The sequence below is a fragment of the Drosophila pseudoobscura genome, chromosome 3 (genome assembly GCF_009870125.1).
Source record: "Drosophila pseudoobscura strain MV-25-SWS-2005 chromosome 3, UCI_Dpse_MV25, whole genome shotgun sequence".
NCBI classification, from domain to species: Eukaryota; Metazoa; Arthropoda; class Insecta; order Diptera; family Drosophilidae; genus Drosophila; species Drosophila pseudoobscura.
Window position 1 is genome coordinate 8,379,086 of NC_046680.1, and position 268,740 is coordinate 8,647,825.

The following is a 268,740-nucleotide window of genomic DNA, read 5'->3' on the forward strand; positions in this document are numbered from 1 at the left end:
ATTCTGTGTACATACTATACTATACTACATATATAGTAAATGTATATTTAACATTTATAATTCTCATAATGCTGCCCCAACAACGGCTAGGGACTACACTTTAGGCGCGTGCAAATATTGTTTTTGGATATAGACTATCTACAGCTAAAACTTGCATTTGCATCTGCATTCTGCCCCTCACGATTCTACGTCTAATCGGTTAATCTCAATTCTCGTTTCTCGTCTCTGGAGTTGCGCTTAAATCCCGCTAGGATATGTCCAACAAAGGGTCTCCGTCTCTCGCTCCCGCCATTCAACATCATTTGATTAATATTTAACTTTTGTTTGTATTTGAATTACGTTTTTCGTTTTGCAATTTGCGTGTTGAGATTTGCCAAAAGTTGCGATTAAAAATGCCAACTACATTGTGGAAAATTTACACAGAGAATATAATTTAATACATTCAATTTAATTTAATTGTATGTTGCCTTCGTTTCACATTCATTTACAACTCTCGATCTGTGCCACGTACTGCCATCCCTTTTGAGTATATTTGAGTCCGCTCCGCTGCCAGATTAAGGCTCTCTCTAGTTAATATTAATGTTAATTTTAATGCTAGTATATAGGTATGTGTATATATGTTTAAATACAATTGTCGGAGTGGCTATAAGTACAATACAGTACAGTACAATACACGTTAAAACTTAAATGAGCGCTTCGTTGATGTCAGCTTTAAACATAAAACATTACAGATACAAATACAATTACAATTACAGTTACAATTACAATTTAAATTAAGAGTTAAAATTATTACGTTTTAGAATTGTGTAAAACAAAGCGAGACGCAGAGCTGCACAGAGTGCACAAAATACTGTTCGAATGATGGATCGATTGATTGATTGATGGGGGGCTGGTTTTTTCTGGGGCGACATAGTTTCATTTTGTACGTTCATTTTGTCAGAGAGTCGCGTCTGTACTGTGGATGGCTTCTTAAACGATTTTAGCTATATGTAGGAGCTGCTCGATTATGTTGGCTAATAGTTACGGTTTACACTGCTTCACTGTTTTGTTTCCTTGCTTTCGTGGATGCTTAATCAACTAGATACAATTTTTGCTGGCACGCGCTTGTTCGCCTGGCTACTGGGGAGGACATTCGAGGCTCTCTTGCAAGTCTCGTCAACGAACAGCGTAGGACGTGGGCTATATATATATATATATCTAATCGTACTATATATAAATATAATAATGCTTCTTGTGTGTGTTTGCTTGTATCGGCTATCCCTCTATAATTATATACAATTGTATGCCTCCCACTCATCCTTCTCTGCTCTAGTCCTAATCTCTTGGCCAAAATTGTGCTGCTTCGGCGGTTGTTTCCGCCGCTGGTATCACTATTTCTATGGGATCCGGTGTGGAGCTGTCGCTGGTGGCAAGCTGGAGCTGCGGATACGATCAGGAGTGCTTCTCGGTCATCTCTGCCCAGCGGGACTCGAAGAACTTGCGCATGCCGTGCCCCGCCTTTCCCACAGGCGAATCATCCTCGTTGAACATTTCACAGTTGTCGAAGATCTGTCGCACATCCACGCAAAAGTCCTCGCGTGCCTTGTAGCTGTATAACCAAAAGAGATATCGACGGGAAATTAATACTTGGATGCAAGTGATCGTGGGGCGGCTGGCGATTCCCTACCTCAAATCATGGAGCTTCTTCTTAATGGTGGATAGGTCCATGGGGGATTTGATAATCTTGCGATAAGTGGGAAACTGTTTGGTGTTCACGGGCAACAGAAATGGCCACGAATCCTCGTGAAGCTGCGCGAAAGAACGAAAATACAGTGTTAGGTACGCCTTAGGCATTGGGAATGGGAAACCCACCTCCATTTCGGCCAGGAGCGTCTTGCAAACGGCCAACTCCTTCATGAGCTTCTTGGTCGCGTGCTTCTCCTTCTTCTCCTGTTTTAGCTTCTCCTTGGCCTCCTGTATGGCATGTATATTGATGGGCGGCGGTGACATTTGCGTTACTCCCACTCCCCCTGCCGCTCCCACCGTGGGTGGTGTGGGTGTGCAGGCACGCGGCGAGGGCATGGTCATCGGCTGCTGATGCGGCGGCGACTGGCAGATGGCGTTTAGTGCCGTCGGCGAGGCCTGCATGAGCAGCGGTGTCGTCGATGTGGGCACGGGCGGATGCAGTGGCCCGGGTGGCGGTGGTGTCGGCGCCGGTGTCGGCGTCGGCGTTCGGGTGGGCGTCACAGCCCGCGGCGACATGGCCACGTTGCTGAACTGCATCGGTCCATGGGGTACGGGAAGTATGGGCAGAACTGTGGGTCCTGTGGGGTTCACCAGACCAGCGGCAAAGGCGCTGGCTGGCGGATAGACCGGGTAGCCGGTCGCAGCGATAGCCACTTCCTCGGGCAGCGGCACGACCCCGTTGTTGTTGCTGTTGCTGTTGCCCAGATGCGCCTGGAAACGGCTGCTGTCGATGGAGTTGGTGTGCTGCTGATCCTCGAACGTGGCCGAGGCAACCGAATGCGCCGGACTGCCAAAGAAACAGGGAGTAAAGGGAGGATTATATGTGTGTCCTGGGCCTGCACTGGTGGCTGTGTCAACACTCACCTCAAAGGCGGCGGCAGCGATGTCATGGACTCGTCGTGCGACGAATTCAGCGACTGTTGCAGCTGGTGCTGCCCGTCCCCTCCCCCCATTTGGGGCAAGTGCTCCATGCTGGTGGCACCCACTGGCCCTGGTAGTCCTGGCTTGTCGTTGCGCCGCTTGGCGGCTGTGCTGGCATCGCGATCGCGACGCGACTTGCTGCTGCTGCTGCTGGTGCCGCCACTCCGCTTCTTGGGCGGCGGGGCCCGTGCAATGCAGCCGTGGCAGTACCACTTGCCGCGCGGCACCTTCAGCAGCGGTGGGATGTAGCAGTCGGCGTGGTAGGCGCGCGGACACAGATCGCAGTAGATCATCTTGCCCACCGGCGAGGGACGATGGCCGCCGCACACGATGCATTTGCGTTCATTGGTGGCCTTGTTCACGCACTCGTAGCAGTACCTGGAAGGAGACAGACGAGAGCGAGAGGGGAAGGATTACTCGGGGGATCCTTTTTGCCTTGAGAGAGTAGGAGGTGGAGGTGGAGTGGGAGTGGGTGTGGGAACAACAGTGCCACGCAACAACAGAGTGTCTCAACGGTTAACGGTCACATAAACGTTCAACAAACAACGCGACACAAAGGACAAGAAGGACATCCATGGATGATTTTTGTGTGTGCACAGAATGAGGCAACGTTGTGTGTGGTGGAATGGAAATGGAGATGGAAATGGGGATGCAGGGCGTTGAGAGAGAGAGAGAGAGTACTCACCAGTCGCCATCGGGTATGTTGTCCATTTTAGGCTTGAAGCAGTACGTATGGTAGCCCTTGTCGCAGCCATCGCACAGGAGCAGCTTATCCTCGTTCTCGCCCGAGGTGCAGAACTGGCAATTCTGTAAGGAATTCGAATATTTGCTAGAGTTTGTGGTTGTGGCCGAGCGTCGACGTTTGCGTGTTTTTGTCTTTGTCGTGGTCGTGGTCGTCGTTTTTGCCCCAAAGTCCGAGTCAGAGTCCGTGCGGGAGTCTTGATCCTCGCTGGGGGAGGGCGATAAGGAAGGCGGTTGGGCTGGGGGGGATTGTCCGTTTTGCGCTGCCTTGGCGAGAGCCTTTAGATTGATTTTGATGCTCAGGGACTGCTGTTTTTGATGCTTTTGTTCCTTTGGGGGTGTCGCCGGGGGCCGTGGCGGTGGCGGTTCCGTTTTTGTTGTTTTCTGTGGCGTGGCTTGCTTCTTCTTCTTGCTCTTATTCTTCTGCTGCTGCTGTTGCTTCTTTTTGTTTGGTGTTGCCTGCTTCTTGGCGCTGCTCTTCTTGCTCGACTTGTTTCTTGTTGCATACTTTTGTGCGCAAACCAAAAACATGTTGTGTTCGTTGCGGTTGCAGATGGAATTGGTTGCAGTTGCAGTTGGAATCGGTTGCGGTTGCGGTTGTGGTTGTGATTGAAGGTTCGTTGGGTTGTGGTTGTGGTTCGAGTCGGTCCAGGGATGGGGATAAATTTATTTTTTGTTCGGTTTTTTTTTGTCAACAGGTGGGGGGGAGGGGGAGTTGGTATAATGGTAATACGGATAGCGGTAAACGGTAAACGTTAACAGGGCAACAAAAGCATTCATGTATGTAATGTAATGTAATGTATTGTAATGTATGTGTGTGTATGTGGGTGTGTTTGTGTGTGTGAGTGTGAGTGTGAGTAATTATGAAAGCGTTAAATTTGTTGCATATTTGTTGGTTTTTTTTTTAAGTTTTAGAACACCATTTAGAACACCACAAACAACAAACAAGTCAAACATTCAGCAAGAGAGCAAGAGAGTTGTTAAGAAAGAAAGAAAGAAAAAAATATAAATATAATTAGAAGAGGAAACAAACAAATCAAATTTTGAATTAATTTTCATATTTTTTGGCAGGCAATGCAATAAATTTCTTCCTTTGGACCGGTAGGGGCGTGGGGTGTGATAGGAAGAGGTGTGTTGTGGAAGCGGAAGGGCAAGGGGATGCAGAGGTAGAATAAGAAAAACTCAAAAAAAAAAGAAGAAATTTACAAATATTCTACGATGCAAAACTAAATAAACGAGAGCTCTCGTCGTCTCTTACTCGTTGGTTTGGCTGTTGTGAATACGGTTAGTATTAAAATGTGCATGTGCATGTGTGAGCGTGAGTGTAGCGAGTAGCGTGTAGCGAGTAAAGTCTAGCGAGTGTGCAATAACAAAAAAAAAATGTTGGCAGAGAGCACTGACTGGGGAGTGTTCACAAAAAGATGATGGATGGATAGATGGTTGGGGCTGGTGCGGGAGTGGTGGTGCCAGGGTATGGGGTGGTTGTACATTTCTTTGTCTTACCGCTTTCATAATGCTCTTGTCCCACGCCACACAGGACTCCAGCACGTAGAGGGCCATGGCCAGCTGGGCCGTGGTGTGGGACCGGGCCACTGCATCCCGCCACTGCACCAGGCCCTTTGGTATGTTCTCCACCTTCTCGTCCCTGTCGCTGTCGCAGTTGCTGGCTGGCGAGACGTTGCCAGAGACGGGCTCCACGCTGCCAGACTCGCCCGGACAGCCGGAGGCGTTGGTGGAGTTGGGCGCAGTAGCCGCGGCGGCTGCTGCCAGGGCCATGGTGCGCTCGTTGAAGGATGAGGGATTGAGACTGTTTCCTCCCGGTTGTTGCTGATGATGTTGCTGGTGCTGCTGTTGCTGTTGCTGCTGCTGTTGGACCAACTGCTGCTGCTGCATCTGGAGCAGGTAGGCCGCGGCAGAGGCCGAATTCTGGGTCTGGGTGGAGGTGTGCTGGTTCTGGGCAATCACGGCCAGGTGGGCGTCGCCAGTCTGGGAGCCGAGCGGCGGCTTCAGGTAGCGCCGCTCAATGTTGGCCTCCAGATCGATGATCCGCTCCCGGATCATGGGAATGATGCTGATAAAGTCCTCTTCGCTGACCTCCTCCGGCTCCGGCAGGCTCTGCTCGCCCTCGACGCGATTGGGCACCTGCCAGTTCTTCAGCTGCATCGAGGCGCTGGCCACCTTGTCCTCCAGCGACTCGAGCTGTTCGAGCAGGGCCAGTTCCACCCGCTTGGCCACCTTGGGGTTCCAGTCGTGCGGCCCGTCCGGCAACAGGTACTCCACCATGTGGGCCTCCAGCGGCTGCAGCTGGTAGTTGACGCCCAGCGGCTGTTCCAGGGTGAGGAAGCGCGTCAGGTTCTCCTGCAGCTCCCGTTCCCGCAGCCCCGACGGATTCAGGGTCTTTAGGAGCTGGCGCAGTTTCTGCTCGTCGTCGAGCTGCCACCAGCCGTAGCGCTGCCGTTGCGGCACGTACACGCCGTGCACTTTGTCCGGGAAGCCGGAGAGCTTCACCTGCTCGAGGAGCCGGTGCTCGTCGGGCGTCATGGACAGGGGCAGGGGAATGTCGATGGGGATGTACGTTTGGACGCTGCTCAGCGACATGTTGGCGATGTTGTGGTAGTAGGCCTGCGATAGGGCCTCATCCAGCCTCAGCTCAATCTTCGGCTTTAGCTCTGGGGCATCTGTTCCGTCCTCAAGTACCCCTTCTCCCCCGCCCGTGTCCGGGGGGACATCAGTGCGCAAACGAAAAAACTTGTCCTTGCCGGCGTGCTCATTGTCCTTCTCCGCATGCGCATCTCCATCTGCCTCAGCATCAGCGTCCGTTTCAGCATCCGCATCTGGTTCCGCTTCAGCGTCCGCATCCACATCCATCTGTCCATCTTCGTCGGCATCCGGCTTCAACTTGATCTCCTGCTCCTCATCATCGGTCGTCACGAGGGGGCGATGAGGAGACTCCAGACCGTTTTTTGGCACTGTGCACTTGATCTTGATCTTGGCCTCGTACTCCTCCAGCTTGGCCTGCATCTGGCGCTCGTCCAGGCCGCTCAGCGAGAAGATGCACTCCTGCGCCAGCTTCCCCGGATCCACCTTGCACTCCTCCATCGGTATCGAGTAGTACTGCACGTTGTTGATCAGGTCCCACGGATGGCCCTGCAGCTGCAGCTGGGCATAGCAGTTCTGGTTCGCATAGCCCCACTGCAGCTCCTGGGCGACCACACCGCCCTCCTCCGCGGGCAGTTCGCTGATTAGCGGCACCTCGCGCTGCACAATCGAGAACCATTTGGGCGTATCGTCGCCACTGGAGGTGGACACAATGATGCAATCGTCGGACGTTTCCTTTTTCAGGTCCTCCATTTTGATGGTCGAAGATGTGATCAGATTCTGGCCATATGTCTGTGCCATTCCCACTCCCATTCCCATGCCCATACCCATGCCCATGCCCATGCCCATTCCCTCCAACTTATCACAGTTGCTGTCGTTGCCAATGCTGTTGTTGTTGTTGTTGAGGGTTGGAATCATGTGGCCAGGCATCGAGGGTATCTTGATCTCCGCCTCGAAGTCCGTTTTGGTGGAGATCATCGTGGTGGGCGGACCCATTAGCTCCATCTCCGACTTGACCTTGATTTCGGGTCGGGGCGGTTCGATCTTGGTTACCGTTGGAGGCACAGCACCCGCTTCGTCATCATCATCATCATCGCCCAGATCCACAATCTCCGGTTCGATTTTGTTCACTTCGGTGACCTCATCGTCATCGTCATCCTCCGCCTCCTCCTCCTCTCCATCGTCCTGATCGTCTCGCTTCCGTTCTGGATGATTATCCTGATCCTGTGCTGCTGTGGCCACGGCTATAGCTGGATTCATCTCTGCGTGCGATTCATCCACCTCCATGGGCTGCACTGTCCCCGCCACCGACACCGTCTCCGTGTCCGGGACCGTGCCCGTCGCTGTCTCCGCCTCCTTCGCTGCCACCTTCTCAGTCTCTGGCTCTGCCTCCTGGTCTCTGGATCCGTCCTCGAACTGCTTCTGGTTCTGCTGCTGCTCCTTCTGCAGCCGCTTCTCGTCCATATTCTCCAGGGCCTCGTGGTAGTCACAGATATCGTTCTGGGCTGATTCCAGGGCCTCGATGAAGATGCCTCCGGCCTTGGGCAGCTTCCAGTAGCGTCGCCAGAAGCGATCCTGCCCAAAGCAGGCGGCACGCAGCTGATTGGTGCTCTTCTCCAGCGCCTCCTTGCAGTTGAGCGAGGCGCGCACGATTTTGTCCAGCTTCTTTTGCAGCTCATCGGCACTCAGGCGATTGTCCTCGTCCTCCTCCACATTGGTGATCTCCGAGTCCAGGTCGGAGAGGTCGTCCTCGATGATGCTCACATCGTTGTGGCCATCCTCGTTGATGGAGTTGCGGGCTCCGCTCTTTTTGGCCTGCATCAGGGCTGCCTGCATTTCGAGGCCTCCAGCCACAGTTGCCACTCCCACTCCAACTCCCGCTGCCGCATTTAGGCCACCTGTTGTGGGCGTACTCGAACCGTTGTGCTGATAGGTGGGCGTGGGCGTTGGCGTAGGCGTGGGTGTGGCAAAGTCCTGTCCCGACATCTGCTTGCCGGGAGTAATGCAATCCACGGAAGAAATACAGCTCTTGGCGGGGCTCACCAGCGAGGAATCGAGGAGTGGTGCAGCGGGCGTTGCCTCTTCCTTATTGCTGACCGCACAATCAACGCCATCCACGTCCATGGGCTGTGATGGAATGGCCTTGCCATCCTCCAACTCCTTGTTGGTCTCCCCGTTGTTGGTCTCCACAGGAAGTCCCTCTCCTTCGATGTCCGGTGCCTTGGATGTGTCGTCTCCTTCGGCAGCAGCCGCCGCCTGCATGGCCTCTGCTGCCGCCTCGGCCTCGGCCACGGCCTCTGCCTGCTTCGCCTGTGCCTGGGCCAGCCGCTCGGCGTCCAGCTTCTGCTGGGCCATCAGGGCGTGCATGGCCGCCTCCCGCTCCGCCTGCGCCTTCTCGTACGCCTCGATGCGGGCCTTGCGCATGTGGAGGGCCTTGTACTTGCGCACCTTCATGTCCGTCATGTACTTCTCCTTGCGCATCTGGGCGCAGGTCTCGAGGCTGCCGTCGATCTGCCGCAGCACGGCCTTGTTCATCAGCAGGTCGTTGCATAGGTGGGCCAACATCTGGGCCTTGCGCGTCGGATTCAGGGCCACGAAGGGGCGGTCCTTGAGGGCGTACGATAGCTTCCAGGTGTCGTTCTCGTGGAGCAGCTTGTAGTACTCCTGGTTCTTGGCCGAGTGCGTGCTGGTGTCGGCGTCCACCTGGTGGTGGTCGGGCACCCGCCGCTCCCGCTCCCTGTCGACGGTGATGCCGTGCATCTGGCGCACCTCTCCGGTGGCCGTGGCGTACAGGTAGATGCGCAGAATCTCCGACACATTCGAGTTTGTTATGTCCGCGTTGCGCAGCGACTGGCCCAGCAGCGTTGTGTGACGGCCGGGATTGGGCACGCCGGGATCCTCAATGGCACACACCAGGAGGTGCGTCATCACCGACAGCAGCTCCTCCTCGGCATCCGCATTGCTGTCGCTGATCAGAGCGTCGTGGAGGTTCTGCAGCGACGGCAGCGACTCCATATCGAAGCCGAGGGTCTCGCCAAAGTTGTGCAGAAACTCGAAGACCATCAGAAGATCGGCCATTGCCTGGCCCGGCAATCGATTGCCGGCAATGCGCTCCAGCTCCGGCACCGCCATCTCCTGCAGCATTTCCGAGTCCTCGTTGGGTCGCCGTATCAGCTGTAGGATCTCCGCGTCACGCTTCCTCTCGGCCATGCGGCGCTCGCGCAGTATGAGGCGATCCAGCACCAGCTGGTGTTTCTTCTTCTCCCGTTCCTCGAACTTGCGCCGTACCTCCAGCATCCGTATGAGATTCATGTGCTGCCGTCGACGTTCGCGTTCCTGTTTTCGAGGAGAGATCAGGTCAGTTATTGATTGATCTTGGGATAATCTATGGATGCTCTTACCATTTCAGCGGCCAGCAGCAGTTCCTTCTGCTTCTGCAGTTCCTGCGAGGAAGAAAATAGTAGATTTGTTAGTGGAAAGGTATTTCCTGCGAGCTCTTAAAAGAGCAAGATGGCCGAAGCAGGGATTAATGCCAAAACAAACCGAACTCAAGGTTGAAAAATGTTTAAAAACAAAGCACAAAGTGTGTTCTCTCTCCACCTCTAGGAGGAGGGGGAGGAGGAGGAGATGAGAGAGGGAGAGGAAAGAGGAGTACAAAATGTACGAAAAGGGAATTGCATTTTGTACCTGTTCCTTGGCTAAAATTGCTTCCTGACGACGCTTCTCCTTCTCCTAGTGCAAAAAAAAAACAAAAACAAATGGAAATTATGGAAAATCAGCCTGGGTGCCGCCTGGAGGGGGGAGGGAGAGACTGACCTGTTGCTTCTTGAGCAGCTCCTCCTGCTTGAGGCGATCGAGCTCCTCCTGCCGCTTCTTGCGCTCCTGAAAGAAAGGAGTTTGGATTATTGCATGCCACACCACCACCATACCCTTCTCCGGGCTCACCTCGATGGCCTGCTGGTTCTTCATCTCCTTCTCCTTGCGCTGCTGCTCGAGCTTGGCGTTCTTCTCCTGGCGCGCCTTCTCCTTGTTGCGCGCCAGCTCCTCCTTCTGCAGCTTCTTGGCATCCCGCATCGCCTGCTGCTGCTTGGCAATCTCGATGCGCTGCTCCACATTGAGTGTCTGGCGTGTGAACACCTTGAGGTCCTCCAGCCGCTTAGCCACATCCTCGTCGGTCATCCGTATGTACTCGCCATCGTTGGCATACGGCGGCGGCGCTGGCTGCAGAAACGATCCCACAATGGCCCGTGCGGAGAAGCTAAAGTTCTCGCGCGTCAGATTCGATGGCTGCTGCTCCAGGATCTGTCGAGGAAAAGCTGTTAGAATCCTGCTCTCAAGGATGGGTAGGAGGTTGGCTGTGGGGTCGCTTGGGTGTGGATTCGTGTGCCAAAAGGAGAGAAAAAGTTCGCCCTACAAACTCACAGCAAAAACCTGTCCAATGGTCTTCAGGGGCGCCACACTGCCCGGCGCATAGTAGGTGACCTCCCCACGGATCTGTCCCAGCTTGGTCAGGCCTCGGATGACCGTGTCCCGCTTCCAGCCCATGTCCAGGGGCACTCGCAGCTCCGACACATTGTGTATGTTGGCATCCTCGCTCTCCGACTCCGACAGCCCGCTCTCGGCGGCCATGCTCTCCGAGTCCGTTGATGTTTCCATGTGCGCATTGGCCTCGCTCAATGCCAGCCGGATCTTCTCCTGCAAATGAGAAAATGAGAAAGTTCAGCAAATTTCAGAGCTGATCCCTGGGGATCCTTGGGGAGTAGAACTCACAATGTCCGCTCCTTGCTGGAGCAGCTGTTGGGTGGCCAGCATCGGTTTGAGGCCCACAGCCCGCGACTGGGCCAGCAGGGAGGCCACTGTATTCTTCTTGGGCTTGGACACTCCACGTCCGAGATTGCGCGGACGCCCCTCCTTGTACGAGGAGGAACCACCGCCTCCGCCACCGCCGCCGCCCGACGAGTTTCCACCTGTCGAGCTACCGCCTCCGTGTTGAGGTGCCGGCGACGTATCGCCACTGCCCGAAATGGACCCACCCGGCATGCCCCCACTGCTGCCGCCGAGGGCCGCCGTAATGGAGCTCAGAGACTGCAGGCTGTTGCCGCCCTGAGCAGCCGCCTGGTACTCACTGGCCATGTTGGCCAGAGCCGAACTGGAGGTGGAAGTGGACGCCGTTGGGGCTCCTCCGCTGCTCTTGTCCGAGGGCTTCATAGACAGATTAAGCGGCGCATCAAAGTCGTCGATGGTGATGGGATTCGAGGCGGAGCCCACGGCCCCAGTGACGGCGGGTGGCAACGCACTGGACGCCGACTTCAGGCTGAGATTAACGCCACCCGAGCCGGGGGCTGCATGATCGCTGGTCAGATCGTGCACCTCCTTGCCCTTGCTGGAGAGATTGTAGGCGCCGTTCGAGGTGATGGTCGGCGGCAGCTTGATCACCTCCACCCGATCGCTCGATGAGCCCTGGCCGTGACCGTGGCCCCCCATCGAGGACGCCGAAGAGTTGGCATTGCTGGTCACCGTCGAGGCACTCGACTTGGTGACACTCAGCTGATCCAACGGATTGGACATGCCCGTGAGGCCGGACAGACTGCCCATTGGCATGCCAGCGGCTCCCAGCATTCCATGGAGTCCTCCGGCAGCTGCCACTGCAGCAGCTGCTGCCGCCTGTTGCTGCTGTTGCTGTTGCTGCTGCTGGTGATGCTGCTGCTGGTGCTGGTGCTGTTGGTGCTGTTGGTGCTGCTGCTGCTGGTGCTGTTGGGCGGCTGCTGCCATTGCCGCGTACTCCATTTCGAGTCTAGCCCGCTTCGCGGGACTGAGACCTGGAAATGCAAGCAGAGAGGAGAGTGCATTTGTGGTGCTGTCGAGCTCTTTTTGCTGTTGCTGTTGTAATTGTTGTTGGAGTAGGTGTTGTTCTGCTTGGTGCTGTTGTTGTTGTTTCTGTTGATGTGTGGTCTGTTGTTGTTCTGTTTCGGAAATAGTCTTCTTGCGACCCCGTGATGTAGTACCAGGTATTTTGGGGCCCACAATCGAGGACGTATACTTGATGATCTCCGTGTCCGGTGGCAGGCGTACGCCCAGCAACGAGGGATGCTCGCTGCTGCCACTGCCGCTGTTCCACAAAGAGAATTGATTAGATTTCGGGGGCGAGAATCAGAGAACCACCTTCCACTCACCTCATCATTCCCGCTGCTGCGCTCATGTAATCCTTTGCACCGTTGCCACCCTTGCTACCCGATGATCCACCCGTTGAACTGATTCCCGCCTGTTGCTGCTGCTGCTGCTGTTGCTGCTGCTGCTGCTGGGAGGAACTGTGATGCTGCGACGACGACGTGACTGTGGCACTGGGCACCACTCCCGTGCTAGCCGCAAACGCATTCATCGCCGCCTGCATGCTCTGCTGCGGCGTCATGCCCAGGGCCCCGAACTGCGACAGCGAATTGAGGGCATTCAGCGAGGGATTGTTCTTGTCGCGGTCCTTGCCCGATGCCCCCGCCGACGACGAGGATCCACCGCCCATGCCATGGGGGGACATTAGCGGATTGGCGCTGCCCAGGCTGGGATGCATGCCACCCAGCGACGCGTTGCTGGAGCTGACATTCGTGGACGATGCCTTGCTGCCGGACATGATGCCGCCGTTGCCCCCACCGCCCATGCCGAGGCCGGAGAGTCCGTGGCCGTGCATTGAGGAGGAACTGCCGCCGCCGCCGGACTTTTTGCCCGACGAGCCGCTGCCGGACCCTCCGCCCGATCCCGAGGCGGCGGCTGCAACCGCCTGCATGGCCATCAGCTCTTTGTGCAGGGTCACAGGATCGTACGCGGAGCTCGGATTGCTCGCCATGCTGTTGCTCGTCATCGTCGAAGGCTTCCCGTAGGCACTGGCCGTGCTCTGCAAATGGGAGGATTACAGGTTACCGCACCAAAAGAAGGCTAAGAAGACAAGTTTACCTTGTATCCTCCATGGCCGCCTCCGCTGCTGGTGGAGATCGATCCGCTGCCCGTGCTCACGGCCACCGATCCCGGCACACCGAATCCGTGCATGCTGGCGAGCGCTGCTGCCGGATTGTTGGCCGCAGCTGCTGCAGCCGCTGCCGCCGCCGCATTCAGGCTGTTGGCCAGGCTCTGCTGCTGTTGCTGCTGCTGCTGCTGTTGCTGCTGCTGCTGGGCCGCCCGCTTCTCCTTGCGCGACTTGTTGGACTTGCTGCCAGAGGAGCTGGACGATCCTCCGCCCCCGCCATTGCCGCCACCCACAGCCGATCCGCTGCCAGCACCCGCACCCATTACGCTTCCACTGCCTGCACCATTTCCGCCTGCTCCTGTGGCGCCCATGCCCATTGCCGCCGGCCCGAAGGCTGCCGCCAGGTCTGGATGCGGGAATGGTGAGAGGCCGGACGCCTGCAGGCGACTAAAGTAGTCCTGAGCCGCCAGTTGCGCCATCGACCACCAGCCTGCAACGAAAAGCAAATGGAATCAGCAATCGGATGATTCAGAGCAAGGCATCCACAATAATCTATGCTACAAAATAGTGTGTCTAACCCTGCCGCCCACCGCACTGGCCATGGAAGAGAGCACAGTGCAGGACGCAGAAATACGGAGTATTAGACGAAAGTTTGCTCTAGGAGGATATTCTTCAAATGCCTCGCTCGATAGGACGAGAGCACTTGCTGTTTGCCTCCACAGAAATTGAGAGAAGGAACACATCCCAAAAGACCAAAGACATTGGCGAGCAGCTGCATAGCGGCGGCTCCTTTGAAAGCGTCATAAATGGTCCTTGGGAGTCGTAGGGGGGGAGCACCAAAATACGGATGCATGCCGACATTTTACTCACTTGCTGGATGCAGACCTGCCAGACTGGCGGCCTGCGAAGCGGCCACTGCCATGGTGTTCTGATGATGATGGGCGCCGGCCGCCGCCGCCGCTGCAGCGGCCATCGAGTAGCGGTCATTGGCAGAGCCGCCACCCGTTTGCGGAAGGAGGCCCAGGCCAGCGGCGGCGGCTGCATTGAATTGTGAGTTGAACAGCGGATTAGAGGCGGCTGCCGCCGCAGCTCCAGTGGGATCACGGCCCCAATAAGCTGAGGGGGAACAGAGAGCAGAAACATTGGATTAGCTTTTGACCAGGTAAATGGTTCAAGGATGCAACAGGGACTCACCGAATAGCGAGGCGGCATCTAGGAGTCCGGTGGGATCGTGCGGATTGCCGGCTCCGGCGCCCCCACCCGCGTTGGAGCCACCACCGCCCTTGCCATGATTGTTTGAGTTTTTGCCGTCGTTGCCGCTGCCATCGCCGGCATTTTTGTTCATGTTCAAAATCCAATGGTGTTAAAATTGGTGTTCCTTTTGTTCTTGGGCTCCGTTATTACGCGCTACATGCGGTTCAATTCTGTAGATAGTGTAAAATAATAGATAATTTATAAAGAGAAATAATTGATTGGAAAGGAGGGATTCATAATCATAATTTCCACCTATTCCGGCACCCAGAATATCATTCAGTAGTTTGCTACTTCTTTTCTACTCTACACTTTGTGCTGGCAATGCCGCGCTTGGGCGAACCACGAGCACAAAGTGGAAACGGCAGAAACATGAAAAGCAAAACAAAACTAAAAAAAACTAAACGACACACACACACACGCACGCCAACGGAAGCAAAAGCCGCGTCATGTTTTTGTAGTTGTATGCGGCAGCGAGAGAGAGCAAACAGTTAAGCGAAGAGAGCGCGCAAGAGAGACGGCTGCTCACCACTACACCTGCATATAAGCAGCAGAGCGGCGAATTGATGACGTACCGCAAACAAAACTACACGGCGAATTCAAATTTACGCACAAAATTGTATGTATTTCACACATATTAAAATGATAAATGAAAAGCTGCGGAAAACGTTTAACTTTACATATCAAAGAGAATAAAAGGTAGACCCTACACACACACGCACACAAACACATGTGACAAGACTGTGGGCGCCGATGCATACACAAAGCTGAAAAAAAGAACAACAAATTCAGCTTAAAGCACTTTGCACCTTTTTAATTGAGTTTTTTTTTTGTTGCACTTTTTACACTTTCATTCATGAAATTTTTGGAATGTACAGGTTTTTTTTTTCACTCTTTCTCCTGTCTTCGCATTTTACGGTTTTACTAAGCGTCGACTGCGCTGCTTCCTGGGCACAGACAGACAGACGACCGTTTTCCCGCAGACTTTTATTTTTTCTGCTTACTTTACAAAAATCCACTGGATACGGCATCAAAAAGCTTTTGTTTACATTATTCGGCATTGCATTTCGTTGATAAAAAATAATGTAGAATTAACAAAATATATTTACAAATGCGCCGACAGCGATGCGACGCGGCCCGTCTGTCTCTGTGTGGGTTTTCGCGGCGACTCGACTGCCAGAGAGTGTGAATGGCTTGCCGCGTTACAAGTGGAAACGAAACATGAGAGAGATCAAGAGCGAGAGTGAGACCGTGAGAGCCAGGCAGCGCGGCGGCAGCACACAGATGAATGGTGCTGGACACCGCACAGTGGTTGATAATTACAGTTGTTTTTTTTTTTTGCAAAGAAAATGTCTCTGGTTTTTTTTTGTTGAATTAATCATTATAATGAGGCGACGTTTAGTCAGGCAGAGCAATAAAGGTGGGGCCCACTGTGTCTGTCGCACTGTATCGTCTGTCTGTCGTGTGGTTGGGAGGAGGTTCGTTAATAACCGTTCGTTATTGCGCACTGTGTTTTGTTGGTGTTTTTGTCACGCATCGACTGGCGGCAGATGTGCGCCCTTATCATGCAGCCGGCAGAAGTCTGCTGGCGGGGAGGGGAGTCGAGTCGGATTTCGCACACTGGCTAAATGGTTTAATGCTGGCTCTTCTTCGTTTGATTCTCGCTCGCAACCGCACAGTGACCGCATAGCGAAAGGAGGAGGGGAGGATGGGTAGGAATATGATTTGACTCTGTGCTCGGTCTCCACCCGCAAAACGGTATCCATTTAGCGCTGCCGACGCAGCGTCAACGCAGGCAGGCCCCATAGTCGCCCAGAATGAAGGTGTGCGAGCAGCACATATTTTTTGCGCTAGATATGTTTGTGTTAGTATTCTGCTCATAGCAAATGATTCGATACCACTCCCCACGGACATCCCCCCTCTTCCATGCTTCGACATTCGTTTCAATATTTGTGAGTGACAGCGTACAAATGTGAAAAATTCTGCTCATTGTGTGCTGTCCGTTGCTGGCGTCATAGTCATACATGCCCCCCCTACCCAACCTCTGCCTCTTTTGCAAAGCTCACATCTCACCCTATCCCCTCCCCTCCCCACCCCTCCGGCTAAGCTCGACGGTGTTGGAAGTCCATTGTTATTGCTTTTGTTGTTTGCTCTTGATTATCTTCTCTCTCTAACTCAATTGGCAGTCTGTCTTTCCGTTGTGCGTTTGTGTCTGTGTGTGTGTGTATGTCGAGTCTGTTTGGTTGTATGGGTGTTTGATTTTGTGTTATATCTTGGCGATACCATACCCCCGCTGCCACTGCCGCCGTTGCCGTCATTCGTTTTCATGTTATACACACAACAAATGACGCCGCCGCCGCCACCGCCGACTGTTCGGTATATTCCGTTTGATTTGCTCTATTCAAGATTATTCGTGTTCTGGTGCTACATCGGTCAATAAGCTAATCAATTGCCTGACAGTGGGTGTGCACCTCCCCAGCTACCCTAAAGGTATCGATGAGTCCAATTATTTACTTTCATTATTGATTCCCTCATCGAAAAAAAAACCTCAGTATACAATTTCTATCTCTCTCCCTCTCTCTCTCTCTCTGGGTCAAGTGCACTCAGAACCGAAGCTTTTGCTGCTGCTGATGCAATCGAAGGAAGGAAGATTCTCCTTTTCCTTCCAAAAGCCGCGTTTCGATTCCAATTTCCTTGATCTCTCGCTCGCGCTCTCATCTTTGACTTGACTGTTACTGCACACACACACACACACACACACACATGCACTTATTCTTTTGCCTGGAATTCTTGTGGATTTAGATTTAGGTATGGCCATGATTTCATTCCTTCTTTCGTTGTTCTTTCGTTGTTGTTGCTGTTGCCAACCATGCGTTTCGCTTCATGTCGCTGTTGTTGCTGTTGCTGTTGCTTTTGATTGTTGGCGGTGGCCTTAACGCGTCCGCCGTTTTTCAGTTCACTCTTTTTGCCCCTGTCTCTGTCCATTATTCACGTTGACTTCTTGTTCTTCGGGCACAAGCACGCAAGAGAGGAGATTGGGAGAGTTTCTTCGCTTACTTCTTGTTTTTCTCTTCCCGACGGCAGGGGTTATTGACTCAGCCGAACAGAGAGCACATGCAGAGCGGACAAGTTACAGTGCTTACAGTCTGCGTCATCCGTCTGGCGGTGCGATCTCTCTCTCTCTCTCTCTTCCTCCGCCTCGTTCACTCAGCCACTCAGCCCTCTGTTTCGTCTGCCCCCCTGCACTAGCACTTTAAGTGCAGCAACAAGTACTGCAGGCTAGCTCGTTCTTTAATCAATCACTTTATTTTCTCATTGCAAGTTTTCAGTCTGCCGTCGGCCAGAAAATCACTCAGTTTTCGCAAAAGCTCAGTAATTGAATTAATGAAACCTTTATAATTGGATTTTCACCCAAAGGAATTTGTCCATTATTCGTTTAACCACTTGTCAAATGAAGCATTTTGACACCTTCCAGTTGAAGAAATGTGAATGCGTAGGCAGGCGATTGTACTTTCATGAAAATTACAAATTATCCAGAATACCATGCAGAAGGTATGAGGGGTATTCAGGGCAAGGAAGCAATAATGCTCACTCAAACTGCAACGGTAAATGCATTTTCCATGCTCAATGGCTACCTAAGGTGTATTTCAACAAGTGAGGACTTCCAGCTCTTCCTATGATTTCCTCACCTTACCATAAGCAGACCTTGTAACTTCCTGAAGCCTGGCATTAACGGAGCTGTTTATTCCTGCGGCCAACGACGAGCCTCAGAGCAGGGCAGGTAAATCATTCACTCACTGCTAAGTAAAGGAAATGAACGAAAATGAAATCGAAGCAAAGAGAAGGGATATCGGAACACTCTGTGCGTTGTAGATGGCAGGTTATTCTTCTTCCTGTTTCTCCTTCTTGTTGCTGTATTACATTATCTCGAAGGAAGGCCCTAACCAGAGTAACAGAGAGAGGGAGTGAGAGTGGAAGACTCTGCTGGGTCTGCTCGTCTCTCGCCTCGGCCATGGTGCGCGCAATCCACAAAAAAAAGGGACACACATAAAATGTAAACTCTGAACCGAAACGGGGCGTGTGTAAGTCCTCCCCCTCAAGCGAGGACAGAGGGGAGCACTGTAACTCCCGAGTCACACCAGAGTCTGTCGCCACTCGCCACCCCGTCACCCCGCTCTAGGGCATTCCATGGATTGTCGCGCAGTTTGCGCCAAACCGAACAGGAAACGAGCGTGCAAGGACACACAGCAGCGTGGCGTGGGAGTGTGGGGAAGTGTGGGGTGGGGCAGCAGAGAGGGAAACGTGCGGCGAGTGGCAGTAAAACGAATCCACTAACGAATGAGCAGGAAGAAGGAGAAGCCGACGCAGACGAAGCAGAGAAACAGCAAAACTAAAATTGAAAATGGCAACGAAAGGGGAAAGGAAAGGCAAACCACCACCGACAAAAACAACAACAACAACAACTACACCAAGAACGAGGACTGTCGTACACGATAGCCATGCCGATGCCAGCGCCGACAGCGACGCCAACGCAAGGGACAGTGACAGAGCAGCGGCAGAGCGAGTAAATACCAAAAACAGCAGCAACAACAACAACAGCAAGAAGAGGAGCGACAAACAAATGAATTTATGCAGCAACAAGAACAACAACAAGTAGTGCAGTTGTTTTTGTAGCTGGTATTTATGTAACGGTGTTGCTGTAGTTTCTGCCTTCCTCGCCCGCCCTCTCTCTCCACCCCTCCTTGGCTGATGTGACTGCTGCCGCCTGCTGCCTGCAGGAGGCAAAGGCAAAGCCTCAATGTGGAACGAGAGCGCGCACGACCCATAAATTAGAGTGAGAGAAGGAGTACGCAAACAGCAGCAAAGGCAGGAGAAGCAGGCATAACGGAGCGACCGAAGGGAGGAGGAGGATGAGGACTGAGAGAGCGCACAGCACACAACTAACAAATGCAGCAGCATCGCCTGCGGGTGATTGTTGGAGGGGTGGAGTGGTGGAGGACCCAACAACATTGACGTATTTGCCATTTGCACAACCCAGAGCGCAACCTGTCCATATCCCAGTCCCACAAGCACCAACCCAACCCAACCCAACCCCACTCCCCCAGTCGACGGCGGTTCTGGAATCTCTCCAGGCAGCGCAGTTCAAGGAGGAGCAGAATTGAGTGGGAGAGTGCAGCAGCAGCAGCAGCAGCAGCAGCAGCAGCAGCAGCAGCGGCGGCAGTGCCAAAGCAAAGCAGAGCAAGTAGAATACAAATACAAATACAGAGGAACTGAACCGAACCCATCCTCTCTCGCTTACCCGTTCTCTGTGGGACTCGCTCTTTTTCTCTCTGCGGAGTGTTGGTGGGTTTTGCGGCAGCATGGAATACAATACTCTAACCCGTAATCCAAGCCCCCCCGCCTTCCCTCTGGCTATAACCATTGTTGGAAGTTGCAAGCGCCTCGCGTCGTTGATAATGTCATGCAATTTCCAGTCATGTGCAGGTGACCAGTATATGACCGTAACTCCAACCTTTCCCCTAATGTAGCTAATGAAAGGTGCCATGCTTAGAGGGAATTAAGAAAACAAAGAGCAAAATACGCAAAATTAGGCAACATCTAGATAATGTCTAGACTCGAGAGGGTTATGAGTACTTTGTGGCCATCTGACGGTGCCTTCCTGCCTCCGACTGTTGCACTGTTGCACAACTGTACGCTTCGCAAAGGACAAAAAGCTTTTAAATGCAATTGCGTTGCGGTGATTTCATTAGACAGCAAATAAAATTAAAAACTTTGCCTGCCCTTAATCTAACATGTTCAGCACAACAGGAACGGTTCCCCTTCTCCCCTTCCTTCACTCCCGCTCACACACACACACATTCAGTAAATACGAGAGAAAGGGACACAACACACGCTACACATTCTCTCCCTCCATCACGCACACGCTGCCATTTAATTAATGCTTCAATCAGATTATCCCCACAAAAGGCAAAACGGCGAGGGCGAAGGATAGCGGTTTCGCTCAAAGGCAAGAGAGCGGGTGGCGCTCAACAGAGTGTGAGAGAGAGAGAGAGAGAAAGGATGCCTTTGCGTATGTGGTAGCCGGATTTAATGCATAAAACCTTTCGCGACCTCTGGGCAATATTTTCATAAAAATCTACAGTTCGTAGAATTCTCTTGGCGGGGTCGCACGCACACCTTCCTTGGGAAGCTAAAAACTAAATTTCCCAGTTGATTTATGTACAGTTTAATCTCATTACATGTTTTGCAAATACCAAAACGATTGACATCATTCGAGTTTCCTTTCACGTCTATCTTTCTCCCACTCGCTCCACATATCCTCTGGCACATATAATCCGCTCCGATGGCAGTACACCCGCAGTCTCTCCGCACTCTTTTGAGAAAACTCACCTAAGCTGCAATATTCTCCTTGGTTAGGCTTCTTTCGCATTATTATTTGCTGCTCTTTTTAATTTTCATTATTAATCATAAATTAACAATTAATTTTTGACGCTCTTTGTTGTAGTTTTTATTAATCACTCTTTTCGGGGATAATTTAATGATTATTTCTGTTGTATTTCTTTTGAATTTATGATTTCATTTTTCGAATTCTGTTTTTTCTTGCTGCTTTTTGGCCTGGTTAACACACACAGATATACAGAACAGACACAGATGAAGCCGTTTGTTTGTTCAGTTCTGATGGGAAAGGAAATGAATTTTTAAATCATTATTGAAATTTATGGGTCGGACGATTCCTCTCCCACTCGTTCTCTCTCGTCGCTCGACCAAAAGAAAAGCACAGTTGACGAAGAAGATGAAGAGAACGCATGGCACAATTATAATTTTGATGTTTTTGTTTTTCTTTCTTTTTAATTATATACACTTTTAGAGGTTTCTCCGACCCTCTGCTATCAGCATCACATATGATTTGGGAACCAATCGAACTCAACAATCCGTAGCTTTATCTGCCAGGGTATCATAACCTCCTGGGACCCCCCTTTATTCTATTCTTTTTTCATTTATCCTTACATTTTTCGTATAGACACAACAGCAATCGGACTGTGATGATAGGAGAGCGGGAAAGAGACAGGCCGAGAGAGAGGAGATATGAGTCATTCAGAGAAACAATGGCGGCATTTTGGTCAGCTTCTCTTCGGCGACAATGTTCGACGCCAACGTCAGCGTCAGCGTCAGCTTCGAAAACGACAGAGACGTGGCTGCTGCCAGTCATTTAGCACTTCTCAAACGAACACCGAAGAGGGAATTGGGGGGAGAGGACAGATGGGGTGGATGGGATGCGATGGGATGGGGCGAGGGTGAGGTGAGTAGGGGTTGCGAGCAAAGTCTCAAGCAAGAAAGCTAATAAACAGCAAAAAAAAAATAAAAAAGAAGCAACAACGAAACGAAAGTCCAACACAGAAACAGAATGGCTCGCATTTTTCAATTGAATCAGCTGCAGTTGACAGAGGAAGAGAGAGAACGAGAGCGACAGGCCCAGAGAGCGAGGGTTGTATAGGCAGAGTAAGCAGTGGGGGTAAGCAGTTCGTCCAAGAGGCCAAGAAAACAATTGACAGTCAGGCAGGCCAATGCGTGGGCCGGATCAGGGGGAAGGGAAGGAATGCGGACAGAGAGAGGTTAGGAAGGAGGCCACTCTGTCAGGGGAATATGCTAGCAAGCACAAGGTAAGAAGAGAGCGGGTTCTGTGCTGCGCCTCAATAAATGCCAACAAAAAACAGCGATACTCGCTTTCAATTCAATTGGAAAGCAGTGCAATGGCTATGCCATGTAGTAGGCTGGTCTCTCAATCCTACTCACTCCCCCTCAGCATTGATCGTTTCAAAGCAATCAATCAGATGGCATGTCAAACGAACTCAGCCTAACTGTAAATTACCATTCCACCATACAAAAGTTTTATTTTTTCAGCTTTAGGGGTGCAGAACGGTTGTGAAACCTTCGAGCGGAGGTTTGTAATTCAATTAATACTCGTACTCGTACTCATAGTCGTGTCTGGGCTTTCATCTGTTTGCTGGAAATTTCCCCCTTCTGCTCTAATGATGTCACAGTTTTCTCGTTAACTTTGACACACACGGGCGTACACACACGGCCCACCACCCTCACCAACTACTTCTTTCCCTTTAAAAAGATATCGTTTGAATGAAAACTGGAAATCTGCTTTAATTGCCCGGCCCGCACCCTGCTTTCCACTCAAGTGGATCAAATGGCAAAGCAGTTTCGCGCTGTCCACTTTGACTTGTGTGCACAGGAGAGTGGTGTGGTAGCGAGAGAGCAACAAGCGCGCACAAAAAGTGCAGTTGAAGTAAGGCGATGTATTCAAAGCAGATGCATTTCTCAAAGGGAATCCATCTGCGAGAGCATGTGTGTGTCTGTGTGTGTAGAAGAGGGTGCTCTCTCAAAGAATGGTGGGAAGGAGGAAAGGAAAGAAAAGAGGCAGCAGCAGGCAGGAAGGCCGAACAAAGCAAATGACTAAAATTAAACAAGAAAACAGATTCATCATGGGATGCCTCCTGAAATATTCGGATTGAAGGGATGACGATGATGAGGATAACGATGACGATGCTGCTGCGATGAAGCAGGGGTTGCGGGGCAAGGTAAACCCATGGAAACACCAACGAATTGTAGACGCAGGCACAGAGTGCAGAGTGGTGAGTGGTGAGAGAAGTAGAAGCCGGGGACCACAATAAAAACCAACGAAATAAATTAAATAATATGAAAAGAAACATGCGGCAGAGACACGAACCTCTCACGCCGTGCACCGTACGTACTCGTACACCCAAAAACAAACCGAAAACCGAAAATGGACTGGCCGGCCAGTAGAGCAGTATTGGAGCAGGGGTGGGGAGGGGGGGGAAGAGGCAGAGGGGGCGCTGCGGCATAGCAATCAACAATGGAAGAGCGAGGGGAGTGAGGCTAAAGCCGCCACCAGCCGACGGGCGCACAACTTGACAGATGGACCGGACCGTGCGGAACGGTGGGGAAAAGGGGGAACGGAACGGTTGTCGAGCGAAATGGTTGAGGGGAGAGCGCGGTGATAAAGGGGGAGAGAAGGGGAGGGGGCGTCGGCAAAAATCCAACTAAATATCGAAATCACAAATCCGCAAACAGAGCTGGCTGCTGCTCTGCTGCGCTACAATAAACGAGAAAAAAACAAAATTGTATTTTAGAAACGAGTGGAAATGGGAATGGGCGAAGCGAGTGAGTGAGAGAGAGTGGATGGAGTGGAGTGGAATGGAATGGCCGAGAGCAGTACAACCGACAGAGCAAGAGACAGGCAAACAGACGGACGGACGGACGGGGACAGACGGAGGCAGAAACATAGACCGAGATAGTGACAGAGACAGCAGAGGCCATGACAGAGCCAAAGCGCAGTGGGAAATGCAACTATTACAACAATTGGCAGAGAGAGAGAGAGAGAGACGGCAAAGCGAGGCATTCGTATGGGCATTGGGCATAGGGCATCATAATTTAAGCCCCAAAGGCATACATTCAACGCTAATGGGTTAAGAAACGATTGACAGGCGAATCAAGAGAGATACATATCATCATCGTATCGGCCAGCCGCGCTCTGCCCACGCAGCACACACGTATAAGTTTTTTTGTTGTTCTCAGCAAGCAGTTCACAGACATTGTGGATCATCATATGCTTTATCTTAATCATCATCGCAGAGGCAGCATACAACAAACTAGAAAAAACCTACCAAGTGTGTGTTCCGCAGCGTTAAATACCCTTGCTGATAAATTGACTAAAAACTTTCAGCCAGATAAGGCACAAACTGTGCGACAGTCCGTTGTTAATGATGGTCAAGAACATATGTATACATATGTATGTATGTACCCTTTATTGCCTATAAGCCCGCTTTCCACCTCTGCGTCGCTAACATCTGATAAAAATCATAATTCCCTACTCTACTACGAGAGTATTGAAAGAATAACAAGAACAAAGTAACAGCCAGCGAAATGTTAGCGACTGCGATTGCGACAGCGACGCTGGCAGCGCTACGGGTCGTGTCATGCACACAATTTGATATATACACACACTACAAGCACACACACACTAGGAGTGAGAGGGAGACATACAAACATTCTGCCAGAGCAAAGGGACAGGAGGAGTAGGATAGGCAGAGGCAGAGGCAGGCAGAAAGGCAGCTCAGCTCCAAAGTGGCGCAACAGAAACAGCAACAACAACAACAACAGAAACAGAAACAACGTCAAAACCGAGACATAAAATAAATGAGCGCCGCCGCACAAACATGTCTCCAATGTGTTTGTTGTAGTTTTTGTTGTTACTGCTTGCTCTGACTGGCCGTTACTTCTGCCTGTGCTGTGCCTCTCCCTTTCCATCGCTCCACAGCCTGCTCTGCCTAGCTCCCTCACTCCACCACTCAACCACCATTCCATTCCCCTGAACGCAACCATTGCTCTCAACCAGCGATTCGATTGTAGTTGTTGCTCTGCCTGTGGCTCCCTCTCTTTGTAATTATTGATACATAAAAATACAAAAACTGAACGACGACTGCTGCTGTCGCTGCTGCTGCTGCTGCTACTGCAGTCACCAGAATGCAGTTGACGCTATAAATCTTATTGGAGCCGCAATTTGCTCAGCAAAACTTGAAAGAACTCTTAGCATGAGCAAATTTTCGTTTGCTTTTCATCACTATCTCAATATTGTTATTCCATAATCCGAAAAATTCCTTCATTTTGTGACGTTTTTACAGTTTGGCTGCGTGGACGTCGACTGCGAGACTTTCCGTTGGCTCCCACTGCGACACTTTTTTTGCCTTGCATTTTTTGCATTATTATTGATTGAGTGTGACACTTCCTTTGAACCTCACCGCATGGCACTGCTTTTCACTGCACTTTCAATACACACAATATTGTTGCAAAATAATCAAGTGTCGATCGCGAATCACATTTGCAGTCTTGCCGCTCTGTCGATGTGCCTTTAATCCTTTTTCAAAACCGACAAAAGAAAATGCGGTGCGCGCTCTACGCACACTATAGAAACACTCAACACACACACACATACACGCGACAGACATGATTTTTGCCTGCTTGCGCTGCTTGGCTGGGTTTCGCTGTCGCCGTCGTTTGTGGCTCTCGGACCGGGGCTGGCAACTTGGCCCAAACGTATTCGTTTTGCTTCTTGCTTTGGCATTTGTGTATCTGTATCTGTCGCACTTCCTGCACCCCCGCGACGCAACTGCCTTGCCGCCCGCCTGCTTCTTCTCTTTCTTCCACTTATTTATTTACTTTTTTTTGCAATAATAAATATTGAACACTCACACACACGTAAACACACTCTGCTTGCTGATGCTTTGCTTCTTCCTTTTTCTAATTTTTCTATCTCATTCGCACTCGCGCGCACACTCACATATCATTTATTTGGCGCCCGCCCCCTCCGCACATGTTTTTTTTCTTTCTTTTCGTAATTTCTTCTTGGCGTCCGTCCTGTACGACGACTCTTGTTGTTGCTGTTGCTCAGTGTCTTACACTCACTGCTTGGATTGCTATGCTTGCTGCTTGCTCTGCTTGTGCGCCCGACGAGTTTCCGAACTAAACTAACGACACCATCCAGCCTGAAGCCAGCCGAAGCCAAGTTGCGAAACGTCGACTGCGGCGCCGACAGCGCAGCTGGTGGAGACAACTGGCGTAGCAAACCAATGATTGGGGCAGAGGGGGGAGGGAATCTGGGAGGGTGATGGGCGACGGGCTGCAGTGGCAACGATTATATGGGAAAATTTATTCAGCATTTAACGAACGTGCCTTGTTGTGGGCGCAGCGGGTCGGCGTCGTGGTTGGCATCGGGTTCAGTTCACGGGGGTAGCGGGTGGAGTCGAGTCGGGCAAAGGTGTCGTTGTCAGGGACCAAAGTGGAAAACCAGGACCACGAGCAGCAGCAGCAGCAGAGAAGCAGCAGAGCAGCCCATAGAGCAGAGGAGCAGCAGAGTTGGTATTGTTTCAATTTCTTTTACATTTATTTCTGGCGCTGCTGCCGCTACTGCTGCTTTTGCGGGCGTCGACGTCCATTCAAGTGTTGGTAATTAAAATTGCTACAATAACTAAATCAGATGAGCGGCGTCTCTGCCTCTGTCTCTGCCTCTGTCTTTGCTTTGTGGAGTATGTCCGCTGCCTGCCGGGTGCGTTTACTCTTGTGTGTGTGTGTGTGTGTGTTTGTAAGAGGAACAAGTGAGAAATTAAGCAAATGCATGCCATGCCCGGAGTAGAGTGGAGTGTGGTGTGGGAGGAAGTGAGCCAGCAAATTTCGCAATGCTGCGGCGTCTGTGAGTGCGTGAGTGTATGTGCTTATGCTCAAGTGCATTGCTCTAGGCATGAGTGTGAGTGAGTGAGAGAGCGAGCCAGCCCGGAGCAGAAAAGGAGGACTGGCAAAAGGTGTCTCTGCTGGGTGTTGCTGGGGAGCGGAGCTGCTTGCTTCTGCTGCCAAAACTTTTGCGGCGGAAGTACAGAGAGAGGCCAATGCGTGTTGCTTGTTACTTCGGAAGCAGCAATGCAAATTGTTGAATAATGTCAAGTGGAATTGCGCTGCAAGCGGGAGCATGATAAATGACTGGGGAAATGGCATGAACAGGCAAGACATGTTTCAATGGAATTCGCTGGAAGGAAAGACTTGCTGCTCTTGCAGAGACGTGAATGTACGCATGTGTGTAGGTGTTAAATGTCATTCGGCGCACAATTAGAAACAAAACCAAACAGAAACAACAGTTGCACAACCTGGAGAACCATCATTGCCAAGCAGTTCAATGCAGCCAGCCAGCCCTCGTTCGTCGGCGTAGTCAGGCCAGTCAGCGATGCCCCAACTGCAGCTGCAACTAATGGGAGCACTTTTATTGTAAGCGCGCTCTTCCCTCGCTCGTGGCCGGACAATAAAGCAAAAAAAAAAAAAAAAAAAAAAAAACAAAAACTCAGCCAAAAAGCGACTAAAAAGAAAAACTGCGCCACTCGCATCGCACAGGCGGATACCCTACAGAGCAAATAACTAGGAAAACCTGGGGGAATGATTTATGGTGGGCTTGGGTCCTGATCTAGAGCTTAATCGATATCCATATTTTGATTAACGCAACTAAAACCAAGCAGTGGAAAGCTAAGAGTAAGCAGGAGAAGAGAGTGAAAGAGCACGAGTTTGGTGGACCTTAAGCGAAATAAAATGTAAAAGGGCAACCGACAAGGATGGGAGACGTGCATAGCGCGGGAGCGGGAGACAAAAGGACAGGAGATGCAGACAAAGCAGAGACTGCTGTCGGGTCGGGTTGGTGGTCGCTCGTTTGGTCGGCTGCTTGGCTTGTGCGGCGGGGGGAGGTGGGGCATACACACACGAGAGGGACAGACGGACCGAAAGTTGCTGCTGCTGCAATAACAGGCTGGAGGAGAGGAGAACAGCAAGAGGGGAGAACGTGCCACTGCAACAACAGCAACGACAAGGATTACAATTCAAACTTGCTCGTCAGCCTCGCTGGCTGGCAGGCTGGCTGCCTGCCATGGCCGTGGGCTGGGGAGGGGGAAGACAGCGAGAGCAAGAGCGGAATAAAGGAAATGCCAGAGTCGAAGAGGAGGGGCAAGTTGGAAGGGTAGGGGTGGGGGTGGGGGTAGGGCATGGCATCAAGGGATGCCAAAGCCGCGCCGTGTCGTGCCGAGCAGAAGGTGGCAGGCAGCGGCATTGCCAACAACAACAACGACAACGCAGGCCAAGTTTTGCTGCTGCTATCCCTTCCCCTTCCACCGCTCGTTACCTCTCCCAAGCTCTTGCCTGTCCTGTTGTTCCCTCTCTCTCTCTCGCTGGCCAAAGCTGCAGCCAAAGAATACACATGCATAAAAAATGTGCGGAAGAAAAAATTTATAAGTACATGCGTGTCTCACAGATTGTGTGAGTGTGTGTGTGTGCCGGAGAGTAAGAGAAGCAGGGATTGAGTGGAATGAGACTGGAGGAGCATCAGCATCAGCGCATCAGAGGCTGCGGCGGCGACGACTGCCTTTGCTTTTGTAAAGAAAAGGAACCTGCGGCTTCTGCTGCTGCTGCTGCTGCTGCTCCCTCTGCGACTGCAACCGACGGCAAAATAAATGAGCGCAAAGGGGCCAAAAGCAAAGCAAAGCCAACCAACCACACGCATACACACACACACACACGCACACAGGCACAAAAGCTCGAGCGACGTTTTTGCTTTTTGTTAATTTTCATCAGTGGAGCACACAAAACGGCAAATGAGTGAGTGGCGCAAGCCGCAAGCCAAAGGGGAGAGAAGAGGAAGAGAGAGCGGATGAGAGAGGTATTCTACCATGCTGGCCACACCACGAAGTTCCTCAAAGTCAGCTTAATTGGCCCTGCGGAGAGCTTTTTTCGGGCAGCTGATTGGGATTGTGTCCCCGTCGCTGCACGCGGCTCAAAAGCAATCCCAGCAGAGCAGTCGGCGGCACACGTTTCGCCATGATTAGTTGGGATTTTAGTTTACCGAAAAGGGGCGACAGCAGAGAGACAGCCAACGGAAGTGGACAAAAAGAGCAAACTTTAATTTGCTTTCTCCCAGGAACTGCTTAAAACGCTGCTATAAATAATTTAACAAAGAAGAACTGCTTTGAAAATGATCGTAGGGGCTGGTCTCATTCTCAGCAAGCAAGTAACCGCAACGAACTGCTTTAAGGATAGCCGCCTCAACACTCGTCTTAGCTCCAGGCAGTGCTTTAAAGCACACCTCTTCATTAACAATCTTGCCTACTTTTGTCTCGTTCTGGCTTTCAATTCATCTGTTTAGCACTGCTTAAATGGGGGACTCCCTTTGTGGAAATTATTTATAATCCATGATTTTCAACACACCATTCTACGGGAGCCAGAAATCAGGAAAGTCGTAATTGACTCTTTCTCTAATGCTATCAATGACTATGGGGAGTCTGATCCCCATCAAGAGGGGGCTACAAGACTATCTCAATTATCAGATAAATACAAAACGGATGCCAACTCTTATGTATTCGATGAATTATTGACAGAGAGATAGAGAGAGAGAGAAAATGAGGGAGGTTGTAGGTGTAGTGCGGGTTTCCAAGGAACGTATCTCAAGTGAATCTAATGAGTGGAGAGCCACGCCCACGCATCTTGCAGATGCAATAGCAGCCAGCAGCAGTGACAGCGGCAGCGGCAGCTCATCCAGCGTTAAGCCATGCAAATTACAACAATTTCCCGTACACCGCACAGAAATAGATACAGAATGTGTATCTGTATCTGTATCTGCCAGCCAGTTCTAATGTATCGCACAGATGCGAGAGTCAAACAGTATGAGATGTGAGTGGCAAGGATGGTGACAGCGTCGCCGTTGCCAGCGTCTCCGAGCATTGCATTTGTATAATTTGTACAATAGTCAAGAAAATGCTCGCTGCGCAGATACAGATACAACAGTTGCAGATATGTACATGCATGCACGCCACATACCCACACACTCACACAAAACACATATGGTGATACGTGGGGCAGCAGCAGCAACAGCAGCAGCAGCAGCAGCAGCGGGAGTACCACAAAAGCGACATTGCAAAGTTTTCGCTGCATGCCGATGGAGCAGAGGAGGTAAGGACTGCAAGCAGGAGCAGAAGGCACACAGGCATTGGCAGCGGAGAGGTGCCTCAGTGGCAGCGACACCGACACCGACCCGAGCAGAGTTCTGGTCTCCGACTGTGCTCGCGTTTCATGCAAACAGTGATAGTACAGTGCATTACACTCGTCAACACACAACAAGGGTTTGTAGGAAATAGAGACCCCAAGAGCAACATTAGGAGCCACAATAAGCACAGGGTATCGCAATGGTCTACTCTCTAAGAAAAATTATGCCGCTTACCTACTGATTTGTATATTTTATTCGAAACCCAGAAGTTGATACGAAGGGCCCCCGCTTTTGTCGGACAGGACAGTATCGCTGCACACAGTGCGCATCGGGCAGCAGCAACAGCAGCACATGTGGCATCTAGGATGCATATAATTCGTTGCTGGGATAACGGCCGCCATCTAACGACCACGACCAGGACCAACAACGAACAGTCCTGGCTCCACCGCCTCCCGCTTCAATCTTCAGCTTCTGCATAGTTTCGCCCGCCCATCGCTTCTGGAAATGGGTGCCACGAAAATGCCGCCACTTGCGCGCTCTGGCAATAAGCAGGATTCTATAGACGACGTGGACGGAGGCGGAGATGGTGACGCTACCTTTTGCCCACCCATACAGAAACAGAGGGAGCCAGAGACAGAGACAGAGACAGAGAGAGAGGACAGACACACACACACATACATATGCTATGGCCATGCTTATGGGTGTGCACATTCACATAATGAAGTAGAGGCAGCCACCACGAGGGTTGCCCACTCACCGAGCCGAGCACTGCCCCCCCCTACCACCACCTCCGCCCCACACAGCTCCCTCGAAGAGCAAGCAGTCGCATGACCAAACACCCAACAAAAAGCCACAGCAATAACAACAAAAACAGCAACAGGGAATCGAAGGGAAGGGGCTAGGGCAAAGGCTCACATTTGGCTTCGTTTTGTCAGCCGAACCAACAAGCCGAAGGAGCGGAAAGAAGCAGAAGCAGAAGAAGCCAAAAGGAGATGAAGGAAGAATGGAAACAACAGAAATAACGGAAATATCTGTCAACTTCAAAAATGAACATTAAAAATAAGGACACACACACACCTTCTGTTGATTGCTTTCAGATGAATGCAACAATTATTATTTTCTGCCTAGGAATAGATTTCCAAGCAAAATCAAGTTAAGAATGCCACAAGTTATTCCGTTATTAAAGCCGGAAAGGACCCCTTTGATTAAGCAAACACAAAGGACACGTCCAATATATTGCCCCAAACGAAGGGTCGTAATTTATGCAGCGTTCGTCGAGGGCGTGCAACAACCAATAATCCATACTCCACCTATTCCATGTATGTATAAAATGGGCAAATATTGTATATGTACATATACAAAGTTTATCGACTAACAGGAGGACCGGCGTTGTTCGCCAATCGCCGACAGTCGAAGGAAAATTTAATTAAAAACAAACCAATGAAAGAATATTTCGTAACACAGAAATAAGACCGGCAAATAAACGGGAAAAAATTTCTACCTCAAAATTTCACCACAAAAGCTGAAGCTGCAACGCACCGAAGATATTTTACTCTTCGAATTTATACGTCGATGATTGGGTCAAACGTGTCACAATAGTTACAATACCCTTTTTCAAATTTCATGTTTTGCTGCAGGAACGGGACGGGAATCCACATTGTCTGGTCTGTGGCAAATGAGTGGACAATGCCACATTGGATTTGATACGGGTGTGCGGCGAGGGGGTCGGGGCTCACTCATCTTACCCATGGCAATTTTCGATAGTGTTGTGCCCCAACCGTATGCCTAGCACCTCTCTTTGCCCACCCAATTCGACACAAACGGGGCATTCATTCAATTACTGAAAATATATCCAAACTGCAGCCCAAAACAACAAATTCAATCTACAGCTATCCTGCCATACAGTTATAGCCCCCCGAAGAGAGAGAGAGGGAGAGAGTCAGGCTACCATTCTCTTTCCTTTTACAGTTTGAATTGTGTTTGAAGAGTGCCATTGGAGGAGTGTAGGGTGTAGGGTGTAGGTTGGCAAAGGGACAAACACAAATAAAATGTCTGCGTTCGTGTGTGTGCATTACCAAATGCAATCGTTGGAACCCCCCCTCTCCCCCAGCTACGCACCACTGTGACAGGCACCAACCTATCGTATCTCGGACCTCCTCCTATCCCCAACCCAAACCCAATCTGCGGGCAGCTACTCTCCCCACTCTCCACCCCACTGTACACTTTCCTTCTAGCCATTTGACATTCAGTCAAGCCTGTTCGATGTTTTTGTTTATAAGCTTCTGGGTTTTCTCCAGCCTTTCAAAGGGCATACCCTTTTGTGTCCCCAAGGACACACACTTTTTTGTACAATATAAGAATTTAAATTGGCATGTTAGTCCCCTAATTGCTCAGGTATCAGGCTTAACGATATATTTGCTACCTTTATTTTCCATTTAAATTTGATTCCATAGGGTATTCAAAGCTGCGACACCGTCAGTTATCCTTTTACTGCTGTTGCTGTTGTGGTCGCTACTGCTTGCTGTTTGCTGTACGACTCACTCTCTTGCGAATTCGAGCTTCGAATTCCGAAGTTCTTGCTTATCTCTTGGCACTTAAACAGCGCTGCTGCCGCTGCTGCTGCTACCCCCCACCGCCACCTGTGCATGGCATCGTCTCGATTCCAGTTTGATTTCGTGGGCATCTCCTTCCCATTTCATGCCTCTGTCTGTCGATGCGCGTCTCTTGAGGATTGTGGAGACTCTCAAGGTGCAACATTGGCAACGGGCCTGAATCGGAGATCTCTCTTTCTCTCTCTCTGCCCACACACTAGCACAGACAGGCACACGTGTGATTGAGAGACAACGCCACCTGTCCCTATCCCTGTCCCTGTCCTTGTCTTCGTTCTCTCCACCTTGCTGGTTTTTTTTTTTTGGGAAGGAGGAGTAGAGCATTTGTCGCCATTTATTTACACGATTAGAAATCGATTTTATGCGATTCCCATATAATATTCAATATGAAATGACAAACGGAATACACAAGAACAAAAGTACACACATGTGACCTGCCGCCTCTGCCGCGAGAGAGAGAGAGACAGGCAAAGCAAAAAGCAGAAAGAGGAGCAGAGTACATGGTGTATGTGTGTATGTATATATGTATGTGTGCATGTGCTCGCCTCTCATATGGATGTGCCGTTATAATGATTTATGTTAAGCTTATTGGCAGGCCACCCACTCACACAAGCCCACAAACACTCAATGTTGAGAGGAGTGTGAGTGCATGTGTGTATGGGTGATAGAGGAGTGAGCAGGGGGGGAAATTGAATGAGAGAGAGAAAGAGAAGGGCTCAATTGAAATCGATTTGTGGGCAGGCAGCAGAACAGCAACGCAACTGCGGCAACGGTAGCGACATCTACTATCGTCCCCCAACTTCAGGCGACCTTTGCTCTGCACTCTACCCTGCTTACCTTACACTAAGCGAAAAACCGAGTTCATGTACTGCTTGCAGGTGATCGACAACATTGCGAGGGAGAAGCAAGCTTTATACAAGATAATTAACTGTTTAATCCGGAAACAGTGCATTGCTATCAAAAGCATGGGAAAAGAAACTGCTTAGCAAAAAATCAGATTGATTATACTGCTTACTAAATGCACTACTTGCTCTTTGCAAACACCTTCTTAGCAAATTCTATGCAAAACAAGTTGTCATATAATCTGTACATATTTACAGTGAGGAAAACCATGGGAACAGACTGCTTACCCACCGTCAGCGCATTGAATATCTACTGGTTATTAGAGAGAAGATGGCCATCATTATTCCACCTGTCCCGCACAGCCACCAATCATCATTAATCAACCCCCAGACGAAATGGTGCCTAATTAGCCCTGGACGAACGCTCGGGTTAACTCTCGGATATTTGCCTTGATTACGACGACTTTGACCGAATCCGTAATCGAACGGCTCTCAAGCTCCCAAACAGTACACCCACACACACACACTCACGCAGCACTTCCACTCAAAAGCAATTGATTAACAACTGAAAGTTCAAAAGCAGCAATTAACATTTGAGAAAAAACAAACGCAATGAGAAGGGATAGTGGTGGGGGCAAGGGATAAAAATATGCTTCGTCACTTTATAGGGAAGTAGAGGAGGTGCAAAAGAAACGTTGAAAAGAAACCGCGGGGGAGAGGGCCAAGCGTATAAAACAAAATCCAAAAACCCAATCCACTTGCCTTCCTTTTTCTGCTTCTTTTTTCTTTTGTGCGGGCCCTATGTACGTGTACGTGTACGTGCACGGGTGTGTGTGGGTCCACGACTCTAGTATAAAACTAGCCACCCCACCTTCTGCCTCCCCCCACTCCATCCAACAACAAACACAATTTATACACACAACTCCCTCCCCAGCTCCCCCCTTCAAATGGGCAAAAGCCATTCGTGCGCAAATCTCAAATAAAAGCGCGCAGAACGCGACGTCGCTGCCTTTGCCCTCTGCCTCTGCTGCCGCTGACTGAGGAGCTCTTCTGCTGATGAATTGTATTTGTACGAGCGAGGCGCACACACACAAGGCACATATATGCGGACAGGGCAAGAGCAAAAAAAAAAGAAGAAAACCCGAAGTTTGGGACTGACTCCTCTCTCCAGTGTCTTTGCCTTGCTTGGCTCTGCCGCCGCTGCATTTGTATTTGTATTTGTGTGTTTGCCTGTGTCGTGTGCCACTGTCAACCGCCGCCGCCGCCGTCGAAGTCAAAGCCCGTAAAAAGAAATACAACTACAAGAAGCAGAGCAGCTAGCAGAACCCTCTGCTGAACTCTGCGACGCTGCTGCTGCTGCTGCGACTGCCCGCCTCCTGCTGCTTCTTTTACTTCTTATGCTACTCATTTTATTGTTATATCCTTGCCGAAGGTATATTGATGTGGAGCGAATTTTGTCAGCCATCGATATGTGTCGTAGAAAGGAGCTGCCGGAAAATAGGTCCTGAAAGATAACTATTTTGTAGGGTATCAACTGTAGGCCACGGACGCTGGCTATGAAGTAACTGCTGTCAGGTGTGGGGGGATGTCTAATAATAGGAGAAGATATGGAATCCTGTTACAAAAATCGTTACACCCCTTCCGCGACTTCAATCGTAAGTTTATTGTTTTGTGGGCTTCTCCACCCCATCAAAAACCAGGCTACGCCACTGTCCCTTTATGATTCGTATCTTTTGCCGGCTCACTCACACACAAACACACACACGCAATTCGATCCACAATGTGAGCTCAAATTCGATTCCCTGGTAAAAAAAAAACGTACCTTACCTGTGTCCAGTTTAAGCGCTTCTCCGTCTTTTCCTCCTCTGCGACGCGACGCTTATCGTTGATTGACTTTTGCCTGCCGCCGCCCAATCATTTATCGCCCACATATACTCTTATTTTTTTTTGTAATTTCTGGAGCTTCTCTTTATATTTGGTTTGATTTTAACTTTTGTGCAAATATTATATTCCAATTTTTTTTCACGTTTTTCACACACATGCACAGAACAGTCACATACACACACAGACGCAACCGCTCAACGACGGGAAACAATTTTCGCCGCGGGCGGTTTTCTTTTTCTTTTTTGCTCTTTATTTTCACACGGTCGCCACAAAATGTCACTGTTCTTCCACCACCCGCACACGCGCAATTTCCAACGTTTTTTTCTGCTTAAATATAATTCTCCAATAAAACTAATAAATCGCGCGACCGCGGGTCGAAGCTAAGCGGTAGATCCCCGCATAATTGTTTTTGGCAAAATTTATCCTCCACACACGTCCGAGCGGTTCGACAGAAAAATGTGATGGCGGCAAGGCCGTTCATTCAAATATGCACCATGAAAAACGAACTTAGCCCTCGTAACCCCCTCTATTTAAACAGTTGAACAAATTGAGTTGAACTGCGGAAAATAGTACTGTTTTTAAAGTATTTTTGTAGATCCATCCTATCATTAATTTCTAATTACAAGAAACGCACGATATCATTCTTCTGAACTGCGCTAAAATTATTCAAGTATCATCACTTTCATGGTGTGTGTTTTAATACCTACTGGTCGACAATGGGTTAATCGTTGTCTCTCGATGGTCCGAAATCATATTGCCCGACTTTGGTATTCGGTTTATATTACTAGCTAAATGGGAGTTTCAGCTTTGAAAACATAATTTTATCCAATTAATGAATCCAAAAGATTCGCTAATTTAGGGAATCTTTTTTAATGGATTGTGTCTAAAATAAGGTTTAAGCGAAAACGAAGAAGTAAAAGGTACTGATGGTACTCATTGGTACTCGGAATAAATGATGCAGTCCGGTTGGAGAGAGCGAAAGTTAAATTAAATAATCCAAGGTATGGAAGTCTCTATTTCGTATGTTATTTAACATATGTACCTTTAAAAATGGATTGATGAAATTTGCCAGTATATGTCGGGCAACGTTTTTAGGTCCCCAGCAAAATTTGAAACACACACACACTTTAAACCGTTCTGCCAGTTAAACGAATTCAAATTTTCTGCTCTAATCAGTCCTCTGGGGCCAGGTGTATCTGGTACGATGGAGGCGGGGTTTTAATTGCGTTTGTAGGGGGAGGAATTGACGTTTCTCGAGTCGCACATTTCGATGAGTCTCCTTTCTCTTTCGCTCTTTTGTGACACGAAATATGCGATCATCGGTAAAGCATTCTACGGGAATTCCCTTCCGTCTAATCGTACACTGCACTGGGAGTTAGTTCTATCGTTTACTTTATATAGAATTTATGATATTAACTATTCATCAACAACCTAGAAATTAAACGTCAACGGATGCACGGCAAAGTAGCCTTTGCTCTTGGTCAGCTGATTGGAGAGCCGCACCAGGTTGTTGTCGTTGTTCACGAAATTGCCGCCAAAGATCTCTGTGCAGAGGGTCTTGACCACATCCCGGCCCTGAGAGCAGACGGCGGTGGCCGTGAGCAGCTCGTGGTCGGCCAGCGGCAGGCCGATGCAGTAGGAGCGCGAGGCACGCGCCACACTGGCCCACATCGCGTAGATGGTCGTTGAGATCTCGGCCAGGCGTTGCATTTCGCTCTGGCGCTCCACCACCGCATTGCCGTGGCGGGTGAACATCAGCTCGACGGCCATCTGGAGGCGGGCCACCGACTGCTCAATGCATTGGGCCGCCGCGTCCAGCGAGGGATGCACATGCTCCGATAATTGCATTTTGGTCTTCGGGTTCTCAACGCTGGTGGTCTCCAGGAACTTGCCAAAGATGTGGCCAGGATGGAAGAGCGGATTCCTGGACTTGCGCACGCCCGAATTCATCGCTTGCTAAGAAAAATAAAAGAACAGTGGTAATTCTTTGATGTGCGACTACAATCCACTCGAGATCCTACCCCGGCATACTGCAGTCCTGTGAGGGCAATAAACATGCTCAACGTGTCGATGGATTCCCCCTGGGTGTACAGCTGGGCTGCATCCCTCAGTCCCAGCTCTGTGGGTTGGCCGCTGTGCAGGCTCTTGGGTCCAACGATGCCCAGATTGTCGGAGGCAATCGCGTAAAGCTGCTTCAGGGTGTAGTACTTGGTTATGGCACTCTCCAGCGTCACATCCTGGCCCTGGAACTCGTCCAGCAGTCCGGCGGTTAGGTAAAGCATGCTCTCCATGGCATACACCGAGCACATGGCCCTGGACAGGTGGACGCGGGTCATCTCCAGGTCTCTGTAGAGGTGAACCATTAGTAAGAGTAAGTCGAAGATGAATTCACATCCGGCTGGGCTGCTGCTCACTCACTTGATATGCACCCCACACTGGGTGGTGTCCACGCTGAATTGGGTCAGCTCGTTGAGCAGCCGCTTCGCCAGGGAGAGACCTACGAGGCTGCTGCGCAGTCGGGAAGCACGCACCAGTTTCTCCGAGTGTCGATTGCCGTCATGTGGCAGTCCCACCACTTGATCCTCGCTTATCTGTACGTTGTCGAAATGAACACGCCGCATCTGGGTCCCGCGACAGCCAATGGTTGGATGCTGCTCGCCCAGCCGAACGCCGGGCTGCTGGGAATCCACCAGGAAGATGGTAGTACCACGGCCCAAGGATCCGGGAACGTTGGGCTGCTGTGTCTGGGCCAGCACCAGGAACAGTTGCCGTTCGCCGGGAGCACAAACCACATAGGCCTTCTCTCCGTTGAGCAGCCACGAGTTGGACCCGGGCGTCAATGTGGCCTGTGTGAAGAAGTAGTCGTCCTCGGGCGGGGCATACTCATAGATGGCCTCGGTGGCAATCAGCTGTCCACTGCCCAGAGCCGGCAGATAACGCTGCTGCTGCTGTTGGGTGCCCACCTCGCGCAACAGGTCCACAACCACCCGATGAGCCTGCAATCCCAGGCCTATGCTGGTTTCCGCCGAGTCCGGCTCGCTGGCCATCAAGCTGGCACTCCAGCCATAGCCCCTGCCGTCGTAGTCGGTGGGCACGTTCAGACCGTAAAGTCCGAGCTGCTTGAGATTGTCCCCCGACGTCTGCTCTGGCTCCTGCTCCTTGCATTCACTGAAATAGTTCTTGAGTGGCAGCAGCGCGTTCTGCAGCTGGGACATGTCTTCGCGGGCTATGACCTCCGGATAGGCCAGCAGCTCCTTGTCCACGGCCCCAATGAAGAAGTTCTTCACCAGCGGTGCACGTGCGGGCAGCTGTTGTTGTTTCTGCTGATCCGCTGCCTCTTGCACGCCGCCCGGTTTTTCGCTGCCACCGGCCGCCGCCGCCTGTCCCCCATCCTGCCGCTGTGCATCGAGGCTGTGTGTGGTGGCCTTGCTGCCCTTGCCGCGTATCAGTAGTGTCCTTGTTCTATCGTATCTCAGCAATCGCGTGGCCCCAGAAAACAGTTGGGAACGTATCATTCTGGAGAATTAGGTAATATTATTTAGTATTATTAGCGAATTTATAGATAAAAGATACCGTCCGACCCTCAGGAATATACCACAATAATCCGTCTCATTTTGGAAATATACCGTAAATATACTGACGAATTCCAGCTGTATTGTACATATTCCTCGTTTTTGATCTTCCGTGGAATATTACTAACTAAATAGAACCCTTAGCCCTGCCCACATAATTTTATCCGATTGATGAATCAATTTTCTACTTAACTGGATCATTCTTAATACTTGCTTTTGCTTGGATTTTGCCTGAAAAAAGATTTTAGCGAAAAAGGTCAAACAAAATAAAACGTAATTGCGTAATAAAACGTAAGAGAAAAATCGTTCCTATTGCTCAATTTTTATATTCCGTTAACAGAAAACCATATCGGTTCATGGCGACTGTCGTTGGAGTCGTCGAAAGGATTACTCCCAAACCGGGAACCGGCTCTGTCGACGTTGGATGACGTTGCCATGCGTCAACAAATCGGTCCTTTTCAGGACCACCAAAAATTCATAGAGATGGAAATATTTTCATTTATTCAATTTCACATTTGCAAAGGCTGGAAAGGTTCTTGGTAAATTTGATTATAATTATTAATAATTAAATAATACGGACTACGGTAACTAACAGTAATGTTAACGGCAGGAGATACGGGCGCTCATGTCTCTTCCGCCATCAATAACGGCGCCGACGATCCAGACGATCCTGATTATGAAGATGTATTAAACATTATAATAGACTAGGTATGTATTTATGGTATGGGTATATGTATGTATTTAAAACTCTCAGGTGCTGGGTGGAGCCGGACTCCACCAAACAAGTATGAATTTCGCAGGACAGAAACCCCCTCCTGTATATAGTGATAGGAGTTGGGTGGCGCCTCCGTATCAGTTGGAGTTTACCTGGCCAGCTCCCATCACTAGAAATCGTCTTCTTCGTCTTCAATATTTAAAAATTTTTGAAAAATATGATTTTGAGAGAGATGGGGAAGCGACAGATAGTAGCAGACATCGATGTTCTTAGATCCCACTAGGGGGGTTGAAAATTTTCGGACACACTGGAAATATTCAGAAATGTTCAAACAAAAAAAGGTCAAAGCAAGGCTTAAACAAAAAAGGTCAAGCTGTTTTAATGTTGCCAGCAACATAAGCCTTAAGAAAACGTAAGTAAGTATGGAATGTAGGGACATTGCTGAGCTGAAAAGGGACATTGTGGCGAGGAAAAATCCCATCAGAGAAAATACCAAAAAAGTCCCACCAAACTTGAGCGCCAAATATAAATTGTTTGAATGTGAACGCGCGTCAAGAATTTAGATGCAATCCATTGGAATAAATGATGCACGGAAGCACGATTTGAAACAGCCTCATTAACAATATAGCGTCTCGTATGATGCCCACATAATTTTATCCGATTACTGAATCAATTTTCTAGTTTGACCAGCTAATTTTAGGAATTCCCTTTTGTTGATTGTGTCTAAAACAAGGCTCAAAAGCATTCACTTTTTTCCTGCTTTAGCTATAAACAGTTTAAAAACTGGTTCGAAGGAACGAACTTAATTGCACGATGTTTACCCAACACTGGCCCACTGGTGTTGGTGAAATTACAACTGCACTGAAGCTGCTTGCTACAAAACTCTTCTTACTGGACTTGACTTAAATTTGAATTTGAATTCGAATATTTCGAAAAAATCCAATTATTAATTAGTTTGAATTAAAAACACAAATCCCTTTATTGAATCATTGTATATTGGTGTTATTGTTACACATATAATTGCTATTGACAGCGCACATTAAGCTCTCTACTTAAAACAAATGAAACAAACTATGATTTCGATATCCAACCAACGAATCCAATCCGCATTCGCATTGACTTTGATTGCTTTTTATTGTTTCGCTTGTTAGTAATCGTATATAGTTTAATTGCTCATACCACCTACATAGATTGCAATTGCTTGTTTTGTTAATAGCTGTAAGTAAGTATACATCAATTATAGTTGTAGTTATAGTCAGGTATCAATGGAAAATAGAATAAGAACTGTCGTGAAGACTTTCAACACATATCCGTACCACATTATATATAGTTTTTTTTTATTGAAGTATACAGTGGGTGCATCCATAAGCACTTGTTGCATATTTGAAAACAAAAAAAACAGTGAAAACTAATTAAAGGAGACACAACTGCAAACAACCCAAAAACTACCATATGGTAATTTGTCAATTGTATTTAACTAAAGAAAAACCCTATTAGAAATATACCCCGCGCTCATGCGGCTCATATCGTATCACAGGCACGCTTAATAGACACAAAATTCGGAACGGAACAGACTCAAACAAACTTGCACTCAAAAATACGTTTAGAATTTGATTGCCTCTCGATCGACGCACTGCACTGCGGAGAAGGCGGGCAGTGCGTCGTCTTTTAGGCTGATTAAAAACACACACTAAACACTAACAACAACGATCGATATGAGCGCATCCCAATACCACTTTCACATCATCCTCTCATCCCATCATCACATCATCCCTTCCATCCATCAATTCAATGCACTAAAATTCTAGCTTTCTACTCGATAAATTGCATTTAAAATTGTTTAGATTAGATGACCGCTACACGACGATTATACATACATATATATGATATATAAATATATATACTCGTATATTTATATGTTATATTCCTCTATGCACAGGGCATACTCTCTCCTCCAGTATTGCTAGGTGTCTCCGTCTCTGCCCGATTGCAGCCGGAGACACAGTGTGTATCCGTTAAGAAGGATCAAAACCCAGTTTAGTGGCTTTTATCTGGCTTTTCGATTTTCGATTGCTTTTAAATATTCAACTTGTTCAACATTTTTACAACGCAATGTTTTCTCCACACATTTTCAAAAAATTCAAAACTAAACTAGAACAAAACGAACTTTCCACGTAATGGGAAATAGTGGGGAAAATTTGCAAAAAAAAGTAAATTAATTTAGGTTGATTAAAGAATAACTAATAAAGCGATTGGTGTTTCACATAGGAATTTCTTTCGATTCCTGTTCTCTCCCCCCCTTTCTTCGTTCCTTCCTTCTTTCCGTCCGTCCATCTGCTTTCCAAGGGACTACTACAATTGATATTTTGGATATTGCTGGAAGCGGTGCCAGAGCTGGGCGTGGAGCTGCAGGCAAAGGCGGCGTATGAGCTGGTAGGTGCCGCCCAAGGCCTTTAGCAACTACTAAATCTTGCCGGCGCTTTCCTGCCGCGCACTGTAGCGCGGCTCTGTGGGCGTCAGGGTGTCGGTGACGAGCTCATTGGGTGCCTCCAGCACGCCCTTGGCGTGGGCAGCGGCCGTGTCGCAGTCGGTGCGCCGTGAGATCAATAAACGGATGTCCGTGTGCAGCGAGAGGCGTCCCGAGCGGGATGTCTGGAACCTGTTTGCGAGGGCAAAAGAGGTTGTGTTTAGAGAATCAGATATATCCGGAGAACTTGTCACTTATCCAATCCTACCTCAGGTGTATGGAGTAGCGCAGGCGCTTCATCTGCTCAGCTGTTATGAAGTGTCCCAATTTGCTGGTGGTGGTACTCGTGGTGCTGCCTGTGGGACTGCGGGGAATCGGTGGCTGCTGCTGGTGCACTTCCTCCTGCGGCTGCTGCTGGCCATTGCACGCGGGCGGGCACTCCTCGGCCAGTATCCGCTGACGGATGAAGGTCCGATGCAGGGGCGGCATATCCCGCATATCATATGGTATCACAAACATCCTCACTACCGTTCCCATCGGATTCAAGAGCGTGGCCTGCACCGTGCCCGTCCTGGGTACAGAGTAACCCTTGCGTGGCAAGCGAATCTCGCACTGAAAAGGGGATAGTTCAGATTGTTGAGATCCAGCTTCCAGATGCACTTCCACGTGGATTACTCACCAGGTAGGGGGTGCTCAGGGTCTCGCCATGCAGCTCGTAAAAGTAGGAGACAGCCGGGATGGTCAATTGGGTGGGACAGAAACCGCCGGAGGCTCCTAGCTGCAGCTTGAATCCCATCACCTCGATCTTGGGCATCAGACGCTTTTGCAACAGCGACTCCTCCAGGTTGCCCAGCAGCGGACGGCCCGCAAACTGCGTGGCCAGTCGCGCCAGGCTCTTGAGCGGTGATCCCGCTGGGCTGCACATGCCCGACTCCAGATCCTCGTCGGACAGTTGCTCGTCGGATCCCAGGGAGCTGCGGTCCGAGCGATCGCTCAGGTGGCGGGAGCGTCGCTTGTAGAAGGCCGCCGCCTGCTTGGCAAACCGCGGCGACACCGACAGCGATGCATTGGGGAGCGTGGGGGCCGAGAAGGACTTCTGCACGGTCAGATTTCCCGCTTCCGGGGTGATTAGCTGTGAGTGGGCGTGGCTCAGGGCCGCCAAATCGAAAGAGAAGGCTGGACTGCTCTGGCCACATCCGGCACCTCCTCGACTCCCGGATCCAATGGCTATCGGAGCCGAGCTGCAGAAGATTGTCGTCAGATTCACCTTGGGCAGGGGCTTGCGCATCAGTGGCGAGGATGTCGGTGGCGGTGTCTCGCTATCCGCCGCCAATCCGCTGCAGTTGAGACGCAGCTGGCTGGGCTTCGGCGACGGACGTCCCAACGACGGGGCGCCCGACTGCGGCGTGAGGGGCAGATGACTAATGGGCGTCTTGAACTGCACCACAATGTGCTCGGCCACGCCTGGCGGCGGGGTCTTGCAGCGATCTGTGGACTGTGGATTGAGCAGGGAGCAGCGCTCGATGTTCGGCGACAGTTTGGTGCACGTCACCTGTGGGATTGGCATTGGAATCAATCACTGGAATCAATCTCTAAGCAAAACTAGCTTGGGCTTACCTGTGCCGCATCTCGTTCTGCCTCTGCCTCTGGCTCTGGCTCCTGTTCCATTCGGGTGTAGCCATTGCTGCGGCCTCCATTTGCATGCCCCCGGCCGTTGGCAAAGTTGTGCTGCGTCTTCTGTCGCTTGCACACCTGACATCCGCTGGCAGGCACCGCCTTGGGCTGGTTGTTGTTCTGTCCTCCATTGAGATCATGTCTTGCCGCCTGGTGGGGCTTTCGGTTTCGGTTCTTTGGGGTGCGCTGTATGGCCTGAAGGAGGAGCTCGGCCTTGTTCCGTGGCGTGCCCACAATGAGATCACTGCTGCTCAGGCTGCAGCTGGACGTGTCCTCAATCTCCGAGGCCGTCGTATCGTCATCGTTCTCATCCCTCTCCCCCTCCCCGGCTGTGCAGTTCAAGCAGAGCAGCGTCTTCTCGCTCCCGCACAGCTGGCAGCTGCTCAGGGAGGTCTGGGTCCCAGTGGATATCATAGCTATGCGGCGTGGGTGTGGATGCGACAGGGTCATTACCATGACCTGCTGCTGCGACTGCGATTGGGAGTGGGATTGGGATTGGGAACCCGACTGTGTAGTCGTCTCCTCACCCTCCTCCATGGGTTCTTCCACCTGCAGGCGCTCGGTCGATGATTTCTGGTCTCGTTTCTTGTCCCGTCGCTGCATCCGCTTGCGGTACTTCTGCAGCTGGCGCTCCCTGTGGCTCACACTCCCAAACTCTCCCGATCCAACGTCGAGTTCATCGCCCGAAGGCACCACCAGCTGCTTGCCATTATTATCACAGTTGGAGCTGGATGTCAGCGTCGTCGTCGTTGGCGTTGTTGGTGTTGCTGGTGTTGCAGGTGTTGTCGTTGGCGTTGGCGAACTGCTCATCGCAGTGGTGCGTGCCCCCAGGCCCGTGGGTGAAGCCGCATGAAAGCCCCCGCCACCTGTGGGAGTGCTGGCTGGCTGCGTCGGCGGACGCAGAGATCGCGTTGGTAGTGTCGGCAACGGCAGGGGCAGGGGCGGGGGCTCTATGTGCGGCAGGCCACCATTGATCCGGGGCAGACTCTTCACGCACACGGACACGCTGAAGCTCTCCGAGATGTTCACGTTGGGAAAATTGTGCACTAAAGCCTTGGCACTGAAGCCGCTCTCATCCAGGTACTGGCTGCCACAGCCATTGGTCGACAGCACGGGATTATGCTGCCTGATTCTGTAGAAGATGTTGAGACGTGGCCGACGCGACCCATGGGAGCCACAGCCGCTGCCAGCCAGATCACCTGCGCTGTGGCTGGCAAATACAACGCGTCCGCTGTCGTAGACAGAGGGATCACACTTGCGCAGCAGGTCGCACCAGGCCACGATCTGGGAGAAGTACAGCTGGCTGCGTATGGCACTGCACAGCGAGGGCAGGGTCATCGTGGGAGGCGGCACTCTATCGGAAGAGAGAGAGATTAGTGGGGGCTGGACAGATGGATGATCTACTCACTTCTCCTTGCCGCTGATGATCCACTGCTCAAGCAGCAGCTTGTGGCTGACTGGACCCAGGTATACCTCAATGCAAACGGGATCACGGCGGGCCAGAATGGCCTCCATCTTCATGCAGTGCGCACGCCAACGATTACACTGAAAGCGAGTGGCAGGAGGAGTGTCAGTGGAAAGTCTCGAGGAGTAGAGGGGAGTCTCCGAGTACTTACGGTCATATTTAGGTAGGACATATCACAGATGTGCTCCTCAGATTCGGCTGTGGCCTCGCCCTTGGCCAGACCCATCTTCCTGAGGAACTGATCACAGTGTGGCCCGTGCTTGGGCCTGGTGGTGGTTGTGGTGGCAGAGCTGCTTGCTCCGCTGCTGGCAGTGGCACTGGCAGTGTTGGTATTGATCGTGTTGTTGCTATTGCCTGCGCCTGCTCCTGCTCCTGCTCCCAGTGATCCTGATGCTGTCCAACCAAAGGTCAGACTCAGGTTACGCGTCTCTGATGGAGAGGTCTGGGCTATGGGCATGGCTGGGCCGCCTCTAAGGCAGGTGGTGGCCAGTGACTGCAGCGAGTGCAATATGTTGTCCGAGGAGTTGGAGCCGGGGGAGCTGGCGGCACTGGAATTGTTTGTACCAGCTCCTCCTCCTCCACCACCTACTCCTACATTGCCCATGCCCATCCCCATTCCCATTCCCATGCCCAATCCTCCAGCTCGATTCAGCATCACTCGACGAACTATTTCGTAGTCTCCATGATCCCCAGTGTTGAGATCATTGATGGCCAGGGACACCAGCTCTGGCTCGGCACTCATGCTCTGCGCTGCCGGCGATATTTGTCGCAGCTGGCAGAGCTTCTGCGTCCAACGTTGGTGCGTCGTCGTAGTGCTGGTCGGTGTCCCAGCTCCCCCTCCCCCTCCTGCTCCGCCTCCGCCACCTGCCCCGTTGCCATGGGGAGAGCGTGGAGTGCTGGCGCCTGCATAGGGATTCGTTGTTATATTAATGGCCGCCCGGGAAGTGGAGGGTCGCGGCGAAAGTCGACCCCCACTGACTGGTGCTGCACCTCCCCCCACTACAATGCCTCCGCCTGCGCCTCCACCTGCTAGCGCCAGCGGCTGGTACTCGTCATCCGCAATGGGTCTGCCCTCGAGAATCAGCGACGCCAGTCCCAACACAATGGAGCTGTAGTTGTTCTGTGCCGCTGTCGCTGCTGCTGCAGATGGTGATGCAGACGCTCCTCCCCCGACGCCACCTGCGGTAGCAGTGCCTGCCGCCGAGACCAGGGAGGAAGCAACAGCTCCGTTCTGGGCCAGGCTGGCGGGCGGCGGGGAATTGGTGACGCTGGTGGGTATCATGGTCGGGTGTCCTTCTTGATGTCCTTGCTGCACTGCCTACTGCTGCCTCTGCTGCAGCTTCAGCCTCGGCTGCTGCTACTGCTTGAGTTGTTCTTGCACCGGAAGTACACTGAAAGAAAAATCATTGACTTTTATTCGGGAACTGAGATGAGGACAATAAAATACCTGCCCACAGGATATACCAGGAGGCCGTCACTCACTCCCCCCCTGTGGCCTCCAACCCACTCTGAATGTCAAATGTCACAATGCGAATGAGGTCACAACACGGCGGGGGGCGTGGGGCGGGGGCGGACAAGGCCATTGATGGGGAAAAATCAAACTGAATTATGTTTTGAAGGTCTCCTCCCCCTCCCCCTCCACCTCCACAGCTTTTTTTTCTTATATATTACATAAGGCTGACATGGTTTACTTTTTATCCTTAAGATGCGGAAGTAACGCACCCGACCCAAACAATGGCCAGAGCCAGAGGCTAGCCTTCGATGTCTGTTACTGCCACTGCCGACACGACACACTGACACGGCCCCGATTTGGCCTAAAAAGAATATAATTGAAAAACCAGGTCGTTACTTAACCAGAATGAAGCCCAGTTGTGTGTGCAACATGTCGTGCATTTGGCAAAGCACAATTCTCTCTACCCCCCTCTCCCACCATCTACCCTACCCCATCACCATACCTCCTTATGGCACGCGCAGCGCACTCTGCTTCCCACTTAAAAGCTAAGGCCAACATGTTGCTAACGCTGTGACGTCAGTGCCGAGCCAAGCCGAGCTTTGCAGCAGCACCAAAATTGTGCCTGTATGGTACGTTGAAGGTCGCTGCAAATATACTCTATTCTATGTGAAGGTAGTGCAACTTTTAAGCAGCCCAAGGCTGTCGTCCCACTCAAGGCGAGCAAAAGCTCATGTAAGAGTACCAAAGCTTCGACTAGTTCGCGTTCCGTTCTCTCGTCTACTCTGACGCAATTCTGTTCTGCTTAAACCGCGCTTAGCAACAGCAGCGACAACATGCACATACATGCACAAAAAAATGCAAAACAACAACAAAAAAGTTTGTATACAAAAAACAGCTGTTGCAGCAACGCGTTCCGCGCGCTCAGCATGTATTTGTGCGCTCTGGCAGCATGTTGCGAGAGCGCGTGCTCTCTCTCTGGCGGTTAGGTAAACATGTTTGTCTTTACTTTTGCTTTTGTTTTTGTGTTTCTTCTTGACCTGCATGCACAATATATAACTGGCACGCGAAAGAGAGCGACCACGAGAGAGGAGAGTGGTAGCGCGCTCTCGCTTAATGCTCTCTATATGCTAAGTTTGTGTGTGTGTGTTAGAAAACATCTGATTTTTGTATTGCTTTGCAATCAGTTGGCAATGTTTGCTCAGCTCCATGAATGTGAGCGTGTGAATTTGTATGTACATACGCGAATGTGTGTGTGTGTGTCAAGTTTTGTTTATGGCACATCCATAGATACATACATACAAATACACTTGGCCCACAATTGACAACATTCACACTCAAACACACGCGCGCGCACACAGACGAAAGAAAACTTGTATGAAAATGGGGGCAAGCGAACGGAACGACGAACGGAACGACGGTACAATGCGGACAGAGTTTAATAATATTTGATTAGATTACAGTCTGCCACGCTTTTATTTCCACATATGCATACATATATTAAACTAATACTGTTATTGTGTATGTATTCGATTATTCCATTTCATCTGTCCATTATCATTTACATTTCATCACTCTGCCCGAAAGTTACAGCGAAAACGGGAAAATCATCATGCCTATGACGCAGTGGAAATCCGCTACACTATCACAAAACGAGCGTAACGAAACGGAAGGGAACGGATTGGATTGGAACGTGTAAAGTATTGGTGGCAGGGCGACGAGACGACGACGCTATGAAACATTTTTGCTGAGTGGCTGTGATTTTCGGGGTAACGGTTTCGGTTTTGGCAAGCAGTCCCCCGACGGCACTCAAAATGTCATTAGCCACGAAATCTTCAACTTTCGCTTGCAGATAAATTATTTTGCAATCGAGGAACTGTTGATTATATGCGACAATATGGGCAATACTTCTTCTCTTCTCAATATCATCAACAAGGGCATATAAACAAAAAAAAAAACATTCTCACAGGGTTCCACCCCTCCTCCTCCGATCCGCGCTGATTGGATGCACTTCTTGGCAAGCCGATCGCGCCAGCCACACGCTGCCACCGTCCGACAGGTGGCGTGGGGAGGAGGGAGGAAGGCAGGGAGGCAGGGAATCTGGTTACGGGGGGAGAGAGCGCATTGTTGAACTAATTTCATTTGGCTTGGCCACCGTCCTTGGCATGCTTTTTGATTTTGCAATACGGTTTGCGTTTTGCATTGGTCTTGGTTAATTTATTTATTTATTGCTCATTTTCCTGTCTCTCTCTCTCTGTCCCAGTCAGTGTCTCATGCTTGCCTATGAATGTATTTTTTTTGACGCACATTACAGCATTGCATTTTATATTTGCTGGCGGAAAATGGAAACGGGGCGAAGGCGACCCGTCCCCCCGTGCGCCTCAAGCCAGCGCCAAGTGAAAGGCAGGCGGCAGCAGGCACCACACCACCAAACTGGCGCTAGAGGGCGCTGCACGACAGCCACAGGAAAACCCGTTCAAAGAAAACGGCAACAACAGCAACAACAACAACTAAAGCGAGTGGAAACAAAAAATATGTTGCAACTTTTGAAAACAAGTTCCGTCCTCTGTCCCTCCGTGTCGTGTCCGCCTGTGTGCACCTTTCGTTTGCTTTTTGCTTCCCCTTTTTTCATTTTTCTTTGTTGTGTGTCTTATGAAATGGTCCCATAGATTGGATATGAATATTGCACACGTGACTGCTGCAGAACGGATTCGCCAACCAGCATTTATGGCAATTATCATTAAATTCGTTTTCCTTTAGTCATCCAGAAAGATGCGTCATGACAAAAGCTTCATTCATTGCAGTCATTAATTCCCTCTTTCTTTTTGTCTCCATCTTCCCTCCCATCGCCCCATTAAATGTGTCATCTAAGGCGGAAGCGGTGGAGTGGAGTCGTGGCCTTCTTCGGGTTCGGTTAATAATATGACAAAACATCACTCCAGCTGGCTGTTGGGATGATCGTTAGAAGTGTATCGAGACTCTTCGTGTCGCTGATTGACCTCGGAGTCGACCTTACAAATACCCATTATTCTATCTGTCTGTATGCGCGCGTGTGTGTGTGTGTGTGTATGTGCTCAACCCTCCCATGGCTTCACAGCTGAGCGAGCGTTTCTGTCGTTGTTTGAGGGGGCTGCACCTTTGATGGGTTACATGGTCACACAGCCTGCCTACCTCCCCCTCCATCAATATCTCTCTCACTCTCTCTCTCTATCTGTCTCGCTTTGTTGTGTAGCAGATACACACATGGAACAGGCACATGCATGATATTGTAGGGGATTTTATCGACTCTTTGGACACGGACAAGTGAGCGAGGGCCATGAGATAAGAGGCATTTGAACAAAACCGTTGAAAGTTGTAATATTTCAAGGTTTTGCAGTACAACTCACCTTTCAAAACGCTAAAATTCCATTATTTTTGCTGTTTGCTGCAACGAGAGAGAGAGTGCAAGGAAGAAAGAGAAACTATTAAAAAAGGAAATACTCCAAGATTAATTACAACAAATAGCAGCGAAAATTAAATAATTGAGCAACATTGTTATACTGTAAGCTGAAGCGTAATTAAACCCATTACACAGAGCGGAATACTGATAGAGACAGAGACACCCTGTTTCTTACACAACAAATAAAGTTAAACGGCAGTCGAGCCAGCTCTCGCTCAATCATTCACTCGCAAGCACAAACACACACAACATTGCCCAAGGTATCGCAATAGAAGGTGGGACAAGCACACACTGAATCAAGTTTGTCTACCACCTTGCTATCAATATACTCTGGCTCTGCTCACATGTGCGCAGCAAAAACAAAAATTGTAAACAAACGCAGTCCAGTTATGGCTCTGCTCGGCGCTCTTCTTCCCCACGTGTGACAGTGTGTGGTGTGTGAGAGGTCTGTAACGTGAGCACGTGAGACCGTCTCGCTCACACTGTCTGGAGTGCGTGTGTGTGTGTGTGTGAGAGAGAGAGTGGGAGAGTTGAAGTAACCACCAGCTAGAGGAGGAGGACGCACAGGACAGGACTTTGCCAAAGAACTGCGAGTGAGTGTGAGTGAGAGTAAGTCGAAGACACCGATGGCACGTTTTATTTTTAGCCAAAACGTTATACCCGTCTTGCAAATCGAGAGCACAGAATGAACGGACGGGCACGCACATTCGTTCTTCTCCGTCACAGCAGCAGGCAAAAGCAAATGACCGCAAGAAGTTCCATTGCTCGCTCTCCCGCTCTCTACTCCCCACCTCCACTTCCAGAGTGCGACAACTTCGTTCTGTGCTCCACTCACCCAGCCCCAGCCCCAGCGCCCCCCGCCCCCCGCCACTCCACTCCTCACTATGTTCTGCTCCGCTCTCCGTTCTGGCCGCTCACTTCATTTACATTTCCAACTGCGCACGTATAAAATTACATCGGGACTGTTGGACTGCCCGCGATTATAATTGGATGTGTGTGTGTGTGTGTGTGAGGAATGCGTTAAGTTTAATTTTTACTTATTTAGTTCTTTCATCTGCTCACAAAAATTTCTATAAATTGCCATATTAAAACGTACGAGACGTGGGGAAAGATAGAGCAGATAACTTCCCAATCTCTTGACCAAAAAACAACTGTTGCTTCATTTTTATTTTTCTCTTAAGTGGTCTTTTTCATACAGCTTTCTCTTATATAAGACAGATGGATAGTGAAAGTATACGTTAATCGGGTTCTTTGGCCAACATATTCTACATACATATGTATGTGCATCAATCACATTAAATTGACCTTAAAAAGGGAAGCTTTTTCATCATCGTGCCATTCCTTACTGCGCTTTCCCCAACACATGTGTGTGTTGTCCTCTCTCTCTCTCTTACTCTCTCTCTCTGTCGTTGTAAGATCTTACACGTGGGTGGTTTTAAATGTTGCGCAATTGTCCATAAATCCGTATGATCTGATCTGGGGGCGCACCCAGCCCAGCGACAGCGACAGCACGCCACGACTGTGTGTTGCATGGAAAATACCAGGTGTAAATGATTTAGCTAAATCTCCGAGCACGATTCTCCATCGTAATCAGCTGCTCAGCTACTCTGTTCTGCTCTCCTCTCAATAGTTAATAAGTGCCTCTCGTTCTGTCTGCATGGGGCACACGAATGTTGACACACAGCGAATGCAACAACCAACAACTGACGCCACAATTAGAAAATGTGTGTCAATTATATTAACAAAAAAAAAGTAGTTTTCCCGACTTGACACACACACACACACACCACACACGGACACGCATACAAAAGAAACACTCGGGGCGTTTGAGGGAGTGGAACGGAGCAGTCAGCGATAGTGAGGTAGCTGGAGAGTGAGAGGGAGCGATATTCCAATTGCCTTTTCAGTAATTTATGTGTTATACAACAACAGCAACAACAACCACAACGACAGCTATAATAACGCTGAAGGGGGCGTCGAATAGTCTCCCAAAGTGTTTCACCCACACACACACACACACACACTAGTGCATGAGCGATCTTCAATTATTATACTGTATATGTATATGTATATGTGTGGGTGGACACGGGCAGAGCTTTGACTATTGCGATGTTTTTATTTGAGCATTACGTCACCAACACATGCGCAACTGCACAGCTGAGTGGGGAACGTCACAGCACGTTACTCTCACCCACACACAGGGAGTACATAGGGGGGACTTTTGTACATATGTATATTCTAGGTACCAACCTTTTGCCTAACACTTTTCCACTGCCAAAATGTTCACGTTTATCCAAAACTTTTTAAACTTTTTGTGGGTTTTCTTGATTGATTTGATTTGGCTTCGCTTTTCTTTGCAACCGAATTCCAAATCCCATTTCCTCTCAACTGTTCATATTTAACTATTCACTCGCTGCTGCCTTGGCTGATGCTGCTGCTGCTGCGGCTTCTTCTGCTGCTGATGTTGCGTCTGTTTGCTCTTAGTTCTAGGCGGCTGACAACAGCAACAACGTTGACAGCGTCGACATATTGGGTGTTCACGTAGCTGCATTTGAATTCTCAACGGTTTTGCCTAGCGTTTTCAATGTGAAATCGAATTGAAGTCGCGTTTTCGAAGAGTACACTGCACGCACCGACACGACACACACTCGCAGAACAATCGTACTGTATATGTATCTGTTTCAGTTTCTGTTTTGTTCCCACACCACACTGATTTTGATTTTGCTCACTAGCACGAAACGGAATACAAACGAATGCGAAACACAAGAGTCCAGCAATGGCAGCAGCAGGTAACAAATACCAACAGACTGTTAACGAAATGAAACTTGTTTGCTTAGATTTCAATATTATTTTTGGTCTCTGGCTGCACTTTTTGGCTCTCCACGAACAAAACAAAAAAAAACCCCAAGATTTGCCTGCCTCTCTCTCGCTGGCTGCTTTTGCTCTCTCGCTTAACTGCAGAGTGGGCCGCGTGTGGTCGCTTTGGGGTTCGCAAGTTGAATGAGCGGACGACGACAGTGCTCCGCTGCTGACGGCAACTTTCTAAAACAGCTGAGTCGAGCCACACGCTCGCGACGCCACGGCTGGCTTTGTTTTGCTTCTGTCTGCGTACGTGTGTATCTGTGTGTTATGTGCTCGGTGTGTACATTATATGTTTCTCCCTATATACGCAGCACATATATACATGTATGTACTGTACGTGTGGCTATGTGTAGGGAAAACTACGTCGTACATTTGGCTAGTTTTTTTTTTCCTTTTCTTTTGTTTTGTTTTATTTATTTTTTGGCATGGGCCCTCCTCCAACATCTGGTAACCAACATGTTGCCAGCGTCACAGTGGTGTGCGCCAACATGTTGCACTGCGCAGGGAAAAATAACACAAAGAATGTATACAAAAATCATATGGAATTTCCAAGGCCCTGGAGGGAGAGAGGGAGAACGCATATGCACATAGACATACATAGCAAGAGTGAGAGACATGCATGGCGACATTTGAGTGATAAGTGAAGTAAATAGGTAATATGTACTATGTATGCATATATTATATACACATGTATACGTGTAGATCGTAAATAGAGGGGCAGACATCTCCAAGTGATAGCGATTCAATAACAAAAGCCAATCACAGATACAGAAAAGTATACACACAGCAATACAGCGAAACGAACCCGTTTCCATATGTTTGAAAGATGATGATGATGGTTGCTCCTCAGCTTCTGCTGCTGCCACTGCCTCTGCTACATTTATGTTGCTGTTGCTTTTGTGGCTTTTTGCTTTTTGCTTTATATACCCAAAATAGCTGGCATATAAAAGAATCTGCTTGCGTTTTTATTTTTGCTGCTTGAGGTACTTGTTGGGGGCTGGCAGACGCACGGAGCGGAGTTCTTGGAGAGAAGTAAACAACAAAAACGCAGAAAAAAATAAAAACCACAAAAAACGCATGCGCCCTCGCTGCACTTAATACATATGTATGTACTGTATGCGTGAATGTGTGTGTGTGTGTGTGTGTAAGTATAATCCAAAACCCAAAGACAGTCAGCAGTTGGCCAGACAGACCCCAAAAGACGTCGCGACCCAGACAACAGCAACAGCATTTACAGTTTCAGTTTATGTTTGCTTAAGCTGCTGCTCTCTTTGTCTCTCTGCCTCCCTCTCTCTCTCTCTCTCTCTCTATCTGTGTGTGCTATTCTCTGTGGACCTTGCAAACCAAACGATGCGACATCTTATCAGCAGCACCCACACACACACACACACTCGGAACAGTGATATGCTGATATGATTTGTACGTCGTCACAGGTCTCTCTGCATGTGTTAATGATAAGAATAAATCTGCTCAAAGTGGTTTCTTTGTATCTTAGACGAATATTGTTGAATATCTCCTTCCTATTGCTCTCTTTTTCTCTTTTCTCAAGACCAAATCAATGCGCACACACAATCGCGGACAAAAACAGACCAAGACCCAGACGCAGACACATCCACATCCACAACCACCTACGGGTGCATATGGACTCTCGTCACTTGTCTGCGGAACGAACTTGAGTAACCCAAGCCGAAGGATACACGGCCGACGACGAGGCGTCTCTGGCGACAACAAAGACTTGTCCGCGCTGCAGACAAAGAAATGCCAAGACCGTCTGTGTTTGGGTCTGGGTCTCTTGCTCTTGCTCTTGGCCAAACAGGAAAACAAGAATCTGCTGTTGACCCCTCTCACTCTCAACTCTCCACTGGCCTGGCAAAGTGTGCGGGGGGTGAATTTTTACAAATCCGAAGCTAAGGGGGAATCGATTGGAGGGGTGTCTTGACGACGTGGACAGATTAGTGACTGAAGTGTAATTTGCCATCTATCAATCTCCCAATCGATTCATTTCCCAGGTCCTCCTTTTGGATCGTTATCTAGGGACTAGTCCTAATGCATCTCAGGTCGTTCTTCTTACCATTCCCAGACCCGAGAATAGGTCCCGGCGATAGCACGCAAGATTCCCTACAAATATTTACCGACTTTCTTGCCGAACCGAGCGTCTCTCTTTTTATCGTTCCTAACACTCCAAGTACAAATAAAACGTGTTTGCTTCGAAGGAAACCCTCGTCCGAATACAGGTAGTTTCGGTTTTTATGAAGCTAAGTCATGCTCATGTGATTTCCCAACGGCAGAGGGCGCTGCGCTGCTCTCCGGTCAGTCCAATCGCATGGAAGCCCTTTGGGGGGGTCAGACGTTTGGCCTCAAGCTTGGAAATTTTTCCATTTCTGGTTTTCTTATTCCCCTTTGGCCCTGCTTCGCTCCCCCTTTGGGCTAAAAGCTTTGCTGATTGACTGCTTTCTTTGGCTCTTGGCATCGCTGGGCTTTAATTAAGTGGAATTTAAGAAACGTCCGAGGGGCATCACATAATTTGTAGCTATACACAGTGGCGGCGATTGATTGATCGAATTTTGAGCAAAGTACAGAAAGATGAGATGTCCTTGTGCTCTGCCATAGGAACAAAAGCTCCTAAAGAAACGCTCACACAAGCAACAGAGATCAGCTGTTTTTTTTATTTTTATTTGAAAAATGTTCTGAAAGAATTGGGTAAAACTAACAATAATATTATCTTTCTTCAAGTGCCTGTTTGGCTGCGAACATGTGTGTTTATTTACCATAACTTATAAATTATAAAGCATTTCTTTTGTTACACACACACACCCATACATACACACACATACACATATACAGTGGCGCCGAAAAAAATAGCACCAGTAGGGACGACCGTCTTTATTCCTTCAAAACAAGACCTCTGTCCAACATTTGCTGGACTTTACTGCAATATAATGTAGCTTTATATGTCTCCTGTCTGAAAGAAGTGTGCTTACTCTCTCAATTCTAACGGTTCTTATAACTTTAGGCAATTTTGCGAAAGAGGAGCGAAATGGAGCACCAACAAAAATAGCACCAGTAACTGTTTTATGTAAAAGCTTCTACTTTTCGGAGCTTCTTGATATTTTAACTTCTTGACTGAATTAAAAATCGGTGGCTTTAGGTGATTGTGACAAGAAAGTTACAAAATTTAAGTATTTATGGGTCTTGGAAAGCACTAAAGTGAAGAAAAAAGCCAAAGGATCAAAACTTTCACTTCAGAAGGCAGGACCTATGCTAAGGTGGGGCAAATGGTCGATTGTTCAAAAGAAATGATTAGCAATGCTTTTAAATATATTTCCAACAAGAAACACGTGGAAGAAAGGCCGCGATATCCCCATTTCTGGTAAAACTACTGGTTCGTGAGAGCAAGGAGGACCCATTTAAGTCGGCCACAGAGCTAAAGCAAGGATCTTAAAAAATCGTCAAGTACCAGGAAAGTTAGATCTTGTTTACAAGAACGTAAAATGGGTACTCGTAGTACGAGGAAAATTTCACTTTTAACGGAAAGGCATGGGGCAAAAAAAGTTTGGTGTGCAAAATAGCACTAAAGTTGGGCCAAAGAAAATGGAGAAACATCCTGTGGTCCGACTAAAGCTAAAATTTATTTTTTGGTGTAAAAGGGTCTTGTTCTTATGTGAAACGACTACCGAATGCAGAATACAACCCCCTGACTCACATGTAAATTCATTAGACATAGAAAAGCAAGAAAAATCGTATGTGCATGATTTTCGTACTAGGCAGGTGACCCAATACATGGCACAACCCCATTATGGATCAACATGTCTATGTCAATATCAAAGAAACAGTGATTCTGCTTTATGCTGAATACGAAATAGAGTTTTTTTGTGTCTTCCAGCAGGAAAATGACCCAAAACGACCTAGAAAGAGAGCTCGAAAGTGGTTCGAGCACAATTCTCTTAGTGCAATGGATTGGCCTGTTCAGTCTCCAGACTTGAACCCCATTGCTAATATTTTGGGTCAAGTTAAAAAATATGTTGCTAGTGCGGAACCAAAGAGTAATAAAGATCTTTGGGGTATCCTGCATGGTTCGTGGATCAATATCCCAAGGAAAAGATGCGAAAATTAGGTGAGCTTTAATGTCAATATGTTGAGCTGCTGTTGTTGCTGCCAAAGGTTTTACAACAAAACGGCAACCTTTAAATACAACTAAAGTAACATATTTTACAAAAAAATTTGGAAAGTTTCCTTGTATTTTATAGTTTTTTGATTTCTTTGTAAATTGGTGCTATTTTTGTTGGTGCCCAAATTTCTGATAAAATCCTTTTCTTTTCAAATATTTTCATTTGGAGTTTGCGAATTATGCCAGTGCTCTGGGATACGATAAATTATACCTTAAAGTTTACATATTAGTCTTAACAACGTTCATTAGAACCATTGCTTAAGCAAAATCCGTCAATATAGACACATTAGTCCACTGGTGCTATTTTTTTCGGCGCAGCTGTATGTATGTATGTAGAGCTCTCTGCCTGTTCAGCACGTTGCCATAAATGTGAAATTGTGTAGAACGCAGTTGCGGAAAAGTGTCTGGGACTGCCGGATCCCGCTTTGAATTGATTGTGAGCAAATATAGACACGACGCAGACGAGACGTCACTTACACAGGGAGGAATGGAATACGTAACCACCTCTGTAGGAAATGCGTTGCTTTACCCCTGAAGAAGATATGCGCATACTATGTAGGGTTAACCAAAAGCTTGCTCTCGTCTCTATCCCTTTTGTTTCTATTTCCGTACAGCTGTTCTTTTCGCTTACACGTGACTGTGATTGACTCGTCGTCAGGTGCGCGGTGCTCTAAAGAAGGTGTAACGGTAATGAGCTTGTCGCACACTAAGTTTAAGGTTGAGAGAGAGAGCCAACAGCTGTGAATGGCGGCCGCCATGTTTTGAGTGAAGTGAGGCAGTGGATGTTTAAGTGGGTAGGGCATAGGGGATACAGGATAGGGGATTGGGGGATGGGGTGAGCTGAATAATATATGTATTGTGCTGCCCGACGGAGCGACGACTATGTGTGACTATGCATATTGATAATCTCCGTTAGATAGCAGGCGGACATTTTGAATGGGGCCTGTTGCATGGTAAATAATAAATAATAATAATTAAAGTTAATTGAGTTTTAGAGTTGTCATGTGCACACACACACACACACGCACACCCACCGATAAGCATAGATGTACATTTCCTGCCTATTTTGAGAGCCACTGGCACCCACACACTGGGGCGTGCTCCACATCTTGTTGGAGATCGAAATAATCCCCAACGAATTATACGAGAACTTTGCCAAAACGGGAACTACATACGTAACACTGCCTGCCCTCCCCCCACCCTCTCGTATTACTCTGATCAAAAGCTCTCTCTGTCTCTCTTTCTCTATGTAGACGATGCCCAGTCCCCCCCCTTACCCCACCTTTAAGACCATGCGATGACTACATGATGTTTATTTTTGTAAATGCTGAACAACACGAAAAAAAACAACAAAAGAAGAAGAAAAAATATTAACAGAAACACATCTAAACAAAGAGCTTTGCTTTGTTAACGAGTTAGAGAAATGTGTGTATACATATTTTAATTTGTTGCCTGATTGAAGCGATAAAAGAAACGCAAATTCCATCAAAACCAAAACACACAGTACATACCAGTCCCCCCCTCCCCACCCTGCCAAGGATATGATATCCTTCTACAGGGTAAACAACCCTCGGATCAAAATGAAATTCTAAACAAAAAGAAAAACAGCAGTCCAGGGGTGGTGGAGGGGTACGGAGTGAGGGGGGAACACCAGGCGAGACATCTACATCTCCTTCCGCTATCCCATGGCGCCTCCTCTCCTGAAACCATCGACATTTTGCTAACTCTCTTCTCACCCGAAATCAGCTGCGAATATTTTTTTGGTGGGTTCATTGGCTCGTCGACTCTCTCTCACTCTCTCTCTCTAGCACTCTCACAGTTACGCTCTTCATTTTGTTGTTTTTTTCTTGCTCGCACACGTTGTTCAAAGTCATTCAACCCAGCAACAAAATAACGTAAAGTAAAACGCAATAAGGAGAGCGACGCGGAGGTGGAGGAGGAGTACCATAAGAACAGAAGCAACAACAACAACAACAACAACAACGGGAAGGAGAACGGGAAACGTCAACGGCAGCAGCGTCGATGGGGTCACTGAGCGTTGCCACTCTCTCCCACTCTCACTAACACCCCCATCCCCGTATCTCCTCCCACCGTCATCACGTTTTGCGAGAGTGAAATTTGAAAATATAAGGCGTAGCAAAGTCCGCTGATGGAATGCGTCAAGTGGCTGGCTGTCCGCCACACACTCCCCCCCGCAAAGAGCCCCAGGATACGATCATTGACACACAGTTAAAGAACCAAAAAGTACATAGAAGTTCCTGATTCTTTATCAGCCCCCAAGTAATTTATGACCCTGAATTGTGGTCAGGCACTGCACTCGGAACTGAAACCCGAATCTGGAATAGTCACCATAAGGGGCGCAGCTTCTGATAGGCTTTCTGGCTTTTGATTGTTTGCTTATCTCGAGACCCGACTCTCCCCGCATAACCGACGCTGTGCGTTTCGGTGACTCCGAAGATAAGGCTCCCTTGCGGTTCGGGTCGGTTCGCTTCGGTTCGCTTCGGTTCGGTTTCTCGTTATCGCAGATAATTAAGCCGAAGAACTGTTTGAGAAGTGCTGAACGGTTGACAATACTTATGGCTTCATTAACTGAATGGAAAACCATAAAAAAGGCAAAAGGAGGCCATCGCAAGGAGAGGGGGGGCAGTGGCCTCCCACTAGGGAAAACCTTATGTGTATTTTATTATGTTTGCATTTACTTTAAGGTACATACATATGTACATAGTAAAACAAGGTTGAAAGTACACACAGATGTGTGCTGTACCGCATGCAGTGCTGTCTGCTACGTGTTCTACATGACAATTGGGGGGGATATGATGATGGGAACCTAGATGATTGATACAGAATGCGGCAGATGCGGGCATTCGTTAAATTGAAAGCTAGTCCCCTAGCACGTTCATAGGACAGAATAAGCGACAGCAGCTGTGCTCAACTATTATTGTGGCCGCTGCTGTCAAATTAGGCAAAGCTTCTTCTCTGGAAAAATGCATAATACCCCCTCTGGATGGGTCTAACAAAAGTGATTTAACAGCGCGACAACAGGATAATTTCCGCAAGAGAGTAAGCAAATGTTAAACATGCTCTCTCTTCTTTCTGATCTCCTCCTTTCAGCTTTGTTCCGTTGATCCAAAGATCTAACATGGCTGCCTGCGTTACATGGACAGAGAGAGAGAGAGAGAGAGGGCAGAAAACTGTAACGTCTACACTGAAAAGATCTTTGGAATGCTTTAATGGTTCGCATCGTATTTATTTATTTATTTTAAACAAATCAATGCGAATATTAAATCAATATGGATGAGCGAACACACACACACACAGACACACGCACACTCACTTGCGGGGACAAACTGTCAACTGTTTTAATACGATTTCCTTTGTTCTTTGGGGACTGCGCAAAAAGGAAATGGAAATGAAAGCAAGGATACAGCAGAGCCAAGCCAACGCGAACAGTGCTGCGCCCCCCCCTCTCTGGCTCTTTTGGCTTTAGCAGTTTCTTTGTCTGCAGCACACATACAAGCACATCAGCTGATTGGGGAGAAATCTGTGTGTGTCTGTCTGTGGCTCTGAGGCGCGCTGCAAATACAAATTGAAATGAACGCAGTGAAACGTGAATTGAAATCATTTACTTTTGCAGTTCGGTTTGACCATATAAAGAGAAGAATCATTGAAGAACGTTGCCAAGAACACACATACATGTATATCGAGTATATAAGGCCATGTATCACTGTGCATGCTTTGTTTACTCAAGGCCTCTACTTACTGGAGAGAGCGAAACAAGTTTCGAGCAATCTTCAAAGAGAATTTCTAACAAAATTCCCCCCATAAAATATCTCGGACACGTCTTCCGGACGGACGGACCTCTGTCCCCGCATAAAGTTCAAAGCAATTAAACACAATTCCCGGGATGGGATCCATTATGAATATTTCACTCGAGCAAAAGGAATGTCCAATCAAAATGGCCGACTTACCTTTTTTTAAACAAGAAGATCGGGCAAAGGCAGAATGCACAATTTCCACACTTTGTTGTAAAATGCTGGTGTTGCAGTTGTTGCTAATTATAATTTGTTGCCTTATTTAGACATGATTGCAGTTTATTTTGGTTGCAGATATTGATTTGATTTGCTGCTTTGGTGCGGCGCTGCTGCTGTTGCTGCCTCCCACACACAGCCCACACAAATATAAACACACAGGCACGCACACACACGAAGCCTCTGCTCAGCTGTGCTGTGCTTTGTTGCTGCTTCCTCTCTTCCTTGTGCCTTTCATGTGCTGGTACTGGTGCTGGCGCTGGTGCTGTGCCTTCCGTCCGTCCGTCTAAAACCGCATACATTGATTTTTTCGCTGCATTTTAAACACCTTCTTGGCCTTCATTTCGTATTAATATTTTATATAACACATCATCAGCCTTTCTTTGCATTGCACACACTTTTGCTCTCTCTTAACACTTCCACTTCGCTTCTTTTCACTCCTTTCCGTGAACAAACTGAAAAAAGCACGAAGAAAACGGATCTTGCGCGTTTCGCTCCTCGACCACGTCTCACCCGCACGCAACACTCCTCTAGTAGTTGTCTTTATTTATTTATTCGCTAAAACTGATCGTTTTCGTGTACGCCATTGCCACTCACTGCAGCAGCCACACAGCTGAAAACGTTGGTGCAAGAAATGCCATCACAGGTGCAGGCTGCCAATACCGCTGCTTCTAAGCCAACAACTACGCCTTGATGCGATTTAGATGCCGAAATAGGCATAGTTACGCTCACACACACGCACGTCACCGCGATTATGTTTAATTAATTGTTTATTATTTATCTGATAGCTCAGACACAGTGTGACCGCGGATTTATCGTTAAACTTTACCGTCCGACCCTCAGAAATATACCAAAATATACCGTCTCATTTTAAAAATATACCGTAAATATAGTGACGAATTAAAGTTCCATTATACATATTCCTCGATCTGATATTCCGAGAAATATTACTAGCTAGAGGGACCTCTCAGCTTAGCCCACATAATTTTATACGATTGATGAATCAATTTTGTTCAAGATTAACTACTTTTACGGATTCGCATGTATTTCAATTTGACAAAAACACGGCCTGAAATGTTACGTAAATTTACATAAAAAGCGCCAGAAAATCCAAAGGGCCTTGTGTTGTGACAGCGCTGTTGCAAAGGCGCCAAGTTTTAAATTATTTGTGTTATACCATTTGATGCAAATAAAACACTTGTAATTAGTTTTGCATTTAAAATATTATTTATGTAAAGCATATATGCATATGTATATATGAATGTAAATTTCGTTAAACCAAAACATTTATTAGTGTCTGTTTAAATATATATATATATTATATTTTTTGTTTTCTTGGTACGGAACTAATTTGTTGCACTTTACCGTTATGCTTGAATTATTCCCATTTCTATGGCTGTTTCCAATCACTAACTCTAACTAAGACATATCAGTGGTGTTTAATTGTTTTAAAACATACAATACAATAGTTGAAAACACACTACAAGAGACACTGAGAAAAGACTCGTTAAAATACGCAGCACACGCCTCCAATATAGCCATTAATCTTTGTTTTATTTGTTGTTCTCTTTTTTTTTCTTTGTGTAAATATGATTTTGATGTTTTTTTTTTAGCTTTTTCTTCTAGTAAAATATATGGTATGGTATGTGTGCGTTGAGAGGAGGGGAGTGTAGATTGGGGCCTAAGCTTCTGTTGTGGCCTGTCCGTTTATTGTCACGCCAGCGCTTTCAATTTGGTTGTCCACTTCACGAGCATCCACTTCTCTCCATTCATTTGAAGGGGGTTTAGTTGATATATGTTATGTATAGGTTCTGTTGCGTTAAGGAAACCATTTAGTTGGTGTGTCGAAATGGGAAATATAAGTTTATAGAGAGAGAGAGATCTCAAATGGTGAACTATGTATGTATGTACTTTGCCCCCTTGGGATAACGTTCTTTCTCTTCGCTTTTGCACTCCAGCCCCGTTTATAGATTTTTGCATGGCTAATACATTTACAAAATATATGTATGCATCAATATATAGTATTTGTGTGTATGGATATTGATTTATTTAATTATTTATCGTGTGTGTGGGGGGTTTTGCATGATTTGATTGGTTTGGTTTGGGTTTTGTTTTAGAAACGATGATCCATTTAGTTGTTGCCGTTTTTTGTTTGTTTTTTGTGTGTAAATGAGATTAATTATAGTTTTGTTTTGCATGAATATAGTTAGTTCCCCCCGCCCCTCGTGTGAGTTGAGTAGTTTGTTCGTTGTGTAATATACATAAATATACATGGATAACGCTAATTGCTGTACGGAGTTTAGCTGGCACTAGACTTGAGTTTAAAATTAATATTAATATTAAATAAATATTCGTCCAAGGATTCAGTTGAAGCTTAAGGGATTCCTCAGGTGTGTGTGTGTGGGGAGTATGGGTTATTTGGGGTAGGTGCATTGTGTGTATTTCGTGTGTGGGTTGAACGCTTTCTGGTTCTATCGACATGTTTCAGAGTTGTCTAAAATCCAAGTGACACGCACATTCCGATGGATTCGTGTATGTTTTTTTCTCTGTTTTTTAGCAACGTTTAATACAGGTATGTATGAGTTTTGTGGGCGTGACTGAGAGTTGTTACAACTAATTCGTAATTAATCGCAGTTACAGGCTAGACACAGAACATTCAGCGGGACGACCAGTCCAGTGAGTGCGACAGAAGCGGTCACATATCGAGTGCGTGTGTGTGTGTATATACCATTATGTACATATACATATATCTATGTATAAGATGCACAAACAGAAAAGGTTTCACAGAGCATGATATGAAACAAAATACTAATACACGCTCACAAATGAAGGTCTAGGTTAACATACAGAGAACATTAAATAAAATAATCACAATTTTTGATGCTGGAGCAAGTTTTGGAAACTCGCAAAAAAAAAAAAACTAAAATCTAAAGCTACTTTTCGTTTCGTTTCCGCTTCGTTCGGAGCTAGCCGGTGCTGCTGGTTATGGTTGTGGTTCCGGTTACGGTTACGGTTACGTTTCCGGTTACGTGTTCTTAACGCCATCGAGCAGTCCCAGCAAAAACATGCAGATCATCGAGATGAGGGTCAGGCTGAACACCATGGCGAACATAACGATGCAAACAGGCCAACATCAGTCTGTGGCTGCCTTGCGCATTATCTTCCTGGCAAAGCCGATGGCCGTATCTCAGAGAATCTCACAGCAGCGACAGTAGCGCGGCCGTTGTCCGCTTGTCACCGCCGGCGGTGTGCCCGGAGCAAAGTATGCATGCACCTTGATATTTGGTAAATGGTTCTGAAAAATACACAAGAGGCGCACTCGTTATATAGAAATTTTCGCTCCTCTCTGCTCTCACCTTCAGCTTGCGTATGGCGGTGCGTGTAATGAGCTGACAGTCAAATAGTTCGATGCGCTGTAGATTGTGGCACGAAACCAAATGCTCCAGCGTTCGGTCCGTTATCAGCGGACAGTTGTCCAGCTCCAGAACGGACAATATCTCGGCGGCACAGCTGCCAGTGGTCAGGTGCCGTATGCCATCGTCCGTGATCAGTTCGCAGTGCGACAGGGTCTACAGAATTACAAAATTTCGAACATATTTTGTAAAAATTGGAAGTAAGCAAAGGATTGGGGCCATCCTACCAATTTCTCTAGGCCGGGACAGCCCGTGGCAAGATGGGCGAGCGTTAGGTCCGTGATTTGATTGCACTCCTCCAGATCCATGCGCTCCAGATACTTGCAGTTGCGTCCCAGGGCCTGAAACCCAATATCCGTGAAGTTGCGACACCCGGACACCTCCAGCGTGTTCAGCAGGTGATTGTGCTGCGACAGGGCCATCAGCGAGAGATCAGTTAAATCCGCACACTTGGACACGCACAGTTTTTGCAGTTTGGGACACTTGGCGGCCAATTGGCGTATAGATGAATCGCTTATGGTCTAAGGAGTAACAGAGGAAACTTATAGTATGGGCAAAAGGTAACGAACTATTCCTGGGAGTCCTACCTCACAGCTGTGTACATTTAGCACCATTATATCGGGACAGTATTTGGCCAGGCACATTATGGCATTGTCGTTGATCTGTTTACAACCTTTGCTGCTGAATTTGCGCAGCTTAACGCAGCCGCGGGCCAGCGCCTCCACGCCATTCTCAGAAATCAGATGACACCACGACACATTGATCTCCATAAGGTTCTGCAATGCAATACACATGTAGATCTCTCATTAGTAAGATTTACCATTCGGATTGGTAAGAAGAGGCTTACCGGGCAGCCATCGGATAGATATTTGAGGCTATTATCTGTTATATTGGGGCAGGAGTCCAAATTGATGGCCGTTAGTTTGGTGCAATATCTGCTGATGGACTGTGTTGATATATCCGTTATCTTCTTGCACTCGGACAGATCCAGATGTTCGATGTTGTGGCAGTGATTCGCTAGAGTTCTACACAGTACGTATATATAGTGAGTAGGTCTGTAAAGGGGGGGGGACTTTGGGCATGGACTCACCTTACAGACTGATCTCCCAACGATTGACAGCCACGCAGCGACAGGGACTTGAGAAAACCGCGACATCGTTGCGAAATATTCTCAATTACCGGCCCCTAATGTAGAAAAGTCAATGAAAAAGATATAGATTTGATATGTAGCAAATAAAGTAGTTGTAAGCCCTGTACTCACCTCGATATCACGTTGAAAATCAAATAAATTGATTTTCTGCCAACTGGAACCGTCCAGGGCGAGCACATTCCAGTATTTGCACACCTGCAGTTAGGTGGGGGGGGGGGGGGGGGGGGGGGGGGGAGGAGGGGCGATAGGGACATTCAAATATTCATTAGCACAGGTGGCGAGGGATGGTACAGGGGGGGAGGCTCCCTTTTACAGACCTGTGCACAGCGGCATAGCGAGACCACATCCAGATAGGAGAAGACCCGCAGCAGTACCTCCTTTGGCAGTTGTTTGATTAGCTCATCGTCCAGTTCGGTGGCGCCTAGGAATGTTTGCTGCAATATGTATGGCACATGTCAGATCAACTATATATAATATGTACATATGTATGTATGTATGCATGTTTTGTATCGTTCTAATTGGAGATGTGATGGTTTTGCTGGGGCCCAACAAAATCAATTGACAAGAACTGAGGCGAATTTTTCTTTGATTGAATGGGTCCCAAAAACAAAAAGAATCGAAATAAAAATTAATAGATAAAATATAATTCTCGAGGAAAACAAATTAATTGATGGAGGAATCATGGGAGTAGAGCGAGAGCGAAAGAGTAAGACAGATAGAGAGAGAGAGAGACTGAGAGAAGGGGGTGGGGTGGGAGGAGGGGTGGCTATGTACAAATGCTTGACCAAGAATGATATAACGACCGCTGAAGGAAATGTCATCGCAGATGGAAACGAAAATCAATTTTTTTTTTTTTGTTTTTTGTTTTGCTTTGGGGTTCTTACTATCTGCTGAGCGGCGTCCGAATCCTGGCCAGGATAACTGTCTGTGCTGATGGCCTCACAATGCTGGAGCGGCAGCTGCTGCTGCTGCCGCTGATCATCATCAGCCGGGCAGGCGGCATCGGGGGAAACCGACAGGCTGGACGAGGAACAGTCGCTCATGGCAGAGCCAGAGGTAGAGGCAGAGCCCAAGCCTGAGCCTGAGGCAGAAACAGAGGCAGAGGCAGAGGCAGGTGCTGCAGTGACCACCACAGGTGTGGCACTCCCGAAAGTGGCTGAGCGCCAGATGCTGCTGCAGAAGCCGCTGATGAGATTTGTGTGTGTGTTGTTGCTGTTGTTGTTGCCGTTGGTAATGACGCTGCTGCTGCTGCAGCCGCTACTGTGATTGTTGCTGTCGTTAGCGTTGCCGTTGCCGTTGCCGTTACCGTTCAGTTGTAAGCTCAAATTGTGATTGTGGTTGTTGTTCGCTTCGGCCCGCTCTGCGGACCCACTCCCACTGACACTGGTGCTGTTGGTGTTGGTGGAGGTGGCGCCTGTTCCAGTGCTGCTACTGCTGCTGCTGCCGCTGCTGAAGCTGGCGCTGGCACTGCCGCTGATACTGCTGCTGCCGTTGGGCGCAAACATTGTGGGAGTCTCCTTTGTTTTGCCTGCTCTTATCAGAAAGTGACGCTTCTTTCTGCGTCTGTCCTCTGCCGCTGCGCTGCGATGCTCTTTCAATCAACTCTTTGGCAGGCGGCACTCTCTCTCACTCCCACTGTGTCTCTCTTTGCTGCCTCGCCTTCGTGTGTGCGTCTGGTGTCTTCGTCGGTAGCCTCGGCGTCTTCGTGTGAATGCACGATTAAAATATTCACAAATTGCGTCTTCGATTCGTTGCTCCCGCGCTCTCTTTCATCCGCTCTCCCTGCCTCCCCTGCTGACGCGTATGGATCTTCCACTCCTCTCCCTCTCGCAGCTTATTTCGGTAATCTTCGTTTATTTATTTTTAAATATTCGCATCAGCGTCGTCGCTTCCCTTAATCTCGTCGTTGCACCGGGAACTGTTTTTATTTATTTTTTTCGATTGTCGATTGTGTGTGCACGTGAGAAAGAGAACAACAACAAAATTATTAAGAGACTGGGCTTTAAAGGTTCGCCTCCCAAGGTTGTCAACGACGGCCGCTCGAGGGTCGAGTGGCGACTCACTTGCGCTCCGCTCTAATTGAAATGCGCGCCCAACTCAGAGACTCCGAAGAGGGGCGGAAGCGAAGACTGCTGGCCCCGGCACGCCCCCTTCCTGAATCGGCCACTCACTGGCACTCAACTTAAATGAAAAATCATCAAAGCCAATTGAAAAAGGCAATCGAATCGAACGTGCGACGAATTTTTGAGTGAATCGCGAACAAGAATTGTGGAAAAAAACAAGCTAGGCCTGATGTACACACAAATGTATGTACGTGTATCATGTACATCATACATATATAGGCTATAAGACTATAAAATACCCTTAGGTTTTCAGCACACAATCCTCTCAAGGGAGATGTATCTATCTTTTTAACCCAATAGGGATCTATCCACCAGAGGTTTTCCACGGTTTTACATCCTCTGAAGGTCACTCCTCTTAGGGGCATCCAAAGACGTACAAAGCAAGTTCCTAGTTTTCTTTTCTTTGTTACAGACATTTACAATAATTACAGAAGAAAAAAAACAGCGTAAATATACATATATTGTTATTAAATTGCTATTTATACGATTGTGGTTGAGCATGCATATGTATGAGCATCGAATAAAGCGATTGACCGAAGGTCCAATGAATTATTGATTGCTGGGGGGGATCTTGAACCTAAATGGAAGTTGAGTTGACACATTTTGCTATCATATTAAAAAAGGCAGGGACACGAATACAATTAGTTTATCAAAACAAGCGAAGCCATTAATAACATGTGCGGCGTGTGTGTGTGTGCGAAGAAAGCACTTCTGAAGTGTCCGTTCCCGCGAATGCAATCAGAGCAATTACGTGAAGGAACAATTGAGATTCATGGAACACAAGCGATATGTTAAGCGCATACCAACCGCATGGAGCCCACCCAAGTACAGTGGTCGCTCAGGAATGGCAATCCCAATAGCTATAGAGGTGTCTTGGATGCTGCGAATTCGTTCAAATTCGGTTATAGTTTCTGGAAATTTCCAAGTTATGCAAGTTCTCTTTTCGTAGGGACCATCGTAGCTCAAATTCAATTCGCTTTGAGTGATAGAAGCGACAAGTGCAAGGCATTTCAGTTGATTGTTGTATTTTGCATGCTTTATTATTTATTTGATCATGCAACACATGGCGAATACGTAATGTGAGCCACAACACACACACACACACAAACACATACCGAAGCTCCCATGCGAAAGCTTTATAAAAAAACAGCTGACAAACGTAGAGAAAGGGAGAGGGAGTGAGGAAAAGGATAGGAAAAGGTGGATGTAGATGCGTGTCAAAGGCTTTGAATTTGAAAAACGGTAAGCAAATTAAAAATTCCCGTTCAGGAATTTTACTTGCTCAGTGACCTCGAAAAAAAAAAGGTAACAACACACCCACAGTCAGACAAATAGGGCCACATGACAGCCAGTTCTCTGCTGCTGCTGCTGCTGTTGCTGGCTGCATTTTATATAAGCCATGGCCAAAGTCAGTTGGACAGACACTACCAAAAGTTTAACTGTTGGGGCCGCCATCGATGGCGATGGCCAAGCTTTGTGCTCTGTTCTATTTACTGCAATATACATATGTACATATTATGTGCATATGCTTATATAGAATGCTACTGCAGCAACAAGGTCAGCGAGAAGAGCAGAAAACTGGGTCAGCCCCTCCAAAATGGGTTGCATTTAATGTTTGTTGCTATTGTGGCCGATGCTTCAGATAAATATAGCACACAGCACACACACACACACGCTCTCAAAAAACCTTATCGCCAGGCCCAACAATGGCACGCTTAAACGGGCTTAAGAAAAACCAAAGAAAACAGCTGATGACACACCAAAAACAGACGAAACAGCACAAAAAACAGCAAACGAAGTGCAGCAAAAAGAACTTAAAACGGTATTTGCAACAGCAGCAATACACACACACACACACACAAACAGACTTTTCTCTCTCACTCACTAGCCCATACACACGAAGACACTTTTAAAGTACACAAAAACATACACAAAATTTACAACAATATACCATTTGTTTATACGTTCTGCTTCCGCCGAGCTATTATCGCCTTTAATTGCATGAACGCCAAAGACCCAGGCGGGGAATGCTTTGTGCAAGAATGGATTTTCAATAGTTTTTCCAGCAGTTTTCGGTTTCGTTTCGTGTCTGTTGCTGCGGCCTGGAAAAGTGACTGAACCAACACCAACGGAAAACAGAAAACAGAACCAGGGTAAATGCAGAGGCGCGCGAGACACACTACGGCTAAGGCGAGAATGACGGGCAACCACAGCGAAAGCGAGCCAACATCGATGAAAACAGAGCGCCGAATGGGGAGTGAAACTGAATGACATCGAGATTGAGCGAGCAAAGTGCAGAGGAACAGCTGAACGCGACGGCTCGGTTCTCTCCGACAAATGCACGCCAAACAGAGGTCAGACCCCCACAAAGAGAGCGAGCAGCCTCGTCAGCTGCTGCATGCACGAAGGGCGTGCGGGGGCGTCTTTTGGGGCGGTGCAATGGACCCACGCCAATAAAAGAAATGAAAGCAAAAAGAAGTGCAAAACAAAATAACAAAGTCTCAAAAAGAGCGAGTCTGTTTGCGCGCGTGTGTGTGTGTGTGTGTGTGTGGAGAGAGAGGGAAGGCAGGCAGAGTTCAATCTACAGCATGAACATTTTTGTATGCCCTTTGAAAAGCCATTTGAACTTTTAACTGCGGCGACAACAAATGTCCGCACATTAATTGTGTGTGTGTGTGTGCGTCTCTTCAAAATACTTTGAACTTTTAAGTGGGTTGGAAAGGGGGAGGGAGGACTATTCTATATGCTAATCTATTCCATCACTACAAATTTTAAAACCAAGAACTTCATTAAAATCTGACTAAAGGGTATCTCTCAAAATAAACTGTAAATTCCATGAATTGGCTTGCTCTCTCCCCCTCTCTCTGTTATTACTGTTACTCTCTTGCGCTTGCAAATCTGCTTAAGCTGTTGCAGTGCTGCCAGACCGCTGCAGCAACATGCGCCCGTCAGCTGTTTATCTTGACGAGCAATCTGTTTACTTTCGTTTGTTATTGGTTTTCCGTCTCGGGGCAAGGCCTAGATAAGTGCCCATTGGGCATTGCGAATCGCTATAAGCTCCAAATGAATAAGTGCTCCATTCCATCGATTAAACCATATGAGAACGCAATTTAAACCAGTTGACTTTGGTGGTGGGGTAACTGTGTTGCGGCCAACCACCCACCCACCTCCTCTCTCTCTGTCAATTAACACTATTCTAACCATTTCGGCGACGCAGAAACTCTCCCCCTGCCCTGTTTGCTTATCTACACTGTAGTACATATTGCAATTGGCTTGGAGCAGAGTTTCTTCGAATGAAAGAAGTCGCCATTCCCGTCGCTGGTCATTATCTGATAGGGGGTGAGTTTTTCAGTGAGTTTATTGCACTTTTGCCTGGAGCCACCGGGCGGGGGGGTTCAGTGGTTGGGGGGTTGACATTAGACACTTACACTTTTACATTTGTTGTAAACTCCTTTCCTTGTCTTTGTCGACCGCCAACAAAGGCGATGACTCCTGCTGGTGCTGTTGATGAGGATGAGGATCAAAGCGAGCCCAGGAAACAAAGAAACTACATCTAGTAGGGGAAAGAGGGGGGGGGAAACAGGAATCTGTTGACTGACAAACATTTGGGTGGAGAGGGGCGAAAGAGTGTAAACACACAAATGGGAAGCCAGTCGGAGTTGTGAGGTGCGGAGCCTTAAGCTGGGGGAAGACCCCTGCGCAATACCCCAAGCCACATACCACACACACCCAAGCAAATCCATTCTTGCACTCCCACGTTGCAGGCAGCACAGCATTAATTGCAGTTGCTTTTGAGGGGGTTTATATACATATTTATATACCAAGTAAATACATAACTAAACCTGATTCACAGCTCCCATTGGTTATATTGAAGAAAAGTGCAAAGGGGGTAGGGGTACAGTACAGCAGCAGAGTACTTTCAAGTGGTTTACTTACATCGAATCGATGAGGATTGCGTCCAGAATTGGTCATTTTAGCCTTGCGATTTGTAAAAATCAAGAAATGCAGCAGCTCACTCTCTGTCCCGCTCTCGTTCGTTCCCCTCCGCCGAAGCAATATTCTTTGTTGGCCGGCTCTCCTCCTCTCTGCTGTGCCTCTCCCACACGAGCACACACAGACACAGCTTTTGGCTCTTTGTGTGCTTGCGTGCTTATGTGCGTGTGTGTTTGTGAGCAGGAAATTATGCGTCGCTGATATTGTTGTTTTTCTTCCTCTTCTTGTTGTGATTACTGTTGTTGCCTTAGGTAGTTCTTTGTTCTTTTGCGTAGCAATTGTTTAACTCCTGCTGTTGTCTTTGCATTCTTTTCATTGCAACTGCATTCGCTGCAGTTTTTCGCCATTGACATTATTGCAACCTGCAACTTCGATTGGCCAATCCACTGCTTGATGCGTAAATAAGTTTTTCTCTTTCAGGCATTTTTTTTTCGCTTCTCTTCTCCTGTGAGCCGCCACTGGCCTGCACTTGTTGCTGCGTTTTTTTACTGCCTTTCGAAATGTTAGTTTTTATGTAATTGCCAGTTTTTTCATCGCTTTAATAAACTGCAATATGCACTGCACTCAGAACTAAAACTGCACTCCAATTGACTTTCCCAATGTCGGGCCACTGATTGATTAAGTTGACTTTATATTTTTCTGCTTGGTTTGTTCCTTGCGTTATGCCAATAAATTAATTAATTACTATTTTTTCTGTTGTTTACATTGTTTGCGGCCCGAGAAAGATTGTTTTTTGTTTGTTGGCGATGAAGTAGAGGTGTCAAAAAATCGAGGGCACTATCGATAGTATCGATGTTATGCTAGCCGCTACTATCGATGGTTTTCCTGATACTATCGACCTACGTATCTGTCGCTGTAATTTTATTCGCTGAAATCGATAAGCAAATTTAAATTTCTGCCGAAATTTGAATGAAGAATAAAAGCCAAGTACAGCGGGGATGAAGTACATCACTACATCCAAGTACAGCAATTAAAGTATATAATTTAAAAGTACTTAAAATTGTTGCTACCGATTCATACCCGATTCAGAGCAGAGAGAGCTGAGTGGTGCGCGCCAAATAGAAATTGTTTGAAAGTAAATAAGCGAAAAGTATTTAAATACAACTCATTGAAAGTATGGAAGTTTCTATACCATTCGTGCTCAAGTAAACCTTTGAAAATGAAGATGTCTGTCTGAATAACGGAAATCTTTTTTATTTTTCTCACATGGCAACTACACAGGGGTGCAATTGTCAGGGAGGCACCTGATGAGGAGACATGACATTTCTACATTATTTTTAAATCAGTGTGTTAGCACAACAAGGTGCGTTCAAAGCCCGTTAAAACAACAATATTTTATAAATATACCCGTAAAATATGTTGTTTTTTGATGGCGATAATAAATGCAGTGAATGCACCTTGTTGTGCTACGAGAAGAATTTACAATCAGTACTATCACTAACCATACAGTAACCATACATATATACTGTATGGTTAGTGGTTTAACTCAAGCTGCACATCTGTTTAAATAAGAGAGGGTTTAGTGGGTTAAGTTCGATCTTATCGATATCCACTGTTGATATGGCCGCTTGTCAAATTGCAAAATTCTGAATCTAAATTAAGAAAAATAATATAATAAAGTTGTATATTCATACAATAACAGAAGTACAATGTGGCCGCTTGTAATGGCTGTCCTCAGGCGCAATGCCGTTTACATAACTCTGCCCATTGCCGGCGTGGTGGGCTTTATCGGCTATAACCTGGAGAGCCTGCTGTCTGACAAATATACCCCATACAGTCGTAAGTGAACGTGCCGAAAGAACTTTCTAGTTGGTCTAAAACGTATTTTGATTACCTTGCAGCCTCCATTCAGGAAGTTCGCTCCAAGCGCTTGTCCGAAGAGAGCCTCACAACGAACGCCGACAAACTGGAGAACCTCCGGCTGAGCGGTTCTGTCCTGGAGCGAAATCTGTCCCCTTCCCTGCAGCCGAAGGCCTGAATTAAAAGTTATACTCTGTAGATACTAGATAAAATTAAAAAAATATTTAAAATCAAACTGCAACTAAAAAAGAATTGTCACTGACGGACATCCCTTGCGGGGATCGAACCCGCGACCTTTGGATTAGAAGTCCAACGCGCTATCCTCTGCGCCAAAGGGACAAGTGGTGGACGCTGTGCCAATGACTCACTCGAACCCAGTGGAGTTTTGACAGCTGGAATCCCGATAAAATACCTCAAACCATCTTTAATTGCTTGATAATATATCCAATAATTAATTACCATACATTTGGAGTTCATGCTGAATGTTTTCATTCTGACAGTAGAACGTTTGACTGTGTTGAAATGTTCCTTAGACCGGAATGAACACATCGCCTCGGTGGCGCAGTTGGCAGCGCGTAAGTCTCATAATCTTAAGGTCGTGAGTTCGAGCCTCACCCGGGGCATGTAACTTTTTTGCCCTTTTTATTATTTTCCTTTTTTTATTCAATATGGAATAAAGTATAGTTTTGATTTCTTCTTTTACAATTTCACTTTATTTTTAGAATATTTAGTAGACAGTAGCAGACTTTTAGCTTAACTTAATTAATGGATCTAATGGATCGAGTGGAATATCAATGTGGTTTACTTTCCCATGCGCTGAATGGACCACTCCTGCTGGCAGAGCGGACACCGGTTGTTCTGCTTGACCCACAGCGACATGCAGCAGTGGTGGAAGGAGTGGTTGCACTCGCCCCACACCACCACACAGTCTTGCCGTCCCATCACATCTCGCTTATTGTCCGCCTGGCAGCGCAGGCACGAGTCTGGAAGAGATCAGAGAAAGAGAGAGCAGGCATACGTTAGCAATTGACGACAATGAAGAGTCCCCGCTTACGGGTGTGGACTGGTCTTGAAGTGCACTTGGCACTTGGCAATGTCCGAGCCGCGTCAAATGCGACACCAGCGACATTGAGCGACAATTAGCCGATGCCTATGACGCAGGCTTCCCTCCATCACATTATGATGCAAAATTATCCACAAGCCCTTTCTATTTGCAGTATCTATCAGAACTATTTATAGGGTGCTAAGAACCCTAAAATCCCCCAGGTTAATATTCCTCTCCTTATCTTACTTTCTTATGTTAAAGCAATAGTCTGAGGCTTATCAAAATGCATGTTAATATCGACAATTACCTCAAATGGCAGTCATTTGATATGCACGGTGAATCGCCTGAATCGCACTTCATTCAGAAAATATTCACACCAGAAACTGCCAAGTACTTTCATTCAACAAAAAGTGCAACGAAAATCATAATTCATCCAACCCATGGGGAGGCCATCGAGCCTTTCCCCGTTTTCGGTGGGTTTTCGTGGGAGAGGTCACTGACTCAGCGGCCCAAATTTGGGAACGCATCGGTTTTCAGTGCTGCCCAAAAACGGTTTCTCAGAACCGCTGCGAAATTTCGCCAAGTCAATGCAAAAATGGTTCAATCATTGCGTTTGTGTGTGTGTGTGGATCGGGCATCACCTGAGCCGCTTGAGAGACCTGCAGGTGTTGGTGTTCACATTTCGAAATATGAGCGCGTTGGCAGAAACTTTACATACAAATCATTCGAAAAACGGGCTAAATGCGTCGTCGTCGTTGGACATGACGTGAGGCATCAAGTATACGCCGCTGTGGCTGCCGGTGCATCGCTGTATGCTGCTGACTGGGGCAGAAAGAAACCCACAAGAATAATGCTCTGTCCAGTGGAGGAGTCGACTATCAGACACCCGCTACTCAAATTTGTTAATAACCAAAAAAAGGGGAATCCCCTTTGGGCACTTTAATGGTAGTGGTAATTCAATTCAATATATGAAAAGTAAATCAGCTTTTAATGTGATGCCCGCCCATGCCAATACACCCCTTGTGCACCGTGCACCCTGCACCGTACAGCAAACCGCGGATTAAGTACAAGGGAAATGTGATTACTTCGATGAGTCAAAGAATTATGTTATGTGGTGTGAAAAATTACCATTCGATTTCCCTGATTCATGTTTTTGCTTAATTTTGTATTTCTTTTGTTAGTTGTAATTGAAAACCGAACGACAACAGGAAATTGTTAACATATTTCCAAGAATTTCGCTTTCCTTTTTTTTTGTTTTTTTTTGCACTGCAATGAAGTCAATAGCCGTTTGGGTGGGGGAGGAGAAGCAAGGTGTTGTTGCTGGGGCTCTAATCGAGGCTTAAATGCGTTCTTTCAATAAATTCGCTTATGTGGGCGGTAATTTTGATGGGATGGGCCTTTGAATGGGGTTACAGCAAAAGGTTCAAAAGCGGCTAATTGCGTCGTTCATTTCGGTTTTTCACATGATTCAAATTTATACGAGGAATTGAAACTCCGATTCACACTTATCCGAGGCTCTAGATACGCTTTTCACAGCAATTAAGCTATTAGTTAAAAGGAATAAAGATTATTGTCAACTTTCGATCAAGAACTCTTTGAATATTCTTTTGGGGCCTTAAGAGGCTTCTACAATAATCACGAGTACCCTCTGTCAGGGTATCAAAATTGTTAATTATATTTAGATTGATATTTAATAGTCAAAATTGGTTTATAATGTTCCATCAGGCCTTTTCACTCTGACCGCAAGTCGTACAAATTCCAGATCATTCTGTGAAAATGCGCCCAAGCCTGATAATATTGCTGGCGGTCCTGCTCCAAGCAGCGAGTGTGGGTAAGATCAACGCCAGATGGGATCCAGCCACTCAAGGCACTTCTTGCAGGCCACCCGCCTGCTGAAGTTCACCAACGTCAAGTGCCAGGACCTGCCCACAACGGCGGGCTTCACCAGATACGAGTACTGTCGCCTGAAGGTGGTGCGGCGCAACCACGTGGAGCTCTCGCTGAAGGTCAGCCTGCTGCAGCTGCCTGTGCGCAACCTGACCACGCGACTGCAGTGCTTCCAGCGGCGCGACGGCTACCGCCCCTTCATGTACAACGTGCTCTTCGACTTCTGCAAGCTGATGGCCGCCACCAGCCGCGAGCTCTCCTTCGAGCGCTTCATCTTCGACACAATCCGCAAGCACAGCAACTTCAACCACTCCTGTCCCTGGAAGGAGGTGGGTTATATTCTGGGGTCCGCTCAAAGCCAATGCTCATATATCTATCCTTTTAGAACCACATGACTGTGGATAAGTTTGGTCTGGATCCCACGAAAATAAATGTGCCATTTCCTGCGGGTGTCTATCGCTTGGATTTCACCTTCTACGCATACGGCATACCACGCACATTGACACAAGTGTTTTTCGAGAAGATTGACTGAAATACAGATCTTCAACCCAGATCCTAATAAACATATGTTTTCCAGTGTCTATTCAACTTGAACCGGTACTCGCACCTCTCTTGGCTTCCGTCAGAAGAAATATGAGTTACGCAAGGGGAAATTTCTAGAAAACAATCTAGGGCAAACACTTTACACATTACACTACTACGTATATACTCGTACATAAATACTTACGTGGTATGGTACGATCGTTCAATCAAATATCATCGCTATTTTCAATTTACATACAGTGTGTACCCAAAGTTTGTTCATCGATTTGTTGTGTTCCCTATTTAGTTATAAATGTGTAGCAATGTGCAAGTCAATCAAGTCAATAAATAATAATTACGATCGTCTAGATGGATCTACGATGGAATATTTTTAGAGGGCTCGCCTGTCCCAGGAACAGTGGAACAAAGTTGGGTCCAAAGAGCGGGCAAAGTGGTGTAAATATTTCGAAAAAAAACTATCCTTAATTTCACAGTTTATATACTCACGTACATAAATATATACAAAAATGAATCATATAAATTCGTGGGAAACGCCCACAGTACAGGCAGGGACAAGAACCTCTACTGCGTCGTTGGAAATCTTCGGAATTGATTTATTCATTCGACTCTTTTCCAATTGCGATCGTTCAGATCGTAGTAGTAGGGCCTGCCTCCAGGGGGTGTGTCATGGGAATTGGTATTTATACTACAAGGAAGATACATACTATACGACGTACATGTATGCAAAACGACAGCCAGACGACAGTTGAGCCCCAACACGGGTTAATTAGAAAATGTTTACTGTCAGATCACACGAAGCGCAGACAAACGAAACGTGACAATGACGCCGAACCCCAACCCCGACCCCAACCCCTAACCCCCTTACCACCCAACCCCTGTTCAAGGGACTCTCAGGTGTAAGGCATTACACAATCAAATAACTGAAAAAATACCTTCTCAAAGAGTCTGAGACTTTGGAGTACAAAGAGTTTAGGAAATAGTAGAGGGATAGGATGTTTTCCTTTGATTCTTGATGGTATTACCAGAAAGAGACCTGCTTATATTCATTCGTTATCCTACAAGAAATTCGCAGTCCAAGTAATCCATATACCCGACCTCATATATAGAGACAGCTGGCGTCTGTCTGGTAAACCTGTTCGACGGTTATCGGTATATTCGGCCGATACATTCCGACAGTTTGTGGTTAACGATTCTGTAGTTCGTTTAAATTCCAGTTTGCTGCACCTGACCAGACCGGACGCCGTCTGTGGATATATCTGCGGATAAGTGATTCGGATCTAATCGAGTCTGGCGCTGGGTATGCAAATGCCGTGCCTCTCAGGGCCGTCTGTGTCTGTGTCTGTGGAATGCAAGTGTAAGTTCAAGGTTAGCGGGTGCAACGGATGTCTGTCTGGGATCGGGAACTAAATTTAGCCTCGCAAGTTCTCGCCAGATCTCGCACATGTGACCAGATTTCTCGCGCCCCAATCGGCGCACGGCGTGCGGCAGGGGGGTGTTCGACGACACCCCAATGGCAATATCGAGTCGATAATTTGTATCTGTGTCTTATCTATCGCCCCTCACGTCACATGTTTTCTTGGTCTTCTCTTTGGCCTGACGGGCGGGCAGTGCCTCGTTTCAAGTATCACGTTGCACGATTCGTTCTGGTTATCTGCTGCTGCCCCCCACCGTCGCTCCGCTCCCCTCCCCTCTCTCCAGCACACAACTCGTTTTCTCGTGTTCGGCTGCGGGGCTATGTGGCTGTAACCGTCTCGCTTACGTGACGTCACGCACGGGGGCTTGTCGCCCCAGCAGCCGCCATCAGGCGGCCAACAAACAGCGAAACGAACGTGCCCCCTAAAACCAGCTGCGCTGCGCGCTCTTTGGCGCTGCTGCGCCAAGCGGACGCTCTCTTAAATGCATGCATCCTCAGCCGCAGGCAGAGAAAGAGACCGAATCGATCTCTGTGATGGTGTGTCTGTGAGTCCAAGGTGCATTTGTTTAAGGTGGGGGTGCCTGCATCGGCGGCTGCATGGAAATATACTCTGCTCGTGGAAATTTTAAAAGTGCGGGAGATTTTAAAGTTGACACCGTGTTTCTGTGGAAAGTCGCACATGTGACCAAGACTGAGGTGTGAATGTTAGTAGGCAACTGTTAAAGTCACGCTCCACAATGGCGGGAAGTCGGGAGAAAGAACTGGGAACAAATTAACGAGCTGTAGATGATGGGATAATACAATGGAAGTCTAAGTATTACAATACAAGTAGTTAACATGTTTAGATAATCCCCAATGCGATTCGATCATCCTAGAAGTGAGTGATCAGATATTTTATAATGATGAAAAGCACTTACTCTTTATGCGTTTTAGCGGGAATGTATCAAAGATTTAAACATATTTGAGCATTGATCGGAATGGCAGCCCGTCTACCTTTTTTTCTCATCAAAGATCTCTCAATATTTTCAAGGTTGTCCAAGTGCAGCTAACCCAGTGACCAACTTGGCCGCATCTGTCGCATCACGTGGAGATCTCGATCTCGATCTCGGGCACATTTCTGCAACGTTCGCTGTAAAATTGCGCAGATAACGAACGCCTCATACACCGATGCATTTTTGTGGCTACTGGTAGTGGTAGAACCCTGCATACCCTTCATACCCTTCACCGAGACCATTCGCGAAGATCAGCGAACGAAGAAGAGAGACACAGACGGTGGAATTTGTACTGTGCAAACTTGAAATATGTGCAGTAGTATGCCGTCATCGATAGGACCCAAAAGAGAGGCAAAGAGAGTGAATCATGTGGCCGTTGCGGCGGCAGAGAGCTCCGGTCCATGACAGTGGATTCGCCCCACAAAGTGAACGGAAAATTTTGTGATTGGTTGATTTTTTGTTGTATTCTGCTTTTGAGTCGTTTCTTGAATGTTTTCACCCTGCATTTGGACTCCGTCCCCTCGGAATTCTGTGTGTGCGTGTCAGTGGTCTCGCCTGGTACATTTCCATAAAATTTTCCATTTGTCCTAAATATAGGATCCACCAACAGGCGCCTCCACCTCCAGGGGGGGACCACATTCGAGTGCATTGTCGTTCGGCGTGGGTAGCGAAAGTTGTTTCGCTTTCTGCAGCGATTCCTACCCGATCTCGTTGACCTTGGAACAGTTTTTTTTTCTTTTGGCACGCTTTACATAAGCAGTGGAGCGCCAAAATGGTGTCATATATGCCATATAAAAGGCAGTAGACAGGTACACGTTAGAAGGTGAGAGGCCCAGCCCAATCCAGCTAAGAACTCCTTGAAATTTCATGTTTCTCACTCGAAACTGAAGACATTCAAACGTTAGATTGCCAATTAAAGCCCGACCTATGGCAATACATCGTACGACTGCTATTATATACGTTTTATTATCACAAATCCCATCTGGTTGGAACTACTTTCAGGCTGTGCTCCCCAGTGAGCAAGCCACCGCGTGACATGGGCCAGAATATTTGATCCACGCCTCTTGATGCACTTGCACTTGCCCTGATCATCGCACCGACTGGTGGCTGGGTTTGTTTGCTTTGTCTCGTTGCTAGCTGGAAGCGTGAAGGCGGCTGCCCATTTGGCATCTGGGAGGTAATGTCACTCGTAATGGCCGTGTAATTGCCCAGTTAACTGCAGCTCTAACTGCTGCCTGTCTGCCTGCCTTTTGTAATCGTAATACTCGTAATCCCTGTCCGCACGATAGTGTAATTTCATTTTAGAATTCATGGCATTACCTGTTTGCGTTTTTGTTGCTCTTTTAGGGTTTTAAACACATAAGAAAGATTTACTGGGACTACTAAACTCGTTTAATAGTGCTAAAAAGTCAGAGCCTAGTAACCAAGAAGAGAAAAAAAAAGAAAAGAAGGAGCAAAAAAGTTACATGCCCCGGGTGAGGCTCGAACTCACGACCTTAAGATTATGAGACTTACGCGCTGCCAACTGCGCCACCGAGGCCATGTTCTTAACGTCGGCCAAGTGCCTACATGACACTAGGCCACGTGGCGTATGTCTGGGGCACTCGCACTGCATTTCGCATGGACTTTTTGTTGTTGCCCACCCAGAACAATGATGTGATATCGAAATTACTCGCCCTTCGCCGAACATTTTTGCACGTAAATCAAGGTTGTGGAATAATATTATTTCTCACATATTCTTCCAATATTTGTGCATTAAATTAATTGTAAAATAAAAGGTTGCGTCGAAATGTTTTGTGTGGTTTTGAGACTGTTTAATTGGGATTGCGTTGTGGAATATTGTCACAAACGATTGCTTTTTACAAATTGATTTGAATACTAGACTAACGGATCAGAACGGATAATCTTTGTTTTTATGGAATTGGAATTTCTTTGGATGGAATTGTATATTACGAGCCTCGTGGTGCTTTCACAGCAGCATGTTAATTAATATACAGACTTCCAGACGGTTATACAACTCTGACCAAATCTGACCTAATACATGGCCCCCCCCATCTATCGAATTCTTTTTTTACCATTTCAGGAATGTGCATATTCATGAGGCCGTTTAAAAATACATATCTTGTCTTGCTCGTAATCAATTAAAGCTACCGAAACCTGATGGAGACCGTGTTCGGATATTGCTATAGCTATTCGCAGACTGCATGTGTGCTTGTGTGGGTCTAGTGGGTATGACTAATTAGTCAATGTTAGTCGGCGAACTACGTAGAGTTTAAGCTTGTTTTAACGTCAGAAACTTTGCAAATATTCGCTGATCGACGGCGGGGAGTCGGCGTAACCTTGAATGAAGGGCACCGGTTTGCCATTTAGCCATAATTGCTGTTACCTGTACAATACACACGAATATAGGCAGACAATCGTAAACGCACACTCTCTCACTCTCCCTCTCTGTCTCTCTCTCTCTCTGAGAACAGGTCTCATGTGCACACGTGTTTGCTGTTGTACTAGGTAAGCACTTCCCATTGAAAAATTAGCCAACTCAAGAGCAGCAACAAAAGCAACAGCAAAATATATATAAATAGAAAGCAAAAGTCAAATTCTAATGATTAGTTAGTACAAAAGAGAAAAACGCCGAAGGTTTTGATACACTTTGCAGATCGATCGTTATTATAATTGCCATATTACCTCAAGAAGAACATGAAAGTACATACATATGTATGTACATATGTATGGCTCTCAACCGATCGCTCTTATGTACATATAAACGTTGGCATTGTAAACGTCTGTTTTGAGTCATCATACCCGCATGCAAAGTGAAAATAATGTTGCTCTGCCCAAAAAGCTTTCTCGCTCTGAGCTTTCGGCTGGGGGCAGCGATCAGTTCAGATTTGGTCAATGACTGGAAAGTTTAAAGTACAGACGTGTATCGATTAGAGGGCAGGAATTCTGCAAATCACAATGTTCGTCATGAATCTCTAATCGGTAAATGATATTGTAAGTGTTCTTCGGCAACACAACGGACCTGTCTATAGGTCCAAGTGAGCTTGGGGGCGGGAGGCTCTTATCCCCCCCCCTCCCGGCTACCGCTTTAACCTAAGTGTTCTTCGGAGGTGGAATTTCCACTGATAATGGATTTAGGTGAGTGGGTTGGGGAATAAATATTATTTTATTTATGGCGTACACAGTGGAAACTTGCGTTTATTTGTTCTCGTGTGCAATTTTCTCTGTATTAGTTCGGAGGCTCGTCTGGGTCTTGCCAAAAGCAACAACGTCACCAGTCTACATATGCATAGCTGTACATACATACAAACCAAAAGCAAATCTACACATACATATGTACATACATACATGTAGGTACTTTGCTGTGGGCGCGTGATGAGGTACTAAGAGAGACAGAGACAGAGAGAGAGACAGAAGCGGGGAAGGTAAAAGGCGGCAGCCCACGGCATCACATGCTTAATTTTATTTTTTGTATTTAATTTATATGCTATTTTCTTTTGATATCTGTTCTTATTCTTCGTCTGAATGCTAATTTTAGCATTTTGGCACAGAAAGAGAGCCGGGGAGCAAGAGAGCGTAAAGCAGATCACGAGAGCCGTCGCGTCACAGTGTGCGTGAAATCTTTCCTCTCCGCGATGAGAGGGAGAATGAATTCGCGTCGTTTGGCGTATTGATGTGACTCCAACACCAATTAGATAAATAACCTTTTAATGGATTTTCGTAATTTATTTCAATTTGGTCGCAATTCGAAAGGATTGCCGGGCAGGGAGTTCTTTAATTAGCGTATGGAAAATTTTTACGCACACGCAAGACAATATTTATGTCTGTATTCTGGTCCATGAGCAGCATGGAGCGAAAAAGAGATATTTTCTGACGCAATAAATGCGCACTTGCATCAGCCAATTATAGCCACAAGTCCATACGTGCGCCTGCGCAGGCCTCGGCTTTGACTCTGCTCTGTCCATAGGCTGGATGCATTGGCAAGTTTTAAGAGCTGTCTTGGGGAATGCTTTCATTTTGCAAAATTGCATCTTCCACTAGCTGGCTGCAATGCGAGCGTCATGCTCGAGAGAGCTCTTCCCCCCCTCTGTCGCTGTTGTCAAGCGACCAATGCGGCCACCGAACACCGACTCTCTTCTGGGTACGTGGAGCCGCTGGGGGCTCGTCTCTTTGCCATTTAGTTGTTGTTTCTGTTTCGTTGGTTGCGAGTGCGGTTTCTGCTCTTCTGTTTTTGGCTGTGCTACGCTTTAAAAATAGCCAAAGAGGAAGTGTTCGAGTGAGCGACAGCTTTGGCAGCGATCTAAGAGGCAGGGTACAGTACAAGTACAGTAATTACGAGAAAGCTCTATGCTCGTTACGTCATGTATGGAACAGAACTGATATTGCTATCTAGTCGGAGATAATGGTAGGGGTTTGCCTTGAATTACATTTTCAATAATCTCTGAAAGGGCACCATTAAGCCCCCTTCCTTAAGTTCTGCACTTTTTCGTCCTCCAGTAGTTCCTGCATTGTTTCAAGAGAGTTCATTGCACTTACATACTTCAAATTCACGTTTCACAAGCTTTTTTGCAACCCCCTCTCTCTCTCTCTCTATCTTTCTCTGTCTTTTGCTCCGTCCCCTGTCAATCAAGTTTCGAATTGAAAACCAAAACTAAATCCAACGAATTGCAGAGGCATTGTGCTAACTTTTCCTCGACTTCTGGCAGAGCGGAGCGGAACCTTGAGTCATGGCAAACGCAGATTCGATCAAATCTCCGCCGAGTCGAGGGCAAATACTGAACGCATGTTTCGCAGAATCGTGATTAAAAACTTGGCGATAATTGTTTGGCCCACTCAAGGGACAGGGGCGCAGACCCGTGGGGGGCCTAACCCCTTCTTTCGAGGGTAAAGCCAAGCTCAGAGGTCAGGTAGCGTTTTATTTGAATCTTTATCTAAAATTTCATCAGTGCGAGCTCCGATACGTCATGGAAACTTTTGTATATCCCTGTCCGAACGTTTAGATCTGACTGGCGTCTGTCTGCTTTCGGTATTCATATCTGTTTCTACAAATAAACCCACTGATACTTGGAATTGGTGGCGGTCTCATTGGGCGTCATTTTTATGCCACGTTGTGAAATAGGGAAAGACGAGCCCCCGCTTTTGGAGGCGCGTTTGTCATTTGCAGCGAAATAAATAAGGCAATTAAACAGCAGTCATGGCGTGTGTTCTGTACAAATTATTCGTCTTGTACTTTTTCATCATCCATCACCATTGCGTCAGGCCCCCGAAAAATCAGCAAAGGGACAAGAGTGAAAGGCTCCTCAAGGCTTCCACAAATTTGCACGAGCCTCAAAGTCAACTCAATAATATTCAATTGAAAATATGAGTGTAAATAAAAATCAATTGATAGCCACTCACACAAACACATCCGCCACAGCATCCAGTGGACCATGCATAACCATAACTGAACAGCGGCCAAAACAAATCAATAAAAATATAGACTAAACGGAATTTCATCACAGCGAACTGCGATTTATCCTATCTTTGATTTCCAACCTAAAATGGGAGAGTTTTAGCCATTGGAAAGCCACTGGAACTGCACAGATCTCATCCTTCCAAGGCCTTCCACTGCCAGAAAACCCCCTGGTCTGTGTGATAGCCTAGGGACCTCTCTTCCTTGTAGGGTATACATGTTTTTGATGGTGCCACTGGGTCGCCGTTGGCGCTCTCTCTTTTATCCTAAAACTACTACGCCGAACGCCTAATCGCCCACACAGCTTCCAAGACACAACAACAGTTAGACACCTCCAAATAGGAGGCGTCCGTCCGACTCCCACAAGCGTAGAGACGGGGGACAGAGGGGCAGAGACAAAGTCAAAACACGGGCGACCCCCATTCATTCATGCCTTCTTTTCGACCTTCGTTCCGCGGCTCACTCTCTGCAGTCTGCTGACTGTTCACCGCTTATTCTCTCACTCAAACGCTCGCTCACTCACACTCGTGCGAAGAGAGAGAGAGAGAGAGAGAGAGAGAGAGAAAGAGAGAGACTCTCTGGCGGCCTGTTTTACCGTTGGGGAACAACACAGTGTGCACAAAAGCTCAAACGAGTTGTTGTTGTTGCTGCTGCTTCTGCTTCTGCGGAATCGGTGTGCGCTATATAAGCGTTGCGCATTCGAATCTCGTACTTCAGTGCCACATTAGTGGATACATTTAGTAGTTTGTTCAAAAGGTAATAATGGGCGCTCTCGTCTCCCGAGCAATTCGCTCAAAGATATAAACAGTGAAAACTATCAATTGTACAAACAACTGAAGACTGAATTTCGACTAAAAATTTTAAAAATAAATATAATTACCGATGTACCGAAAAGTATAAACTCTTGTTAGTTAGTTATGTATTTTTGCCCAACCAGTTCCGGTCGGTCCGTAACCTTATCACGTTTTCATGGCGACTTGGCGCGGTTCTCAAGAAATTTATGCAGAAAAAAAGCAAAAAATAAAATAAAACTACAACAAAGCGAAGCAGCAAGTCTCTGGTCTGTCTGGCGTCAAGAAAAATGTTTATTTTATTGGAAATTTATGCGCATTTTTTGCACACTACGTCAAATGCCAAAAAGAGAGGGGAAAAGGTTCCCATAAACCGTTCGAACAATTATACACTTTTACTGGACCTGCGTCGGATGGACTGGACTGGACTGGACTGGACGACACTTGTACACTTGTCTTTGCAGTCCCGAATTTTTGCCTGCAATACCACTTTACGTAATGTGTGATGGCTCTGTGCAAAAAAAAAAAAAAACAAACAAAAACCAAAGAAAGAAAATGAAAAACGGAAAATGCTGTAAGACGACGCGAAAACCCCCAATTGATGTGCCAAGGGTAAAACTGCAAATTTGCTGAGAAGAAATGTCGAGAAAACTGTTGAGCGATGCGGGGCCAGAGGGAGAGTGCGGCGGCGACCGCGAATATTCTTAAATTTAGACCACAATTCCGACATTTGTGTGTGTGTGTGTGTGTGCACGCCCCAGTGGGGCGCTAGAAATTCCTTGCGAAAAACAAGATGAAATAAATACAAAAACAAATGCGATATGCGAAATATTTCGGAAGCGCGCAAAAAGTGAAAACAAAGTCCATCCTTAAGTCGCACACGCCCAGAGTCCGAGTGTGGGCGATGTCTAATTTACTCGAAATTAATTATAATCTGCAACTAAATATGGAAATTGTCGGCAGTCTTTTGTTAATTTCAGCGCTGCTCAAGCAAAAAGTTTGCGTACTACCGAGTATTTTTGTCAGCACGAAAACGTTTTTTAAAAATAAAATGCCAAGAGATCATGACACAGCAACAGCAACAACAACAACAAAATCGCAACGTTGCACTGTTGACAAATGAGAGCAGTCAGTCACACCTGTGTGTGTGTGTGTGGGTGTGTGGCCCAAAGAGAACCGGGTTCATTCGGCACGTGAGTCGATTTGTAAGAGAGCGCGAGCCAGCCAGTCAAAGAGAGATAAGCTTTGAGCGCGGTTTAAGAGAGTGTCACAGCACGCTTTGCACGAGCGTGTGTGTGCGTGTGCGTGCGTGTAAGTCAATGATTGGGGGGGCTCGTGTTGGGAAAGATCAATCGTTTAACATATCTCTAGATAGCTAGGCCCCCGAAAAGTAGATATCCGTCATGATTTACCCATACACACCCCACTCCACCACACAGCCCCAAATATATGTAGAACTGATATAGTTTCAAGGTTAACGGGAATTTTCGGATCTGCAAATTATTATTTGTAATTGCGTTTCAGTCGGCGAACACACGACACACTACTATTATAAATGGCAATCATTGCAATTGAACTTTGCTTATCAAACTTTGTTCACCACGCCCCCGTGCCTCATTAGATTGCTAATCGTTATGTCATTTGCCGGTTGATATTCGCGCGGAATTCTAAAAAAAAAAGAAGAGAATACAGTCAAAACCCACTGCCCACATTCCGCAAAGGCGGCGAAGGAGGAGGTAGTGAGAGGGCAGGGTTATGATTGAGCGGCGGAGCGTCCAGAGGCGACGTCATGACGCCCACACAGAGTCGCTGCCAGCAGTCACATGACGCAGGAAAAGAAGGAAAGGCGAAAAAAGAAAAACTAAAGCCAAGAAAATGCTTGACAAAAACCAAACAAATGAAAATATTTCGCTTCATTTTTTTGCGCGCGGTGCGCGTTCATTAATTAGCGGGTGGAAAGTTTTTTAAAATACATACACATACATATACAATTTCGTACATATCTACGAGCAGCCGCATGCCAAGAATAAAGATCATAAATAAATTCAGTGAAAGACAAAACGCTTACAGTGGGTGCCGAAAGGAAAAGAGTTCAACAACATATCAACAAATACGTATTTTCGCGTCGGGGAAATATTTCACTGTTCCGATCCACTGTGGCAAAGTTGGTCACCCGTTTTAGCCAAGGACACTCGATTTCCCGTTGAAAGTTGAAAGTGGGTGTGTGCTTGGAGCCCTAGTGGGCGTGAATGCGCTATCAAAGAGCAAACACATGCATACATTTCCTTTGATAAGAGCTCCAGACATCAAGTAATTCCAGACAGTAAAAGTACAAGTACTAGTAGCTAATAATCACATCTACCTATCTACCTATCTATCTATCTACAAGTACTGTATTCTAATTTGTGCTTTCTTTCGCTATTTTCTTGTTTTACAGCAAAGACAAAGAGGAATACCATCCAGAAGAAGACACTGTTTACTAAAGCAAAAAGGAAAAAGGGAAAGCAAAACTAAGTCACAATACTAAGACTCCCCCCAGAAGGACGAGCGACTAGTTCAAGTTCAATCATACAGCTGATAAGATGAGCGGACGCGACAACCGAGGCGCCGGCGGCGGCGGTGGCGGTCACCAGCCCCTGAGCAGCGCCATGGGCAAACTCAAGGAGAAACTAACCAGAGCAGGTGTAAGTACTATTCTACGTATGAGATCAATGTTGTTGTGACCCAAATGGGGGGGTCAAGGCGAAACGCACACACAAAAATCGGTTGTTACATCCGTCGGAACACTAAGGGGGCTGTTTAAGCACCAGAATTGTAATGGAATACTGTACACCCCCAATCGGTATTAAAGATGACCAATCATTGGATTTTTAACTATTCCTATACCTATTTTCCATTTAAATTCTTCACAACTTCAAGAACTTCATCGCGGGCTCTTAGAGATCTGTCAATAACGGATCCATACAATTCATTGTCATTAGAATTTAACAAAAAGTACTATATGGTATGGGAGTACAGCCATGTTATGGGACACCCGTTTCACGACTGAAAAAGAACAACATGGCATAGACACATGACCGATAAGGACCGATCGTGCGTCCAATGCTAGATGGCTGAACTGAACCCCAAGATGAACCTTTGTGGTTCGGCTTTTAAGATGAGCATAATCGCAAATATATTTTGTGGACGATCTTGGAAATATTTCGGATTGAAGCGGATTTGATTGGATGGGGGATTGGGTGTGGTGGGTTCGTTATAATTGCTGCCAAGCCGATGGCGATATTCATTAATTCGCGATTGTCTGCTGCGAACAGAGATTAATTTAATTCGAACGCTTAAATACTCCGCAGGACGACCAGGGCTATCATCGTGTGGAGAGCAATCTGTCCACATCGAATACGGCCACCAGTTTGGACACAATACTACCGGAGGATCCGTTTCTCTTCCCCCAAGCGGCGCCCCAGAGGCATCCACTGCCCCGACCACAGCAACAGCAACAGCAGCAGCGCCAGCAGCTGCGCCTGCTCGAGGACGAACCACCTCTGTCGTTTCGGCCACTGCTCGAGGACGACGACATCAACGAGCCACCCACACAGCCCTTTCAGCAACAGCAGCAGCGCACACCACTGCGGGCCAGCGGAAGCTTGGAGCTGACACCACTACCCCCACCACCCACGTCACAGGAGATACGCGAACATCGCGACCGACAGCAGCGCAGCGTGCCCGTGCCCGTGGAGGATCTGCAGAGGAGCAAGCAATCGCTGAAGGGCTCCCGCGTGTCCTTCGAGAAGAACAACGCCAGCAGCAAGCCTCCCGCACAGGCGGAGAGCAGCGACGAGGACAGCTTTGAGGACAAACGGATCGGGTTCCAGCAACAGAAGGCCACCAGCGTGGACCACAAGGGCATATTGAAGGACCTGAAGCACATTTTGGCCAACGACAATCGGCGCCAGTTCCAGGCCAAGAAGCACGTGTCGCTGGACGTGAAGGGAACTCGCTTCCTGCAGGACCTACTCAAGGAGTCATCCTCGGAGGAGGAGTTCCACAAGACGCGCCGCGAGTTCCAGGGCCGCAAGCACCAGAGTCTCGATCCGCGTGTCACCTTCAAGCTAGACAAAGTATTACAGGGCTCCAGCACCGACAGCGACGAGGAGGGCGACGACCCGGAGCACAAGCGCCTCATCCACCGGCCCAAGGACATCACCAAGCCGCTCATTATCGACCTCAAGGATTTGGAGAGCGAAAGCGACGAGGACTTCCACACGTCGCGACAGCACTTCCAGCAGCAGCGCTCCATTAGCACAGATTCCCGCAAAAGGTGAGTCCCGGGGTCAAGGCATTATCTGGATCTGTCGCTAGGGGATCTTTTAGTACTGCCAGCTGTCGAGCGGGTAATTCGAAAACGTGTGCTAGGCGCCAGGGTAGGCATTAGGGGAACTCACACACAGAACAATGATATATAATAGATATAGCAAGGCAATATGGAAAATCGATAGTCTTAAGTGGAATGAAAAGTGAATGGTTTACTGAAGAATACAGCTAAAAATTGTTAAAAATATACAGAAATAAGCAGGGAACCTCAGATGAACCCCAAGACGTCACCGGAAACTTAATGCGTAGCACGTTTATGCTCAGGCTAATTGAAGTGTCTGTCCGCTTAAGTGGAAGACGAATAGTATTTTGATAGTATAATGACGGTTAGTCACCTTCTAATCCAACATTGAAACGCAATTTCAGCCGTCGCCTGTACGAGATGGATGAAATGGGGAACAAGCGGGGCGAGAACATCCGTCATGCAGTGCCCTTTGTGCGCCAGATAACCGAAGATGGAAAACCCAAGCTGGAGGTCTACAGGCCCACCACGAATCCCATCTATATATGGACACAGGTAGGTCGAACACTACAGAGTCAGAGTGTGCAATGGCTATTACTGGTCTCAGTCCATCCATGAGACCTATCCCTATCCCCCGAGGACACACCGTGCGGCTATTGTCAGCTCGTTAAGCTTGTTGGCGCCGCCACGGGCTGGATATAGTTATGGATTATGAATGGGCATTAATGCCATCATAAAGCATTCTTTGAGCCAATTTAAAGCCCAAGAAGCAGCCGCAGTCCCAGATTGTGGGTCAGAGCGGGGCATGCGTGTCGAGAGCTATTTTCGCACGCCTTGAATTATAATTCGCTGGCGCTGGCGCTGGTGCTGGCACTCGCACTGCCGTTCACTTTAATTGAAATTAACGCATTTAGTTATGACCAGACTAAAAATACTTGTATCTGATGGATCGTATTGGATACGAGTCGAATGCAATGCTCCCTCAGGGGATAAGGGCCTCTCCTGTGTGTGGGTCCGGCAGTTGCACTTTGCTTCGTCCTCGCCAGAGACGTTTGCCACGCGTTCGCTCGCTGCCGCTGCCGGACTCCCGCGATTTCCAGGCCCAGACCCAGACCCAGACTCAAGCAGAAACAACTGCAGCTTCTTCGTGCCCGCTTTGGGGATGCTTATCAATCCGAGTGTCTCTCCCACACGTAAATAGCGTGATAAGATGCCGCGCTGCCACTAAAGGCATCGCGCATAATCGATTGAGTACGCTGCTGTGCAGCAGCAGTGCGGTCAATAAGTGATAAGCCGCAAAACTGCATCTACATAACCGTCTTTACATATATGTTTTCGTCGTTCATGTGTGCCTGCCCGCGCTTATGTATGTACGTGCCTAAGCCTAACAAATAGATCGCCAAACGGTTCGATTCTCCAAAAACTGCAACTGCAAAATGACAAGTTTCAGTTGAGTTTCGTCGGGCGAACGGCAAACGTGCTGAAAGCATTCAGGAGTGCAAGGCTTAAAGTGAAAGGCAGCCCCCAGCCGCAACCTTGTTTGCATTCGGATCGAAACAGATCTATCCATAAATCCGCTAAACACAAAGCACTGATCATGAAGATCTTGATGCGTGCGGACACCCATGTGTCCTTCGCCGTGCCCGTGGAGGAGCCCAAGGCCATTTGCACCTTCTCTCAGGTGGATTTCCCTTGATTTCCCTTGTCCTTGATCTCTATAGATCTTTGAAAGTGTTTGGCTTTTAATTAAATATTATATTCCTTGTTGTTTTTTACAGGTCTTGGCTGCTTTGAGCGTGTCTCTGGGCTCTCTCGTGGTGGGCTTTGTCAGCGCCTACACCTCCCCGGCCTTGGTGTCAATGACGAACAGAAATATGACTTCGTTTGAGGTCACTCCGCAAGCGGTAAGTAGCAAGTAGCAAGCAGCAAAATCCAGCAAATGTACTATCGAATCTCTGTGGGGGTATCAGAAATGTGGAATTTCTTAAAGTGAAAACAGCACAAGCAAGATGATGGCTTTGGCCTCGTTTTAAAAATGGGCTGCCATTGAATTCGGTTCAGCAAGAATCTCCTTTCGATCCTTTCTGCTTTATCTGCTGCAAAATCTTCCACATTTTTCCAGAGTACTTTCTTCCCTATTGAATTCCCATCAAATTTCATAATCAATCGAATTTCCTTCTCCACTTGCAGGCCTCTTGGGTGGGCGGCATCATGCCCTTGGCTGGTCTAGCCGGTGGCATTGCTGGCGGACCCTTCATCGAGTATTTGGGCAGGCGCAACACCATCCTGGCCACGGCCATACCCTTCATTGTGTCCTCGCTGCTGATTGCCTGTGCCGTGAATGTGGCCATGGTGCTGGCAGGACGTTTCCTGGCTGGATTCTGTGTGGGCATCGCCTCGCTGTCGCTGCCCGTTTATCTGGGCGAGACGGTCCAGCCGGAGGTGCGCGGCACTCTCGGACTGCTGCCGACGGCCTTTGGTAACATTGGCATACTGTTGTGCTTTGTAGCCGGAACGTACATGGACTGGTCAATGCTGGCCTTCCTGGGGGCCGCATTGCCTGTGCCGTTCCTCATCCTGATGTTCCTCATCCCGGAGACGCCGCGCTGGTTTGTGAGCCGCGGTCGGGAGGAGAAGGCCCGCAAGGCACTCTCGTGGCTGCGCGGCAAAGAGGCTGATGTGGAGCCGGAGCTGAAGGGACTGATGCGGTCGCAGGCCGACGCCGATCGCCAGGCCACCCAGAACAAGATGATGGAGCTACTGAAGCGCAACAACCTGAAGCCGTTGTCCATCTCCCTGGGTCTGATGTTCTTCCAGCAGCTGAGCGGTATCAATGCCGTCATCTTCTACACTGTGTCCATTTTCAAGGATGCCGGCTCGACCATCGACGGCAATCTCTGCACCATCATTGTGGGTATCGTCAATTTCATGGCCACCTTCATAGCCACCCTCCTGATTGATCGCGCCGGACGCAAGGTGAGTTCCGAATGGCCAAAGCCTCGAGAATATTGTCCCTCTTTACTGACGCTTCCCGTTTTCTGGCAGATTCTGCTGTACGTGTCCAACATAGCCATGATCATCACCCTGTTTGTGCTGGGCGGCTTCTTCTACTGCAAGTCGCATGGACAAGACGTGAGCCAGCTGGGTTGGCTGCCGCTGAGCTGTTTCGTCATCTACATTCTGGGCTTCTCGCTGGGCTTCGGCCCCATTCCCTGGCTGATGATGGGCGAAATTCTGCCGTCGAAGATTCGCGGCTCAGCTGCCTCTGTGGCCACCGCCTTCAACTGGTCCTGCACTTTCGTGGTGACCAAGACGTTCCAGGATATGATTGGTGAGTAGCCAAAATATAGAGTCCCAAAAGAAGAGGTTGCTAATGAATGTTCCTCGATCCTCTTTAGATTTCATGGGCGCCCATGGAGCCTTCTGGCTGTTTGGATCCATCTGCTTCATTGGCCTATTCTTTGTGATATTGTACGTGCCCGAGACGCAGGGCAAGACGCTGGAGGATATCGAGCGCAAGATGATGGGCCGCGTGCGCCGCATGTCGTCGGTGGCGAACATGAAGCCGCTGGCCTTCAACATGTAATCATGTGGAGTCGAGAGTCCACACAGTCCATGGCCATAATCAAGGATCTGAATGCGATCAAACCAAATATTAGACTAGTGCCTTTAGTGCTTAAGTTGTGTAACAGCGCAATGGATAAAAGTAGGAGAACCCGGTCAGGCGACACCAAGACGAGGACGAGAAGGATTTGGGTCCTGATATTGTTAGTCCTAGCTATCGTGTAATGCTTAGCAAAAGAATTTCCTTTCTACACACATAATTGTTACTATTATTTATAGCCATTAAGTGCATAGTTTTATTATGTATGTAAATTATGATGATTTTAGCCACTAGTTTCTTTGTTGATAGATATCTGGCGAGGATGATTGCTCCCAGACCAACCACAGATCGATCAGCTTTAATTTATCGGTGTAAAAAATGACATAAACACGTAGATCTAAATATAAGGACACACAAAACCCCCCGAAACAATCTCCCTTACAAAATACACCAATTGGCTATATATATATATACAAATATCGAATATATAATTGTATACTGTACCTAAGTCCTAAGCGTATCTATATTTAAAAACTAATTTAAAATACAATCAAACCAAATTGAAGTGCATTTTCTCCTGATGTTGCTGCTGCTGCTGCTGGAATTTCCCTAGCCAGTCAGTCACGCCCCTCTCTGGGTCAAGTGGAAACCGAAGCCAAATGCACAAACTAACATACGACCTTCAGGGTGCAGTTTGAACAGTTGGAACAATGTCAGCGGCTCAAAATACGTGAGTTTCATTGGAAATATGCCCCGCCAGAGTCTAGGCTAAATACAGCCAAACGGATGGCCATTCCAGATGCACATGAACTACAAAAATAGAAACGCATTTACGTCCGCCCCGTCCAGTGGACTGGCAACAGCATTTTGTATTGTATAATTGACAATTGCATTTAATATTTGTAGAGACATTTGGCTGCTGACGCTGCAACGGAGTGATAGTGATGCAGATAAGGCAGAGCATTACATGGGCCTCGGTTCGATTCGGGGTTCGTTCCTTATCGGATTCCCATTAGGACAGGGACTGAAAGCGGTGCACTCGCCCGATGCCTGACTGATTCTAGACAGATCTAGAATTTGTTGCCTCAATTCGAATCTCTGATTGCCTGTGTAATCTGTTGTTTAATTTGCCTGGATTGAACTGGTAATGGGGGCAGTCACGCACAATGGAGTTGCTCTACAATCCTTAACGATTTAGTATACAATTTAATATCTATTGCAGCATCTACCCACAGGCACCCGGAGGGCAAGTTACAATTCAATACAGAGTGGATGGAACTATGAAGCCTGTACAGGGATACCACTGACCTCCGCTCCAAGCAACAGCTCGAGCCAGTTGGAAATGATAGAATGAATAGGATCATTGAAGGTTATCCATGGACACATGTTAATATCTTGATACCAATCATTTCCCTTGGCAATAGCTTCAAGTTGAATCTTGTTACTCATTCCATCAGTCATTCCTTTCCCTTTGTTTCATTGTCTCTTTGGTTTCAACCGAATCTGCTGTATTCACTGATCGCCTTGACTTTTCGAAATGTGGTTAGCTGTTTACATATTCAGTGCCCAATATAAATGCAATCTACTTACCCATTACTTGCACACGACAAATCGCGCAAATGTCGCACTCCACATCCCAGCTCCACATAGCCACCGCGTTCCATTTTTTCAGGGTGAACATATTCTCCGGTTTGCTGGTGTCGCTGTCATCCGTGGGTCGGTCCATTGAGCTCTCTGGGTCGTCGGCCATGTTTGGCGAGTCAATCACCTCGTTGAAATTGAAAATTAATTGAATCGTATTAATTGAAAATTACAAACAAAACAAACAATTATTGCACGGAGACTTATCGATAAAGTCGATAAAATATACCCGTCTGAACCTCAGAAATATACCTAAGTATACCGTCTCATTTAAAAAATATACCGTAAATATACTGACAAATTCAAGTTCTATTTTACATATTCCTCGATTTTGATATTCCGTGGAATATTCTCAGCTATATAGAACATTTAACCATGCCCACATAATTTTATACGATTAATAAATCAATTTTCTACTTGACTGGTTTATTTCAAACACTTGCTTTTATTGCATTTTACGCAAAAAGAGGTTTTAGCGAAAATGGTCTGTCAACCGGTTCAAGTTCGGTTATCGATACTATCGACTTGATACATGTGGTGCGCGCCAAATAGACATTGTTTGAAAGTTAATGAGCGAAAAGGATTTCAATGCAATCTTTTTTTTCTAAAACATCTCTGTCACTGCGACGTTAAATTGACATTCACGACTTGCACTTAAGTCTGCGCTTTGCCATGTATTAAATGACCATGTTAATAAATATAATGAATTATTGTAGTTTTTAGTACTAGTACAGCTGTTCACTTTCAACCGAAGTTGCTATTTCAGCGAGTACTTACCTTTGCCGACCAAAGTCTGGTATGATTCCTCCACCTTTGTATCCGGTCTTTCGTATCATCTTTCCTCTGTGCACTCCTTGTCCACGCTGCTGTCCATTTCGAATAGCTTGAAAAGTATTTGCATTGCTTACAGCGAGATATCTAGCTTATTTCAAATTTCTTTTAGCTTATTTTAACTTAAAAAAATTTAGTACAAAACCATTTTTGTTTCTGATTTGATTGTAATATTTTTTAATTTGTATCGATAAATCGGACAAAAATCATATATGTTGTTCGTATTTTGGTATATCGTCCAATTTTGTGTATAAATGTAAGGTAATTATTCGCTGATAAGTTTCAATCACACTTCAGTATTGTACATGTTTGCACATTTACATACAAAAAATGCGCAATTTGCCAACTGACCCCACAAAAGCGTACTGCTGTTTTTGTAAGCAACAATAGGAGCCAAGTTGAAATTACGGCAGCATGCTGTCGTCCAGCATGCTTGCGTCCAATGTAAGCATGGCACAAGCTAACAAAATACCTTTTGTTAGAAAGTCTTCAAAATCAGAGGAGCAAATGCCTGCATTTTGTTTGTACATTGCTGAGCACTCGGCCATGGCATAATGAAATGGATAAAATCATGTAATTACATTAATAAAAAATGCAATTATCCCATATTTTGATGTGTTTTATGGTTAGTGTAGTTGTAAGCTTATTCTAGCTTTTTTCTCTTCAATCTAGCTTATGGTGACTCTCAAAATCTGGCAGCACTGGTACCCAGTGTGCCCGCAGCGCAACACCAACGGTCACATTACAAGCTGAATTTTGTATATAAAGCAACGACGCCAGAGCCACAATCGGCCCGCCATCGGCCCAACACATCCGCCTCGAATTCCTCTCGAACCGTACTTCAACCTCCGCAACCAGACTTCTCGGAGCGTAATTGAACCTCCGCAACCACACTTCTCGGAGCGTAATTGAACCTCCGCAACCAGACTTCTCGGAGCGTAATTGAACCTCCGCAACCAGACTTCTCGGAGCGTAATTGAACCTCCGCAACCAGACTTCTCGGAGCGTAATTAAACCTCCGCAACCACACTTCTCGGAGCATTCTGGATATCTATGTAAAGTCTGCTCTTGTTTGCAGCCCGGCTGCTGGGATGGAATTATCACATGTTCCAGGATGCGAAAACTCGGATTATGGGTCGATTTCTGTTGGGATAGAATAGATAGATAGATGTGATCTTGTGAATTTCAAGTTTAATTGCATTTACTTACTGATTGTGTCTGCACCACCACACTCGGTTTGTCTGCGGGCGATTGGTACATCTTCATATCTCCGACACTGGGCGGCACGCCCACTCCTGCATCCACCCAGATTGGCACCTCGGAAGTTGTTCCCTTGCTGGAATTCCCCTTTAAAACGGTTGACGACATGGATACTATCTGGGCCGCGGTGCCAGACAGTACCTGAACAATTTCCAACAAACTTTCCGCGGGAATCATCACCATCAAACTGACGCTTGATTGCCCAGGGTTGGCTGCGGCCGTCAGTAGGGCCAACTGCTCCAACTGTGCTGCTGTGAGATTGGAGCAATCAAAGCTATCATCAGCAATCTCGGCCGTCTGCTGGCAACCGACTTCAGGCTTTTGCTGCAGAGGCAAATCGCACTTCGGCAGAGAATTTATACATTCCAGTATAGATTCTTTTTCTCCAATTTTATATTGGCCGACCGGGGGGGGACCACAATTAAAATTAATATTGAATGACATTTTTAATTCTTCTTCTTCGTCTCTTCTTCATTCACTTTAACCACTCACATTTGCCAAAGAAGTAGTACCGTACCGTTATGTTTTCGCTTTTCTTTTTTGCATGCTGCAACCAGACTTCTCGGAGCGTAATTGAACCTCCGCAACCAGACTTCTCGTAGCGTAATTGAACCTCCGCAACTAGACTTCTCGGAGCGTAAATAAACCTCCGCAACTAGACTTCTTGGAGCGTAATTGAACCTCCGCAACTAGACTTCTCGGAGCGTAAGTAAACCTCCGCAACTAGACTTCTCGGAGCGTAATTGAACCTCCGCAACTAGACTTCTCGGAGTGTTTTTGAACCTCCGCAACCACACTTCTTGGAGCGTAATTGAACCTCCGCAACCACACTTCTTGGAGCGTAATTGAACCTCCGCAACCAGACTTCTCGGAGCGTAATTGAACCTCCGCAACCAGACTTCTCGGAGCGTAATTGAACCTCCGCAACCACACTTCTTGGAGCGTAATTGAACCTCCGCAACCACACTTCTTGGAGCGTAATCTAACCTCCGCAACCACACTTCTTGGAGCGAAATTGAACCTCCGCAACCACACTTCTTGGAGCGTAATTGAACCTCCGCAACCGCATTTTGTCTGTGATAATTGGTGCTGTGCATAGTCCCTCATTTAGCTAAGCTGGCAGTTCTGTGGTGCAAATGAAAAAATCTAATGATGAGTGCCTGCCTGTGTTGTAATTTCGTCTGGTCGGTTCTTTTGTTGGATATATCATTATGTTTGGCTGCTCGTTTAACCAGTCGTGTAATATTTGTCCGTTGGTGTTCATGTGTGTTGGACTATGGTCTGGGATATATATGTGGATGAGTAAATCTTATATGTAAGTATATATATATAACATGAGTTTTCACTGACTAGTGTTGTATCTAAGACTATTCGGATCGAGGCTATTCAATTTCCTATGATAGAATAACAAATAACTGGCCCCCGATCTGTCAGAGAGAGGCAAGTATTTGTGTTAGGTATTACTGCGGCCTCCGCCGCCATGGGACTCTATGTTCTGATCGCCCCACTTACCTCCTCGAAGCCAATAAATTCCTCGAACTCTTTCCTGACTCGAGTTTCTGCTATATTCGCCATGATGTATGTAGATCTGTGCGATCCCAGCACAGTTTCTGATTTCGTATTTGTTTATATTTTCGTCCGACGACAATTGTGTGACTGAATTTCTGTACTGTTTCACAACTGACGTTTTATTCTTTTGTTGTCGATTTGGTGTTAAATTGAATGCACAAGGAGGCGGGCATGATGTGCTCTAAAGTTCTACCCGATACTCTGACTCAGCATAAATATATCGTATGTATTTTATCCGCCGGAACCGAGAATGTGATGACTGCTGCATATCCGACGTAAGTGTTCCATTGGGGGCACGGTGCGCGGGTGGAGAGGCGCCCGCCGGTTCTGGCGTATGTGAGGTCCAGCGGCGCGCGGCACGCAGCCGCGCAGCGTTCTGGACGTAGACGTGGACGGCACAGCCTTGAGACTTCGCAGCCAGTACCCGCCCACAAAGCGCCCCGTGACGGGTGGGTTGCCCACGGCCTCCGCTGCGGGCGTCGCCGTGCCGCCGGGTGTGGTGCCACGCCGAGCAGTCGCCATCTTGGTCGAAGCAGCAGCCTTCGGTTTGCTCTGGGGTTTGAATAAAATCCAAAAACCAACGCTAACAAAATTGTTATTTTGATCTCCTGATCTCCTCCAGGATGAGCTCAGAATGTCCACATGGATTCTGCCTTCGGCTATGTTGCAGTGATATATCTTCGTGAGGAATTTCAAAACCGGTGGTCAGCTTTTTGGTCGCTCATGCAACATCTTGGTATTGTATAGTCTTTGGTATTGTATATATAGTTAAATATCCGCAACTCGATTTTAAGTTTTTAACAAAGACTTTTATTTTACAACTTAAATATCTTTATGTCACAAGATTTAAATGAATTCCCCGACTTGACTTTCGGTCTGCTTGTCTCAAACGGAACTGATCTCTCTGCTGCTGGCTAGTTTCCATGAGCCCTTCTCTTGGAACTCCCGACTCTGGCTTCGGGCGTTGCTTTCCTCGGCTGCATCTTCGTGTCGGTGGCGTACGTGCCTGGATCGATATTTGGGGATGCGTCGGCTTTGATGAAAGGCATCCACTGCTGGCGATCGGTGTTGCATTACATGACGGAGCTAGGAATGTGATACTCCTTGGTTTTATGTCTAGCTTTGATTGGTCCTCATGAGTGGCGTGATTCTAAAAAATCGATTTCTCGAGAGTGGCGTGATTCTAATGTTGCTGAAACAATGTGGTCCATTGTTTATATTATGGGGGGCCCTTGCTTGGAGTATGGGAAGAAACAGTTATTGATTCTTGAGTGGGGTCCTGTTACTTGTGTGGATGGGGTGGATGAATTGTACATAAACATAATGTGTATGGGATGTGGGGAATTATGGATATGTCACTCCCCCAACGTTTGTTATTAGCCTGTCCCTAGGCGATTACCCTCGGGTATAGTGACGGGGTGTCAAGTGCGGTGGCTGAGGTTGGTTCCTCTTCTGCTTCTATTATAGGGTTTATACATTTAACCGTGACTCTTTTAGAAGTTTTCGTAAATTTAACTGATAATAAACTGATAAATTCTGATATTTGATTTTGCTTTTGCCGGCCATTCGATTTTATCATACATTTTGACACTAACCATACAGTATGTAGATGTGCCATTTCATACAACGAAAGCGTCAATTTTCAATTGGAATAAGTTCAAAAATATTTAGAAAAATGACGAGCAAAACTAAGAAAACCAGCGCTGGCATTGGCGGTGCCGCTGCCCGCTCAAAGCAGGCCAGACAGCAGTCCGAGGTAAGGTACACAATGGCCACGGAGTTGCCGGTAGCTAAACCCTTGTCTTGTTTATGTTTCTAGGACTCTCAGGACTATAGCTCTTTCAAAACAGTGATCTTCTATTGGATGCTAATTGTGTTCCTACCTGTGATCACATTCTTTCTGTTAAAGGCCGTCGTTTTGGATGGCTCCTTCGGAATGAGCGAGTTGAAAGTTAACATTTCCTCGGCGGTCGGTGCCGTGGTGGCCTTACACATTGCTCTGGGACTGTTTATCTACCGCGCCTACTTTGAAGGCTCCGGCTCCAAGGCATCGAAGGTCGACTAAGCTTCATCGAGGACGTTCACCATTTGCATTTTTGTTCTAGAAAGTATTAAGTCAAACGAAACACTTTTGTACATACACATACAATGTTTATATGCCCGACAGTTATATGCATAACTCTCGATAGCAGCGGGAAAAACGTTCAACCCACTTTGTTGTCTAGTGTTTTTTGTCTCTAATTTTGCATTAAAAAAGACATTATTAAGTTAAATGCGCGGTTTATTGAATCTGAATTGAGGCAGACATTTGGTGCGCCAATATTCCTGGATGGAGGCTGTCAAAACAATGCTGGCAAAGTCGCGAAAGAAAATCTACAACCTGGGAGCTTGCTTTGAGCTGGCCGACATATCACAGGTCGGATATAATTCACGATCAATGGGTTTCGATCCACATTTTACAACAATAATAATATATAATAATATAATTATTACAATTATAAAGACAACAGTAATTTTGAAAATCCTCATGCAATATACGAATGTAATAATCTTTAATATTTATGTACATAAGATATTTTATAATTGAATTAGAAAATGTATGGGTATTGTCCATGAGAGTATTCAAGGTGCGACCGGCATCTAAATTTGTACTTGGCAGATTCCCGTCGGAAAGCGAGCGATTGACAATTGATTTGAAATATATGTAAAACCAATTCCATTTATATTTATGCATATTTATTTAAGTATATATATATATTTTCTTATATTGTATATTTAGATACATCATTGTTTTAGTTATAGTAAACAAAAAAGTCGAGAACCGACGGCGTTTGCATAATTTGTATAATTTATAATCAACCTGCTTAAGATAAGGAAATAAATGTGCAATTATATTATTATATATAGTCGAGAATAAATAATCAACCTGTTTAAAATAAGGAAATAAATGTGTAATTATATTATTGTAATATTTTATATTTTGTGGTATAAATCAAACAAATAACAGCTTTTATTTCATTTCCCGCGCCCTAGTGTACCATACCCCCACCCCCTGCCCATTCTTCATTTATTTTGTGGCGGTAGGTCAGTCCATCAAAAGACCCGAAACAAGAACCAAACTCAAATTTCAGTTCTAGCGGCCAGCAATAGTAAACACACACACGCAAAGTACTTGAGAATGCATGTGCACCCATACACTAAAACATGCTGGTGGCAAAACAGATCAGACCTGAGAGAGTTCAAAAAATCTGAAAAAACATACAATCACATATTTTTGTCGAAACATATTGCGTGTGTACTAACACATGCAAAGATGTTCTCTCTGCGCTCTCTCTCTCATGATGACGTCACTCTGGGGTACGGATAGCGCAAGCCGGTGTGTGACACTTTCGTTGTATGAGCTGGCACATCTATATACTGTATGGTTAGTGGTTTCAATCACACTTCAGTATTGTACATGTTTGCACATTTACATACAAAAAATACGCAATTTGCCAACTGACCCCACAAAAGCGTACTGCTGTTTTTGTAAGCAACAATAGGAGCCAAGTTGAAATTACGGCAGCATGCTGTCGTCCAGCATGCTTGCGTCCAATGTAAGCATGGCACAAACTAACAAAATACCTTTTGTTAGAAAGTCTTCAAAAACAGAGGAGCAAATGCCTGCATTTTGTTTGTACATTGCTGAGCACTGGGCCATGGCATAATGAAATGGATAAAATCATGTAATTACATTAATAAAAAATGCAATTATCCCATATTGTAAGCTTATTCTAGCTTTTTTCTCTTCAATCTAGCTTATGGTGACTCTCAAAATCTGGCAGCACTGGCACCCAGTGTGCCCGCAGCGCAACACCAACGGTCACATTACAAGCTGAATTTTGTATATAAAGCAACGACGCCAGAGCCACAATCGGCCCGCCATCGGCCCAACATATTCGCCTCGAATTCCTCTCGAACCGTACTTCAACCTCCGCAACCAGACTTCTCGGAGCGTAATTGAACCTCCGCAACCAGACTACTCAGAGCGTAATTGAACCTCCGCAACCAGACTTCTTGGAGCGTAATTGAACCTCTGCAACCAGACTTCTCGGAGCGTAATTGAACCTCCGCAACCAGACTTCTCGGAGCGTAAGTAAACCTCCGCAACTAGACTTCTCGGAGGGTAAGTAAACCTCCGCAACCAGACTTCTCGGAGCGTAATTGAACCTCCGCAACCACACTTCTCGGAGCGTAATTGAACCTCCGCAACCACACTTCTCGGAGCATTCTGGATATCTATGTAAAGTCTGCGATGTCTTTTACCTTGCCGCGGCCCGGGAGGAGCTTGCTTGATACTCCTCAGACGGAGCCAAGCGTTTTTTTTTTTCAACTATTAACGTCTACGTTACAGAATGTCAAAATCAGTATAAGGGTTTTCTTACATTATTTATTATGGTCGCACCATATTCATTATTTATGGTGCGGGCGTCGGCGTGCCGCCGGGTGTGGTGCCACGCCGAGCAGTCGTCATCTTGATCGAAAAACAAACGCGTAGAAAAATTGTTATTTTTATCTCCTGAAACTTTTATCACTCTGACTGGCACGATTCCTGGCAATTTGTGGGCACAAATCTGAGTACTCTGTCGAGGAACCTCCGCAACCAGACTTCTCGTTTCCAATGCCCCCACTGCAAAGATCATTTGGTACTGCATTTTCGCATGCAGCGGAATTCTTTCGTCTCCTTATGTCGCAATCTCTCGTACTCGGCTGAACAGCGTCCCCGAGCAGCTCTAACGCTCTCGGGCTATCATACGCTCTCGCTCGCGTCTAAGCTTGCTGCATAGGGCCCGGCAATTTGGCCCATCAGCCCTTGCATGGGCAGTCTTGAGCTAATCGTCGCAGCTAGACTAACATCCTCGCATCAATCGTTCGCCCCAATCATTCCCATATGTACATACACGATAAGTTGGTTTACATATACAAATAAATTTTGAATTATAAACAGCCTCTCGACTTTCATTAACTTCAAATTGCAACAGTTATTAAAAACGCTTAATAGCTTAAGGGTCCTGCTTTCTATTGATGTTCTCCTCTGCTAGGTATTTATCTACCTCTCTAGTTCAGTCAGAGTGTATTTCAGGAGATCAAAATAACAATTTTGTTAGCGTTGGTTTGATGAGCTCGTAATAGCTTAAGGGTCCTGCTTTCTATTGATGTTCTCCTCTGCTAGGTATTTATCTACCTCTCTAGTCCAGTCAGAGTGTATTTCAGGAGATCAAAATAACAATTTTGTTAGCGTTGGTTTGATGAGCTCGTGAGGTGGCTCAAAGGGGGCCTAGCTGAGGCCACCGGACGGGTCGCAGGTTGCGGATAGCGAACGACCTACCTATATACAGGTCATATAGGTAGGTCAGCTGCGAATAATCGGACATCCCTAGGGAGAGTACCGAAAATAAGCAGCCCCGGACAGCCAGCGGGTGTTCGCGAAGTAGCAACACTGACGATGCGCTTGTGGTGCCGCCTCGTATAAGTAGCTCACACACTCCCCTATCCCTACACACTACCTACCCACATCCCAACCGGGCAGCTTGCCCGACCCGCAAATCAGCAGGGAAAACCTGCGCGGCGGATGATGCTAGGGAGAGCGCAAAGGGGTCCCATCCCGGTGTCGGGGTGGGTGGTGAATTGGCTCCCAAAACCGATACCTTGGCAGAGTGGCTATGCAATCCTGCGGCTGCTCTGCCTGCTGGTAAAGTGGTGGGGGATGAGCCACCATCTACTAGTGTCAAAGCCAAATCCTTTACATATGCCGATAGAAGGAGTGCTGGCAACATACTCCGTCGGCAGAACGCAAGCCAGATGTCCAGCCCGACGGACAAATGGATTAAGAAGGTTGAGTGGGCCTCGAAGGTGCTGCCGAACTTTGGCAAGGAAGCACCGAAGAAGGAAGCCCCTCAGCAAAAAAAGGCAGCGCTCGCAGGAGACTCCGGGGCCGACACCGAAGCGCTCCAGAGTGCTGCCTAACGCATCGTTCGCGCAGATTGCCAGAGAAAGGACGCTGATTGGCGTCCTGGACAAAGGCAGCGTGGACTCCCGGATCCCTAGGAACCAGTGGAAGTGGGTGGAAGCGGCACTGGCCGACCGCTGCTTCGAGCTGCTGGAAAAGCAGCCTGGACCCCCCCCCCCCCCCCCCCCCCCCCCCCCCCGTCTGCAGAGACATGGGCTGGTACCAGGGCTGCATAAAAATCGTAGCCTGTGAAGATGAGCGCTCCGTACAGCTGTACAAAGCAGCGGTAGCGCAAGTCGGGGAAGTCTACCCAGGGGCGAAGCTCGTCGCTGTAGACTGGAGCGAAGTGCCCAGTAGACCAAGGGCGAGAGTCTGGGTGCCCGCCTCCATGAAGGAGCCGGAGCGCATCCTAAAAATGCTGCAAAGATGCAACCCCCACCTCCCAACAGCGGATTGGAAGGTGGTCAAAGTTGAGACAACACAGGGCCCCACAAACCAGGCGGTGGTCGTCCTCAACAAAGAGTCACTGGCCCCGATTGAGGCTGCCAAAGGCGAGCTCAATTTTGGGTTCAGCTCTGTGACCGTAAAGGTCTACAAGTCGGATGCGGCGGCCGAGGCACGTCCTGTCGACAAGCCAGTCGAGCAGGACGCTGCCTCGGAGATCGAAGCACCCGACGATCACACAGAGATAGACCCAGAGGGCTACTCTACCGATGGCACGCTGAGATGCGACTTCGAGGCGATGTGTTGCCACGAGGAAGTCGAGGACGATCCGGATGCCGACATTACAGTTGATGTTATGGATCATGGATGCCATCTACCGGTCCGGCCCCAACGTATGTGCCGATCGCAGCTCCACCTCCACCTCCGGGCAAAAAATCAAAACAAAAATCTTTTGCTGTCTCTTTCCTTATCATACTCCCGATCGCAGCAGTTTTTTCCCACAGGCCTTGGTTGAGGATAAGGTCATGGGAAAAGAGGAGATTAATGTGTCAAACATGACCACTTCTGATGTTAATAGCGCTACGACATCGCAAACTATCATTTAGATCTATTTGAAAATAATAATTAAGCACAGATACAATTAGATTGCAGATGTACATACATATATGGCCATTTAAAAGTCACAAAAAATCAAAAATGTATTCTTAAATAAACTCTAAAAAAATGCTAATTCCAAGAAGTTTGGATAATAACATCTTACCTAGGTATTCCTAGTTAGATTACGATAGTGACGCGTCCTGCAATGTCCCAGGATCCCAGTTGCTGGTCGTGGCAGATTTGGCAGAGGAACGTTTTGCTTCCTCACGCTTGCTTCGCTTCTACAAGGAATCCTGCTTGGTGAAAATTTTCATTAATTATTTGTGCGATTTTGTTGTTACAGTTACAACTTACCCGTTCTCTTTGTTCCGGGGTTCTGCTAAGGGTACGAATCCGATTGTATATACAATTACTTCCCACCTTGCGGCACCAAAAGTTCCTCCCGTGGGGACCTCCTCGTACATTGCAAGCGAATTTTTTTAAAGTCGTTTCGCGCTTTGAACACCTGGCTTTCGAGCTGTTTTAAATCCAAAACAGAGCGCCCAATTAAAGGCCGAGTACACAGATCATGTTTGGTTTTATAATCAGATGTATTTATCCCAAAATTGGCAATAACAAATGGGGGTTATTAGCCCAACAACTAGCCCAGAAACAAAAAAAAAGCTCAATCAGTTTTAGTTACTTCTCATATGATATCCATTGGAATAAAGGCAAACCAATCACAACATGTGGATAGATAAAAGCATATGGTATATGTCTACATGATGTATGTTCTGGCTTAAATTGGCCATTCATTGATCAATCGTTCGATGGCCATGCAGTCCAGGTTAATATTCATCGTTCTATACGGTATATTTTTCGCTTCAACATTAGATTATACTGTAAGTATATCCTCCACTCTTACCGTGATGTGTGTCCCGCAATAATCACAATTCTTTGCAGGATGCGGTGGTTTTCAAGCTTACAAACTTCGTCTGCGAGAGCTACAACAAATCGTGGGTGGTGTTCAACTACTGTCGCCTGAAGGCCGTCAGTCGTAACAAAGTCATCCTCAATATGAATGGAACACTTCTACATTCAACCAACAGTATTTTTATTCATGCACAGCTGTTCAAAAGGGCCAACGGATATAGGCCGTGGCTTTACGAGATCAAAATCGATATGTGTCAGTATTTTCGAAAGCCATTTAATCCCCTGGTGGCCATAGTCTATGGGCTCTTCAAGGAGTACACCAACATTAACCACACGTGCCCCTATGTGGTAAGGTTTTGAGGGTATTTCTCTAAACATCTCAACTGATTCCCTTAAACAGGGTCCACAGATTGTTAAGGGCTTTTACCTAAGACACGAGCTGCTGCGTCTTCCGCTGCCGACAGGGGATTATCTAGTGATGATTCGGTGGTACTACGATAAAAGGCTACAGTTCGATACGAATGTGTCTTTCGTGTTCGAAGAGGATCTTATAAATAGGGATTAAACCGAAAATGGTTGGTCCAGAAGGTCGGAAAGGTCTTGATTTATTCGTTTGTTGTTCAAAGTAATTAAAGCATTTTATCCAATCACTCTTTCATGTGGAAAAGGAGTCGATGGTATCTTTCGAATTGTATTTCCCCAATCAAAAACAAGAACTAGATACCATCTGTCGTTCTGTAGTCTACTTGGGCAGTTTTGCATAATAAATTTCGTTTGATTGATTCGAATGTGAGCTATGTATTGCCCCCTTGTATGGTATATCGAAATGAAGTGCAAAATGTATGGGATTTCATCAGTTAAGAACGTCTGAAAAACAGATTTTTTGAAGTTTTTGTTGAAATCTCAGCCATTGTAGGCGAAGAGGCAATTCTCATAGTCAAAGAGGAGTTCCAAACTCGAGATCAATTGAGTTTACCCACATTTCATATTCGTGAAACCACAATTTGAGGCACAGCGAAACGTGGCAGGACCCGCTAGCATTTTAAAATTATATTGAGATGAATATTCGAAATGAAAGATCATCATGGATTTCCTTTTTTGTGATAAATAAATGTGCATTTAATACTGGATCTCCCTACTGGACTTGGACTTGAACCTAGATATATTCCATAGAAGACTTTCCTAGAAGAGATTCCTGTATTTTCTGGCCTCCTTAAAGGGTATTCACATCTGCATATCTACCACACATTTTTTGCCGCCTGCACAGGAAACCCAACTGGGAAATGGGAGTGGAGGACCCTACCCAAACCCTGCCCCTAAGTCCTCGCTCGCTGCTCTGCGGATTGGGGTCAGACAAAGTTTTACGCTTTAATACAAAAAATATATGGGTACATATAAATTTACATAAATATTCTATAGTTCATGCGAAGCGGGGGTGGGGTTGGGGGCTGAACAACTTACGTGTCTCTCAGTTGCTGTCGCTGTCGAAGTCGCTGTCGTGTGGGTCTGTCATATATGCAGCATTAACTGGAAAGAAAATCAAGGAAATATGATCTGAATAAGTAGGCCAATACTCGTAGTATTCGCACTTGGTATGCAAATAGCCCATGATCATAATTTATCGTCTATAATTATGCCACCGACTCGACATTTCAATGTTGACGCCAATTAAAGATATCGCATGGAATGGAATGGAATGGTATGTGGGAATAGGCGGGGGGCTCATTCATTCATTATTGTCTATAATCATCAGGGTTGTGCGCTCGAAAAAACAACAAACAACTCAAAAACCAATTTATAAATGTCTTTCGCGCTTATGACGGATTTCAAATTTTTCTGCAAGTCGCGTGGGTCGCCATTACAAGACGAAAGAATAAGGCTAAAACGCAGAAATTCACAATTAAATGTCAGAGATATAAACAAAGAGAGAGATAGAGAGAGTATAATAAAAGGAAAGAAATACTTGAAAAAGACAGAAATACCCTACAAATACTATTCGGAATCCAGTGGATACTACATTGTCCTACGAGGGGCGGCCGAGCTCGAAGTGGCCTTTGATCGCTCTCTTCTCTCGTTGCCTTTATCACGCCTCTCGCGCTCCCTCTCTCACAGTGTGGCTTATCAGTTGAAGGTGTGGTCTTAATTAATTTTATTTATTTATTTGTATTATTATTTTTTTCTTGTATATTTTAATTTTTGTAATATTTTTTAACTTGTATTTGAATATGAAGTATTATCACAGATTGGTTTTTGGTTTTATCGTATCTTTAAAAATGTGGATGCCACAGATTTTCGTCCTTTGTGGGGCGGAAGTGAGCGGGGTGAAGTTTTGAAATATAGTAACCTAAGCGGTGCAATACACTCATGAGCGTATGAATAGGGCAGTTGTAATATACATGAACATTGAACTAAACAACTACGAGCCTCATTTCTCAACAGTATGGATCCGCTTAACAGAACCGAAACAGAAATATGTTAACGGACCACTGTTAGTGCTGTTAGGTGTGAGCGCTCAATTTAAACGACTACAAATATTTATTGCACTCAATGTGTGTATTTTGATTGTAATTGCACGCACTTAAGAAGTGCCGTAAATGCAAACATTTCGAAATGCATTGCAATTTGGCTCTAGCCAAGCGACGGACGACACCACGCTACGATTACTGCCACAAAATGGGGCCATTACGTACTTCAAGTGTTTTCGGCCGCTTCAATTGCAAACGAAGCACACAGCCGTAAATTTGTTGGCAATCTATGAATTTTGTGTTCATCTTTTCTTTTCCATTATGACAGCTCTAGCTATAATTGCGAAAATATGTTAGCCAGTCCGCGGTTCGTGAGTTGGTTGGCTTTGGCGAGCGTTTCCTGCAATTAATTTGGCAGCTCGATGATGCAATCCCGCCAATCGCAAATCGCTCCTTGCATAATGAACTGGCCAAAGAATACCCACACAGCAGCGGTAGCAGCAGCAGAGGTATTGCACAACAGCCACAGAAACAGGTTTTTCTTTCATTTTCATGTGCATTTCCATTTCGCTGCCGTTACCATTACGTGTGTGGGGTTTCAGTTGGTAATTTTCACTTTCACTGGCACCCCTCCTCCCCTCCCCTAGCGCCCACCATTCATTAATTTTCCTCTTTTCTTTTTGAGTGTTTCTTTAGCTTATAATTTAAATAAGAAATTTTAGGGGGCCTAATACAATGATAAAAGTACTAACACATTTGGCTTACAACTGATGTGGGGACCGACAGGGGTCCCCACCAGATCTCAAATCCGAGTAGCTGGTCAGTTTGTCCTCTCACCCGCTACTCGCTCCTGCCTCTCCTCCTTCTTCTGCTCTGACGCCTCCTCCTCCTGCTCCTCCTCCTCGTGTCACCCGTTCAACGTCCAGCTCAACGTTGCCTCGTGGATCCGTGATTGGAAGACTCGCTGGTAGTGTCTTCGCTTGCTCGTCGATCTCCTCCTTGTTCGTTTGCTTCTTCGTTCTCCTTCTTGTGCTCGCGTTCTGTGCTGGGCTCTAGTAGCCGTGTCCGTGTCCGTGTCCATGTCCGTACTCGTGCTGGCTCTGATGGTGCTCCTCGTGGTGCTTGAAGATTGGCACTTCGACGTGGTATTTGTGTGGCACCGGAATCTCCCTGTGGATGGGCACCTTCACCTCTGTGTAGACGGGAATGGGCTTCTCAATTGGCACCTTGACTTCATATGGTACTGGCTTCTCGACGGTGTAGTGGACCTTCTTCTCCACGGTATAGGGTTGGGGCACCGGCACCTTCACGTGGACGGGATAGGGTTTCTCCACCTGCAGGCGATACGCAAAAGGATATTGGACGTTAAATTGAGAAAAGCTCGGGGATCGGGGATTACTCACCTCAACTTTGTACGGTTTGTCGACGGGCACCTTCACCTCATAGGGAACCTTCTGCTCGACGACCACCTTGTATGGTTTCTCGACCTCGACATCATAGGGTTTCTCCACCTCTACATCGTAGGGCTTCTCCACCTCGTATTTGACTTCATAGGGCACCTTCTTGATGACTTCGTAGGGCTTGGGTACCGGCACCTCGATCTTCACCTCATGTGGCACCTTCTTGATCACTTCGTAGGGCTGTGGCACAGGGACTTTCACTTCATAGGGAATCTTCTTGATCACCTCGTAGGGCTGTGGCACATGGACTTTCACCTCGTAGGGCTTGTCCACTGGCACCTTCACCTCGTATGGTACCTTCTTGATGACTTCATAAGGCTTGGGCACATGGACTGGTACCTTGACGTATTCCTTCACATGGACAGGCACCTTCTTCTCCACTATGTACGGCTGTGGCACCTCGACTTTCACTTCATAGGGGATCTAATGGTAGGCTCATTAGTTATCTATTCTTCTTGGGGTCTGGTCAACATAGTTCTGAAAGGGTGGGCGTCGAGTCTCACCTTTTTCTCCACGGTGTAGGGCACATGCTTGGTCACCGTATAATGAACTGGGACTTTCTTCTCGATGGTCACTGTCTTGATGTGCTCGTGGTGATGGTGGGGCTGGTAGTGATGATGGTAGTCGCCCGTGCTGCCATAGAGGCCGCGCTTCTCCACTGTCTTTTCGTCCCCCCCATCGGCTTTCTTCTCCTCCGCAACAGCCGCACAGTGGGCCAATGCCAAGCACACGGCGAGACAAGGAAGTACGAACTGCAAAAAAGGATAATCCGTATATTTAGCACACTCTCCACTCAGGGCACTCCACTCCACTAACTACTCTTTTGTTTTGGTATTTGGGGGTAATCGTAGCTGTGATTTACCATTCGCATTGTTGAGCTGTTGATTTGACGTTTCACGAGGGAAACAATTACTCCACGATTAGCTGTGTTATACCAATAACGAGATCCAAGCTGGTACTGATTCGCTCTACCGCTGCACTCGGCTTTTATACACCGAAAAATTGGTTGGCTCGGTGTCGGTGTCGGTCTCTGTGTCGTGGTCTTTTCTATATCTCGCAACGCAATTCACAATTCACTGAGAGACTGGAAACTGGGGACTGGGGTCTGTGGACTGCGGCTGCGGCTGCGCGAAGGCGCATTCGCAACTTTTGTTGTTGTTGGGGATTTTGGCTTAGTAATGAAAAGTTAGTTGGGGAAACGGTGTTATATGAAAACTTGTTTCGGATTTGGTTTTGGTTTCGGTTTCCAGCAGGTGGGTTAGGGGGCCAGGAGGCCAGGAAGTAGGAGGCTTGTCGGCGCAGGAGCCTAAAATTACAACAAAGGGGTCTGTAAACGGGTCGTTATCCTATTCAACAATAGCTAGGAAGTATGCATCTGTTACAGAGACCCAAATAAAAGTCGCAGAGACAACAATTAAAGCATTTCAATACGTCTGTCTGTCGTCTCTCTGTCTTTCAGTTGATTGGCAAGAAATATCGGATTGCGCGCGCAAACATGGTAAGGCTTCCGTTTTTATTAGACCAAAAGCCTGGACACATGATATATGTATGGCGAAGCTGGGGATTATGCAAATGGAATCGGTTATTGACTCCATCTCTGGCTCTTCTCCCGTAACCCCAGAGCAAGGCAGGCCCCACGAGTGTGGTAAGGGGCAAAGACAATATGAAGGTTAAGCTTTGGTTATTTTATTTGATAGATTTTACATATTTGATCTTTGGCTTATGGGCATTTACGGGGTCATCATTTCATTTCAGCTTTGTGGGCGCCACAACAAAAGATCTACAATAGGTACCGAGCTGACCAAGCCAACGCCATTGTGGCTAAGGAGTTCGAGTCGCGCTGACACATGCATGCCACAAACGTGCAATTTGGGGGAGCTCTGGCTGATGGCCTGATCGTGCAGCTCCCGGCGTGACTGGATGTACCTACATACAGACTCGTATGTATTCGTATACATATTCCTAGTTATTATGTGATGTATGTTTGCCTGACTGGCTGCCTGGCTGCCTGGCTGCCTGACTACCTGGAATTTTGTGCAATCCGGGCTCACTACTCACTCACTCATTCAGTCATTAAATCGAAAACATACTTAGCTCTGACTTCGGCTATTTTAAAATCCATCATGTGGCAATACCAACAATTCGACTAGCAAAAAACAAAAAAACAACAAAAAAAGAAGAAGTAAAACAAAGCCAGGCAGTCATTGTGCCGTGTACAATTTTCGCAAATGCAGATAGACGCTTCGCGACGCGACGACAGACGCGGAAGACAGACCAGACCCATGCCAGGCCGGGCACAGCATTTACATACATGCTTATTATATTTCATAATCAAATTTAGGCACATTCCCCCATTTACCCCATTTACTGCAATTCTTTTGAGCCGATATGCCCACTCTCTGCCACTGCATTTGGTCAATGACCTTCACTTTTATTTAGAGAGGCAACGCCTCTGCTGTTGGTGCTCTCCTGCATTGTGTGCGTTGTAAAAAGCGATGTGTGGTGATCGTAAAAGACCAAAGCTCTTGACACGCTCTACCATGAACCTTTGCCTGGCATCTGTAAAAGAAGGGTAGGGTAGTTCCACACAACCTTGACCCATTCATTATTTCTCTTGTTATCTGGTTTGAAACAGGCAATGCAATTAGTTGGAGACTGTGCGGGGCCGGCCCTTTTATTTTGTTTAGATTTTAAGTGCCTCATGTTGGGGCGATGTGAGTGGAAATAAGAAATCAAATGTGAAAGTAAATCTCTTAATTCACGCATTAAGACATGTTGTTCAATATGTTTCCTTTAACAAACCGGGTCCTTTTAACCGGGTCCATTTAACTAGTTACAAATTTATATAATCATTAAATGGTCCAATAACCAGACATGACATGTTAGTTGATGATTCGCCAACAATTTGTAAATTTCTCTGTACATACATTCAAATTCAAATATTTGCGCCAATTCACATAACAGCCATGCGCTTAACAGGCACGTTTCAAGAAAGCATAAGAGTTGCATTCACAGTCGATAGTGAGCCAATCGATATTGCGATACCCTAGGGAAAAGGGTATTATAGAAATGAGGAAATGTTTGTCATCTCAGGCGCCAATTTAGGGTGTTTTAATACTTTTCGGTATTGTTTGAGGTCGCTATTTGGTACATTTGATCAATTTCATCAATCCATTACATTTTATTTTCAACGTTATATAGAAATGCAATAAAAGCAAGTGGTTAAAATAAGCCAGTTAAGTAGGAAATTGATTCATTAATCGGATAAAGGTATGTGGGCATGGCTAAATGTGCTATATAGCTGAGAATATTCCACGAAAGATAAAAAACGAGGAATGTGCAAAATAGATCTTGGATTCGTCAGTATATTTGCGGTATATTTTTTAAATGACACGGTTTGTTCCTGACGGTCGGACGGTATATTTTATCGACCACGGTCACACTCCGCTTATCGCAAGTCATTTCAGAAATCGGCAAATTTTAAAAAAAATTAGCTTTCTTGATTTTACGCGTTTTATTTATATATTTAACTCCTTACATTGCAGTCAGACATGTTTCTTACGCGCTCCGAGTACGACAGAGGTGTAAACACCTTCTCGCCCGAGGGTCGCCTCTTCCAGGTCGAGTATGCCATCGAAGCCATCAAATTGGGTTCCACCGCGATCGGCATTTGCACCAATGAAGGTAGGCAGTTAGTCGTGATACTATTGTGTGTTTATTAAAATGTGATGCATTCTGCGTTCTCAGGCGTTGTCTTGGCCGTGGAGAAGCGTATCACATCGCCCCTGATGGTCCCCAGCTCGGTCGAGAAAATCGTTGAAGTAGACAAGCACATTGGCTGCGCTACCTCCGGCCTGATGGCCGATGCACGCACACTAATCGAGCGCGCCCGCGTGGAGTGCCAGAACCATTGGTTCGTCTACAACGAGCGCATGTCCATCGAATCCTGTGCTCAGGCTGTCTCCACACTGGCCATTCAGTTCGGTGACAGTGGCGACAGCGATGGTGCCGCCGCCATGAGTCGTCCGTTTGGCGTGGCCATACTGTTTGCCGGCGTCGAAAACAAGAAGCCCCAACTCTGGCACATGGATCCATCGGGTACCTTTGTGCGTCACTCGGCCAAGGCCATTGGTTCTGGCAGCGAGGGCGCCCAGCAGAACTTGCAGGACACCTTTACCGCCGAAATGAGCCTGAATGAAGCCATCGATCTGTGTCTAAACACCCTGAAGCAGGTTATGGAGGAGAAGCTCAGTTCGACCAATGTGGAGGTGATGACTATGACTGCAGAGAAGGAGTACTACATGTTCTCCAAGCAGGAGGTCGAGGAGCACATTTCAAATTTGGCGTAAATCAGGCAGAGTTTTCCATACATTTCTATATCGGTTAAAATACAACTTAAATGTGAATAAAGTAAAGGGATTCTAAATCACCCATCTAATCGGTGCAGTTTCTTCGAAAAGGTACAAGTCTAATCCGATTTTATATACAGTTGATTTTTATTCATATATTTGATGTATGTATATCGTATTGGTGTATATATTTATTCACTACAACATTTTGCGGGCCGGCTCCATTCCCTTCGACTTTCGCCTTTCTGGGTTCGCCTCTACAATAATATCTTTTTATATTTAATAAATGTACTCTCTAGACATTAAACTGTTGAGCAAAATCAAACAGCTCGGACTAACTTGGTTAATCCCGATACAAAGGCAAATCATAAAGAATTCTCTTCTCTACTTCTACGCTCTCTTCGTGTGCACAGACTTCTCTCATTTTTGTTGTTTTTAGTTTCCATTTCATTTTACCTAGAACCGAAATAATGCAAATAAGGCAGAGTAAACGCTTACCGACTAAGGGGGAGACAATGGTGTTTCAAAGGAGTGGGAAACAGGTGGTGGACAGGGAAGACGAATCAAAATTAAGAAATTTATATCTATATCAATATATATATATATATGTATATGTAAATAGGGTTCCCGAGGGATCCTTTAGAGCATTCACAATCGTTTACATCACACCTAGGTTGTTGGATGTTCGCTGCCACTGGGACTGCTGCTGGTGTTGTTGTTGGTGTTATTATTATTATTATTGTTGTTGGTCGCGATACTCGCGGTGGTAGTTGTGGTGTTGCTGTTGGTGCGCAGCATTAGGCGCGACAGACTGGTATTGGGCTCACTGAGAGAGTAGATCTCCGGCTCGAATACTGGCGGACACTCCATGTTCGGATAGTCCGGTGTGGCCGCCTTCGAGTCGACAGAATTGGTGTTTGATACTTTTGGTGTTGGTGTTGGCGTTGGTGTTGTTGCTCCTGTTCCTGATCCTGTTGCTGCCACCGCTGGCTCTTCTTCCTTGTTAGTGCTGCTACAGCTGCTGCTGTTGTTGGCCATCGTTGGTGGAGGCGGTGCTGGCGGCAGAGGCGGCTGCAGCGACTCGGATGTGCACAGATTCGTGGTGGATGCTGTCGGCACTCCAGGGCCACGGTAGCTCCGATAGGTTAAGGGCAAGGTTATCTGCGAGAATATCTCTTGATCGCAGTCAGGATCTGCACTACATGGCGGAGTCACGGCCTGCAGCGGTATCTGATGGTTGGGCTGGTGCTGATGATGGCCGAACAGTGTCCGATGCAGGAGGGGCGAGCCCAGAAAGCGGTTCTCCTTCGATGGCTTCGTGGGCGTGGCCGACGATATCGACAGCTTGGCAAAGATGGGTATGGGTGCTGAGTTTTTGCGATGGGCATCGTATTTGGTGCCCGTGATCTTTTCCCTCAGGTCCTGATTGTAGGTCTGGCTCTTCTTAATGCTGCTGCTGGCCATTCCACTGCCACCAGCTCCTCCCCCATCCAGGGCATGATTCGACTTGGACTTCTTGTTCAACGGCAAGGTCATGGTCATGGGAAGGGATGGGGTCACACTGCCACTGCCACTGCCGCTTCCAGAAGAGTGCTTGGAGGTGAAGGGAAAGCGTCGATCGCTGCTGGACTTTCCCTTGGTCTTCTTCGGATCGGCGCTCGAGTTTTTTCCCCCTCCTCCACTGGCGTTGCTGCTGCTGCTGCTCTTGTGCAAGAAGCTGGAGAACTGCAGCTGCTGGGAGCGCAGAAAGTGCTTTGTTCGACTGCTATGATGCTGCTGTTGTTGCTGCTGCTGCTGTTGCTGTTGCTGCAGCAACTGCTGCTGCTGTTGGTGGTGCTGCTGAAATTGCTGATGGTGATGATGCAGCTGCTCGTGATTGCTGGAGGAGCTGGGCTCGTCCCCGCATATCAGCTCGTAGCCAAAGTCGCGCAGCTTCTGTCCCTCCTTGGTGCGTGTCCGCTTGATGCTCTCGTCGTCCGGCTTGAAGCTAATCTCGTAGTCCGGAGTCTTGGGCAGGCTCACGCTCTGGATCTTGGGCAGATTCGCGGGCGGCTTCACCACGGTGCTGCTCTGCTGGCTGGCCGTGGACTCGGTACGCGCATGCTTGTGCTTTTCCACGCCCAAATGCACTCGATTGTTGTACATCTCCTGGGCCTCTTCCTCCTGCTTGCGCAGCATAAGATCCTTCAGCGTGACAAAGCCCTGGGTGTTGTGGTGATGGTCCAGGGTTCCGCCAACACTCATCTTGGGCAGCAGCGTCTTCGAGGTGTGGAAATCGAATTCCACCAGATTGGGATTGGAGGCATGCAGAAAGTTGAAGGGCACCTTCTTCAGGCTCGACTTGCTGTTCGGACTCGGACTCTGGCTCTGACTCTGGCTATCCTCGGAGCTTTGGTGTTGCAATGAGCTGACCGTAGGCGCTGGCGATGTGGGCGGACCCAGGGCCAACGATGCCGAGACCGAAGCTGAGACCGAGACAGCAGACTCCGTGTTGCTCACCACCGAGCTCCGGCTGGAGCTGCGCGACAACTTGCGCGTCTCAGCGGCCATTGCCGTTTGAGTGATCAATGTGGGCGGCATGGCCGGATCGTGGTAGCCCGGAGTGTTGGCTCCGATTTGGATGCCAAAGCTACCGCCCGGCACCTTCCTGTAGCTGCGATATTGCTCCGTGGGTACCGGGATGTCGCTGGAGGGCTTTGCCGCGCTGCTCTTAAACGGGCCCATCGTGAACTTGCGGAACGAGTCCAGGTAGCTTCGATCGTGCTTGATCCCGTGCCCGGTGCTGGAGGTGGGCGTGCCGCCGCTGCCGCTGGTTAGTATGCCGCCGGAGGACATCTCCTTGGAGCCTTGGGGCGAGGGAGTGCACAGATTTTTGGCCACCAGGGCGTCACACTCCTCGCCTGAGCTGTCGTTCTCCGAGTACAGATCTTTGGTGTCCGCGCGAACATTGGGAGGTATCTTCTGCGAAGCCTGGCGTAGAAAGTCCACCCATTGATTGAGGGCATCGAGGGACTCGGCCGCAAAGTAGAAGCTCTTGGCCGTGTGATAGACCTTGAAGGCGTGCGGCTTAGAGTGCACTTCCTTGGCCAGGGAGACGGTGAAGCCAGGCAGAAAGATGACCAGGCTGGCGGAGGTGCTCTGCTTGCTGCGGAATCCGTACAGGATGGTGTCCAGCATCACAAAGTATATCCTCGCCCAGTAGGTGACGCCGCGGTGGTTCTTCTTTCGCCTGTACAGATGGCCCTGGATGTCGCCGGTGCCCAGGAGCTTTAGGTTCGTGTTCCTCCGCTTGGCCATCAGACTGTGCTTCTTCTTGAGGGTCAGGGTACGCGATTTGCTAGGCGTGTGCAGCTCACTAATCTCCGGCGGCTCCGATGGTGTGGTTGGAGTCTGCACAAGCACAGACACAGGTACAGTTGAAGGTACAGATGCAGGTACAGGTACAGGGATAGAGATGGGAACAGGTACAGGGAGAAGGACAAGTGCAGAGGCTGCCAGCATGCTGGCCGGCTTGGGTGGTGGCGGCGGCACCACCTGCGGACTCATCTCCTTTTGCTTGCGCGGCCTGGGCGGTGGGGCTGGCGGCGTTACTAGAAGGAATTCCTTGCGCGGTTCGACGGCTGGCGGGGTGTCCGATTCCTCGCCAGAGTTATCGTACGCCGGTGTGCTGTGACTCTTGTCCAAGCGTCCACGGCGATTCAGCAGCAGGGGGGCATTGATGGCTTCCGCCAGGGGCAGGTCCTGCCCAAGGGAGGCGACATTGATGGCCTCCAGCAGCTCCTCAGCGTTCTCCGTCTTACAGTTGCGCAACGTCTCCAGGGCATCCTCGTCGCCCTCGTCGGCGAAGGGAATGGGCTCGAAGGTCTCCAGGATGGTGTTATCCACATTGCACGTAAACTTCTCGTTCCGCACCACGTAGTCCTCCACCTTCATGGTGGAATCGAAGCGGACCACCTTGCTGACGCCCGGCTTGTAGCGATCCTCCACATGGTCGCGCTCCCGCTGGAACTCCCCTGTCAACTGCTTCAGTTTGCGCGCTTCGTTGAACATCCGTCGGGCCTTGTCCGTCGAGCTATCGCCAATCCCAATACAGGTCGTGGGGCGCGGTGCAATCTCCAGGCCATAGCCGAACGAGATGGATTTGTCGCGAATGCTGGGCGACCCGGGATCACAACAGGCCGCCGAGGAGCCGATGCCCGGCTTTCGTTCATGCCACGAGGGCACAACCAGATCGGAGTGCTTGAGGCTGAGAAACTCATCGCCACAGATGGTATTCCTGCGCTGCAGCAAGGCCCTGGGCTTGGGATAGTACAGGCGCATCTCCCGCGTGGCACATTTTGGATCCGTGGGTGTGGCTATATCACTGCAGCTGGAGTCCGAGTCCGAGGAGGCTGGCGGACTGGTTTTGACCACCTCACTCTTGTCGCTGGCCAAGGACTTGGTCACCTCCGTGCCCAGCGTGCCCGTTGCCACCTTCTCCGTGTCCAGCGTGAGAAAGGCCGAGCGCGGACTGGGCATCTGATCCGCCCAGCGACATGCCATGTTGCGCTTTTTGCTCGGCAGCCGGTACGGTTGCATGTAGATCTGGCCAAACATCTTTGTGTGCTTCGGTCGCTTCTTTACGGTCAGCACCACATCGGGCAGGGACTCGCGTAGGTGCTCCAGCACGGTTTTGTGCTGCCATCCGACCACTGTCTGGTAGTTGATCTGCACGATCTCGTCGCCGTCCTCGATCTTGCCCGAGTTGTGGGCCGGCGAATGGTACTTGTTGTCCGTCACGCGATGGATGCCATTGTAGCTGGACTCGATATTGAAGCCCAGCTCCGACTCGCGCTTCTTCAGATTGACCAGGTTGAGGGAGGATGGCTGCAGCACCATCGGATCGGATATGTCCTGGATCATGAAATTGGCCAGGCTCTCCAGACGCTCGGCGGTGCTCCTTATCTTATCCACTGGGTTCTCGGCAAAGCGGTCCCGATGCGCATTGGTGGCCAGCTCCAGGCCGCATTTCAAAACATTCCCGCAATACTCGCGGTAATTATCCTGCCCCCGGAAGGGGGAACGCTCCAGGCTGCCCACCAGCGGCTTCAGCGTAGCTATGGTCCTGGTGATGTCATGTAGGGTCCTCGTATCGATCTTCGTACTGTCCGCATGGTTCTTGGCCAGCTCGCGGTGTAAATTCCTCGCTGCCGTGGCCACATGCAGGGCCATAAACTGTAGATTATCATTTTTCAGATGATAATGCTGCAAGATCAAGGTCATTTGCCATATGTATTGCTGGTGGAAATTCCCCAAGGACAAATGCACACTGTACTCACAAAATTTCTCAGATTTTCAACTGCCTCCAGCACGATCTCCTGATGGCCTATACGCTGCATGCCCAAATTCTCCAACTCATACGGTCGTATGTTGAGCAGGGATCGCCCACCGATTTCATGTTTGGAAAATTCATATAAATAACCTTTCATGGACTCGTCGAGACCTTTATTCGAGTATAAACAAAAAGAAAGTCGGGTGAGAAAATTATACAAAATTCCTTGATTCTTGCGGTGGGCGTTGCTGTTGCCGTAGTTGCTGTTGTTTTTGTTGTTGTTGCTGCTGTGTGGGCAGTGGGAATGCAGCCCACGGATGCAGTTTTTCCTTGACCTGTCAAGCAGAGTTGTGATTATATTACCTTTGATCCAGTCCGTAACTTGGTCCGGTGTCCATTCAGCTATGTTTATATAGGCCATCCTGACGCGCGCACACTCTCGCTGCCACACCTAGGTCATCTTATCTTTATATAGAACGGAACACTTCAATAAAATAAAAGAATTTTTATTGTTTGCGCCAGGCAGGGCTGCAAGTATTTGTATTGTATTTGTTGTATTTTGCTCCTCCGCGAGTCCATAGCGCGTCTTAAAAAATACTGGAAAATACCATAAAATATATACTAGGTGCGTAAGCTAGACATGGTGTCAGTGTTACCCTCAGAAATTAGCGAAGTATAACGTCTCATTTTCAAAATATAACTTGAGTTGAAACAAACCACTTGTCTACAAAGATCAGGAATCTTTTTCCCCGACTTTGGTATGATGTTAAGGCATTTAACATTGATTAAAGAAAATAGGGTATACAACAACCGCACATACTGTATTAAGATGTTGTTGATATGTAGTAAATGTTTCCGTGTAGTTACCATGTAAAAAACTTGTTTTATATGAATTGTTTTTGGCCGTTTACGTTTAACCCTTATATTATAAACAATCCAATTATGATGAGGACCTTAAACTAGCCAATCAATACTATAATCAGTATTGTTCACCTGTTTGAACCGAGGGGGGATAAGTGGGTGAAATTCGTTTTTATTATCGGTATATTTTAAAAATTTTACGGCATAATTCGGTATATTTCTGAGGGCCAGACGGTTTCAACAGCTGGTCCGTCAGAGATGCGCCGACTTCGTTTGAAAATACCTCATCAAACCCATTAAATGCAAATAGATAAATAATTAGTTTATGATTTATTTTTCAATTGCCATTCCATAGATTACAACCACAACATGCTGGCCAAGTACATTTAAGTGTATATATGTGCCGTGTGGTCCAACTGCAAAGAGAACGCGCACGTTTTTCCGTCGCTGCTGTTTTTGCTCTCAGTCAGTTGCTCTGAGGGACCACGAAGTAAATCACCGCGTGTTTCTAATCGCTGCAACTAGCCTGGGTGCACAAATACCAAAGGAGAAATGTCTGTAACGCAGACGAAACAAATCAAATTTTACAACCCATCGAGTTCCGCGAGCTCCGACAGGTAACGCAAGATACAACGGTGGTACTGTGCTAATAGCGACGAAATAACGCATAAGTGAAGTGTGAAAATCCAAGAAAAGTCGTTAGAATGTGATATACACTATACACACGCACACATGCATACACACACCCATGTGCTCGAACTCATTCATCATCGGTGGGCCTTAGAAGCTAAGCACGCAATACAAAATGTGCGAGGCGAGGAAAATGGCATACAAGTGTACATAAGTTTTACATAAAAATACATACACATTCAGACGTAACAGATGATAAATTCAATTTAAATAGGTTTTGCCTGTTGTCATTGCCGGTTGTCATTATACGCTGCAGCTAAAAGAGAAAAACAAACCAGTGAGAGAGAGAGAGAGAGAGAGCCACCTCACGAGAACAGTTATAAACGCAATGGCAATAACAAAAACAGCAATAAGCAAACAGTCGATTCGACGTCGCGTCTTCGTCTTCTCCCTCCCCTGCCGTTATATATACCTACCTTCGCAGTAGCAGAGTGCCGCTGGCAGCGCAGCTTTTTAACCTTAGCTCTGCACTCACACTTTTTTTTGTCAGTCAATCCCACAACCCGCGTGCTGCTTGCTGCTTACACTTTAGCCGGTGCTCGCATTTTATTAGATATCGAATAAATATTTCTCACAACGCAAAAAACTGAACAAACCCCGAGGAAAATAACAGCTTTATTCATAGCCAGTCCATACCACACCACATGTGATCGTGCCGGCCCATGTGCAAGCATTATTCTGTTATTGTGTGTCGTGTGTGAGTACGCCAGGCGAGTGATTGACCCATTTTGGCATCGCCGGCAGCGAACGACTCTCACGCCCACGCCACGCCAGCGCCAGTCCCGTACGTACGGTAGAGTAAAATGAGCAGTATCACGTTTTTGTGCAGCAAGTCGAATGGCAACAACAACCACAGCGATGTCCAAAGGGGAAAACCAGCATCAGCATTTACATCTGCATCCGCATCCGTCGCCGTCGCAGCCGCCAGCGGTCTACTAACCATCGCAGTCCAGCCGCAGCAGCAGTCAAAGGTTAAGGCCGCCGCTGCCGTAGCCAAAACCAATGGTCACATGTAAATCATTGCATTTTTTCGCTCTAATGTACACCAGTGCATACATATGCATGTATGTATGTATTATCATACGTTGCGAGTCTATATTTTTGTTGTGTCTGCCTTTCATCAGTTCATTCGTTATTTCGTCCATTTACCGCCATTCTAATTGTTTTGCTGTCGCCCTTGTTCGTCGTGTGTGCCTGTATTTGTTCGTCTCTCTGTTCTGTGTTTAATTAACGCTCTTGTGCCTCTTTCTTACTGTTCATATTGTTTATCGTCTCAGCATCTGCGCTGCGACGCCGCCCTGTCAGGTTGGTTGGCATGGCGTCTAATACCAGCGGAGAAGTTAAGTTAAGAAAAACGATAGCGTCAGCAACTGCGCCAATATGGCTGCGATCAAGCCACGTCTATTGCCACTCTGCTTCCTCCCACTGCGGTACAAAAATCCTTCTGTATGCTTGTTTTCCTTCTCCCTTGCTCTCAGGCAGGTCAACCTGTTGTGCAAGGCTCATACACGTGGCAAAAGCTCTTCGTCTCCTTCGCTCCACCATCTCTCTAGCTTTATGATATGTATGTGCTTTCTTCTTCTTTTACTGCGGGCGCCTGTGTACGTGTATGCGTGTGTTGTGTATTTCGCATTACTATGAAAAAACTATAAATATGCTTCGCAATGGTCTGGTCTGTCCATTTTTGGCACAGCTGAGTAGCGCTGAGTAATAGCGCGGTGGGGGGCGGGGGAGTGGATGTGGTCCCGTCCCAATTGGAGAGTGCAACGAACGCGCCTACGCAGCATCCCAAGTCTAGCGTCGCTTTGTCTCTGTCTGTCTGTCTGTCTGTCTCTGCTTCTTGCTCTTCCTCTGTCTGTATGCATATGTACGTATAATTGACTGACGATTCGCTGGAAACTCTTTGATTACTCTTTATTCATCCATATGCATGTACATTTGGATTCGTGTATATCTTTGTATGTATGTATCTATTTCGGCAATGACGAAGTCACGTCAGCACTCTACTTTGCACCACACATGGTGGAAATACAAAACATATACATACATGCAAGGTAGACATATACATATGTATGCACATATGGATTTATGCAGCATCGCATCTTGGACGAAGCTTTCACCAAAGCTTCTCTTCCATTGAATTCAATCCAGATTTGTTACCAAGAATGATTGCACTTTGTTGTTGGCTTTCGGCACGCTTGTATGTGTGGGAGGCATGTGCCCACAGAGGGTTGCGGTGCTGTCCTGTCTTTCGAGTAGAGTAGGTCAGTGAGTATACTATATCCTTGAACTCTCGCCACTCTCTTAGAAGTACGTATAATCTAGATGTATATACAAACAAATAACCTTGCTGATTTTGTAATGAAAGCCCGAGATTAATAAATTTTTGTACCCATTTTTGTGCCCCTACAACGGAGGTGGGTGTACGACCAACCTTATCGTTGATAATCACTGAATTCCAAACCTTTTGGCCACACGTATTATAAATAAACATTGTCTGTGGGGGCTCTCGGCGGGGCTGGGGACAGGGGACTGATCACAATACTTGACATAGTGCTAACGATGATTATAAATCTTTGCAGCGATGATCGTTCCGATGTGACAGAACCGCTCTACGTCGATCCCTATGCGGACCTGGGCAATGGGAATATCGGCGGCGGGGATATTCTATTCTGCTGCCCGGCCTCGCCCACCACAGTGCCTACCAAGACGGCGCTGGAGTCACCTATGCGACGTGCTGGGCGGCGCCAGCGCACTACATCGATTGGTAATCAGACAACTACCGCAAATCCGTCCGAGTGCATTATACGGGCCAACAATCGTACCATCTATACAGCCGGTCGTCCGCCATGGTACAACTGTGCCGGTCAGCAGGTGGAGCCCTTTGTCATAGGTACGCTTCACAATCCCCCACCGCAGCTTAACAGAGTCTGATCTTCCCAATACTCAATACTCAATACCCAATACCAATCCAGGAATCTGCGGCGGCAGTGCTTCGGGCAAGACAACTGTGGCCGAGAAAATCATAGAGAGCCTTGATGTGCCCTGGGTAACCCTGTTGTCCATGGACTGTTTCTACAAGGTGAGTGAGGGGCGGAAACAAAACTACATTGGACTCCCAATAATATGTAATGTGTCATTACTCCTGGCCAGATCCTGAATGAGAAGCAGCACGAGCAAGCTCTGATCAACGAGTACAACTTTGATCATCCGGATGCCTTTGACATCGAGTTGCTGATCGATGTGCTCACGAAGCTGAAGGAGGGCCGCAAGGTGGAGGTGCCGGTATATAACTTTGTCACACATGGCCGTGAGACCCATACGAAGACCATGTACGGCGCCAATGTCATCATATTCGAGGGCATTCTTACCTTCCACAGTCCAGAGGTCCTCAGGCTGTTGGACATGAAGATATTCGTGGACACAGATCCGGATATACGTCTGGCCAGGCGCCTGAAGCGGTAATTGCTTCGCTTAGCTCAGAAATGGCAGACTCTAATCTGAATCTGTATCTGAAATGACTTGCAGCGACATTTCACAACGTGGACGCGACCTGAGGGGTGTGCTCAAGCAATACCTGAACATGGTGAAGCCTTCGTATGCCAATTATATAGCCCCAACCATGGCCCATGCGGACATCATCGTGCCACGAGGCGGCGAGAACAAAGTCGCCATCCATCTCATTGTACAGCACGTGCACACCCAGCTGCAACTGGTGAGAGAGCGACCAGCTGACTTTGTGTAAATTTCAGTATAATGTTAATGGAAATCCTCCTTCATTTGAATCCAGCGTGGGTTCAAGCTGCGCGAGACGCTGGCCAACTCGTACAAGGACCAGCCAATGCCACATTCTCTGCATTTACTGGACCCCACGCCCCAAATCAAGGGCCTACACACGTTTATCCGTTGCCGGAATACGTCCAGAGATGAGTTCATCTTTTATTCAAAGCGCCTTATTCGCCTGGTCATCGAGTATGCCTTGAGCCTGTTTCCCTTCAAGATGACCACTGTGGAGACACCGCAGGGAGTGCTATACGAGGGCAAGCGCATGGCCTCTCGAAAGATCTGCGGCGTTTCCATATTGCGTGCCGGCGAGACCATGGAGCAGGCCGTCTGTGATGTTTGCAAGGACATACGTATTGGGAAAATCCTCATACAGACCAATCTTAAGACCGGGGAGCCAGAGCTTTACTACCTGAGGCTTCCCAAAGACATAAAAGACTACAAGGTGATACTAATGGATGCCACCGTTGCCACTGGGGCTGCGGCCATGATGGCCATTCGTGTCCTCCTAGATCACGATGTGCCCGAAGATAACATCATTCTGGCCTCGCTGCTGATGGCCGAAATCGGTGTACACTCCATTGCATATGCCTTTCCTAAGGTGAGTATTCCTCCTTCCTACTGGGGCATCCTTCCACTTGGTCATGTGCTTAATTTTATCAATTTCTCTGCAGGTTAAAATCGTTACTTCCGCTCTAGATCCGGAGATTAATAGTAAGTTTTATGTAATACCCGGCATTGGTAACTTTGGCGATCGCTACTTCGGCACGGAGCCCTCAGACGACTACTAGAGAGAAGGCCACTCGACCACTGTGGACAAGCAACAAGTTTCTAATGTATCCTAGGCTAAGTTGAAAGCGTTACTTAAATTATGAATTCGGAGCAAGATGCGTTTTTATTGCTCGACCTAAAGCTAGAGAAACCTTATGAGCAACTGCAGCAGAAAAGCCAGGCTTCCCACCACAAGGGCAATGCCCACATAGCGCTGGATCAGCTTGTCTCGATTCCTCCCGGTCATCGTTAATTCCATTGGAGCCTCTTGCTTTTTTGCACATCGCGTCCAGTCCCGCTCATCATCCAGAATCTCGCCCACCATACTGAATTTGCTGACACTGGTAATGCGGACGTGGACCCGGGTGCCCAGCAGATTGTCCCGCATGGGCAGCAGGACCTGCTCATAGCTTTTGTTGTGCCCCACATAGTGGAGCTTGTCGTGAGAGATTTCTGTGACCAGAACCGTGTACATTTCGCCCACTCGCTGCGCATATGGCTCGTAGCTGTAGAAGAGATCCGTCAGTCGTTTGGTGCGCTTCTTTACCAGGTTGGCGGGTATGCGCTCCATTTTCGCTGCCGGTGTGCCAGGCCGGGGAAAGAACTGATTGATGAACAAGCTGGGGAAGCGGTATCTGCCGCACAGCGTCATCGTCTCCTCGAAATCTTCTTCGGTCTCTGTGGGAAAACCGCAAATGATGTCGGTGGCAATGGTAACGCCAGGAACACGTTCACGCAGAAAGTCCACTACGTGCTCGAAATCTTTGCGACAATATTCGCGCTTCATCTCGCCCAGCACCGAGTCACTGCCGCTCTGTGGAGACAGAAGATGTTAGCGGTTGATCCAAGGAATCGATTCGCATGTGGTTTGCACTCACCTGAACGGGAACATGTAAAAAGGCATAGACACGTGGGTGCTGTAGTACCTTTGCCACCTCTTCCAGATGCTCCAGAATGTAGGGGGGATTCGTCATGCCCACACGCAGCATGCAGTGCTCTGGGATAACTTCGACCAGTTTCCAGAGCAGCTCTGGCAGGGAGCTGCCTATGTCTCGGCCATAGGCCCCAGTGTCTTCCGATGTTAGCCAGATCTCGCAACAGCCTTCCGCAAAGGACTGTCGCGCACGATCCACAATCTCCTCGGGTGGATAGCTGGCCAGGTCTCCGCGAGCATGCTTCGTTTTGCAGTATGTGCACTGGTTCAGACAGCCCGTGTTTATGGATATTATCTCGATGAGTGGATTCTTGCGCACCTTGGGTAGCGACAGTGGAGCTCCGGCCACCCGACGACCATGTACCTTCTTATTTTGCAGTAGACGTACGCTGTGTCCCTTCAGAGTCTCTTCCACCACCTCCACGACGCGATCGATCTGCTGCACTCCGATCACAGACAGGCCACGCAAATAGTCGGACTTTGGCGCTCCCTGGGGCACGCAGCCTGCCACCACAACATGCTTGCCGTTGCTCATCCCCGACTCGATCTCATTGCGAAAGGTGTCCTCGGAGGGATTCTTCACGGTGCAGCTGTTGAGCAGCCACAGATCTGCTTCATCTTTACCGCTAAGTTTGTAACCGTACGCTGCCAGCTGCCCGGCCATGTACTCGGAGTCCGAGTTGTTGTGCGCGCATCCCCATGTCTTCACAAACACCTTTTGAGTTCCAGGTATAACACTCTCGTAAATGGTGGGCCGGGGATTGGGCTTCTCTTCGGCATCGGTCTCCGGCTTGATTTGCACACGCTTCTTGGCGCGCACCGTCACACTCTTCTTGTTCTGGTAACGCTCCTGCGGCTTGACATCTTCGGCAGATATCAGATCCTCGATATCATCAATATCGTTGCCAGGAAAGTCCTGTTCAAGTTGTTGCATGTTCTGTTCACTTTTCTGTTTCCCAGGAACATGTGCAACGCGGTTCAGCTGTTTACGTTTGAACAGTGTTGGTAAGCTCCATTGTGAAAAATATTCGATTTTTATTCGATTAAAGGTTAGGCTACCATGACCTGTCAAACACCCTTCCTTTATTATTATTTTTTGTTGATTATTAATTATTTAATTGATTATTTAATTATTTTGCATTCAATTATTGTTGAGGGGCGTTTTCGTAATTACTTTATTAGCACTTTTTACATCATAAGATGATTGTGGAAGCCCTAACATGCCCAAGCTTTTTCGGCTTTGCTTTGCACCCTACTATACATACACACACACTTATCAAACTCGGTTATCAGCGGGAGGGAATCATAATTCGCCAGACAGCCGCAGCAACAACGCGTAAAAAACTTTGTCGTTAACAACTTCCGCCTGTATCCACAATGCTCCACATTAAATGTAAAGACACTGATCTTGACCCTATACCAGTCAAGGTGAGCAGAGCCACCCCCACACCCCCATTGGGTGTAGGCTTCTATTAATATTTCCATGCGCTTGTCGACAGATTGGCATCATTGGCGGATCCGGCTTGGATGATCCGGACATTTTGGAGAATCGCCAGGAAAAAGTAATTTCAACGCCGTACGGGGAGCCGTCCGATGCCCTGATTCAAGGTGAAATTGGTGGGGTGCAGTGTGTGCTACTCGCACGCCATGGAAGGAAACACGATATTATGCCCTCCAATGTGAATTACCGTGCCAATATCTGGGCCTTGCGCGATGTGGGCTGCACCCACCTCATTGTGTCCACGGCATGTGGTTCCCTGCGTGAGCAAATCAAGCCCGGCAACCTGGTGATGCCCCACGATTTCATAGATCGCACCACAAAACGCTCACAAACGTTCTACGATGGCTCAGCCACTAGCCCACGTGGTGTTTGCCACCTGCCCATGTACCCCGCTTTCAGTGAGCGTACCCGCAACATACTCATCGAGGCTGCCAAGGAACTGGAGATCCCAGCACACGAGAAGGCCACAATTGTGACTATCGAAGGTCCTCGCTTCTCGTCCCGCTCCGAGAGTCTCATGTTCAGGGAATGGGGCGGCGACCTTATCAATATGACCACGTGTCCAGAGGTTGTGCTGGCTAAAGAGGCCGGCCTCCTGTACGGCTCTGTGGCAATTGCCACTGACTACGACTGCTGGCGCATGGGATGCGAGGGAGTCAACGTGCAGGATGTCCTCAAGACCTTTGCAGAGAATGTCATCAAGGTGAAGAAGATTCTGGTGAATGCTGTGGGTCGTATTGCCAAGGAGGATTGGTCGGAGGATATTCTAAATGCCAAGGTGAGTGTATTCTCAAGGTTTATTCTCCACTTGATTGGTTCTAAAATTGCTCTCTTGTTATAGCAATGCGTGTGCAACAATACCATGTCTGGAGCTATGTGACGTTTTCTAAAACTATCCACCGAAATCACCCAGGACACCATAAGGCGGAGGCGGCCTTTGACACCATCGATATATCCTAAAAACTACAAGAAACGGGTTCCAAAACTTACTTCCATCTCCATTCAGTACGAACTCGAGGAGGAGACCTATCAGACTGCGGGTTCGACAATTAAACCGGAACGAAGCACACCAGCGACCGATACGCAGTGAGAACATCAAATCAACAATCAAATCCCCCCTTACATATCGAGCTAGCGCATTTAAAAGTTCACATTTATATAATTACATAGAGTTTCGTCTTTAAAATTAAAATTACAATTGGAATTCGTGCATGTTAATGACCAGCCGGCAGCGTTTAGGGACACTTGCGCTCCACTTGACTTTTTCCAGCCTCCTCGTACTCTTGCGACGATATCCACATCTGTTGGAACGTCCCAATGCTGGCCAGTATGGAGCCCCCAATCCAGGCACCGAACCTTCTTTCCACACTTCCATTGGCCGAAATCATTTTCAGACGAGTATTTGACGGCGCCCGCAGCTGTAGATCTCGATTAAGACGCTCGGGAAAGCCCTGGAGCAGCGTGTTGCCACCTGAACGATGGGAATATATGAGCAATGCCGGGATGATCATTCAAGTGAATCCCTTACCTGTGACCACAACCGATCCGAAGAGCGACAGACGCACATCCGCATCGCACATGCCCACGCTGGTGGAGGCCAATTGACCAGCACCCAGCATGGCATTGTCGAAGAGGCTTTCGGCAATTTTGAAACGTTCGGAGCCAAAGTCCTGGTGATATCCATTGGGGAACTCGTAGTGGACAGTCGGTATCTGGGCAGCCACACGCTCGTCGAACGGATTCTCCAGCACCTGCAGAATATTCATCTGGAAGTCCTGCAACATAAGCTGAGTCATGTAGTTCTGCCAGGACTGTGTGAGATTTTCGGGTAGTTTCCGCAGCGTGAAGCGAGCATTGTCCCGATCCTTGACTACATCCTTTGAGGCGATTTTATACACCGGGGACAGGTCGATATTATGTTTATCCAAATGCTGCCTGCATTGGCGGGAGAGGAAGTCACCGCCCAGGGGGGACTTCACTACCGCCTGCGACAGAACATACCCCTCGTGCACGGGCACGGCCGAAGTATGCGTTGCACCGCTATCCACCACAAGCGCTGTGGCACGGCCGCTGGAGAATGCCGCCAGTACGGCATTTTTAACCAAAAAGAATGCTGGCACATTGTACTTCTCAAACATCAGCTCGGTGAGCTTCTCGCGGTTGTTGCGCACGTTCCAGGACGCCTCTGAGAAGAGCACGGGATGGTACTCCGGCTCCGATTGAATGACATTTGCGTAGGCATAATCAATCACCTTCTCGAAGAGCTCCCAGTTGTCGATCATGCCATCCTTCATATAAGTCTGAACCTCCATTTGGGAGCGGGGAACATTCACATAGTTTGTGTCTACATAGTACTTGCGCGAGTCGGCATCTAGAAACGAGCAGGGGTGCGGTGGGAGGGTGATGTGAAATGATACTGTTCAAAAAATTTTCAATTGATGGCGTTGTTCTACTCACTGTTGGGCGTCACATTGTTGTCAGTTTTGGTCTCTGGATCAAGATTCGTATCCGGGGTTGGGGATGCTCCAATGCCGACAACAGAGGGTATCTCAGCCTTCGGCGAATCCTCTTGCGCGTAGCCCACACGCAACGAATGGTGCCCTGGATCGAAAACTAAGGCTCCAATTTCGTCGCCGCCATATAGCATGTTGCCTCCACTCATCTTGGAGCTTCGGGACTACTTTTCAGCTTGATTTCTTGCAAAAGTTCTCGAAATGCCTGTCTTGTCTGTATTTATTTTTGCGGCTTTTTTCACGACGCTTGCGTTAATGGCAATCGACCTATCGATAAAATATACTGTCTGAAATTTAGAAATATACCGTAATATACCGATGAAGTAGTGAACTTAGCCCACTTAATCCCCCTTTTTTAAACCGCGAAAAATTATAATAATAACAATTCTTATTGTAGATCCGTCCCATCCTTCATCTTTACTTTACCTTGAACTGCGCTAATCATATTACTAGCTAAACAGGACCCTCAGCCCTGAATACCCAATTTTATCCGATTGAAATATCAATGATTTAATTTAAAAGTGATCGAAGATATGTGATCAGGCGTCATCGAGTCGATGTTTTATGAGCATCTAGGTTTAAAATTAAAGTACTTATGTTGAAATTTTCAGAATAAAACGCCGATTAATTCCGCTTATCGTAAAAATATACCGATTATATACCGCATAAAAATATAAAACATTTTTTCGCCAGTCGAAAAAACTACCACCTACAAATATATTGTCAACAAAAAATATGTATCGATATATTGATATGTTTATAAAATTCAGGGGACAGAAAAAAGTTTTCAAGATAAAATCCGTCGCGTCGCCGAACCGAATAATGGCTGATTCGGAAAACGAAATGGATACCGAAGCGGGAATGGACAGCGAAAGCGGTAGAGACTCCTCAGTCAGCCCAATGGAAATAAATATATCCAACACAAATTGCAATTCGATGATAGTTCTGAACGATTTACGTCTGCTGGAGCTGATTTCCAAGTATCCGTTTCTGTATAGTAAAGCAGCGCAGGCGGAACAGGACTCGGACCACGACGAGTGGGCCTGGAATCAGATTTCGAAGGAGTTTAATATTAGCTACGAGAACTTGCCGCTGAGTGCCCCCTTCTCGCCAGACGAGCTGCAGTGGCGTTGGAACTTGCTGCTACCAACCATGGGCACTCTTTCGAAGGCGAAGGGACAAATTCCCTTTCAACTGTGGTCTCTTGTGACGGAGATCGAGCGCTCGCTAAGTACAAAAAAGTTGAAACCACCCAGGGACTTGAGTATGGCCCAGAACTTTCTACTCACTCAGCTGCCATTGGTGGAGGCAATGTCGCTCAAAGAACGTCGGCGACTGGAAGTCGAGTTCCTCGATATCTTATTCCAGCACGAGATGGAGACACATTCGTCCGTACCACTGAGTCCCAAAGAGCAGGCCACAGTCAAGACCGAATACGATAAATTCCTCGGATCTGTTCGGGTCAAGGAGCTGCCCATATCGGCTCTGGCACAACTCTCGCTTGATGGTCCTCAATACAAACCAAATACAAACTCAATACAAGTCCAACCAAAAATCGCACACACTTTTGCCATCCCAGGTCCCCGTCCCAAAAAAAAACGGGTCATTAGCAGTGTGTCTGGTGGCCAGGATCTCATTAATATCCCGACGGCGACTGTTTCCATACCGATTCAAGATTTCAAGAGCAATGTGGTTGGACCCATTGATCCCGCGCCGGCCGTTTCGCCACCGCTTGATATCAATGTGATTGGTGCCAAGAAGGAACCCGTTGAGTGCCCACCGTCTGTTTCACCACCGCTGGACATTAAGACAGAGGTGGAGGTGGCCCTTGCGGCCATTGAGCTTGCCATTGAGATGGAAAATGTACGGGAAAATAAACCAGAAGAGGCACAACAGAAATCACCGGAGGAAAACGGCACTCCCGTGGAGAAGCCCGATGATGCCACTCTAAATCCGAATCCACGGTATATTCCGATCAAGAGCGCCAAGTATTACACAAAGAAGCTATTCGTTCGGGTGAAGCGCATTGATCTGGACGAGTATTTGCCGCTGTCCAGAATGGCAAAGCGCCCAAAGAAACGTTAATCCATGTACATCAAATGCACATAAGTTTATTTTAAAAAATACATTACTATAAATTACAACTTAAGGCTATTCTTTAATCCGAATTGGTTTTCATATATCGTTTGCTTCGCATGCTCGATGAACTAGTAACTAAACAAACAAATATGGGGGAGCGGGAGTGGGAGCTGCAGCTGGAACTGGAGGCGGCAGGCGGGATAACGAGGACGAAGTGGCGGACAAGGCCTCAACAGGCCCGGGGTTTATAGGTCAGAGAACGAGTTGTACTATGCATGTTGTCTAGGAGTTGGTTCCCCTGGTTCCCTGACGGAAATGGGGTACACATAGGTTCGTTTGATGCTTATCATTAGGCCATTACATACATATTCAACAAACAGTCGCAAGAACGCAATTCAACAGGCAGGTCTACAAAATACAGTCAATATGGAAAAGCGCATCACTATAACAAGAAACAAAAACAGGCAGAAAGCTAACTTAAACAAGATCGATTGCAACAGGTCGAAGAAGTCGTGGGCCCACCCCTTCATTGAGTGTAGAAGGTCAGGTGTGTCAGCTCAGAATAGCTGGTCCGCCAGATTGCCAATGAACGTGGCCAGGTTCATGGAGGAGCCCTCTTTGAATTTCAGTCCAATTGTCTTGCCGTACGCTTGTATGAAGATGGCTCGCACTGCATTAAGGCGTTGCTTACGTCTGCCGAGAAGATAAACAAATGAGAACTGAATTCTGCTGCTCTGATTCTGCGGGGACTCACAAGTTGATGCACTGCTTGCTGGAAGTTGTGCTGCCACCCACATCTTTGGAGGAACCGTTTGGGAAACCGTGCGTTGTGTTGCTGCCATTGCTGATGCTGCTCCCGCTGCCGCTACCGCTGCCCATGTATGTCGTTGTGTTGTTGCTGCAGTGATAGCCATTGCCGCCATTGCAGATGGGAATGTTCGAGGTGGCGTCCGCCGTCTGTTGCGCCACAAAGCGCATCATGTAGCTGCCGTTCATCATGGAGTCGATGGATCCGGTGTCGGTGACCACCTGCCAGCTGCCGTTCGAGGATGTGGACTCCTGACGCTGCCGCGCATTCGAGCCGGGCACCGATATCGGGCTAGTGCGGGAGCTGAAAGAATACAGGAGAGGTCAGTAGGTGGCTCGCTGGTGGGGGCTAGAGTTCGGTTACCGCTTAGGATTGGGCGACCTGCTGGTCAGCGGATTAACTGGCGCAGATGTGGCCGTTGTGGTGGCATAGAAGTTATCTGTTATGGACATATCACAGTTGGAACAGTTTGAATAGCTGTCGTTGCTATCTTGATCGAAGGCCAGGATATAGTCTCTGTGCAGGAAGAAAGGAAGTCGTTAAAAACTATGATCAAGCTAAGTCCCCTGGTATCTGCACTCACTCCTTGAGCGGCTCATCGTCGCAGCAGTCGGACTTGATGACTATGACACTGCTCCCGCTGCTGCTCGAGGTCTTGGTCCGCTTCCGATGCTCCACTATGCTATACTCCTCGTCCGTGATGAACTTTAGCACGTGGAAGCAGAAGAACATGATGTCCTCGCCCCGCTTGAGGCGATCCGGCAACTGGTGGCCAAACAAGTACCAGTCGTAGGCCAGTGTGAAGTACGCCATCTGCATGGCGTTCATCGACTGGTGGATGAGTCCATCCGCCCAGAGAGACAACCGCACCAGGGAGACAAACAGCGGAGTGCGATCCCAGCCACTGATGCAGTGTATGAGCAGGCCAGAGTTATCCTCCTGTATGTACTTGAGCGTGGCCCGGAGATAGTTCTGTGTGATGGACACCAGATCCCAGTCCCGGTACTCCGGCCAGATGATGTCAATGTCGGCGGCGGGCCCCAGATTGGGTATATTAATGTTTGCATCGTTGAACGACTGCTTCCAGTTGTAGTGCAGATTCTTGGCCATGTAGTTGTTGTCGCGGAACTTCTTGAAGAACTCGCAGCCCGGATACGGAAGCGACAGCAGGTTGAAGCTCTTGTAATGATTGCTGGGATCAGCCTTCTCCGAGGAGGATACGCTGCAATAGATAATTGTGGTTAGCCTTCTGACATGCATATGAACGTAGAATAGTATTCCCAAACACTTACGCCATAAAGTATTTGATCTTGCGGTTCTCTACCATTAGGTCCACTATTGTGGACACATTGAGGGTGTGCAGCAGCTGGATGTCGCTCTTGATGACCTCGTCGTAGCTGAACTGCGACTGCGACTGGTCGTTCATGTGATTGATCAGCGACTCGTCCGTGGAGTCGGCGTCGTTCTCCTCCCCGTTGGGTGTCGCATAGTTTCCGCTGAGGCAGTCGTAGGCGTAGTCCACCACCTTGCGGCCGTACGTCTCCGGCATCACCGACAGCGTTGCCGATCGGCAAATGTATTTGCCCCGGTACATGATCACGGGAACGGCGAATCTTTGACGGCACCGCGCGTACTTGGCCATCGTGACCAGTTCCCTCATCCGCTGTATATCGTACTGGTCCTCGTAGATGGTGTTTTGCTGCGCGGACTGTGTCGATGGAGGCTGCTGGGGCTGCAGTTGTGGTTGAGGCTGCGGCGGGACCGGGGTCTGCAGGGGATTGGCAAAGGTGACAAATGCTTGGATGCCCACACCGTCGCTGCAGTTGCTGCCGGCACTGCTGTTGAGTGGCGTTGTCGTGGCCGTTGTCCCCGAGGAACCGCCTCCTGCACTGAACAATCCGTTGCCCGGTATCAGGGTCTTGGCCATGTGTCCATGCTCGGACTCGGGTATGAGTATCCTTCCAGGGTAGCGCGGGCTGAGCAGGCCATTCGAGTTGTCCAGCTCAATGAGGCTGTAGTCGAGTTTGAACAGGTATTCGCATTTCTTGGAGATCTCGTACTCCTGTGGACGAAAGTGTAAAGAATTAATATCGAGCCAGAGATGCGCATCCAATGAGGAATAAGGATTCGCAGCACGCCGATCCAACGACCACCATTAAACACCATTACTAAATATTTTATGAACCAACGACATGCAAAGTCAATTGCTTGCATAAATCAACGTTGTCCGTCGACTCTGCCGCTGCCGGCGTCTTAATGGACAGAGAGATTAGACAGAGAAGTGCAACTGGTTTCCGAGCTGATCTTTGTGTGGCTGTTGTTCTTTGGATCTTGAGTTCCATTGAACTTAGGGCCTGCAACGAACACAAATCTGGAAGGGTCTGGAATTTGCTGTCGTTGCGGTAACATCAATTAATACAAAACAATTTTACATATAATCATCTCTGCCAGCAAACAAACACATTTTTGTTTGTCGAGACACAGCATTGAACGCCAGGTCTGGGAGAAAATCTAAAGGCCGCTAAAAATAGAAGCCTTGTATAGGGAGGGGGGGAAGAGGAGGGTCACAGCCACAACCGCCAGCTGGCCCAGACAACAACAAAAAACTAGATAAAAGCAGACAAAAATCAGGCGGCACCACTCTCACACACACAAACACAAACACCTTGGACGAAACAGGTTTTTAGCACACAAACACAGGGACAGAGGGAGCATAGAGAAATGTGCAAATAAAAAGAGACAAAGGCAAAGGCTGTGCAAAAAAGAAAACAGCCAACAACAAAAGCGAACTACAGAGCACAACAAACGTGGTGAAAACAAAGACCATTGTGAGTGTGTGTGTGTGTGTGTGTGAGTGAGGGAGATAGGGGGTGTGTGAGTGTGTGGGTGCCAAAACTATGGAGAGCGAAGCAAACGAGCAAAACAACTAAAACGCAATTACTTCTGCTTGTCGGATAAGGGGGAAAAGAAACGGAAAAGCCAAAGGTTAGTCGAATATTATTTATTTTTTTTATGTTTATTTTTATAATAACAAATTCCATGCAAGGTTGCCATTTTGTGGCTTTGAATGTCCAGCCAACAACTACAACTACAAATAGTTGGAAATTATGTTGCTCTCCCGCCGTTCGAGAGAAGGCGCTGTTTACTGTGAGTGGGAAGGGGATGCCAAAGAAAGGCCATCTGCGGGGCCGAAGATTCTGATACCCTTCCCGATCGATTGTTCATATGTAAAGCTATAACGTTGGAATACTTTGGCTGTTGATCAATAAGAAGAAAAAGCTTTTTTTACTGTGCTGCAAACATCTGGCCCTCATTATAGTACTCTCTCTTTCTCTCTCTCTGCAAGGGTATTTAGCCACAGTCTTATCGATAGCAGTGTGTGTGTGAGAGACAGAGAGAGAGGGAGAGAGAGTACTCTTCCAAGTTGGAGACGCTCGCTAGCTCGCTGGCTGTCATTTCATGCACACACACAAAGAGAGAAGCTGTTACTGTTGTATGCATTGAACTGCTTGCTCACCGCGTGCTGTTGCCATTGTTGTTGTCTTTTTTCTTTTGTAAGAAAGAGCAGCAACTGCATGCAACTGTAACTGTCCGCCAGTTGGCGTTCGCTTTTCGCTGTGCGCCTGTTAATAAGGCGCTGTAAAAACTTAAAAACAACAAACAAACGCGCGAAATAGTTATTTACAGCGCCAGAGGAATAGTTTGTGGACTGATGATCATACACCGCGACACCACCATCATCATCATCAGCTGCATCATTATCGTTGACCCAAATAACAAATTCGAAACCCAGACTCAACTCTGCTTCGGGAGCTGCAATGCAGTTTTCTTACAAACCCGGATTTCAAAGACTTTGCCGATGCTGGGCCAACAGAAAACGGCGCTGCGTGGAGCGGCATACTTTTCTTCTCAGTTTTCTGCGGCCTCGCCGAAAAAAAAGAAACACAAAAGAAAAAGAAGTAAAAGCCACCAGCAGCAAAAAGAAATCCCACAAATCAAGAAACCAGCAAGCAGCGCAACCGAACCGAGCCCGGGCCGGCCCGGTCCGGGGCCAGGCGAGCAGCAGGCAACGAAAGAGAGAGAGCAGAGCACTGAGCGAGGCAAAACAACGGTTTCTTTCGCGCTCTGCTTGCAGAGGCTTGGCTTATCGGCGACAGAGGCCCCCGAGCCTGGGACCCAGGACGGACCCGACGCGATTCCCGCGATTGTTGCATATTCATCAATCTGGGGCGGCGGCGGCGGACAGGGAAAATGGCTTTTCTTGAATGAATTATTCAGTGCTCGAAACAGGTCGAACTTCGAGTGGGGGCCACTGACCACACCCCATACACACGTACACAACGGAGTACTCTCAGGGTACAAGGCATGGGCCGCTTCCGTGTTTACGGGTTCTCCTTGTTCCCGCTTACACGATTACACATTCGAATGTGCAATGCAATGCCTTGTTTTCAAGTTTTTTTTTTTATCGTTCGTCGTTCAAAGACACCGAAAACCAGAAATTAATTTGTGTTTGATTTGGGGATCAGAATGTGGAACTTAATAAAATAAAAAAATAAACAAAAAAATCGGACACGTTTTGTTCAAGAGTTTTCAAAGGAAACTCCTTTACTCACTTATTGTCAATCTTCTCCTTTTTATACAACCTGCTCTTCAGTCTCCATCACACATTATACGAATGGAGGGGGATCTTTGATTAGTGAGCTTTTAATATGCAAATTGCTGGTGCAATAGAGATTGCATACGTATGTATGTATGTGTGTGTGCTGCATGTGGCAAACCAAAAAAAAACCCGACCCGAGCCACATTTGTATCTTGTCAACAACTTTCAAAAGAGACTTTGAAATCGCTTTGTTTTCGGGGGAGGGAGAACAACAACCAAACACGTTCGAGCCGGAAGCTTTGCTGTGGGCCAACATCCTCCGCCCAATGCCAACATCTGGCTGGGTACTCGAACGCGTAAAACACATGCGGTTATAATTGAGCACAATGCGTGGGAGTATGGGTGGGGGCTCTATCTGTCTATCTATGCATCATAATACTTAGTTTATTCGCTTCTCTGACAGAAATCAGGAAGACATTTGCACTCGCCCACGCAACCCACAAAGATCAAAGAAGTACATGGATTTATTTGACTCACGAACGTCCTTTAATACACAGGATATCATTTTGTATTCTCCTTATTTATTCCTGTTTAAAGATCTACACACAGACCAAGAGCCAGTCAAAGCAATTCCTATGAGACTGATTGCACTGCAGTCAATATCTTAATAAAAGCTGACACATAAAGAAAGTTGTTTCCAGCTACGCTCCCGCTCCCCATCCGCTCTGATGGAGAGCCCACACCCACACAGCTCTGCCGCTCATCGAAAATAGGTTATGAACGGCAAAGCATTGCCATTTCCTGCACATGGCATTGCCGTTTCGTTCCCTGAAACCACGGCATTGCCATTTCAGATACTATCGATTTTATCTACCAGCTATCAGGCGTGCAGGAAACAGTAGCAACCGGTGTGAGGGCCACGGCCCGGCACTCCAGCATCCATCTGGAACAGCGGGGGGATATCGCATCATCGAGCCAGGGCCCAGCGACGCCCTTCTTCTATTCATGGATGCGTGGTACCTTCTGTTCCGACGAAGTTAACCCGACCAGCAGAAGAATTGCACAACTAATGCCTCATAATGGAGGGCGGGACCGCTCGGTAGAGGATTGGGGTTGGGGTTGGGGCCGCAGCATCTCTGGAAGTATTGGAACTCCCATTTTTGAGGCCCTTAATCAAATCGAACTCTCGCTCTCTTTTCTCTCTTGGACATGCGCCGGTCGGCTGCATCCCCCGCATGCACTTCCAGCAGCTGCATCTGCCCCCCACCGGAGGCATTACTACGCCCATTCGTCACCGCCGTACAGTAGGCAGTGCCTGTTGCTGGTGCTGCTGTCGCTCCTGGGCACCTGTCACAAGTGTCTGCGGTCCGGCCGACGCACATTGCAGCAACAGCTGCCCCACTGCACACGCGGAGCCGTTCAAGGACGGTGGTGTGGGGGGCACGTGCCCAGGCGTGGGCGTAAAGTTCAACGTGCAACAGGAAATCAGAAAAGGTCGCACAGAGTCATCGTTGTGTCGATGTCGCTGTCGTTATCATCAACCCACAGTGGGGCAAAGTCCAAGGCGAATAAATGGCTTTGGCCAGGCTTGAATAATTTTCCAAAATTCCATCGAAAAAAGGGAAAATTTCAGGTACTGACCGTGAAAAGATCAGATTACAACAGCTAGAATTATTATGCAATAGAGTCCGGATGTTCAGGGAATTCTTGGTGTGGGAACAACCCTTAATCGACATCCCATGATTACCGCTCGCGTCCCACTGTGCGGAAGTGCAGTTGCGCTGGAAGGTGTGACAGTCTCCGCGGCATTGCGCTCGTTTTCATGCGCTCCTGTGCCGCGAATTTCAAAGCGCCCACACAATGACTGCGGCACGGCTTGCAGCTGCATCTGCCAGGGCGTGGCAGGGAGGGGTGTCCGCAGAGAGCTCTGCCAACGGGCATAGGCGTGCAGCAGACCCCAGAGCGTGGCGTGCCCGGTGGCCAGCATCGAACGTGTGCGTCACTCATGGCAGAGGTCGCACTGTAGGAGAGCTGCGCGGAGAGTTCCCGTTAGTTGCAACCCCCAAAACGAGTGCAGTGCAGGGATGCGTGGGCGCAGGAAGCAGCAGCAGCAGCAAATTCGCTGCAGACTGGAATGCAGAGGCGGGATACAGAAAACTAGAGACTCTGCCCCAACACAGGACCAAGTGCAGCTATCCCGGGACCAGTGCTCGAGGAAACGCTCAACGTAGCGCAGGCCAACACTGTTTGGGGCCGACCGACCAGCCTGGACCGAAAACCAGGAACCAGGAACCAGGACCCAACTGCTGCTGCAGTTGTCTATATACCACTCCCTCCGCAGCCTCCGGGTGGCACCCCAACCCATCACCCATCCACCTTGGCGACCAATTATCTGGGCCCAGAATTTTCGACGGCCATCAAGTTTTCATAATTTGCAACATAAGCATAATCAGCAGGCTGGAGCTGCAACAGCAACAACGACTATACCAACAACTACAACAACAGGTGGGTTCGGTGGCAACAACAAATAATACACATTTTATAAGAAAGAAAGAAAGAAAGAGAGAGTGAGTGAGGGAGTGCGTCTGGGGAAAAGTGAAAAATTATTTAAAAGTATACCAACTTATGGCTATTTTTAGCACTATTTGGGCTTTGGCCCGATACAGTTATCGTACATTTTGGCGCCCACACACACGAAGATTGCGCTCCACATGACATGCACATTCATGCGCACTCATCAACACACACACACATGCATACATACATACAAATATACATATATATGTATATAAATATATTTTGCATTTGCAACAACATTCAATGTCGTTTTGGGCAAGGTTTTTGTTTCTATAAAAATAAATCATCAAGTGTGCAAAATAAAGAAAAACAAAAGCATTAAAAAATACAAAACTGATAATGATCATTGTTGGTGTAGAGCTTGATGATAATGATCATCATCACCATAGAGATAGACATTGGGTGGACCTCATTCCTAGAGTAGAAGTTTACATCCCTAGATAGTACATATACATAATCCCTAAAATCCTATTATCAGAAAGGTTTCCATTCTAATTGAAGATCTTTTCCAGAGGTAAGACCCTAAGGCAGCACGAAGTCCAGCCCTCTCTGCTCCCAGCGCCCTCTTCTCTTCTCTTTTGCTTCTCTCTCTGTTTCTCTCCATCTTTTAGTACCTGTTACGTATACTAGATCAATTCCGGATGGCTGCATCGAACCCCAATACCTTGTGGGCCCAAAGAATGTCGAGCTTTCAGATCAAGCAGGCGGACCTCAATCGCCTGGTGATGAACTATCTGATCACAGGTTTGTGTCCTCCCACGCCACAGGGGAAAGAAATCGTTAAAGCGGCTCCAACTTAACCCCCCACAGAGGGATACCAGGAGGCGGCACAGCGCTTCAAGGCCGAGTCGTCGCTGGAGCCGAGCTCTCTGGGTGACAGCATCGATGATCGGGTGAGGATCCGCAATGCTGTGCGCAGTGGCCAAGTGAAGTATGCCATGGACCTGGCCAACAGGCTGTATCCGCAGCTCTTCGAGACGAACAACTACATGTACTTCCACATGCAGCAGCTGCGGCTGATTGAGCTTATACGGGAGCAGAAGGTGGAGCAGGCCCTCGACTTTGCCCAGAGCAAGGAGTCCGGCCTCAGCGAGGTGCACTCGGACAACATCCGGGAGATGCAGCGCGCCCTGGCCCTGCTGGCCTTCGACAAGCCCGAGGAGAGTCCCTTCGGGGACCTGATGAAGCCCGCCTACCGGCTGCAGGTGGCCGGGGAGCTGAACAATGCCATCCTGAAGTACGAGGGCGGGGAGGTCGTCCAGCCGAAAATGATGTTCCTCATCAAGCTGATCCTCTGGGCCCAGGACAGGCTGGAGATGGAGGGCATTTCGGACTATCGGCGTATAGATCTGGAGACGCCCGACTTTGAGGATGAGATCAAGCGGGCCTTCCAGGAGGGCTAAGTGGAAACGGCTCAGAGTGCAACCGGTGCTCCCACAAATTCGGTGTCTATGCTGCAAACTAATCTAGAAATATGAATGTTTTTTGGTGTTTTTTTTTTTGGATGTGCATAATAAATGTTTCAATATCTTGGTGTACATTTATGGTACTTTAGTCCGATTAAAATCGAAAGCGTTTCCATCATCAGTCGGCCGCAGTCGGCGTTATCTGAGACGCAAATTGTTCTGGTCACGTGCCGAACGAAAGCTATTTTTGTACAGAAAGAGCAAAAGTTACGGGAGTTGGCCGCTCGGGGCACAAGGTGTGTTGCCGAAAAGGTGAGTGATTATATTTCGTTTCGCACTCCTCGCAAGAAGAGGGAGGTAAAGAGAGAGAGAGAGAGAGAGAGTGCACATGCGAGTGTAAACTACAGTTGCGGTCAAAATATTGTGACTCTCGCGGATTTAACCTTCGCTCCTATTCGGGAGAGGAGGATGACTTCGGCTCTAGATCGTCTCCCATTACGCCTGCTGTGCGCATGTTGCAGGCACCCCCATTTCTGGCCAGGTCTACCACCTCACCTCAAAGTGTTGTACCAGTATTTAATAGACTTGATAATCTAATCAAGCCATTCGACGTTGAAATTAACCTTGAACTCTTTGGAGAGCCGCATCTTTTATTAGAATAATAACAAAATATATTTACCCTTTGCACCCCCCACCAATCAAATGCAAGGTCTCGTATCAAGGTACAGGTTTTGCTACCCTTTACTTGTCCAAGGGTATATTGGGTATGTGTAAGGCCCCTTTTCGGTGGGTGGTATTGCATATAATTTGCTAGTGCCTATTTTCTTTCGTGAAAGATATTTCCTCATCCAAAATAAAAGTGCTGGGTATACCATAGTCGACCTGTTTAACCAAGGCTTTCCAACTTGTTGCTCCACAGATAACAGGGGCAGGGCGGGGCAAAATTGTGGAAAATCAAGTTGAAAAGCTGGCGCTTGTTTTGTGGTGGCTTTTCTGTGATAAGGAAAACAACTGTTTGATAAACTGCCAGTCAGCAAATACTTTCCGTGTGTGTGCTGCAACAAAGTCTTTTATTGCAATTGGCAATCGCTGTGCAATATATTAATTATTTGTACAGCAGCTGCACAAACACAAAAGCACCGACAACAACAACAACAGAAGCTCAATGAAAACGATAGATACGAACGTGCCAAGTATTTATTTAGATTTCCTTTCTTTCTTTGTTACCAAGTGTTTTTCCCTGATGGGAGGGGGGCATCCCAAAGAGTAGCGGAACAGCAAGGCTATGTTTTGGTGTTGTTTCTGTTGTTATTGCCATTACCGGCTGAGTAATGCCGTGTTACATTGCCCGATAGCGGGGCATGTGTTTGCCTGACGACAGGCTTGTCGATTAGCGTTAACGGGCATGCGTGACAAACGGGTGTGGGGGTGTAGATGGAGAGCAAAAGCAACAACAATAAAAGCCTACTAAGTTCACCCATGTGGCTGCTGTAGCTATGCCGGTCATGAATGTTTCGAAGACGAGTCCCACAACGATACAGATTAGGTGGATTTGTGTATAAATTTACCGCGTTGGAGTCTCATATCATATCTTATAACAAATTTCGTTTGTAGTTCGAGGTCAACGTTTGATAGGCTTTATAGAATTCCCATAAGGCCCGAAAGACGAGGGGCCAAAAGGAGCATACCACTTGGGAGCAGACCCAATGAATGAGAGTCTCCTAGTGGATAAGATGCTTATTGATTTCTTGAGGAATACGATTTGTGCGCGTTTCAGGGCAGACAGAGACTTGACGACGGCAGCCATTTTGATTTAAGCCGCACTTTTGGGGCGCGGCACCGGAGTAATGGCCCTCTGACGTGTCCTTGTGGTAGGGTAGGCGCACACTGTTCGGTTACGGTTTGCATGTCTGCTCCGGCACAAGAACAGTCACAAAAGCACGTGCGACCAAATGTATGTCACACAGACACACACTAGCTTACACTTACCGCTGTGCCTTCCTCAAAGGACGCCGCCTCGAAGGATTTCTTTTCGAAAACCTCTAGTAGGTCGTGTAAATCCTGCTGCGTCACATTCACAACGTTGTTCAAAGTTAGGCTGCACATTTTTGCGGCGCTGCATTTACCGATTCAATTTCAAACTGGGGTTGCACTCTACAAAACTCTATGTGGAATCCACGCCACAGCACGCACACGGCACAAAAACACTATACACTGTAGTAAAGCACACAATTTGCGAAATACTGCCAAAAATGAATAGATTTAAACAAATCTTGTTGCTTCTTTAGCTGTTGCCTGCCCACTCGCTCTCTCTCTCTCGTCTCCCGCTCTATTGTATCTGCTGCGTATTTGATTCGTTTTCTTTCGTCTGCTTTATCGGTTTCTACGACGTTTACACGTTTCGCTTTTTTACGTTTGTTTGCTCAACGCCCTAGACGGCGACGTCACCAACAAATTCTCCGCCCGCGACGTAATCTGCACGAGTATAAAAGTCGGGTCGGATCGTATCGGTTACGCACTAGTAGTATTGTTGCTCTTCTTGCTCCGATTGCAATTAGATTGATTATGTGTGTTTGTTTAATTTTATTTGCAATGCGAGGCGGATAAGCGCAGTGTGACCGCGGATCGATAAAATATACCGCCAGACCGTCAGAAATATACCGAAACATACCGTCTCTTTTAAAAAATATACCGTAAATATACTGACGAATTCAAGTTATATTTTACATATTTTTGATATTCTGTCGAACATTACTAGCTAGATAGAATGCTCAGCCCTGCCCACATAATTTTATCCGATTAATGAATCAATTTTGGCCTTGACAGGCCTATTCTAAATATTTGCTTTTATTGAGATTCTATATAACGTTAAAAATGAAATTTAATAGATTGATGAAACTGTAAATATACCGTTGGTTCAATTTTAACCCTGGAACAACCTTATTAGAAAGTATATCGATAAGCTCCTCAGAAATATATCGTCACATTTTCAGAATATACCGTAAATATACCGATTAGAAAAACGAACTTAACCACTTATTCCCCCTCTATTCAAACAGATGATCTACTTGATTTAAGCCGTGGAAAATAATACTCTTTGTAAATTCTCCTTGTAGATCAATCCTATACTCGCTTCGTTTCCGTTACAAAACCGTTTCAGTTACCCAAAGCAGTTTCAATAATGTGCGATATATTTAAACCTGTGGTGAAGGGCACCCAACCCAACAATGAACAATGATGTGTGCTGTTAATGTTATCCAATAATTACGGCATATTAACCCTTAGCGACTGTCCGAATGTCTCCAGCTTTCGGCTATTAAAGTGGCTCAGATTGTATGGTATACCATCTCGGGATAATACTGGTTGTAAATTCTTCTTGTGGAACTCAACTTTCAACTGAACTGACCAAAATTCCTGTTTTAGTGAAGTGTACTTTAATACCCACTGGTAGACTATGGGTTAATCGTTCTCTCTCCATGATTCAAAATCATATTCCTCGATTTTTATGTTCGGTTTAATGTTACTAGCTAATATAACCCTCAGCATAAAGCAGATACTTTTGTCCGGTGGATTAATCAATTTTCTACAAGACTGGTTGGTTTTAAGAATTCCCTTTTACTGGATTGTATCATAATGAAAGGTTTAAACGAGAAAGGTCTACGAAAGAAAACGTCAGTGCATGAAATGAAACGTAAGTGTGTATGAACACTTGTTGCTTGTCGGCCGGTAGTTCGGACAATTTGTATACCCTAGTTCTTGTATTCTTTTAATTAATATGTTTGTTCGGGCGAAGCCCGAGTGTAAATTTTATACCATTGTTTTATTGCCTATCAATTCACTTTCTTTTCTATTTTGGTCATTATACTAAACTAACGTAACGTAAGCGTAGCTTTATCTATGCTCGCTCAGCAACATGCTCTCATTTTATCATCTATTCTTATCTATGCTCGCTCTTGTTATCTTTTCTTTCCTATGCCGTCGCTAAGCCGTCAGCAGCTGCGCCTGCTCTAGCAGTTACCGCTTGATATAGTTGGAGAACAGACCCCTTTTGTCCCCAATCTATTACTTTGGCTCGAGATCGGCTCGCTTGCCTCATCCAAGTGTTTCACTCTAATACTATTGTAAAAGGCTCTGGCATCTTTGGCCACCCTCAACACACAAAATACCTATAATAAAATTTATAACGTTTTCGGAAATTAATAATTTGTGAAATTATTGAACAATCATAGTCAGCGAAAAAGCTCGTTGTCTCAACATTTGGTGACCCCGACGTGATCGTCAGTAACAATTTGGAAATAAACAATTATAAACAGTGAAAATTATCCGCTAAACATAACTGTTCGAACGCGAAGCGGTTAGTTCCCATTTCGTCGCGCGCTTGCTTACAAGCACTAATACAGCTACGTGCATTAGCGGCTTCGGGTTCGCTGCACTTGCGCTTGCATACCAAAAAAAATCAAACGGTTGGTTCTTCGATTCTTCTTTGTGCTTTGCTCGCTGCTGCCTGTCGAAAATGGATGAGTCTAATGACGTGCCGGAAAACAGGGTGTCTTTTTACAAACTAAAGGCACTCTCAATATACAAAAAAGCCGTTTCACTTCGAGAGACGATATTGAATGATGAAAACAACCCAATCAGTGAAGATGCGCTAAGTGTTCATTTAAAATTCTTGGAAAAAATGTCTGACTCATTTAATGTTACTCATTCTAATTTAGAAGAGCTTGATGTAAGCGAAATTGGCAGCGACTTAAGCAACAATTTTGACGATTTGGCGATGGAAATCGAAGTTCGTATTCGCTCAGCACTCCGCAGGACTACCCAGAACATGCCGCATCACTCAACGATACGACCCGAGCTCAACGTTACTGCCTCCGGAAATGTACGGTCACGATATCATATTCCTGACATTAAACTTCCCACTTTCCGTGGAGGTTATACTGAGTGGGCAGACTTTTACTCGATGTTTAGCACAGTAATAGATCAGGAGCCCTTTCTATCAAAGATTGAGAAGTTCCAGCACCTGCGCTCATGTTTGGATGGACCTGCCCTGGAGGCTGTTCGCTCTTTGGAAGTATCGGAGAGCAATTATGATATTGCATTGGACATTTTAAACAATCGTTTCAATAATAAACGTTTAATCTTTCAGGCACACGTCGCTGAGATTCTGAGGCATGAGAAGGTTGAAGATGGGTCAACTACAAAGCTACGTACTTTATCGGACAAGCTTCATTCTCACATGAGAGCGCTTAGATCGATGGGTACCATGGAGGAAATAGCTGGATGCATCATCGTTAACTCCACATACAAGTATCTCGACTCTGATACCAGGACCAAATGGGAGGAGCTGTCGCCCCCTAACGTCATACCAACATGGGACCATTTTTCGGCTTTTTTGGAGAGGAGATGTCAAGCCATGGAGACCATGGATCAAGCTATGTCGATTCAAATCCATAGCAGTCAGGTTGGAAAACATAAACGAATCACTCATTCAAAACACAGTCTTGTTGCTACAAATACAATCGTATTGGAATGCGTGTTCTGTGATAATAAAGGGCATAACATTTACAGCTGCACTCGCTTTGGAAACCTTTCGCCATCTTTGCGTCTTAGAGAGGCAAGGAAGCTTAGAGTTTGCTTCAACTGTTTGAAGAAGGGACATCGGAATACCTCCTGCAGTTCAGGCTCTTGTCGCACATGCGGTGAAAAGCATCATACCCTTTTACATATCAACAATCCGCTGCCTACGTCAGTTAACACGGAACCTGCAAACGCTACTACGTCTCCTATTCAGACAGACTTATGCCCAGGCCCCAATCTTTCAAGTTCTCTTGTTGCCGCTTCATCACCATGCTCGCCTCCTGCTCAGAATCTTAGCTCAGACGTAGTGCTTCTAGCCACGACAGTCATTATGATAAAGAGTCGAGTTGGTGATCTTCTTCCTTGCCGGGCTCTTCTGGATTCAGGCTCTCAGATTAATTTAATAACCTCTCGCTTTGCTCAGAGGCTTCAGCTGAAACGAGCCAAAGGGTCGGTATCAGTATCGGGTATCGGCGCTGATTCTGCATTTCACACGGAAGGTTCAGTTAATTTGGTCATTCAATCCAGGACTTCCGATTACTTCACGAGTCTCACAGCTCTCGTTGCTCCACGTATTACAGGAAACCAGCCTGCTTCTTCATTTGATGTATCCAAATGGGAAATGCCATCCAATATCAGCCTTGCTGACCCACACTTTAACAAATCTCAGCGCATCGATGTACTTATTGGAGCCAGCTTATTTTACGACATTTTATGCGTTGGACAGATCAAATTGGAGAGGGGACTTCCTATAATACAAAAAACCCGTCTCGGCTGGGTTGTCACAGGTGGAGGTCAGTACTCCCGCAGCTCAGTGCTCCTAGCTGCCTCTAGTTCGACGGAATTGAGTCAAACGCCTACCGTTGGTTTGGATGAGCTAGTGCGAAGGTTCTGGGAAGTGGAAAACTGCCACGGTCCCGCTACAGAAGCAACAAAGGAGGAAATTGCTTGCGAGGAACATTTCAAAAAACATTGCAGTCGGCTTCCAAGTGGCGAATATTGCGTTCAATTGCCTTTAAAGCTGAGTGACAGTCTTCTTGGAGATTCTTATCAACAAGCCTATCGCAGATTTCTCAATCTAGAGCGCAAGTTGGTTCGCAAACCGCTTCTCAAGGCCCAATACGCCGCATTTATAAAGGAATACGTCGATTTGAATCACATGTCCCCTGTCAAAAGTGACGCACTTAAACAATGCAAATTTTTTCTTCCTCATCACTGCGTCTTAAGAGAAGACAAAACCACCACAAAACTCCGAGTAGTTTTCGACGGATCCGCTTGTACATCTACAGGATATTCCCTCAACGATATATTGATGTCAGGCCCAACAATTCAGCCAAAGTTAGTTACGACTCTTCTTCGATTTCGTACCTTTCGTATAGCATTGACTGGTGACATTTGTAAAATGTATAGATGCGTCCGTGTCTCGCCCCAAGATAGTTTTCTGCAGTGCATACTGTGGCGTGACTCACCCCTCGAGGAGCTAAGGACATTCAAGCTGGATACCGTGACCTATGGAACGAAACCAGCATCATTTCTGGCCGTCCGTTCTATGCACCAACTAGCGGCAGACGAGAGTTCGTCATATCCAATTGGCTCTGAAGTTGTGCTGCGGGACTTTTACGTGGATGATTTGCTAACGGGGGGAGATACTACAAATGAGGTGCTGGAAATAATTCGCCAGGTGTCAGGACTATTAGCCAAAGGAAATTTCAAGATCAGAAAATGGTGTTCCAACGATACATATGTACTCGATCAAACACCCCATGAAGATAGGGAAACATTTGTTAAATTTACTGATGGCAGCGATGTAACCAAGACGCTAGGTTTAGCATGGAATCCCACTTCGGATGAGCTATTATTTTCATTCTGTCCCAATCAAGTCCCTTCGAAACCAACTAAGCGAGTTGTATTGTCAACTATTGCACGATTTTATGATCCACTCGGACTTATAGGGCCAGTTATTACTAAAGCAAAAATATTTCTACAGCAGCTGTGGAAAGAAAAGCTTCATTGGGATGAAAGTCTGCCAGTCTCCTTACGCACAACTTGGATCAACTTTATTCAGCAGTTTGACTCTATGCAACAAATTTCTTTCCCGCGCCTATCTTTCCTTCGAAGCAGCAACCTTGAAATGCATGGATTTTGTGATGCCAGCATGAGTGCTTATGGAGCTTGCATCTACGCTGTTTCGCAAGGCGACAATGGAGTCAAGGCAAATCTTCTATCTTCCAGATCTCGTGTAGCTCCACTGAAGACTATCACAATACCCAAATTGGAATTATGTGGTGCAGCGCTACTCGCTCAGCTTATGCATGAAGTGTCTTTGATGAACTTCAAGTGCTCTTATTATTGCTGGTGTGACTCCACAGTCGTTTTGGCTTGGATCAAGAATCAACCATCCAACTTCAATGTATTTGTCGCTAATAGACTTTCTGTTATTCAGGAACTCACATCTGGAATGTCTTGGCTGCACGTGCCAACTGATCTAAACCCTGCCGATATGCTTTCTCGAGGATCATTACCAGCTGAGCTCATCAATTCTCATCTTTGGAAGTATGGACCTACATACTTGACAGCCAGTAAGGATCAATGGCCAAGTACACCTGCTCTTCCAGAGCCGGTTTTGGAGGCACGAAAAACCATACTAATTACAAACTGCGCGTCAAGATATTTGGTGGAAGAATCAAAGTTTGTAAATTCCTTCCCCAAAATGCAACGAATTTTTGCGTATGTATGCAAATTCATTCATCGACGAAAGTCTGGAATAACTGTGGAGGACTTGCGTTTGGGAACCGAACTGCTTATTCGTCTTACTCAACAATCTCGTCTATCCACTGAAATAAGAGCCCTGGAAACGCGAAAGGACATAAAGGCCTCAAGCTCGATCGCCTCTCTTTCGCCATTTTTAGATGATTGCGGTTTGCTTCGAGTTGGAGGGCGTCTTAAAAACTCTACCTTGGACTTTGAAGCACGGCATCCCATAATATTGCCCAAGAATCATTCCATCACTTCTGCTCTGATACGGCACTTACACGAAAAGCACCTTCACGCTGGACCCCAGTCGCTATTAGCCATCATTCGTCAAACGTACTGGCCAATCGGTGGCCGAAAGACCGTAGCACACGTAATCCAAAAGTGTGTCAGATGTTTTAGAGTGAAGCCTCGAACTCTCGAGCAAATAATGGCAGATCTTCCGGTGGACAGAGTCAGCGAATCTCGTGCATTTTTAGTTACCGGCGTGGACTATTGCGGTCCGTTCCTGTATAAATCAGAAGTTCGAAACCGGCCCCCACTAAAGTGCTACATGAGCATTTTTATATGCTTCTCCACCAAGGCGGTTCACATCGAGCTTGTGAAGGATCTTACAACAGCTGCGTTCCTCTCTGCTCTTCGCCGTTTCATTTGCACCCGTGGAAGACCGATTCGTATTTGGTCAGATAATGCCACAAATTTTGTTGGAGCGCGGAACGAACTGGCGGAACTTAAGTCACTATTCCTAAGCGACAGTCATCAAGAAGCCGTGCATCAAGCTTGTCTCAACGATTGCATCGATTGGCGTTTCATTCCTCCTAGATCGCCACATTTTGGAGGATTGTGGGAGGCGTCAGTCAAGCTTGCTAAGAATCATCTTCGACGTGCCCTCGGATCCTCGCTTCTTGGATTTGATGAGCTGCGCACGCTCGCGTGCAATATCTGTGCAATCATTAATTCAAGGCCATTGTTTCCTCTTTCAGAGAACCCTGCAGATCTCGATGTACTCACGCCCAGCCATTTTCTAGTTGGCGCCCCTATCACAACCTTCTTGGAGCCTGACTTGGTTCATTTAAACGTCGATCGCTTGGACCGTTGGCAGAAGGTCACACAGCTTCAGCAAATCTTTTGGTCTCGCTGGCGCCAATCGTATTTAACCAGTCTTCAAGAAAGAACGAAGTGGCGCACCCGGAATCCTGAGCTTCACGTCAATGATGTCGTTCTTGTTAAGGACGAGAACTTCCCTCCTCTGAAGTGGCCTCTAGCGAGAATCCTCGAGCTCATCCCAGGAGCTGATGGCGTATCTCGAGTCGCCTTGATCAGGATGGCTACAGGTGTTAGCCGAAGAGCACTTGCAAAACTATGTCTATTGCCTCTACGAGATGAGGTGAAAGGCATGGATCCTTCCACGGGGGGAGTATGTTCGGGCGAAGCCCGAGTGTAAATTTTATACCATTGTTTTATTGCCTATCAATTCACTTTCTTTTCTATTTTGGTCATTATACTAAACTAACGTAACGTAAGCGTAGCTTTATCTATGCTCGCTCAGCAACATGCTCTCATTTTATCATCTATTCTTATCTATGCTCGCTCTTGTTATCTTTTCTTTCCTATGCCGTCGCTAAGCCGTCAGCAGCTGCGCCTGCTCTAGCAGTTACCGCTTGATATAGTTGGAGAACAGACCCCTTTTGTCCCCAATCTATTACTTTGGCTCGAGATCGGCTCGCTTGCCTCATCCAAGTGTTTCACTCTAATACTATTGTAAAAGGCTCTGGCATCTTTGGCCACCCTCAACACACAAAATACCTATAATAAAATTTATAACGTTTTCGGAAATTAATAATTTGTGAAATTATTGAACAATCATAGTCAGCGAAAAAGCTCGTTGTCTCAACAATGTTTGAAAAGCTGCGCTGAAAGATTGACCTATGCAAGCATTTGGGACTGACCAGTTTCTGCCACCCACTGATTATTTTTATTCTTCGTTTCAGTTGAAATATTTTGGATTGAACATTCTCCTATTTATAAGAACATTATAATTCGATAATTCCGTTTAAACTGTTTTAGCAGAAAAACATCCTATCGCCTTTGAATTAATGTACATAATTACAAGAATAATTACAGACAATACAGATATATTATATATATATATATAATTACCGACCTTTGATATATCTAGCAAATTTTATAGTGTCAGGTACAATAAAATTTTATTTTAGAATCAATTATTTTTGGAAATCATCCTGGGCGTTTTGTACGACAATAACTGTGATTTTGGAGTCTGGCGTTAGCAGAACCTCGTTGGTTTTTGTACGCACTCTTAGCATTAAAAGTTCATCTGTGGGATCAATTATCTTCATTCCTCGCTCCAGTCGTCCGCGAATCGCCTGGAAAAGTCCAGCAAACTGAACGGAGTCATCGTGACCCATAGTACTCTTTACCGGATGCCCCAGATCGTTGAGAATTACTATATCCCGAATGTTTCTCCTTTTACTGATCTGATCGAAAGCATCCTCCACGTACCGTAGAGATCGAGGGGGCTATGAAGTAGAGGATATTTATGAACAAACTAATTTAAAACAAAAATGTATATAGTTTTACTCTTTCTGGAGCATCTAGTAACATTTTGCTACAGTGATTATCTCTGATAAACTGTTTGTATACAGATTTTTCACCTAGTTTCTTTTTTTAACAAATGATTTGGGTGGTTTCCAAGACGCGTTTCCAGTAGAAACGGCGCTATGTGGGTCAATGCTGCAGTATATATTTTCCAATACATATAAAACATTAAAAGTCAGTAGAACGTTAATTTGGTGCCAAGGGGATATCCCCTTGGGCACAAGGGATATATTTTGAAATGTATATAATTAAAAATTTAGTCCAAAACATTTTCAAATTCATTTCAAACTTTGATATCGATATGTGTTATATTGAACTTATGGAACTGGCTGGTGGGGTGCTGGTGAACCAATTGGTTCTCGGCAGAAATTTGTCTACAATCGATGGTATCGATAGCAGTAGCGTCCATCGCTAATATTGAGCAAACAAAAGTTTATTGTTTTGCGAGAAAAAAATCAAATTAATTGTAAACATGGTAAGTGGCAACCGGTATTATTATAATCTACAAACAATATCATCGCCCCGCATTTTCAGTCGCAAGAGGTTGAGGAGACACTGAAACGGATCCAGAGTCACAAAGGCGTTGTAGGTACCATTGTGGTCAACAATGAAGGTGGGTGCATAGATGGCTTACCTTAATAACTGATGACCAATCCGATCCCAATTAGGTATTCCGGTGAAGTCTACTCTGGACAATACAACGACCGTGCAATATGCTGGCCTGATGAGTCAGCTGGCTGACAAGGCTCGGAGCGTTGTGAGAGATTTGGACCCGTCCAACGACATGACATTCCTGCGGGTGCGCTCGAAGAAGCACGAAATCATGGTGGCTCCCGACAAGGACTTTATACTCATAGTCATTCAAAATCCAACCGATTAGGCTGCTAACGCCCGAGAATTAAAAGCTGAAATTACCTAATGAACATTACTATATATTCAAATTGTACGTGAAAGAAATCATAAATATATTTATGCATAAAAGACTCGGGACGCTGACATCATATGTTTTCGCCAATGAGCCAGTTTGCTAGCGCTACCTCGTTGTGCTAACACACGCTCCAACGTTTTTATGCAGTATTTAGCCGACTGTTTTAAAATGCAACCCTAACTAGCACAACTTTCTCAGCGCCAGTTGGTATTAAAAAATACTCTGCGAAAAATATGAAACTTGAAGAATTTTTATGTCAAAGATATCGTGTATTTTTGGTAAGTAAAAGGATCTCCAAGAAGAATCTCAAAGCCGGCTAAGCTCAAGCTGTTATCCTGTTAAAATACAGTCGGGTAAGTGTTCTTTTTTTCATTGGTATATTTTGAAAATTAAACGTTATATTTCTGAGGATCAGAACGTTTATTTGATCAATAATTTCGCGGGCACACTGCAAGATTCCATGTCTATCTCTTTCTAGTATTTTCAAAATATTTTTTACGATGCACCAATGTAAAAATCGAGTTGAAATTTCAGTTAGCTTAGAGCCAAGTCTCAGGCCACATCAAATTAGTAGTGATCAGCATAGTATTCTGATCGTTTTTTTTCCCTCAAAATCTTTATTTTCAAAAATAGCGGAGAAACTGCGTGTCAAAGAGTTAACGGAGAATTTCGCACACTAGCGCTTCTACGCGGCTTCCATGAAAAAAAAACGGACAAGCTTGTCAAAAGACGTACACATTTCCCCTTCAGGTGTCGCTTTTGATAATTACATACAAATGTAGTTGCTATGTAACAAATCTGTTGTTATCGTTTATTTTCTACATAAAACAGTTTAATTTTCTGGATATCGTTGCTTACCTCTTGTGTTTAGAACTAATTTTAGAGACAAAGCAATCAAAATGGGTAACCGAATTTATGTAGTCTTGTAGGAAATTTATTCCTCAATCGAATAAAATTATGAGTTCTGAGCTGAAAACCCTAGCTAGTTAGTGATACTCAACCGAATATCAAAATCGAGGAATATGATTGAATGTGAATACAAAATTCGTGAGTATATTTTGGTATATCTTGATACTGCGACGTATATTGTGGTATATTTCTGAGGGGCTCGCCGCGGCCACACTGGTGAAAACATAAAAGTTGAAAATTGCATTTAAAAAATCATTAAAAGTATGGCTAAGTCGTCTGAAAATTGATTGAAAAAATTAGATATATTACCCGTTCCAGACAGTGTACGCGTGTGGAAATCGACAAAAAAAAAAACAAATTTCAAGCGAAAAGGTAAATGTGGAATGGGCGTGCAGAGGGAGCAGCAGTAAAGAAAATGGCGTAATCACGCACTCAAACCCAAAAGCAAACCAACAAACGCAACGTAAACGGAATAAACGATATCCAATCAGCCAGTCAGCAATAATTTTTATAAAAAACAGCCAAAGAGCAAGAAACAAAATTGAGAAAAAGAATAAATGTATTATAAAGTGAAAAATTGTGAGGAAAGCAGCGTAAGCAACGCTTTTTATTGTGCAGCCATATTTTTTTCGTGAAAAAAAACGTAAATGATGCATATATACGTATGTACATATAAAGAATTAACTGAAAAAAAGAAGCACTTCGTATCAGATCGTCCCGTTGTTCGCAAACACAAGCAGTTTTCAACGCGATTCGATTCTCGTTCAACGTACGTTGATATATAAGTACATACATACATATGTACACACGTATATTCATATAAATATATGTGTGTGTTCATTTGTATGTACACATGTACTTTCAATATCGCGATGGCATCACAAAAACACGACGCGCACAAACACACGCACGCATGTTCGGACATAGAGACAATATTGTATGTATGTATACGTTTGGTTCGACTGGTTGTTGTTGCTGCTGCTGTTGTTGTAAATAGCCGTGAGCGAGCAGAGCGAACACATAAGGGCTGGCTCAATTTATAAATATAAAAAAGCATGTGGCTGCGCAGCGGCTGAGCAGCCAGCGTCGTTGTCCGCAGAGCGCAAGGGATTTTATTACGTCGAGCGTTTCGTTCGGTCGTTGGGTTCGTTTTATATTTTTGGATATTTACACATGTTCATGCATCTCTCCATTCCATATCCCATATGCATCTCTTTCTCTCTCTCTCTCTCTTCGGCTCTTGCTCTGTGTGTGAGAGCTGCTCTGCTGGCTCCTTGAATGCAACGTAACGGGAAACTGGCGAGTGCAACGCGAGACGTGACAACGTGAAAGGGTATAGCCATGGAAAAGGGAGAGGGTAAAGTGCATGTGGGGACTGCAGAGAGTGCAGCGACAACCGTATTCGATCCCCACCCGCAAAGCGTGGTCCGTGAAATATTTCACGATACATTTTCCTTTGGTCATAGGGCTTGCCCAGCAACACCAATACATATACATACAAATACAGTCCGGTTCGTGAAAATAGTGCAGCCAATTAAAACGGGCTGAAAGCACCGTTCTTGAAGGGATACCTGTGTAAATGGAACCTAGTGAAAGCTCTATAAAATGTGACTCCATGTGGTACCGGATATTCCTCGTAAACTTAACTTAAATATCGAATGTGAATCACTTTTGGATGAAAATGTGCTAACGTCACGGCAAATAACGCTGAAACAGTTCCTCGAACATGAGTCAATTGCTTAAAACCTGATTAGTCATTGTTTTACAGATGTCCAACTTAATTAAGAAATTTGTCAAGGGCATATTTTGCAGCATTGATTAGATTGTACGTTGTCTTTGCTCGTTTCGACTATCCATCCACACAACAAGAAGGGAATTCCAGTACAATTTCTTGCAGAAAAAATGAGCCTGAAAGATCTTAAAAATTGGTAAACAGCTTGTACCGATTCTCTGACGTCTCACTCTCATGAATCTAAAAACGTGCCTCCCTTCGTTGCAAACGACGACTCAAAATTGTACTACCTTTTGTAAGGAGAGACATTTTCAAACCAAAACTTGTATGCCTACAGCGATTCCAAGGGCTCTGCTCTCCTACAAATTTCTTGATACCAGCATCAGCGACTGCTACTGCGACGGCAGTGAAATATGTAGTTTCACCCAAGTACAACCAGTTTTTGGCGTTCATTTACGAACACAAGGCCAAAGTTCAAACAAAACAAAGGTTCTCGTGCCATTTGAGCTTTTGCTTGCTGCCTTCTGCGGTATCTTATCACGAGTGTGTGTGTGTGTGTGAGTGTGTGCTTGGAACTTGTGAGCACTCGCTAAACTATCAATCAGTGCTCCGTATATATCTCAAACTTCTTATAATTGCGCAGAAGAATGCAGTGCGGAATTTAATCGACATGGAAAATGAGCGGCGGAGAATGATATCGATTGTGGGCCAGCTGTTTATCCGTAGAAAGCTGCAGCAATAACTGTGGATCTAAGTCGCTTTCAGCTCAAACGTTAAGTGGAAATCTCTACAGACATTTGCGCCAGCAACTGATTGACATATTGATCGGTAAGGGATCTGGGGTTTGCGTGGAACCAATCGTTTATAGAGATTCGATTCCCCCTAAAAGGAGTCAATGAACTGTTTTTCAATGTGACTAGAACTGCCAAGGGCATTTGTGTTTGAAAATAATACATTCCTCCAAATTGGTACATACAGTGCCCACCCGATTGAGGGAATAACTTTTAGTTCTCTCTAGTGTGTTCAATATTGTAAAATTATTTCATCAAAAGCTGTGTGTAAACACGAAAGATGGCTATGAATTCGGGCCAATTTGGCAAAAGTCACTTTTAAATTTCAAAAAAGTTGCCCAGCCTTCTCGTCTTCCCACATTGAACTTTCGACCCGCTGACCGGTCAGACCCTGGTGAGACTTTGGCCCCAGCTGCACCTACTCCGGTGCCACAGCTGAGGGACTACAGCGATACACGACCGACTTTGCAGCAGTCCAAGTCCTTCAGTTGACATCCGCAGAGCAACCCCAAACACACACACGCACAGAGCGAGCGACGTAGATGAAGTGAAACGGATACAATGCCCTGCGGCAGCCGCTGAGGCGGCAGCGCCAGCGCCAGCACCAGCGCCAGCTTTCTTCCCTTGCTTTAATCGAAAAACAGGATTTTCATCCCCGTCGAGAGCAGACTTTAGTTTTAATTTCATTATAACTGGAGAAATTGCAGTAGGACTGCTCTGGCAAGAAACATGCGTATTAAATTCACAATTTCCCAGATGGAAATAGAAAGAGCGAGAGGGCACGTGGAAGTGGAAGGGGGATGGCGAGAGCGAGAGTGGACGAGGGTAAACTATTTTATTGAAATGAAATTTATTAGGCGATTAGTTAGTTAGGTGCCGCCGCCCTTAACCCGGGGGGAGGGGGAATACAAGGTGGAGCATGTGCGTGCGCGTGGCCAGCGAAACGTTGTCGTCATCGCCCCCCATAGTCATAGTCGTCGTCGCAGTCGCATTTCGAGTCAGATGATAAAGGCAAATACATACACACACGTACTAAATAATCCGGGGATGTGGCCGCAACGTTATCGCGGCGCCCTCTGAAAAAAAAACAACAACAAATGGAAATAATAGAAAAACTTATATTTGGCATTCCAATCGAAAACAAATCCAGGAATATATATTTTTGGAACCCGGGACTGTAGGATTACAGTAATTTCAGTGCAGCTCTGCAACACCTGCTCTCTTGCATTCTCTCTTTAGCTCTCGCTCTCTCTCTCTCTCTCTCTCTCTCTCCCGCTGTGTGTGTGCGCTCTCTCTTGTGCTGTACTTTTGACCCTCCAACCACTTGTTTCGATTTTCGCAAGAAATGGGACCACACCACACTGACAAGGAGCAGACACAACAAAAACGAAAAGAAGAATGAACAAAAAAAAAACAAAAGGTAAACAGAGAAGCTAAGTAGAGAGAGAGAGAGAGAGAGAGATGGGCGGACGGAACGAAACGGAGTTGCAAATATTGCAACTGTTTAAAATTTCCAAAATACTAAAATTGCAAGTCGAAAACTGCACTTGCGTGTAGGTGTGTGTGTGTGTGCTCTCATTTCGTGCTGAAAGAGAATACACAAAAGGGACCGACGACAGGCAGGCGGCGAGAAAAGGACGGGCAGATAGACAGACAGACAGACGGATAGGCCGGAGGAAGACCTTTTATTTACTTTCTGCTAGGGAAGAGAGGAGAGGGCCGACCCGACCTGAAATCTGAGCATTTTGAACATCTGTTCAGAAAATTTTGGTTTGTTGATTTCACCAGCCAAAAAATTATTGAATACATGTTTTGGGCTGCATCTGTGTGGATGTGCAAGTACAGACACACACACAGACATACTACACATGCACAGTATGTATACTGCATATATAAGCACACACAATGCAAAGTGTGAAACAAGACTCTTTTTCACATACCTGCTTTACTTTATTCCAGGTAACGTCGACGACAACGGAATAACTAAGAGAAGCCAGCAACCAGCAGCAGCGGCAGCACGAAGCGAGCAGCAGAGCACGCAGAATAAAGAAACAAGGAAACATTTGCACAGCACAACCGAGCAACTGCAGCAGCAGCAGCAGCCAGGCCAGGCAGGCAGGCAGGCAGGCAACGACAAGAAAAACCACTTCAACAAAAGAGGATAACATATTGGAAGTGCTCGCACACATACCCATACCCATACAGCTCACTTACACACACACGCACGAGTGGAAAGAGAGACGAAGCATTGTACGTGCCCGGTTGACGGTGGGAAAGTAAACCGACATCTTTTTACGAGCAGAGAGTTTTGCAATCAGAAGAAGACAGCAAGCAGCCCCAGAGAGTGTGCACAGTTGATCGGGCCAGCCCTTTGATAACACACATACGGAAAGAAAAAGAGCGAGAGAGAGAGGTAGCTGCTAGCAGTGAGATCGGAGACGGGACAGGTTGCTGCCCAAAGCCGAAAACCGAAAACCGAAAAACCAAAAACTCGAACGAACACAACGCATTTGGAAATCAAGCCAGGCCCCAGCCAGCGGAAAGTGCGTGAGCGTTTGTGCGTGCGTAATCGAAGCTCCAAAAACTGTGAGAAGACCAGACCCCCCGACTTCGATCCCCCGTGAACTGCATTTGCCCAGCGTTGCCACATCGCCAGTACGCGTGGGGGCGTAAAACCAGTGCTGGATAGCACCAAGAAGACACTAGGAACAAAACAAATCCAATCCATGAGCAACTAAATCGAAATTAAAGTGAAATTCAAACGAATTGAATCGTTATCCTCATCGCAAAACAGATTCCAAATGAAAACGATCGTGCTCAGTCCGGACGATCTGCAGAACTTCAACAAGTTCATCTATGACCCGAAGTCAGCCGCCCAGCTGGCCGCCAGCGCGGGGGCGATTGGAGCAGCGGCGGCAGCGGCAGCTGCCGTACACGGCCAGCAGCCAGGAGGAGCGAACACCACCACAGTGCAGCTAGTGGCCGGCGGTGGTGGCCTCGGCAATCCCACAGTTGTTCCAGTCCCCACCAGCACAGCGCAGACCAGTGCCAATAACCTGATGGCTCTGCATTACTATCTGAAGCATCCGGGAATACAGCAGATGCCGAGCGCAACCACGGTCCAGCATCACCAACATCAGCACCAGCAGCAGCTGTTGGCACAGTCGCAGACACAGCTAAAGCAGCTGCAGTTGAAGCAGCCCACAATCCACCAGCACCAGCAGCACATCAGCTACCACCATCCGTACTACCAGCAGACGCAGCCCCAGCAGCAGCTCCAGCTGCAGCCACAGACACAGATGAGCCACAGCAATCCGCACGTGCCGCTGAAAAGTCAGCAACCGCCACAGACCCATCTGCCCGTGCATGCTCTGAACCAGAACTCCAACTTCTCAGCGGCCAGCTCCAGTACAGGAGGAACAGCTTCCAGTCATGCGCCCACACAGCAGTCGAACGGCTCCAGTGTATCACCCACCATCATCCAAAGGGTCACGGCAGTGGGCGGACCAAACAGCAGTAACATTGCGGCCGCTGCCAACGCGCTCCTGCGAGCGTCGGCCGCCGGCAATGCCAACACCTCGTCCTCGTCATCGAGCTCCTCCTCCTCTTCCTCGTCGGCGTCGTCGAGCTCCTCGTCAGCCTCTTCTTCCAGCTCAACTAACTGCGCCAAGAAGCTGAAAACAGAGCCCGCCCTCTCGCAGTACAACCAGACGGAACGCCTCAACTTCGCCAACACGTACATCGTGTGGAGCGAGGAGCACTGGCGACGGGTGGTCTTCCACGACGAGCGGCGCTTTAACCTGGACGGACCCGACGGCTTCTCCTACTACTTTCACGACTTGCGGAACTACGAGCGCACTCTGTCGCAGCGGCCGCGCGGCAACTCTGTCTACATCTACCTGATGATCTGTGTGGGTGGGGCCCTCCATCTGGAGGTGTCGTCAGCCAAACTGCGTCCTGAGTCATGCATCGAGGCCGTTATGCGCGAGCGACCGAATATCATCAGCAAACTAGGTGGTAGCACAGAGTTTGTGCTGCAGGACCACAACTGGATGTCGCATGCACTGCCCACGGCCCAGGACCTGCTCAATACCAAGGGTCTCAAGACCCAGAAGTGGCCGTCCATTGCGCACGACCTCAACATTATGGAGAACATCTGGGGCTGGCTCATCCGAGAGGTGTTCGACGGCGGCCGGAAGTTCTCGCGCAAGGACGACTTGATATTCCGCATCAAGGAGGCGTGGTCCCGACTGCCGCTCGATCTGATCACCAACCTGTACAGCACCCTGCCGGAGCGCATCACGGAGCTGTACTACACACAAGGCGTCTACACGAATTGTTGACAACCGACAGAAGAGCAACGTGGACGTGGATGTGGATGTGGTGGTATGTTGTCTCCCAGCTCAGGGCACTCCCTTCGGCTCAGCTCCGCCTGGAAGTGGGAGTGGGAGTGCAGACGGATTCGATTCTAGGACTTCGTCCGTCTAAGGGGAACTTTCACGACCTGATCCTGCTGCCGATGCCAACACGCCTGGCATCCATCCCGCTGGGTCAACCAGTGGGATGGGGGCGTGAGCGGCGTTCCTCTGCCGGATACAAAAATCAATACAGAAGAAGGAAATCTTTATACAATTCAACTTAACTTTTTGTGTATAGCTTTAAGATGTGTGCAACAGAGCAGACCAGACCGTACCGGACGGACCGACCGACGGACGGACATACGGGAGCGGGACAGAGAGACGCCTGGTTTAAGGTTATACAGTTTTTTTTTAGTTATTTAAAACAAAAACAAAAAAATGGAAAAACATGCAAGAAAAACAATCGCGCGAGAGGTTTGGGCACGCCATGTGTGTGTGGTGACACCGGCAGACACACGAAAAGTGTTGCCATATCGCTTTGTAATTAGTGTTTTTATTCCTTCCTTCACCCGTATCCACCACATCCACACACACACACACACACTCCCGCACCCCCCGCATAATGTGTAAGGCTTAATTTTAGTTGACGTTTGCCTCCTTTTCTACCCAATCCCATCCCCCAACTCCACTCCCCACCACACCCAACGCCCTAAATATACGTATTTAGATTATACATATACATAATTATTAGTTGCAAAACAAATTTATTTGAACTTAACTCCTTTTGTTGATTGTTTTTAGTTATGCAAGCGAGAAATGTAGTAGTAGAGAAGAGAAAGACGCATGAAGAGCGTAGAGGAAATTTATGAAAAGCGAGAAGAGCAAGCAAGATGAAATGAATAAATAAACTTGTAACTAAAGTATTATTGTAAGGCATAGTTTTTGTTGTAGCAAAATACGGAAAAGAACTCACGTAAAATTATACAGACAGACAAAACACACACACACACACACACTCACATAAATAAACACACGCAAGAATCCTATCATGTAAAATGTTTACGAACAGAAATTATAAATAAACTAATTATCAATGTAATTAATACATATTAAACAAAAGAATAACAAAACGAAACAAAGCAAAGCAAAAGCAACTTAGTGTTAATTTAAGATCAAAAATAACTAACTGAAGAGTATAGAAAACTAGAAATCGATAGAAATCATGCTGAATTCAACCCCAAACGAAACCGAACCCAAACCCAAATCCAAACCCAGCCCACATCCGCCCTTCCCTACCCCCACCGTCAGACAGAAAAGAACCCATAAAACTCGAACAAAACTTCCTAGTGATGGGTGGCAAAAGCACTTAATTTGCCACCGCTAAATGGCAGCTACTGGCGAGCTCCGTTCTTGGTGTTTCTGTGAGAGAAGGCAAATGGATAGTACGCTCCCCATGAAAACCCATATTTAGCAATACAATGAATGAACTGAACAAAATGAAAGCAACTAATCTATGAAAGTATCCTTGAAATAAACACACACATATATATGTATGCATATATGTATATGAACCGTATAAAAACACTTATCTCTCAATTGTAATTTGGCAGATACGATATGTGAATGTGATTCCTCTCTTGTTTCGCTTTGTGCAATGCATGAACTACTCTGGAAAAAACTTTATACATCATGCATATACACATACAAATACACAGAAAGATCAACAAAAGTGGAATTATTACGATTAAATAATAAAAACACGAGAAATGCAATTACCAATAAAAACTACCAGCAAAATACGTAACAAAACTCAAGAATACCCCAAATGAGCTTTTATTCCTTGCGATCGATAGGAATTATGCGATTACCGATATCCTGATGATCGGATTTGAATCCTTCGATATTCGATAGAAGGGCAGTTTCTAATTTTAAAAGGCTTTATTCAAAATTCGTGTGCGTTATAAAAATTGGTTTCCTGTTTACATGATACTTCCCAATGTGTAAATATCTCTTGTATATATATATATATACTAAAGGTGTATACATACTCTATTTGGTCTATTGGCACGGCAAAAGTGTTTGGAGTTGTAAATACCGTTGCATTCAAATCTATTCTAGGCACTTTTGAGTCTGTTGCAATCAGTTGAATGTTCGTATTGGGGCTACATTATGCTTTCATACTTTGTGCAGTCACATTGAAATACTGTTAAGTGGTTCCGTTCGGAGTCTGTGTGAAATTTTTCATGGAATCCGGCTGCGTACACAGGTGGGACTGCAAAAGGGCAAGTCCTGCTTGACACAGAATCGGCCACCGATCAGCGACTTCGAACATTGGACACCAGCGCAGACAAAGCACTGGCCATGCCAGTGGATGTCGCCCCAGGCCACACCCTGGTCCGCCGGACCGATGGGCAGCTGACACTGCCTGCAATTGACGGCAAAGAACTTGTCGTAACACTGCAGACACAGCGGCATGTTGGACTTCTCGTCGGGAATGTACTGCTGACCGGCCAGCGGCTCGTCGCACTGGTAGCAGCAGAAGTGCTTTATGTGGTACGTGGCGCCCTCGGCGGCCGTGTACTCCTTGGTGAAGATCAGCTCGTCGCAGGCCTTGCAGCGTGGAATCTTCAGCTTGATGGCTAGGTCACGGCCACAGTACACCTGTCCCTGGTGGAAGAAGTAGACCAAGTCGGCCAGCAGCTCGCGGCAGGTGTGACACTTAAAGCAGCCGGGATGCCAGGCAATCTCCTTGCCGGCACGTTCTGCCTTGACGGCCACCTCGCCGCAGCCAATAGGCTGACTGCAATCGCCGCAGTTGATGGTGGGCACGGGCTCTAGGAAAGCATGAATAGTAGCATTAGATTGGAATGGGGGTGTGCCCTCTGAATAATCTCACCTCTCGCTGATGGCTCGGTGCCCTGCAGACGCAGCTGCTGGAACTGCTCCGGCATGCCCACACAATTGGGATACATGTTCATGTCTTCGATGCCTGGAATGGTGGTGAATTTTCCCTGGCCGGGGGTAAGATCATCGCTGCCATAGCCTGGGGTCGAGGGCTTCGAGTGGAAGCCGGAATCGCTGCTCTGCGAAGTGGGCAACTCCCCGTAGGGCTTAGCATAGGCAATGTCTCGACTGGCATTCGCCATGTCAGCGAACACCTTGTCAATGTCGTCGAGGAGCTGCTCGTCGTTCAGCAGCCAGTCGTGCACCTGCTTGATGGGCTGCAGCAACTGGCACTTGTCGTGTTCAATTCCCTTGTCCTGAAGGGTGCGGAAGAGACGGTCATAGTACGGACCATTGGCCACCGCCGAATGGAGCATATTCCTGTCTACTCCGACTTGCTGCAGCTGCCCCTTGGTTGTGGGCGACAATCCACGCAGCTGGCTAAGGCTCTCCACGGCAGCTGGCGAACTGGCAATGATTACGGGCGGAGGAGGACGTCCGGCCCGCGCCTCTAGCAGCGCCTGTTTTAGGGGCTCCGCTTGTATTATCTGGGCAAAGACTGGATCGCGCTCATAGTCGATGTTGGCCGGCAGACCGCAGTCGTAGACAATGGTCGAGACGCCGCCGAACTTGACGCGTCGCATGGGCGTGTCCTGTCGCATTTGGGCACCGAATCTGGCCTGCACCGGCATCTTGAGCGGCAGCGGGGAGTTGAAGGGAGTAGCTGACGAGGATTTGAGAGGTGTTACCGCTGTCATGGGTGGGGGACAGATGGTGTTGATCTCAGCCCTAAATTGTGGATTGTTCACGTACTCCTTGCGAAACTCGGCGATGGGGCCCAGCTTGGGATCCCTTGAGATGTTCAGGTTCTTCTCCTAAAAGGGAATTTCATTTGAAGAAGTTCATCAAAATCAAGTCCCAAGCGTATTCTTACCTGGAGCATGCCCAGCACTTTGTCATAGATGACGCCATGGGTCACGAGACTTTGCAGTGCCGGCTTGCTGATTCCCAGCAGCTTCTCCTTGGTGTTTGCGTGGAGGGCACCGTTTTCCTCAAACTGAGTTATAGAGTCGGTCAATGGCTCCGAGAAGGCCACAAGCAGCTTAGGCTGGGCATTCGCCTGGCTGGACAACGCATCGGTCACCTTCGGATTGGACAGAAGCTCTGTCAGCGTGGCATCAGCTACGGGCGAGAGGCCCAGGTACTGCCAGGTCTTGTTGGCCGCTTCCGATTGGATTGGGGGTGTCACATGCTCAACATAGCCATGGGTCAAGCGGCTGCCAACGCGCACAACAATTCCCTGGCCCACGCATTGCTCGCGCAGCTTCTGCACATACTGCTGCAGCTGGCGGGCTTCTGTTTCAGACAGACCATCGCAAAGAGCTGCATCCAGATCGTGCGGAGGGACCTGGAACTCCAATTGCTGCTTCCGCCGGTGGGCCGCATCGCTGCCAGCCACGGGTATCTGGGCAGGACCCAGTTTCTCCATGTAATCCGTCACCACATCGGGAGCCGCATTCGGGGGAACCCACTCCAGTTGCACCGGCTGGCTGGCAAGGGCCTTGATTTTTATATCTAAATGGAAGTATCTTTTATAATGAGTTATTCGCTTTGTTTGCGATGAACCACATACAAGCTGGCTTCGCCCTTATCTGGCCAAGAATCTCGAACTGTGCCCACCCGGTGGCGTCATCATCCGTACACATGTGTTGATTCTTACGACACTTGCAGTTGCGGCAAACCTTTCGCCAGAAGTGGAGATCCAGGCCCGGACATTTGTCTTTGCACTCGGTGCAGGGTGCTCCGGCCCCCGACTCATGGCCCAGCTTTGAACGCTTCAAGAGTTCGCGACGGTTTTCCAACTTCGACAGCCATTCTGGTGCTGTGGGTGTTTCCACGCACGAGTTGGGGCTCTTAGCATCGGACATGTTTGGGCAATCAGTGTAAAGGATTGACTGGCAGGTGACTCATATCCTGGGAGTAGCCGGCACCCTTAAGTTTTAGTTGAATTGGTTTTTGTTGTCTATAAAATAAATGTTGTCTATGTGACCGCGAATTCAGCGAAAAAATATGCCGTCTGCCCACCAAAAATATTATTTACGGTATATTTATGGTATATTTGATCAATTTCATTAATCTATTAAATTTCATTTTTAAAGGTATATAGAAATCCAATTAAAGCAAGTGTTTAAAATAAGCCAGTCAAGGAGAAAATTGATTCATTAATGGGATAAAATTATGTGGGCACGGCTGAGAGATCTTTTTAGCTAGTAATATTCGACGGAATATAAAATACGAAGAATTTGCATAATTGAACTTCAATTCGTCAGTATATTTACGGTATATGTTGACAATGAGACGGTATATTTTGGTATATTTCTGAGGGTCGGACGGTATATTTTAGCGATAAATCCGTGGTCACACTGCCGCCAATTCAATTGCAGTTTTTTCGCAACAAATTTTAAATTTAATTAATTAACTAGAACGCTAATAAACAGTGGTAATAAACGTCATTGATTAAGGCTATCGTAAATGTGTGTACTGCAGCGAATTATAGCCAAAATCGTGCTGCCATTCTCTTGGCCGAAGCAGCTTAAATTGTTTGATGCAAATTGCAGGAATACGAATACAGAAAAAAAATAGGTGAAAAACTGCGTCCCACTGAAAAGTGAAAGTGCAGCAGGGGAGAGACTGCGGATTGGCAGTGCAATATCTAGACCAAACAAGGCGCTGAACACTGAAAAAGATATAGAAACTTATTATGTACGCACTTACAATAAAATACGATACAATTTTTACCGGTTCTGTTTACAAAAGCAAATTGGCAGTGTGGGCTTTGGGCAACAATTTGATTTGGCGTTGAAATTCGCACGGTGGTTGTTTTTGCCCCCAGAGCTTGCCTCTGGGTGTGTAAGTGTATGAGAGTATACGTTACTGTGTGTGTGTGCGTGTGGCTCTGTGTGTTTATGGGTTGCAAGTCAAAATGAATGCGTTCATAAAAAGTGATTTCTGTGTGCTTTTTGCCCGAGGGTTGTTCGCCCGCCTCATCATGTGGTCCCCGCTTAATTGATTTTGATTGTTTCAGATAGCCAAGCTTCCCTGCATTGTTTTCCACCGCTCGCTTGCTCGCAGCCAAATTTCACCAAAGCTTCGAACACGGGCATCATGACCGAAAAGTACGACGGTAATGGCGACTTCTCCCCGTACAATGATGACGACAACGAGTACAGTGGCAAGCCGCGCAAAAGTACTGGTGGCGGTGGGCCCGGTGCCCACAACGGTGACAGTTCCGCCCACGACCATCATGGAGGCGATGGCAATGGAAGTGTTCAGATAAACGAGAAGGCCAATGAGTACATACGCGACTGCATGGCCGAAAGGAATCGCATGGACCGAAAGTTTCCCATTGGCGAGAAGCTTTTGGATGGCGGTAAGTGGTCTTGAACTCCGCCTCCCACTACCAGATTGATTGTCCAACTAACATTGTGCATTGCGTCCGTCCCTCACAGAGATTGAAAAAGTCCAGACAACCGGGCGCATACCGTCGCGGGAGCAGAAGTACGCGGACATCTACCGGGAGAAGCCCCTTCGCATATCACAGCGCGTCCTAGTGCCAATCAGAGAGCATCCAAAGTTCAATTTTGTTGGCAAGCTTCTGGGACCCAAGGGCAACTCGCTGCGCCGCCTGCAGGAGGAGACGCTCTGCAAGATGACAGTGCTGGGCCGTAATTCCATGCGGGATCGCGTCAAGGAGGAGGAACTGCGCAACTCTAAGGACCCCAAATATGCGCACCTCAACAGTGACCTGCACGTGGAGATATCAACGATAGCCCCGCCAGCAGAGGCATATGCACGGATCGCCTATGCCATGGCCGAGCTGAGGAAGTATCTGATACCCGACAGCAACGACATCATACGCCAGGAGCAGCTGCGGGAGCTAATGGACAGCACCAGCCTCAATGACAATGACAACACCAAGAGCGGCTACAAAAAGGGTCCCCACATGCCCAGTGGCAACAATCTGATGAGCGGAGGTTCCGGAGGTCCCACTAACAACCCTGGCGGTCCCAAAAACACACCGCACCATAATTACAGGTATTATTATATCATAGAAAATAGATGTTCACTTTTTAATCGTTTTGCATTCTATTTTAGGGGCTCACAGCAGTCGTCGTTCAGCAAAAATGTGCTCGCCCCCAAGCAAAAGGTGATGTCCATACTGGAAAAGGCCAGAACGGCCATGGATGAGACATATGGGTGGGTCACAGTGCCTTTCTACCACAGATTTAGTGGATCGTTATTTAACCTGTTGCATTTCTTACAGAAGAGGCTATGACGATGGCATTGGCTATGATCCACATCAGTCGTACGACAACTACTCATATGGCTCACACGGCCACGGGCCGCCCACTAGTATACTGGGCGGCGTGGGCAGCATCAATAGCGGCGGCGGGCGTGGTGGTGGTCACTACGATAACACAGATTATGAGCCGGAGTACGGTCGGCGGGACTACTATCAGCATTCTCCAAGCTATACAGGTGAGCTGCCCTAGCAATTTCCATTTCGGAGAAACGCTAAATTGGGCTTCCATTTATAGCAGGCGGGGGAGGTGGCGGAGGAGGAGGTGGAGGTCATGGCTCTGGGGGCGGTGGCTCACAATCGAATGCAATTGGCAGCACTGGCCTCAGTTCCAACCACAATCGCAGCCATGTTAACAGGTGAAACTTACTGGGCCATAGCAGTGCCGGCGGAGGTCGAGTGAGCGGCGCAACAAGTGCCACCAATCCAGCATCAGCAAACCACAATCTGACGATGAAAGCCCCAACCCCAAGCAGCCATAACCACAGCAAGAACTTTACGCCAGGCCACGGAACTGAGGGCCAAAATGCGAAAAACAGCACACCCAACTACTTTTACCACGCCAGTGGCAGCTCCAAGGTGAGCAAAAACTTTAAGACTAGACATGATGTCGACTAGAGATCTATGCTTTCAGCCAAATCAGCAGCAACTTCATCAGTCGCAACCAAAATTCCCACCGCAGCTTTCAGCCCACAACAACATGAACAACCACAACCCAAATAAAAACAGCACTATTTGTAATAAAACCACGAACAGCAACAGCAACAGCATCAGCAGCAATAACAACAATAATAATACCAGCAACAACTTTCACCAGAGCAATAGTAACAACGATGTTTCGTTCTCCATATCCGCCTATATTCGTACACTCAACCAAATGGATTCCATGCCTGGCCAAAAGAGTGCCAATACCACCACAACCCATGCCAATGCCAATGCCAATGCCTATACGAGAGCAATGCCAAACGTTGGCAACAGCAGCAAAACTCACACATTAGACAGCAAAAATAACAACAGAAACACCGCTACAAGCGCTACAGTGCCAGATATGCTATTAGTAAGGTATTGAAAAGAAATTTTAAAGAACAGAACAACATCACCAAGCAACCATTCAAAAGAGAACGAACTCCTTCATCCTTGCACACAATAAACCGAGTCAATGCAAATAGATGCGTCAATGTGATGCGATTTTAGCTTTCTTAGATTATTTGTAATGTTTAATTCGTAATGATATATCCTGTTAGAATATGCCTAAAGCTATGATCATTGGTAAATCCAATCATCTATTTGCATTGATCGACAACAAGAACATCTCTCTAAATACAATTAACATTCTCTTACAGACCTGCTTATCCTTCTTCGCTACATATTGGTACATTTCCGTTCTTGCCAGTGCAGTTTTTCTGATTTCAACAATACAACAACTACATCAACAACAACATCAACATCAACAACTACATCACAAATACTTTGTACACTTAAATGCATAAGATGATATAGGGATGACGAGGGAGAAATATTTACAAAATGGAAACATACAAAACATATACATACATCTATATATACTATACATATATATATATTTTTGCGTGCAAGGATTAACGTTCTATGAAGATGAGGCTGGATCTACAGATTGAAACTTACTTTTGCGTGGGCAACAAACGATAAAATTGTGTCAAAGATGGATATACACTCACACACACACATATACATACATACATATATATATATATACATATATATTGTCCGATTTTTTATCTATATTTACAAGACATCTTCAAGATAATGGAAAGATTACTTAGAGCTACAATCGATACGGCAGTTGAATCAATAATTAGGTTCGCGGCCCAGCTCAAAGCTGGGATAGTATAACAGACAAAGCAAATTCAACTGACGAAGCAAGACAAAGCTATGTATAGGGACAGACCTGGCTGGGGCTGAGGGTCCGGTCGGGTGGGGTCGGGTCGGGTCGGGTCGACACAAAATCTATGAGATTAAATAACTAAATAAATATTAATATATACATATATACAATACATGAATATATGAAATAATTACAGAGGGCACATTTGAAATCATAATTTTATTTATATATGCATATATATTTGACAAAAACTAACGATAATGATAAAGATACGGATAAAGATCAAGATAAAGATAAAGAATATATATATATATACACATACAAATTATAATATTTACATTATTAACTGAGATCGCCTAGGCTTACGGTGAGGCAAAACACAAGCAAACAACAACAAGAAACAAACGATAAAATACCTAAACGAAGTTATGCAATACACGACATTTCAACATAAATTAAATATATCGAATACTAAAACGAATACAAATAACTAACGGAACACATGAATACACGTAAAATATTCGAATAGGCAAGTTATTCAGAGATTGTGAATACCAGGTCCATATACGGACAATGCTGCAAATGATTACTTTATTAAAACCCAAGATACGACAACAATAACAGAGTAAAAAGAATACTTAAAGCCAAACGTAAATCATAATGTAACGAAACCATAATGAATACTCGATTAATTTACACACATATGCGAAATTAAAGTTAAACCGACAGCTAACTAATACGATATTATAACAATATTAAACTATGTATGTACTTAACCCGCGACACGGGACAGGGCAAGCGGCGAGGAACCTATCCATTATGATCGTTCTGACTTGAAGACAATGAAACGGATAGCCCTTGCCCGCCGTCCCTTAAATTCAATATAACTCTGAATACCAAGAATCCAAACAGTTACGAAGCTCGAGTTTTTTGTTCTGGTTTTGAAACCATTAATGAGGATTCTGTATAGTGTTTAAGTAGAAAGAACAAGCGTGTGCCAAATGTATGTAGGAAAGTGGTCAGGTCAGGTCAGGTCAGAAATGAATCGCATCGGGGTCACCAATTGACACACCCATAATTGTTATTATTTAATACTTTGTTTAATTTATCTTTGGAGATCCGAGCGAACCAATTCAACTTATTCTAATGCAATGACTTAACAAATCAAATCGAATAAAATTAAAATTAAAAGAATATCTTGTCCAAAAACTTAAGAAACATTTACTTACAACCATGTGAAACGTTAAATTGTTGAAAACAATTAAAATCTAGTTTTTAAAACAATATCAGTAATAAATGAAATAGCAAATAAACAAAGGAAATGCAACCATTTATTACAAATAATTATTGTTGTTACAAATTATACAAAAAAACACTAAAAAATAAAGGTAAACAATTTCAATAATAATAATCGAATAAAAAACTTCCCCCGCCCTAACAACAACAATAAATATATATACACTATATAGATATATATACTTACAAAGAGAATTCAAAGAAATAATATATTGCGATTGAGATTGAGTTATTCTCATTAATTATTATATGTAAAATTAAATAACACAAATAATAAATAAATCAATAAATATATTTAAAATGTATGGAAAATTAATAAATTCGAATTTGTGTTAACATTATTTATGATCATTTGGGAGATTCTAAAGAGCGCGAAAGAGTAGCTGTTTTTAACGAGGGACTAGTCATTAAAAGGATATTACTGTGGCAGATACCTGCTTACTGAACTTGTAATGTAAGGAACTGTAACCCTTACCCATTCATAAAAATTTATGATACTCGTTTCGATGGTCCCAGTAGATGTCGCTGTAAAGAATCCCTTATCCAATCTGCAAAATTTTCCAGGAAATCTAATGCTTACCATTGATTCAAATTCATCCCCATCAGTAAAAAGCCTTTCTTTATCTTTTTCTATCATAATTTATATAAATATAGTTTATTTGTTGTTTTTCGCTCATTTTTATATTGCTTCACAATAATTGACTAGAGTAAACAGCTTAGGATTACGCGGATCCCAGGGTGAAACACCCCGCAGCTCGGGAGTGATCATCCCCTAGGTTCCCTCTCGTTTTACTTGCAGTGAGATCGCAGCAAAGTGACTAGAATGAGGGGCGGAGGCCCGGCTCTCTCGGTTAGGCGTGCAGTAGGCCATCGCTCTGGCCTACTAGCTTTCCGAGGAGAGTCTGGTACAGCGGCGACTCGGTGGGGATGCCCTCGCTCTGCAGGAAGAGGAGAGTCTCACGGGCGCACATGGCGAAACCAAGCGCCTCGGCCTGGCTGCGTTGGCCAGGAGTGGGTGGTGCGAACTGGGCAGACACCTCGGCGTCCAGGTTGTCATCGTCAAGGCTCTCTGCTTCCTGGTCATCCTCCTCCTCGTCAGCCACCTCCGCTTGGTAGCCATCGCGCTCGTCCAGGTCCTGCTCGAAGGCATCCAGCTCCGACTGCAGCTCCATGATCTTCTGCAGGGCCTCGAGCAGAATTCTGTTGGGGGAATCTTCCTCGGATCCCTCTGCTGGCTGCTCGGCAGGTGGGGTCAAGGGTCGGTGGCGCTTCTCCGGTCCTCCTTGCTCTTCTACCTCTTCCTGATGTTGTGGATGCTGCTGCTGCTGCTGCTGTTGTTGTGGGCGCTCCTCCGGCAGCTGCTCGTGCTCTCTTCTGCTGTGCTGATCCGCACGCTTGCGCTTCATGATCAGCTTGCCCGACATGGCTGGCGGAGGATTAGATAGATACTCTGGCTTCGATCTGGGATGGGTTGGGAAGGGATTCGACTGTCCGCGGCACAACCTTCGTTTAGCTGGCGATCGCAACGACTGACAACTGCTCCGATCCGAATGCACCCCGGCAACCAACTGGCAACTGGCGACTGGCGACTGGCAAGGGGCAACTCCAACCCCAAGTGCCACAGGAACCAGAGATAGCATAGCGGAGTGGCAGGGCGGCGCGGTGGCATTAGGGGATGTGACGACGACCCAAAGAAATTAAAAGCAAAGTCCAACAACAACAGCAGAAAAAAATTGTTGCAGCTGTTTGAATTGCTGCTGCCGCTGCCGCTGCGGCAGCTGAAGCGGGAAGGCAACAGGATACAGGCCAGGAGCAGCGGCTGGGGCAGGAGCAGGAGCAGCAGCAGGATATTGCAACAACCCCTGGCAAGCTGCTGCTCTCTGGCTGCAGCCGCCACAGCAGACGCAGCAGCGCAGTGGCAACAGCCTGGCTCTCGCTTCCTCTACTTCTACCACCATTCCATGTCCTGCCCTACGCTGCCCTGCCACGGTCCCCCTCCCTGTTCCTTTCGTTTCCCTTTGCCCTGCCCTTTCCCTTTCCGTTTGGCTGTTGTCTCGTGGCTGTTCATCCCGAATCGAACAGATCCCTTCGGTTGGGTTCGGCCAGAAAGACTGCAGGCTGTCTCCTTCCTTTGAGGCAAGGACGGTTACAGAGATCTTTCGACAAAAGCTCTTCGCAGCAATAAAGTGATTCCATCTCCAGGGGAATCCCAGGGTACATAAATATTTTATTTATCGCATGAATACTTTCTTCATTTATTATTTTATTATAGTAGGGTATTCCTCGCTCGGTTATGGCTGGTCGGTTCGGGCATTTGCAGCTGGCACGCTTCACATTCAGCTCTTCGATTTTCGTTGCCCCCGAGGACTGCGCCGAATGTCGACGATTCGTGAGTTTGACCTGCCATTGCAATGATAAGTGCACACCTATACCTATGTGTGTGCACTGAGAGAAATTAGGGGTAGCAGCACCCAGGTTTTTCAGTTGCCATGGCAATTAAATATCAATCAAATCTTGTTTACTTCTGCCAACCAACGAAACTTTGGCTTTATTGCTGCTATATGAGCCACACATACATATAGGCATTATATTGGGGGTATAATTAGTAAATAAATAAACGGAATACAAAATTCAAAGACAATAAATCGAATTGCTGCAAATATTTCAAACAAACAAATCGTTATTTCTTGTCATAATCTTGCCTATTTTCAGCCTGTATTTCCTCCCTATGGCAAGGGAAATAGATTGAGTATTAGATTGATTCGTGACAAAGCTTTTAATCAAACTGAAATTGAATTGTTAGAGGCATAAATTGAAGCATTCTGAATGTATTTTTTGTCTATCATATCTTTAGAGAATATATAGAAATAATAGCCTATAGGAACTATCAATCAATAGTTTAGTGCTAATTGCTACATATTCTTGGACCCGTACTATCTCATTATCTATCCAATCATATCACATTGTTTATCATACATATATCTATTGTTTTATTGAATTAGTCGATGACTCACTATATATGTAATATATAATTTACCCGATAATCAATATGTTTATAGCCACATGCAGGCATGTATTGTGTCACCCACAATAGCCTCATATATTCTTTTATCTCTTTATGATCTCTCACTTGATATTGTGTAATATTTCATGTTGTTTTTCTTGCGCTGCTCTGTTTTTCCGACACTCTCGATTACGTGTTAAACTTTACTAAGCATTTTTGTTTTATTTTCGAACCAACCCAATTGGTTTTGTTTAGTTCTCTTTTCTTTTTGGGGTATATTTAAACGACAAAAAGGCCAGCAAAGTGCTGCGAGTACCTACCTACATATATATTCGTCCAAGTAATTTAGGCCCATCCAGCTCTGTGCGAGTGCTGCCGCCATCTTCAGCAGAGCCCAGCCACATAATACATCATCCACTGGCCCAGCTGTTGACTGACTGCCTCAGATGTGGGAAGTATAGTATTGACTCGAGCCGTGGGCCTATACATACATATCTGATTGAACAGTTTGAAAGATCGCGCGGCAAGTGGCAGCAGATAATTGAGGTAAGATCGAGTGATCGTGAGCGTGAGTGTGTGAGAGCACAAACTCGCGTCCAATTGAATGATCATCACACAGGCGAAAAAACGAAACAATTATAATCCCGTCATTGGGCCTCCTACTGAAAGACATTTTTGCCAGCAGACGCATAAATCTTTCCAAACTTTATCTATCAAATATTTTTGGGTTACCATGCCGCCCAAATGCATCATAAATCAGAGCAGAACAAGGAGCAGCTTTGTTATCAATGAATTAGATTTTATTTCAAAAACAAATTCTTGAAAAGCACATTGTGTGCGATCACAATATTCGGTTTCAGTGCTAATTAAGGGGTTTTCTCTATCTCGCATTTCCATTGTCATTACCCATTTCTATTACTGGATCCTACTATATGTGCATTACTGTAAGGTTCTGTGTGATTCCCGTAAAAGCTTGCGATCATTTGTGCCAACGTGGGAAGATCAAGATCTGTTTTGGCAATTGCTTTGGGTATTTGGCGACAAGCACTTGCCACTTTGCGATTGGCATTGACTCAGCAGTATAGATACAGATATACAGCGCAATATACGCTGTATAGGCTGTCCCCTCGATTATCTGCACCACAACCACCAATTCATCTGATTAGACACTGAAGAAGCGGGGGTGATAAGCGCTCCTCTGACACCGCCCCCTGAACAAACAAAAACCAGAATATAATAATGCAAAAAAAAGGTTAATAACAAATAAATAATGACGCTCCCAGAGCCACAGAGCGGAGCAGAGCAGAGCAGAGAGGAGTCAGAGCCAGGGCCGAAACGTTATCGCAATCTATCCACTCCGCCCGCTCGGCGAAACAGTAAATTTTGGTTGTCGGTTGTCGGCTCTCAGTACTCCGCTCGGTTATAACGGTTGTGTGCCGTGCTGCTGTTTGGGCCAATTTCGGGTCAGTTAGCCCGTGGATCGTGTGACGAGTGCATGTAAGTAGCGTTCAACGGCCTGCCCCTACCTAAATTCACGGCCAAATCGCTTGGTGTCTGTCTCTGTCTCTGTCTCCGTCTCAGTTTCGGTTTGAGTTTCGTTTGAGTAGGCAGCGGCTATCGGAAACAGATTTCTTTCAGAAGTATCATTAGCCAGCCATTAGCCGCACAGAGAGCCAAAGAGCGTTTCAAGCTCAACTTCAGCTCCGATTCATCGCCATTACCATTCACAGCTTTGAAAGAAACCAGTTAATTGAGTGGCTGTCCATGGCAGTAGCCAAAAAAGTTCGATCGAATGGGAGCGGATGGGTGAATGGCGTTCCGCGTGTATTTGCACACGCAGAGCTTGATAAGCTGCCGATTAGATTTAGGGCACGCCATAAACCATACTATTAAATGATTCGAAGTGCGGTTTTGGCGGGGCTCGTGATTGATAAATATTTGCTAATAAGTACTGCCAGTGATAACATCTCAAATTAGATGGTTAGCTGAGCGGAAGGGCTTGATATAACCCTTCAAATGTTATCATTTGGTATTTGATTTACGGCACTTGATTGTTATATCTGTCTAATCACACGGATAACCATTGCCATTCCAGTGCGAAAATGCCATCTGCCCGGACCTTCTTCATCGCCGCCTGTTCGCTGCTGGCCGTGCTGGCCCCGACAGCCCGATCCAACCCCATTGATCCAAAGATTGCCGATGTGGCCACGGAGATCATTATCCTGCACAACAATGACATGCACGCCCGGTTCGAGCAGACGAACGTGAACAGCGGCACATGCTCCCAGGAGGATGCCAATACGGACAAGTGCTACGGAGGATTCGCCCGAGTGGCCTATGAGTGCGTACGCTGAATATTTGGCCCTCGGACATTTTCTAATCTACCAAACACCCTCTTCTCCTCTTACCCCAAAAACAGAGTTCGCATGTACCGCAAAGAGGCTGAGAACGGTGGACCTGCCGTCCTCTACCTGAATGCCGGCGACACATACACGGGAACAGCCTGGTTCACCATCTTCAAGGATGAGATTGCCAGCGCCTTCCTCAACAAACTCAAGCCCGATGCTATCGTAAGTGCTGGCGGTCTCCGCCGGTTTGCCGAACAAGACTAAATCCCCACCTCCCTTGCAGTCGTTGGGAAACCACGAGTTCGATAAAAATGTCGAGGGTCTAATCCCGTTCCTGAATGACGTGGAGTTCCCCGTGCTGGCCTGCAACCTCAACCTGACCAACGAGCCAGACTTGGCTGCCACCAAGTCGTTGGCCAACTCCACCATCCTCGAAGCAAATGGAACCAGGATCGGCGTGATTGGCTACCTCACGCCAGACACCAAAATTCTGGCCGCCAAGAACAACGTGGAGTACGTAGATGAAATAGTGGCCATCAAGTGAGTTCATCCCTTAACATTTATGCATATCCGAAAAGAAGATGGAGTGACTCTTTCATTCCGCTTTAGTGCTGAGGCAGCGAGGCTTAAAGCTGACGGCATCAAGATCATCATTGCCTTGGGCCATTCGGGCTACCTCAGGGACCAGGAGATAGCAAAGAGCTGCCCGGAGGTGGATATTGTCATTGGCGGACACTCGCACACCTTCCTTGACTCTAGCCAGCCCGTGGCCGATCCCACTGACTCTGATCAGGAGGCCGTGCGTGGGCCCTATCCTACGACAGTGGTGCAGGAGAACGGCAAGAAGGTGCCAGTGGTCCAGGCCTATGCATACACAAAATATCTGGGCAAAATCCATGTGCAGGTGGGTGCCACAACTAAACCACTCTGTAGCTAATGATAACCGATAACTGAATCTATATATTCCCAGTTCGACGCTGAGGGAAATCTGCTTGAGTTCGACGGGGAACCGATCCTACTGAATGCCTCCGTGGCCCAGGAACAGGAGTTGCTGGACCTGCTGGAGGTGTACCGACCCAATGTGACCGCTATGGAGAACTCTATTGTGGGCTACACCAAGGTGCATCTCGAGGGCGGCAACGTCTGTCGGATGAGGGAGTGTAACTTGGGCAATCTGATCACCGATGCCATGGTTTATGCGCGCGTCTTGGAGGAGGAGGGTGGCGAATACTGGACAGATGCACCCATTGCCCTGATGCAGGGAGGAGGTTGGTCAATCACTTCAAAGTGCAAAACCCATTACCGGTCCGACTGTATGTAACTGTGATTTCTCTGTAGGTATTCGAGCTGCGATTGAGAAGGATGCGGACGGAAATATCACGGGTAGCGATCTCCTTGCCGTCCTACCCTTCGAGAACGATTTGTTCGTCACGAGGGTGACGGGCAAGACCTTGCTGGCGGCTCTGGAGCACTCGGCTGGAGTGAGGTTGCTCGATTCGAATGGCGGGTTCCTGCAGATGTCGGGCCTGCAGGTGGAGTACAACTACAACAACGCCGAGGGTCAGCGCTTGGTCTCCGCGCAGGCGCTCTGCGGCGACTGCATCGTGCCCTCGTACAGCAGGGTCAACGAGAGTGCCAACTACTTCGTGATCGTGCCCCAGTTCCTGCTCGAGGGCGGCGACGGTTACACCTTCACCGAGCAGAGCGACCCCCTTAGCATTCGCATGCAGCGCAACGATATAGTCTCCGTAATCGTTTACCTCACTCAACGGCACTACGTCTATCCCGAGATCCAGGACCGTATAGTCATCCACGAGAAGGACGACAAAGGTTCGGGGGCCAACATTGTGGCGTCCATCGCCCTCATCCTGATCTCGTCCCTGGCCACCAGATTCATAAACTAAACAAATCCTTCTCTTCGTATCCTCCCTCCATAGCAGAGCACATGTATTGTATTGTATTGTATGAAATTATGCAAACTTTTGCCACTAGCTCAATTTTTAGTCAGTATATGTATATTGTATGCTCTTTCGTTCTTCCAATTGCGGTCTTATAGGTTCAACCAAAACATACTACTATCTAGGCATATTTGCAAATACATTTTGTGCAATATCGTTACTTAAATTAGGAATACTTTTTTTGATTTCCATTGGGAATAAATACCGCCTATCCGCTAGAGTTTTGTTCTATTTGCGTGACAGCTTTCAATGGGAATATTTGTATGCTTTGATATAACAACTACACTTTGTTTCGCGACCGATAAGATACGACAGCTTCCATGCTGTGACAGCCTGCTTTTTGAAAGAGCAAGACATTATACTCTTCCAAAGAGTAGTCTAATTTTGATTAGGATTTCCGAATTTAGCAGATATTCTTGATCAGGGAACGCTCTCATCTAAAGATAAACCAACCGCACAACAAGTTGCTACGGCAATGATCGATTCGAAAGGGTGTCAAAAGCTTCGGCACCCGAAGCTGGCCAAGCTTTCGCATTTATAATTAAGTTTGTGTCGTGGTCACTAGACTCTTACTTTCCATGGGCGAGCATTTGAGTGACAGAGATGGCAGCTGTGAATGAGAATGAGAAATGCTACACTGCGCTCTCATTGCATAACTTCGCGAGTGATAAGACACGACGACAGCTTCCCTTAAGAGAGAGAGAGCACGAGAGAAAGTTCTTTCGCATGCTCTCCATTTATTGCCGAGGCGATCTTCGTTACAGGCATGAACAAGCAAATTCCGATAAAAGTTATAACAAATCGGACCGGCACATTTTGCACCCGCCCGGCATCGGCAGACCGTTGTAGACGCTCAGTGCGATCATAGACACTGCTTGCAAAGGTTGTATTTTTTTTAATCGCGTACAAGCCAGAAATTATTGTAAATTAAATGGGATGACGAGCAATCAGTTATCATTACCCATTCCTGACTTAACTGCTTACCTGAATTTGGTAGAAGTAATTGCCCATTTGGGGCGGGTGCCATTCGCGTGAAACAAAAGTGATTTCTATAGTCGATATGTCGCCAGCTGATCAGATTTACATATTTTGTGTGCACTAACCAAATGGAATTCCTCAGGTGTAAATTCCAAAACTGCCATAAACTTTCGTTCTAGCTAGATAGCTATGGGCTATGCCGAATACAAGACCCCAAATATTTTTTGGATATTCATTGAGGTATATGTGTCCTTAGTGTTGTGATATATCGTTTCGCTGGTTGATCCCTAAACACCTTATTGTTTCCTATTACATTATCTAATACATATAATGGGCAGAAAAATCCCCTGCTAAGCTACAGTCTGGAAAGTTTTTAGCTTTGATTGATGCCGCCTGTATCTGTAGCTGTATCTGTGTCTATCAGAAGTCTATATGTATGCGGGATAGTCTGGAAACCGCAAGTGAGATTATATTAAGTGATGGCATTAAGTGATCTACATATATATACATAAGTGGGGAGTGAAATGCTTTTGTCGTCTGCACCCAAAAGTTGACACAATTCGGATTCTTTTGAAATTCCCCAACACAAGCTCCGGCTCAAGCTGTGCACACAGTTTTCAGTATATGTTTCAGAATTTCAAAACGAAATATAGGCACATATGTGCAATTTATTCATTTCTGTATAAAAACACGTACATTTGAAGGTTTTGTTTTGTGCAAAATTCCCAGGTTATTTATGCGTTTTGTGGTATTTATTTACATTGCGAATACCCGCCTGAATAGATATTGAAATATGGTTTGTTTTCCGTTCCCCAATTTATTGCCCTCTTTTGTTTATCTCCCTGAGAGCATGTGGCGCCTCAAACTAATTGAAAACTATTTTGCTGGGGATTGATCAAGGAGATGAGATCTCAGATAGTTTTTAATTGCCTGACCGCAATATTTTGCCGGCCACTGTCCCCCCCAAAAAAGTCATTGGCTCACGCTCCAAATGATTTTTTGCTGAACAAACAAATTAATTACGTTCAAAGTGGCATTGCGGGGCGACTCATCATTTGAATTCAGTATATATGTATTTATTTTTTTCGCACTTTTGCTAACTTGCTTGGGTTTGGGTTTGGGTTTGAATTTCGGTTTTCGTTTCGATGTGATATGGTACAGGGGCAGAGAGACCTTATATACGGGTGCAGATACCAAAAACCACTAAATATAACTATAATTAGCCAGCAACAAAGATTCTGTTCTGGGAGCAACTAGAAGAGTAACATGGAGTGTCATTTGTCACCTAATTAATTGCTAGTGCTGTAAAAACATTGTACGGACAGTGAACGCTCTTCCAGATGAATACCAAATACGTGAATAGCTATCTAGAGCTTTTTGTTGATCAAACAAAGATGGTTAGACCTATAAAGATTTGAGCGACAATTATCAAAAGTTTGTTTAAGCGTTACAATAATGAAAATATCAACTATCATTTCCGTGCAGCTCAAAGATGCTCCTACACTGGGCTTACGGCATTCTAGTAATTCTTTTAGCCCACCATTCTGAAGGAAATCCCATTGAGCGCAAGGCAAATGTGGCCACAGAGTTCATTATCCTGCACAACAATGACATGCACGCCCGGTTCGAGCAGACGAACGTGAACAGCGGCACATGCTCCCATGAGGATGCCAATACGGACAAGTGCTATGGAGGATTCGCACGAGTGGCCTATGAGTGAGTAGAGGGAATCCACATATCTCTATCCAATCTCTGGATCAATCAGCTAATAAAATCCGATTCCACCAGGGTTCGCAAGTACCGCAAAGAGGCGGAGGATGGAGGAATGCCCGTGTTCTACCTCAATGCTGGTGACACTTACACGGGCACCGCTTGGTTCACCATCTTCAAGGACAAGATCGCCAGCAGCTTCCTCAACAAACTCCAACCAGATGCTATTGTAGGTCCAGAGCTCAAGATCTGCTGAATTTTTAATCTCAATATGCATTCCCTATGTTCTTTTCCAGTCCTTGGGTAACCACGAGTTCGACGAGAAAGTAGAGGGCCTAATACCTTTCCTCAACGAGGTCGACTTCCCGGTGGTGGCCTGCAATCTGGATATGAGGAAAGTGCCCGAGTTGGCTGCCACCAAACATCTGGTTCCCTCTACGATCCTGGAGACCCAGGGCACCAAGATAGGTGTGATTGGCTATTTGACGCCAGATACTAAACAGCTTACCCTCCAGAGTGAGGTGGAGTTCTACGAGGAAGTGGTTTCCATCAAGTGAGTTTAATTCTGGGCTTAGTTTCGGATAATTGTGATCCCTAGTTGCATCCCTCTTTTGACAGTGCTGAGGCGAAGAAGCTGAAAGCTCAGGGCATCAAGATAATCATTGCCCTTGGCCATTCTGGCTATCTGAAGGATAAGGAGATAGCCAAGAACTGCCCGGAGGTGGATATCGTCATTGGTGGCCACACCAACACTTTCCTCTACAACGGCGCCCAGCCCGATATAGAACGCATCGAAGGTCCCTATCCCACAGTGATCAAGCAGAAGAGTGGCAAGGAGGTGCCTGTGGTGCAGGCCTATGCCTACACTAAATATCTGGGCAAGATCCATGTGCAGGTGGGTGCCCCAACTATGCCACTCTGTAGCCGATAACTAAATCTATATATTCCCAGTTCGATGCTGAGGGAAATCTGCTTGAGTTCGACGGTGCACCGATCCTGCTGAATGCCTCCGTGGCCCAGGAACAGGATCTGCTGGACCTTTTGGAGGTTTACCGACCCAGCGTGATACATCTGGAGAACTCGGTGGTGGGCCACACGAAGGTCTACCTGGAGGGACGCAAGGAGGTGTGCCGCGACAGGGAGTGCAACCTGGGGAACATGATCGCCGATGCGATGGTCTTCAGTCGCGTGCGAGAGGAGCAGGGCGGCGACTACTGGACCGATGCGGCAATAGCAGTAATTGTGGGAGGCGGTTCGTAGGATGCTCCAATGCTCGATTAGATCCTTTTGTTATCCTGGAGTTCTTTTGACTTGCAGGCATACGCAGCTCGATCGAGAAGAAGTCCGACGGCTCGATCACCGACAGCGACATCCTGGCTGTTCTGCCCTGGGGCAATGACCTGTTCATGACCCGAGTTTCTGGCAAGACGCTACGCAATGCTCTTGAGCACGGGGCGGCTGCCCGTGGCAAGGACTCGGACGGCCCCTTTCTGCAGGTCTCCGGTATCCACGTGGTCTACAACCCCAGCAAACCCGAGGGCCAGCGCGTCGTCTCGGTGCAGGTTCGATGTGCCGCCTGCCGCATTCCCACCTACAGCGACCTCGACGACGCGGCCTTCTACAATGTGATTGTGCAGGAGTTTCTGTTCGACGGCGGCGATGGTCATGTCTGGAAGGAGGCCAACAACCCACAGCACCAGCGTCTGCAGCGGAAGGACAATGAGGCCGTGAGACAGTATCTGCGCGAGCGGGACTACATCTATCCGGAGGTGGAAGGACGCATTATATTTAAGGGCGCTGCAGGTGGCCTCTTTGCCTCTGTGTCCCTGCTTTTGCTCTCATCCTTGGCGATGCGTGTCGTGAGCTAAACTTCTGTTGGTATTTCGTTATTAAACTTTTGTGTGAGTGTTTTTTAAACGTTTCTGACCAATCAGATCAGCATAAGGAAATTAACAATGACAGTATTTAGGATTACACAATTTATGAAAGAGTTCCATAGACCTTGAAGACAGCTCGTTTGATGCTGTCAAAAAACCAATGTGATTCCAAAAGGTAGTTGCCTTCCGGAAAGGGCAAAACAGTTGATATCTGATGATCTATGACGTTGGTGGCCAGCTGATCCACAATAAGATCATGCTGCAGGCGAATAGTGATTATAAATATAGAATCAGATCAAGCTGGAAGGATCAATAACTTACATGGTAGGGACATGAATGGTTCAAATTGGAGCTCTTCTCAAATATGCCGAGCAAGTAATTAGCGACTGGATTATACTTTCGATTAATCAATAGTTTACAGCCATCGACGGTAATATTGTAGAGAAATGGTTTGTAGCCATTTAACCGTTGGTATAGTGCAAAATTAACCTTAATAATTCCAAATAGAAAATATAATTTAATAACAGAAATAATTGTGTATTCGCACCTTCACGTTGGTAATAGGAGGTTGTAGCAAGTGAAGTTTTGCGGACAGATATTTGTAGCTCCGATTGACAGACTTCAGATAGCAATAATCTATTGTGCAGTATAGTTTATCCACACAATTGCATTTCAAGTTGGTAAATTCAAATTTTGATGTGATCTTGGATAAAACATTTTAAGCAATTATAGGATCAGTTTGATAGATTAAGTGGAGTTGTCTAGCTGATACATACCTCGCTGATAAAAAACAGCATCCAAATGAGCTTAAACAGGTTATGCTTAGCACGCATGTTGAGGTTTTGACGGTCTAGCGAAAACTATTAGCATTTCGAACGATTTTTGGTCAATAACTGAAATTCGCCATTATATGTGCACTAAAGCGGCTAATGCACTAATAAATTATTTGATAAAATACTGAACCAAAAATGTTCATAGCGCACATGATTAAATTGTAAAGCTATCAGCTAGGGTCCGCTTTTTACATTAACAATAGTTTTCCAATTTACTTTGGGAATACACATAAATTGGGACTACATTTTTCACATTCCGCAAGATTTATTCGTTTTCAAAACGAAAACATTTTCGTTGACGAAATGAAAAGTAAACGGCATTTTATACAACGAAACGAATCTTAATTGCAAAAGGACAAAAATAGATGACTTAACACTGATGCATTAACATAAACTTGACACCTATTTCAGGGCAATTTAACTTATGCTTTCTTTATAAATAATTTTATTTTAACCCAACCTCAAATTTGGCACGGAAAAAATTGGCCAGGGCAACAACAATTTTCGTTTTGGTGCAAACAGCAAAAATATGTGAAAACTGGAGAACTTAATCCGCAAAAGTAAATAAAAAACGGTGCCTGCCTGTATAACGAAAAGCCTGTCACCCCAAAAGTATGCACCACATTAACAAGTATGAATAATGTAAAAACCATGCCAGCCCAAAAGAATGCAGCACTCTAAAATGTAGAATTCATGTAGAAATGTAAAGTGACATGTCATGTAAACTGACTGCAGGAATATGTATATTGCATAAGTTGCATAATTATTGTACTCCAGTTACAACTCGTTTTGTTGTTCCTAAGAACGAAGTTAGTTAGAAGTTAGTACTAAATATTTTGTTTTGTTGTTCCTAAGAACGAAGTTAGTTAGAAGTTAGTACTAAATTGTACAAATATGTACATACTGCTGAACAGAGTCGTCTATAGTTTTCCCTTCAATCGATGAAACGTCAACTGTGGAATGTTGAATGCCGACCTGCAGTTGATCGTGGGCATGCTTCTGATTTTGCTGAGGCACGGCTGCGGAATCAAGTTCACGCTGCTCCACACGAACGACATGCACTCCTGGTTCGATCCGCAGTCGGAGAGCGGTGGAAAGTGCCAGGCGGGCGACGATAAGCAGGGACGATGCTTTGGGGGATTTGGTCGCGTGGCCACTGCGTGAGTGTCCAGGAAGTGGGAGGACCGATAGCCAGTTCACTGATTGGAATCTTCGTTTCATTCTTAGCGTCTCAGAGGCCAGGAAGGCGGGCACGGTGATCTATTTGAATGGCGGAGACACGTTCCAGGGCACTCCCTGGTACACGATCTACAAGGGGAAAATGGTGGCTCAGCTGATGAATATGCTGGCCCCCGACGCCATGGTAGGTGGGTGGGAATACGCGATATCCTAGCTACTACTACCACTGCCGAGGCGGACTCCCACAGGCGCTGGGTAACCACGAGTTCGATGATGGCGTCGATGGACTCGTCTCGTTTCTGGAGCTGGTCAAGTTTCCTGTATTGGGCTGCAACCTGGATCTGCATAAGGTGCCCAAGCTGCAGGCCTTGAAGCAGCTGGTTAAATCCACGATCATCACCAAGGAGCACACAAGGATCGGAATTGTGGGCTATATACGGCCGGATACTAAAGATCGTGTCCAGCCAAGCGATGTGGTGTTCACCAAAGAGATACCCGCCATTAAGTTGAGGATCAGTTGGCAGTCGATTGCATTTATCTTTGGGCTAACTCTTTCAATCTCATTGCAGCGCGGAGACAAAGAAGCTTTTGGATCAAGGGGCTACCATCATCATTGCTCTGGGACACGCCGGAATCGAAAAGGACAAGGAGATAGCCAGGGACTGTCCAGATGTAGACATCGTCGTGGGCGGCCAATCGCACACGTTCCTCTACACGGGCAAGCCCCCAGACAAGGAACTGCCCGAGGATCGCTATCCCACCATCGTTTTTAAGCCGGATGGGATCAAGGTGCTCGTCCTGCAGGCATATGCCTTCACCAAATATCTGGGCTTCATCGATCTGGAGGTAATTGTTACCTTCAGGACCTTTAGATAGTCCTAAAGGGTTTCATTCCATTCCCTATGCAGTTCGACAATGTCGGCAACCTGTTGAGCTTTAAGGGCAATCCCATTCTTCTGGACAACTCGGTCGAACCCCGCCGGGATGTCCAGGAACTGCTGGACAGAAAGCGCAAGGTAATCGACGACATGGAACAACACGTGGTAGGCACTACCATGGTGCACCTAAACGGGGATCGGACCAGCTGCAGATTGGGGGAGTGTAACTTTGGGAACATTATCGCCGACAGCTTGGTCTATGCCCGAGTGCTGGAGCAGACGGGTGAAAGGAAACACTGGACGGATGCGGCCATTGGGTTGATGAATTCCGGAGGTAGGGTCTCGATAGGGCATTCATTTGAAAGTTCACTTATACAGACATCCCCGATAGGGATACGGGCCTCGATCGGTACGGCCCAGACGGGGGCCATCACGGAGGCGGACGTGATGGCCGTGTTGCCCTTCGACAGCGACCTGTACTACACCAGAATCAGTGGCGATCACCTAATGAAGGCCTTGGAGCACTCTGCTGATCAGCGAGACACGGAGTCGACTGGGGGCTATCTACAGGTGTCCGGATTGCGCCTCAAGTTCAACTACAACCGCACCAAGGGCCAGCGTATCTCGTCGATCCGCGCCCGGTGCACCAACTGTCAAATACCCTTCTACGAGATCGTCGACAGGGATAAGTACTATGGTGTGATTGTGCCCTACTTCCTCCTGGCCGGCGGCGATGGACACAGCTTTGTGGATCCCGACCAGCCAGAGTTCTCCAAGCTGTTAATGAACGATCGCGAGGCGCTGATCAGGTACCTCCAGGAGCACAAGATCGTCTATCCAGAGCGTGAGGAGCGCATCATCGGCCTGGAGAGGAAAGCGTCCTGCTCCAGCAGGATTCTGGCAAGGCTTTTACTCATTTTCTTCTTCCCCATTCACTTCACACTTCAATGATTACGTAAAAGATTGCCCTATAAATACACTATCAGATCATTTTGCATCTACGGCTGTTCTTTTGCTGCTTAGATACAAGGTGCAAAACGATCTCATTGACATCATTATCATTAGCATTCACATTGGCCTTCTGTTTTTGCCTATTACTTACGTAATCTCTTACAACGATCAGCAGTCCGGTCCTGAGCATTGACCTCTCCCATATGGTCGAGGGAGAACTGAACTCTAACATGCGCATATTTTCCAGATCAGCGCTCAACTTCTTGTGACTGATCTGACACTGGTCTTCAAGTTCATATTTCCAGGTGCTACCAGCATGACTTGGACTCTCCATTCCATCTGTCGCTCCCTGTAATTGACTACCAAATGAATGCTACTTATCTGTATCTACTTCTTTGCCTCTGACTCTGTTGCTGTCGCTCTGTCGCTGTCGCTGTCTCTGTCTGAGTTGGAGTCTCTGCTCTATGTTCGTTCTGGGCTGTCTTCTGCTAGTGCTAAGCACTATTAAATTCCCCATGGTTAGGCTTTTCATGAGAAGTTCACGCTCAGCCCCGAACAGAACGGACCCCGCCGACCTCTGCCCACATAGTAATAGTCATCAAGCTCGTGTTGCGTCCCCCTTGCCATAGAAAACGCCTCTGCCCCTGGCTTTGGCTTTGGCCTCAATGCGGCTACTGGCGGCGTCATTCCGTGTTCAAGCTCCATCCCCATCCCCAGCCCTAGTCCCAGTCCCAGTCCCAGTCCAGCTGCTGTCGTGAGAAGCACATACTCGCGCGCACACACATACAAACACACCCGCACCCGCATCCGTATCCCACATCCGCATCCACATCCACATCCACATTCATGACTCCTCCTCGATCTGCAGCTCTGTCTGAATCCGACTTGGTCGTAGGCGACATAAACACAATCTGCTGTCGACGTTTGGCTACAAAACTAGGTGGTACTGAGGAAGAGCTGGAGCTAGAGCTGGAGCTGAAGCTCCCTCTCATGGAGATTGGTATGGTACGAGTATGTAATTATGTAGCCTCGACTAGGGCCTGCCGCTCGGACGTCGGTCAAGTGCAGAGCCGGGCATTTCTGCACGGCACTTGGACTCTTGGAGCTGGGCCATGGCCATGCCATTCAGCTATCAGTCATTCGGTTAGTCATGGCCCAGAGGGGTTCTTGAACCCACCCACACTCACACCAGCCGCGATCCCGCATGATGTTGGCCATGGCAGTGGCATTTCAATTTCGCAAATGAACTCCTCGACTCCCCCTGCCAGCTCCGAATCCGGATCCGACTCCGAGTTGGCTATAATCTTGTCTCTGTGTTGTCTGCCCATAAAACGCCAACTTCCGTCTTTCTTCAATTTCTATTTTGATTCCCTTCATTAAGAATGCTTCTTGGCTTCCTGCTTGGCTCCAGCTCTAGCTCTAGCTCTGCCGTACCTCACCGCTTTCCTTTTCCTACCCGAAGCCCCTAAACGTTTAAGTCTAATGGCCATATTAGCGATGGGAAGATCGCCGGCTCAAAGTTTATTGGCCATTTGTGTGAAGTACACTGAGAAATATAAGCTCATCAGGAGATCAATAACAGCCTCGTGTCAAATTCTAACAGTGGAGCATACTACCCATAATTGTGTGCAAGATATAGTATTAGCTGGATTAAATATAGCCAAAGCCACAGGGCTTTCTCGCCGTTTTTAATGGATTGTTTTTCATATGTATTGCATATAACTTTGAGCACGGTTCATTTATTCTATTGCAAGGGTACATCATATTTTTTCCTTCAGTGTACCCGTAGGTATTATCAGTATCTGTCATTTGTTCTATATCGAATTGAGACATGAGAAACGTTATGTGGAAGCAGATCAGGCATGGGTCAATGAGTTGCGCGACTCACAAATTAGTTGAAATCAACCGAATCCACTCCTTCCGCACTCGGTGTCTACCCCTTCCCCTGGCAACCCAACCCCCTATTCAAAGTGATTTTCGTGTTGATGCGGTTAGTGGCATTGCTGTTGTTTTGTTCTGCTAGTCGTGATTTTTTTGCCCAGTTCGCCAGAAACGTTGAATTGGCTTCACCTTTTGACATGGAATCTGAAATGACGTGAAGCAGCCAAAGGAAGAGCTCAGCTCAACCAGAAGATACTCGAACTTGCATAGACATCTACCACAAATTCCCCCCCGCCCCCACCATCGGCGTCCCCAATTCTTTCGCTCTCTCTTCTCGTCCCCTCGTCTTTGATTGGCAGTTAGCCATCCTCAGCCTCAGCCTCAGTCTTAGCCTCATCCTCATCCAATGGCCAAATGCTCATTTGGTTTCGTTTCTCGTTTCTTTTTTGTTTTTGTTTTGTTCAGTTGCATTGCTCTGCGATCGAAATTATTTACCGTTGATATGGTTATGGTCAAGGCAATATAGGAAAAACAAGAAAGGGGAACAAAGCCAGCTTTGGACAGCCAATTCCTTGAAATACCTTCATAGTGGGATGGTTGGGAATACGCATACACACTCGAAGATTGGAGGCCTAGTACAAAGACAGCTGTAGAGAGTAGTCCATGTTCCTAATAGTTTATAATTAGGTTTGGTAGAGTGTTGAAAAGAGATAAATCTTTGCAAATTCTATAACTAACACATAACCAACCTATTGATGTATAATGTTTGATGAAAATATGATCTGAATTTAATAAATATTAGTTGAAGCATCATTTATGGATTATAGTAAGGGATCTCCTAGTACTCTTAGTGAGGAGAATATCTCTCCAGTTGTGCTCCAAAGTTCCCTTGAAAAGTGTTCCCATCTTGGTTACAAGCCTACCCTCCGGACTTATACACCCCTTCTATTCCTGCTAAAAGCAGAAAAACACATTTATTGAAAACGTTGCATTCATTTGTGCATATTTTAATAAGTTTATTATAAATGTATGTACATGCGGCCTGGACTGGCATGAATTTATTCATGAACGAAGATGTTCCGAACGGAACAGAGCAGAACAGAACAGAACAGAACAGAACAGAAGGGATCGGAGGAGATGGTCTAGGTCCTGATCGGTTTGCAGATCATGTTCCAGCGATTTTGTGGGCTTGGCCCTCACGACAGTTTGATATGTGTAACCCCCGATGCAAATGCTGATGACCTTCGTCTTCGGCCCACCAAGGACAAGTATGTAGGTATGCCTGGCATAGGAATAGGATTGGGTGCGGACTGGCATTGATATTGGGGGCTCTCTGTAGAGCCTTCTGAGAGCTCTTCTAATTAGAACCCAGGCAAGTGGAAATTTGTGATGTCTGGCTCAGATGGGTATCTGGATGTCATTTCTCATGCCAGATACCCAATTCATATTAATCCTTTGATCTCAGGCGGAAAATGTGTGTATTAGTCGCTAGTTCTCGGCTTTCGGTTCTCGGTTTTCGCTGCTCGCCATCTCCATCTTCGTCATCGTCATCGTCTTCGTCTTTGTCTGCTGCTTATCTTCCTTCTTCTGCTTTTTCTGGGATAGATGCCATGTCCATGTCGTCATCATCATCATCATCATCATTATCATCATCATCATTGCTAAACTTGACGCTAAAATGGATGAGTATGAGGATACGCAGGAGTAGGAGCAGGAGGGAAAAGAAGAGCAGAGCAGAACAGAGCAGCAGACAGAAGTCAGAAGGCAACTGGCAACACAGTTCTTGCGTCTGTTGCCAAAGTCCGTTGCAAGCAGCCAAACCCGAGGATTTCTACCAAAAGGCGAATTAAATTCCTCAATTCTTGGGCCTGGTTTATTTTTAGACCAAAAACAGAGGAAGAACAAGAAGAGCAAAGCAAAGCAAAGCAAAGCGAAAACTAGCAATGAAATAAACCAAGGGGTAAAGAAAGAGAGATGAAGAGAGGCAGAGGCGACAGCAGTGCAGACCAACACCAAGACGAAAGACGAGGACAAGAAGCGGAGTAGACGGAGGAGACGGACAACAACAACGACGCCAGGCACACACAAATGGTGAAGATCAGAAGATCAACCAGCGGCGGCAAAGAAACAGCCACAGCCGCAGCCGCAGCCGCGGTCGATGCTGCAGCCGCAGCAACAAGTATAGATGGATGAATGCTGTTAAAGGCGAAGGCCATCCAAAGAAACTCCTATCCTCCAGCCGTACCCCCGCCACCTCCACCGCCACCGCCATCGCCATAGCCACAACAGCACTAAATCCAGATTGCAAGGAGTCAAACTAGCATCCGCGACGGTCACATTAAGCCGCCTCTATGCGTTGTCGACAGGCGTCGAAGTCGAACTCAAAGTGGAAGTGGAAGTCGAAGACGAAGTCGGCGTCGGCGTCGGCCCGGCGGCAGATGTTTCACCCAGGAACACATCGCACGATCCGATCCGCGAAGGGCGACCGAAGAGCAGCGCCCGAAATCTCAGTGCGTTGTACTTACGATAGAATTTTTGATTGCCATAAGCACGCACAGAGTCGAGTCGCCTCCAAGCCCTAGGTCTAGGTCCGGCACCACCCAATCGAGCACTGTCTGGCCCTGGCCCTGGCACTGGCATCGGATCGTCGCGAACTGGGAAATTGCGGGCAATTCATTTCCCATGACTCTTAATCACCTGGCCATTATTATATTTACTCGTACTCGTATATAATTATACCCTACACCCATCGATTCCTGTGTCGAAAGGGATTAACCATTGATTAAGTCGAATAGCAGTTTGAGTGGAAATAACTTCGATATATTATCGATACTCCCAAGCGATAACTCGCTTCTGTTCAATGGCACAAAAGCAATCAAAGTCTCCTCCTCCTCTCTTTAAATGTTCTGCGTAGCTTTTCTAATTTGTTAGAATATTTTCTCAAGACTATTAATTAAACCTACCTATATTAATAATCATTAAACCAAATGTTTATCCTTCTCTAATTGCTTGGGTTAATTAGAAAGTTTGTGATACCATCCCAAGCAGCGAGAATGAGACTTAGAAGAGAACTTATAATTATGCATGCGGACATTTATCATAATTTTTTGGTAGAACGAAGAGGAGATGTGTGGAGAGAGAGAGAGAGTGTGTAAGTTCGTGCTGTGCGGCTGGTACCCGCAGAAAAATTGTCAAAACGCAAAGGAGAAGATCATTATTACATTTCACGCTTCCCTTCCAGCCAAGATCACAGAAATAAAAACTATACCATAAAAAACACAAGAACAACATCAGGAAACGAGCACTAGCTCTAGGGGGCGAAGCTTTTGATACCCTAGCATATGGATCGATCAGCAGCTCAGCGCTTTATCCAGTTATTTCCAGGCCAGAACATATCGAACGGAAATCCAGAATCCGTATACATAATTGGGTCAAGCATGATACGTTGCTGCAACAATAACATCTGATCCATATCATTATAACCTTTGGAAGGGTATTTCAAAAACTGATATCACAACGAGCGACGAGTACGAAGGCGACGGCTTGCTGGCGATACGTACCAAATTAATGGAAATGGAACCACATTGCGTTGGGCCGGGAAGGGCGCAGGCGCAGAGCAAGGGCAAGAGGGGACAAACGTGCAGCAGCAGCAGCAGCAGCAATAGCAGCAGCAGCGAACCCTACTCTATACAGGTAAGAGCCGCCAAGAGGCCAGAGAGCAGTGGGACCAGCAGAAAGAGCCAAAAACCAAAGCGTCGTTGTGGGAGAAAGAATAAAACTAACAATGGACTGCGGCGTCGACGCAGTCTTCGGTTCTGACTTTGGCTCCGAATCCGAATCCGACTCTGACTCCGACGACTCCCGACTCCCATTGGAATGAAATGATGACGGCGACGTGCTGCAGCAGAATGTGTTTATGCCTGTGCAAGTGTGTGTGTGAGCGGGCATTTCGGTCTTAACCCGCTTGTCTGTACCTTACCCTACCTTTGCTTTATTGCGTTCTTTGTCTAGCACACACACTGGCACTGCCTCTGCCTCTGGCTCTGACTTCCAAGCAACAGGAAGAGCTCACGCACACAGTGGGACACCTTTCCAATCACATCCATGAAATGAGCAAACATTACTCTGTTTCGATTGTTTTCGGCTATGCTCTTTTCCCCCTCTTTCTTCCATTCTTTCCACTGTTTTCTTTTGGAATTCTTTGGCGCTGGGTTCATTCATGCCCGTAGCCCGGCCACAAATTTCCTTTTTAAGCTAACTAACCCGAGCTCTTCACGACATTTGCAATCGCGTACTTGGCCAGATCAGAACAACAAGCTTCAAATCAAACAAATATCGAACATCGAGTCCTCACCAGAAGTTCCCTTAGTCTGTCCAAGGATTACTCTCTGCTTCTGCTCTGCCTCTCTATCGGTGTGCCTGATTGTACGTGTACGTGTGTGTTTGTCTCGTCTCCCTCGTCTCACCATCGTTTCGGGCGCGCTCTGGAAGAGGAAACTGGAACTGGAATTGGTATTGGTATTGCTGGAGTTCTGGAAGCAGAGAGCCTCTTCTTCGTTCGCTTCTTCGCTTTCTTGGCGGACATTCGCGGCTGCGTGATATTGCCCGGATCACCCCAGCGATCAGTCGAAGACGAAGACTTGCAGTGAACGCGACGTGTACTAGTGTTAGCCTCCTCGATCGCGCGTCCTCCAACACATCCGCTCTTGCATTCAGCTCGTTAGATCGTCGTCAGCTACAGCCAGATTGTACTCCGAACTCAAACGCTCTCTCGCCCGATACCAAGTAAAAGATGGCCAAAATCATTTTATTCTGTGTGCTGAGCCTTTTGGCATGCGCTGCAGGTTAGTACAAGTTCAATATTTCTATGGAATATCGTTGGGATATTTCTTTAAAAATGGCTTTTTGAGGAATTCCCATTAAAATTAATTTATATCCCTTATATAATACTAAACGATTAGATAAAGTGGTCCCAAAGAAGTGTAGAATTAGATGTGCTTCGAAATCTAATGTCTGTGTAATATCTAAAATTTCCTATAAGTTTCCCAATTCTATTTCCAAAACCGTGCTGCCAACGAACTGCACAAAATGATGATCTGGCCAAGTGCTTGAAAAAGTCTAAGACCCAGACTCTGGCCCGAACGAATGCATAATGCATTCCCATCATTATATCTGAATCAAAGTCTCGGCCATTAAGTCTGTTCGGTGCTTTTGCATCAATTTTTTCCATCGTTCCGCTCTTTTCTCATCGATTACCTGAAGCTGAATTGCACTGTTCCCGTTCCCGTTTTGGACCCCAGCAGGAGCCAGAGCTCTTTTTTAATATCAATTTCGTTCTGCTTATCCCAGTCGCCATGTCCATTATAATGATTTGCCTGCTAACAGGCCGGAGGGATGCTAGGTGCCAACAAATAACTAGACTTGGCATCGGTCCCGCTTCCCGGGGTGGCCCGGGGTTTGCCTCCAGCATCCTCCAGCATCAAAGTCTGGGGCAAACACTAGCATTGACTTTGACTGCATCATTAGAGACGTGCTAGATTCGCGATCTCTCCAGGAGTATCTATCGCTGGCCGAACGTAATTACCTTCCGAAATTATAGTGCTCGAAAATTGACGGCTGTAGGGGGAATCTGAGCGAAATACTGTCCAATTATTGGGTTTCCCGATCCCGATCCCGTTCCCGTTCCCGATCCAGCCCCAGTCCCATTCCCATTCCCCCAATCGAGTTCACGTTCAGAGTCAGAGTCAGTGTCAAATTAAGTGCAATTGGATGGGGTTTGGATGGGAGAGGAGAGAAACTGGACTTCCTTCTCGTTAGCTCCCTTGAAGATATTGTTGTTTCTTTTTTACCTCGAATTCTATCCGTTGGATCCGTTCCAAGCGAAGATTGCGATCTAGTTGGATTCATTTTGGGGGAATTAATTCTCGAATTAGGTTGGATCCCTCTCTGAGATTTGGGTTGGAGGAATAAATTGGTCAATTAAAATGAAATTTGAGAGTTTCTTCAGCTTGTTCTTCTGCTTCTGCCCAGGGGGATTGGAATTCTTATTGGTTGGTTCTATTGAGAGATGGAAATCTCAGCTGCTCGGATGCATAATAAATCCGCTCGACTGCTGTCAGTCTTCACATTCTTCCCATTCATAAATCTACCCTCGGATCGGTTGTCGTCTCCGTTGTCTTTCGGAGGGAAGACTTTTCGACTTGGCTTCGTGTGTGTCTTGCATTTAAATCGCCGGAAATAATTTCATATACAAACAGATAGCCACACAGATACGACTGCTCGTATGTGGGTATTGAGGTGCGAGTGAGTGGACAAACATTGGAACCCTGTCTATGCCATAGCCATAGACATACCCTTGCCTATATCCATCCACGACAAGTGCCATAAATAGCCAAGTGCCTGGAGGTGCCTTCAAAGTATTTGTGTTTATCTTTTGAGCCGTTCTCAAAGGGCCAACACCAACACACACACACACACACACACACACACACACCTATGCATGCATGTAGGATACAAACAGATGACTGTTTAGCACGCTCTGAGAGGGCTAAGATCTTTTACCTGTTGGAACCAGCCAGAACAGTCACTGTCATCTTGCATTGTTTTCTCTCGTCCCAGAGCACCCCCCGAACAGGGAATGAAAGCAGAGCTCTTCTCGGGTCAGCGATTACATAAGAGTCTGCCGGCCGCCTGCTCTCTCTTTCATTCTTTCATGCGTCTTTTCAGTGCTTGGGGCTGACCAGAGCAGCCACCAGCCACCAGCTAATTAATGTCATCAGCACCTTGATTCCCCATCGGATTTTGTGTGTAATTAGCTGCCGGAGGCACAACTCCGGGTCAGGGACCGCATAAATGCTCCTGGTCATCATCATCATCATCATCATCATTAACATTATCATCATGAGTCATGAATCATATGTCCAAAGTTCTTCGTTTGTTATTCTTTTTATAGAGACAATTGCCGACTGCTTTTGGTAATCCTATTTAATGATATTTGTCTTTGGCTTCGTTCTGTTTCTGGCTCTCTGGCTCTGACTGTGGCCTCTAGCTTCTGGCCATCTCTGGCCTGGCTATTACGCATGCGATGTCCGAAACTGAAACCGTTACTACAATTATTTCGGTTACGCGTTGCGATTTCATAGGTGTTTCGGTATTCAGAGCGGGATCTCCGGATGGGTTTTGGACTTGGGAATTTCGGGGTTCGTTCACCTGCAGAAGACCCCCACTAATTGTTTGCTTGTGCTCTTCCGGGATTAGGTCAACGCATTACGACAATCCATTTGGATGGAGTCCAGTACTTCATCAGCCGGATGAATCCCTATTCGCCGGAACTGAACTACTTCCTGGCCTACCAGTACTGTCGCTCCTTGGGCCTGCAGCTGGCCTCGTTCGAGACCAAGGAGAAGGCCGAATCGATGACCACGTATTTGAAGAATGCCGGCTACGGCAACTACGATTTCTGGACCTCCGGAAATCGCCTGGGCACGGGAATGTTCCTATGGATGAGCACCGGTTTACCGTTCAATGCCACCTTTGACTTCTTCGAGAACTCGGCGGACGCCATCCAGGCCGGCCTCCTCGATCCCGTCGATCACAACAGCAACACCTCGCCCCAGCGGACCGCCCGCGACAGGTAAGTACGCCAGGAAGATCCCCCATCCTCCCTGTCCGGCCCCAGTGTGTATCTCTCCTTACATCGCTCTCTGTTTTTGCACTCTCCATTCCATCTCGAACTATAGCAGCAGTGGCGCCGAGAAGGGATGCGTGATCCTGAAGCAGCCCACGCTCAAGTGGATGCCCGAGGATTGCTCGGCCGTCAAGGACTTCATTTGCGAGCAGACCCGCTGCTACTACTACAACTACGGCAGCATCCCGGTCTCGTCTGCGCAGGGGTAAGGACACTAGACCACGGCAGCCACTAAGCGAACAGAAAAGGCGCGAATAAGATCAAGCCAGAATTGAGAGAAGAGAAGAGTAACGAGGAGAAGAGAAAAGGAGCAGAGAAGAACGAAGAAAGAACCATATTCATAAAAGCAATAAACAAATTTAAATATACTATAATTAAAGTTAATTAATTCGCTATACGAACGGCCCGCTATAGCGGCAACTAAACAAATCTCCCTAATTAAGTAAATCGAGCACACAAACACCCACACCCACACACACATACACACACATATTTATATAGATACGATCGAAATCGAGAGAAACCGCAAGGATAACCTGATTAAACGAAAGTTAATTTAGTTGACCACAAACACACACACACACACACACAGAACACCCACTCACACACACACCAACAGAGACAGAGTGCGAATCTAAATCTGATTCCGATTCCCAGTCCGAACAAAAGATATTTGCCAAAAGAAAACAAAAAACTGAAACTCAAAAATAGGTGAGCTAAACCCCAAATCGTTACAAATCTACCATAACTACACACACACATGCACGCAGGCAGACACACACACACACACAGATACCTGTATTGTGTGTGTGTGCCTGCGCGTCAATCTATGCATACATCTATAAAGATTACATCTAAAGACTAAAGACTAATGCGAAGCTCTTAGCTAACTTCTTACTAACGCCCTCCAAAAAACAAAAAAAAAAACATTCGAGATGTTAGAGATTTCACAATCGATCCAAATTTACACAGTTTTTATTCGAAGAAAAACAATCCAAAGTATACTTCATTGTAGACGCCAATGCGATAACCGAACCACGAAAATTAATGCAATCTGATATTTAAAGAGATATTTAAAGGAATTGATATTAATCTTAAATCAGTTTAGAGTTCCCTTCAGAGGAATTCATTATTTGAAACCTATTCTAAAAGAGAAGCAATTTTGTTGCAGTTGCAACAAATATATCCCCAGTTCTAACTCATTTGATTCCACGTAAAATTTCATAGAAATGCCCTTCCCAGCGATCCTGTTTCAGATTGCATTAACTTTTCCCCAGTTCGATTCCATATGAGCGCCGAAAGAATCTCGCATAAGATCTACATAGATCTAAAACCCTAAATACTCTACGTAATATTTTGTTTGGTGGTTTGGGGCTTAGCTTCCTTAGATGTTCTCGCCTCTCGTTGTTGTTGCTGTTGTTGTTGTTGTTGTTGTCGTTGTGGTTGTCATGATGATTTGTGTTCAACTAACTAACTTTAGTATAAGCAGCTTAAAGCTCGAACTTTCGCACTAACCACGACCACCAACTCCAGCCGAACCGCTCCACCGTGCCCCCTCTACTCCTCTGTTAAGCAGCAAAACTCAAATGGCAACTGTTTTCGTTCTCTTCTCTTCCTTCTCCCCAAACGCTGGGCCACAGACGTCCCATCACCTCGACCACGCCCAGAACGCCTGACGCATTGATGCACCTGCATGCCGCCCCCACCACCACGCCCCTGCCCCTGCTGATGTCCACCACTGGAGGCCTGTACACGGCCGCCAAGGCCAAGTCGTCGCCAGCGATTGCCCAGCGCCTGGCAGAGGAGGCCAGCTCGCCGTCGTTCCACTCCTTCAAGCTGAACCAAGATCGCTCGCTGACCGACAAAGATGCCATTGACGTGGAGGTGGACGACCAGGACACGGACATGGATGCCGAGGAGCACGACGAGCACGAGCACGAGCACGAGGCGGAGAGCGATGGCGATGTAGAGGGCGACGATCACGACGGGGACAACGATAGCTTCAGCGAGCATGCCCGCGAGCTGATCGGCGATGGCGAGGGCGATGACATCAAGGAGCATGTCTTCCCGCTGCACGACAACGAGCTGCACCACGAGATGCACTCCATTGAAGAGGTTCAGCAGCAGCTGCAGCACCACGACGATGATGCCGCACCAGCTCCCGCCGCCGCCGCCGAAGAGAGTGTCAGCGTTGAGCACGAGACGGAGGCTGACGGGGACTCTGAGTCGGAAGCAGAAGCCGATTCGGAGGCCGAGTCCCAGGCCCCTGGACAGGCCAGTGAGGTGCTGCCGAGCTCCACAGAGTCGCCGGCCGCCGCCGCCATCGAGGAGCGCATCAAGCAGATTGCACAGGACTTCCAGAAGATGGCCAGCTCGCAGGAGATGCAGACCCCGCCCAAGGAGGAGGTCTCGCCCCAGCAGTCGCTCTCGCTGAACGACCTGATACGCACCCTGCGCCCCAACGAGCAGCAGATCATACCCCAGATCGACTCCGACTACTCGAACGCCATGCGGGTTCTGGGCAAGACCCTGGTGCCCAACAACTAGGCTTCCCCACTGGCATTGGCCTCCATTAGCATCCACTAGACTAAGTTGTGTGTGTTTGGGTCCGGGGCCCACCGACTGTCCCACCCACTGAGGGATTGGGTTCCACTGAGGAACGAGCATTTTCAAGAGCCGGCCGGATAACGTCCGAAAATGTCGCTTCTCTCTGCGGACCCATTGCGCAGCCTGGGCGGTCCGAGGGCCCCTGTAGAAATTTCCGATCCACACTGATCATTCCACTAGCATATCGGGCAACGAGAGATTAAAGGAGCCAAGACACTATTCTATATATAAATACGACATATTGTATGCTTTAATTGTATGACAACCACCACAAAAAAAGGAAACTCTTGATTTAATAAAAACTACTGAGTAAAATTAACAATCAACATATATTATGTGGAAGAATTCCCTGTATTTGCATATCACTGCATAGATTCTGTGTTACATGATTGGAACTCTTGAGTGAAGTGGACTATGCTCTACCCAAACGATTCAATCTCTCACTTGAAGGGGTCTTAAAGTAACTGTGAAATGATTTCATCGATAGAGACCATCAAACCACTCCAATAAAACTGTTACGAGTGTCAGTAAACCTCTTAGAAGATGATGCTAATCTCGTGCACTCCGTCATCATAGACCATCGTTGGATCCATTCATATTCCGTCTCTGGACAGATCCGCAGACATGCTCGTATTCTATAACGGCTCTGGGGACTTGACTTGGCCATGAACAAATCATAAAGTGGCCCAGGGGCCTGGGGAGGGGATTTATTTGGCTTAGTCGAAAAGAAGATGAAAGCCAATAATCGTAAATTAGCTGCTCGGGCTCTAAAAACTGAAGTATGTTTGGGATTTCTTTTATTGCAGCAGCCCCAGAGGCGGTCCCCGGCCGAAGCGAGCCCGAAAGAACAAATAAATTCGTTGGCAGGCTTACATCACTTGGTTGGGTCTTGGTCTTGGTCTTGGTCGTGGTCGTGGTCGTGTTCTGGTCCCTCCGTCTGTCCAGTCTTCGGTGTCTTCGGTGTCTGCATTCAAATCTGCAAATCATCTTTCTTAATTTAAAGAGGATTTCGAGACGCAGACGAAGACGCATCACATCAAGTTTTATGTGTGTCGGTGTCGCTCAACAATTGGATGAAGATGAAGATGGAGCTGCGGCGGGCCAGCCAGCAGCGGCTGTGGACACAACGCATTAACCAGAAGATCCCCGAGCTGGCTTGCAGACCCAAAGGTACCCGCCCCTGCCCCATGCCCACCTGCTGGTGCTCCATCGTCGTCTCCATCTTCAGCTCCACCTTCGCCCTGACGCAGATGAGAGTGACTTCGTTTGAAGTTCTGTATTGTTGACTGATGTTGTTGTTCTTCTTGCTGTTGCTGCTGAAAGTGGTTAATGAAAGAAGCACACACAGATACTCGCGCATACATACATGCATTCTCGTATAAGGTATATGGCAGTCGGAGCAGGCAGATGTGAAGACAACCTTGAAATGTATAGCAGAGTCCAACGAACGAATATATAAAAAAAATGGTTCTGTTCTCCTCTTTGTGCGAGCACCTCAGAGGAGCTTGAGGAGCATTCCTTGGGTAAGAACGGTAAGTAACTGCTAACTGGAAGATGAATTTCAAATCTCTGGAGAATCGGCGGCGTCTGCATCCGTGATAAGGAACGAAAGGAAAAGTACGCTCACGCGCCCGCCCGATATTGGTGTTATTTATAAAGCCGCACAAAGTGCACCTGATCTCAGGAAAGATGATTCAGTTGCTTTACATACGGAAGTGTACGGAGGAATTGCCCAAAACAGAGAGAAAGTACCGACTTTGCCGAATTATATAAAGGAATCGTTCAGGCTTCCAGCATCATTGCAAGCCAAACAATTCGCTTGAAAGGACTACTTCCATCCCGCAACAAAATGAAAGTGACTCTGATCCTCAGCTTCCTGGCCTCCCTGGCCCTCTCGCTGGCCCTGCCCCAGGTGGGACATGGATCCATCAATGGACCCAGCGGCGTAAGTATAAACTCTGACCCGAAACAAGGGATATCTTGGCTAATCTTTCGAATGATTCGTGGCGTTCAGCGCTTTGCCATGACCCGGGACTGGGCTTTGCCGCCAGTGGACCTTCAGAAGCCCATCGTCTTTCTGCGCGAGGCCACGCCCATCCACGAAGAGCCCCAGGAGTCGCGCTCCGTGCAGACACGACGACGCCAGATTGCCTGAGCTCTCTCTCCGATAGAATGTGTTACTAGAATTAATAGTTACGTGCCAATAAATTGATTAATATTAAATTGTATCCAAACTTCACGCCTGATCGCATGCCAAAGCCGAAAACGATCCACGACAGAGCATAGCCCACATGGATATTCATGGAATGGACAGTTCTGTTGACATAATTAACGCAGATCTAGGTGTCGAAGGAGAAAACGGGTTTCCTTAGGGGAGTTCCCTCAAATAAAACCAAATTAATGTTGGGTGTCTTCTTGGAAGCGCTGTTCGGCATCAGGTTAGAACCAGCTCGAGCATCCCGTGCCGGCTACTGTTATTATTATTTAATATCGACTCGTTTTTACATATGCATGTGTATGTACGGCTTTAATTAACACTTGAGCAGTCAGCCCCCCACCAGCCCCTTAACGGGAGTAATAATAAATGTTAATGACAGAGTATTAGATTTATTTTTGCATATTTTTTAATATATACATACGTATTACGTATACGCAGCGATACAAGTTTTGTCTTTAAGTAGTAGCTCATCTAATTAAATTTGCATGATAGCGCCATATCAGATCGGTGGCTATAAAAGCCCCAGTTTTGGGTCCCCGGCCATACCATTAGTGTTGGTCGATCGCTCGAGAAAGGTTAGTCGCTGGTTAAATTCTTCCTGGGATCCATAAAGTGAACATAAAACTTGTTTCGATTGTAAAGTTTATTTCTGTCTTGTCCTCTGTCTCTGCTGCAAGTGCATTTTCGTTGTCCAGATCTGTCCAGATCGGATTATCTTGTGTGCAGTAATATTTAATTGCCTTGAACTTGACAACGAGTTTTCGAGATCTTCCGGTTTTTCCTGTGCCGCCAAAGTGATGCCTTACCTTGCCTTACCTTGCCCCCTATGAGACGTGTATAAACATCGTTTAAAATCAGCCTCATCTCGGCGATTAAGTGTGTTAATTAAAATCATGATTACGTTTTGGAAGCCGCATTCAAGTCGAAATTCATTATGGTTGTTGTATGCTGTTTTACCGGTACCATAAGACCCATAAAAGTGACATGTAGGCCATAAATCGGCATAACAAAGATCATTTATTGACAGTAAACAAGTTTGAGCTCAATTTTTCTTATGTTTTTTTGTTCGATTGTTTATGCCACTCCACAGCTAAAACAGTTCACATGGTTACAATTATAGCTACTGCTACATGGTGTGATCAGAGCTTTTCGGATTCTGTATAATCATGAATTACTGGACTTGGGATAAACTCGTACTCGTATTGTTTGAGGTTTGAGGGGGTAGCAAGGTAGACAAGTTTATTAGGCTTCGAATCTATTTTACATGTCTGTCTAATCGATTTGTGATGATAGCTATATAAACGCTGACTGGCGATAGAGCCCAAACATTTGTACAGATTGAGTGAACGGGTAAGGTTGGGTCCGATAGAGACAGTGACATAACACTGATGATTTCAGATTTGAAAATATAATTGCACATATATTCAACTCAATCTGTTAATAAGTGTTACTACAAATGTAATCGAACTTAATTGACAACCGACAACGCAGAGATATTCTGTATTTTCCCCAGTCAGATGGAATACTATACGACTAGTATATATAGCAAATCTTCTTCCCAGATCACAATGAAGTTTCTGTTGGTGCTTCCCCTGTTTGTTGCCTTGGCTTCGGCACAGTTTGGTGGATTTGGAGGTGGCCTGGGTGGCAACCGCCTGGGTGGAGCCCTCTCGAATGCGGCCAACAGGGTCCAGCAGGGAATCGCCAACATTGCCAGACAACTGCCTTCACCGCCAAAGATCACGAATGTGCAGAACTTTGGCGATTTCTTGGTAAGTCTTTCTCCATCTGTCATCACCAGAGAGAGGATCTTTATTGTGATTACTTTCTTTCTCAGGCGCAATCTGGAAAGAATTATCTGTCCGCTGCAGACAAGGCCCTGCACGAGGGCGTCTTCGCTGCACGCAAGAATTTGGTTGATGCCGGCAACGATGCCTTTGCCAAGGGCGCCTCCAGCTACCAGCTGGCAGTGAATGCCTTTTCGGATCTGACAAAATCAGAGTTCCTCTCGCAGCTGACTGGCCTCCGGAAATCGTCGCAGGGAGCGTAAGTTCATCAGAAACTATAATCTGCCATTCCTAAATTAATATCATAATCCGTACCCAGATCGAAAGCCACAGCCAATCGAAAGCTGGCTAGTGTGCCTGCAGGAGCCAGCATTCCCGAATCCTTCGACTGGCGCCAGAAGGGAGGCGTTACTTCGGTGAAGTTCCAGGGAACTTGCGGATCGTGTTGGGCCTTTGCCACCACCGGTGCCATTGAGGGCCATATCTTCCGCAAGACCGGCACCCTGCCGAATCTGTCCGAGCAGAATCTGGTCGATTGCGGTACCCTGGAGTTTGGTCTGAGCGGGTGCGATGGCGGTTTCCAGGAGTACGCCATGGCATTCATCAATGAGGAGCAGAAGGGCGTGTCCAAGGCCGATGGTTATCCGTACATAGACAACAAGGATACGTGCAAGTACAGCAAAAATCTGTCGGGTGCGCAGATTACCGGCTTCGCCACCATTCCGCCAAAGGACGAGACTCTCATGAAGAAGGTGATTGCCACTCTGGGTCCCCTGGCCTGCTCCCTGAACGGCCTGGAGACTCTGCTGCAGTACAAGAGTGGAATCTACTCCGACGAGAAGTGCAATGAGGGCGAGCCGAACCACTCTGTTCTGGTCGTGGGCTATGGCTCGGAAAAGGGTCAGGATTACTGGATTGTCAAGAACTCGTGGGACAAGGTTTGGGGCGAGGAAGGCTACTTCCGCTTGCCACGCGGCAATAACTTCTGCGGCATTGCCCTCGAGTGCACCTACCCCATAGTTTAGTTCTACTAAAATTAGTCCCAGCTTGTAACTAAACGAGTCAATAACAAAAATGTACATACATATGTACGATTACGAACTTCCCTCGCTATAACTCTATATTTGATCTAGAGCTATCTGTTTGCTTGGTGAAATCAGATCTCCTGGATCCTAGACTTGCATGCCCAACGACAGGATATACCTTAAAGTTGAAACAATTTCAGAAATTTAACGAATATATAGCGATATTAATTTAATAAAATGAGAAAACATGAGCCACACCGCTAAGTTTTGGACTGAGGCTTGCTTTTATATAGATTCTTGTGTAAACCGCAGATCTCTTGTGCTGGGTTTTTAGAAACAGTAGGATATTCCATCTAACTAAGCAGGACGACTATCCATATAGTATATAGATGTGCCAGTTCATGCACCGAACATGTCGCAAGCGAACTTTCTGGATGAGATCCCAGACTAACGCGACTAAGATCGCGACTAACGCCGCGACATCATGAGCAGCCCATTCATACGCCGCCGAATCAAACGCATAGCTTCAGCTTCCAGACGAGTAAATCTTAAATATACTTCTCTTACAGAGGACCTATGTACCCTACGCTTCGTCACAAACCGAGTCGTATCCGATCTTTTCCACTTGTTCAAAATCATCCTTGCTATATTCTTTATCGGGAAAGCTATCCCGACTACAAAAAGGCGTGGCACGCCGATATAGGTTCACAAATAGCGGAGAAAACCAAATGTTTTTGATTGGGGAAAATGTCCTTAATCCTTGATAAAGACTTCATTAAATTAGGGACATTTTTTCGACCACAGGAAGCCGTCGCAAATATTCAAAGCAAATAAGAAAAGAAAGCAAAGAAATACCAAAGCATCAAGGACAGATTTCTAGACAGGGCGGGCTATGGCATGCCCCGATTGCGCCTTAAATAAGAGAGAAAACATGATATGTATCTCCGGAGAAAATATCCTTGATCCTTGGTCCGTGATAAGGTCTCCATCAAGTAACGGATAAAACAACAACTCTTAACTTGCGACCGATCAAATTATCAAAATAATTATTATACAATAAAAATCAAAAATATTTTATAATTATTGTTTTTGGTTTTATTGTATTATTATTATTTTTGATTTTTATTAATGATTAATAATTAATAATTCATGTATTAATAATTAATTAATTAATTCATTAATTAATTAATAATTAATTTATTAATAATTATTATTTTGATAATTTAAGCGGTCGCAAGTTAAGAGTTGTTTTTTTCTCCGTTCCTTGAAGCCCGTTCTAGTCGTGCGACGGCTTCCTGTGTTCGGAATAACATCCTTGATTTGATGGAGTCCTTATCAAGAACCAAGGATTAAGGATATTTTTCTCAGACATATAACATATAGACTGTTTTCTCCCTTATTCATGGCCCGATCGCGACATGCGACGGCTTCCCATGATCAGAAAAAACTTCTTGATTCTTCGCAAACGATTCCAACAACCCCAGCCATACATATCTAGTTTTTTCGGCTATTAGTGGGCTGATCTAGGCGTGCGACGGCTTCCTGTTATCGAAAAGATGTCCCTAAATTGAAGGAGTCCTTATCAAGGACCAAGGATCAAGGATGATTTCTCCGGACACATATATCATGTTTTCTCTCTTATTTTAGGGCCAATCGGGGCGTGCCATAGCCCGCCGTGATTAGAAATATGTCCTTGATCCTTTGGTAAGGACTATAACAACCCCCACCGTAAATATTCAGTTTTCTTGGATATTTGTGAGCCGATCTAGGACTGCAACGGCTTCCTGTGCACAGGTTTAAAATTATCGCACATTAAAGGAACCGGTCTTGGTAACTGAAACGGTTTTAAAACGGAACGACGCGATTTTGCATTGCATAACATGTTTCTGTAGCATCATGTTATTCATTAATCGGATAAAATAATGTCGGCGGGGCTGAGAATTCTATCTAGCTAGTAATATTCGACGGAATATCAAAAGTGAGTTATATATATTATATAAATTGAATTCGTCAGTGTATTTACGGTATAATTTAAAAATGAGACGGTATATTTACGGTATATCGGTATATAATGGTATATTTTGTCAATTTAATCAAGCTATTAAATTTCATTTTCAACGGTATATAGAAATCCAATAAAAGCAAGTATTTAGAATAGGCCAGTCAAAGCCAAAATTGAATCGTTAATCGGATAAAATTATGTGGACAGGGATGAACGTTCTATTTAGCTATTTATATGGCACGGAATATCAAAAACGAGGAATATGTCAAATAGAACTTGAATTCATCAGTATATTTACGGTATATTTTTTAAATGAGACGGTATATTTCTGATGGTCGGACTGGGTACCATCCCTAGTTTGACAACAATAATAAAAAATTACAAATTAAATAAATTGGGCAAAAATTAAACGATATTAGGAGTGACAGGGGAGAGTTCATGTGCAAATCAAGGGTACTGCCATGAGAAATGGCGACTGTGCGTCATATGGAAGGCCAACGAGCAGCATTTTTCCTGCAGGTGTGTGTGTTTTTAAAGCAGAATTCTGTATTTTGGACAGCGGAACCAGCGCCAGCCCACTTTTGAGAAAGTGGGCGTTGTCACGCTTTTGCAAATCCGTCCAGTGTCTCATTTGTTTTGTTCACTTGTATCCCAATGTGTATCCTAATCTCGGGCTTCCTTCTTCCAGAAATGTACTCGATAGTGCATGTGCGTAGAGTTTAATCCAAAGAGCCCCCCGCAGGGTCATTTCGCATTTTACCAACCAACCAACCACCACACGCGCACAGCCAAAGTCAACCTCCTAATCGTTTATACCCTACCCGACTAACGACTAACCACCATGGACGAAGACATTATGAATGCTGTAGAATCTCTTTTCGGTAAGGACGTGAAGATTGTGGACTGCGAGACCTCGTCCTCCGTGCAGCAGGAGGAGGTGCTGCTGATCAACGGCGTGCCTGTCAAGTTGGATGGCATCCCGGCGGACGATGCGAGGGCCATCAAGGCAGCGCTTCTCGATGGCCAGATGCCGTCGGTGGAGCATCTGAACCAACTGTTGTTTCGCGCCGGCCTGGCTCAGCAGCCCATCGAGGTGGAAACGTCGCTGACAGTCAAGTCTTCCCTAACGACCACCGAGGAGGTGCTGGTGTCTCGCAATGGACAGATCCTGGATGAACGCACCGTGGAGACCAAGGAGCACTTCAATCATCAGTCGCATCAAAAGGAAATCTGGCATCCCATCAAACAGCACTCGGCTCTGGCTCGTGCCACTCCCGAAAACGCACTCAAATATGGAATGAATTCGAATTCCACGCTGGCCTCACAGGCCACCGACTCTGACGACCGTCCGGCGAATCCTCTGGGTCGTCAGCTGAATGAAACCTTCTCGAATGCTTCGCTGATGTCCTCCAGCTCGGCCATAACCGGGTCAGATCAGGTGATTGGCTCCGTTTCATCCACCACAGTTGGCGACAAGAGCTCAAATATAAGCAGCTGCGACTCCGGCCATGACGGTCTCTTCCACAGCGTCTCCATGAGTGCGCCCTGGTCGCATCCCCGCGACACTCTGACAGACTCCATGTACTGTGACATTCCCAGCTCGGCAGATGAGGCAGATGCAGTTTCCATACTCGTAAGATTAGACCTGAAGTCATATCCGTGATTGCTTTTCTAATCCGTTTCCTTGCAGAACACCCATCTGCAAATCACAGAGCCATGCGACATAGTAGCCGTTGATTGCCAAACACCGCCAGCTTACGCCAAAGACATGCCCAAGACCGGCAACCTGGACTCGCTGGTCAGCCTCCTGACCAACAGCCAGAACAAAGAATTTGAGTTCACATTTCTGGTTTGTGGCCGTCTGTTCCTGCAGCCGCAAGAGCTGCTTTTGCGTATCGTAGACAAGTGCCAATCCAGACAGGATACGCTGCTCCGGCTGCTCAAGCAATGGCTAAACATTTGCCCCAACGACTTTCGCAACGAGGCACTGCTCCAGGAGTTGGACAAGCAGGAAAAAGACGTGGCATTGGCAGCCTTTCTAGATGATATTTCTCAGTCTCAGGACCAGCGGGATGCAAGGGGACGCACACAACTGCAGTATATGCTGGCCAAGCAATCGTCGGGCAGCTCTCTGGGACGACAAAGCAGTATTAAGTCATTGAAACGATTCGCCGCCAACGTCTACAAGCTGGACAATGTGCTCAACAATTGCAGCAACCCCTTCGAATTAGCCCACCAATTGTATGCCATCGAGTATGCCTATTTATCGCAAATACGTCTAGAAGAATTTGTGGAAATGCTTGCCAAGGGCGAAATGAAAACGTGCATGTCGCAGACCAAGGCAGGCACCTTGGGCTCCAATTGCATCAGCCACGTAACCATCGGCAGCTATGTGCAGTGGTTTAATCAGTTGAGCTATCTGACTGCCACGGAAATAATAAAGGTGAGCGTAAAGGTGACATCATATTATCGACTGTACACCAATTACACTTATTTTTATATCCAACAGCTGGGCAAGAAGTCCCATCGTGCCCAAATGATTGACTTCTGGGTTGAGACCGCTCTGGAGTGCTTCAACACGGGCAACTTCAACAGCCTGATGGCCATTCTGACGGCCCTTAACTTGACTGCCATAGCTCGTCTCAAGAAAACTGTAGGTTCCTTTAACTCCAGGACTCTGGCAAACAAATAATAATATAAAACTCGTCACTTTTAGTGGGCAAAAGTGCAGACGACTAAATTCGAGGGCTTGGAACATCAAATGGATCCCAGCTATCGGTCGACCATGAAAGCAGCCGTCTGGCGCTCGGAGCGGGAGATGGCCAACAAAATCGAGCGTGCCATCATACCGTTCTTCTCGCTGTTCCTCAAGGACCTCCATGCCATAAACGAAAGCCACGAAACAAAGTGAGTAATCCTTGCTCTTGACCACTGAATTGTAGAGAATTAACACATATTATTACACATACTATTAATACAGATTGGCCGACGGAACCATTAACTTTGAGAAGTGTCGACTCTTTGGCACCCAATTGAGCAACTTTTTCAAGTGGCAACGGCTGGACTGTCCCTACGAGCAGGTGGCAAACGTGGTGGCCTATTTGCAGAAGGCGGAAGCCCTGTCGGAGAATCTACTGATGAAGGCCTCCTACGAATGCGAGCCGCCGGACAATGCGGAGGAGAAGGATCATTACAAAACGCTGAAATCTACAAAGAAATCGACCACCTAATCATTAACGACAATCCGCGGGGAAAGACAGGAACCCGAAGACAATGCAATTGCCTCGCACATCTTTTGTTGGCATTTCCATGTAGCGCATCAACAGAAACCGTAACAATAATACTTTAACACAGCAATAGTAGTGGTTAATCTGTACTTAAGCTTAAACGATGGTATATTTAAATTGAAATTGATTTATATATACAGTGATGGGCATTTAATTAGAAACACCAAAAATATTCATACAAATTACTAAAGTAACCTTTTAAAAGTTGCATTTTAGGCGTTAAATACACAAAAATACATAATTTTAAAACCTCTAACTCATCACGATTGTAGTGCTCTTGGTCCTCAACGAATGGTGGCAAACTTCTGGAAATCCACGGTTCCGAACTTGCCGAACGGCTCCAGGGCATAGAGTTTGCCCTCGACGGGGGCATGTATGCGTATCTGGCGCATGTGGGTGTCCCGGCCGTTTTGATGATTCGAAATGACTGCGATTTGCAGCATGAATGTGCGTATGGACTTCACATTACCGTCCTTGATGGGCACTTGCACCCAGCCGGTGGGCTCTGTTAGATCAAGTACTTGCAACTCCTGAAGATCGTTGAAATTAGTGCCCGATCGTATGGAGATGCGCGATGGTGTGTAGCTCTCGTCCAGCTTGTAGTCAGTGTAGATGTAGATCTGGCTGATGTTTGTCCGCTTGTGGAATTGAATGTTGACCAGGTGCGGCAATTGTCCGTCTGACTGCCAGTAGGTGTCCATGATGTTGTCCCGCAGCCGCTCCACCCCGAATCCTAAATATCAGGTATTTTAATGGAATGCAACATACATAGACTGAACGGGGAAGCTCTTACCGGGCTTACAGGAAGAGAGGCTCCATACAGCTTGGGCGCCAACCTCGCGCACAAGTCCAAGTCGCTCCTCGGCCAGCGGATCCTCTTCGCTGGTTGGGGGTGGATTGATCGGTATGTCCTCATCCATTGAGGATGTCATGATTAGCGCAGCTATTTTTAAGTCCGTATTTTATTCCTATTTACTTTAGTTTGTTTTGATTTTCAGTTTGTCAACACCCACTTACAGCACTAGTCTTAGACGCAAATCAGCTGGGGCAAACAACGGCGTGCACACGCGTTTTCCAACACTATCCCATCGCACATGTGCGACTTTTGAATAAATAGAAAATTAAATAAATAGAAACGAAATGGTGCGTAAACTCAAATTCCACGAGCAGAAACTGCTCAAAAAGGTGGACTTTATTACCTGGAAAGTGGATAATAGCGGAAAGGAGAACAAGATCTTGAGACGCTATCACATACAAAAGCGTGAGGACTATACAAAGTGAGTTCCCCCAGCAAGACTGCATCAGCTTGGACACTTGGTTAATTGTACATACATATGTGAATTTGCAGGTACAATAAACTATCCAGGGAAATTCGCGAACTGGCCGAGCAAATAGCGAAGCTAGATGCCGCCCATCCTTTCAAGATCGAGTCAACCACGATGCTGTTGAACAAGTTGCATGCCATGGGCGTATCCAACGATCAGTTAACTCTGGAGACGGCGGCCAAGACATCGGCCAGTCACTTTTGTCGACGACGCCTGCCCGTAATCATGGTAAAACGTAAGTGCTTTCCCTTAAACATCCATTTATTTTCTTCAATAAACATTTGGTGGGCTTGCAGTGCGAATGTCGGAAAACCTAAAAAACGCCACAGACCTCATCGAGCACGGCCATGTTCGTGTGGGCCCAGAAATGGTCAAGGATCCAGCCTTCCTTGTCTCCAGAAACCTGGAAGATTTTGTTACATGGGTGGACGGATCCAAGATCAAAGAGCACGTGCTGCGCTATAACGATATGCGGGACGATTTCCAAATGTAAAAGTGCTGTCGGATTTACCTTTAAGATGGATATTTTTTAATAAAAGTAGTATTACAAACACGAATGGCGTTTTGTTAAATAATCATTTTCAATAACTTTATTACATTTCATATAATAATGTTTAGATCTCATTAATATTATTCATTAATATGGAGCCCAGTCACGCCAAGGGCGTGACTGCGCCTACCCACGCATTCATATACACTCGCCTCATTCAGACAGAATCAGAATCGTTCCGTGATGGCGGTTCAAGGTTGAGTTGGTTATGCCCCCTATTAGTTTCGATCGACCGCCTCTCATAGTTTTCAGTTACAAAATAGGGCCCGGCCTGGCTTCGAAATATTAATATCATTTAAAATCAAGTGTTTCCAGCAGAGTGACTGCACAAACTATACATAATACGGGCTTGCGTTGACAATCATCGATCGTGCATTTATAAAACAGGGTGAGTGTGGGGTTAGAGACTGAGGTGAAGGTGAAGGGGGTGCCAGCAACGGTTGAGCGGTCTAAAAGGTGCTGATCAGATGCGATTTCACAGAGTTAAAAGTAGTCAAGTCGATGGCAGTTGCCGAAGTCAATTCCTTGCTGGTGCCGCAGTCGAGCAGGACAGAGGCTAGCCCCAAATCAAAGGGGAAAATGCATGTGCAGATCGACTAACTTAAGAGCTCTTCAATGTTGAATGAATGTTGCATAGGCAACTTTTGCGAAACTTTTGAGTCGGACTGACTGCTCACGACGCACGGATCGGACTTTGCTGCGAAATCTAAGGGAAATTTCGATTTCCGTCTGTGGCAGTCAAAAGTCTTTCAAATTGTACAGATATAGATATCTTTAAATATTAGTTGCATTATTATTCCTTTTTAAATACGCATAAAAAGTAATTATTAATTAGTGTTAAAATAAATAGCTAGTGGCATTAAAATTAGATTCGACTTTGGCAGCGGCCTCATTTTACACAATTCAGCTTCCGACCGCCCAAGGCCATGAAAAATTTCACATGATTAACTTCATAACAATATAAAATAATAAAACAAATTAATAAAAAGTGATTTTCTACATTTGTTCTTCCCTTTTCCCCTCTGGCTACACTTTAGCCGAGGACGCTCACATGACATGCTGAATCCTGCACGAAAACTAACAAAAATACAATTATTCAAGGGGCTTCATTACATTCTTTTGGCATTTTGTGTTGTCTGCTTTTTGCCCATTACATTTTTGTTGCTTAAATTCTTAGGCGGATATATGTATATGCTTTTATATTGAAAATAAATATTCAATCGCATCGTTTACTCACTACAAAATTTTCTGTAAATTCAAATTTCTCGTTTCTCAAGCATGTGCTATTAGTGGTTTAAGCCGAGTGCCCACGTCCCAGAGTCCCACCCCCTATACCATAACCCACGCCCATAAGTCCCTCCGCGAGCTATGGAAAGACCTCATGGTAGGTTCGAGTTATGGTTCGTTATGTTTCCATAGATGTCTTAATGCGCAATGTCGTAGAATAGTTTTTGTTCCGGCCAAACAGCGCCAAGCGCCCACTGGCCCGGACTCCGCTCCGCTCCGCTACGTTGCACTTAGATCACAAGCGCCATGTCCTTTTTGCTGGGCAACTGCACCCGCTTGCCCTGCCAGAGCGAGTTGTGTATTGTGAAGGCGTCGATGGTGACGGTCAGATGCTTGGTGTGCACTTGCGAGAAGCACTTGCCCCCTGAGTTGTATCTGCAAAGGGATTATCGAGTTAGTGGATGCTCAGGCGTAAGGATGTCACGGTACCCACTTGAAGAACTTATCGAACATGACTTCGTCTACTTGACTAGGTCCGGTGCCGTACAGCTTGGTCACCTGGTCCCCGGACTCGGGCATGTAGCTGTAGAGGGCGCGGAACTGGCAGCCCGCATCGCGGAAGAGTACTAGGAAGTGTTTCGCCTCCGAGCGTGCTATCTTCTCGAGCACTTTCTGTTTGGCCTCACGGTTGACGGCGCCCGGAAAGACGCAGTATTCGACGGCATTCAGTATAATGCCGCGATTGGATTTGGCCGCTGGTTGCTTGTAGAGTTTTGGACCTGTCAATGCAAATCGCCTCAGTTAGCGGAATGGTCAATCATGATGTGGATATTCTCTACTACTCGGAGGTGTCAATGGCAAGCTTTTATATATTAAATTCCTCTAATCGTCTTACTATCGAAATGCAGGCTACGTGCACTATGTGAGCTAGAACTTGGGCTCCAAAGTTAGAGTAAAGCTACGATGGATACTTGGGAATACTTAGACTTGAATGCAAAATCATAAAGTAACAAAAAATATATATATTACAAAAAAACCTCCTATTATATAGATGGCGGATGTTTTAAGTATTTTGAACTGAATATTGCCTAATTTAGTATCTTATGCAAATTATTTTTAACAATTATTACGAACAGATAGTAATAAATAAACGTGTACATAAATTTATATGAAAAAAAACCAAAAATAGTAATTAAATTGCTTGCTGTTTTGCGTAGGTATTTTTGAAAATTGTGAAGCGGTTAATCGGGCCCATCTGGGGGGTTCGGTATTAGAAAGCTCTTTGGGTGTTGTGTTTCTCTACATTTATCACTGGGTAAACATTTGTCGGCTCTCGTTTGGTTATCGAAAGTCGTGGATTTGACGGAACATGGGAGAGGAAAAACCAAGTGTTTTGGACTCTACAGACTGTCGCAGCCCTCTAGAACTCGCATATCTATGTAGAACTCATACGTATGTCGAACAAAATCATATGGTGGAGTGGACACAAGATGCATACGAATGGATGCCAATTGAATGGAAAACGAGTGGAAATGAAATCAAACGAAAAATGTTTCAATGAAAATCATATCATATAGAATGAGGCGTTTCGAACATATTCGATTGTTATGTATGTGGAGAGATGCGGGTGATGACCAAAGGGTGTATGGATTGGTGGATTGGATGTGATTATATAACTGAGGATATAACTTTTGAAGTTTTTTATGGTATGGTTTTTCTTGTTGTTGTTGTTTGTTGTTGTAGTTTGTTGTAGGCGAGAAATACAAACCCGAATATTCCATGTTAAAATTCGGAGTTAATGAGAAATCGCTGGATCCATCATCAAATCCGCGACGTTTCGATATCAAACCTGGCGGCAAAGAGCCCGGTCCAGAGGGGGATGGCATATGCCTACCTGAAGCGCCCATTCCAGGCGAGGGTGCGCGCCTCGGCGGTGTGGCGCGTCCCAGTCCCGAATCTGTGTCTAACCGGCAAGCAAGAGAGAGTCAATCAGCGGATCGGTCACATGCACAGTTCGCAGTACACAGAGCAGAGAGGAGAGAGCACGCAGCACACAGCACAGGCCCATGCAGGTCCATGCAGATGGTAGCCGTTCGATGTATGGGATGCATTTTGGTTAGTCACCAGACGGGAGCACCAGGGAGCACGGCGATGGGTGGCGAGCGGGCGAGCGATGATTTCGTTTTGAGTTGGTTAATAATTTGTTGCATTTTTTGTTGTTGTTAATTTCAAGATTTTGTTTTTGGTTTTTAGTCAAGGTTGATTTGAAAGAAAGAGAAATAAAAGAAGAGAATGTGTGCACAAAATTTAGTTAAGCCATTTCGTGGATCCTTCATTTAGAGATACTTAAAGCTAATTGATCATGATCTGGTTTTGAATCGAACAGGTTTATAGATGAGTATATGGATGGATATTTGTGTGTGTGTGTGTGTGCAGTTGTATCTGTATGTGCATGAATGTGGGAGTTAGTTCACAAGAGATATGTATGTATCTTTTTGCACAAAATGATTGAATTATGCCCAGAACCTGTTGCGAATGGAAAAGCTGAAACCCTCAGCCCTCACCCCGAATAACGGCTGATACGAAAACAGGAGAAAAGCTTAAAGAGGGACCAGACAACCACCAACACCACCACCGCCACCGGATCAATAGAAACCGAATTGTCGCAGTGAAAAACTATGCGAAATGAAACCAGAAATATATAATCAAATCAAATCAATTAAAAATCTCACACATACAAACATAGAATAAATACAAACGGAAAATGTTTAAGGATTACTTATGCAAAGATCGCACCACCAAAGAAAAGATCCAAAGTACAGGTTAAACCAAAAAGGAAAGGAAACCACTAGAAGAATACTCAAAATGAATAGAGGATAAGAAGCATACAGATAGATAGATACAGACAGATACGTAATGGGGATAGGATAGGATTGGATAGAGTAGAGTATACAGTATACAGTATATGGTATAGGGAGGAAAGAAAGCAGCTTGATTTCAGTTGTACTGTAGCTGTGGAACGCTTCTTACCGCACAGATTCATTAGCGAATTGGACTTTCGGCCCCGGAAATTAAGTGTGCTCCCCTTAGCGACGGAGATACGCGACAGAGTGCGGCCCCGCTCGACGGCTGCTGGCTCTGCAAGTAGGTCAGGTCCGACAGGGATATGCCGAGTGGTGCATCATTATACAGTTTCAAGAAAAATATATGTACGCAATATTCTTACGCAATGGATGGACACAAAATGAGGTACAGGCAAAAATATTGTAAATCAAACTTAAGGCCCCTCGACCCAACCAAAACCATACAAATCAAAGGTATCATAAATTCTCAGGCCCAACCAAGGTGTAGTGTAAACTGTAGTGTAATGCACACGCGGCCCCGTGTGCATTCGGTAGCATCCTGGCATTAGTTGGCATTGCATTTTATTAGTTGAGTTGTGGATGCAGTTACTCATAAGCTGGAGGTGGTGTGTGAATCCTTAGCGATAAGTCAGTAGGAACCAATAAATTATAATCGAATTAAAATAAATGTAAGCACGCGACGGGCATTCATTTGTCGTTGTTATTGTTTTTTGCGTGTTTGAATACGATTTTTGAGGAAATCAAAAGAATAAGAATTAAACGAACGAGAGAACTACGTAATTAGGTGTGTGTTATACCCATCACCAACCTCTGGAAGTTTTATAGGATCCCCGTCGCCCAATCGGAGTTGAACTTGTACTGGGATAATCATCGGGTGACTCTGTTTGAACGAGATTAGTGGTTATTATACCTTATCAAGATATATATCATAGTTAATTATAGTTTTGATTGCGTGCATATCAAATCATTTAACAAAAAAAAAAGAAAACAGAATGGAACGCCCTTCTACCATTAAATATAAATCTGATAATAATACATGCTTACTTTAAACTAGGGATACGCAATGAAAAATGATAGGATACAATGCGATAAAGAAGGTTACTAGTAACATAAAAATTACCTTTCACTGTGAGGGAGTCTTGCGAGCCCCTGTAATAATCTCTTTTCATTGAATTTGAGCTTAGTTGACCGTAGCCTAAGCAAATCCGAAACGAAAACAAAAGTTCAACAAATTAGCAAAAAGCAATCAAGGATAAATAAACAATAACATAATCACAGCTAAACAGGGCGGTTTACACAAATAAATCAAGAGAAAACTGAAATCGTGTGATCTGGAGGAGGAAGAGAGGGTTCGGCAGGCCGAACACCAGCCACAGAAATTGGTACTTGGGAGTGCAAGTTCCGCTTCCGTTTCAGCAGCCTTCTGCTCACCGGTTAGATTCGAGCTGGAGCCCTTCTTGCCCCGACTAGAGATGCTCGAAGCCTCACTGATGTCCACACTGGCATCGTCCACATGAATGGTCTTGGGCCTGGGACGTGTCGTGCGCTGCTGCCGGAGTCGCGGATTCGTTGCACTAGATGACTGGGGTTGCAGTTTCACATGCAGATCGGGCCGATCCAGGGTTTTACCCTTTACAAAAGAAGAAGGCAATGATTTGCTGGCCAACTATATTCTGAAGGTGGCTTACCTCTCTTTCGGCCTCTTCGATGGCTTTCTTGAGTCTATGCTGTTCCAATATGGCCGCTCGTCGCGCCATTTGATCCTCCTTCTTGCGTGCGCGCTCCTCCTCCTTCTCCCGCTCCTTTTCCCGCTTCTGCGAGGCCTCTATCTCCTTGCGTGCCTTGGCCTCCTCCTGCTGCTGACGCCGCTGCAGGGACAGCAGCATGATCTTCTCTTTTCGTCGCTCCATTTCATCCACAGACTCCTGCGTGGACGGAAGAATACAGAATATTATAGGACCCCACTTCTACAAGGATTGCAGTGTACTCTTACCGGATCTAGGTTGGTGGCGTCGGCTCCAATCACCAGCGCCTTGTTCTTGGCCGCCTCGGCACTGTTGTTGCTCTGCTGGATTCGCGTGGGTGACATGGGCTGCTGCTGCATGGGCTGTGGGTGTGGATGTGGGTGTGGCTCATGGCCAAATGGATCCGAGCCCGATACGGCCAGATGGCGTAGTTGGATGGGCGCCTCGTCCGTGTACTTGTTGTAGGTGGCATTACCGGGCGATTTGACACTGTTGGAGTGGTTGAGGCCGTGGATGCTGTGCCTGTTGGCCCCTGCTGACTTGTGGCCATCCTCGCTGCCGTTGTTGTTATTGTTGTTGTGCAGTTGACTTAGGGACTCCCGTTTGAGAAGAGTCTGGTGGTCCACGCTGTCCCTGTCCCGGATGCTGCTGCTGCTGCCGCCCAACGGCAGGGCCTCCTTCTTGGGCGAGCGCTTGGCGCGCAGCGGCGGCTTTGGACGCTTGGGCTGGTCGTCGTCGAAGGAGATGTAGAAGCCCTTCTCGGCCGGCTGATCCTCGCTGTCGCGCGGGTCCTGGAAACTGTTGGCCTGAATGGAGGGGCGCGAGGGCGAAGGTATGCGGTAGGTGAGATTTCCGCTGGTGATGTTCAGCTTGTTGGAAATCATCTCGCCGCTGTCGTAGTCCTCCGAACTACTGCCCCTTCCGCCCTGCAGACGCTGCTGCTGCTGCTGCAGTTGCAGTTGCTGCTGGTGATGTTGCTGTTGCTGCTGCTGCTGAAGCACAAAGTCCGAGATGCGTGTGGCCTGCATGGACTCGATGATGTTGCGCTCCACCTCGTCCACATCCTCCTCGTCGCCAATGAAGCAAATGCTCTGCGGTGCCATCATGTCCTCCTGCTGCATGGCCATGCCCATGGTCTGCGGCTGGTGCTGGGACTTGGGCGAGCGATTGTCGCGCAGATTGGTCAGTGACTGCTGTCTCTGCACCCCGTTGGCCCCCCCACCCAACTGGCGCTGCGAGTGCTGCGGCGAGGCCTGCACCTGGAACAGATGCTGGAGCTCGCCTCCGCCGCCGCCACCACCTCCAGCACCTCCTCCCCCGTTCTGGTGCAGCATAAAGCTGCCCTGGGCCGCTCCTCCCGCGCTGGAGGGAGGCCTGTTCATCCAGGGCTGCTGGGCCTTCTTCTGCTGCTGGTGGTGCTGTTGCTGCTGCTGCTGTGACTGCCACGCATTCACATCCACCATCGGCTGCTGTATCTGCTGCTGCTGCTCGTAGGCGGCGGCTGCTGCTGAGTGCGCCCAGGTGCGGCGCTGGGGATGGACCTGTGGCTGTGCCTGTGGCGAGGACTCATGCAGGTAGAAGTGGTTCGTGGGCTGGCCATAGTCATCGAAGACCACACTGCTCCTGTACTGCGGAGGAGCAGCCGCTCCGTAGTGCGGCGAGTGGTTGTTGTAGGGCGCTCCATTGTCGCTGTAGATGCTCTGCGGCTGGTAGTGGGAGGGCTGCGGCGGCGACATGTACTGGCCGTGCTCATTGACGAACTGCATCGGCTGGGGCATGGCCATGGGCTGCTGCTGCTGGTGTTGCTGCTGATAGGGATCGCGGCTGGGCGGACGGGAGCTGTACGCACTGACTGGGGCATTGTAGGCCTGCGGAAGATGCGGCGATGAGCCAAAGCTTTGCTGCATGGGTCTCTGCTGCTGCTGGTAGTGGTGGTCAGACAGGTGCTGCTGCGACCCATACGTCTGTTGCTGCTGGATGATGCGGTTAGTGGGTGGGGTGCAAGCGTAGTGGAAGCGCAGCCGGAACGAGAACAGAGAACAAAATGGGTTAGTCGACAGCAGCGGAGGGTTGTTTGCAGGGGGAGGCTGCTGCTCTCCGCCCCCTAGTTAATGGGCGATGCAACGACGGGAGGCGGGGATGTGTGTGGCTGTATAGATGGATGGATGGATGGATGGATCCTTTACCTGGTTCAGCATATTGGCTATTTGCTGGGCCTGCAGGAGCTGCTGCGCCTGCAGGTGCTGGGCCTGCATCTGGCTCTGCTGCGTGGCCAGGCGGTGGATATCCTGCTGGATATCCTGCAGATTCATGTTCATGATGGCGATGCTTTGCTGCACGTTCCACATCCATTCCGCGAGCGTTTGTTAATTGTTCAGTGTGGTTCAGTGGGTGCGGGTTAGTGTAAGGCGTTGTGGGCGTGGGCGTGTGAGTGTTTGTGTTTTTCGTGTGAGTTGTTGGAATGTTGAAGCAGACACACAGATACACAGAGAATGGCGGAAAGTGGCGGAAAAGAGAGACACACAGGCGTTAGACATTAATATTTCTGGTTGCACGGGTAGCACGAGTTAGGAGACGTTGAGATGGGGCGGGGAGGGGGGAATGGTTATGGCCGCATTTTGTGATTACCTCACCCACCTGGTACTTGTCCAAGTCAACGGGATCCATGTCCGGCGTGCGCTTCGATTCATTGCTCATGGTTTCCCACTTCATAACCTCCGGACAAGATTCCAGATCCTCCTAATCAGAATTCACAGATGTTAATATTGAGTAAGCAATCGAGTCGACGCCTACCTTCTCCTGGTGCCTGAGCAGGGCCATTTCGATCTTCCGCTTGTCCTGCTCAATGCGACGACGCTTCTCCTCCAGCTTCATGCGTATGGTGGACAGCTTGGTGGCGTTCTCCAGCGAGCGCATGTCCTCATCGCCCACGTCCAGCTGCCAGGCTGCGGGGCTCGCTGGCATGCTGCTGGTGGAGGACTTGCGCACTGGGGTGCTCTCCGGATCGTAGGCACTGGAGCGGGCGTCGTTGTAGGTGTCCGCCACGCTGTGGCTGTAGTCTTTGTCGCTGGAATGTTGCTTGTTCCGTGCCTGTGGCAAGGGGCTGCTCGCATTCGATAGATTGTGAGCCGACACCGTGGGCACATTGTCGACACTGTCAAAAGCGAGAGAGAGTTGTGAATCAGAGGATGCTGCGTGTAAATATTTAGAATGGTAGCCTACCTCGCCTGCCGACGCATTGAATACTTCTCCGTCTCGCGGTCCTGCTTCTCCGAGCCCGAATCCGTGTCGTAGCCAAGCTGCAGCGTGCCCCGGGCATCGGCAATGGAGGAGCGCACGGCCACAGCGGGTTCAGCTGAAACGGAATCAATCTCGTTCAATCAATGGAGTTCTCGGGGAACACTCCTCTCAGCTTCACCCACCTATGCTGGTGTTGGAAAACTTCCGCTCCCTGTCCCTGTCTCGGTCCCGTTCGCGATCCCGATCGAATCTGCCTCCCAGCGTGTGCAGCTGATCCTGGGAGCCGCCAAAGTTCTCGATGGTCAGCTGAGAGTCCTCGCTGGAGGAGTTCCTGCGCGAGCGGCGCCCTGAAACGGCATTCAAAAGAGCATTAGTTTGCTTCCAGCAGATCGCTCTCAACGCTGATGGACATAGGAAGGGGACAGACAGGGGGGCAACGTAAGGATAATGGATAACACAAACTAAATGGCATTCTACTGGACTACGAAGAAGCACTATCGACAGACAGTTGCAACAGTTATTGTGTGGCTCATACCTGCAAAGCTTGGCCGACGGCTCTGTTCCCAGTTACTTGGTCGACCCGCAGCGACAAAATCGCCTTGAGAGCAAAAATTAAACAAATATAAATTCCAAATTAAATCAAAATGTGTTAAATCAACCAAAAATCAATCAAGTTATTCGATGAACTCAAGTAAAATAAAGAATAAAGCTTGTATGTGGCACTAGAGAGAGATGGGGAGGCCAACAGGTCGTTGAGGATACTATAATGTTGCTTAGTTTGATTTGATTGTTTGATGAGTTCCAGGCCCCAGTACTCTCTAGTGGCCACATACAAGACATCCAAGACTCGGGAAGAACGAAAAACAAGAGTCAAACGATAACTGAAGCGAACTGTAAGAAGCGGGCAGGGGCAAGCAAACCTCTCTCATCCGCCTTGGACTCGACATTGGTCTTTTCTTTAGCCTGACGCAAGCGAGCCGGAACCAAGGGCTCCTGCTGCTGCTGCTGCTGTTGCTGCTGTAGCTGTTGCTGTAGCTGCGACTGCTGCTGCTGGTGGAACTGTTGCTGTTGCTGATGCTGCTGTTGGTGGTGGTGTTGCTGCTGCTGCTGCGAGTGCATGGATGAGAGTGTGGTGATGCCACGCGACTTGTGCACGACGAAGGCTGCACACATTCAAGATGAGTAGCGAGCGGGGCAGGCAGGCGTTGGCAGTGAGCATGTGTGGGTTTCGGTTTTGGGGGGGAGATGAAAAAGAACAAAATTAAAAATTTAAATTAGAATTTAAAACCAATAAATGCTAGAGAGATATCTTTCTGTATTTTTCTGAAGTGCATTTTAAACGTAAAATTAAATAGAAATAATAATCTACTAAAAATAAAAACAAAAATAATTCAGCAGAAATTACCTTCGCCTTGATTACCATCGAAATGATTCGAATTTGCTTGAACAACCGTCTGTTGGTGTTGTTGTTGTTGGTGTTCGTTTGGCGGGGTGGATCTGCGATTTAAGCCGCCGCTGAATGAATTCGAATGCGGAACTAAAAATACCCCAACAAAAATGGAATACAAAAAGAAAATAAGAAATAAATAAATACATAAACAATTTGTTCAGCTTTCCGGTTAAACAATGAGACACCAACAGGTAAATGAACTGAATATTCCCCATTGGTGGGTGGTTATTCAATAAGTTGGGGGTTGCGTTTAGAAGCGGGCAAAAGCATACACATGGGTGAATTTCAGTCCGAGGATGGTATGAGAATATTATAAAGAACTCCCCCCTCGACCCCACACCAGGGCAGTTATCAGTTTGGGAGCAGTCCAGCAACAACAGCAGCCCATATCAATGATCCGTGTCATGCACACGACATGTATGTTGCTTTTTTTCTCTTTTGCAGCATTCGCTGCGATGAAAGCAGCTCCCATTTTGGCTTTCTATCTACAGTTCAAGAGTGTTGGGTATTTCTCGTCCAAGTATCGTTCGAAAGATGCTTCTGTCAGTCCAAGTGCTCAGTGAATATCCCCTATATGTTGATTGTTCAGATGAATAGTGCTCTCATTACAGACAAACTAATGAAGCTTCAGTTTCGGTGTGCAGCTGGTGTGACAAGACAATGAGGTGTACCTTAGATCTTAAGCTACATCTAAATGGTAGTTATATTAATTTCTGGTGGGGGGAAAACATCGACAAACGAGATCAATGGAGGCAAACAAACAAACAAACAAACGAACGAACGAACGAACAGAATGTGTGGGCAGCAGAACAAGCAAACAAACAACAAACAAATGGAAAGAACACATTCATGAGAAACCAGAGGGGGGTATAAACGGGTATAAGGAGGAAGTATTTGGAGTACACAGAAAATGCTCGCAAAAAAGTTTGATTGAAAATTTGAAGTAAACCTTGAAATGGCGGCCGATTCGAGGGCGAGCCAACGGGCGGCTGGTCGAGATCGCTGCGGAGATCGGGTATGGGCATAACGGGCTGCATTGTGAGGCCCCGTCGGTGGCAGATTCCGTGCTCATTGGCGCCCAAGGTGCGCCGGGCGATGACATCTACGGTGTGGAGAGTGGCGTTGGGTGGAGCAGAGGGTGGAGATCGAGAAATACATTGCATGTGGCACGTTGTTGCACGTTGTACATAGTATGTGTGTGTTGTGAGTGTGTTTGTGAGTGTTGTGTGTGGTTAGGACCCAAGTTATCGGTAGATTGTTTTGCGGTTTACAAGTGGCAAGAGAGGAAGCGTTTTTTATTGTTGCACATAAACAAAGAAAAAGAGAATCAAGTACAGAAGATTGTTTGATTGTCATTAATGCTGTTCAATTTTGGATTGGGAATATATTCGTATCCACAGCTGCCACTTTGGGGGTTTAATAAATGCCTTTCAGTGGCAAGTGGCAACCGTTGATATTTGTACAAAATTTGACTACATTTTTGCATTGATTTCTAAATGGGGGGAGGCTGGTGGTGGGCAATGATGAGAATTATATAGTGTTATGATGTGATAATTTCTGGGTGGATTCTTTTGTGGTTTCTAGAATTTCCATTCCGGCAGCGGATGATGAACCGCAGCGGAACCGCAGCAAGAGAGACTTTGCTGTAATTTGTTTGGTTTTGCAAATAGATCTTTTCCTAACAGGTGGGTATCTGTGGTGGGTTCTTGATTGTGGTTCAATCATTTGTGGCGGGAACTCTACGAGCTGTGAAGCCTTTCCTTCCTTCCTTCCTTCTGTTGACCAATTCGGGGCATAAACGAATAGCAAATCATAGGTAAACGAAGACAAAACAAAAGGCAAACAAAGAGAGCGAAGGATACGTTCAGAAGAACAGACAAAAATGCATGCCCCGGACTGATACTGAGTTTAATATACATTTGGCAGGCCAATCTTTGGACGGGGGAGGATTCGGGTAGATGCGATGCGGTGCAGCGTTTCGGGTTTAGGGATAGATATATGCATGTAGATTGAGGGAGGCCTCTCCACTTACCCTGACCATCCATGCCCGGGTAGCAGACACACTTCGCCGGATGTATCTCGAACAGATTGAACAGATCCGTGAGCAGCAGTACCAGATTCAGTTTCATCGATCTGCAAGGGAAAATGGTGTACATTTAATGGCCATTCTTGTGGTTGGTTTTAGTAGGTTTAGGCACGGTACCCCCTCATGAAGGTCACATCCTCGGGCGTCATGTGGAAGACGCCATATGGCAGATGCTTCTGTGAGAAATTGCTCACGAGCAGGATATTGTGTATGGAGTCCTCGACAGCGGGCAGATAGTTGATGCGCACCATCGTCCAGGGCACCACCTTGGGGCAGTAGTAGGCGATGAGCAGCGCCAGGCAGATGCCATCGCACAGATCCTGGAAGTCCCTCACTGGCGGTATGTCCGGCGTCTGCAGACGCGTGCCCTGCAAAACACAATTCAATGAACAAATTCTTTACGAACGAAGAGAGCCACTCACATTCTCATCGGGCAGCCCTGTCTCCACCTCCTTGATGATGCGCTTCTTCAGAGCGGCGCAGGCATGCGAAATCCAAGCCAGCAGAGCTTGCTCATACGTTTGGCCAGGAGGCGTCTGGTAATTGCTGCCAGATATTCTGAAAGTCACAACGAAACCCCGTTAGAAAGCCCAAAGCTTTGGGGCTGTTAGCGCTCACCTTCTGATGGCCGACATGATGCGGTCACCCGATGATATCTCCTTGGCATACAAAACCATCAGCGATTCTATCACAGACATGTGGGCGTTCTGCAAAGAGGGAGGCATTAGAGGAGGTTCCCTCAGTCATTCTGGTGGCCTGGTACTCACAATTCGCAACGGATTCGTTTGAATTAATACCGTTTCGGTAATGGGCATGTCCGAGGACTCGGCCACCGGGACACCCTTGCGCGCTAGCGTCTGTATTATTGACCAGTGATTCAAGCTTTGGTAGTTGGGATCTGAGTACAGATTGGACAACGTCTGGCAGTACAGCGTGGCGTTGCCCAGCTCCACAATGATCTGGGGCTTGAGGCGCTCCTGATTCTCATGGTCGCGATAGAAGGGCTCCTTCAGGTTGTCCGGCACGCGATTGTTGAAGGCCTTCGAGAGCAGCCACTTGACGGAAGCGCGTTGACGAGCCTGTGCCAGCGATGGGAACAAACGATATGTGTAAGAAATATTGTGATAATGTGAGAACAAAGTTGGTCAGTCATTCCTTCAGTCCTCCCCCCGCAATCTCTCAATCTACGGCTGGGCGGGCACCTAAGGGGCCCCAGGCTCCATCCCAAAGCCAAGGCCAAGTTGTGCCGCTGTAATCAATGCATTATAACTGCATCTTCTGTGTGTGGAATGACGCCGCTCTGCCTGGCAATTAACTAGCGCACTCTTAAGTGCCTGTTGTATCTATAGCTGTGCCTGTTGCTGCTGCTGCTGCATCTGTATCTGTATCTGTGTGAAGCCATGCGTACAATCTTCAATATGAGTTCGATAAACCCGCTCGCGTTTGGCTTGGCGTGCGCCGACAGTCTCCGACCACGTGCCCCTTCCTCTTCCCCATCCTATTGTTTTGGGAGGGAAAGGAATGCCATGCCTGCTGCTGCTGCTGCTGCTGTTGCTTGCTTGGCTGAATGGATGATGATGGTCACTCAGCATGAAAGACGCCCCATCTTGTCCGGCCAGTCTTGGCCGTGGTCTCCTCTTTTCTGTTCTCTTTCCCCCGTTCCGTTTTTAGAACCATCTCAAGTCAAGTGCTGCTGCAGTGCTTCTCGCCAAGCCAAGCCATTCCATTACTGGTTGCACTCATAATCATAATTTTTGCTATTGCACAAAGGAGAACTCCATTCCGAACGGCCTCTTCTGGCTCTAATTGAAACTGGGGAGTGGGGGATGCCAAAAGGCAATCGAAAATGAGTTCTCAAGAGGGAAACTGTCGCAGATTCCGACCGGACAAGCAGGTTGTTCGAAGGCGAGGGAAACACATCCAAACATAAGTAAAAGAATGTCTCAATTTGCGTTATCTCTGGGTAAAAAAACATATGGGACACATGTCCGCTTGTCTTGGACTGATAAGAATCGTGTGTAATTTGATTTAATTCTGATTTTGGGGCAGGAGAAACCTGTCTCCTTATCGCAGGGAATCCTCACTTGAGGCTAGGGAATTATGACAGTGTAAATATATAGGGAAAGCATAGATTATTCTTGGCTACAGATAAGGAATCGGTAAAAATATACTTTTACAGTGCGTTTCGGTAGTATAGAAAAGAGGCGAGACGGTAAATCGTAAACATCGAAGCGAAGCAGGATGGTCAAGAAATAACGAAAAGAAAAACCTATACAGATGGGTTTTCTTTCAACAATTCACACTTTTGTGCCCCACTGTGTAGCACCTTCAGTGCTCTTTAAAGATTAATTTTATATCTTTGTCATTCCAAAGATCTGAAACGGGTTCTCCGAAAGAGTTCGACATGAATGAAGTCATCAATAACTGTGTCAGCAAACAAACCATTTTCTTGGCGGGCTGCGTCGAAGCATTCTTTTGCAGACCATTTGGGTTTTGTCTCTGGGATTAAAAGCTCCATCAAATTCAGGGGGGGAACATTGCATTTTGATAGGCCACGATATTGGCGTAGGTCGTAGACCGTCCAGCTATGCGAATTGGTCAACAGGTGGAGGGAAAACCTGTTTAGTTTGCCTGCTGCCTGCCAAGCCAGAGCCGTGCCCCACTCTTCCCCTCCCCAGACGCGAGAAACTGTCCAAAGCATAATTTGAATGGGCAACGAAACGGAAAAACTCTGGCTGCACTTTGCAGATCCATTGTAAAAAGATGTGGATGGGGATGGGGCTGGGGGCTGGGAGCTGAAGCGAGATGTCTGAAACTCAAATTTCATAAATAAAGGCTAGTGTAAACAATTCGAAGAAAAATTATAATAAATGGCTGGTTTGCTGGTGGTTTAGACGCCCACACATTGGATGAGCCAAGAGAGATGGACGGCATATTGCACACACACACATACATAAGCATATGCATCTATTTTTTTGGAGCATTCATATCCATCCTTGTATCCATATGTTTGTAATAAAGTTTTGGTTCTTTTTCTCCGTTTGTTTCAAATGTCACAAATGGAAATGGTGGCATTTATGATTTCATTATCTGGCGTTTGCGTTTGCTATTTGTTTTTGGCATTCCACAGAGCGATAGCCGAAAGCTAAACAGAGAGAATCAAATAGTAAAAGCAAACGGCAGTCTTGGGCTCTTACTGGGTTTAAACTCGATCGTTTTTGCTGTTATGAGAGATTATAATGCGTTAATTGCCGGTGGAACTGTAGAACTGGCAGGCACTGGTGCCAGTGGCCATTCGATAATCTGCGGCAACTTTCTACCCAGGGAGTTGGCCACAAAGAAGAAAAATGGTTCGATTTGGAGGCCCCCAAAAGCGTGAGCAGACACGCAAGTGCCCCAACCTCGGCTAGGGTCTCTCCTTCTCTCTCTCTCTCTCTCTCTTGCCCTGCCTTTCGCATGCGTAAGCCGTTTTTTTTTGTTTTTAGCGATTAGGTCATGCAACAGCAGCTACCACGGACGAACAGAGAGAGAGAGAGGGAGAGAGAGACAAAGAGAGGCAAACGATAACAAAGGTTCCATTTTCCGGCTTCAAAATCAATTTTCGGTTGTTGTTGCAGTTCTCATGAATGGGAGTTTCTTTTGTTGTATTTCCAAGTTCGAACAGCTCCCCATACTCGAAAACCTGGTCCAGTCCCTAATAGCAATTGTTGTTTGCATTGGGATTCTACGGCTCTTCCGACTATGCGAATACTCTATATTCCAACTGGATTATGGACGATCTACTTGGAATGCAACAGGCAGGAAAAACAAAAACAAATAATACAAATTCTGACTGTAGTAGATCTGCTGTATTCTCGAAAACTGTGAGTGCCACTGCCACTTCTCGTACCCGTACCCTCCTTTAAGAGTGGCGGATATCAAAACCAGTCAAATGTTAAGTAGGTGTCGGTCGCATATTAAAACGCTCGCCTGCCGGAGCGCGCGGACAAGTGGGAGCGGCGACGGCGACGGCGACTCGCATTACCTCACTCAGCGCACCATTTTGGCAAAGAGAGTAGGTGGGAAGTAAACGCTGCTCTCCGCTCCACTCCACTCCGCTCCGCTCAGCCAACGAAGGAATGTTAATGAGTGCCGTGCCGCGATATTTAGTTTGTGTTTCTTCGAGTATGAGCATATTTTTATTAGTAACTATACACACACACACACACGCACCGTCAAACAGGCATACACAATCGCCCCGGCTAGGCGGGGGCTTAGAGTAAAGGCTAAAAATATGTTTAACCTGTCGTATTTCCTGTGATTCGGCGGCATCCATGCTGACGGCTATACGCTGCTGCTGCTGTTGCTGCGGCGGCGACTGGTGGTGCTGCTGCTGCAGCTGCTGCTACAGCAGATGAGGGGAGATGACGGTGCAACAACCCGAGTCTACGAAATTTTCTCTGCGCGGCGGGCAAAACGGATGACACTCCGGCTGGCTGTCCGACGCCCAGTCTCCGTTGCACTTGGCACTTCACTTTGCTCTCTCTCACACTCTCCGACACTCTGTCTCTCGCTCCACGCGCTTTTCCTTTTGTTATTTTCCACACTTTCCTATTACGCTGTCTTCGCTGCTGTGTTGTGTTTTTCTTTTGGTGGGACGACGCCTCTCTTGCGGAATTTTCACTTCAGCCTAGACAGAAAAACACAACGGAATAATTTGATTGGCATTTTAGCAACTCAACTGCATTTGAGATGAGGATTAATTGCGCACACGCATCGGCAGCGGCAGCAGTAAGCAGAAAACGATTTATTTAAGCAGCCAAAGACGGTGGAAAACTAGCAAAAGAAAAATGTGAATCATTCAGTGGGGCGCACTAGGCAGTGGGCGGCAGTGCGCGGGCCGAAGGAGGGGGGTGGGGTTGCTTTGCTCCACTGTGCAGCAAATTGAAGCAGTGGGGCCATAACAGTCTGTAAGGCTTACAGTCGACTGTTGTCGGAGTTAGAGGGCTTAAGATGCTGCATCAGCTGTTGCAATTTAGTCGCATAGGCGACACCCAGACGCACTTTTCAGCACGCAGGCAACGCGTTTCGATTAGTTAGTGTATAATTATCGCGGTGGCTTTTACAGTTTTTTGCAATTTGCAGGTTTTCCTGGCTCCGGCGACAGTAATAAATGAAAACATTTTTCTTTTGCTTGCTGTTGTTGTTCGTCTTGCTGTTTGCCTCTCTTTCGTTCGCGATACGCTGCCAATACTGCTGCTGAGCACTGTTACTGTTATGCTCTTCGCTCTCATTGGAGGGCACGGCGGATGGGGCGAGTGATGACCGAAAAAGCTGTGTATGTGTGAGTGGCCTACGCACATTTTTGCCTGATTCCGCACTGATTTATATTTTCTTTGACATTCATATGCATTTCACACGATTCACGCTCACTTTCACTTAGTAAGTTACTATGTTTAATACTATAATTTAGCTTGATATTAATTAAATCGCGAACAACTACCAGTTTCTTCTCTTCTTTTCGGACTTATCGATAAAATATATGGGCAACCCTCAGACATACACCCAGTGCTGCCAGATTTTGATCGTCAAAAAACGCTAGAATTCACAAAAATACAAGCTAGAACAAGCTAAAAATTTAAGAGAAGGCTGCAAAAAAAGCAGCACATAGATATATACTTTTAGAATTGTGTTATTATTTCATCACATTCGCTATTACTCCAATCGGTATATTTATCGCTGGAACGTATTAAATTTAAAATATTTCCCGGTAATTCGTAGTTGTGGCAACATTTTCCATGACGGCGCAATCGATATCCGTTAAATTTCAAAAGAATTTTAGTCCTATAAATCAATCAATTAAATATTTCTAAAATTTATATATTTATATTTCTTAAATTTAAGTTTAAGGATTTAACGGTCATTTTGTTGCTAAGTTTGGTTTTAACGATATTCATTTGACTGTGGTGGACTTAAAATTCCAATGTCACATAAAGCGATTTCTTTAAAAGGTTGGTTTTTGTCAGTACTTCTTACCAAAACTTTATAGTGTCATCTGTACTTTTCCAAGAAACTAAGTGAAATTTTTTGTGATATAATAAAAAGGCTAGATTTTCAAGTTTTCCGTTTTAAAATAAGTAAATCTAGCCTAAAAGAGGTAAAATGGCAACACTGCAAATACCGTCTCATTTAAAAAAAATACCGTAATTATACCGAGGAAAAAACGAACTAGGCACACTTAAGCCCCCTTTATTTAAACAGTTCAACGAATTGAGGTAAATTGCGGAAAACAATAATGTTTGTAAGTTCATCTCGTCAAAATACCTCCTTTGATATTAGATTTGACACATAATTCAAAATATTCTTGCTCGCTGATCACAGATTTTTACCAAGCTTATTGCAATCAACTAAGAACTCCATGTGGTTCAGCTTGTATATGCTGCAGGACGGATCAATACGGATATCAAATATCAACGGAGGCTCTCCATTTGACGCTCCCAGGCCGTTTTATTAGTTCTATCTGCGAGCGTCTTCAACGGAATATCCTATATCTGCTGGTTGTATATTGAATGCGGTCCTATATCGAAAATTGTATTGCACATCCGCCAAAATACAATACAATCGCATGCAGAGGATTGTACTCCGTTTCCCTCCGTTTGCATTTCTTTGGAAGTGAACCCTGACATTGGAATATTAGTCGGTGACCATCGTGCGGTTCTGTTATTGTACCAATTTCAAATGTGTTTACCCCAGCCAATTGTCTACATGCAATGGCGGCACCTCGTTTCTCGTACACCTTGCACCGACAAAAAGCAACAACAGTTTACAGCACTGTATTGTGCGTGACTGAATGTCGTGACATGCGTGCTTTGCTTGTATTTGTGTAAATTGTATTATTTAGGATTGTTTTGTTGTGAATCCAACTATTGCAATGCACGTCGAGAAGAAATCGGAGCTCCGGAGCCTCCTCAAGTCGGGCGACAAGCGTTGTAAATTGGTTGAGCCAAGGAATACAAAGAGCTGCGTCTGGAGGTTTTTCAACTTGGTCTCCTGCGACGACAAAATAGAGCCGTACGCCTGCTGTAAAACCTGCGGAGATCTGCTATCCTATAGTGGAAAGACAGGCACTGGAAGCTTACTCCGGCACAGGTGCTTGCACTCAAACTCAAATAACGGTAAGTTAAGGATCTGATATATTCACGCACGTCACGTCCCTCACTGCCACGCGTGCCCTCCGTGCCCGGAATAGATGGGGCACGGATCATTACCATCGCGATAGAATCAGAGACCGCCTCTTCTGAGTACCGTAATCTGAGACCGATATGTACCTATCTCCGTTCTTTGCAAATAAAAGTGTTTCAAATAAAAATAACAATTTTCTGGGGGTTAATAGACGTACATACATACATACTGGCATACATAAGTGAACCAAATTGTATGTACAAAAGTTTTCAGTGCCCATTATCAGGGTTGCCCATCAACAGAAAATCTAAGAAATTTGTATTTAAGTACATATGTGCCAGTTTAGGTATTTGTGACTACTGTAAAATTAAATTTAGCAAATACAACTAATAGAGCGCATTTAGCTATTTATTCAATGCAATTTTTTGTTTTTTTTTTGCTCTCATTCTTGGTTTCTTTGTTTTCCTCCCTTATACTTTTACGTTTTGCAACACTAAAACGGGTACAGCACTGGACAACACTCACGCCAGCTACGCTAATATAATCGGCATTTCATTTGTAGAGAAAATTTTAGTTTTTCACAAATTAATTTATAATTAACATCTAAAGATGCCAAAGGGACGCGTGAGCAATGTGTGGCAGCACTACGATATCAACGAGGACTGTGAAAACTTTGCGATATGCCGCTATTGCGGTAATAATATATCGCGTGGTGGCATGGCCAGCAATTTAAAGGGCAACAATACCACAAATTTGTGGACGCATCTGCGCCACAAGCATAGCGACGAGGTGGTCGTAAATCCCGTGCAGAGCCGTCAGGGGCGTATTATTCCCATTCTAAAAAAAGGTAAACAACTATCACTTCAGCACAGTTATCAGCAAGTGACCATTTTAGGCGGGCGGTCGAACGCGCTATCGAGTATTGGGCGCGCTATGTGCGACTTGGGGTAAAGTAAACTATCGCGGACTGCCATCTCTCGGTGGCCTATTGATGTTTTTCGACGAGATTCAATGTATCGCATATCTTATTAACAAACACTCTATCGCATACATATAATTGCAGAGAAAACTGTGCGAATAACTAAGGCCAAGCAACTGCGGGAGCCTTTGCATGTGGCCAAGCCGAAGATTGAAAGGCAGTCCACATCGTTTGTTGCCGAGACCGGCGCACTCCCGCAGAAGTGGGAGGAGTATGAGCAAAACGATGGGATCAGCGAGGACATCAAGGACATTATCTACAGCGAAGATCCGCTCTGCTACAGTCCCATGCACGTTATGGAGGAGGAGGTCGCCCTCGAGTCTGGCGAAAAGGTCACCGTGCTGAACCCCAGCGGCCATAGCCGCGCCACCATCAGCAGTGCCCCAGTCGTGGCCACTGTGGTGGCCTCGAACACCAACACGGCCAACGCGGCCAAACAGCTGAAGAACAACCTGGAGACATCAATCGACCGCCTGACCACGGTCAGCGAGCAACTGAGCTACATCATTCAGCATAGCCACGAGGAACATATCAAGGACGATGACTACTACTTCGCCCTGAGCCTTGTGCCCAGCATGCGCCAGATGTCGCTGAGCCGCAAGCTATATGTGCGCACCAAGATCCAGGAGGTTATCTTCAAGACGAGCGAGGAGGCCACCTCCGGCAAGGACGAATGAATAGATTAAGTATAAGCTACCAAGAAGTCGAAGAAACGAAAGCAACCAAACAGCAACAGAGACAGCTGTTTGAATGGGTTCTTTCTCGTTTGGGTTTTGGGTAGCTGAATTTAATCGATTAGGCTAAGTGTATGACTTTATGTATTCTGTAGATCCACTTAATCATCTTTTCTTTCAGCATTAATGTAAAAATTGTTTTCACGATAAGAATAAACATCCAAATAAATATCTGGCAGAGAAACGCAAAAGAGCGATATAGTAGAACAAGTACAGTACATTTTTAATATGTATGACGTTTATTTTAAATAAATTTTATTTAAATAACTTGTTAAGATTTACAAAACAGAGAGCGTAGCTAGATTAGAATTATAATTATTATTTCTTTGTATTATATTATAATTTACAAATCGATTTGCGGCTAAGGTCTGTCTATGCCTATTCTTATAAATATGCATATGGATTCGATTCCTCTCGCTTTGTCCCACTGATTTCGTCAGTGCTCTTGTGTAGATCTAGATCTAGATCTAGATCTAGACGTACAAGCATACAATACATTATAATACAGATTGCAATAAAACTCCTACAAATCGGTTAATAAACAATAAACTTATGATGTACTCGTATGCCCATGTCTGTGTCTATTCGTATATATGTATGTATATGTTTGTATATGCACCCAGATATCTTAGGCTTAGGCGTAGGCTTAGAGTCTAGTCAACAAATCGGTAGTTTATCAAACACTCTGACTTGAATAGCAAAATGTATACATATATATCTTATGATGATTTGGTGTTCCTCCGAATGAATTTCGTTCCAAATTGTGGATATGATGAGCATTATACAAAAACGTATGTATGTATGGCTTGTGTTTTGTTTTCTTGTGAGAGATAGATGGCTAGGACTAAGTGCACGATATGTTTGCCAAAAGTTTGTGGTATGTATAAATTTCTTGCAATAAGTATTACGCTAGATATGTATGTATGTATGCGGCAAATGTTTAAGTTGTGTGTAGTGTGTATGTATGTATATCTATTTAGGTATATAACATTTTGATTTCGGTTTTCTCTGGCTGAGTTGAGAGTATTTCCCATAAGTTCGTATCTGGATATGTACATATCCAGACGGGTGTCGTCGTATACAAGCATTTAGTTATGTCCAAAGGTTAATTCAAATTTCATCTGTTTTGGTATATCTGCATTCGTATAATTTTCAATCATCATGGTTATATAAATTGGTATAATTTCCCCTATTCACAGATCCGATCGCTATGATATATTTCATTTAGGTGTGCTATATAGTATATATATGTACATAGAGTTTAATCAAATTTCGGGGCCCCCCTGGCATGATATGCCCTTGACAACCCCCCTGGATTTCATATGTATTTCCTTTACTCTGATATGGTATTATATATATGTATGTAAGTATCTAGTATGTATCTATATCTATTGCCGAGGCATATTCAAACACAATCAAAAACGGGAATCAATCGACAAAATATACAACTATATTGATAAAGGGTTTTTGAATTTTGGAACCATTCTCTATTTTCTGGTTATTGCACTTTCGAGCTTCTGCTTATTTCGGATATCTGGAACTCCGGATTGGTTGGGGTGGGGGAGGGGATTATTGGTGGCCTGCCAATAGCCTCATTTAGTGGTAATATTATTTGGTTGAAGTCACCAGCTGGCTGGTGCTGTAGCCCTGGGTGTTGCAGGTGGGCAGGGCGAAGGGATTGAAACTCAGGCTGCTCACTCCTAGAAATAGTTGAATACAAAAATTTAATTGCAATTAGTTGGGAATTATCAAAGATGTACATATGTATGTATGGTTTGTGTCTGCGTTTAGGTTAAGGGAAATGCATTTTCCTAAGAAGAAAGTTTCCTATCTTTAGGCAAACGTTAAAATGAATGAAATTATAATAGAGTTAATATACAAATGAGAGCTTTTCCTTATCTACGTTGATCTTTCCCATCTTAAAGACCCACCAGAGAGACCGTTTTTAGTAGATCAGAATATTTTTGGGGGTTCTTGTTCTTAATCATAGTTAGAAATATTGGGATAATGAAAATTATAAATACCGTTAATCGTGTGTTGTCTGTGGTGTTTTTTTTTGTAGGTGGAAGTGTTTAGTTTTGTCGGTGCTCAGCCACAGGCACAGATTGTGGGGCGTCCTCGCCGATAGATAAGAGTGGGTGTCTGCCCAGCTGTGTGTTGTCTGTGGGTGGGTTGGTGGGGGCTGGTGTCTGTGTGGGCGGGCGTGTTTCAGCAGCATTTAATTTCAACAGAATGTCGTTACTCCAGCCCATTCCCATTCCCAATCCAGCTGCTCCTCCTTCTGCCGGGACGCCTCCATTGGCTCTTCGATGAGCTCCTGCTGCCTGCAGGTCCTTAAACGGCCGCCGCCGTGGCTGCTGACACGGCCGGATTGTGCCACGGCTGGTGGGGATGCGGATAGTGGTGCGGATGGGCGGCGGCCACATGATGATGCTGCACGAACGCCTGATGCCACGTCGACGACACGGCGGACACTGTTGAAATTAATGGCGGAAAATGCACTTTTGCTGAGCATACTTTGTTCACTTTGTTTTTTTTTGGGGGAATGGGGATGGGGAGTGGGTGGACTTCATGTGAGATTTATACAAACGGAAAAGATATAATCAACTCAAGAAAAGTTCTGGGGACTCTGAAGCGATAATGGATCGTAGGAGAAATGGCTGGCCGCCTATACAAAGATCTGTTCTATCGAAACATCCTATGAATATCTATGAAAACTTCTTCTGAAACATTGTTTTGTGTCTTCTCTATTGTTATAGGAGATATCCCTTTCATCCTTTGTGAGTTATCCTCACTCAATACTGTACTTTGCTTCATTCAATCAAGATCTTCTTTCAGGCCTTCTACACCTTCTCGTCTCTTTTTTCTGTCTAGATCTTTTCCCTACTACTATCCGTAGAACTGACAAATGGTTTTCCCTTCACCCTTCAGATCTTAGTTATACGGGGGAGGCGGTCTACTTACTTGACGTGGAGTTGAAGACGCTGCCCGGCGAGGAGGAGAGGGTGCCCATGTTGGGTGTGGGCGCATAGCCATTGGCCGTGGCTGCTACCGCCGCTGTGGTGGCCGAGGCGCCGTAGGAGCCGCCCGAGCTGTGGGGGGTGGAGGCGCTGCTGCAGTAGCCGCCGCGGGGACTCACGCTGCTCGACTGGGCGCGCTGGTAGTCGTCCTCGGTCCACTGGCCGGTGCCGTCTTGGACGCTGACGGCCAGCTGTCCGGCGTAGGAGTTGAATCCGGTGGAGCCGCCCGGAGATCTGCTGCGCGCAAGGGGTGCAGAGAGGGAGAGAGTGAGAGGCTGTGGACGGGGGACTCGGGGCAGAGATGGTCTTACCTGGGCATTGAGTAGAGGGCCTCGACCAGGTCGGCGGCCCGCTTCAATATGATCTCCTTCTGCAGCTTCTCCGGATCGCCGGGGTGGCGCGGAATGAGCTTCTGCAGGCGCTGGAATCCGTAGTCGATTGTGGGTTCGTTGAGAGCTGCTTGGAGCGCGAGAAAGGGATCGAAAGGTTAGGCATGGACTAGGCGAAGGTCAGCGTGGGATGGCTGGAGGAGGAGGGTGGCGACCACTTACAGACATAGACGAAGCGTCCGGGCGATCCCTTGCAGAACTGCTTGCTCTTGTAGGAGAGCGTCACCTCGACGACGCCGGGTATATGCCTGGGCGGGGTCTGGACGCGGATGGCGTGCGAGGTAATCAGCTCGCTCCACACGAGCATCGTCCCGAAGACCACCTGGAGGCCGTCGAAGAAGTTGTCGCCCACAATGATGACTGTGGCGCCGCCCGTGGTCCAGCCCTCGCTCGGGGAGATCGCCTTGATGCAGGGCGTGGCCACCGGCAGGGGCGGATAGAGACCTGAAATGGATTCAAATGGTTTCGAGATGAGTACGGTGCCGCCAAAGAAGCCTGCCTCTTGGATCTGCCAATTGCTACGAACAAAATGAAAAGGGGGCATGTCTTTCGGGGGGGTGGGGGGATTGCAGGGGTGGCGGGGCTGGCTACGTAAAACGAAAAAAGTGTTTGGAATAATTGGAATTTTGCTACAGACCATCGTAGGTACTGTCGGGCGCTAGGGGGTGACCGGATATGGACAGGGATGTGTTGCCTGTACCTTCCGTGGTGTCCAGCCGCTTGGCCCTCCGTCCGTGCTTCGAGTTGTTGTGCACGAACATGTTGTCGGAGATGGCCAGCAGGGGTCCGTCCACGGCCACCTGTGTGGAGATGACCACCTGCAAAAGGGGAGAAGGGGGGCGAAGAGAGTCGCCGATTAGCACCGATCACCATCGATTCTTGGTTAGGCATCGCCACTCACCTGGAATCTGCGCATGTCCCGCGGGTTGCCAGCGTTTTTCAGGCAGTTCTGGTTGCACTTCAAGAAGAACTTCAGGAAGAACCTGAAAGCAATGAAAAGTTTCATGGGGGGAAAATTAGTCAATAAACTCGGCACTGCTTCTACGATTGTTCTTTGCTGTATTCCCCTCCCCTTTGCCACTCATCGGGCTGCTGTGCTGCCTTCAAATTAAGTCTCTTTATGACGGCTTCGGATGCGGCTTTATGAGCTGCTAATCACGGGTTTCGCCTTTTTGCTGCCTGCCCCCCTGCCCAGCCGCACTTGCCAGTGCCACTTGCACGTTTTTCAAGCAGATGTTGGCCCTGCGGCAAGTTCGAGTGCCGTGCCCCTTGTTGCCCCTTGTTGTCCAATCGATGCGATGCCATGCCCGGGGGCTGCGGATGCGATAAGTGGCTTGCAGGGCCGACAGCCGGCGAGTGTCCTGCGGCTAGTCCGGGATCCGTGCCCCGTTGGAAATTGACACCCGTGAGTGGCGCATTTAAATGGCGAAAATACTTTTATGCATCCGGCGGCGCGACATGATAGGGCCCTATCGTCCAGCCCATCCCATCCCTTCCCTTCCCTTCCCTCACTTCTCCCCCACTGATTTTATTTGCACAAATAATATTTTCCTTCCTTTTCGTATCAGCGGGTGGCCCACCAATTTTCATCATATTTTTCGCTCATTTTTTTCGTGCTGTTTCTCACTCGACAAATTGGACAAATTAGCAGGGAGGGCGGAGGAGGTGTTAACCAGCGGGGAGGCATCTGCATATGTCCGGGCTCTGTGGGTGGGGGTCGACAAGGATCGCAGGGGGAATTTTTAGAGGGAATAGAGGGCCAAGCTTATCTCAGACCATTAAAAACCATTCAGCAAACACGAAATTCGATAAGAAATGTATTTTTATATGCCCAAAAATAAACGAATTTCAATTTCAAACTGATAATAAAGTAATGGAAATGAATCAAACCAAGGCCAGACTCCATTCACACAGCCCCCCAATGAATCATAAGCGAATTTATACTAATTCGTATATAAAGAATCAGAATCGTATAATTTCTGTAGCTTAAAGGCCGCGCGTGGCGTTCATCGAAGTCGGGAAACAGATGTGCAGACCAGAGAATCGATGAGGACTGTGAGACTGGGAGAACACAGACACACATCCCCCGAGAGGGCGAGCCATGTATCTGTCAGATGCAATATCGAGTTACAGCGTAGCGTGGAAACGCTCACAGATGCAACTGCAGCGAGGAAAACAATGAAATTTGAATACGTATCGAGTGGCTATTGAGGAGGATCATTCACTTGATGGAGGACGAGGACGAGCACCCATCATCGCCCTGCATCTTTATGGGCAGCTAATTGACTTTCTCGGAACAGGCACCACCAGCACCACCGTGCCCCTCTCACGCTTGGATTACAATGTTTTCAAAATATCCTGACAGGACGCATAAATTGCCAGTGCGCTCCCCCCACCCCCATCCTTTGAGGTATCCATTTGCATATGTCTTCTACTCGTTTTCCGCTGCAGTTGCGTCTGAGACTCTGACTGGAGATCCCGAATATCCCACTCGTACCAGTCCCTGACCTGCTGCTCGGCTCCCACTCCCTTTGGGGGCAATTAAAAATTCCAGTCGCGTCCTGCCAATAAATCAAAGTGTCCTCCATCTTGGGGCTGCTTTCCTTCGGCGGCAACAAAGTTTGCTCTTTTGGCCTCTTCCTTGTCCTTTGTTTTGCCAGCAACGCGAAATTTTCATTTAATGAAAAGCTACGCATCATCAAATGCTCGCACATGACAGAGGCGCACCTCGGGGGCAGCCCCAGCCACCCACCAGCCACCCCCGATGGCGCTTCGATGGGGATGTTCCGCTCTATTATGGCGGGGTCTATTGGCAGCTCAGGCACGTAGAGCCAACGAAGTGCATAATTGGTCATTCATATCTGGAGGTGAGGGACTTCGCGAGAAGAAATTCGATTGGGTGGAGATTTTCCTTTCTTTTTAAGTGGGTGGACAGTCCTTAAATTTGCCGAATCAATGCCTGGGAGCAGAGGGGAGGCAGATTTTCTTAGGAAGGGAATAATACTAGAAATAATTTTTCTTCTTATCCTTCAGGCTCCACCATCTACTAAAATTAGTTGTAACCCTTTGAAAATTGCTCCCCTCGCTTCATTATCTAAGCAAACTCTAATGATTTGCCATCTCGACCAACTTTATAGTCCCCGTAACACCCACAAATCCATCTCACAGCCGATAACCTTTTGGGCCCCACACCCCATGCCATCCACAGGATTCGAGGCACAGACAATTGAAATAAATTCGAAATATCTTTATCCAAAAGTTAAGGCTTTTCTTTATGGCCAGGGGGCAAACACTGGTGTGAGGCGGGGCTGCGGGGGGGCGGAACGATTAACTGTAAATTTGCGAAGCAGCAAAAACAACAACGAGGCCTTATCGCTCTGGCATCGCCAACAAAAACTCGCACAAATTTAATGATGAATTTCCAGAGAGCATAAATCGCTTTACCTGCCTCCTCTTGGCTGGTCTCCCCACTTTCTCTCTCTCTCTTGGCTCTTTGGCGGCTCTCGGATGTTGTCGCCGATGTTATCAGGCAACAGCGTGAACAGGCCCGTGAGGAGCCGAGAGCGTTTTTGGCGCACGCCGGCAAACAGCAACAACAACAACAACTACAATGGAAAAGGTAGCTTTTGGGTGCCGACAGCTTTGATACCCTAAAGGATCTAAAATTCAAGAGGGATACGCCTATCGGGGCATTCTTAAAGGACCGTCTTCAAGGGTATCCAGCAAAATCTATTCTCTCTGTCTCTCTCTCTGGTAAGCGTCAAGCGGGAGTGCCGCAACTTGTCTCTAATTTTTCACTAACGATAATATTCAAAATTTTCAACTTTATTGTCGCATAAACTCAATGGAAATGACAAAGAGGAAGAGCACTCGTTAGAAGAAGCAAAGCTAGGAAAAAGTCAGGGGAGGAGGGCGGTGGTGAGCGGAGGAGTGGGCGGAATGAGCCGTGGGGGGGTGGCGGCAGGCCTAAAATAATGCGAAAACTTACTTTCGCGCCATTTCTATGCCTTTTGGCATTTTCTCCACCAAAACACACACACACACAAATGAAGAGAGCGAGAGAAATTCACACAAAAACATGGCCGTCTCCATTTTGTTGCTGCTTTTGTTGCTGTTTCTGGTGGTGCTTTCTATTGTTGTTTGGGCTTTATTTATTTATGCTCTTTCTCGGCTTAACGCTCCACGCTTCGCAGCACCCCAGCAGCAGCCCAGCAGCACCCTCCTCTCCAGCCAAAGCCACCCACCCCCGAAAAAAAGACCCCCCTTCCAAGCTGTGTTATTTTTTCACATCTTCTTTGGCTTCTTGCCCGCTTTCTTTGTATTATAATAGACTTTTTCGGTGGGGTTGGGAGTGGAACTGGAGTTGAAAGTCCTTCCTCGACTGCTTCTCGAGGCTTTGTTGCTTGTTTGTTTTGTGTTCTGTCTGCAGCCTTGGCTTTATCCTTTTTGCCGGAAGAGAACTTGTTGAAAACACTTTCGCTTCGAGCGGGAGAGCACAGAGAGCGAAAGTGAGTGGCCGCCTTGAGTGGTTTTCTTATGAGTGAGCTTTTTTAACGGCCTCGACTTGTTCATTTCATTTCAGTGAATGAAGCTCCGCTCTCTCTCTCTCTCCCTCTCCCTCTCTCTCTCCCTCTGTGCGTTTGTGTGTGTTTTTGTTTTGGGGTTGCTTTGGGATTCAATGTCATGCCGTTGGGACCCGGGAAATACCTTTCGAATGTTCTTGCTTTTGCTGTTGTTGTTGTTTTGGGGTAGAAAGAGCAGCTTGTTGTTTTTGGGATTTCTTCATCTTTAAACTGATTATATTTGTACACACGCAGACACACACACAGACACGTGGATATCAGACATCGATAAAAGTAGCTAGCAGCAGACGCACGCACAAAGATACAAATACAAATGTATCTTTGCGGCTAAAAAGGCTGCTGTCTACGCGTGGATGTGTGCGTGTGTGTGTGTGTGTGTGTGCTTTCCCCCATTTCGTTAGCAGTTACCCGTAACCTTTGAACCATCAAATTATCGACCTCATTGAAATGCTCAAATTATGCCAACTATTCTGCGTGTGTGTGTGTGTGTGTTGAATGTCAGTTAACGCTTTTAATACCATTAATTATGCAACGGGGGTAAATGCCCAAGCAAATGGCTAACGGAATCACACACACTCATAGAGGAGCACATCCCCAAATTGAGACAAAGACCCAAACGGCGACGTATCTAGATGATGACAATGGGTGGCGGGATGGAAGGCAGGCAGGGGGCACTCCATATAGTTAGGATCTGTGAATTTTAAATCCATATGTCCTCCTGGCGGTTCCTTCAATTATGCACATCATCCGAGATGGTTAATTCATTTCGAGGGTTCAAGGGTTCGAGGCAGAGTTCGAGAGCTCTAGTTCTAGAATTTCCTAACCATTTGAATCTCTCTTCCTTTAAATTTCGTTAACTTTGTTGCAATTTGTTGAACCATTTGAAAATGTACCTACGTATTTATGATTTAATAAACTGCATTTCCCGAGAGGCAGGCCCGATTGTACCTGCCAAAAATTGTCCGTGCCAATTGAAAGAGTGAAGCGTGGCAAATTTGCATTAATAATTCAATTTCAATAGACAGTCAGTCGACTACGAATATGCAAATTTTCGTGGCGAGGCGTTCTTTGAAATGCAAAAATTCAATGTGAATTCCATTTTCTATTTCCACTTCCATTTCCATTTCCAATTCCAATTCCGTTGATTTACGAGGTGCAAATCAAGTGCAGTTCAAACTCAATTGTTTCCACTTCAAAGATAATCGCAAGGGTCTAGGCACACACATATATAAGTATCTGTATCTCCAGAGGATGTGGGCTGTCTGACTGCGATAAAAATGCAGAAATATGAGACGCTTCCACCATCTCCATCGATAATTAACTGTTATGGGATTCCCCCTGCCGGTCGCTGTCTGCCCAATATTTCATGGGGCGGGCGCACGACTGTCGATGGCTGACCGACCGACCGCAAATGCCGTCAAAATGCTGCCCCTTCCTTCGTTTGCTCCTTTTTTTGCGTCGCTTTGAATATTTGAGCAGGACAAAACGTCCTCTGGCGGTGCCCCACCTCACACCCGTCTCTCATCCAGGCCAAAACGGGGCTGACTCCACTCTGTAGTCACTCTGGATCGCCACCCTTCCCCCCGGCCAGGTGGAATGCATTTAGAAAATTAAAAACTGTAGCTAACAACTAGCAGCAGTTTTGTCATCATTTTTAGCGCGATTGCCCGATTATCAAGGCATGCAATGAACGGCATGGGCCAAAACATTTGTTCGCCTCACGCAGCCCAGGCCCGGCACAGACGTGTTCCGGAATATTGGGCCAGGACATGGCTGTGATTAGCAAAAGGATGCCTATAAGAAAATACCATTTACTGCTATTAAATATATATTTATTCCTATATTAAATGACAGGATATACATATGTACTGTGTGTACATAGAGGAGCGCACGCTTTGGTGGAAACGTTTTGTCTGCCCTCCAGTGTTAACAAAATTTCGCTGCGAGTTTTTTGCATATTGGACACCACAAAATGTCAATTCTATTCGTTGTACAGCGGGCACGGGCGGTGGCAGGGGGAGTGGGTGTGTGCCGTGTTGTGGGCGGGTGGGGAGTTGGCACTTAGTTTATTTGGTGGACGATGGCGGACAATATAGAAAATTGAAATAAAGCGAAGAAAATGCCAATGACGTAGATAAATGCAAGAGTGGCAAATTTTCGATTGTTCGCTTGAGAGCTTTTTGCCAGTCTCCCTTTCGCTCTTTGTGTTTTTGATACGCTTTCAGAGAGTATTGCGACTTGAACAACACATACATACATACATACATACATACATACATATGTATGTATGTGTGTAGGAATTAATTTGGAAAGCCCTATGAGATTTGATCTTCTGCACAATCTGTCTCGTAGAGTATCAAAAGCTTCGGCGCACAAAGCTCGACTTCTGTACTGTTACAGTTTGCTTGGCCCTGCAGATGGGTGTTTGAGTGGCTGTTGCTGTTCTTTCATTGCGATGAGTGCGATAGCGGGTGGGGGGAACACAATTTACTCAAATTAAAAAGTCGAGCGCGGGCGTCGGTCACGCGATAACAATTTTAATGGCCCTCGCCGATAACAAGGCCAATTGCATGCCTGTCAATATCATTCACGTCATTACGCATACGCCAGATGGTGAGGCAGAACCCAAAAAAAAACGAAACAAAAAATGATTTCCAGCAAATCGAACACAGAACAAAACAGAGAGGGAAACACACGGTCTGCGTCCCGTCAAAAATGTGTGACAAAAACGTGGAACATGTCGCAGAACCAACAACACGAATAACTCGCCAACAAGCAGAACAAGAGCAACGACCAAGTACGAGATCGCTGCCGACCACCGCCGAAGTGAGCTTTAAATTCACTTAATTATGGAACACACACGAAGTGCATACCAACATAGGGATAGCAACAACAAAAACGAAACGCGAAGACAATGCTCGAGAGCGAGTGCGTCCTCGCAAATCATAAATAAAAGAGGTAGCAGAAAGAGAGCAAGTGCGGAAGAGCGAAAGAGGGAGAGAGCTCAACCGAGACAAAGCGGCAAACAAAGCAAGCCTCCTCCTCACCTGCCCTCGGTAATTGCAAATCCACGGCGATCTATTGCACAGTGGGACGGGTGGGAGGAAATCAAGTACATGAAACATAATAACCGAAAATTTCACTAGGAAAACTAACATACGGGAATATCAGTTGTAGCTCATACAAAAATGTAAAATGTCACAAAATTGTAATACTTATTTGGCCCACTGTGCCGCTGGTCATTGTGTGCACAATTTCGGCATCTCCAAAGCATCCACCTCCTTCTCCTGCACCATCCGCAGATCGCTTGCATGAATAACAGAGATTCATCAATAAAACATGTGCGCAGATCTCCAAGCAGAGCAGAGCAGAGCAGAGTTCAGGAGAACAGAGCAGTGAAGTCGCAGAAGCAGTCGCTGTCGCAGTTGCAGTCTCAGTTGCTCCCTACTCTCACGGCACACGTTCGAACGTCAGTCAGCCGTCGGTTACGAAGCAGGAAGAGAGCTTGCGCGAGCGGGACAGCCATAGAGAGCGAGTCCAAGTTGGAATTGCGGTGCTGTTGTCCGACTGCTACTGGATAGCAGCGACTGCCCTCCCCGTCTCCTCCTTACTGCTGTTGCTGCTTCTGTTGCTGCTCTTGTCATATCGTATCAGTTTTTGGCTTTCGTCAACCACTTTGAAATGCAAGCATGTCCCCAGCAAGCCCCTGCCCTTCCCGCTGGCGGCTACCCCGTTGCGGAATTTTCAATCAGTTCCAATTGTTGCGCGCTGCTGACAAAGTTTCCCAAAGAGGGAAGACCAGGAGAGCGAGCGGGAGCGGGAGCGGGACAGAGAGACATAGAGACAGTGCGAGGTGAACGCTTGCTTGAGTGGCAAAATGTGCTGGACCTCCGGCAGAGTTAGCGCTTTAAGGCTGCTGCTCTGCTGCAGCTCCCTTCCGCTCCTTCGACTCCGGCTGCTCCTCTGCCACTCCTCTCCTGTGGGGCCTTGCAAAATTTAGTTGCGAACACATAGATTATCCGGGAGTCTTTGTCTTTCTGCTGGCGGCATGATCTACTGGCATATCAATGAGCGGGCCTCTGGCCCACGATGGGGAGTGGGGGAGTGGAGCTGCGAGTGGTGAGTGGTGCTTGGTGATTGAGAGGGGGTTCATGGCTGGTTTGACTGATCCATGCCGCCTTTTAAGCTGATTGGAGCTGGGAGTGTTTTCAGCTAGTGATTGATATGCGCCTGTGTCCTGCTGCAGCCTGTGGCACCGCCACAGTTTCAGCCTCCTCTCCGGCTTGTGGAATGCCGACAAAAGTTACAGCCCGACCTGACAAATGCGACATGTGCAGCGAGAGAGTACTAGAGATGGCAGCGTGACACGTGGTACGTGGTTTGTGGAAAGAGATCTGCCACCTACATGTGGATTCTGCCTTTGAAAGACACGAAAGGGCAATGAATATGGAGCAAACTCTATAGAAGAGATGGTTTAGATCATATACGAAAGAATGGGAACAAGATATATTACATGGAGGAGATCTATAACACCCATTAAAGATTCAATCCAATCACTATCGCCCTTTCTTTCTTCTTATAGCCTCACGGTGCCATCTCTTGGCGGGATTAACCAATTTGATGTGCCTCTTCAGGCCGGCTAACAAGCCAAATAAATAGAGAATAAATGAATTAATAATCGTAAATATCAAGCGCAAAGTGTCGCACCTGGGCACGTGGAGGAGAGACCCGACCCGGTCCGGTCCGGTGCGGTCCGGTCCGGTCCTATCTGATCCGATCTAGTGGGCCCAGCGGTGGCTCAGTTGTGAGTGTAACTGTTATTCCAACGGATGACATTGGCATTTGGCTCCATTCTGGAGCACACGTTGCCACGCAAAGCAATTTTAACAAGATCATAAGCGATCTCTGATCTCGCCGAGATCACTTCTACTCGTATCTATGTATCTCAATATCTCAGTCTCGCAGTATCCGAGTATCTCGGTGTCTGTGAAGCAAGAGTTTTTGTTGGCTCGAGTTCGGTTTGGTTTTTCTGCAGCTTCCACTTGGGCTGGCCATTTCCTAATTTGCAAACTGATACTCGTACTCGAGAGGTAGGGGAAGGGAGGCGGGGTCCGGGGAGGCAATCAATTAAATTTAATTATGACACCAATTATGGCCTGATTGCCGGCCAACCAGTAGCCGGTCCTAGACACTTTTGCTAGCCACATTAATAATAGAATCATTAAGCAGACTCTCGTGCCCAACTCGAGCTGGCATCTCGTCTCGGTTCGGAGAACATCTCTCTGGGCAGTCCTCAAGATCTGTCAACTGGGGAGGGGGAGGGGTAGTGGAGGTACTCAAATGTGCCCTTTAGGCAAATACTTTTGGACACCCATCGCCGGAGGACAGACCACCAAGGATGCCCGTCGCGTCCTCTTTACATGGAATCACACGAACCGATGGTTAGGGAGATCGATCGAGATGTTTATCATCTGCATAAGGTGTGGTGCACTTTAATGGGGCCTGGGGACCCGCTGGAAAATTGCTTAACAACTCAATGAGGTGAGGCGGCTAGGGCAAAGGGGGCTGCGATGCCCAATGAAGGGGCAAGATAATTCCACTCGCAATCAATGGGGTTCGTTTTAGGAGCACGTTTAATTACCGGACTGGAAAGATACGATGTGAATGAATGCAGATACATATTTGAACTGTTTTATTCGTAAGAAAAGCTATAGATCTATAGGCCTTCCTTCTGTGGCCCCTCCTTCTGTTTAATCACAAGTTCCCATAACAATTTGTTGTACATTTTGGTTTTTCCTAATTTCCTTTCCAATAACAATATTTCCGAAGCCAATTAGAGGCGACGCACTCCCAGGCAGGAGGCGTGGCTGCCGCAAGGATGTGCATGCAATTAACATAATTCGCCTGACACGCGACAGCCACTTGAGGGTGGGTGGCACTTGGGTGGCATGCCGTTCCATCGGCAGGGAAGTGCCTCGAAAGGGGGGTGTCGGATTGCCGCGAACTCGTCTCAATTTACAAATTTATGAAAATAGAATTTGCTCTTCACATTTTGATGAATTTTTGTTTGTTTGGGTCTCTGGGCTCCTTTGACTCTGGGCTGCTGCAGCCACATTTCCATTCCAGGGGCAACTCCAGCTCCTGTCCCCCTACCCCATACCCCTTCCCCTTTCTCTCTCCCTTTGCATGTCTGCCGCATCATGTTTTATATTGCAGTTGATAATAATGCCAATAAATCAACGATACGCATGCACAGAGCTCTGGCTCTGGCTCTGGCTGGGGCTCTCACAAAACAGGGCTGACAAAAATAAAAAGAGCCAGCGACGATGATGAAAAGCAGCTTAAAATGTCATCTTTTGTGTGGCAGAGGAGCTGGAGCCAGAGCCGGTCCTGGATGGCAGGATGGCTACATGAACTATGGCTACTTACCGATCAATAATGACGGGGTCCGATGGCGTCTCGTTGCGGTTGCCACAGCTCTTCTTATCACAGCAGCGGCTGTGGAAGCAGAAAAATCACAAATGAGTTTATATGGCAATAAAAACAGCTTTAATTTCACTTTAATTTAATATTCAGGGGATATGCAGGGAAAATATAAGATATTTAGAACTAGAATAATGAGATAAAAGAGTAAAAGAAGGCCGATCTATATTTCTTTTTTTAAGGATATATCCCGCCCATATCCTCCATATTTTAATGCACTTTAACCCACTTCTTCCTACGAATCCCGCAGCTTTCGAAAGTGTGTTAGATGTCTCTCTCTCTCTCTCTCTCGCTCTCTCTCTCGACTGTTGTCTTTTTTTGGGGTCAGGCATTTGTCATTGCTCTCCATTCATTCGTACATATATATTCACATATATCCATGCATATCTATATCTTTATATCTATATCTGTGTCTATGTCTGGGTATATCTATATCGGGCTCAATGGCTGCGTAAATTTTTGACTGCACAGCCGCTGGGCTGGCCTTAAGGGGCGGCTGGATGAGGGTCATCCTTTTTGGGGGGTGGCATTTTTGGCTTGGACCTGGCCTGGGCTCTGGCACTGGCCGGGGCATATAACATAAACATGGATGACTGAAATGGGCGAAAAGCCAAAACGATAAAGAAGACGACGCCATCTCTCCCCCCCACCCCCCCTCCGTCCCTGTGCCACCATGGGGAAGGGAGAGAGTCTGCAACCCCTGGGCCGTGTCTGTGTGTCTGTGTGTCTTTGGCGTTGTGTGCGTTGTCCCCTTGTTTTTGATAATGCTACGCAAACATAAAAACTGGGTGCCAATCCGAAATAATAAAAGATGGCCGGCCAGCAGGATGTACGGTGGACGGGGGGGCTGCCGGCAGGTGGGGCGGGGGGATTGCACTGGCTAAAGCTGTGTAATTTTTGTTGTTGTTTGGCTTTCCCTCAGTTTTCTCTCTGGTTTTTTTTGCGCCTGCTTTTTTCTTGTCTGCTGGGCCGCTTTTATTTCCTACGCAACCTTCAGCTGTCAGAGGATGCTGCTAGAAGGGTGAAACACCACCCCAACGGGGGTGGGGGGAGGTGGAGAAGTGGGTGGTTGGGTGGTTGGGTGGTTGGGTGGGTGAGGCAGTCAACCATTTACACGTTTCAGTTCGCGTGCGTTTGAGCATGAAAATAAAAAGAAAGGACTCGAGGAATCGGAAGCTCAAAAATCAAAAAAATTAAAGCCCAAGAAAACCCGCAAAGAAAATCACGCCAAAAATGTGCGAAAAACAAAACAAAAACCGAATGAGAATTTCAGAGAAAGTCTATAATTTGAGTGGCTCTCCAGGGGAGAGGGGAAAGAGACGCGACGAGAAAGCTCCAGGGAGAAGCTCCGGCCGAATGCCCGCGAGAATTGAGATTTCGATTTCTCAAATCAGAATCAAAAGGTGTGGATTACAAGGGTCCGAGGTGGGGTGGCTCTGAGTCTTATAGATGGATAATAAAGGTGGCAAAGGACTCTCACCTGCACATGACTTCGTGCGTCAACAGGACCCGACACATCTCTGGATTCTTGTCCTGACCCTCATAGATGATGGCCTGCAATTAGAATGGGAATATGATAAAGAAATTGGTAAGGAGGGAAACGATTTAAAGAAAGATTTTTAAGAATAAAATGTTTGAACAATAGATACTTGAATATGTGCTAGAAGATCCTCCCCTAAGATGGATGAGAATATCTTTATCTTGGGCTTAAGGAACCCCTTAGCCATGATATCTTTTGTGGTCGCCTTTCCTTGTTTTCTTTCGTGGGTAATCCCCAAAATGTGACCCCGTTATTAACCCCCCCGCCCAGCTATCGACACCAGTGCCCTCCCCTCCCCCATCGGCTATCATTTGGGCCAAAGGCAAACACACATAAATGCTAATTGCAGAGCCAACTAGAGGCTCGAGGATAGAGGCTCTCGAGCCTGGCTGAAATCGACATATGGGACACACCATGCAAATATTGACAATGTCCACAATTTTTACCTCTCTGCCAGGATACGAGGATATCTGGTAGTGGTTGGTGGTATTTGTATTTGCCCAAAGAAAACTCCACTCGAAATGTTTGTTTGTTTGTTGTTTTTTGTTGTTGTTTTATTTGTGTGTGTGGGGTGGCAGGGGTGGGAGGGGATCAGGGGGTGTCAGTGTCAGTGGCAGACCCGAAATCATGCCATGTGGAAGAGAGAGAGAACCGCAAGTGCAACGTTGGCCAATCTGCTGCAATTTCCTTTGGACAAAGGAGCTGGTGGAAAAACCTCTCGAACAAATAGATAAACAAACGACGGCTCAAGGGAGGGGTGATGGGTGGGAGGTGGGCTCAAAGGCACAACAAAAAGGCGCATAGTTCTCTAATTTAAAAATGATTAAAGCGGGTTGCACTCATCCTCATCCTCGTAACCGTAATCCAACACTCATCCGATGAATTAGTTGGGAGAGAAAACACGGCATATGGGTGCGAGATCCGGCGACGGGGGGTGGCTTTCTGGGCCGCCTGAAGGGGGAGGGGAGGGGGATCATTCATCACTCGGTGGCAGTACGCCCGAGATACACGCAAAAGTAATAATAATAACCGAATGTATCCTAGGAAAACCTGAACCGTGTGTTCATCCACCAAAAAATTAAAACCAAAAAAAACAAAGTACGAATTTTTTGTTGAGTGTGTGAGGACGAAAAGATACCCAGTATTTGGGATAATATAAAATATATCTACTCTGGTTTTAGATCAATCCCCGAGGGAATGTTTTCTGGTAGATCTGTGGATTATTTGATCCCACGAAGAGCCCTACAGAAGGGGCTTGATCCCTTGATCTCAAGGTTAGAAGAGTTGTGCTGCCTGAAAATAATATACCCTCGTCTTCAAAGGACTACTGGGTACACAAAAACGCAGGGAAGAATGCTGCCACTTGCCACCCAGCGTCAAGGACGAGTGCTTTCCCACCCAACATATGTGCATTTGTTCTCCTCGAAGCCAAAAACTAAAACTGAGGATGAGCAGGAGCTGGAGGGCAGGAGGGCAGGAAGCCAGGAAGCTGTGTGTGTGTGTGCCCAGCCAAATAGATAATCAGAAATTAATTTTAATGCAACCAGCAGCGGCAGCAGTTTTGTCACCCCCTTTCGGAAGGCAAACCACCCAGGCCCTTCGTCCTTCGTCCTGCCCCCCTGCTGGGCGCGCATGTAAAAGTTATGATCATCCCTTATTATCCCGTTTGTCAGGTTAATAACTTCGCCCTCCCCGCCCCCCCCCGGTGCAACCTGTGTGTAAAGGATCAGCGGCCGGACAGCTCTCGATAGCCCGGCTCAATGTCCAATCTGTGTGGGATATCGTGCCAGACTTACGGGTTGAAGCCCTCTACTCCGTCCACTAATTATAGGCCCAGGACCTGGATGGTATATGGTCCTTTTTTTATCCCCTTTCGGAGCCAAGTCTAATGGATTTTCAATGTTTTTTTTCCCCTCTGCTGGCAGGACATAAACTTTGCATTTTTCTGTTGTATTTGTCACCTGTTTATTTGGGATTTAATGCGAGTTTGAGATAGGATCGGAACTATATATAGTTTTGGGAAGCTCCTGGAACAAGCTCTAACATGGAATTTGCCACAAAAAAAAAACAACAAGAAACTAAACTGTGGGTAAACCAGAGATCCTCATCAATCATCCTTGTGCCGGGGATGCAGAAACAAACAATTAGTTGGCTCTTTCTTCGCAGGACGGGTCCTGGTGGAAATCGGAGGCTAAATGGCTCATCTAAATAAAAAAAACGGCAAACTAAACGAAAGCCACTAAAACTGGAGTAAAAGCGTTTAAACTACGATTTATCAACACGACAAAGACCAGGAGTCGGCGGCAGAGCAGGAGCCAGGACCAAAAAAAAAGAGGACAACAGACCAACGGAAAGACAGCAAAAACAACAAAATTCCGGGGGAAAAAAAGCGAGTGATGAAGTGATGACAGGACAGGCAGCCAAAGGACGGGCGGGGGGCCGAACAGGATGAAAACAGAAGCGGCTTTTAAAATTTAAACGATTTTCCATCAAAACTCCACGGAAGAAGATACAGTTTTTTGCATTTTTTGCACATTGTTATTATCGCTTTTGGAATAAAATAAATCGACATCCCTTGCATTATTCACGCATTCTGAATGTGGAGCGATGTTGAGCTGGGACGCCGAGCGATGCATGCTGCACGGTGCATGCTGCATGCTGCATGTTGCATATTTAACGGGCCAAATAAAAATCTCGCCAAACAAGATAAATTATCGCGCACAAAAGACCGTGTGCAAAAACAAAAACAGGACACAAAAAAGAATAAAAATAAAATTAAAAAAAAAACCTATCGAGGGTAGCTCTTAATTTATTAAAGCTTCATTTATCAGCGGAACGCATAAATTGCCGGCAGCCGAAAAAACAGGGGAAGTGAAGGGCAGGCGGAAGTAAAGGAGGTGACTGTTGCAAGGACCCTCCCGTGCATCCTTTATGTGAATGTACACACGGGCAGAACCCTTTTTTTGGTCCTGCCTCCTGCCCAAGAAATTTACATAATTTTCGGGGAGACCCTGGATAAGAATTGTACGTAATGTTGAAAATGTTATGAAAGCACAAAGGAATGTGTCACAGCTGGAAAAGAGGATTCCAATTAAATAAATCATGACCTAACCTTACTTTTGCTGCCATATATTGACAGAATGCGATGAAAGTTTAATGCAGGAGAAGGAACAAATACAGCTATTTGACAGAAAGACAAGAAAAGATCCCCAAATAAATTCAGAAATATGCTCTATAAGAAAAACACAGGTAAATGGGTGGTAAAGGGGTGGCCATTGCACATTCCACACATTACACGACACCTCTGGCGTCTCGGGTTGTCCCCTGAGGGAGCCGCAAGAATTGCAAAGAGGATTCCATTCCGCATGCATTTCACATTTCGCATAATGAGGGCGATATGGCGGACCACTCCCCTCCCTTCCGCCACTTGGCGCCGGCGACCGCAGAAATGCACTTGCCGTGAAAGCATTTTTAATCGCATTGCCAGCAGTGCGAGCGAGTGGGAAAGGGACAGAGAGTGAGCCGAAGCGAGACAGGCAAATCGGCAGGCAAATGGCTCCTCTCACACGCGCACACATGAGTTCTCACTCTCTCCTCTGCCACTGCCCCTGCCTATCCACAACGGTGTGTGTGTGTGTGTGTGTGTGGAGATGCAAATGTGGAGATTTTTCGCGCAATCTGTTGAATTTATTGAGCGACCAGCCAGCGCCGGCAGCGCCACCGGCAACAACAATAACAATTTGCAATAAAACGAGCGGAGAAGAGAATGTGAAATGTGTTATTAATCGAAAATGATTCTCTCTGCTTTTAAGTGTTGACACACAAATTAATTTTATCGCTTAATTAACACGCGAAAAGTAGGCAGACAGCAGAGCTCGCCAGCGAGAGCAGGACAGCAGTATTGTTTGGCAGTGAATGATGAGTGTATATTGTCCCTTTTGCTCTCTGCTGCTCTTTGCATTCGCTCTTCGAGCGGCTGAGCAACGGTTGGGCAACGGTTGGGTGCTCTGTGTGAAAAATGTAAGTATTCTGTCGACCAAAGCCATAATTATTGATCCCAAATCGGAACTCTATATAATATATAGCCATTGCTGCCATCGACATAGACACGATGGATCTTGTAGGGCATCAAAATCTACGGCTTTCTCTCTCTCTGGCCAACTGAGTGGCTTATCGGAGTGCATTAATCTCTTGCTTCTCTCTCTCCCTCTCTCTCTTTGATTTGGTTTAGAATTTCGCTGCGCTTTTCGGGCCCATGTATCGCATCGTCATAATGCGTGTAAATCGCGATAAGCGCAATTTTGGCAAAAACACAAAAACGGGTAAAAAGGATTTCTGGCCACTCTGGGCCTTTGTTTCATGCTGGTCCCGTACACCCCGCCAACCCCTGCTTCCGGCTCCCTGGTCGGATGAAAATGAAATATGATCGCAAATGAAGCGATTCCGTGGTTCCTGGTCCGCGGTCCGCATAGTCAATGGTCCGTGTTCCCTGTTCCCCGTTCCCCGTTCCCTGTTCCTCTCATCGTTAGCTCAAATTGCAATTGCGACGCCTCCTGTTCGAACTGTTTGCACCGTTATCTGATCGAATGTAATTATGATTATGGCCATGATTTGCTACATTTGCCTGCCCCCCCTCCCCCTGCCCCTGCCTACGAAAGGGGTGGAGCAGCGGGCAGATGCCATCAGCGCGCATATCCACCGAAGGGTTGGCCACGTGACAGTTGACAATTGTCCTGCCTCGTCGGCTGAGACAATGCCGCCTCGTAATCGTATTCTCAGTGCTACAGTTTCAGCTTCAGGTTACAACATCACTCCCCCCCAACACTGCTGATCCACACTGATAACACCCGCTTATCCGGCCGCCTTACCTGTTACGCGACAAGACGATAAGGCGGCCACCGCTCCCGGCACGCGACGAAAAATAAAACCCATCCCGGGAACCCGCCTAATCCGATCAAATGATTGCCCATTTCCCAGCCAGCAACAAACTCGTTCCGACAGGCGATGTGAGCATTCGGCGGATTGGGATTCATCCAGAATTAGGGGTAGCTGCCGTCCCACACGGCAAAGACTTGACAAATCAAACGGAAATGGGCAATTCAAGTGCATCGGATATACATATATTAAAAATATTTTATTTTTAGTAAAAAACGTACAAAATCTGGAATTTATCGGTCGGATATATGCCATTTGGGAGTCTAGTCGTAGAACCAGGAAATCATAATGTCCCCTCAAAGACCCATTAGGCTATTATTAATTACGCATTTTTATAAATATAATAATAATAACATTGAATGGCGATAAGGCTTAATTGCTGTGGAATTCCCATACAAGTACGCAATATCGTTTAAAGAGCGATTTCTTATCGCTTAACTCTACGGAAAGTTCTTGGTTTCTTTTTGGGGTGGGGTGGGGAGGGGGTTTGTCAGAGCCAAATATTTTGCGATTAAATTTCATTCGCACAAATGGATTTCTCGCCAGGGAGGAGGAGGAGGAGGAGGAGGGGGGCGGGCCGAAAGGGGGCGATGTCGCTGCTGTCGATAATTTGTGGAGAAATTTATGGTGCGCTCGTTTCTGATGCGAACGGGCTAAACGGGCAAGAAACGCCCACAAAACAGAGGAAAATAGAGATATCGAAGAAGGGAAACCCATGGACTACAGGGGGGTGGGGGGGCGGTGTGATAAAGGGGGGAATGGCATCTAATGGAAAAAAGTGGACTGAAACGTCTATAAAAATTTGTCACTCGAGAAATTAATTGCCCTTGAAAAAGGCAAGGAAAAGGCAGCGAAAAGAAAGGCCAGGACATTAGGCCTACAAAAGCGGACATATGGTGCAGCATTCAGGGCCATTGGCGGTGTGTGCCTGCAGCTAAGGACACGCACGCACCCACAACAGAGTGGCGCATTAGCAAGGACCGGGTTTCTCTCTCTCTCTCGAGTAGATGTTCCCTCGTTATTCTCGATTCTCCATTCTCCATTCTCGTTAGCGCGGGGGGGGAGAGTACAAATACGCTACAGATACACCCCTTTCAGGGGCAGGAGTGTGAATGAATTGCTCGTTGGACGACTCAATTTATTGGCACACCATAGGACACACCAGGACACGCCAGGACACACTTAATTAGCCATGACAATCAATTTCGAATGCAACTTATGCTCGAATCAGCAAAACAAACAAGGGAAGCCCTCGTCCCGGAGAGCCAGGCAGCCAAGTGGAAGGAATTAGTTTTTCATAGCTTGGCTTTCCATTACTCAGTTGTTCATTTACTTGAGTGGCCTTTGCCAATCGAATGCATTGCAAAAGAGCTCTTTGGAGGTCCCCTCTTCAATCAATGGACTCACCTGCTTGGTCACGGAATCGATCAGCCTCACGAATATGTCCTGCTCCTGGCGGGCGCCTGCAAATATCAGCAACAAAAAACCATATAGAATATCATTATTAACGACCAATCCCCCTCTGTAGACCCACCATTCGCATAGAGCAACTGCAGGCGATATTGTATCCCGTTGTTGGTTTTGGTGGCATCCGATTCCGAGTCCTTCTCGATGAACCCAATGAAGGCCGTGCGCTCGATCTCGATGGGCTGGCCGGCCCGATCGTACAGGGCGATCACAAAGTGAAAGAAGTTCGATTTACGTAAATTGCTGGGCGGCTGCTTCTCAAAGTGGGCGCGGCCAATGCCCAGGCTGCAAAAAACAGTACAACAAAAAGGAAATTAGTCAAAGTCTTGCAAGTCGGACAGTAATTATGCCATTAGTTGGGTAAACATAGACGGGGGAGGCCTAAAGAGGCCTCTAATTGGTGCAAGAGGGGGCGACCACGGGGCAACGGCGACTCAATTAACAGCAGCCAGTCCTTTGTCCAGCAGAAAGGATAATAAGTTCTAGTGGTCCTAGTGACAACTATCATTAAAAGCGCATAAGCAACATCAACGTGACACAATAATCCTGACGTATGGCCCAGGACCCTGCTCAACCCAGGACCCTGCTCTCGGCCACTTCAGCATTTGATATACTCCAAGTCCTGCGTTGCTTATGTGGGCCAAGCAGACACTGGGTAATTATCCGGACACGTGGACGGAATAAAGGCTTGTCCTTGTTCAGGACCTCCCCCCCACACACACACACACACATCTATGTATATCTGTATGCTAAATGTCAGACTGGCTCTCTCTCTTGTCCGCCTGTCAGCGGACAATTACAGGACAGTGCCAGTGCCCGGGGATAGGGTCCTACCTGGTCGTGCCACCCCTGTGCCAGCGCCAGCGCCTTTTCGTGATCCTTGGCCCGTATGCATAACGAACAATTTAATTTAGAAAATGCTGATTTTATCAGATTTTCTGTATATATTTTCAGTACAACTTTTTTCCCCCTGCTATTTGCTCAGGCAATGTCAAGGAGCAGCGCCGCATGTCCGCCGACTCGGGGGTCCTGCAATTATATACACATTTGCCAAAGGATAATGCCAGCCATCAGCTAATGATAGCGGCTAACCCCCAACCCCCCCCACCCCCGCCCAGCCCGACAAATCATTCAAATGGAGAATTTCGAGAGAATCGGTGAGGAATGAGAGCCCCCAAGGAATCGATTGACAATTTTATTGTCGAATGGATATAGGATTTATATCCCATAGTTCTCTAAAGATATGATTGGGGAGAGGTTAAAATTTAATTGAATTGGCAGCCGATTCTTTCAGAATCCAGGGGTAACCCCCTTAATCCCTGAAAGGCCCACAATCCTATGATATCCCAATGTTTCTTCTGTTCCATATTTCACTCGTTTCATTCGAAATATATCTAAATTTCCTTAACAAACAACACAATTTGCGGTTCAGTTGATTCAAGCGAAGGGCGGATATCAAATGAATATCAAAAACTTGGCAATGGGAGTTCAATGCGAGGATGGGGGGATGGGGGATGGGGCAGAGGAGCTACTACACCTCTGCCTGGGAGCAACTGCCAGACATGTTACATTCTGGTGAAAGGTTATTGTTATGGCAGCATGGAGTGGAATGTTCGAAAAGTGAACAGCAGAATAATGCCGAGTACATCCTGGCAAATAAAAAACTTGTACCTCCAGCGCCTGCCTTCCTCCTGCCTTCCTGAATGGCTTTCTTTTTTTTTTTTTGGTACGCTGCCGCTGCTGCTGTTGACTTTTCAGCTCGGTTGACTGCGGGAAATTGTGGAAAATCGTTCTGCGGCAGTTTGCCAGCTCGCTTTGTTTGCACTTGCCGCCAATTTGCGTGCCACAGAGAGGGGGGCGGGGTATAGAAATGGCATTTTTGTGGCCGTTTTGCTGTTGATTTTATTATGCCAACATTTAATTGTCGCAAATCGATGCCCAGGTGACCATCCAGGGGGGTGGGGTACTAGTACTTGTCTTGGTCACGTTTTGTCTATTGCCGGGCTGCTTTCCACACACACACACACTCATGCAACTTTATTTGGCCCCCCACTCCTGCATTGGGGACACGTTTAAGGACACTTTATGGGTCCTTGACTGCGTGGCTGCAACTGCAATCTGGCACTCTTGTTTCTTGTTTCTTGGGCTTCTGCACAATCTTTGTTGAAATAAATTTCCGAAAAATATGTTCTTGATTTACGAGCAGCCCCACATTGTTTGTGGCACAGCCAGATGGACAGATAAGTGCAACAATAAATGGTATTGGCTGTGCCGCAAAACAACATTGAACACACACTGAACAATTATCGGAGGCTGTGAGATTTATTTGTGCCCCAAAATAAATGCTGAATGTAATCAAAAAGTTGCAAATTATTCGCTGCTTGAAAGGGGTAAGTTTTGGGGGTATTTGAACTGGGAATTAGTGGGTATTCAATGGATTATATGGCACTCTTTCTCTCCTTTCTTCCACACTCTTTACCTCGTTTCACAGCGCATTGTTTTTGGATTGTTTTGCGTTTGATTGTGATTATGATCCTGATTAAGATGGAGGTTAAGATTGTCTGCGGCTCGCTGCAGCGTCTGATTCTGATTCAGACTCTGACTTTGATTGTGATTGAGAGTGTGATTGTGATTTTGCGTGTGATTGTGTTGGATGTGCGTGTGTGTGTGCGTGTGCGATTGTTGATTTGCCGCCGCTGAATGGCCAAAGCCCGCTGTCATCTCGCTTTCGATTTGGGCAACTCGCGCACTTCTTCTCGGCGCGAACATCTCACGCCAGAAACATCTCAAACGCAACTGAACAAACAGGGCCAGGAGCCCCAAACGAAAGGAAAAGCTCTTTCAGCCACCAAGCGGAACCCCCCACCCGCCGGATTTGCGAGAGAGAGAGCCACTGGCTGCCACTTCTTCAAAGGCAATTCATTGAGAAGAAGGCAAGGGCAATGCCCAAGACTAAAGCGAAAGCGAAAGCCAAGGAAACAGCAACAAGGGGAGTACAAACATCCCTTTGAGACGTGCTCTCACAGACACACACAAAAAGCCCACAAAGCTGAACGGGAGCGGGAGCGGGTCGCATCCTCCCGCTACCGCTACCACCCCCACTCAGACTCCCACTCCCACTCGCGCTCCCCCCATCAGAAGTCAAGCGTCGCAGAAAAAGTGCGTAAGCCCAAAAACAGCTTTGAGTGAGAGTTTTCGAGTGAGTCTGTTCTTTTTGGTGGTTCATCTGCTTAGCTTCGGGTGCGGGGGAAGGCCATAAAAATACCCCACCTCCCGCACGGATGAATCGCACCCCCAAGGGGGCCCCTAATATTGCTCGGACACACGATGCCGCCGCCACTGTTGCCGGCTTTTGGCCAAAAGTAAACAAACGCTTTTTTTGTTTTGGAGACTTCTCCTTGTCAACGTTTGTTGCTGCAACATTGTTGCCCTTCTGCGTTGGAGATTATTGGTTAGCGATAAGCGGAGAGATTAGAGCGGGGATTGGAGGAAAGGAGTTGATAGGATAGGGGGAGACAGGGTCCGGCTGGAGCTTGAATGCATTTTAATTGAATTTTAGAATTGTGCACAAATCAAGAATTAATCAAGGGAAACTTTCATAAATTTTATTAGAATGATAAATTCACAGCAGATTCTACTATATTGATCTCAGGAATTAACTTTTGCAGGTGAAAGTTCACGCCTATTCGTTTTTTAAACTAATTGGAATTTCCACCATTTGTTTTTAAAATTTATGGAATAATCTCTGCTATTCCATCGAATAAATTATGGAATAAATTTTCTAGAATAAATACGAGTAGTTCTTTCGTTAATTTCCACATAATAATCTTGGGGGCGATTCTGTATCACAATTTCCAGCAATAATCATTTGAATCTTGAATCTTTGTGGCATGCCACATTCCCAACACTTGAACGATCACAGTTTCTGTTTCACTTCGATTCACATTTTGTTTTTGGATGGGTCTCTGGTCACGTTTTTTTCCTTCATTCACTTACTTGGTCTGATCGACGACTGGCTGCATGGCCCAGCGTCCGCCCAGCGGCTCCTCCTTGAGGGAGGTCATGGGCCCCCGCGGCTGGTTCATGTCGGCGGCGGAGGGCGGCAGGCCGAACATGAGGCCCCCGGCGGACCGGGGCCCGGCGGTAGGGTAGAGCTTGCGTCCCCACTCCATCCCCAGCTCGAGCGTGGGCCAGGGGGAGGCCGAGCTGAAGCCCGGCACCGGTTCCTCGGAACGCAGCTTGAAGCTATCGGTGCTGGTCAGGGGAGCTGTGCTAGCAAAGTGGTGGTGCGAATGGTGTGGATGCGGATGCGGATGCTGGTGGAGATCGGCGTACGGTAGGGGCACGGCTCCAGCTGCGGCGGCTGCTGAGGCACTGGCAATTGTGGCGGCCGTTTTGGTGGCTCTTCTGCTTCGTTGCTTTCAATTGGGAATTGGGATCTGCACTGCACTGAACTTCCTTCCTCTCCTTTCGATTGGGGACTGGATCCGCCGTTGGATTCGATTGGGGATTGGATCTGCTCTCTGGGATGGAGATGTGTCTCTGGAGATGTCAATCAATGGGAGTTCTCTCCCACTCTATCACAGCACAGAACGAGAACGAGAACGAACGCGAACGAACACGCACTAAATCCAAATCCAGCACCGACTGAGTGTGGGTGTGCATATACTTCTGTGGGTGTGTATGTATATGTATGTGTGGGCTGCCAATGCACCGCAGAGAATTTGGGATTTTCGGAGGAATTGGTCTCGCAACAAGTTTTAAGCGGCGCGCGCTACCGTCCCGAGTGACTGTTAAACCCCAACTGAATCCTCGTCCAGTCCACAGCGACTGCCAGCGATGCTTGCGAGACTGCGTTGCTCTGCGCAGCACCAGCAGCACCAGCAGCGGTGGCAGCAGAAGCAGCAGCAGCAGCAGCGGGAAAAGCCAAACGACCAACGACCAATGTTTTGAAAATGGAAACGAAACGAGCCTGCGCCGCATGAGAGTTGAGTTCCATGTGGGCCGAGGGGGTGGCAATGGCGGTAGGTAACAATAAGCAAGCCTGAGAGGCGGCGGCAGGCAACGAATGGAAAATCTAACCTATCGCTGGGAGTGCAAAACGACACCACATCGTCGTCCCGTCCCGTGGAGAGCCGAACTGTCAGCAACAAAACCATCCACCGACGACGAAGGAGACGACGACGCCGACAACGACAACCAGATCCAGAGAGACAGAGAGAGAGAGAGAGCGAGGGAGAGCATGATAGAGAGAGACACAACAAGGCAGAGCAGGCAAGAAAGACACACAGACACAGATGCAATACAAAGTGAGAGGGAGAGCGCTATACACCAAGTGGTTGTGGGTTGGTGGGTTCATTTCCAGCCGTGGGACACTCTTTGCAACGCCCCAGTTATTGGGGGCGTGAGTGTGCAGCAGCAGCAGCAGGCTGAAACCATTGGAGATGGATAAACGCACTTCTCTCGTACATTGGTTTGGGTTCCAGTTCGTGCAATGTACTGGCGGTAATGTTGACTGAAGGAATGCTGATGTGAGAATACAACCCATGCACTTTCATATCGAAGTGTCGTATCTCTCCTGGACGATGCTTAAATGGTTCATTATACCCAGACCTCAAACAACTACGCTATAATCTACAGCACTGCTTGAATGTGGGAAGATCCACACGTCACTTGGGGTCGCATTAGACCAGCCACAAAGATCCAGCGTCGTCATCCATCCGCATTCAAGATACTGACCGACATCCTTGCTGATTCCGGTTCAGAAAGGATCGTGCTCGTCATTTCAATGTCATTCGTCATGCGAAAGAACATACCGAGAAGGAATATATCCACACTAAACCGCCATAGATGCAGCCACTAGAAAATCTGGAAATAGTACACGACGCACACATGAATGCAGACACTAAGATGCTACATACCCAATAATCTCCAGATTCGTGGCCGTTTGTGGGTGTGCAGTTCGATCATATTATGCAATTTGCAAACGAATTCCTCTAGTTCTAGTTATTCGCTGCTGGTTCCATTTTAAGCGCGCTTTAGTGGAATATATTCCTTCAAAGAAAGAGGATACACTCCTATGAAAACTATTATGTGCTGTGGTGCGACAGTGTTGAAAGAATTCGGTGTTTCAATTAAGTTTCTTTAAATTTAATGAACAATTTAATTAACTCAAATTAAAAAATTAAGAAAATCTTCAATTTAATTGTGTGTTTTCCAAATCAAAGTTAAGTTTCTATAAATATATAAAATAATATAGTCTAATGGAAATAATATATACTTATTTATATATATATATATTTATATACGATTTAAAAGATTAAACAATACTATAAACATTGAAAATCGCACGAAAAAAGTATGAAAGTAACGTCTTGGCCTCTGAACCAATGAAATTTTAGCCAATGAAAATCATTCTCTTTTTCTCATATTATTCTTCTCTCTTGATAGTCGGCAAAGCAGTCGAACAGCAGTCCATGGCTATGTGTGCGTGTGTGCACGTGAGAAACGAGTGGGAAAGTGGAACAACGGTTTGTGATTCTACATATATTATACATTACATTATATTTTACATGTAGTAAACGTGAAAATTGAGAGCGAGCAGGATTCGCTAGGGATCCGTGTGGGTGATTCCACACGGATTGATTCCATGTTCTTAGGGGTTCGTTTGGAGTTTCAATTAGACGGAATGATGCTTTTCCATATGCTGGGCTTCCATTTTCAAGGTGTTTCTTACCACAAAGAAGATTCTCTTTCTCTCCTTATTCTAATCCTCCTCTAACGGTTGCTCATTCAGCACTCTCTTACTGTACAGTACTTTATGAGGTCTTTCTTCATTCTTGTCCGCTTCTGTTGTTGCCTTTCAGAGTTGATTAGTCATCATTTCGGGTTTAACCCCTTCTGACTTTCGCACATTATTCGCATTGAACACACTCGTGCATACCCTTTGAGTTCCTTTGGTTAAGTTGTCAAACACACTCGAGGACCTACTCTCCCTCCCTCCCCCCCTCTTCGTTTGCGTATCTCCCTCTCTTTCTGTCGGATTAGTTACCGGCGAAAACGCCCACAGAATTTTCACGCCTCGTTAGGAGAAAACAGTCGGGGATGGGCTCGGTGAGGGACGGTACGGGGTTCGGTTGAAAAACAATTTGCATTTTCCGCATTTGCGGTTTTCTGCCTGTGACCGTTTGACAGTGTGACAAAGAGAGAGAGAGAGAGGGAGAGGGAGGGAGAGATGGAGTTTGTTTGAGTTTTCTGTGAATTAATTTGAGGGGCGTGGTAATCTCATTAACTTTTGACAAGGCGCGTACGTAACCGCCTTTCGAAAAAGTCACATTTTCCTCTTGCAAGTGCAGGGAAAACTCTTTCCTTCCTTGTCTCTCTCCCACTCTCTGTTTGGTCTATTTTTAAGAAACATTTCCCCATAGGACAGGTTCCGGGAACGGAGCGGAGCGGAGCGGAGCGGCACACAATTTTATGTTTAAATCAAAGCCAAAAGGCAAACAGAAGATGTCCCCAGACTCCGCTAATTAACCAAAATACCCTAAAGGAAATTCCTCTGGCCATCACCTCCCGTTACCCTTTAGGAAAGCGGAATTTTCTTTTTCCGCAAAGGTGAGGAAAATTCTCTGATCTACGCTGCGGTCCGCGGGACTTTGTTCGATTAACCCCCTTTTATCACGCCCAATTCTCGGAGGAGTTTCTCGGGCCGCGACAGCTGTCACACAGCCTTACCCCTTTGACCCCCTCCTCCTCCACCGCCACCACCACTCCCCCTCCTCACCATGCCTCTTGTTTGTTGAGCGTCGGGCGTTGGGCTTTGAATTTGATTCAAATTGTTTCCAATTGGATTTACATGGACATCCACTAGCCGAAAGCCCCACCCCTCCCCCTGTGCTGTGGTGCGCTGCGACTTATGGGATTAGTGAGAGGAGAGGAGAGGGTGAGGGTGAGGGTAGGCCAGGGGCAGAGAAAGTGTCATCATTGCAATTACAATTGTGTGTCAATTAGTCGGAGGATTGACTCTTGAAAAACAAACGGGGGGGTTAGGGTGGACTGAGGTCCTGGCAAGGGTATTCCAACAAGTGGATGAGGCTGAGAGATCAAATCCCTAGTAAGAAACTAATGTAATGTGGATAATCCAAGCAAATTCGAGTGTAAGATGGATCTAAAAGTTCGTATAGAAGAATAGAGAAGGAAACCATATAGATCTTCCTCTTCCTCCTTGAATGCCTTACCCCCTTATTGGTTTAGCATCTGCTTGCATAGCCATTAGCCCTGCCCCTAGCCTGCATTTCCGATTTCCTCTCACTCTGTATCCCTCCAGCAGAAACCATGAATAATTTTAATATGCAAACGGAACGGAGCATGTAAATGTCTCATTTGTCAGTCGTAAACAAAAAAGGAAGAGAACAAGAATAAGAAACCGAATGTAGGGATGCGAGTACACATTTCTCCATATGCAAGACATTCAGAGGACCTGGACAGAGGGCCATAAATAAGGCGGCGAGAGGGAAATTTGAGGCGCGAACATTTTAATTAGTGTGCCTCCATGGGCATGGTATGGTATGTATTTCGAGTGCACACTCGTCCTGGGGCCTGGCAGGACACTTATGCAAATTAGTCGGGAGTCGCCGCCCTAATGAGAGGGGAGGAGAGTCGACTCCGGGAACACACCGTGAAGATAAATCATATTTAGTTTCAGTTCTTTCACTGGATTTCCACGAGTCATCATCGTCATTGATTCGGGGGAATGCAATCCGTACTGTCTCGGGTCTCAGGTCTCTGCGGACTGCGACAGATGCCACAGATCCATCCACAGAGATCTCTGACAGTTGCATTGTCTGCTGCCAAAGACCACCAAAGTTTTCAGTTCCTGAGAACTCTGCCCCTGCCCCGACCAATCCATCGATGCTTGAGCCGAGTGGCGCTGCACTTGCCACAATTTAAGCACAGATTGAACTCGAGTCGCGGCAGGACAAGCGAGCAAGTGCTCGAGTGTTTGCCACTTGAGTGAAAAGCGGCTAGAGGCAGTCGGGGCCTGGAGTGGCACGTGGCAGCGACGGAAAAAAGCCAAGTAAATTTAATTAAATTATCTCAAACACGTGTTTGACCAACTGCAACGATTTTGCGAAAACAATCGAAAACCAGTTTAAATATTTACCCAGCCCAGGCCTTTGCCTAAACGTTCTCGTGAGGGTAACTCCCACAAAAGATGGCCGTCCACCGGCGACCGTCGTCGAAGGGTTTCGTTTACATAAGAAAAAAAAACAAGAAATTAGTACAGGATATCGAATAAAAAATACCCTAGTTCTTGGATAACTTTATTACAGGAATTTCATTTACGATTACGAAAATCGTTTCAAAATCGAGGAAAAAATGCATAGAAATTTATGCTGTTCTGAGACTGGTTTGGGTTGTTAAAACGATCTATTGATAATGATTTTGGATAGATTAGAAGTCAGTTTAGGGACTGCTTAGAATAACCACAACATTCGAGAGATTTCTAATTCAAATCAGGAATACTTGTACTTCGGAATTGGAAGGTGGAATAGACTAAACATATTTCAAAGGAGTAGCTCTTCCAGATTCGTAGATCTTGAGCTAGAACCTCTAGAGAAAAATTCCATAACAAACAGAAATATTAAATTAATTAAAATTAATTATTAAGCACAAATAGTAAATTAAATATCGGGCCTTTAAATAAAAACTTATTGAAATTAAATAGATCTCACTTTGATACAAATATTAATGTATTGAAAAGTCTTTTTTAATGTAAATATAAAACCCTTAAAAATAAATATATTATATTAAATTTGTGAGAACTATATTTATATTTTTTACATATTAAATATAATTAAATAAAATATTTACATTTTCATATGTCCTGTTACAATTTCCATTCTCGGAGCAAATATTAAGTGTTGAAATAATTATAAAGACCACAATTTCAGGGCGTACCAACTTTCATATCCTATCGTACAATCTATGCAATCGGTAAGGTATTTTTTTTCCATCCATCAACATGTAGAAATTCATCATAAACATTCCATAAACTCTAGAAATACCGTGTACGACAGAAGTGAGGGTAAAACGTAGAACCCTTCTTCAGATTTATTATTTCAGCACACACACACAACACGAAGGATGTGGCAGGGGCAGCAGGGACTTCTTACCACAGCCCCCCGCCACATACAAAGGTGTTCGAAACATTTTCGCACATCTCCCAAGGCCCCCTCCTGGCGCGGAGCAGCGTAGAGTGGGGAGGGAAACCCGTTTGTCTTGGCCAAAACCGAAATACAGCAAATATTTATACAAAATCATAAATATTTACAAGTCTCGCGCAGCGATCTCCTCCATCGATAAGCGTTTTTGTGACTGGTGAAAACAACCTGGCCATAAACACGAAATTGTTTCCCATTCCCCCCACCCCCCGGTCTGGCCAAATAAGTGGCAATGAAATGAAATCCATCGAACGCATCACAAACCGCATCGAGATTGGGACCCAAGGCCCACGGCAGTTCATTAACTGGGACTCGAGTCTGGGTCCGGGCCGGCCCGAAATGGTGGCACAAAAGATTGATTTGTGGCCAAGAAAAGTTAGCCAAAAAATAAACGTACATTTTCCATGATTTTCCCAGCAGCTCCTCAATTCCATTTCCCTGACATTTTCCAGTTGAAAATAATTTACGAGGTGGGGCTTGGAAGCGGAATGGATTCTTGCATCTCATTTGGGCGTTTTAGTGCAGCTCCTTCTGGGTCCTGTCCCCCTGGGGGGCTGCTCCGCCCATGTCCCACCTGGAGAAGCGTGTCAGCGTTGGGGATCGATCCTCTGGAGAACCACAAAAACGCAAACGAACGATGGCGTGGCATCACCGCCATGCAATGTCCCACGGCAAAGAAGGGCTGAGTGTGGGGGGTGGCGACACATTTACTAGATTAATTAGCTCATTTACTGCTGACAATGTCCGTGTTAATTCCCCACGAATTAAATGATAACATCGCACGAGAAACGACCCGAAGAACGAACGTGTCGATGAAATGGATTGGCTAATGCTTGTTGACGCTAATGCCGGTCGGTAATCATGGGAGTTGGGGCCAGAGGGGGGGGCAGGATCACTAGCCATAGGTGTGCACATGTGTACGTGTGCTGGAGGGGGGGACAGGGCTGGTAGGGGCTGCTGGTGTGCATCCGATTTGCATAATTTCAAGGACCACTTCGTTAAAGGACGCACCCCTGACGCCCAGCTTGTTGAAACCGCCTCACACCTCCTCCCAGTGAACAACCCCTCTCATCCGGACATTTACACTGCGGGAAAAGAGGGGAAAATGTTTTAAAATCGTCCATTACCTAGAGCCACTTCCGGGTGGGTCTCTTCTCCCAGTGCTGCTCCGTCTGTTGCCGCTGTGTTTCCCTGTTTTTCAAACTATCCAAACAGCCAGGCAAAAATATAATTTGACTTCATTATGCGAACAGTTGTTGCCCTTTAGTTTTGGTAATTTATTTCAATTTTTCCTGTCTTCTGGCAGAAGAGTGGAGGAAGAGTCTCTATCCGGCAAAAGGGGTTAATGGCTCCTGCAGTCCATTCCTCCTCCAGCCACAGCCCCAGCTCCAGCTCCAGCTCCTGTCTGTTTGTGTGCCTCAAATGCTGCTATTGTTGCAATTGTAATTTGTTTTTATTGTCGCTGCTTCGGGGCGAGGTAGAGTACGACTTGGGTGTGGCCAATGGAAAGATTCATTTCCAGCAAATCAAAAAAAACGAAAGAAAGATC

General features: G+C 46.9%; 38 protein-coding genes, 2 long non-coding RNA genes and 3 other non-coding genes across 134 annotated transcripts; 23 read left to right on the plus strand and 20 right to left on the minus strand.

The window, feature by feature from the left end:
* Positions 1–400: 400 nt before the first annotated feature.
* On the minus strand, positions 401–35,617 carry tou (bromodomain adjacent to zinc finger domain 2B toutatis). 13 transcript variants are annotated; one of them, XM_015183942.2, is made up of 18 exons: positions 25,472–25,774; positions 14,135–14,364; positions 13,811–14,056; positions 12,931–13,430; positions 12,159–12,871; positions 11,991–12,094; positions 10,756–11,804; positions 10,408–10,680; positions 9,931–10,287; positions 9,802–9,867; positions 9,673–9,717; positions 9,387–9,428; positions 4,891–9,321; positions 3,332–3,894; positions 2,590–3,024; positions 1,852–2,512; positions 1,667–1,788; positions 401–1,588 (listed from the first exon to the last, which is right to left on the minus strand). In XM_015183942.2, the coding sequence occupies exons 2-18, from the start codon at positions 14,283–14,285 to the stop codon at positions 1,432–1,434; spliced, it is 9,915 nt and encodes a 3,304-aa protein (XP_015039428.2). In that variant the 5' UTR covers positions 14,286–14,364; positions 25,472–25,774; the 3' UTR covers positions 401–1,431. The 13 variants fall into 13 exon arrangements, with proteins under 13 accessions (XP_015039428.2, XP_033234640.1, XP_015039429.2 ...); XM_033378749.1 differs by lacking the exons at positions 9,673–9,717; positions 25,472–25,774 and adding an exon at positions 35,065–35,617; XM_015183943.2 differs by lacking the exon at positions 25,472–25,774 and adding an exon at positions 35,065–35,617 and having other exon boundaries at positions 10,756–12,094.
* Positions 35,618–36,496: 879 nt separating this feature from the next.
* Egm (acyl-CoA dehydrogenase family member enigma) lies at positions 36,497–38,684 on the minus strand. Its single transcript, XM_001360517.4, has 3 exons — positions 37,540–38,684; positions 37,143–37,467; positions 36,497–37,077 (listed from the first exon to the last, which is right to left on the minus strand). The coding sequence occupies exons 1-3, from the start codon at positions 38,634–38,636 to the stop codon at positions 36,553–36,555; spliced, it is 1,947 nt and encodes a 648-aa protein (XP_001360554.3). The 5' UTR covers positions 38,637–38,684; the 3' UTR covers positions 36,497–36,552.
* Positions 38,685–40,485: 1,801 nt separating this feature from the next.
* Positions 40,486–61,779, minus strand: atos (atos homolog atossa). Of its 2 annotated transcripts, none has more exons than XM_001360518.4 (8): positions 52,154–52,947; positions 49,851–49,888; positions 45,166–46,405; positions 44,958–45,094; positions 43,493–44,903; positions 42,555–43,427; positions 42,144–42,487; positions 40,486–42,067 (listed from the first exon to the last, which is right to left on the minus strand). In XM_001360518.4, the coding sequence occupies exons 3-8, from the start codon at positions 46,294–46,296 to the stop codon at positions 41,872–41,874; spliced, it is 4,092 nt and encodes a 1,363-aa protein (XP_001360555.4). In that variant the 5' UTR covers positions 46,297–46,405; positions 49,851–49,888; positions 52,154–52,947; the 3' UTR covers positions 40,486–41,871. The 2 variants fall into 2 exon arrangements, with proteins under 2 accessions (XP_001360555.4, XP_015039430.2); XM_015183944.2 differs by lacking the exon at positions 52,154–52,947 and adding an exon at positions 60,902–61,779 and having other exon boundaries at positions 41,872–42,067.
* A 750-nt stretch (positions 61,780–62,529) lies between these two features.
* LOC4803912 (F-box/LRR-repeat protein 20) lies at positions 62,530–72,427 on the minus strand. 4 transcript variants are annotated; one of them, XM_001360519.4, is made up of 10 exons: positions 71,584–72,427; positions 66,409–67,442; positions 65,842–65,958; positions 65,636–65,719; positions 65,465–65,559; positions 65,222–65,399; positions 64,962–65,150; positions 64,602–64,895; positions 64,318–64,530; positions 62,530–64,256 (listed from the first exon to the last, which is right to left on the minus strand). In XM_001360519.4, exons 2-10 carry the CDS (start codon positions 67,027–67,029, stop codon positions 64,149–64,151), a joined length of 1,899 nt encoding a protein of 632 aa, XP_001360556.4. In that variant the 5' UTR covers positions 67,030–67,442; positions 71,584–72,427; the 3' UTR covers positions 62,530–64,148. The 4 variants fall into 4 exon arrangements, with proteins under 4 accessions (XP_001360556.4, XP_033234935.1, XP_033234936.1 ...); XM_033379044.1 differs by lacking the exon at positions 71,584–72,427 and adding an exon at positions 69,599–69,903; XM_033379045.1 differs by lacking the exon at positions 66,409–67,442 and having other exon boundaries at positions 71,584–72,417.
* A 728-nt stretch (positions 72,428–73,155) lies between these two features.
* Positions 73,156–73,671, plus strand: LOC6898287 (small integral membrane protein 12-A). Its single transcript, XM_002138316.3, has 2 exons — positions 73,156–73,419; positions 73,482–73,671. Exons 1-2 carry the CDS (start codon positions 73,290–73,292, stop codon positions 73,616–73,618), a joined length of 267 nt encoding a protein of 88 aa, XP_002138352.2. The 5' UTR covers positions 73,156–73,289; the 3' UTR covers positions 73,619–73,671.
* Positions 73,672–73,706: 35 nt separating this feature from the next.
* TRNAR-UCU (transfer RNA arginine (anticodon UCU)) lies at positions 73,707–73,779 on the minus strand. Its single transcript has one exon. It is a non-coding gene; the product is annotated as a tRNA-Arg (tRNA).
* A 211-nt stretch (positions 73,780–73,990) lies between these two features.
* TRNAM-CAU (transfer RNA methionine (anticodon CAU)) lies at positions 73,991–74,063 on the plus strand. Its single transcript has one exon. It is a non-coding gene; the product is annotated as a tRNA-Met (tRNA).
* A 67-nt stretch (positions 74,064–74,130) lies between these two features.
* Roc2 (Regulator of cullins 2) lies at positions 74,131–95,382 on the minus strand. Of its 2 annotated transcripts, none has more exons than XM_001360520.4 (2): positions 95,092–95,372; positions 74,131–74,423 (listed from the first exon to the last, which is right to left on the minus strand). In XM_001360520.4, the coding sequence occupies exons 1-2, from the start codon at positions 95,249–95,251 to the stop codon at positions 74,242–74,244; spliced, it is 342 nt and encodes a 113-aa protein (XP_001360557.1). In that variant the 5' UTR covers positions 95,252–95,372; the 3' UTR covers positions 74,131–74,241. The 2 variants fall into 2 exon arrangements, with proteins under 2 accessions (XP_001360557.1, XP_015039432.2); XM_015183946.2 differs by lacking the exon at positions 74,131–74,423 and adding an exon at positions 94,968–95,029 and having other exon boundaries at positions 95,092–95,382.
* LOC4803915 (uncharacterized) lies at positions 76,333–77,065 on the plus strand. Its single transcript, XM_001360521.4, has 2 exons — positions 76,333–76,701; positions 76,758–77,065. Exons 1-2 carry the CDS (start codon positions 76,333–76,335, stop codon positions 76,902–76,904), a joined length of 516 nt encoding a protein of 171 aa, XP_001360558.2. The 3' UTR covers positions 76,905–77,065.
* Positions 80,789–80,861, minus strand: TRNAM-CAU (transfer RNA methionine (anticodon CAU)). Its single transcript has one exon. It is a non-coding gene; the product is annotated as a tRNA-Met (tRNA).
* Positions 85,445–94,009, plus strand: Tret1-1 (Trehalose transporter 1-1). 3 transcript variants are annotated; one of them, XM_001360522.4, is made up of 8 exons: positions 85,445–85,529; positions 88,002–88,248; positions 88,915–89,882; positions 90,302–90,452; positions 91,676–91,801; positions 92,088–92,873; positions 92,943–93,228; positions 93,296–93,483. In XM_001360522.4, the coding sequence occupies exons 2-8, from the start codon at positions 88,147–88,149 to the stop codon at positions 93,481–93,483; spliced, it is 2,607 nt and encodes an 868-aa protein (XP_001360559.4). In that variant the 5' UTR covers positions 85,445–85,529; positions 88,002–88,146. The 3 variants fall into 3 exon arrangements, with proteins under 3 accessions (XP_001360559.4, XP_033234934.1, XP_015039433.1); XM_033379043.1 differs by lacking the exon at positions 85,445–85,529 and having other exon boundaries at positions 88,147–88,248; positions 93,296–94,009; XM_015183947.2 differs by lacking the exons at positions 85,445–85,529; positions 88,002–88,248; positions 88,915–89,882; positions 90,302–90,452 and adding an exon at positions 91,339–91,578.
* Positions 95,383–100,197: 4,815 nt separating the features above from the next.
* On the plus strand, positions 100,198–101,071 carry LOC6898304 (vacuolar ATPase assembly integral membrane protein VMA21 homolog). Its single transcript, XM_002138330.3, has 2 exons — positions 100,198–100,558; positions 100,622–101,071. The coding sequence occupies exons 1-2, from the start codon at positions 100,412–100,414 to the stop codon at positions 100,865–100,867; spliced, it is 393 nt and encodes a 130-aa protein (XP_002138366.2). The 5' UTR covers positions 100,198–100,411; the 3' UTR covers positions 100,868–101,071.
* A 5,570-nt stretch (positions 101,072–106,641) lies between these two features.
* Positions 106,642–107,309, plus strand: LOC6898293 (uncharacterized). Its single transcript, XM_033377539.1, has 4 exons — positions 106,642–106,713; positions 106,775–106,861; positions 106,940–107,092; positions 107,145–107,309. Exons 1-4 carry the CDS (start codon positions 106,642–106,644, stop codon positions 107,307–107,309), a joined length of 477 nt encoding a protein of 158 aa, XP_033233430.1.
* A 2,572-nt stretch (positions 107,310–109,881) lies between these two features.
* On the minus strand, positions 109,882–111,657 carry Vajk4. Its single transcript, XM_001360523.4, has 4 exons — positions 111,532–111,657; positions 111,173–111,421; positions 110,613–111,092; positions 109,882–110,543 (listed from the first exon to the last, which is right to left on the minus strand). The coding sequence occupies exons 1-4, from the start codon at positions 111,538–111,540 to the stop codon at positions 110,262–110,264; spliced, it is 1,020 nt and encodes a 339-aa protein (XP_001360560.3). The 5' UTR covers positions 111,541–111,657; the 3' UTR covers positions 109,882–110,261.
* A 2,382-nt stretch (positions 111,658–114,039) lies between these two features.
* Prosalpha5 (proteasome alpha5 subunit) lies at positions 114,040–115,107 on the plus strand. Of its 2 annotated transcripts, XM_033378248.1 has the most exons (3): positions 114,040–114,159; positions 114,215–114,353; positions 114,417–115,107. In XM_033378248.1, exons 2-3 carry the CDS (start codon positions 114,221–114,223, stop codon positions 115,016–115,018), a joined length of 735 nt encoding a protein of 244 aa, XP_033234139.1. In that variant the 5' UTR covers positions 114,040–114,159; positions 114,215–114,220; the 3' UTR covers positions 115,019–115,107. The 2 variants fall into 2 exon arrangements, with proteins under 2 accessions (XP_033234139.1, XP_001360561.1); XM_001360524.4 differs by having other exon boundaries at positions 114,117–114,353.
* A 39-nt stretch (positions 115,108–115,146) lies between these two features.
* On the minus strand, positions 115,147–120,896 carry cnk (connector enhancer of ksr). Its single transcript, XM_002138320.3, has 3 exons — positions 120,693–120,896; positions 120,337–120,500; positions 115,147–120,262 (listed from the first exon to the last, which is right to left on the minus strand). Exons 1-3 carry the CDS (start codon positions 120,748–120,750, stop codon positions 115,688–115,690), a joined length of 4,797 nt encoding a protein of 1,598 aa, XP_002138356.3. The 5' UTR covers positions 120,751–120,896; the 3' UTR covers positions 115,147–115,687.
* A 567-nt stretch (positions 120,897–121,463) lies between these two features.
* Positions 121,464–126,545, plus strand: l(2)k01209 (lethal (2) k01209). 4 transcript variants are annotated; one of them, XM_015183951.2, is made up of 7 exons: positions 121,464–121,807; positions 124,463–124,773; positions 124,856–124,962; positions 125,034–125,341; positions 125,409–125,595; positions 125,671–126,264; positions 126,338–126,479. In XM_015183951.2, the coding sequence occupies exons 1-7, from the start codon at positions 121,743–121,745 to the stop codon at positions 126,452–126,454; spliced, it is 1,689 nt and encodes a 562-aa protein (XP_015039437.1). In that variant the 5' UTR covers positions 121,464–121,742; the 3' UTR covers positions 126,455–126,479. The 4 variants fall into 4 exon arrangements, with proteins under 4 accessions (XP_015039437.1, XP_033234138.1, XP_002138357.1 ...); XM_033378247.1 differs by lacking the exon at positions 121,464–121,807 and adding an exon at positions 121,850–122,026; XM_002138321.3 differs by lacking the exon at positions 121,464–121,807 and adding an exon at positions 122,318–122,892 and having other exon boundaries at positions 126,338–126,545.
* Positions 121,508–122,407, minus strand: LOC117183649 (uncharacterized). Its single transcript, XR_004468783.1, has 2 exons — positions 122,297–122,407; positions 121,508–122,136 (listed from the first exon to the last, which is right to left on the minus strand). It is a non-coding gene; the product is annotated as an uncharacterized lncRNA (long non-coding RNA).
* Positions 126,533–128,370, minus strand: LOC4803921 (threonylcarbamoyladenosine tRNA methylthiotransferase). The gene is made up of 2 exons (XM_001360525.4): positions 127,313–128,370; positions 126,533–127,248 (listed from the first exon to the last, which is right to left on the minus strand). Exons 1-2 carry the CDS (start codon positions 128,300–128,302, stop codon positions 126,577–126,579), a joined length of 1,662 nt encoding a protein of 553 aa, XP_001360562.2. The 5' UTR covers positions 128,303–128,370; the 3' UTR covers positions 126,533–126,576.
* A 265-nt stretch (positions 128,371–128,635) lies between these two features.
* Positions 128,636–130,073, plus strand: Mtap (Methylthioadenosine phosphorylase). Its single transcript, XM_001360526.4, has 3 exons — positions 128,636–128,796; positions 128,868–129,647; positions 129,711–130,073. Exons 1-3 carry the CDS (start codon positions 128,746–128,748, stop codon positions 129,747–129,749), a joined length of 870 nt encoding a protein of 289 aa, XP_001360563.3. The 5' UTR covers positions 128,636–128,745; the 3' UTR covers positions 129,750–130,073.
* Bap55 (Brahma associated protein 55kD) lies at positions 130,009–131,668 on the minus strand. The gene is made up of 3 exons (XM_001360527.4): positions 131,327–131,668; positions 130,398–131,240; positions 130,009–130,340 (listed from the first exon to the last, which is right to left on the minus strand). Exons 1-3 carry the CDS (start codon positions 131,529–131,531, stop codon positions 130,105–130,107), a joined length of 1,284 nt encoding a protein of 427 aa, XP_001360564.1. The 5' UTR covers positions 131,532–131,668; the 3' UTR covers positions 130,009–130,104.
* A 422-nt stretch (positions 131,669–132,090) lies between these two features.
* On the plus strand, positions 132,091–133,526 carry Lhr (Lethal hybrid rescue). Its single transcript, XM_001360528.4, has one exon. The coding sequence runs from the start codon at positions 132,118–132,120 to the stop codon at positions 133,465–133,467; it is 1,350 nt and encodes a 449-aa protein (XP_001360565.4). The 5' UTR covers positions 132,091–132,117; the 3' UTR covers positions 133,468–133,526.
* EDTP (Egg-derived tyrosine phosphatase) lies at positions 133,474–145,487 on the minus strand. The gene is made up of 6 exons (XM_001360529.4): positions 144,842–145,487; positions 135,562–136,331; positions 134,853–135,491; positions 134,633–134,785; positions 134,216–134,572; positions 133,474–134,154 (listed from the first exon to the last, which is right to left on the minus strand). The coding sequence occupies exons 1-6, from the start codon at positions 144,956–144,958 to the stop codon at positions 134,019–134,021; spliced, it is 2,172 nt and encodes a 723-aa protein (XP_001360566.3). The 5' UTR covers positions 144,959–145,487; the 3' UTR covers positions 133,474–134,018.
* LOC4803926 (glucose-induced degradation protein 8-A homolog) lies at positions 140,558–142,986 on the plus strand. 2 transcript variants are annotated; one of them, XM_033378249.1, is made up of 3 exons: positions 140,558–141,374; positions 141,959–142,190; positions 142,257–142,986. In XM_033378249.1, exons 2-3 carry the CDS (start codon positions 142,088–142,090, stop codon positions 142,847–142,849), a joined length of 696 nt encoding a protein of 231 aa, XP_033234140.1. In that variant the 5' UTR covers positions 140,558–141,374; positions 141,959–142,087; the 3' UTR covers positions 142,850–142,986. The 2 variants fall into 2 exon arrangements, with proteins under 2 accessions (XP_033234140.1, XP_001360567.2); XM_001360530.4 differs by having other exon boundaries at positions 140,559–141,374; positions 142,056–142,190.
* A 7,811-nt stretch (positions 145,488–153,298) lies between the features above and the next one.
* Positions 153,299–154,521, minus strand: robls54B (roadblock similar 54B). 2 transcript variants are annotated; one of them, XM_002138322.3, is made up of 2 exons: positions 153,782–153,977; positions 153,299–153,720 (listed from the first exon to the last, which is right to left on the minus strand). In XM_002138322.3, the coding sequence occupies exons 1-2, from the start codon at positions 153,803–153,805 to the stop codon at positions 153,406–153,408; spliced, it is 339 nt and encodes a 112-aa protein (XP_002138358.3). In that variant the 5' UTR covers positions 153,806–153,977; the 3' UTR covers positions 153,299–153,405. The 2 variants fall into 2 exon arrangements, 1 of the variants encoding a protein (XP_002138358.3); XR_004468944.1 differs by lacking the exon at positions 153,782–153,977 and adding an exon at positions 154,434–154,521 and having other exon boundaries at positions 153,609–153,720.
* On the plus strand, positions 154,135–154,782 carry robl (dynein light chain roadblock). The gene is made up of 3 exons (XM_001360531.3): positions 154,135–154,274; positions 154,334–154,412; positions 154,468–154,782. Exons 1-3 carry the CDS (start codon positions 154,272–154,274, stop codon positions 154,677–154,679), a joined length of 294 nt encoding a protein of 97 aa, XP_001360568.1. The 5' UTR covers positions 154,135–154,271; the 3' UTR covers positions 154,680–154,782.
* A 1,040-nt stretch (positions 154,783–155,822) lies between these two features.
* LOC4803928 (protein MTL1) lies at positions 155,823–164,327 on the plus strand. Its single transcript, XM_001360532.4, has 3 exons — positions 155,823–155,897; positions 155,955–156,008; positions 160,119–164,327. Exon 3 carries the CDS (start codon positions 160,961–160,963, stop codon positions 162,500–162,502), a length of 1,542 nt encoding a protein of 513 aa, XP_001360569.2. The 5' UTR covers positions 155,823–155,897; positions 155,955–156,008; positions 160,119–160,960; the 3' UTR covers positions 162,503–164,327.
* Positions 164,328–164,440: 113 nt separating this feature from the next.
* On the minus strand, positions 164,441–167,557 carry Tes (testin LIM domain protein). The gene is made up of 4 exons (XM_001360533.4): positions 167,094–167,557; positions 166,395–167,035; positions 165,414–166,335; positions 164,441–165,351 (listed from the first exon to the last, which is right to left on the minus strand). The coding sequence occupies exons 1-4, from the start codon at positions 167,386–167,388 to the stop codon at positions 164,759–164,761; spliced, it is 2,451 nt and encodes an 816-aa protein (XP_001360570.3). The 5' UTR covers positions 167,389–167,557; the 3' UTR covers positions 164,441–164,758.
* Positions 167,558–167,850: 293 nt separating this feature from the next.
* qkr54B (quaking related 54B) lies at positions 167,851–171,365 on the plus strand. Its single transcript, XM_033377513.1, is given in 8 exon segments — positions 167,851–167,960; positions 168,546–168,890; positions 168,970–169,555; positions 169,616–169,717; positions 169,785–169,999; positions 170,059–170,399; positions 170,455–170,882; positions 171,164–171,365. Coding segments are annotated over 7 exon segments (2,001 nt in total). The 5' UTR covers positions 167,851–167,960; positions 168,546–168,625; the 3' UTR covers positions 171,228–171,365.
* A 2,245-nt stretch (positions 171,366–173,610) lies between these two features.
* insb (insensible) lies at positions 173,611–174,953 on the minus strand. The gene has a single exon (XM_001360535.4). The coding sequence runs from the start codon at positions 174,618–174,620 to the stop codon at positions 173,832–173,834; it is 789 nt and encodes a 262-aa protein (XP_001360572.3). The 5' UTR covers positions 174,621–174,953; the 3' UTR covers positions 173,611–173,831.
* Positions 174,954–176,428: 1,475 nt separating this feature from the next.
* veil lies at positions 176,429–180,510 on the plus strand. Of its 2 annotated transcripts, none has more exons than XM_015183954.2 (7): positions 176,429–176,530; positions 178,080–178,325; positions 178,404–178,554; positions 178,616–178,872; positions 178,942–179,236; positions 179,303–179,600; positions 179,671–180,510. In XM_015183954.2, exons 2-7 carry the CDS (start codon positions 178,087–178,089, stop codon positions 180,234–180,236), a joined length of 1,806 nt encoding a protein of 601 aa, XP_015039440.2. In that variant the 5' UTR covers positions 176,429–176,530; positions 178,080–178,086; the 3' UTR covers positions 180,237–180,510. The 2 variants fall into 2 exon arrangements, with proteins under 2 accessions (XP_015039440.2, XP_001360573.3); XM_001360536.4 differs by lacking the exon at positions 176,429–176,530 and adding an exon at positions 177,365–177,481.
* A 512-nt stretch (positions 180,511–181,022) lies between these two features.
* Positions 181,023–184,895, plus strand: NT5E-2 (Ecto-5'-nucleotidase 2). Of its 2 annotated transcripts, none has more exons than XM_015183955.2 (7): positions 181,023–181,173; positions 182,754–182,984; positions 183,057–183,207; positions 183,275–183,531; positions 183,597–183,873; positions 183,930–184,230; positions 184,296–184,895. In XM_015183955.2, exons 2-7 carry the CDS (start codon positions 182,761–182,763, stop codon positions 184,844–184,846), a joined length of 1,761 nt encoding a protein of 586 aa, XP_015039441.2. In that variant the 5' UTR covers positions 181,023–181,173; positions 182,754–182,760; the 3' UTR covers positions 184,847–184,895. The 2 variants fall into 2 exon arrangements, with proteins under 2 accessions (XP_015039441.2, XP_015039442.2); XM_015183956.2 differs by lacking the exon at positions 181,023–181,173 and adding an exon at positions 181,382–181,410.
* Positions 184,896–186,586: 1,691 nt separating this feature from the next.
* Positions 186,587–188,714, plus strand: LOC6898299 (protein 5NUC). The gene is made up of 6 exons (XM_002138325.3): positions 186,587–186,848; positions 186,916–187,051; positions 187,116–187,372; positions 187,437–187,713; positions 187,776–188,079; positions 188,137–188,714. Exons 1-6 carry the CDS (start codon positions 186,649–186,651, stop codon positions 188,694–188,696), a joined length of 1,734 nt encoding a protein of 577 aa, XP_002138361.2. The 5' UTR covers positions 186,587–186,648; the 3' UTR covers positions 188,697–188,714.
* A 6,137-nt stretch (positions 188,715–194,851) lies between these two features.
* Positions 194,852–201,190, plus strand: nw (narrow). 4 transcript variants are annotated; one of them, XM_033377996.1, is made up of 4 exons: positions 194,854–195,421; positions 197,835–198,210; positions 198,320–198,469; positions 199,905–201,190. In XM_033377996.1, exons 1-4 carry the CDS (start codon positions 195,370–195,372, stop codon positions 200,809–200,811), a joined length of 1,485 nt encoding a protein of 494 aa, XP_033233887.1. In that variant the 5' UTR covers positions 194,854–195,369; the 3' UTR covers positions 200,812–201,190. The 4 variants fall into 4 exon arrangements, with proteins under 4 accessions (XP_033233888.1, XP_033233887.1, XP_001360576.3 ...); XM_001360539.4 differs by having other exon boundaries at positions 194,855–195,421; positions 198,317–198,469; XM_033377997.1 differs by lacking the exon at positions 199,905–201,190 and having other exon boundaries at positions 194,852–195,421; positions 198,320–198,953.
* Positions 200,857–202,452, minus strand: LOC117183587 (uncharacterized). The gene is made up of 2 exons (XR_004468719.1): positions 202,238–202,452; positions 200,857–202,184 (listed from the first exon to the last, which is right to left on the minus strand). It is a non-coding gene; the product is annotated as an uncharacterized lncRNA (long non-coding RNA).
* A 208-nt stretch (positions 202,453–202,660) lies between these two features.
* On the plus strand, positions 202,661–203,105 carry LOC6898301 (uncharacterized). The gene is made up of 2 exons (XM_002138327.2): positions 202,661–202,816; positions 202,886–203,105. Exons 1-2 carry the CDS (start codon positions 202,721–202,723, stop codon positions 203,024–203,026), a joined length of 237 nt encoding a protein of 78 aa, XP_002138363.2. The 5' UTR covers positions 202,661–202,720; the 3' UTR covers positions 203,027–203,105.
* A 454-nt stretch (positions 203,106–203,559) lies between these two features.
* Positions 203,560–206,163, plus strand: CtsK2 (Cathepsin K2). Of its 2 annotated transcripts, none has more exons than XM_015183959.2 (4): positions 203,560–203,664; positions 204,652–204,861; positions 204,927–205,135; positions 205,196–206,163. In XM_015183959.2, exons 1-4 carry the CDS (start codon positions 203,575–203,577, stop codon positions 205,899–205,901), a joined length of 1,215 nt encoding a protein of 404 aa, XP_015039445.2. In that variant the 5' UTR covers positions 203,560–203,574; the 3' UTR covers positions 205,902–206,163. The 2 variants fall into 2 exon arrangements, with proteins under 2 accessions (XP_015039445.2, XP_015039446.2); XM_015183960.2 differs by lacking the exon at positions 203,560–203,664 and adding an exon at positions 204,347–204,439.
* Positions 206,164–208,229: 2,066 nt separating this feature from the next.
* LOC4803938 (ras-GEF domain-containing family member 1B-B) lies at positions 208,230–211,446 on the plus strand. Of its 2 annotated transcripts, XM_001360541.4 has the most exons (6): positions 208,230–208,422; positions 208,592–209,536; positions 209,594–210,346; positions 210,413–210,556; positions 210,620–210,810; positions 210,884–211,133. In XM_001360541.4, the coding sequence occupies exons 2-6, from the start codon at positions 208,745–208,747 to the stop codon at positions 211,131–211,133; spliced, it is 2,130 nt and encodes a 709-aa protein (XP_001360578.2). In that variant the 5' UTR covers positions 208,230–208,422; positions 208,592–208,744. The 2 variants fall into 2 exon arrangements, with proteins under 2 accessions (XP_001360578.2, XP_033234413.1); XM_033378522.1 differs by lacking the exon at positions 208,230–208,422 and having other exon boundaries at positions 208,745–209,536; positions 210,884–211,446.
* Positions 211,361–212,213, minus strand: APC10 (anaphase-promoting complex subunit 10). The gene is made up of 2 exons (XM_001360542.3): positions 211,984–212,213; positions 211,361–211,923 (listed from the first exon to the last, which is right to left on the minus strand). Exons 1-2 carry the CDS (start codon positions 212,120–212,122, stop codon positions 211,475–211,477), a joined length of 588 nt encoding a protein of 195 aa, XP_001360579.1. The 5' UTR covers positions 212,123–212,213; the 3' UTR covers positions 211,361–211,474.
* A 12-nt stretch (positions 212,214–212,225) lies between these two features.
* LOC4803940 (U3 small nucleolar ribonucleoprotein protein IMP3) lies at positions 212,226–213,118 on the plus strand. The gene is made up of 3 exons (XM_001360543.4): positions 212,226–212,467; positions 212,539–212,750; positions 212,812–213,118. The coding sequence occupies exons 1-3, from the start codon at positions 212,331–212,333 to the stop codon at positions 213,006–213,008; spliced, it is 546 nt and encodes a 181-aa protein (XP_001360580.1). The 5' UTR covers positions 212,226–212,330; the 3' UTR covers positions 213,009–213,118.
* A 712-nt stretch (positions 213,119–213,830) lies between these two features.
* Patronin (calmodulin-regulated spectrin-associated protein patronin) lies at positions 213,831–231,240 on the minus strand. Of its 50 annotated transcripts, none has more exons than XM_015183979.2 (25): positions 231,018–231,240; positions 229,960–230,346; positions 226,445–226,756; positions 226,296–226,384; positions 226,100–226,235; positions 225,795–226,045; positions 225,624–225,724; positions 224,541–224,693; positions 223,547–223,678; positions 223,062–223,304; positions 222,677–222,739; positions 222,324–222,488; positions 222,124–222,256; positions 221,695–222,055; positions 221,539–221,640; positions 221,088–221,234; positions 219,150–220,874; positions 218,845–219,081; positions 218,588–218,786; positions 218,277–218,351; positions 217,965–218,036; positions 217,323–217,430; positions 216,061–216,255; positions 214,786–215,071; positions 213,831–214,727 (listed from the first exon to the last, which is right to left on the minus strand). In XM_015183979.2, the coding sequence occupies exons 2-25, from the start codon at positions 229,990–229,992 to the stop codon at positions 214,583–214,585; spliced, it is 5,463 nt and encodes a 1,820-aa protein (XP_015039465.2). In that variant the 5' UTR covers positions 229,993–230,346; positions 231,018–231,240; the 3' UTR covers positions 213,831–214,582. The 50 variants fall into 50 exon arrangements, with proteins under 50 accessions (XP_015039465.2, XP_033234388.1, XP_033234383.1 ...); XM_033378497.1 differs by having other exon boundaries at positions 219,150–220,769; positions 221,530–221,640; XM_033378492.1 differs by having other exon boundaries at positions 219,150–220,871; positions 221,530–221,640.
* Positions 231,241–232,473: 1,233 nt separating this feature from the next.
* BEAF-32 (Boundary element-associated factor of 32kD) lies at positions 232,474–235,117 on the plus strand. 2 transcript variants are annotated; one of them, XM_001360544.4, is made up of 2 exons: positions 232,474–232,831; positions 233,902–235,117. In XM_001360544.4, the coding sequence occupies exons 1-2, from the start codon at positions 232,588–232,590 to the stop codon at positions 234,492–234,494; spliced, it is 837 nt and encodes a 278-aa protein (XP_001360581.1). In that variant the 5' UTR covers positions 232,474–232,587; the 3' UTR covers positions 234,495–235,117. The 2 variants fall into 2 exon arrangements, with proteins under 2 accessions (XP_001360581.1, XP_015039501.1); XM_015184015.2 differs by lacking the exon at positions 232,474–232,831 and adding an exon at positions 233,323–233,685.
* A 616-nt stretch (positions 235,118–235,733) lies between these two features.
* Positions 235,734–261,388, minus strand: kn (EBF transcription factor knot). 10 transcript variants are annotated; one of them, XM_033378531.1, is made up of 12 exons: positions 260,965–261,388; positions 257,036–257,253; positions 256,909–256,964; positions 250,507–250,580; positions 248,973–249,041; positions 238,862–238,943; positions 238,598–238,778; positions 238,123–238,404; positions 237,883–238,030; positions 237,516–237,808; positions 236,576–237,025; positions 235,734–236,251 (listed from the first exon to the last, which is right to left on the minus strand). In XM_033378531.1, the coding sequence occupies exons 1-11, from the start codon at positions 261,138–261,140 to the stop codon at positions 236,886–236,888; spliced, it is 1,719 nt and encodes a 572-aa protein (XP_033234422.1). In that variant the 5' UTR covers positions 261,141–261,388; the 3' UTR covers positions 235,734–236,251; positions 236,576–236,885. The 10 variants fall into 10 exon arrangements, with proteins under 10 accessions (XP_033234422.1, XP_033234421.1, XP_033234419.1 ...); XM_033378530.1 differs by having other exon boundaries at positions 237,516–237,805; positions 260,965–261,235; XM_033378528.1 differs by lacking the exon at positions 260,965–261,388 and adding an exon at positions 259,448–259,783 and having other exon boundaries at positions 238,661–238,778.
* Between the last annotated feature and the right edge of the window lie 7,352 nt (positions 261,389–268,740).

Excerpts from the sequence above, each read along its gene's own strand:
- LOC4803940 (XM_001360543.4), top strand. The coding sequence starts at position 212,331 with ATGGTGCGTAAACTCAAATTCCACGAGCAGAAACTGCTCAAAAAGGTG. Across the intron at positions 212,468-212,538 it reads AAGCGTGAGGACTATACAAA|GTACAATAAACTATCCAGGG; the intron begins GTGAGTTCCCCC and ends GTGAATTTGCAG. Across the intron at positions 212,751-212,811 it reads GCCCGTAATCATGGTAAAAC|TGCGAATGTCGGAAAACCTA; the intron begins GTAAGTGCTTTC and ends GTGGGCTTGCAG.
- kn (XM_033378523.1), bottom strand. The coding sequence starts at position 259,737 with ATGTTCGCGCCGAGAAGAAGTGCGCGAGTTGCCCAAATCGAAAGCGAG. Across the intron at positions 249,042-250,506 it reads ACGCACGAAGTCATGTGCAG|CCGCTGCTGTGATAAGAAGA; the intron begins GTGAGAGTCCTT and ends CTGCTTCCACAG. Across the intron at positions 238,405-238,597 it reads GCCCGACAGTACCTACGATG|GTCTCTATCCGCCCCTGCCG; the intron begins GTCTGTAGCAAA and ends AATCCATTTCAG.
- insb (XM_001360535.4), bottom strand. The coding sequence starts at position 174,620 with ATGCTATCTCTGGTTCCTGTGGCACTTGGGGTTGGAGTTGCCCCTTGC.
- LOC4803921 (XM_001360525.4), bottom strand. The coding sequence starts at position 128,302 with ATGCAACAACTTGAACAGGACTTTCCTGGCAACGATATTGATGATATC. Across the intron at positions 127,249-127,312 it reads TTTTACATGTTCCCGTTCAG|AGCGGCAGTGACTCGGTGCT; the intron begins GTGAGTGCAAAC and ends CTGTCTCCACAG.
- LOC6898287 (XM_002138316.3), top strand. The coding sequence starts at position 73,290 with ATGTGGCCGCTTGTAATGGCTGTCCTCAGGCGCAATGCCGTTTACATA. Across the intron at positions 73,420-73,481 it reads CAAATATACCCCATACAGTC|CCTCCATTCAGGAAGTTCGC; the intron begins GTAAGTGAACGT and ends ATTACCTTGCAG.
- LOC6898304 (XM_002138330.3), top strand. The coding sequence starts at position 100,412 with ATGTGCCATTTCATACAACGAAAGCGTCAATTTTCAATTGGAATAAGT. Across the intron at positions 100,559-100,621 it reads AGGCCAGACAGCAGTCCGAG|GACTCTCAGGACTATAGCTC; the intron begins GTAAGGTACACA and ends TTATGTTTCTAG.
- BEAF-32 (XM_001360544.4), top strand. The coding sequence starts at position 232,588 with ATGCACGTCGAGAAGAAATCGGAGCTCCGGAGCCTCCTCAAGTCGGGC. Across the intron at positions 232,832-233,901 it reads GCACTCAAACTCAAATAACG|AGAAAACTGTGCGAATAACT; the intron begins GTAAGTTAAGGA and ends ATATAATTGCAG.
- veil (XM_015183954.2), top strand. The coding sequence starts at position 178,087 with ATGCCATCTGCCCGGACCTTCTTCATCGCCGCCTGTTCGCTGCTGGCC. Across the intron at positions 178,326-178,403 it reads TTCGCCCGAGTGGCCTATGA|AGTTCGCATGTACCGCAAAG; the intron begins GTGCGTACGCTG and ends CCCCAAAAACAG. Across the intron at positions 178,873-178,941 it reads GATGAAATAGTGGCCATCAA|TGCTGAGGCAGCGAGGCTTA; the intron begins GTGAGTTCATCC and ends ATTCCGCTTTAG.
- tou (XM_015183943.2), bottom strand. The coding sequence starts at position 14,285 with ATGAACAAAAATGCCGGCGATGGCAGCGGCAACGACGGCAAAAACTCA. Across the intron at positions 9,322-9,386 it reads TGCTGCTGGCCGCTGAAATG|GAACGCGAACGTCGACGGCA; the intron begins GTAAGAGCATCC and ends CCTCGAAAACAG. Across the intron at positions 3,895-4,890 it reads ACAAGAGCATTATGAAAGCG|TATGCAACAAGAAACAAGTC; the intron begins GTAAGACAAAGA and ends TGCGCACAAAAG.
- Prosalpha5 (XM_033378248.1), top strand. The coding sequence starts at position 114,221 with ATGTTTCTTACGCGCTCCGAGTACGACAGAGGTGTAAACACCTTCTCG. Across the intron at positions 114,354-114,416 it reads CGGCATTTGCACCAATGAAG|GCGTTGTCTTGGCCGTGGAG; the intron begins GTAGGCAGTTAG and ends CTGCGTTCTCAG.
- APC10 (XM_001360542.3), bottom strand. The coding sequence starts at position 212,122 with ATGACATCCTCAATGGATGAGGACATACCGATCAATCCACCCCCAACC. Across the intron at positions 211,924-211,983 it reads CCTCTCTTCCTGTAAGCCCG|GATTCGGGGTGGAGCGGCTG; the intron begins GTAAGAGCTTCC and ends CCTGATATTTAG.
- CtsK2 (XM_015183959.2), top strand. The coding sequence starts at position 203,575 with ATGATAGCGCCATATCAGATCGGTGGCTATAAAAGCCCCAGTTTTGGG. Across the intron at positions 204,862-204,926 it reads AGAACTTTGGCGATTTCTTG|GCGCAATCTGGAAAGAATTA; the intron begins GTAAGTCTTTCT and ends TTTCTTTCTCAG. Across the intron at positions 205,136-205,195 it reads CGGAAATCGTCGCAGGGAGC|ATCGAAAGCCACAGCCAATC; the intron begins GTAAGTTCATCA and ends ATCCGTACCCAG.
- robl (XM_001360531.3), top strand. Across the intron at positions 154,413-154,467 it reads CATTGTGGTCAACAATGAAG|GTATTCCGGTGAAGTCTACT; the intron begins GTGGGTGCATAG and ends GATCCCAATTAG.
- LOC6898293 (XM_033377539.1), top strand. The coding sequence starts at position 106,642 with ATGGCCATGCAGTCCAGGTTAATATTCATCGTTCTATACGGTATATTT. Across the intron at positions 106,862-106,939 it reads ACTACTGTCGCCTGAAGGCC|CTGTTCAAAAGGGCCAACGG; the intron begins GTCAGTCGTAAC and ends ATTCATGCACAG. Across the intron at positions 107,093-107,144 it reads ACCACACGTGCCCCTATGTG|GGTCCACAGATTGTTAAGGG; the intron begins GTAAGGTTTTGA and ends TCCCTTAAACAG.
- Mtap (XM_001360526.4), top strand. The coding sequence starts at position 128,746 with ATGCTCCACATTAAATGTAAAGACACTGATCTTGACCCTATACCAGTC. Across the intron at positions 128,797-128,867 it reads TTGACCCTATACCAGTCAAG|ATTGGCATCATTGGCGGATC; the intron begins GTGAGCAGAGCC and ends GCTTGTCGACAG. Across the intron at positions 129,648-129,710 it reads AGGATATTCTAAATGCCAAG|CAATGCGTGTGCAACAATAC; the intron begins GTGAGTGTATTC and ends CTCTTGTTATAG.
- EDTP (XM_001360529.4), bottom strand. The coding sequence starts at position 144,958 with ATGTGCAGCCTAACTTTGAACAACGTTGTGAATGTGACGCAGCAGGAT. Across the intron at positions 134,786-134,852 it reads GACGATGAGCCGCTCAAGGA|AGACTATATCCTGGCCTTCG; the intron begins GTGAGTGCAGAT and ends CTTCCTGCACAG. Across the intron at positions 134,573-134,632 it reads AGGTCGCCCAATCCTAAGCG|CTCCCGCACTAGCCCGATAT; the intron begins GTAACCGAACTC and ends GTATTCTTTCAG.
- Roc2 (XM_001360520.4), bottom strand. The coding sequence starts at position 95,251 with ATGGCCGACGACCCAGAGAGCTCAATGGACCGACCCACGGATGACAGC. Across the intron at positions 74,424-95,091 it reads TTGTCGTGTGCAAGTAATGG|ACTCGTGCCTGCGCTGCCAG; the intron begins GTAAGTAGATTG and ends GATCTCTTCCAG.
- Tes (XM_001360533.4), bottom strand. The coding sequence starts at position 167,388 with ATGTCCGATGCTAAGAGCCCCAACTCGTGCGTGGAAACACCCACAGCA. Across the intron at positions 167,036-167,093 it reads GATAAGGGCGAAGCCAGCTT|ATATAAAAATCAAGGCCCTT; the intron begins GTATGTGGTTCA and ends ACTTCCATTTAG. Across the intron at positions 165,352-165,413 it reads CACCGAGCCATCAGCGAGAG|AGCCCGTGCCCACCATCAAC; the intron begins GTGAGATTATTC and ends ATGCTTTCCTAG.
- LOC4803928 (XM_001360532.4), top strand. The coding sequence starts at position 160,961 with ATGAAAACGATCGTGCTCAGTCCGGACGATCTGCAGAACTTCAACAAG.
- LOC6898299 (XM_002138325.3), top strand. The coding sequence starts at position 186,649 with ATGTTGAATGCCGACCTGCAGTTGATCGTGGGCATGCTTCTGATTTTG. Across the intron at positions 187,714-187,775 it reads TGGGCTTCATCGATCTGGAG|TTCGACAATGTCGGCAACCT; the intron begins GTAATTGTTACC and ends TTCCCTATGCAG. Across the intron at positions 188,080-188,136 it reads TGGGTTGATGAATTCCGGAG|GGATACGGGCCTCGATCGGT; the intron begins GTAGGGTCTCGA and ends CATCCCCGATAG.
- NT5E-2 (XM_015183956.2), top strand. Across the intron at positions 183,208-183,274 it reads AACTCCAACCAGATGCTATT|TCCTTGGGTAACCACGAGTT; the intron begins GTAGGTCCAGAG and ends GTTCTTTTCCAG. Across the intron at positions 184,231-184,295 it reads AGCAGTAATTGTGGGAGGCG|GCATACGCAGCTCGATCGAG; the intron begins GTTCGTAGGATG and ends TTTGACTTGCAG.
- Egm (XM_001360517.4), bottom strand. The coding sequence starts at position 38,636 with ATGATACGTTCCCAACTGTTTTCTGGGGCCACGCGATTGCTGAGATAC. Across the intron at positions 37,468-37,539 it reads CAGTGTGGGGTGCATATCAA|AGACCTGGAGATGACCCGCG; the intron begins GTGAGTGAGCAG and ends TCACCTCTACAG. Across the intron at positions 37,078-37,142 it reads CAGGACTGCAGTATGCCGGG|CAAGCGATGAATTCGGGCGT; the intron begins GTAGGATCTCGA and ends TATTTTTCTTAG.
- LOC4803915 (XM_001360521.4), top strand. The coding sequence starts at position 76,333 with ATGGGATCCAGCCACTCAAGGCACTTCTTGCAGGCCACCCGCCTGCTG. Across the intron at positions 76,702-76,757 it reads ACTCCTGTCCCTGGAAGGAG|AACCACATGACTGTGGATAA; the intron begins GTGGGTTATATT and ends CTATCCTTTTAG.
- Patronin (XM_033378491.1), bottom strand. The coding sequence starts at position 229,992 with ATGGATGCCGCCGAATCACAGGAAATACGACAG. Across the intron at positions 225,725-225,794 it reads GATGTGACCTTCATGAGGGG|ATCGATGAAACTGAATCTGG; the intron begins GTACCGTGCCTA and ends TTTCCCTTGCAG. Across the intron at positions 222,740-223,061 it reads GTCCAAGGCGGATGAGAGAG|GCGATTTTGTCGCTGCGGGT; the intron begins GTTTGCTTGCCC and ends TTTGCTCTCAAG.
- Lhr (XM_001360528.4), top strand. The coding sequence starts at position 132,118 with ATGTATCGATATATTGATATGTTTATAAAATTCAGGGGACAGAAAAAA.
- LOC4803926 (XM_033378249.1), top strand. The coding sequence starts at position 142,088 with ATGGCTGCATCGAACCCCAATACCTTGTGGGCCCAAAGAATGTCGAGC. Across the intron at positions 142,191-142,256 it reads GATGAACTATCTGATCACAG|AGGGATACCAGGAGGCGGCA; the intron begins GTTTGTGTCCTC and ends AACCCCCCACAG.
- LOC4803938 (XM_001360541.4), top strand. The coding sequence starts at position 208,745 with ATGGACGAAGACATTATGAATGCTGTAGAATCTCTTTTCGGTAAGGAC. Across the intron at positions 210,557-210,619 it reads TAGCTCGTCTCAAGAAAACT|TGGGCAAAAGTGCAGACGAC; the intron begins GTAGGTTCCTTT and ends CGTCACTTTTAG. Across the intron at positions 210,811-210,883 it reads AACGAAAGCCACGAAACAAA|ATTGGCCGACGGAACCATTA; the intron begins GTGAGTAATCCT and ends CTATTAATACAG.
- robls54B (XM_002138322.3), bottom strand. The coding sequence starts at position 153,805 with ATGTTACTAGATGCTCCAGAAAGA. Across the intron at positions 153,721-153,781 it reads TACTAGATGCTCCAGAAAGA|CCCCCTCGATCTCTACGGTA; the intron begins GTAAAACTATAT and ends TCTACTTCATAG.
- cnk (XM_002138320.3), bottom strand. The coding sequence starts at position 120,750 with ATGGCCTATATAAACATAGCTGAATGGACACCGGACCAAGTTACGGAC. Across the intron at positions 120,501-120,692 it reads AGTTACGGACTGGATCAAAG|GTCTCGACGAGTCCATGAAA; the intron begins GTAATATAATCA and ends ACTCGAATAAAG. Across the intron at positions 120,263-120,336 it reads TTGAAAATCTGAGAAATTTT|CATTATCATCTGAAAAATGA; the intron begins GTGAGTACAGTG and ends TTGATCTTGCAG.
- Tret1-1 (XM_001360522.4), top strand. The coding sequence starts at position 88,147 with ATGAGCGGACGCGACAACCGAGGCGCCGGCGGCGGCGGTGGCGGTCAC. Across the intron at positions 88,249-88,914 it reads AGAAACTAACCAGAGCAGGT|GACGACCAGGGCTATCATCG; the intron begins GTAAGTACTATT and ends AATACTCCGCAG. Across the intron at positions 89,883-90,301 it reads AGCACAGATTCCCGCAAAAG|CCGTCGCCTGTACGAGATGG; the intron begins GTGAGTCCCGGG and ends ACGCAATTTCAG.
- Bap55 (XM_001360527.4), bottom strand. The coding sequence starts at position 131,531 with ATGAGTGGAGGCAACATGCTATATGGCGGCGACGAAATTGGAGCCTTA. Across the intron at positions 131,241-131,326 it reads CAACAATGTGACGCCCAACA|ATGCCGACTCGCGCAAGTAC; the intron begins GTGAGTAGAACA and ends GCTCGTTTCTAG. Across the intron at positions 130,341-130,397 it reads CGGATCGGTTGTGGTCACAG|GTGGCAACACGCTGCTCCAG; the intron begins GTAAGGGATTCA and ends CCCATCGTTCAG.
- LOC4803912 (XM_001360519.4), bottom strand. The coding sequence starts at position 67,029 with ATGTTTGCGCCCAACGGCAGCAGCAGTATCAGCGGCAGTGCCAGCGCC. Across the intron at positions 65,959-66,408 it reads CGGACGCCGCTCAGCAGATA|CAAACATTCCTAGGCGCCAC; the intron begins GTAAGAACCCCA and ends TACATATTGCAG. Across the intron at positions 65,151-65,221 it reads ATCTATCCGATGGCTGCCCG|AACCTTATGGAGATCAATGT; the intron begins GTAAGCCTCTTC and ends ATTGCATTGCAG.
- nw (XM_001360539.4), top strand. The coding sequence starts at position 195,370 with ATGGCCAAAATCATTTTATTCTGTGTGCTGAGCCTTTTGGCATGCGCT. Across the intron at positions 198,211-198,316 it reads CAGCGGACCGCCCGCGACAG|CAGCAGTGGCGCCGAGAAGG; the intron begins GTAAGTACGCCA and ends CTCGAACTATAG. Across the intron at positions 198,470-199,904 it reads CCGGTCTCGTCTGCGCAGGG|ACGTCCCATCACCTCGACCA; the intron begins GTAAGGACACTA and ends GCTGGGCCACAG.
- LOC6898301 (XM_002138327.2), top strand. The coding sequence starts at position 202,721 with ATGAAAGTGACTCTGATCCTCAGCTTCCTGGCCTCCCTGGCCCTCTCG. Across the intron at positions 202,817-202,885 it reads CCATCAATGGACCCAGCGGC|CGCTTTGCCATGACCCGGGA; the intron begins GTAAGTATAAAC and ends CGTGGCGTTCAG.
- atos (XM_001360518.4), bottom strand. The coding sequence starts at position 46,296 with ATGATACCCACCAGCGTCACCAATTCCCCGCCGCCCGCCAGCCTGGCC. Across the intron at positions 45,095-45,165 it reads TGTCCTACCTAAATATGACC|TGTAATCGTTGGCGTGCGCA; the intron begins GTAAGTACTCGG and ends ACTCGCTTTCAG. Across the intron at positions 42,488-42,554 it reads CCCTGAGCACCCCCTACCTG|TGCGAGATTCGCTTGCCACG; the intron begins GTGAGTAATCCA and ends TCCCCTTTTCAG.
- Vajk4 (XM_001360523.4), bottom strand. Across the intron at positions 111,093-111,172 it reads CCTACACCGTGGAGAAAAAG|ATCCCCTATGAAGTGAAAGT; the intron begins GTGAGACTCGAC and ends GCCTACCATTAG. Across the intron at positions 110,544-110,612 it reads ACAAACCGTACAAAGTTGAG|GTGGAGAAACCCTATCCCGT; the intron begins GTGAGTAATCCC and ends TATCGCCTGCAG.